At 37.3% G+C, this 288,358-nt stretch overlaps 14 protein-coding genes across 21 annotated transcripts in view; 10 read left to right on the top strand and 4 right to left on the bottom strand.

The window, feature by feature from the left end:
* The window catches only part of cdk16 (cyclin dependent kinase 16), a 29,175-nt gene extending 5,287 nt beyond the window's left edge, over window positions 1-23,888 (bottom strand). Inside the window, exons 1-16 of one of the 2 annotated variants that reach the window (XM_079637776.1) lie at window positions 23,394-23,888; window positions 15,663-15,843; window positions 12,629-12,793; window positions 10,571-10,704; window positions 10,075-10,200; window positions 8,847-8,903; window positions 7,801-7,915; window positions 7,154-7,248; window positions 5,598-5,660; window positions 5,362-5,485; window positions 4,903-5,023; window positions 3,300-3,397; window positions 3,082-3,187; window positions 2,932-2,974; window positions 1,585-1,675; window positions 1,085-1,162 (exon numbers count right to left, since the gene is read on the bottom strand). In XM_079637776.1, coding sequence (XP_079493902.1) covers window positions 1,085-1,162; window positions 1,585-1,675; window positions 2,932-2,974; window positions 3,082-3,187; window positions 3,300-3,397; window positions 4,903-5,023; window positions 5,362-5,485; window positions 5,598-5,660; window positions 7,154-7,248; window positions 7,801-7,915; window positions 8,847-8,903; window positions 10,075-10,200; window positions 10,571-10,704; window positions 12,629-12,793; window positions 15,663-15,783 — 1,537 coding nt within the window. In that variant the 5' untranslated portion in view covers window positions 15,784-15,843; window positions 23,394-23,888. The remainder of the gene's footprint in view (window positions 1-1,084; window positions 1,163-1,584; window positions 1,676-2,931; window positions 2,975-3,081; window positions 3,188-3,299; window positions 3,398-4,902; window positions 5,024-5,361; window positions 5,486-5,597; window positions 5,661-7,153; window positions 7,249-7,800; window positions 7,916-8,846; window positions 8,904-10,074; window positions 10,201-10,570; window positions 10,705-12,628; window positions 12,794-15,662; window positions 15,844-23,393) is intronic. The other variant, XM_079637777.1, reaches the window with a different exon arrangement.
* Window positions 23,889-26,780: 2,892 nt separating this feature from the next.
* comta (catechol-O-methyltransferase a) lies at window positions 26,781-35,660 on the top strand. Its single transcript, XM_079637491.1, has 6 exons — window positions 26,781-26,997; window positions 29,419-29,587; window positions 30,814-30,931; window positions 31,926-32,119; window positions 34,913-35,044; window positions 35,432-35,660. The coding sequence occupies exons 2-6, from the start codon at window positions 29,420-29,422 to the stop codon at window positions 35,609-35,611; spliced, it is 792 nt and encodes a 263-aa protein (XP_079493617.1). The 5' UTR covers window positions 26,781-26,997; window position 29,419; the 3' UTR covers window positions 35,612-35,660.
* A 496-nt stretch (window positions 35,661-36,156) lies between these two features.
* abt1 (activator of basal transcription 1) lies at window positions 36,157-39,463 on the bottom strand. Its single transcript, XM_079637492.1, has 4 exons — window positions 39,300-39,463; window positions 38,755-39,143; window positions 37,966-38,141; window positions 36,157-36,846 (listed from the first exon to the last, which is right to left on the bottom strand). Exons 2-4 carry the CDS (start codon window positions 39,116-39,118, stop codon window positions 36,463-36,465), a joined length of 924 nt encoding a protein of 307 aa, XP_079493618.1. The 5' UTR covers window positions 39,119-39,143; window positions 39,300-39,463; the 3' UTR covers window positions 36,157-36,462.
* A 10,871-nt stretch (window positions 39,464-50,334) lies between these two features.
* On the top strand, window positions 50,335-99,220 carry grm6a (glutamate receptor, metabotropic 6a). Of its 2 annotated transcripts, XM_079637293.1 has the most exons (12): window positions 50,335-50,739; window positions 58,359-58,958; window positions 74,433-74,649; window positions 74,925-75,060; window positions 79,861-80,015; window positions 80,534-80,674; window positions 80,867-81,067; window positions 85,415-85,554; window positions 86,242-86,865; window positions 89,353-89,664; window positions 93,131-93,376; window positions 97,224-99,220. In XM_079637293.1, the coding sequence occupies exons 2-11, from the start codon at window positions 58,401-58,403 to the stop codon at window positions 93,371-93,373; spliced, it is 2,727 nt and encodes a 908-aa protein (XP_079493419.1). In that variant the 5' UTR covers window positions 50,335-50,739; window positions 58,359-58,400; the 3' UTR covers window positions 93,374-93,376; window positions 97,224-99,220. The 2 variants fall into 2 exon arrangements, with proteins under 2 accessions (XP_079493419.1, XP_079493420.1); XM_079637294.1 differs by lacking the exon at window positions 58,359-58,958 and having other exon boundaries at window positions 50,692-50,739.
* A 3,119-nt stretch (window positions 99,221-102,339) lies between these two features.
* Window positions 102,340-119,604, top strand: usp11 (ubiquitin specific peptidase 11). The gene is made up of 21 exons (XM_079638898.1): window positions 102,340-102,615; window positions 103,269-103,378; window positions 104,397-104,527; window positions 104,637-104,754; window positions 106,082-106,227; window positions 106,464-106,525; window positions 108,029-108,125; window positions 108,221-108,394; window positions 109,003-109,161; window positions 109,883-110,107; window positions 110,423-110,506; window positions 110,635-110,729; window positions 110,918-111,124; window positions 111,474-111,568; window positions 112,400-112,864; window positions 113,116-113,186; window positions 113,802-113,914; window positions 114,168-114,317; window positions 114,872-114,987; window positions 116,163-116,251; window positions 117,300-119,604. The coding sequence occupies exons 1-21, from the start codon at window positions 102,506-102,508 to the stop codon at window positions 117,447-117,449; spliced, it is 2,967 nt and encodes a 988-aa protein (XP_079495024.1). The 5' UTR covers window positions 102,340-102,505; the 3' UTR covers window positions 117,450-119,604.
* On the bottom strand, window positions 119,529-125,593 carry LOC307012350 (ER membrane protein complex subunit 3). Its single transcript, XM_079638899.1, has 8 exons — window positions 124,835-125,593; window positions 124,094-124,151; window positions 123,446-123,539; window positions 123,249-123,353; window positions 121,766-121,847; window positions 121,607-121,686; window positions 121,076-121,158; window positions 119,529-120,509 (listed from the first exon to the last, which is right to left on the bottom strand). Exons 1-8 carry the CDS (start codon window positions 124,987-124,989, stop codon window positions 120,405-120,407), a joined length of 762 nt encoding a protein of 253 aa, XP_079495025.1. The 5' UTR covers window positions 124,990-125,593; the 3' UTR covers window positions 119,529-120,404.
* uxt (ubiquitously-expressed, prefoldin-like chaperone) lies at window positions 125,585-127,336 on the top strand. The gene is made up of 6 exons (XM_079638900.1): window positions 125,585-126,081; window positions 126,391-126,472; window positions 126,609-126,676; window positions 126,772-126,879; window positions 126,958-127,021; window positions 127,102-127,336. The coding sequence occupies exons 1-6, from the start codon at window positions 125,999-126,001 to the stop codon at window positions 127,162-127,164; spliced, it is 468 nt and encodes a 155-aa protein (XP_079495026.1). The 5' UTR covers window positions 125,585-125,998; the 3' UTR covers window positions 127,165-127,336.
* Window positions 127,337-129,064: 1,728 nt separating this feature from the next.
* elk1 (ETS transcription factor ELK1) lies at window positions 129,065-144,568 on the top strand. The gene is made up of 9 exons (XM_079637775.1): window positions 129,065-129,765; window positions 133,520-133,728; window positions 134,513-134,902; window positions 135,047-135,202; window positions 136,113-136,349; window positions 136,485-136,614; window positions 137,910-138,127; window positions 138,736-138,837; window positions 140,647-144,568. The coding sequence occupies exons 1-9, from the start codon at window positions 129,741-129,743 to the stop codon at window positions 140,743-140,745; spliced, it is 1,566 nt and encodes a 521-aa protein (XP_079493901.1). The 5' UTR covers window positions 129,065-129,740; the 3' UTR covers window positions 140,746-144,568.
* Window positions 144,569-152,831: 8,263 nt separating this feature from the next.
* Window positions 152,832-169,579, top strand: LOC307011479 (leucine-rich repeat neuronal protein 1). Of its 2 annotated transcripts, none has more exons than XM_079637197.1 (2): window positions 152,832-153,089; window positions 165,125-169,579. In XM_079637197.1, the coding sequence occupies exon 2, from the start codon at window positions 165,210-165,212 to the stop codon at window positions 167,454-167,456; it is 2,247 nt and encodes a 748-aa protein (XP_079493323.1). In that variant the 5' UTR covers window positions 152,832-153,089; window positions 165,125-165,209; the 3' UTR covers window positions 167,457-169,579. The 2 variants fall into 2 exon arrangements, with proteins under 2 accessions (XP_079493323.1, XP_079493324.1); XM_079637198.1 differs by lacking the exon at window positions 152,832-153,089 and adding an exon at window positions 161,516-161,607 and having other exon boundaries at window positions 165,125-169,573.
* Window positions 169,580-170,952: 1,373 nt separating this feature from the next.
* On the top strand, window positions 170,953-199,583 carry otud5a (OTU deubiquitinase 5a). Of its 4 annotated transcripts, none has more exons than XM_079636784.1 (9): window positions 170,953-171,842; window positions 175,253-175,346; window positions 192,322-192,386; window positions 192,468-192,624; window positions 193,103-193,251; window positions 196,046-196,231; window positions 197,040-197,247; window positions 198,238-198,354; window positions 199,021-199,583. In XM_079636784.1, exons 1-9 carry the CDS (start codon window positions 171,261-171,263, stop codon window positions 199,140-199,142), a joined length of 1,680 nt encoding a protein of 559 aa, XP_079492910.1. In that variant the 5' UTR covers window positions 170,953-171,260; the 3' UTR covers window positions 199,143-199,583. The 4 variants fall into 4 exon arrangements, with proteins under 4 accessions (XP_079492910.1, XP_079492912.1, XP_079492911.1 ...); XM_079636785.1 differs by having other exon boundaries at window positions 171,049-171,842; window positions 175,256-175,346; XM_079636786.1 differs by lacking the exon at window positions 198,238-198,354.
* A 1,698-nt stretch (window positions 199,584-201,281) lies between these two features.
* pim2 (Pim-2 proto-oncogene, serine/threonine kinase) lies at window positions 201,282-204,939 on the top strand. The gene is made up of 7 exons (XM_079637915.1): window positions 201,282-201,541; window positions 201,774-201,874; window positions 201,976-202,026; window positions 202,515-202,729; window positions 202,812-202,981; window positions 203,068-203,244; window positions 203,519-204,939. Exons 1-7 carry the CDS (start codon window positions 201,478-201,480, stop codon window positions 203,665-203,667), a joined length of 927 nt encoding a protein of 308 aa, XP_079494041.1. The 5' UTR covers window positions 201,282-201,477; the 3' UTR covers window positions 203,668-204,939.
* A 4,594-nt stretch (window positions 204,940-209,533) lies between these two features.
* slc35a2 (solute carrier family 35 member 2) lies at window positions 209,534-219,259 on the top strand. Its single transcript, XM_079637653.1, has 5 exons — window positions 209,534-209,857; window positions 211,528-211,710; window positions 212,842-212,993; window positions 213,198-213,892; window positions 218,309-219,259. The coding sequence occupies exons 1-5, from the start codon at window positions 209,776-209,778 to the stop codon at window positions 218,340-218,342; spliced, it is 1,146 nt and encodes a 381-aa protein (XP_079493779.1). The 5' UTR covers window positions 209,534-209,775; the 3' UTR covers window positions 218,343-219,259.
* A 268-nt stretch (window positions 219,260-219,527) lies between these two features.
* bcap31 (B cell receptor associated protein 31) lies at window positions 219,528-242,094 on the top strand. Its single transcript, XM_079636695.1, has 8 exons — window positions 219,528-219,703; window positions 220,824-220,932; window positions 222,477-222,577; window positions 223,312-223,456; window positions 228,289-228,424; window positions 234,414-234,543; window positions 236,241-236,341; window positions 240,199-242,094. The coding sequence occupies exons 2-8, from the start codon at window positions 220,841-220,843 to the stop codon at window positions 240,235-240,237; spliced, it is 744 nt and encodes a 247-aa protein (XP_079492821.1). The 5' UTR covers window positions 219,528-219,703; window positions 220,824-220,840; the 3' UTR covers window positions 240,238-242,094.
* Window positions 242,095-251,249: 9,155 nt separating this feature from the next.
* slc6a8 (solute carrier family 6 member 8) lies at window positions 251,250-283,368 on the bottom strand. 2 transcript variants are annotated; one of them, XM_079636782.1, is made up of 13 exons: window positions 282,407-283,368; window positions 271,090-271,221; window positions 270,279-270,543; window positions 269,608-269,740; window positions 266,010-266,144; window positions 265,656-265,759; window positions 264,530-264,654; window positions 255,237-255,349; window positions 254,871-255,008; window positions 253,578-253,680; window positions 253,311-253,411; window positions 253,012-253,182; window positions 251,250-251,827 (listed from the first exon to the last, which is right to left on the bottom strand). In XM_079636782.1, exons 1-13 carry the CDS (start codon window positions 282,696-282,698, stop codon window positions 251,687-251,689), a joined length of 1,953 nt encoding a protein of 650 aa, XP_079492908.1. In that variant the 5' UTR covers window positions 282,699-283,368; the 3' UTR covers window positions 251,250-251,686. The 2 variants fall into 2 exon arrangements, with proteins under 2 accessions (XP_079492908.1, XP_079492909.1); XM_079636783.1 differs by lacking the exon at window positions 282,407-283,368 and adding an exon at window positions 278,673-278,691.
* Between the last annotated feature and the right edge of the window lie 4,990 nt (window positions 283,369-288,358).

The raw sequence follows: 288,358 nt of genomic DNA, 5'->3' as shown, positions 1-288,358 counted from the left end.
AAATGAGATTAATTAAGCAGTGTAGACAACTTTATGGATTATAATGCAACTTTGTGAGTTCACACACTGAGATGAGTGACTGCTTTTTAGTGATTATAAAGGGAGATTTTGTGATTTCTAGGCTATAAAAGAATTTAAGAAAAAAAAAGTCGACATACCGGTAATTGATTTGACTAGACTTTGGCTAGACTACGTTATCAAACCGCTAATAATGTGTTGCTAATGTTACACAAACCATGTTCCCGTTCTGAATCTTAAGAGTCGGACAGCTGTCTTATAAAAATCAGCATCCTTAAAAATCATGAGACAAAGCCCCGCCCCGCACGTAGACAGAATTAGTTACATATTTGGTAGAAAACATGCAGTTTCAAACCTCGTTTTTTAGACCGTTTAAAGTACACTGCAGTTTTAAGCAGAAAATACTCAGAAAAGGTGTTGACAGATTAATTTGCCCATGGTTTGTTTTAAAGCAGATTAAAAACAGATCTTCTGCTGTTTACACTATTTTGTAGACTGTTGATAACCAACGAGTTTCAGTTCTCAGTGACTTCAATGTACTTTTGTTTATACAATGGAAGTCAATGTGAACCGAAACGGTTTAGTTACCAACATTCTTCAAAATATCTTCTTTCGTGAAAAAGACAGAGTTTACAGTTTTTGGGTGAATTATCACTTTAACGATTTCCATTATTCGATTCTTAGATTCAGATTAGTGGTGCAGGAAACAGTCAGAATATTTATTTGGCATAAGAATGCAGATCCATCACCAAATTCATTCATTAAATATTGGTTTTTGATTCCCGACCCAATTGTCTGATTTCAGATCTGTTCACTTCAGAAAACATAGTTGGTCACTTTACAGCCCTTTCCTGTCTTCCTGTATGATGATGCAAGTTGAACGTCGGCCAGATTTTAGACGATACAAATTCTGACAGCTTGACGGTAACTGACAGTTTGTGAGTAATGCCAGTTGACGTGCTGCCGTACACAAAGGGGTCACAAACACACAGTACACTGATGGATCAAGCTCAAAACTATCATCATGATTCATCACTCATCGGCCAGCGGTGATCTGTGGATTTACCTGATTCTGACAGAGAGTTCGTCCTCATTCCTGGCTCCTTCTCCAGCTGAATTTCTTGAAGTGCAAATATTGATGTAGCTGAGAGTGAGAAATTCAACAGTTAAATTTGATACGCTGAACTGAAACAAGTGCTGAGATACAGCGTTAAGGGTCAGAGTAAGCTTATTTCCACATACACTCACTTGATTCAGTGCAAATACAGAACAGCTCATACCGGCTCGGTGGAATTAAAAACGTCTTTTGAACTAAAGTGTGTGTATGTGTGAGACTTCTGTCTGACACTTTAATATTTCTATCTGTCAGCGTGAGGTGTGTGATCGCGCATGCATCTGTTATCTGGCACCATAATAAATCTCCTCTGTGGTAGGAGATGCACGTGTGTGTGTGTGTGTGTGTGTGTGTGTGTGTGTGTGTGTGTGTGTGTGTGTGTGTGTGTGTGTGTGTGTGTGTGTGTGTGTGTGTGTGTGTGTGTGTGTGTGTGTGTGTACACGTGAACTCACTGTCTGGCAGTGTGATAGTTCTCTCTCCCAGGCAGTGGAAGTACGGGTGTCTCATGGCTTCCTCTGCTGCGATCCGTTTCTTGCCTTCAAACTGAAACACAGTCCAGTGTTAGTAACTAATAACATTTCACAAAATTAAGTTTTTACTTCATTTTTGATAATAAATGCAGCCTTGGTGAGTATAAGAGAAATCTTTCAAAAACATTCCACAGTGTCAAACTTTTGAACAGTAGTGTATAAGGCAAGCTACCAAAATACACTTCTTTTTTTAGAAGTCAACCTAATGTCAGACAAAAACTTCAGAATTATGTTAGGCATTTAGTTTAAACTTAATTATTTCATCTTTTAAATGTGGTTACCTTCTTTTCTTTTAACTTAATGTGTTGTATTAAGATATTTTAAAGAATATTGTGTGTTAAATTATTGCATGTTAAAATGTATATTTACATAAATGTATATATTTTTAGGATTTGTTTATTAGTATGTTACTGTAGTGTTGTCTTAGTGTTTATATATATTTTTTTAAACTAAGAATTTTTCTTTATAAAAAAAGAAAAAAATTAGATTTTATTCATCAGGAATTGATTTAATTATTAGTAGTGGGCGTTCTATATAAAAATGGCGTGAGACCTGAACTTGTTTGCACAGCAGTGATCTGCACCTAAATCATAATTTTTGAGGAGGCTTTTCTGACTGGGAAAGGGAGTTGACCCTCAAGAACATCTCAATACATCCCAATACTTTTCAAATCTATTCATATTTCAGGCAATCTTTAGTACACTAACGTTAACCAGCATTGAATTATGCACTGAATATTGGCAAGACTTAGGTGTCTTACAACAGTAGCCTAAAACAACGAGTTAAAAGCTATTTGATGATAATATGAAATAGACGATGAAAAGTTGTTTCAAGCAGATCAAATAACTGTTATAATGAAAAACAACGTGTTTTTTGGGGGGATATAACATGCTGAAGAATCATGCACAATAAAAATGTACTGAAGTTAATTTTGATTGTAATGTTGACATTTGTCAAGCAAACAAGAGATGCATTCGTTTTTAGTAGAGAATGTACGTTCAGATAGCTAAACTCTGTCAAGAGAACAGCCATATAATAAAAGTGTCATTATTAAAAATACTTTATCTTATACGTAACCAGCTTAATGAGGATATCCTACTGTAAAGCAAGGCATTCGTAGCTGTGATTTCTAGAAACATGCAAACACTGTGGTTCAAACAAGCATTCTGACCAAACTAACATAGCAACATTGGCTCATCTAATGGGGCGAGTTTGAGGTGGGATCATCTTCATCTTCTATACATTTCTATTTTAATAAATGCAAATCACCTGCAGCAGTTTCGACAGAAGATCAACTCCATCATTGTCCAATCTGCAAGAGAGTAATTGCAACTTCAATAAATGACCTCCGACAGAGTGTCATTTGTTTTTACAACAGGAGCGTTTCAGGCATCAGGCCCAGAGGACAGCTGTTGTTACCGTGGAGTGTGGTTGTGGAGACAGTCAGGACGGTATCGGGGGTAGTTATAGGAGATGAATTCCTCATTAGAGGTTATTCCGGGCCAGGTCTCCTCTGTGGGCGTACCTGTGAAAAGACGCAGGAGGATTTATAAATAACACCGTGACACACACAGAAACAAACTGTCAGATCTAGAGCCAGAAAGAGCAGAGTGAGAGAGTGGGAGAGAGAGCAGTACCGAGCAGTTTGAAGATAAAGTGCAGCTCCTCCTCCACCGTGGAGCCCGGGAACAAGGGTCGACCTGTAGACATCTCGTAGAAGATACAGCCAACACCCCTTCAAAGAGAGACATTAAAACTCAATTTAAGTTCACCTTTACAGAAGCTACGACATAAGAGTGTGCGCTGATTTTACCACAGTAAAACAGAGAGCCTCATTAACAGTGTTTCCTGCACTGCTATTTCAATTACAGCACCATGGTAAAATAAATCATTTTAAGTTTCCAAAGTGTGCCTGAACTGATTTAGAGGTAGAAGGAAAAAGTATATATATTTTAGTGTTATTTTAGTATAATTTATATGTTATAGTATTTATTAATGAAATGAAAATCTAAAAAATAAAAGCTAATTCAATTTAAATTTAGTCTAAGTTTGAGTAATTCTGTTATGTGCTTCTGTCATTTTTAGCTTTATCTATTTAGCTTTATTTATTTCAGTTCTACTTTCAGTAATTTTAGTACTTGAACTTATTTCAGTTAGGCCACATTTACACTGCAGGTCTTCCGATTTGTTGACTATGTATGTATCCATTTTTTTTCTTCTTTTAAAAGCAACCCATATTTTATCTGCATTTGCACTATAAATTTGGCGAAACAACCCATGGTAGAAATACTGACCCTGAAAAGCTTAAGCCGAAAAGCGAGTAAAAACGGCACGATTTAAGATGGACTGAAACAAAAAGATATCAAGCTTTTGCTATACGCACCATCTTTAAAGGTCAGCAAAACATTGTTCTCTTAAGGTGGAGGGGGAAAAAAAGGGGAGGGCCCTTGTTGCAACCTGGGCGAATGTAGCAATGACTTGTTTACAATAACAACAATGTTTACAATAACAACATTGAACCAAACTGTCTTTGCGCATGAAACTGTAGTCTGATGCATGAACATTGCTCTTATGAGCGGTTTCTTTCTATGAATCACATAAAAAGACTACAAAGGTAATGTCTGAATCATTCAAATCATTGACTCAATCCATCAGAGCCGGTTACTGAAATAACACCAGACTGAACCACAAATAATCACTCCTCAATAGTCGAGAACTTTTACCATGTTAGGGACCATTCACATCTAACATGATAAAAAAAAAAGTTAAAAAGCAGGACTTTGGCATCTGCTGCGTGACATCTAGCCGTTGTTCAACAAGTACATGGTGGAAATAGCAATAGAATAAACCTGAACTTTCAATAAAAACATTTAAATAATTAAAAAATAATAATAATAGCCAATTCAACAAAAATATATATTTACTAGTGATAATCAGCATTGCTATGTTAACTAAAACTATTAAAAACCGTGTATACAAAATAAATATTAGATGTATTAGAAAAACTTGAGTTAAACTCAGAAATGTTGCCTTGTCAACTAACTGCATTAAATAAGTTTAAGTTAAAGTATTAAAATTCATTTTAAAAACTGAAATAACAATTAAGCTATATAGAAACATAAATAAATAAAAATGACAAAAGCACATTATAAAAATACTATAACAAAATATTAATAAATAATAGTATATACAAAAATAACTGATACCACAAAAAGTATAAAGCATCAGTTGGATGCTCACCACATGTCAATCTGAGTGGAATAATCTGTGCTGCCCAATAGGATGTCAGGGGGGCGGTACCAGAGGGTCACCACCTCATTGGAGTAGGTCTTGGTGGGAATCGACTTTGCTCGTGCCAGACCTGAAGACCAAACAAAAAACAAATTTACAAGTGCTTCGTCCAGTTTCAGCAAGCTTTCTAGAGCTTCACAAGATATTATACATCAACTCCACTTAAGTCCTACCAGACGTTTAGTACACTACATGCTTTTAGCCAAAGGAACTTTTCATTTACAGTACAATGATTACAGAGACAATGCAACTAGAGCAACCTGAGGTTAAGTGTTGTGAGTTGGTAAGTGGGCAGCTGGTTTTTATTAACCACAAGGCTACACCACCCACAGAAGTTCAGAACACATGCATGAAAAAAACAGTGAGAGCAAGAATGAGTTAGTTAAACCAGGTGTGTATGTTACAGACCAAAGTCAGCCAGCTTTAGCTCCCCGCGTTCGTTGATCAGGAGATTTTGGGGCTTGAGGTCTCGGTGAAGGACTTTACGTCTGTGACAGTAGTTCAGACCTCGCAACAGCTGAAACAGGAAGAGCTGAGAGGGGGAAACACACACCGGTGAATGAATAAGTACATAATCTCTGATTGCCATGTGCAGCACAACAATTATGAGAAAAATAAATGAAAGATATTTGTCGAAGTTTTACCTTGACATTGTGCATATGAATGCTGTTTCCACAATCATCTAGGTACTGTTTCAGGTCTTTATCCTAGGAGACAAAGGAAGATAAGGATTAGATAAATAAGCAAAATGGAGTTATATTAATTTAAATCATGACAACTCTCTGAACAGTTTTAGCATGTTATTGAATATGGCAAGGTAAATGTATTTGGTCTTGGTGGACTAGATCTGCTACGCCACGTTATTGCTACTGCTGCTGACACATAACGCTGTGAGCATGCAAGATATGCTGCTGCATAAATAGACATCAATCCTGTAGCAGATCAAGGCAGGTGGAGCTGGGGGAGGTGGAGGGTTTCAGAGAAACTCTGATAGTGGGATGCAGGACTAGCTTACAGCAAACAATGAACCAGACTATTAAATTGTTGAGCAAGGATCACATTGGCTGCAGGATCAGCAGAGGCCAATCAGCTTGTGCAATGCTGTAATGGTGTAATTGCTTGATCAGCCTCCACTCTTTAGAGTTTAATGACAGAACCAGATACATGGTAAATGTGTGTTAATGCCTGCTACGGACTGTGTGAATTAGGCAATCCTATAAGATCATTACAAATCGCACTGTATGACTAGTGGTAAACGAATAGAGAAATATGATTCGCACTTTGGCAATTGTGCTCTGAAAATAAGAGGGGGAAGCAAAAAAGGAGTATATGATCACGGTCATGGCTAGGGAAAAGAGGCTAACTTGGCATGCCGGTTTTGCAAATGGAGCTTGAAGCAAGTAATGTTAAGTTTTAAGCCATGCCGGGTTGATCAATATGCCATTTCATGTTGCATTTTTATTGGCTAGTAAGTAGACGTAGGTCGTAGCAGAAAACACAGTGTGAGATGATCATGCTAAATTTCTGAAATTATCGCAGACTATTTTTGGTTGCAAGACCGCGACAACGGCCGCCTTTGAACCTCTCTCACTGTACGAAGCAGGACCACCATTTAGGAGCCACGACCACAGAAACCTCCACGATTGGTCATCTTTTGTCTAGGACAGCCCAAAATCACACACTGTACCGGGAATTAGGGCATCCAATTTCTTTTGTCAGCCAAACCCACACAATAATCCTTAATTTAAAAAAATTGTTACTTTTTTTTTTTGAGTGGTCCTGGTTCATGGTCATAGTTAAGGACCTTTTTATTTTATTTTTATGATTTTTAAGTGTTATATTTGATTGATTATGTTCTAATAGTTTAGGCGTTTTTTTCTGATTGGTTTTATTTTACAATTATTTGAATTTAACATTTTATTATTAGCTTTACATTTAGTTCTGATGTTGTCAATTTAAGATCCTTGTTTTTTGCACCACTTAAGCTGAAGAAAAGATATGCCATCATGTATGCCACTTTGTTTGCACAAGGGTAACATGACTAGATGAACTACTTTTAATTATGAGTAGCATGCAGCTTGGCAAGCTAGTTTCCAAATAGCTTCTCCTACACTGGTGTGTAGATGTGCATGTGTGAGATCATGAGGACCCTTAAGAGTGTACAGAGTGCATTGAAATACTGTACATGTGAGTGACTCACCAAGTACTCAAACACAAGTGTAAGAGACTTCTGAGTGTGGATGATGTCATGAAGAGTCACAATATTTGCGTGTTTCAGGTCCTTCAGCAGAGATACTATGGAGACACAGACACAGGTTATTCCTCAAACACGTGACCTCTAGTACTTTACATTCCTTTATGAATAATCATTGAAAAATGACAGGGACAAAACGACAAGCTACACAAAGTTAGTCTGAAGCTGCAAAAACAACTACAAAATATATTTTTCCCAAACGAAATGAAACGTATATGCACTTTTGCTACTGTACCTTTAAAAATTTAGTATGTAAATTATATCTGATATGGTTTGCTATCCCTAAACAACCTGTTTTTGCGGTTTAATTTTCATTAATGGTCTGGGTGTGCTGGGAAAAAGCTTTGAATAAACGTTACAGTACATCAAACTTTATTCAAAAGAGCACAAAAATCCTGCTTTCCATATTATAACTCTTTTAACCAGCTGAATGACGAACAAAAGCTGTTGATAGTGAATTTATGGATTCATTTAGAACCTCTCACATATATGAATACAAATGTCTGTCACTGCGCAAGCATGTGGGAAATTTGGGGCAGTAGTTTGCTGATCTAATTTTAGTGTCAATCCACTACGGCATGCTAGTAACTCACCTTCTCTAATGGCAGTGCATGGAGCTCCTTCCTCGTGCTCCAAACGGATCTCCTTCAGAGCCACCAGGTTATCCGTCAACTTACTGCGGCCCTTATATACTGTAGCGTAGGTGCCCTGAGAGAGAAAAAGACATGGCGCAGAGGAACGTGACTATGGTGCAACAGAGCTACTATGTACAACTGGCTGTGAATTAGGGTTATTATCATTAATGAAAACTATTAATAGATCTGTTAATCATTTAAACACAATCGAAACAAGTAAAGGATAATCAATGGCTAGCTGTGCATTAAACGGTTTCAATGCACGACGTGGATGCAAAGAACCACCCAACATGAAGCGTTTAATTAATGCACAGCTAGCCGGGGATTATCCCACTTATACCATGGTAACTTGCCAGCATTGACAACTTAAAGCTGTTATGCAGAGTTTGAAGTGCAATATTTGAAATGAAGGGTAAAAATTATAGTTATTTTCGTCAGTTATGGTTTGTTAGATGTAGCATTCTGCCTGCTTTATATCTGATATGGATAAGGTAGTGCGTAAGATTAAATGTATTTGAATGAATAAATTATAGCATTTATATAAGAGAGAAGCATTAGAAATGAGAGATGTGTGTGTGATTTACCTACATCTGTGAAGCTGTGAGTTTCATTACTTCAAAACCAGCAGTGTTACCCTCACGTTTCTGAGAATTATAATGTAGCGATTCAGTAGCAAAGCTAATTTATTAATAAAAGTCGTGGGGCAGTGTTGATACCTTTCTGTGCTGCCAAATGTTTGTGTGTGTGCACAGCGTGATCTCCGATCTCTGTGTGCGCTTCAATGAACCAGCACGTAAATATGTTTTTATTGCACACCTTCCAGCCAATCAGAATCAAATATTCAGACAGACCATGGCATAAAATATTATTTAACAGTAATGTTGAACTAAAAAACTAAAAATATAAAGATAAAAGCTAATTCAAAATATTATTGAAACTAATGAAATAACAAATGAAACTACTATAATGAAATAAAAACTAAAATAACACTGCTGTGAAGTTACCTCCCCTAGTTTATCCAGTTTCACGTACGTCTCCAACTTCCCAAATCCAATCTCAGACTGCAGACACACAAAGACAAAAAGTATGTCACAACATGGTCCTAAAAAGCAACACGTCGCACAGGGATACAGGGCAGAAAATTTCAAAGGCATTCATGTGAACTCATTAAAATGCACCCAAATCACACTGCTCTCGTTTCAGACGGCTGTGCTGGTCGCAGAGGTTTATATAATGCACACAGACAACATGAGCTTAAATATCCCTCCCCAAAATACTTTTTTGAACAACTGAAGTGGAACAAATTAGGTGTTTAAACGCATCACAGACCAAGCGTGTGTCAACAGCACTGAATAAACATGACGGGCTGGGTTTATATATCATATCAAGGGCAGCTGAAGTTGTAGTATTTTTATAATTTTATAATAATGATCTTGACATTCTGTTAAGAATATTTTCCTTTCAAATTAACACGATGTGAAAAAAAAATACATTCTATAACCAATTTACAAAATAATCATATATGGTTTTAATTTAGTAAGTCTTTCTCGTACGTTTTGGAGCTATTACCGGTATATGTATATATATATATATATATATATAATGAGTAATGCAAGTATATCAGTTTTAGATAAAAGCATCTGTCAAATGCATAAAAAAAAAAAGTAAAATAAAATAAAAGTCCCATAATGATCCTAAAACAAAAAATAGAGCTGCAGCATTTCTTCTTTAGTTCTTCTTTATTTTGAGGCATTATTAGTTTACGAGCTTCACTCTTTTTCCTATGGCAATCTGGAACTAATATTTTGAGAATGGTTTCCGCAGCGAGACATGCCATGAAAGTCTGTCTTGTCTGCGTGTTCGCAATGATTTCAAAGCAATGATAATGTGACCATGAACAAACAAGTCTAGTCAAGGAGAAGAGAAAAAAACACTCGAAGAGAATGAACAGTAGAAGGAGGGATGAAGCTAAAAGGCATGAAAATGGAAGTCCAAAGAACTTATAATTTCATTTAATAACATATGATATAGTAAGTTATGTTACAAAATGTATTAGACTAGTATATTATATGACCCACATTAAAAAGCAAACAACCTCATGAAAAAATTAGATTTGAGCTGAAAATCATAACTGGGTATAAAAAGAGACAGGAAAAAAAAGAAAAGATGTTTACAGAAAGCAGAGAGAGAATGATGGGAAAATAAGAGGGGAAACCAATGGAGAGGCATTACCAGCGATACTCTGCGTAATCTCCGGCTGAGCGGTTTGTCAAACAGGGGGCTGTTGAGGCTGAATTTCTCCAGGTAGCCATCAGGAAGCCTGATATCGGCAGGCAGAGACAGACGCTTATTTATGTCCTGAGAGGGAAGGAGGAGGGGAAACCATTATTAGTTAAGGCCTAAAGGTTCTCTTACACTCACTCTATAACAGTAATAACCCATCTGGCCCGCAGGCTAGTCATCTAACTGATGGCTACCATGCCGTGGAGCATTTTCAGTACCCACAATGCACCATTAGTCACGCGCAACTAATGTACCTTCAATAGCAACAAACAAGCTAATGGTTATTATGTGGTACATGGTTTACTTCAAGCAAACAAAACAAAAACAGAAGTAAAGAAAATTGCATGTTTTTATTACCCAACATGTCATGTATTATTTACAGTGCCACGCTCTAAAAATAGTGGCTAGAAAAACAAGCCATGCACGGTCAGAAACGTGAACGTACCTCTGAGGAAATTTTGCGACCAGGATTGTTTCTCAGACGAACTCGGACAGGGCTGTGCACCTCATCTGAGGATGTGGCCGAAGCCTGATCGCTCTCTCCATCTGAACCCATTTTTACATCCTCGTGGACGATTTCTGCATTTTCAGACACAACCACACACATAAAAACATTGGCATGCTATGCTGACGTCGCTATTTCAGTGACACAATTTATTGAATAAATCAAATGTAATGTTTCTAAAGGTCTCTCCACTTCTTCATTATTCTATTTTAAAACACGCAAGTAATGCTGATGTATCGTCTGTGAGCCTGCAACTCTCCAAATGCATCTCTTACACATTTAGCTGTCCGTGTTTCGCATCTGATGCATTTATAAGACTCGGAGATTCAAACCACTACAGCTGAGGAACTACTTAGCTGCTCTGAAAGGAGATCCGTCTCGTACCCACACAAAAGGAAAAAAATAGAAGTCATTATCTTCCACTCTCATTTATTCACTCGCTGCCCCATCCCCCCCATTAAATCATAACCCAACCTCCCACCCCCTCTCGCTCCACACTCAGCCTGTCTGTATCAGTGTATAACAGCGCAGTGGTTCTCAACTGGTTTTGCTTCAGGATGCAGATTAATAAGAAATAAATCAGAATAATTAAAAACGAAAATGTCCTAAAAAACAAACAAACAAAAAAACACTGAAATGCAAAATTATTAACAAGACAACCGCAGAATCTGTCACATTTCTCTTGAATTCAAACTTGGTAGCCAATAACAGATGTAGATTAGGTTTTATTTGATCTCATAATTTTATTTATGCTTTGAGGATGATGGCATGTAAACCCACATTTAATATCTCTGTTTTTTATGTTAAATTTATAATCAGTTAGCTTATAATTCCATGATTTATAATCCTATTATTCATGTTTATTTTATTTACATTACCACTTATTTGTCTATTTAGGTTTATGAACATCACATTTGGTTACGGTCACTGCATATATTTTGTGTCAATCGCTTGTTTACACTTGTAAAGCACTTTAAAATTGCATTAGATTTGATTGAAACACGATAGAATAAATTTTTGATTGACGTAAACATTTCTATTTTGGAATCGGTCTAATTTTCCACCAAGTGAAATTTGTGAATACACAAAAATATTGTAGTGTCAGACTGGACGTACAGACTTTAACAACAAAAGATATGGGAAATGTTTCTTTCTTTCTCTCTTGATAAGCATGTTTATTTTGCTATCCTAATTATACGGTTAGTTTAATTTTTATTATTTGCATTAGCACTGTTTTTCCCTGGGTTGCAACCCACCAATTGAGAACCACTGTAATAGTGTATGTGTCTACGCTGCATTATACGAGAGTCCAAGCTGTGCAGTAGAGTTGGGAACCAAGAATGAATTTTTTTGTAAGAAAACACGGCAACCGAATGATTTTATGACGATCAGTTCCGTTAAGTATCTGAATCTTGCAATCTTCCAACAATGTGGATGGAACTATTATATAATATAAGCATTATATTGCACATCTTATTTTCATCCAACGTGCATGTGAATGAACATTTAAGCAAGTGGTTTATTGCTTCTCGCAATTAAAAAGTCTGAGTAATGAGCTTTTTCAGGATACATATGCCTTTTTGTAGACATCAATTGTATGAGATCATTTTAGCAAAATAGTAATAACAGATCAGAAGCACTTCACACACAATCAGAAACATTATACAATTCTTAAAATAAATATATGACTTCATCTTTGCTGCCTATCTCTCTTAAACCTACTTTGAATCTAGCGGATTTTGAGTTAAAGAGAAATAAAAACAGAAGTTGCTTTGTCATTACCGTTCTGCTGAAATGATCTAATCGTTTGAAAACAGGCCTTTAAGGGAAGTGAATGCAAAAGGAATGGTTTCTAAAGGAATCATTAACAGAAGCGATAAGGAACATGGAATCGGAAGCAACAATTCCTGACGATTCCCATCCCTACTGTGCAACTTCACACACACACATCACACTCTGGTCCTCTGTGTGCATGCGTGTTCGTGCGTGGTAATGTACCGAGGCGTGTGGTGTGGTTGAGATAGGAGCTGAGACTGCGGCCCAGGCTGCGTGGTCTGCGCAGGGCGCTGCTGTAGGACTGCAGGAGGGAGTGCATGCTGAAGGAACCCCCCGAACCTCTCACTGAACCCCGCAGACCACCACTGCCGCCAACTGGCATGGCCTCTGGGAGGGAGGAGAGGGGAGGAGGACGACACACAGAGGAAATGAGGACGAAGGAGAAGGGGGGGAAGGGCAGAGAAGGAGCCGGGAAGGAGAATGTAAATGTGGCGGGACACATAATGGAATTGAGCATTATGGGTAAAAAAAAAAAAAGGAGAAGTGAATGGAAAAGGGGTGCAAAAACAAGATTATCGTATTATGGAGATAAAAAGAAAAGAAGTGGTTGGGAGTGAGTGATATGGTTCGGATGAAATGGTAATGTTGGGTTGCAAGTGTTTGCGATTAATAGGGAAGAAGGAAAAGGAAGAAGGGAAACAAGGTTGGAGGGGGAGAGGTTACAGGATGAGAAGGAAAAAAAAAAGAGGAAATATCAAATTAAAAACAGAAAAAGTCAAATTTTAGAGCATGCATTCATTTTTCCAAAACTGTTATTAAAAAAAAAAAAAAAAATTATTAAAGGATCAATTTACAAGGAACATCTTCAGTGTTAGTAAATGAGGTTCAAGGGCCACAATTAAGCAACGACACTGATAAATTCATTTTCTCGCTGCCGGTAATTGTTTCTAATGATGCTCTGCACTGTGGCGGCGATTAAAACGGCACACAAGGGCATCGATTCATCAGCATATGAAAGCCAAATGCATTTCAAATTTGAGCAGGGTTTGGAGAAATGCCAAAACACACTACAAAAGAAAGAGATGGATTTGCAGAGTCAATATGATGATGTGTTGGCATATGGTAATTACAACATATAGCATGTACATTTATATTATCAGCTTGGGTGAGGCGGTTATGGAGTTAGATGTCAAACTGAAGCCGTTTCGTTGAAACCGTCGAGATGAGCAGGAACTGTCAGTGCAGTTAGCTTGAGATGGGAAGCCATGCTGGAAGGCGCATGCTGATTGGTCAGAGGGGGTAACAGCAGGCAGGAGACAGTAGCTTAGCTCAACGCACACAGAGCCATAGCCAGCCCTGGCAGATTGGCTTTAAAACTCATTTCAATGTTTTAATGCAATGCTCTATATCTGCATACCCGGATCACACTTGCAGGCAACACGTAGGGAGGCGGAGGTGAATGTATGCGTTCAATGACGAATGGCTGAAAGACACTTCCTGTGTTTGATAAAAAAGATCTGGTTGAGCTTTAAAACCACATGGACTGAAGCGTTCTAGAGTGAATCAGGACTTTTAAATTCAAAGTCGACTCTTATTTACTTTCTGTATAAATGTCTTATATGTTAATTAGTGCATGCTACTCGTAAGTGGCACAGGAAGAAAATTCACAGCTACTCTGTTCCAGATTTACATCATAGCTGAAGTAAAATCCACAAATATCCCATAAGCATAGAGAGGAAATTAGCAATTCAACTAAAACTACATCTTTTACACTCAACATGCTGAGAATTACAGCACTTGAAGAAGTCTGTTGACAGAATAAATGTTCTTTTTGAAGTCTGGCCATTAGCAACAATTCTGGCCACTTTCTGGCTGCCATTATATAAAAACCCTGGAACAGATTGTACAGATGGCGCTGAATTTGAGCTGTTTTCATCCCCTCCGGTAAGAATGCGCTCTCTCACGTACACACACACAAACACATACACACTGGTTATGAGTGTGTGAAATATAACATGCCACAGAGTTCATGCACATCCCAATATTGGGAAAGAATGACTAGCACGACCTAGAGATGACAGGTAATTAATTATGTTGCAAATGTTCGGGTTAGATATGCTTTACCAGACTAACTTTGATTAGTGATCATAAAACAGATAAGTACAAGTTTGCACATTTTCTGCATAAATTGCATCCGTGGAATACAGCAGAAAGTTATGGCCCGTTCACACCAAGGACGATAACTGTCTGTAACGATAATATAGTTTTGATAATATGTCACTGAGAAAATATATCATTGGAAACACTTTCAGATTTTTTTTTTTTTTCCCACTGATGAACAATAAAAACCATTGACAGCCAATCAAAATCCATCGATCAAAGAGCTTGAGCATTTAAAGCAGCAGACGACAAACCTTAAGCGCATGCTTAGGATAAACAGAACAATATTGTGCATTGGTGTGGACGCCAATAAAGTTATTGTTATAGTTATCTTTAAAGTTATCGTTCTAGGTGTGAATGGGCCTTTAAACATGGTTAAATTAGTTAATTAGTTAAAAGTAGCATAATAGTCTAAATGTTTAATATACAAAAAAGCAAGGGATGAATTTTAGTTCTTAGTAAATCTGTGAGTTCTTTGGAAAGAACTCCCATTCATTTGATTTTTTTTTAAAGCTGTGGAACGTTCTGTGGAATTCTGCAGATGCAGATTTACTGATAAGCTAATAATGCAATCGAAATAAAACCGAAATCACGACATGGCTTGGTCCAATTATCAAATTGCTAAGCCAGTGATTTAATTAAATAAATATAGGCACTGCATTTTTCAGAGTAAACTCTGAAGACAGCCATATATATTAGTATTGTCATTTTACAGTTGTAATGTAAAATAAAATAATTTACTATTTGTCTTAAATACCCAATTTCTTTATTTTACAATGAATCATACAATAGTAGTATCACTTTCTTTTTAATTAAATAATTTTATTTCATAATAATTGTGATAATTATAATTTTATAGCCTTGATAAGCATTTTAATTACAACATTTTGCAAACCTGGAATTCTTTTAATCACAGTTTAAATCGCAATGTTTACCAGAAAAATCACAATTAGATTTTTCCACAAATCGTGCCGCCCTAATGGGCACTTTTCTATGCTTTACTGGTTAAGTGTAACTGCATCCATTCAGTAAACCACAGTATGCCGAGTGCGTGTGGCTTCCGTGCCGTATTTCAAGAAAGTGAACGTTACTGTACCGGAGTCGCTGTGCGCCCCTGTGTCCTGAGAGCTGATGGTCTCACTCATGGTCTTGTCCCCGCTGTTACCCCCTCGCAGCGTCAGGGACAGCTGCCGCTTGATCTTCCTCATGCGGTCCATCAGTGGGGGTAAGGGGGGCCGAGATGAGGGGGGTGGAGGGGCTGCCACTGTTCAACCGCCCTGGAGAGACACAAACACACAAGCAGAACGTTACAAGCTGCTTCCTGGTACATATGATATCTTCCGTGATTACCGGACAGAGCAAAGTCATGCATTCTCAAGGACTCTGTTCTCTTAAGACTGTAATGTAATGATTGAATATATTATGGGATAAATATTATCTTAAGATTATGGGTTAACAATGGTAAGACAAATGTGGAGCAGAGAGGTGATTCAGAGAAAAAAAAAAAAATTTTCATAAGCACTGAACTTTATTTGAGCGGATGGCGCTCTATGGAGTGGACATCGAAGCGTGAGACAGTAACTGGAAGAGGTTCACAGTGAGATATCACACCTAAAATAAACAAAATCACACAGTCAACTGTAGTTGCACACATAAGTAATAATTAGCAACAGTGTTTTCACACTCATCATTCTAAGCGAGATTGTTTTCATTTCTAAATCAAGTGCTTCGAGGATTGCAGACGTTGCGGAGTCAAGTGTATTAAGGCCGGAAATGCAAGCAATCCAACTGGGAGACTCACAGAGGTGCAAACTGAGATCCATTAAAACTCTCTAAGAGAGTCTTGAGCAGGGAGAAAGCACTAAACACATGTTAATGATCACAGAACAGACTTGAGCATGAAGGGGGGTGGAGGGTACATCTCAGTTCAGTGAAATTCAGAGAAAACAGTGAGTAGGGCTGTTAAACGATTAATCCAAAATAAAAGTTTGTGTTTACATAATAAATGTGTGTGTGCTGTGTATAATTATTTTATATATTTAAATACACACACGCTTGTGTATATTTAAGAAATATTTGCATGTATATAGATATATAGATTTATATTTTGGATGCGATTAATCGTTTAACAGCCCTAAGTGAGAGACTATGGGAATGTTTAGAATAGCATATTACTTTTTTGCAATATGCACAAAACACCCAGATGACCTACTACAATGTGCAGTACACATAAGCAGAGCACACCGAGTGGGATACCACAATGCAAAGCACTTGACAGTCTCGACTTGACCTTCCATTTGCAGTATGACAATAGAATTGAACGTGATATCCATTATAATCTCCTTCTCGACTCCTACTCTATAATAAAAAGAGCCTTTCCGGTTATGCTTTTGCAGTAATGGTTGCTACAAATAATAAATAACAGAAATAAATACTGGTAATGTCTGTATATGCTATAGGCCTAGGCTTAAAGGTATTTTAAGATAGCAGGCTAATCAGTTAGGGCATACCAAGCTAGCATGGTAGTATCATATGCTAACAGGCTAATAAGCTACCAGTACATTAAAGCAACACTAAATAACTTTTCCTCTGCGGTGGGTTGCCCTACAGGTTGGAAGCGGAATTGTTCATTACCGCTGTCGTAGATAATTTAGCTTAACGCAGCTACTGTCGCATGCACACTCGCTGTTTATCCAGCACCAGCTTTGGAATAACGCGATGTCCACAAACAAGGTAGAGTATGTTGCATGATTTCATGAAAGTATGATGTATTGCGACATCAGAAACAAAGAAAAACTAAATAATGACTATTGTAACGCTTGACGTAAAACAAGTCAAATTTGTAGTTTTCTTACGTCTCATTCGAACTACATAAATGTGACCCGGTCTGGCAAACTTACATAGTGTGGTTATAGCAGATATAGGGCTGAAAAGCGAATCCAGAAGTGCCTTTCACCCGGTTACGACTTGATGAACCACTGATACGGTTTTGGAAACATTATTTTAAGGTAAAAACATTTCTTTAGTGTTGCTTTAAATCTGTAGCATTTCAGTTTTGGCTGTCCCTAAATGTACACCGATTATTTTACACAACAACGTGCCGCATACAGTGTATATACGGAGGTAGTTTTCCATTCAACGCACAGCTTAAAGAGAAAGCTAAATTATCCTCAATGCTTGTGGGGAACACAGGGGCTTCTCTTTAGGAACAGCCAAAATGCCAGAGGGTTTTGCCTTTCCTTTAGACTAATCACATGCTTTGGCACAAAAATGGGCAACAATCTCAAACTGCAAATCCAAGCTTTGGGTCCTTGGACTTAATGTGACCCACTAACAAGTTGCCTGAGGATGGGACTCTACCCAGGCACAGGATTTCAAACACTTGTTTCCTGTGCAGATAGATATCACGGTCCACACTAAGAGATTTAACATGTTAAACACAGGCCAGATGTTCTTTAGAAATATTTCCTTAAGATTCAATGTAAGAGTTGTCTGAACATCTGTGAGATATGATAACGCAAACAAACCACACAAAAGTAAAAGTGCATTGAAGGAAGCTCACGTGGCATGTTTGGTTCGATTAAAACAAACTCTGGTGCGATTGCTCTGTTAGAGCGGTTCATTTGAATAAGTGTGAACGCTGCCTGGTGCGGACCGAGACCGCTGAAGAGATGGGGTCTCGGTCCACTTCCAAACGAACTCTGGTGCAGTTCGACTGAAATATGAATGTAACATGGACCACAGACATCTAAACGAACCAAAAACAGAACGTGATGTCACCCGATACGACCCTAAAAAGGACAGAATGCTTAAGCATACCTGGTTCTTCTTGTCATGTACTGGTACGTTGCCTATTACAATTCGGTACAGGCGTTGGAAATGCTGCATGCTCGCAGCACATCTTCGTTTGTGAGTGACGGAGAAATTCCTGCTGCTGTTTTAACTCTTTTACACACTTTCTCAGCTGGTAAATACAACATGTATCCAGCGTACGAATTTAGCCCAGCACACAGCTTTGTTCTGGATGTTCAGCAAGTTCTTTTCCATCGCAAAACATTAGGGGTGTAACGATACACTCATGCCAAGATTCGATACGATTCACGTTACTATCACGATACTTTAAGCCAAAATAAAGAAGAGGGTTTTATTATTATTACTTCTAAGAAATAAGAAATATGGTGCTAGCAAGTTAACAAAAAATTATGTTGATTATAATGTTTGGTCTGGACTTGGGAGGTGGACTTGAATAGGCTTTTTTTTTTTTTTAATGCATTTTTTTGTTTTTTGCACTGTCACGGACTACATTATGTAGCCTACGCCCTTTTATTTCTACTGATAAAATCTGAAATTTTGCATTATCATTCAGGACCCACAAATATTCCCCCATTTCATTATATTCAACATTAAATATAATGTAGTACACACTGAAACTCTGAAAACTGTAATTTTTTCTAATGCGGTACACTTGCGCTTTCCATGCAAGCATTGGTTAGCACATACAAGCTGCGTGCAGAGACTATTTTCAATAAAAGCGTGTCAAAATGACTATTCCCAAACTTTATTAGTTCATCCAAAACGTTAAATTCTTCATTTACTCACGTTTTCGCGTGCCATACACACACACACACGTGTGCATGTGTACATGTGCACATTTAAACGTCTGTGTTCACAACAGTATGTCCGTTGTAAATCTGTTCATCATATAAAGCCATCGTGTCTCTTCAGAAGACTTGATTGGAGTAGACCACTCGATTGATTATTTTTAACGATGCCTTTATGACCTTTTTTGGATCTTTTAGGTTTTAGGGGAATTGACTTAAAAATGGAAGGACAGAAATCTCTCAGGTATCATAAACAATATCTTAATTTGTGTTTGGACTTTGGAAGATGAAAAAATCTTTTGGGTTTGAAAAGACATAAGGGTGAGTACATACGTTTCGTTACACCCCTACAAAATATAAAAGCTTTTTTTTGGTCTTCTTTAGGTTCAGTGTTAATATTGGTCCATACTACGGATCCAAAGAACCAAGAGAACTGAACTGTGTGAACACGCCCTTAATTTGCCAAAGAGGCATTTATGACAAGAAAATACACATCCCAGCAGTATTTCAAGGTGATACAAACATGTAAAATCCAAGTTGATGGGTTTAAAAGCATATTAAGCAGAATGCATAAGGTTTGGAATCATTCACGCAAGTGATGACAAAAGGAAAAGCTTTATCAATGTTCTTAACGTCACGTCATCTCAATCTAAAGCATGTGGTGGCACATAGTGAACAGTCCAAAGGGTTAAGCCACTCCAAGGCAAACAGTTGGAAGGTTAACACCAAAAATATAATAAATAGTTGAAATACTTGAAATAGTGAGAGTGGTGTTTCCTTTCTTCCCTGAGGGGGAAATCACGGAAACGCGCCTGAAATCCAAGACGGCTAAAAAAATACAGATGTTCAAGAGAAATATAAAAAAAGAAGAGCAAATAAATGGGGACAGAGCCAATGGCAATAAAGGCACTACAAGGCATTTGAAGCCGATAAACCAACCAGCGCAAAATCAGATCTTCTGAATCAGACAATCAACAGGAAATACAAGGCGATCCACAAACCTTCGCTCTTGTTTAGGGTAAAACAATGTCAACAGCCCTGAAGAGGGACTTTGACTCTGGACACACTATGGAAAATATTTATTATCATGGTTTGCATTTTGAACAACAATCAGCCGCATTCAACTGGAAAAGAAAACGTGGCTGAATGGCTGACAAAGCAGTGTGTTATATCAGCTGCTCCGATGCCAAGATAAATCTAGGCTAGTCATTGTCCAATCATTTCAGTAATCAAAGACAAACAAGACATATACCGGTATATATAAGACCCGTATCAATATATATACATATACGCAAGCTTAACCTGTTTGCCCTCCACCCATTTTTCACTACACACTGGCTTCATTCATGACCTAGTGAGTGATTGTGGCCCCAGAGGAGAGCATCAGCGGTCTACACTGGGTTAAGGGCCGTTTTCAGCTCTCAGCAACGTCTTAGTGCTGCTTAATCAGGGTTGATGACTCTTTAAGACTCTTTCTATCACTTTTCATTACTGCCTTCAGCAGTCGACCATCAAAACCGCATTCTGTGGGCCCCTGCTAGCTAACACAAGACTAACCGCTTCTCGACTGTCCTGCAAACAGACTAGCAGGGTTTGGTTTCAGAGCCAATATGTTTCTTTAACTGACCTGCATCAATACGGCACAGGCTGAGGCTCATTTATCCACCCCATAAGTCAATAAAAGCTTCATGGGGTGTTCAGACAACTGACAGTGACAGCTTGGTCTTCGCCCATGTGGATGAGTTTACAAACCTGCTCAGCCAAGCGGCAAAAAGCGGCCTGTTTCCTGTAAAACATCTTTAATTCGCATTTAATCATATGCAAGAGTTAAAAGCACCAGTTCATCCCTCTCCAACTAGACTGACATTCATCCAAACACAAGGTGACACCCCAACAGGGTGACCTTCATAGAGACTGATTCTGGAACACCAGGTCCAGACAGCACTACATCAACCAGCCTCTAAGCGCAAATGTGTTTGTGTTGCTGTCATTTCCCCATGGTGGCAGACAAGTTGAAGAAGGTGTCTGTACAGTGCAGCACTTCATTAATATTATTAAGCTGTGGTGACATGCCAGGATTGGAAAAATCAGCCTGCTTTCCATGTTACTTTCTAACTGGAAAATGCTATTTAGTGAGGAATTATGGGCTCTCGCATTCTTAAATATCGCCGCAATAATGAAGCCCTCTTGCAACAGGATGAAGCATTTATCAATTATGCCCAAAGCCATTGAACACACTACCAATCGATATTAAGAAAGCAGGCTTGCTAAATATTTAAGAAAGCTAAAAACGGATCTTCTTATTTTAGCTTTTAATTATTTATGGAATTTTTACTCGTTCTACTTTTTGCTTATTGTAATGCAGCTTGCAAAGTGATTTAAATATTTTTTTAAAGTTCTTGTATGAAAGATATAATGTAATACACAAATAATGTTCATTTTTATTATTCGCTTACTCAGAAGAATAGTTTGTGGTCAACAACGTGCCACGTACAATTACAAAGTCAGGGACGACGCAATAAATACTGTGGAAAAATGGTATGAAGGTATTTTGGGAATATATCTTTAAGCCTACAATACCAAAAACAAGATCATATAGCCTAGTCAAAATAAGCCAAAGCTTTAAGCAAAACAGCCTACAATACCATGCATGTAGCCAAAATAAGCCAATGCTTGACCAATATGTTTTTTCCAATGACTGATGCGGATACTGAGACCTAGAGAGCAGGTCGATATAAGGCAGAAAATACACAGAAGAGCTAAAAAGAAAAACACTTGTTCTACTAAATATTTCCTTCAAATTCACAAAACAAAACTATGCATTGAAAAAGCTGTTGGTAGGTTTGTGGCACTAAAACAAAGATGTAGTACAACTTTTGTTTATCAGTCGAGCATGAACAGATTTCAGTAAATATATCCTTCTATCACAAATAATAATACCCTTAAAACTGACTACAGACAATTTCTGCAGACAATTGGAGTTATTCTAGTCTTGCTTCGAAGCCAATTACTCCCAACACGGAAGTCAAAGGTCAAGTGCTTTCCCTAATTCTTTTAAATACGCAATCAATGAAACTAATACTTAAATGTGAGTTGATGAACGCCATCAAAATTATGTGCTACTGCTACAACGGTGTAAGAGGAAAGCAAGCTTAAAGACTCTTAAACCATCTGTCACAACCTTATGATAATACTCCAGAAACAAACCCACTCAACATGCATTTACGCCTCCAACAAGCCATTCTGAATCAGACCGGCAAATGTCAAACATGTGCCTCCATCTGACCAGACTCAAGTCTTTAACGGTGACTTCTCCTTGCTGCATCTTACACAATGTTTTGATCAAGTTGGACAGGATCACCCTAACCCTACCTCCTTCCCCATTCCATCAGTTTAACTTGCACCAAAAGTGGTTTCACCAGCTGGCAAATCATTGTGAGCTGGAAGGATCATTATGGCCTTTTTTTTGCTAAAAACACAGCTTTGACCCCAGGATAACATGAAAACAATACTACATATTCACAACCATGACTTCGACTTATATAACACCACATCATGTTTTGAATGAGTGACATTACGCTGTCATCACAAGATACATTGCCACCGTAAAGTACGTCATCGATTATGTTTCCTCTCTTTTAAAACCATTTCATGAAATATTATTTTTCATAATATGAATGTTAAACAAAACTGCCTAAAACGAACACTCATCTTTAACAAATGCATACTGTGGCATTTGAGGTAATTCAATTCAATTACATTATTAGAGAGCACAACATGACTGAATAAAACACACGACTCCCTCAGGATACGAGAATTATTCAGGCAAGCCATAAATAAGTCAAAAATAAGGAAATTAAACATTGATTGCAGCCAGACTGCTGACTAATCCACAGTAAAACACACATAAACAAGCTAGCCAGGTTAGCTAGTTAGCTGGCTTTAAAGACCATCATGAAACGGCCATTGTACAGGAATGCGGGAATCATTCCTCTTTATTTTTATTCATTCATTCTAGTTATTCTGCTGTCCATTCGCATATATCATAAAACAATCTCTCAGTTTTCATTCAGACAGCCCAACCGACCCATACAGGATATCACACACATAACGTTAGAGTCCGGCTCAAATAAACTCGCACAAAAACGGCCTAAATGTACTTTTTCTGTCACATTATGATGCTTTTTCCACTGAAATATCAGGGTGGACAGGGGTGATTTTCTTACCCGTGGAGTTGAGATCCGTGTGCGCTTTTGTAAGTGAGTGCGTGTTGCTCGTGTAATCTTAACAGCAGTAATAATATCCCAAAGCCGCCTCGCGCTCCCAATAGTCCTCGGCCATGATCATCTAGTGCTGCTGCTGCTCGTCCGGTCTCCAATGCTGCTGGAGAGACTCCTCCAGACCCCGCATGTCTCACTACTGCTCCTTTTTGCTAAAACGTTACAGCAGCTGTTCCTTTCCTTGCCAAATCCGGACTGGAGTGGATCATGGAAGCGACAGAGCAGCTGCGAATAGATTCAGGAGTCACTCACTCCACCACCACCACCAGGACTCTTTGGATAGGCTGGAGAACATTTAATTATCTCGTTGGGCTAATTCATATGTAATTAATGAGTTTTATGTTATATCTCAATTTGATTATAATGTATTCTTGATTAGATTGGTTCAGTAAATTATGCGCCCCTGCAGTCATGAAATTTAAATATGAAGTGCAAGCATCTACCCCTAATAAATTAAACTGGCTTATAATGGGCTGATCCAAATTAAATTCAACCAAGTTAGACTGTACCATTCAGGCGGAATGCGCAGGGGAGAGGCAGTGGGAGTGCAGTAATCCTGAATTCTCTGAGCCACTGTATGTCATGCTGAGCTGCTAAATTTTTGGCATATTATTTGTTTACGAAATTACGTTAAACTGCAGTTGTTTGTAATAGGATCAGTTTTATCAGTCAAAATGTTTCTAAATGTAGATTTACATTGGTCCACCCTAGCTTAAGATCATGAGTGTAGGAATTCAGTCTGTCTGTCTATCTATCTATCTATCTATCTATCTATCTATCTATCTATCTATCTATCTATCTATCTATCTATCTATCTATCTATCTATCTATCTATCTATCTATCTATCTATCTATCTAGGCCTGGCTATCTATCTATCGTCTGTCTGTATTTTTGTTAGTTTGAAATAATACATCATCATTCTATTAAAATTATTTGTTATCAGGTATGGAATTCAGACATTTTAAATATTTATATATTTATTTCAAATAAAATAAATATCCCAAAATTCACTTGGGAAGAACCTACATTGGTCCTCCTATAACTATATATGCGATGTAAAACGTTTATTTATTTACTAAAAAATATTTTAAATAATGCAGTACATTTCGGTGTATCCTGCAATGTCAAACATGTAACCTTATTAGAGCATTTTGTTTTGAATATCTAGCCTGATGCACTGACAGCCTTGATTTATATGATAATTAAACGAGATGGGTTAAAAGGGCCGGGGGAAACCTAACCTCTCTCTCTCTCTCTCTCTCTCTCTCTCTCTCTCTCTCTCTCTCTCTCTCTCTCTCTCTCTCTCTCTCTCTCTCTCTCTCTCTGTGTGTGTGTGTGTGTGTGTGTGTGTGTGTGTGTGTGTGTGTGTGTGTGTGTGTGTGTGTGTGTGTGTGTGTGTGTGTGTGTGTGTGTGATGCAGAGCAGAGCAGTGGAGCCCCACAGTGAGTCACCACTCTGGCATGCCTCAGAGCCCCCAGCAGTTACTTTAGTCCTGGAAACCCACTGTATGGGGGTTGCGTCAATGTGCCTTGGGTGCAAATGAACATTTCTTTTGTTCTTTATAGCTTCCAACATTTTTGCTTCACCAGGGAAGATACTGAATGCATGCAGGGAATTATGCACTGTATCTGAACCATGTCACCAGGCCAGCAAATATCACTATTACATGAATATATATAAAAAAAACCATATATATATATATATATCAAGTATAAATACACAAAAATACAACTTAAATGAGCTGTAGATATGTATACGCTGTAAGGTTATACTTTTTGTTATAAGTAACCATGCATTTGGGGAAAAAAGCATTACAAATCGTGTTGTTTTTCAACATCCATGCTCAGAAGCCCTTAATTATGTGTAACACTATAGCCACCGGCAAGGGCACACATGTATGTTCGACCTTGTCTTGATTAAGAGAGCACTTTTGAAAATGCCTCTTTTGCCCACCAGTAGCCACTGTTCAGCCAGGTCAGGTGACTTCAACACTGTGCCACGCTTATTATTTCTTGAAGATGACCACATATGATTGGGCTTTCATTAGAAATAAGGATGTTAAGGTCTCATTTATGGTGATAATGCAGATAAGAGGAGTTAAGTGGCTGATGGTAAACCTAAAAGGCAAACCCATTGACGCATGCTTTAATGTGCTGCATTCATTAGCACAGTCCCATTTCAAGTGTCTAACATGTTAAGAGCGACACTGCGACACCATTATGCAGCATTAGATGTTCACAGAACAACAGAACGCCGGAGCTCTGATGTACCTGTGTATGTGATGCACAAACTGTTTGTGTGTGTGGATGATTAAGATTGGGAATGACATGTACTACATCTAGGATCTGTAACCTCTCTCTCTCTCCTTCTTTCTTCTCTTTCTCTCTGTTTTCTCATAACCCTCATGCATGAGCTCATGTTAGTGTTTTTATATCTCTGGTTTCACCGCCCAAATAGAAATTAAACATGCATTTCTCACGTGTATATTTACATGGGATTTGCATGTGTTTAAAGCATCGTGCTCCTAATGTTTCACATTTGACAAAATAGTTTTACAAGCAAATTTCAAGCTTTTATCTAATCATCTGGTATATCCATGCACAAATACTCAATATCGCTCAATAATATCAATTAAAAAAGTGGACAATTTCGGCTGATAATTGTAATGGCATCAAAATATAGAATGAACACACAGAGAGAGAGAGAGAGAGTGTGTGTGTGTGTGTGTGTGTGTGTGTGTGTGTGTGTGTGTGTGTGTGTGTGTGTGTGTGTGTGTGTGTGTGTGTGTGTGTGTGTGTGTGTGTGTGTGTGTGTGTGTGTGTGTGTGTGTGTGTGTGTGTGTGTGTGTGAGAGAGATTAGATAGATAGATGCATGTGACATATATATCATAATATCATAATGTGTTTATTTAGTATTGCACTGAATGAACTGTTCATGTGTTTTTCCAGATTATAATCATGTAGGCTACACTCCCCTTCATAATCCCATATGGAAAATGGTGATGCCTAGGCCTCTCTTTTGTCATCATTATCCATGTGTCAGAGTGTGAAAGGGGAGGGCAGGAGGAAGAGAGATGGGGAAAACGAAGGAGAAGGAGGCAGGAGGAACGCACAAGAAGATTAGAGAATGATTGGCTAAACTAAAGGAGGATTAAAAACTCCTTCTCCAACCGTGTGTAAGTGCGTGTCTGAGTATTTATGAGTGTTGCATGCATGTGTGTCTCTCTCTCTCTCTCTCTCTCTCTCTCTCTCTCTCTCTCTCTCTCTCTCTCTCTCTCTCTCTCTTTCTCTCTCTCTAGTGTGACCAATGGCTGTTTATCGCTCTCAACACATTTCAAGCAGACCAGCAGTACAGGTTAGAAAGAGCAAACAGAAGTGGGAGGGGAGAGAGGTATGTAGAGAGAGAGAGAGAGAGAGAGAGAGAGAGAGAGGCCAGCGAGAAAGACTTGTCAGAGAAAGCCATAAAAGCATCGGAGGAAAAGGGAAAGGGAAGCTCATCTCTCTCTCTTTCTGTGTGTGTGTAGCCTGTGAAGACAGCTGCAAAAGGAAGTAAGATTATGGAAATGTTGTTTGGCACAATATTGCAACAGATTGTTCTTTGTTGCTGTAAATGCATGCTGTAAATATGTGAGTTATGTATTATCATTTCTTGCAGTGACACGTCGTGGTTATGTAACTTTATGCATGTTCCAGCTCAACCAATATTGTTCACACTTCAATATTTATTCACGAGGAAGATGGTGATTGAAATATTGACACATCTCGCACACAGCACGCTAAGGTGTTAATATGGTGCCTTCGTGTTAACAGCACACTTCAGCTTCATGTCTAGCTGCAATCTATAATTAAGCTGAAGATTTAAATATTCATGTGGCCTTGTCATCAGAATTCAGTCCTGCTTAAAGCGTGGCAGGCTGATACTCTGTCAGCACGTGTGGAGGAGCCAGACGCTGTAAAACCGGCCGCTTAAGAAAGACACTTCTGTCTTTCTGTCTGTTTGCCTCTTTTAGGGTTTGTATTTTCAGCTGCAGGTCTGCACATGTAGCGATACCATCTTTAATTAAAGCACGCTCTGACAGCACACAGGCTCCTACTGTCACTATGTGCCTCCAGTGGATCGTGTTTGGAGTCCTTATGAGCGACCCATTGTGTCTGCACAGAAAGCCGGAGCTGAAGTCCTTATTCTGAGCTTTATTAATTGGAATGTATTAGGATCAGTGCCAGCTCTGTAATATCTCCTACACGTGGCGGTATATTGCACACATACTGTACTTCTCTGTACTCTTCAGGTTCATGTCAGCGTTTATTCACCTTCATGTCATTCTAAACTTTCTTTCTTTCTGTGGAGCACAAAGAAGATGTTTAAAAAAAGAGTCTACAAAATAAACAAATTCATACAGGTTTTGGAATGGGATAAGGGTGAGTAAATGATGACGGAATATTTATTTTGGGTGGACTATTCCTTTAAGATCCATTTTTGGCTTTAAAAAGCATAATCATCATTTTGCAAGCCGTTACAAAGCACACTCTGTTCATGTTCGTGGTAAATCAGCTGTGGGATGAAGTTGTGTTAATTCATTTCCTTCCCCATGTTTGTGGCCAAATCTGCAGCAAAGACAAAGGAGCTTTCACTGTTTTCCAGGAGCACTGGATTGAAACAGGAGAGGGGATTGGAGAGTTTGGCACTCCACGTCACCGAGAGTCAAACGGTTTAGTTTTTTTTAACCCTGTCCTGTCTTTTATTTCATGTAGCGTGTCATTTTTTATGTGGCCAGTCATGAATACTACTGATTATTTGTAATTTGTTGGCTAATTAATGTTAATGTTGTTGGCATGCACATCATGTGATCTTGCATCATAATATTGCTGCTAGAACTGTGGGTATGTACACTGGTGTGGCTTTATGTCATAATTACCCATGAGTTAATCAATAACTTAGGTCCAAAGGTTTTGTTGCTTTAGGTTTGAGGAAGGTCAATGTTGAAATTACAGTGAGTTTTGAGATTAGTTTCACAAAGCCTGTGTATTTCTCTCCAAAATCAGTAAAAATAAACATTAATAAATACAAATATTAAATAATTTTATAAAAAAAAAATTTGCATTAATAAACCAAACGGTTATTTTTTGTTGCATTGTGACATTATTTTCATCACACTTAGGGCATTTTTCATGACATGAAAAAATAGCATTCTCATCATAATGCAAAAAAAGAAAGAAATTCACATTACTGTAACAATAAAAATAATACATTGTTTAGATTGTAAAATATTTGTATAGTAGAATTTGTTGTTCTGCCTTTATTTTGAATCCTTACGAGAAAAAATCCTTGTGTTCAGACATGGTTGAATCACATTAGTGTATTACAGTAAGTTAATGCATCTATTGAGAATAATTAATGTGAATAATGAGAACTCAAATGCAAAGTTTACAAGCACATTACAGCAATAAGAATTTAGAAAATGTAACTGATATATATATATACATATGTATATGCTGCATGCATAAGACATACATAAATCCTGTAGCAGATCAAGGCAGGTGGAGCTGGGGGAGGTCGAGGGTTTCAGAGGAACATTTAAATGTTGAGCAAGCAATCTCATTGGCTGCAGGATCAGCAGAGGCCAATCAGCTTGTGTCATGTGATAATGATGTGATTGCTTGCAGATCAGTCTACACCCTCTTTCATTATCGAACTAGACATTAAAATAATGATATACAGGCTTTATTATCTTTTAGTGAAATATAATGTATTATTTCTCACTGGCTTTGTAGATTTAAGCCTTTGACCTTTATCTTTATTTCTAACACATTCCCCTGATTTACACTGATGCCATGTCTATTTTTGTGTAATTCTTCCTGACAATGCTTTTGAAGTCTCATCCTTTGTGAATCGTGGTGCTGTTAATGCCATATTTTATTGCTGACCGTAATCATTTATTCTCTTAGTGCTCCTGTGTCTCTCTCTCTCAGGATGTTGGGTTTGTTGGCAGTGGCGGTGGTTTCAGCAGCTGTCCTGTACGTCCTCTATCACTGGCTCATCCCTGCAGCTGTGCAGAACAGCGGCTGGCTGGCGCTCATCTGGCACGATGTCATCCTTGAGCGGGTCCTTAACTTCACGACGGGATCATCACGACCTCAGGTGACCCTCGCTGTCATTCATACATACGCCACTCACGTGTGCAGCGATCATCCTGCTGGCTCCGATGCAAGTTTTTAAGATGTTCAAAGAGGCTGATAAAAAAGTAACAAAAGGTACCATGGCATTACTATGTTTTGGATACCATGTTTTTATATCATGAAATTACTGTCTTATGTTTTTGGTGAATTTAGCAAATTCTTTAAAACATAATATAAATGTACTTATTATTAAAAAATTATATTATTTATTTATGTTGGATCCTATTTTGGGTCATCACGTTTAAGAACATTTTCCGTAAAAAAAAAATGTTTTGCATTCAAAATAATATTTTTATGTTTTTTTATGTATTTATTATTAAAAACTTTACAATACGGTTTAATTTGTTAACATTGGTTAATGCATTATCTACCATAAACTAACAATGAGCAATATATTAATACATAATCTATTAGGTTAATGTTAGTTAATAAAAATGTTCATGTTCATGTTAGATCACATTAAATAATAATAACAGATACAACTTTCGATCTTAAAAATGTAGTGGTAAATGTTGAGATTAACATAAACTAAGATGCATAAATGCTGTACAAGTATTGTTCATTGTTGGTTAACAAAGTGTAACCATCTTTCCATTAAGAAAATAAAGCCATTTTTAGGCATTAGCATTATTTTCATCACAATTAAGAACATCTTTCATTACAGTCATGTATATAAAATAAATCTCACTTTAATCATAATACAAAGAGAAATTATCTTTACTGTAATAATGATAAATTATTTAAATTGTACAATATTTATACATTATGGTTACACAATGCACTTAAATTTAAATAAATAAAAAATTAAAATGATTTTCATTATTGTATTGTATTAATAAGAATCTAATGCAAATGCTATGGATTTCTTTGAAGTACATCGGAGTATATACACCGGTATGTGAATAAGATAATCATTCAGTACCATATTAAAATATCACGGTATTACCTGTACCATGGTACTGTGACAGTAATGATGATTAAACAGGATTATAAAACCCTATCAAATAGATTCAAATAACCTTTTGAAAGCAATAGCTAATAATCCTTTGGAAAACAATAGGGCCTTCGCCCTTTCAGGGCTTGGGCCCTAATTACTGGCCTTATGTTATGTCTTTATTTTGCAAGTATTGTTCTCTGGCTTTGCTGAAGAACACTGGTGTTGATCATTTCTGATTTAAATGAACACAGCGCATGCTGAAAGCTGTTCAGAAGAACGCCACAAAAGGCGACCCTCAGAGCGTGATCTCTGCCATCGACTACTACTGCCGGCACAAAGAATGGGCCATGAACGTGGGCGATGAAAAAGGTATAGCAACCTGTTTTCCATTCCCTGCCTTCCTCTCTGCGCCCTTTCTAATTTTCTTACCAATTGCTTGATATTTTTTTCTCTCTCGTATTATCTCTCTCTCTCCTCTGCTTGAGTAAATGGCCTTGAGGCTGCTCACAGCCGGCTGTTCTGAATGAGAAGTGATGGCAGTCTCCTGTCTACTGGGTCAATATGCTCTCTGCGTGACTGCACTCACGCACACTAGTTGCATGTACGCCTGTGAACAATGTGCAGCCATTGCGTCCAACACAATGCACTAATGCATCATGGGACTGAGGGTGGATTCATTTCACATGTGATCCCGAATGGGCTGTGAATCTATTTTATGTGATATACAAAGTTAGTATATTTTGATAGTTGGTGATAGTTGTCAGTAGTGGAACACGTTCATAATTTGAATTTGAGGGGAACTGACTTCATAAATCCTTGAAAGATCACAAAAAAAAGAATAAAAAACGAAGGAATGATTGGAGGCAATGAGCAAAAGATTTTTGTCTTGTTTTACAGTTCATATATTTATAAATATGTCAAGTTACATTTACCTGAGAAGCAAAATAATTGAGATATTGTAGTTTTTGTTAATATTTTAAATGTTTTTATTTCTATATTTTTACTTTAAATTAAAAAAGTTATTTTTTAATGGTTTTAGTTAACTGTAATAACCCTGCATCCATGGTTTATGATTAAATCAAGAAAAAGATCTGCCAATGGGGTAAAAAATTTACTTAATTCAAAGGGAAAACAAGTTTTTTTTCCCTCATCCGATTGACAGATACTCTTTCATGTTGTAAGGAAAACTTCACTTCCTTTTGAAACACATTTCGGACTTAATATCTTGTCATTTTGTATATCTTCTTGTAAGTCATGTTGCATCTCAAGTAGGCTAAATGTAGCCTATTTTCATTTTAGACGTTTGAACTGGGAAAAAAGCAAAATACAATGTAAGAAAGTTGAGTTCTGTGTCTCTCTGAAGGGCTCATACTGGATTCAGTGTTGACAGAGGTGAACCCCAGCATGGCTCTGGAGCTTGGCACATACTGTGGTTACTCCAGCGTTCGTATCGCTCGACTGCTGTCCCCCAACTCCAAACTCATTACCGTCGAATTCAACCCAGCCTTTGCCGCCATTGCTCGTCAGATCATCGCCTACGCCGGCCTTCAGGACAAAGTAAGAAAAAAAGCTAGTATGCACAGGCTATATTTAGAATAGAATATTAGTGTGCTGTAGGGTGACCAGATGTCCCGAAAAATTCGGGACAGTCCCGAAATCTGAGCTGTTGTCCCGAATCCCGAATCTGGCCCTAATTGTCCCGAAAATTATACTTATACAAAATCTTGAATAGAACTTGTATGATAAAACATTAAAAACTGTCCGTGGAGGTTGAGTTTCTTTTTATCTTAGAAAAAAAGAAACAAAAACAGATGCCGCAGCCAAAAGCAGCCAGTGTATTATGAAATATGAGCCAGCCCCTGCCGGCCGGCGGCTCATTGGCTGCGGGCTGCGGCATCTTTTTTTGTTATCTTTTATTTCTAAGATACCGAAGGCGCGAATTTAGATATGCATTTGTAAGCTAATTTTCATTCATTCGTTTTGTGGACATGGCTGAACTGGAACACATCGCTAAAAAGAAAAAACGCCACTGCAGGTACCGGGAGGAGTGGGTGTAAAATCATTCTGACGCACATTAATCTACATGCGAAACTAAAAAAAAGCTTTCATAATCATCCGAATTATAACAAATAAAGGCAATATCTCACTTTGCATGAGTCTATACAATATATAAGTTTCACCTTTTAAGGTGACTTACTGAAATAAATTAACTTTTGCCCAATTGCACGATATTCAAATTTTTTTGACCGTTTTGTCACCTTTTTGTTTTATAGATGATGAAGAGAGCGCAAGTTGCAGCAGCCGCGAGGACAGTGAATGCGCAGGCATTCTTTAGATGCTAATAAAACAATTTCAACTCAAATTAATGTTTCATTATGTTTAATTTATTTGACAAGTAATTTTATATCGTTTGACCAGCAGGCGTCACCAGCGCGCGGTGTTTACAAATTTTTTTTTGAACACTACATCCCCCCCCCCCCCCCCCCCCCCCGTCCCGAATTTCAACCAATCGCATCTGGTCACCCTAGTGTGCTGTGCTGCATGTTGCAAACTATAAGACCTTATGCGCCAGAGAAACAAGGGCGCAGCCATCTTTAGAATATTGTCTTTGAACTTCCGTTTTTGCGGTCGCTCTGGCATTGCTGTCCAGAAGTAATTAGCTTTTGAAGTGGATTAACTTATTGTAAAGTTAACGGAAGTTATCATGATGAGGATTGCAATGTTCAAAGCAGTCTTAATAAATGTCAGTAGACCGGGAAGATTTTAAAATGAGCCGTTCATTCATACGAAAGATCACTCACTGTGAAAATACAGACCAGAAGACAAAAGACAACGAGCGCAGCGTTGAAAAGGGGCGGGGCTGTTTCTAAACAGTATGTGTATGTAAATAAACTACAAAATAGGCCTACAACAAAGTGTAAAATTATAATTCTGCCATTTGACCTCTTTCCATTGCTTGTTTAATTCAGCAAATGACATCAAATTATCGGTAACAACTTACAATAAGGTTCCATTTGTTTACATTAGTTAAAATGTATTATATTTATATAAAAAGTTTTATAAAAAAATATTCTGGCTCTTCCAAGTTTTATTATTGGGAGTGAATTGTAATTTTGAATCCCCAAAAAAGCGCATCCATCCATCATAAAAGTAATCCACACGGCTCCAGAGGGTTAATAAAGGCTTTCTGTAGCAAAGCGGTCTTGTAAGAAAAATATCCATATTTATTTCTTTCAGGGTTTGAAATTAACTTTTTCACTCACAATTTTTAACATACCCGCCATTCAGAACTTCTACTAGCCAAAAAACATAGAAAAGAAAAAAAGAAGAAAAGGGCTAGGCCTATATATAATATGATAATTTGGATCTCATACATTGATTTCTTATTCAAACAAAATCCTGTCATGTCTTAATCCTGCAAAGGTCTTTATCAACTTTACAGTCAAATGCTCTAGCCTTTTGTTTAATAATTGCTAAAAGGTTTATTCTAATGAACTGGAAAAATCCTTCCCCACACAGTTTTTTTTTCCATTTGATGCATGACCTGTTGCAGTTTATTAAAATTGAAAAAATAAAATAAATAGATTTACAATGCTTGGCAGAACAGAACAATTTCACACGATCTGGCAACCTTTCCTTTTAAAAATAATCAGTTTCCTAAGTTACCCTAGTTAACCATTCCTCTACACGTGACCCTTGCTGTTCTTGTCCTCTCTCTCACCCCTGAATGATTAAGAAACACAGTACATACAAAAGAGGAATAAATGGTATGTTTTTTCTGCCAGCTGGCAGTAATTGTTTAAAAATACACGTAATACACATATGTTAATTTAATATTATTTTACTTGTATTGTAATATATTAGTATGTTTTGGCGCATGCATTATATTAATTTTCTTTCCCCGTCCGCCATTTATTTTTTTGTAACTGACTCTGTATTTGTAAACTGACTCTGAATTTGTAATATGTTGAAACAAATACAGTATTGTCTGTCGTCTAGTAACTCTCTGATTGAAAAGCATCAATAATAAGTTAAATAAACAAAATCCTGTCATCCAGCCATCTCCTCCCTTCTTCTTGTTTTAATCCTCTTAACCAAGGTGGACAGATCAACACAGTACAAAGATCATCAAAAAATGTGGGATGTTGGAAAAATAACAAAATCTTTTCTGTTAACAAAATACTGTTTAATCTTCGCTATTGTTTCTCTATTGCACTTTTTATTATTATTCAAATGCCAGTTTTGTTTTAATTGAAGGCAGGAAACAGAAAATGTTGTAATGCCAATCTAAGTGATTATTTTGTGACATCTGAAAGAATTAAAAATGCCTTCGTTGTTTTTTTTAAAAAGGTTACTATAGTGGAGGGACCCTCTGCTGATTTGATTCCCAAAATGAAGGAGCGATTTGGATTAAAATCTTTTGATTTTGTGTTTTTGGACCACTGGAAAGATCGTTACGTTCCAGATACTAAACTTCTTGAGGTAAGAAGCCCCGAAATTACACTGTTTACACAAAAAATAAAGGTCCTTTATTGTCATCTATGGTTCCACTGAACTTTTAACATCCATAGAAGTTTTCCACTGGACAAACGGTTCTTCACAGCTAATATGGGACAGTCCGTCAGTGGTCGTGGGCGGAGCATGAGCATTATGACGGCCTGATATTGAGGCTTTAAAAAAGAAAGAAAGTGTGAATGGATTTTTTTCATTGTATGGTGGTTGTGTACACACACTGCAAAGACACATTTATATGCAAACACCATATAAAAGTGAAGTTTGTATCTGATGACCCCTTTAAGAGTGTACTTTAACCCCTAAAGTAATCATCCTAACATAATAAAAATTACTATTTATTTTATGACATTGTAGGAGTGTGGTCTACTCAAAAAAGGCACTGTCCTGTTGGCTGACAACGTCATTTGTCCCGGAGCCCCAGAATATTTGAAATATGTGAGGAACAACCCACACTATGAGAGCCGATACTACCAGTCCTACCTGGAGTACACCAAAGCAGAAGATGGCCTGGAGAAATCTGTCTTCTTAGGATGAGGAAGATCTCATTTTACAAGCAGATGTGCATAAATGGTTGTGTAAAACAGGGGCGAAAGAACAAGCCAATTCCTCGAAAATACCCAATGTTTCTGTCTTGTGATGCCATGTCTTCTAGAGTTAAACAAACTGATCTTTTTGTCCTTACCAAAAAAACAACAATGTAATGCTGTGAAATGTAATTGTACAACATTTATACTGACCTATGGTTTAAGATATTTTACAATACAACCTTGTGATATCTTGTACAATTTTTCAGAAAGATAATTGTATTGTTTGATAAACATTCAATCTCTTAAAAATCTTGTTTGTTTTTTCTAAGCACAGAAGTCCTTCATATAGATATTGTATTAATACAATAAATAAAATAATTACTTTGAGCAATTTGTATCTAAAGACAATATTAAAATAATATGAATAATTGATATTCAAAAAGTCCAAAAACTCACCCAATGATCATTTATATGTTAAAAACAAAGGCTAAAAATAATTAACAAAATTACTTAGAGTATAATTAGAGTACAATTTCATGAATAAACTATTTATTATGCTTTCAGAGGACATTAAGCCTCTTTTCATGGGAAAATGAAGCACCGTTTTCACAATGGTGGGGCGTTCTTGTGTGAGTTATACAGTGTTTTACTCTGAAAGTATGACACTGTCAATCAGAACAATCTACAAGAGGTTTACATCTGTTCTTTGACAGAAAAAAAAACAGTACAAGTAGATCATCTGTTCAAAGATTGAATGTAGAGAAGTATGCAAACAATTACGGAAAAAAAAAAAAAAGCATCTGAAGTAATCGCCAATACCACTCTGCAGTATCATCAAAACCTGATGTTCTCAGCACATCAATCCTGGGCCCTTCCACTACTGAAGATCTTGGCCAGGAGGGAAACGTTTGATTGAGCTTTGTCCTGGATGCTTTTGCTCTTCTCTTGTGCCTTCTGGAGGTTCTTCTTGGATATGCCTTTGTCCTTATTAAACCGTTTCAGGTGGATCTCTTCTTCTGTAGAACGCTGTTTGTAGCCCCACGTCTTCTCCTCTACAACCTCTCCCTTCTTCTCCTTCTTCTTCTTTAGTTTCTCCAGAGTCTGGCTCTTTTCCACACTAGCCAGGTAGAAGTTGGTCTCCTTCTTCGCCTGGGAGATTTCCGTCCTCATACGCTGGTGATAGACCGTCTGCTCATAAGCCAATCGCTCGCTGAGATGGCACCAATGGAACCGGTGCAGATACTTGATAAAAGAAAAAGTCATATATTAGGAATTTTATATTGTACAAGGGAGGTACACTACCATTCAAAAGTGTGGGTTGTCTCTTATGCTGCAATTATTTGATCAAAATTACTCCAGTCTTCACTGTCACATGATCCTTCAGATCTAGATTTATTGTAAACAAAAGGAATCGCCGGTGCAGCACAGATGTCTTCTTAAAAATAATGTATTAAAGGTGCACAACAATGACTAACGTTTCGATGCAAAGTTACATCTTCAAGTTACATTGAAGATGTAACAGTACTGAGTACTGACCCCAAACTTTTGAACGGTAGTGCAGTGGTGTAAAGTATTTAAGTAAATGTAATTAGTATAGTACATGTATACTCCGATAGATTTGTAATGACTGATGAGTAATGCAATTACACATTACATTCTGAATCTGCACCAGACTGAACTTTTCTGCAGCAGTTCATTTCTGCTACAAAAGTGATATCGCCATCTACAGGGCATTGAAGGTACTATATCTTGTGCGTTCACCTGTACTCACCTAAACATGTCAATAAGACTACGTAGCAGGAATGCAGGTACATTGTAACTGTTAATCGCAGGTGTTTTAAATGAGATGAGGACATGCAGCCCGTGAAGAGGCCCAAACCAGTGTAAGTGCAACATTATTTGATTGATGTTATGTTGAAAATTACTAGGATATTGGTTTACTTATGCCCTTTTTGAGAACTTGAGCTTAACTGAGACTTGAGTGTTTATAGACATTTAAGAGGCTGTTGTGTCTATTGCAATTTTGAGGGGTACAGTTTTATCTTGATTTTAGAAAATAAACGTGATTGCTCTCCTCACAAATCAAGTTTCTTGTTTTTCACTGGCATTTTCTCTTAGGTGTTGAGGACTAGTGCATCTCTGAGCCTACTTTCAGTATGAGTGAAATACTTAAAGGGATCCTATTTTGCCCTTTTATAAAGTCTTGATTTTGTTTTGGGGTATACTAGAATATGCTTTCATGCTTGATTGTTAAAAAAAATCCCCCCCCCCCCCACACACATATTTTACATTATTATTACAGCACCTCACTGTTTTCAGGTACTCTTCACACCTCTGTGGCAGTGTATCTGTATTATGTACCTTGATGGACCACAGGTCACTGCTGAAGTGGCTCCTCTTCCTGTTGGCCATGGGTGTGTTGTGCAGACTGATTGAGACTCTTTTAGCGATGCGCTTGTCTCTGAACTCCACCCATCCCTCAGTGAAACCAGATGATCTGCTCCCTGCCTTCTTTTTCTTATTTTTTACACAACGATCTAGAAGAAAGTCAGATTTTTAGTGGGAATGTTGGTCAAACATGAAAACATGCACTTTCACACAGTAAGTGTGAAAAATGTATGCACCTCTTGATGGAAATAACATCACAACATTTATTACCATCAAGAGGTGCAGGTGCATACATTTTTGGTCAAAATCTTGTTTTGACAATGCAAGAGTCGAGCACTCTGTAAAGTCTCCTCCAGCACATCCCATACTTTCAATGAATTTAAGGTCTGGACTCAGGTGTCAATTCATGTGTGAAAATTATTCTTCATGCTCCCACAACTTGAGCCTAATCTTGACATTGTCATGTTCTCCTTCCAACATGATTGTTTAAGAAATGAAAAGCTACACACTCCATAGGGTTTAGAAGAACTTTTGCCAAACATATAACATACCAGAAACATAATAATCACTGCTATAATGACCTAATAATTGACAGTCACACACACACACACACACACACACACACACACACACACACACACACACACACACACACACACACACACACACACACACACACACACGTTCAAAAGTTTGGGGATGTTTTAGAAAGAAGTAAAAAAGACAAGTCAACAGCTTTATTTCAGTCATGTAGTTTTTTACCTTCAGGCTGTAGGAAGATCCTGCCGATCTCTCCGTACACACTCAGCATATTCCGCATGTGTTTTGGTCTCATCCTCGGAGGGATGTGTCCTATATACACGATACCTGGAATGAGTTTCTTGCCCGTTGGTTTCTCAAGCTCATCTTCTTCAATAGTCCCCGCTTCAAATTCTCCACCACCACCACCACCATCATCATCATCATCATCATCATCGCCATCTTCACAGTTCATCTCATGGTCAGCATGTTGGACACAGTTTGCTTTCTCCTCCTCCTCTGGTTTAGGGTCATTTAACTCTTCTTCATTGGCCATAACTTGTGTTTCTAGGTCTGTTGTAACGTCGTTCTTCTCCAGGAGATCCATTACTGCATGTCACAACTATTACAGACTGAAAAAAGGAATGCAGGACATCTTGTAAAATCACACTAAAACAGAGAGTTCCAGCTCTAAAATATCTAATGTAACCCTGTAGTAACAACATCAGTGCACGTACTCTACAAGTCAATACCTTTTCAAAAACACATTTATTTGAAGTAATTCTTACTTTAAAAGAGCGTTTCTTATAAAATATTGTCTTTATCCATAAAGATTTGAGTCCATTCCAAGATGTTTTTGAGGAAAAGATGAATCGACTCGTTCAACACATGTGGCGCAGAAAGAAGCTCTGACGTCAAAATCAAGCGTCAAAGAAGACAGATGGACTTTCTTAAAGAGACAGAACTCTTTTTTTAAAATATATAATGCGTCCAATAATATCCATTAGAATCCATTTTATTATAGGTTTAATTATAATATATTCTTAGGATAACATTAAATAAGATTCTAAACCTATATACATTTAATATATCTCTCAGGTATTATTACGGGAATGGAAAATTATTTAAAGCACTCTTTTATTGTAGTCTTCATATTAAACAGTAGAGGGCGACAAAATACAGGAAGAAAATATTGGAAAAAGCCAATACATTTTACAGCGTTATATAAAAGGCATCAAAGAAAGAACTAAAGTTATAATGTGCACATTTTAATGTTAAATAGTAGCCCACACTTTTGCACATCCTGATCAGTAATGTATTGCAGAAAAATGAAGAATTAAGAAAAATCTACTCTCAAGACGAGAAGATGGATGTGGTAGGGATGCAATTGCAACATACATTTCTTTAATGATGTGATGACAATTATTAAGCATTCTCAATTAAGATATTTTTGTCTGAAAAGAAGTTTAATTTTTAATCAAATATATATATATTTTAACAGTGTATTTTTTTTTTTTTTTTTTTTTTTTTACTGTACTGAATTCTGCTGTCTAAAGTTATGATGATTTTGAATTAAAACTAGGTTGATGATTGAATGTCTAACATAAATGCTTACACTGTTGCTGGTAGCAAATGTAACTGCTTTATATTTCATAATGTTTCAATTTATCCCATTTAATGGGAGTGCTGGAACATATAGCCTATATGTTTCCTATACCAAAATAAATAAATAAATAATAGTGGTTATTTTTATAGAAGCCTCAGTCTATGAAGAAAAACCTTCAAAAAATGTCACAAATTCCCCAGGTCTTCTCTACTAATTTATCTTTGAGCTACAGCAAACTTCAAACCAATCATCAAAAATTCATTACTGCATAGCTGGTATAAATAAAGACCTGTAAAATAATGGCACGATGAAAAGGGAGGGATGTTTAGAAGCGTTTCCAAAGAAGTAAAGACATACTCGTCTACCGGTGTCCCCAGGAGTGTGTTCCTCCCTGCAGGGATGCTCGGCTCTATGCATGGCCATGTGCCCGTCACATGTGGGTTCCTGCATTATTGAAGAGGGTGGCTTTGGGTTTACAGAGAGCTCTGCAGCAGTTCTGGCTCTGGCACATCTGTCTATTCACATTTAACCCTGAACACCAGGGCCACAGGCTCAAGGGATTCATCAGAAATGGTATCATCACTAAGCGGAGGAAGACGCAATCTCCTCCTTAAACCAGACACTTATACTTAAACTTTGCTTCTGTGCCCACGGTCAGCTCATCATGTAATACAGGAGACCGGGGCTTGTTGTCACACAAGGAAGATTCCACATTAGCCTTGACAATTGATCATCTTTTTGGCAAAATGACAGGTTTTTATTCCAATAACAGTGTGTGAGTTTAAATGTTTTAATAGAAGTCTCTTATACTCAATAAGGCTGCATTTATATGATAAAAAATACAGTAAAAACAGTAAAATATTATTACAATTTAAAATAAAGGTTTTCTATATTAATATATTTTGAAATGTATTTTATTCCTGTGATTCAAAGCTGAATTTTCAGTCTTCAGTGTCACATGATCCTACAGAAATCATTCTAATATTCAGATTTATTGCTCAATTATTATTGGTGCTCAAGTATGATTCTTATTATTATTAATGTTGAAACCAGTTTTTGCTTCTAGAAACTGTGATAACTATTTACTGTCACTTTTGATAAATGTAATGCATCCTTGATGAATAAGAGTGTTACAAATCTTTTTACTGGAGTAAATCTTTAACACAAAGATTTGTTTAGACTTTGATGTCATTATTCATTTCAGCCTGTCATTTTTTAGATCTAATTCTAACTGCTAGACTTTTTAAAATCTTTGCTCATAAAAAACAGCAGATTAATATTACAGTTTTTTCAGTGCATACACTGTAAAAAAAAATATTTTCATGATTTGTTATCACAACTTTTTATCTTTTGTCAAATCAACTTCGATAACTAATGTGTGAAGATAACATACTATTTTGAGTTTCTGTTTATTAAACCATTCTTCTTCATTGTATTAACTCAAATTTTTAATTACAATGAACTAAAATTAAGGCAACAAGGTAACTTGCTTTTTTAAGTTAAACCAAATTTTTTTTTACAGTGTGACGACTATCAGATGTTATTAAGATTATACGATAACTATGTGGACTATTAACTTAACATGCATTTCATCATTAACACATGAAACTCATGACGGCTACCTGCAAGTCTGTGAGGACATATCAGAAGTGATCAGTCTGATTAAATGGACATCAATTACCAGAACCTGTGAACATTTAGAAAAATTTGAATTACAACAAACTCAAAATTTTAAGGCAACAAGGTAACTTGCTTTTTAAAGTTAAACCAACATATTTTTTTTACAGTGTACTTTGATAAAAATGCAAAGTAATATTCTGTGGGAAAAAAATATATAATGTGCACAAAGACAAATTGCTTTGGACATGCAGTGTCTGGGTAGAGATTGCAGGCGCATTATCTTACCGAGCCATTGCGCATGGAAATGATCACTGACATCATGACAGTCTAGATGAAATGTGATGTGATACACAGATGGACTAAACCTAAATTGACATTTTTAAAAAAGGTTTGATTTTATATGAATCATCTTCATGGTCCATTTGGGTCCTGGCCAGTTCAAACACCAAGAACCGCTTGACAGATGTGAAATCATTTGAGGAACATGTTTGCGTGTGTTTGTTTTATGCAGAGTGTGACTGACAACTAAAGACACGTTTCTGACAGTTCACTGTCCACCAAATTTATACGCACACCAAACGGCTCACGGGTCATGATGGTGTGGATAGATTGCGACAGGCAATAAAAGCAACAAGGGTGCATAGAGCAATGCAGCAGAACAAAGAAAACTCCAGCTGATGTTATTTGCAGCTCAATCATTTGTTTGATACATCATATATCAGCAAGAAAAGTCAGTTTCTGTTGCATGAAAAATATAACAAAAACTCTAGTCCAATTTGTCAAATCCATTTCATTTAGTAAATTATCCTCTTTTGATACAATGTCTTGTTAATGGGCCGAAACCCCAAAGAAACCAAAGCAGACCACATAATTAATGGGGAGACTAGGAGAGGGTAATGAAATGGGTTTGCAAGCTACGACTTTGTTACCGCAAACTTCAAACAGCATCCATAACTGCAGCCAGAACCAGAGAGAATAAAACACAGAGCCATCTGTCTAGGCCCCTATGACAACACTAGTTAGAGTCACACACACACACACACACACACACACACACACACACACACACACACACACACACACACACACACACACACACACACACACACACACACACACACACACACACACACACACACACACACACACACACACACACACACACACACACACACACACTGGATTTCACATAACACAAGGTGCATTGACCTTCTAAACACGCACTTACTCGATCACGCAAAGGTGAAGTCGCAAAGCAACACAAACACAAATGCGGACACTAACAACATCTCGAAATGAACTCTCCACTACCTGAGGGGCTTCATACGTTAATTATTTATTTACACATTTTAAATATTGATCAGGTGGGGGGATAGCAAATGTGCAATTGAACTGCAGGAGGTTCTGTTCACTCTGAGATAAATGGGAAATGTGCCACGACATGAGGTTTTATCTCAGTGTGAGGCGAACTCGCACGCTTTACAGTAAAAGACTGCTGATCGCAGGCCAAACATGCTTTGCATTTGTAATAGGCACACTTAATGTATATTAGTTGTTGCTTTATTGAATGCAATGGAAAGAAAATCAACAAATGCATCATGATCACATCAGTGGTCAGTAGCTGGTCATTTTTCTGGCATTCATTTATTTCTCAACATTGGTCTTGTTTTATTTATTTATTATTTACAGTGACTGATGGGTCCCCAGCAAACAAAAATGTGAAAAGTGTTGCTCATTTCTAAATGTTCTCCAAATGTTCAAGACTTCCATTTTTTGGGGGTAATGTGAACGTTAGAGAACATTAGGGAAATGTTTTCCCTATTTTCTCATTTTGCAAGTATTATGGGAACATATAGGCTACTTTTGAATGTTATCTGAACCTTCTGAAAAAAAGTATACATTGGTCTAACGTCTGCCTAAAAGGTGATGAAAATTTTGTGCTAATGTTTTGCTAACGTTATTACTGTAAAGACCAGATAACTGTCAACAAATGTTCTATTGTTGTTACTGGAAGAACATTTGTTCATTACCTTGAGAGAACAAGAACGTGAGGGAAGTTCTGAGAACCTTCCCTGCTGGGTCGATCGATCGCCACAGAAGTGGGAAAAAAACGTGGAAAATAATTTAAAATAACTTTTACTGTAAAAGGGATTATGCTTCCCATGTCTCTCACACAGTTTGGCTTAATCTTTCCCTGGACACGCTGAGTAGCCTACTAGTGTGCAAGTGGCACAAATGGTCGATAATGAAAACAATATTCATCATGATTATGTGTGACGGAACGTTTTACTCAAGTCAAAATTCAGTAAATCTCCACAAAAACGAGTCAAATATGGACTGAGGGATAATAGGGCCTACTCGCGACCGACGCATATACTCATTTAGCTACACAAATAAATGGAACACCTTGAGAAATCCTCTTTTTAAAGAGGACCCATTATGCTCATTTTCACACGATGCAATACAAGTCTCAGGTGTCCCCACCTCCCAGAATGTGTCTGTGAAGTTTAAGCTCAAAATACCCCACAGATAATTTATTATACCATGCTGTTTTCGTGTATCTTTAAATGCAAATGAGCTGCTGCTCCCCAAACCCGCTTTCCAGAAGAGGGCGGAGCCTTTACAGCTCGTACCTCTGATACTCTGCCAAAACTAAAAAATCTGCTTGGTTTTGATTATTATCTCTATCGCGGTGACATTACAGTACTTCATCATGAACGTTTATTATCTACATGCGTTTTAAAGCCATGTCAGTCTAAACTTCTGATGTATGGTTTTCTGAGGCACACACAACCAAATCACGCGCACAAAAAGCTGGCTGTCAGACAGACGGCGCGTCAGTTTTAAAAATACCATTATAAAGCCTACCGAAAATATACAGCATATTATTTACTGTTTGAGTTTTGATAAATCATCTTCCTGCTGTAGCAGATGACTTAGCCAAATAACAGGTCTGGATCTGTGAGTCCATCTTTCCCCTACATTATATGACAACAAAAGCACTTGAACACAACACACTGGTATACCAGTTCACACTCACAAGTGGAATATATCATCTTTTCCATAGCACGTGAAGGCTCCATTATACCAGCTATGCAAAATTTTAACAATTTAAAATTGATATTAAAATATATTTAGAAACAATATCCAAATGTAAAAACTTAAAAGCAAGAAAAACTACACAGCTGTTTAATAGGTAAAAAATATTTTCTGTAAAATGCTTTTCTTTCCCCTTACATGCATGGTTATATGTACTCCTGTATGTAAATGATGTTTTGTTCTTATTACGTTTTTTATAAATAACATTTTATTTAAAATAAAATAACAAAAAAATATATATAGGCTATATAAAAAAAGAGGGAAAATTACTTATTCTGAAACACTGCTTATCATTTATAGGGATTAAAAAAGGAGTGGGTGGATTTTTACCATTATAGTGTGGTTGTGTACACACTCTGTCGACACACATTTATGTTCAAATACCATGTAAAAGTGAATTCTGCAATTTTTAACTTGACATGGCGTTTAAACTGGACACTGAATGCTGAACTCCGGTCAAGCCAGTCGTGATGAAAAGTTTGTGTACTTAGGGCCAGATTTACTAACAGCTTGCGCCAGCGTAAACCCTCTTTTGGCATTAAAAACTACTGTCAGGATTTACTGAAGACACGCAGTGAAAAATTAGCGCTGAAAAGGTATGGACAGGACAGGGTTAATTTTGTGGCTGACCTTATTGCAAATGCATTTAGGAGTTTCCCTTTCAGACGCAAATTTTATGGGAGGAGAGTATTTAAATGAATCATCAAGGTGATTTAGTAAGGTTTGCGCTAGTCAATTTACTGGTATTTGCGCTATTATTTTATGCATGTCTTAAACCAGATGCTAATTTACGCTGCTCTTTGTAGATTGTGTTGGTTATTATGGAAATGATCCGGCTGCATCGGTTCTTTAATTTGCTCGTAGATCATGTGCAGAACTTTTCTCTCCTGTGTGCTTGTATGGAATTGTGTTCACACACTAATTTGCCCTGTTAAATCTGGCCCTTATGCTAATTTTAATAATGTGTGTGAAAAAGAAAAGTAGCCTTGGTATCTCTGGGAAACGCTACTGGGCAGAGACTCAAACATTTTCAACATCATTACTGTTTATTGTAATTATATTCTAGGCCAGAAATGTCATAACATATATCCTAATATCTATAGTGTATAATATCTTGCTTGCTGGCCTCAAAGATTTTGGTAGAATTACATTTGATAGAATAGGCTATACAAACAAGGAGAGTACCTACCAGCAGCAATTTTTTTTTCTATTTCAAGCACTGGTTATCAATGAAGATATAGAGTGTGAATTGATCTGGATCTTTTCTGATGCTGGTTTGGTGCTCTAATTGCCACTGAATAATTCAGACACTCTTTGCTGGCTTGTTTGGAGAGATAAAGGTATAGGTCTTGAGCCCAACATCGAACCCAGTTACTCACTATTTTCTGGAAAAGCCACATTTCATGTCAGGACATGTCTTAAAACGCATAGATCTGATGTACAACAGCCGTAAAAATCTAAGCCACACTTAAAAATGTAAAAATTAGCAAAAGATGCAAATAAATGCTGCTAGAGCTTTTCTCGGAAGAACTGACTTTCTTTTTCTTTTGTATTAACTTGGTGGATGCATGAAGTCAGTTCTCCTCAAGTAAATTCACACACTTTTTGGAACCACATCGTTCATCACTTTATCAAACACTTTATTTGAAATCTTATATCAGTTGTTTCATTATCCAATTTATTATTATTTGGTGAAATGTTTTGCATTTTTATCCATGGAAAACCATGATCAGCTGCTTCCGTGTTAAGCGGTTGGTTCCAGGTCTTGGAACATCCCCCTTGAGTTTATGCAACTTTAATGTCTTCAGACCCTGCACAGTTTCCTTATTTCACTAAAAATACAACACTGGAATTACTTATGCATGGCCTCACAGAAGAATGCTGATCTCTACTTTAACCTCAAAATGCATCTGTTTTTTTGCTATATTTCCCCCATGAAGTAAGTGTTATTTCCATCATTAAGGTGTCTTTAGTCATATTAAATAATAGTTTTAAAATTTGGTTTGCTATTTTATATTAAAAGGGAGTTTGTATTAACCAGTGTTTGGGAAAGTTAATGCGTCACAATATTGCATTACTCCCTAAGAAAGAAACTAATTGCGATACTTATTTTATATACTTAGTAACTTATATACTTAGTATCTTTATAGAAAGTTATGCATTACGTTACTTTTCCGTAACTTTTTCTCACCTTGGCTGGGCTTGCTTGTTTGTTTTTAATAACAAAAAAAACAAAAGTTAAATTTTCTGGCAAATGTAAAGGCTCTTTAGTGAAATGTATATGTCTCAGGCTGAAGAAAATGCTAAGTCAGTCAATAAAAATGTGAAAACAAAGTAACTTGCATTACTTATTTGAAAAAGTATCTCAGATATGTTAGTGTAAATTTAAAATGAATGCGTTACTTACTTGAAAAAGTAATCATTACGTAACTCGCGTTATGCGTTTGTTACATCCACCAGCTGAAGTGCCCATGATCTCCTTTGCTTTCCCATCATGAACAATTGGCTCATTATTGACTCATTATTGTTTGACCACTTCTACCTGTGTGTCAATTACCCCCAAACACTACAGTTTTTCTGAATTGCTAAAACATATTTCTTTCTCAAAACCTTAAACACAAAACCAAATCTTCAAACTACATTCAAAGAACATCTGACTGTTTGGGCAAAATCAAATTGCCTCAAATAAATTTTTTTTCATCTGTGTTCAAAATCAAATAATGCAAGTTTCAGATCATACACAGCGAGTCAATATTATAAACACTACAGATCTTTCATTAGACATAAAAAATTGGAGAACACAGCATCCAAAGCATGCAGTACATAAAAAAGTATAGTTTTTCACAACTTAAAGTGGTAAGGTGAATAAATATACTGTATGTACTGCAAGTATACTGAATATTGCTGAATGTCTGTACATTCAGCATTGCATACTGTAAAAATACAGTAGTCCAACTGCAAAAGTCCAAAAGGTAAAAAAATGAAAGTGTTACTGTACACTCAAAAGAGTTGTGCAACTGCAAAACCAAAGTCAGTGAGAGATTGATTCTGCCTCAACATCACGTCTTTGTTCTGGGTCCAGCCTGAGGACTTTGTCCACATCACAAGCAATGTTGTCTCATGCCAGGCAAAGGGAAAAACCCTTGTGTGTGTCGGATCCTGTCCACATCTTGCTCTTTCTCGTCCTCATCCTCTTCCTCTTTCTCCTCTTACTTTCTTTTCAGATTGTTTCCATCTTTTGTTGGTATCAACATTCAGTGCACCTGCACCACCTGTGTTTGATCACATTAGAAATAAGTGTGAACAATTTTGTGTCGTTGTGTGTAAACAATGACAACTGTGTTGTAGTTGTGTTTCACGTTTACCATGGCTGTTTTTAGCCTTTTGCAACACAAGTGCATCACAGTGTGATGTGTGTTTTAGTGAGTGGGAATGTGTTTAGAAGAGTGCAAAATGAGTGCATGAGATTTGCGATTTATTCGACAAATTGATTTAGGCTTTTGAGAATTTGCTTCAGAGAATGGGGTTTAGTGTTTTAACAATTCAGAAAAACTGTAATACCTATTTTTCTCAATATCTGTGTAATAAAAAAAGAGATGTTTTTAAGTTAATTCCCCATCTATTGTCTCTAAATGTCATGGCAGACAATGACTACTACAATGTCCATGTTCAAATGTATATTTGGTAGACAAAAACGGCAAGTTACACAAACTAAATGAGGGCATGTCAGTGACTTAACGCAACATCAATTATATTTTAAAAGAGAACCTTGTGCATTTTTAAAGTCTACAAGAGTATTCTTTAATTATTAATACCTTTTCCAAATAAGGGCGTCTCCAAATATCCCTTATAGAATTTAGCAACAAATTTGTCCCCAAACTAAGTACATCCAAAATCCCCAAATGATCTTAAATAGGCCTGTATATATGTTACTGACAAACTTTTTACTGACAATATGCATCAAATTATATCCCATGCAGTTTTGACCTGCAAATATTCCTTAGAGCAAAATGTGTTCTAGAGTTAAGCTTGGCTTCTGATTTGTATTTCTATATGCAGATTTTCCAACTATTCCTGCTAATCAGCATTTAGACCTCATTTTAGCTTTTGGATGACAAAGTCAGGCTTTCTGGCTGATAAAGCAGTGCCGTTGTTTTAAAGTCATCAATTCAGCGTTTCCACAGAAAACAGATGGTTTTTATTCAGTGTTGTGTATTTGCTTAACCTGGAGCCACTATAGGTGAGAGATCCTTCTGCTTTTGACAGGATGTCACACCGGTTAGGCTGAAGTGAACAGACGGTGTTGTTAAAGGTACTGGATCACAAAAAGAAAATCCCAAGGGAATACTAATTGATTTTTTTTTTTTTTTTTTTTTTTTTTGCATAATTTGACATTCAGTTTTATTTATATAATCCTTTTCACAATACTTTTTTTTTTTTTTCAAAGTAGCCTTACAGAGCCTCAATGCCCCCAGTGAACAAGTCAAAGGTGAAAGTGGCAAAGAAAAATCTCAATAAGACTCAGTTGGGAAAACCCATTCTCAACTGACTGGCACATAGCAATGCACATGTGACAAATATGATCTACGCATAACGTGTAATAGGAAATATACTAGCAGATGCTTATTGAATAAATAAATAAATAATAATGTTATATATAGCAGGGTCTTATTTGATTTATAAATTATTCTTGATTTATACATGTGAGAATTTTCCACAAAGATTTGAAGCAAACTATAATGTGGATTTTTAAATCAGTTTCTTGCAATGAATAAATATTACAAATGTACTGCAAACATGCTCTGTTATGTTCTGTGGAGATTGACTTACCATTTAATGTTTTTATGCTTGCAGTCACAGTGATGTATGGATCAATGATAAAGCAAAAAAAATGTTGTCTGCATCTATAAATCTATTAAAATGCATTAAAATGTATGGATGCTGTAAGATGTTTTGTTGTAAATTGACAAGAAAACCATAAAATAGAGAGAGGACACAAAGGAGCGAAAAATATTTGTTCACCTTTTTCTGAAAAGGCATATTTTGTTTGGGTCAAATGGAGTAACCCTAAAAAAAAAACATACTAATATGACTAAAAAACGTTTTTCTATTGTTGTTGTTTTTTTGTTAGATAAATAATTAAGCTCTATGAACGTGTATTTTTTACTTTTTGCTTGGTTACATTATTATTTAAGAAAGTTATATGCAGAAATGTAAAAGTACATTTCACAATGTCTAAATCCTCTGATTTCAATAGATCTGTCTGAGCTAATCAAAAACAGTAATCAAATTGAAATTGAAGCTTTCCCCCCCACCACTATAGCTCATGCATTTTGCAGAAATGTAACTCCATTCTAATAACGAGTTGTGCTTGAGGTCCTTAGCAAAATATATTGCAGAAAATTACAATAAAAGAGATGAAAATAAACAGCAACACTCCCCAAACTGAACATGAGGGGTAGAGTGACCAGCACAAACTGCATGACAGCATACGTGGAGTGAAGAGAGAGAGAGAGAGAGGGAGAGACACACACATTTAGAGAGCGACAGAGCGAGAGGAAGGGAGGGGAATCGAGCTTTTAGGAGATTTGATAGAGATTAGAAGCGGCACAGTGTTGAGAAATACTGCATGTTCGATATGAATCTCATTTCATGGTGAAAACGCAGAGCGAGGCGAGAACGCGGACAGAACTGAGGAACGCGACACTGAATGAATGAAACAATGGAAAAGAGCTCCGGCTTTCTTTAAACAGGTCATAGGTGATCTCAATAGGTCATAGGAGAACTAAACAAATGACAAAATCTGCAGGTGGTTTGAGTGAGTCGTAATGTATTCGAGGGTTTGAGGAGAAGTCGTGGATGTCTCGGCAGACTTGGAGAAAGTTCAACATCAGGATGAACAGGTAAAATAATCGGACAATGATGTTTATGTTGTAAATCTAAGTTTGTGTCGTGTTGTAAATCTTTAACACGTGTCGTTTGTCGCGCGCGCCCACAAAGTTTATTCGTTTTTCAGTCAGTTTTTTTTTTACTCATTAAAACATGATACAATGGACGGACAAAAAGTACCATGGTGTTATCATGTTTTTATTACCCTTTTCCTTTTCTTTTTTTATTCATGCAACACGGTAGCTACTCCAAGAAACTATGTAGCCTAAATGGAGCAGTAGCCTAAATGAATTAAATATCAATCATACAGTACCATGTACAAATCAAGGTATCATGGTTTTGGACACTATTGCATTCCTTGAAGTACAATGTAAATTCCATGCTATTTGAATATGCGGTAACACTTTATTTTACATGTTCTTGATACATATGTTAGGCTACATGTTCTTACCATAGTAATAAATTATGCATAATTAGGCTACATGCAACTAACAGAAAACCAAACCCTAATCCTACCCTAACCTATAGTAAGTATGTTGTTCATTAATATACTCAGTACACACACATATATATATTTTACAATGTAACAATGACACCTGAAAATAAAGTGTAACTGAATATGCTTAGGATATTATGCATTGTACCATGGAAATAGTTTTTTTGGGACAAAGAACCATAACATCTTTTAGGAAACTATTATTATGGTTATATTATGGTATTCTTTGAAGTACCTTGGAATACAATCTGCATACTGTGCCTTGTATATGGTAAATGCATATGGTAAGTAGTAATCATGCATTCAGTATCATATGTATTATTTACCATCATCTAATAACATCACTGTATCATGGTACTTTTTTGTAAAGGTAAATAAGCCGTATTTAACAGATTAGTTCGTAAAATATATTAATCAAATTTTTATTACATTTTTAATTCAACATTAAAGATGTTGAGCATTATATAATGTAATGTTTGTTAATGTGATTGATGGACATTATTATAAAGTGTTACCCTTTATTCAACTGTTCTGAAACCTCTGGCATTCCCATCATGTTTTATAGAATGTGATACGCCTTTCTCAAATTCAATAGTGACTGTAAACGAAACTGGCATTAAAATGCTGCTGAAATTGCAGATATTCCACAATGTTTGCATTTAGTCAACACAAGGCAATCTCAAGACATGGGCAAACATAATGGGAAGAAATGGGCTGTGATTTTTAATTTTTTTCTCCGTTAGGAAAAGCCATTCTGATCATTTCATCAATGCATCTTTAATCCTGTATGGATTTTGTTTACTTGATGTGCCTCTATTATGCAAATTTAGTGTAGTGAGCACATGATGTGTATAAACATTGGAAAAGGACATAGGTCTGCATTAACAGTATTGGATGCATTATTTCATAATGTAGATATTCATAGGCCTTGACGTGTCAATCATGATTACACAAAAGAGGAGTTAAGTAGCTCTTGTAAGGCTTTGACAACCATAGCAATATAGATGACTTTTGTGCATTCGTCTGAAGCTCCTTTTATCTGCTTTCCATGTCCTGTAGGATGAATTCCTACTTTCTTAATCCATGCTATAAAGTCTGTTGAGTCTCTTTGAATTATCATTGCAACAGTGAACCCCCTGTCGGCTGTGTCATGCTTCTGTGCATGAGAGGTCAGCATTTAAAAGTCTTCCGTTTGTGTGAACACAATGTCATGTGTCGTCAGGGATATTGCAAAAAGTGTTGTAGCTGCTCCCTGTGCCCTCTCGCATAATGTCAAGAATTCACAGTGTGAGATCTTTGTTTGATAACGCGTGTGTTCTGTGAGATGGCTCTAGAAAAATCTGCAAGAGTTCATGTGAAATCCTTCACGACAGAAGTGATTTTTTTTGCACTCATGGGCACTTAGTTCCATATGCAGGAGATTTTTTTTATTTTTTTTGCCAACCACCTGAGCCATAAAAGCCATAGACAGTGAGACTAATTATCGTTGAGAAGCAAGAAAATTATGTAATGATAACTCTGATTGGCTGATGGCAGCACAGAACTGAACAAAATCTTCAGTAGTGGCTTTTGACGTCTGCCATGATTTGTATATATTTTATTTCAAGTTTTTAACATAATATACAAAGCAAGGAGTAAAAACAAATAGCGGTGGGAATCATTTGGTACCTCCCGATTCGATTCAAACCGATTTTTGAGGTCATAATTCGATAATTCGATAAAAAAATTAATTCTCAATGAAGATGAAGGAAGATGTTTTTGTGTCCAACGCTGTAGTAATGGCGTTTACCAGCTAACCATCCTAACCTTGGTTGTAATATTTAAATGGGTGGTTGATTATGATTTCACTTTTTTTTACTTTAGTTAGTGTGTAATGTTGCTGTTTGAGCATAAACAACATCTGCAAAGTTACAATGCTAAAAGTTCAAAGCAAAGGGAGACATTTGCTTTTAAAGAAATTTATTTTTAAGGACTACAACAAACGGCTGGTAGGGACTACACGACATTCCTCTCGGGTTAGTGACATCACCAACCCTAGAATTTACATAAACCCCGCCCCCTGAACACGATTTATAGATTATCAAGACAGAATATGCTAATTAATGACTAGAAGATAACTACACATAAGCTACATACATTCATCAACTAACCAATCTGAAATGTCCTGTTGCATTCTACACGTTGTCACTTCTTCTGGAGTCTCTCCATCATTGTCTGAATCCGGTTTGAACATAAAAGGCGAAAAGTTTTTGAAATTTTCAGTGCATGTGTGTGTGAGGTAAAAGGACAGGAGCTGTTGTAGCTCCGCTCCCTATGTTGGGAGCAGCAGCTAATTTGCATTTAAAGGAACAGACACAAAACGGTGCGTTTTTGCTCACCCTCAAAAAGTAAAATTTTAACATGCTATATAAAAATATCTGTGGGGTATTTTGAACTAAAACTTCACATACAGACTCAGGGGACATCAAAGACCTATTTTACATCTTGTGAAAAGGGCATTATACCACCCCTTTAAGTTTTCCTGGTAGCAATCAGAAATGCCCAGATATGACATTACAAGTTCTATCATGGTTTTAGTTGGTCAAAATTCTGAAATTCAACAGAACATTTTTCTGTATTTACACTGCAGGTCTTGATAACAAAGTTTTTGATGACGTTTTTTGACGACCCGCTTACATCATCTTTTAAAAGTGACCCGTATCCGATATTTGCATATACACATTTACCTGCTTACATGGCAGATGCAAATGCACGTATCCGATTCATATCAGATTTACTTTCACATATGAGTGAGGCGGAGGCCCGAAACTGATCTGAGAATATCGGAATCCATGTGCTTTTTTCCGGCTTACACGTCGCCGGTCATATCCGATCTGTGCCACATGAGAGGAAAAAAATCGGAATTGGGTCACTTGAACCATGAAGTGTAAATGGGGCCTTAAGCTGTGTATGTGTCGCATTGGTTGCATGACATAGGCCTTGTCCCAAATCAGACACTTGATGTGCATTTCTTGTGATGGTCATATGTTGTATGTGTCAGTGAATCCAACCAGACCGTAGCATGTCTCATTTGTCATTTTATGATTCTGAAGGGATCTTTCTGGGATTCGCCCTTTTGCCTGATGTGGACTATTACCTGTCCTTTTATGCATCATTACATCAGCAAAGTATGCTCATGTTGGGCGGCATTTGAGACTGGACCACATTTTGCTGTGACTCTAGCTTGTTTTCTGCTCAATGTAGGATTTGCCAAAGTCCCTTTTGTCCAATATATCCTGAATGAACCCTCATATCCAGGTAACAAGAAGATGAATGGGTTTTCAAAATACCCCCAGTGTATGTTACAACTATTACGGACAGTCTATTGCAAAGACCCTCAGCTTATATCCGAACTGCTGACCTCATTATTGCAGAATGGTCCATCTTAATCCAGGTACAGTTCCTGTATGCGACACGCTCTTTTGTGGCGGGTCACTTTGACTTCGTCTAGTAGTCTATCATTTCAGAACGAGTTCTCTCAAACTTCTCTCCAACGACTCCTAATGGATATCAGCTGCACGATTTAGGTCTAATACGATGGAAAAAAGCCCCCAATGATTTGTTGTATTATCCATTATTCCAGCCCTTCATTTCTGAAGAGTGATCACATTATCTTGAGTAAGTATGTCACGCTGGGAATGACCTCACCATTTGTCACCAGCCCAGACACCCGAATGGGCATTAATAGTTTCAGCTGATGAATTTTAAAAAGCATTAACTGGGCCTCTGTTCACAGACTACGAAATGAAATTGGGATTTCGGTTGAACATGAAAATACCAGAAATGTGTTTTTTTTTGGCTGAGGGATTAAAGAAATTGTGTTAAGAAATGAATGATTTATCCTTTTTCCTTTGCAGAGGCCATTCCTAATAATTAGGTTTCTGCTTTAATTCAAGTTCTTAGTGATATAATGCTTAAGTTAATTGCATATATTGAAGGAAAAGCAAAGAAACTCAGTGAAAGACAGAAATCTATTATAATAGTCTTCTATTGTTGAGTGCTACAGCGAGTCATATTAGTTGCCTCTGATGTGCAAATGATTTAGAAAGCGTTTTCCTCTCCCCTTTCAAATGCCTCATAAACATGTTGCTTTTTATCATGGGGTGGTCTTCTTCATCGGTGGCTTTTATAGCTTGTTTACAGGTTTGTCTCTTTCTTTAGATGGGATCAGCATTGGGAGGCGTCCTGTGAAAACCGTTCGCCCTGTCTGAATGCACAAAGCGGTCTTGCGTTTATTTTGATGCCACATTACAGCATGCGCCCCCTGTGCTCTGAGTGCCAACCATGCGAGGTCCTTCAAAAACAGTGATTACTGTGATTAGATGATGCCACCATGGATTATTGAAACAGCCCATTATGTTTAACAGCTTCAAATGATGTTTTATCACCGTGAAAATGATATTTACCAGAGAGAGCGCGGGGAAAAGCTTGTCTCCTTCGATTACCGCCTGACGTTGTGCCTCTGCCACTTTAGTGCCAGTCTGGAATCAAATTACTTCTCACAAGGAAATGAACTCACTTTCAAAACAATTAGTTTGCAGTATTAAATATGTCTTTTAATTTCAGAAGTAGCAATGGGGTGCTCTGGCACTTTACACACACATCTCCGCCTCATGTAAGGGGGAAACAAATGTTTGATAACAGTAAGGGAGACTTATTTCTTTGCTCTAGATATTCAATCTGATTTGTGTTAGCTCAATGAATTTAAAGGGAAGGCAAGAGAAAAAGCCTTTGGCAGGCGGGACGAGAAGCTGGCGAAAAGAGCATAAGGGTTTAGGATTTGATTAGACTACTCCAAGCAAATGCAATATCCAGTTCCTACTGTAAATGCAATCAAGGCTCATAAAGAACTGAAACACCAGCGCTCGATATCTGAAGTTTCCTTGCTGAACACCTGTCACTGAGTAGATGTTGCAGTTTTGAGCTAACGCAAGGCAACTGCAGCAAAAGGCAGATGCATTCGCTACAGCGATGCCGATGTGCTCTGGAGTGTGATGTAAAATTTTCATCAAAATGTAATGCTTCTCTACTAAGAGGTTCTGAAAGCTGTCAGATGCAGCCCCAATGATTTATCCTTCCACTCCCGTACATAAACCATGGCTTGTGTTCGGAATGGAGTTATTGTGTAATGTTGACTGCGTGCTGCAAAAAAAACAAACGAGTTAGTCTGCTTTTGACTTTGGCAGTCGGATTCAATAATTAGTATGGAAGGTGATGTTAAAAAATCTGTTAAAGCTTTTTACCTTCATCATTTTCTTGCTACTTCTCAAATGCCTTTTTAGAGCCCGAGCACCAATGGTACATTTATTATTATTTTAATTTGATTATAAATTTTAATATCTTTTATATTTTTACTTTTACGTAATAAAGCCTTTTAAAAATATTGACTGCACTGACACTATCGGTAGAAGCTGAATAATTACACTATTGTCTTCTGTAGAGCTGTTTTATAGCAAAATTGAGCTTGTTTCATAATTAATCAACTTTTCACAGTTATTGAATTAAACTGAATCAACTCTGAACTGAAATGAGCTGAATGACGACGCTATTACAGCTGCTTTACAGCAGAACTTGAATTTGTCTCATATTTGATGGAGTTTGCATCATTAATTTTGTTACTTTGTTACCTGTTTATTACTCTGAAGCTGCGTTCAGGCACCTTTTTTTTGTATAAAGCGCTATAAAAATAAAAGTGATGTGACTTGACCAATGTTACAACTAAAAATAATCAAACAATGCCATATGTATATGTGCAAAGAGAGTAAATATCACTTGTGAATAGAATATTTTATTGTCATTTCCATTCAAGTCAAGCTGTAATAGATACCGTTTTATAGTAAAATATTATTATTTAATAAGAAAATATTATTTATATATATTTTTTAATCGTTTCTAGGATGCATAAAATGCTTGAAATTAGTCTCAGCAAAGACATATTTTTCAAGTGATGGAAAAAATGTCATTTCCATCACTGTCATTTCCACAGAATGCTACAGTGTGAAACAAAATCATTAGAGACATGCTGGAGATGACATTTGTTGATTCAGGAAAATGACAAATATGACAGAATTCTCCTGTGTTACATCTATAAATAAACTAGTTCGTTTATAGTCAAAATCACTGAAGAAGCATCATCTTGATTCTCATGGTAATTCATCTGTTCATATACAGGTCTGTTCATCTTTCCCCGATGGATTACTCTTTCTTGCATCTCTGAGTAACGGTATGATCATCCTATAGAGAAGAGCAATATTCTACACACTCTCTCAACCTCAAAGATAACTTTTCTTGCATTGAAGATTTAGCTACTGGCTACAGTCTCTCTCATTCTTAGCTGGATTCTGTCTTTTCTCTTGCTGCTTTCTGAGCAAATTCAATCTTCCATTGACCTTTGAACCCTTTGGAGAGGCACTCATACCACAGCTGGTCTTACAATCAGTACACATCAGAGCAGTTGGGATCCATTCCCTGGAGCTTCACCACACGCCAGCCTATATCACTCTCCATTCACAGGGTTTCAATGCAGTGCCTTCCCCAGTGGATGCTTTCAGAATAAAATCCTGCATTCTTTAATGCATATTGTATCTGGTCTTGTTTATGATGTGTTATACATTGTGCATGAATAGTTAGAGAGTACTAGAAATTCAAATTACTCTTATTTCTTTCCATAAAACACTATTGTAGAATCATTGTCATAAGAGCATGTTGTGAATCTGTTGATTTCAATGGGAATTGTGCATTGTAAGAATGAAGAGTGACACTTAAAAAGTTTCAAGTTTTGCTCTAGCACACAAGTTTTGCTCTGTGAGGTGGTTGCCAATTTGATTCATTATGTTTATTTTTTTGTGTGTTACAATTTGGTTGCTAGGGTGGTCTGGGTTGCTAGGTGGTTACTTACTGACCCAAGTCAAAAGGGCATGCAGGACTTGCATGAGTTTAATATGTTAGAGTTATGGCTGCATGATTAATCGAAATAAAACCACATTTTTTATATGGAAATTGCAATAAAGAAATGAAGACAGCCAGAAATAATAGTTTTGTAATTTTATAGTTCTAATGTAGTTTTAATGTCACCCCCCCTTTGTTTATCTCCTACAGGTTCCTCAGATAGTGGATGAACACTAACGTGTTTGATTCATTATGACGTCACGCCCTCCTCCATTCTTACTGAACCGTGAGGTCGGGATGTTCCGGGTTTTAAGTTGGAGCAGCTGTCAATCTACCACATGGCCACGCCTCTTGTGGATTCTGTGGGTGTGGCTAAGCCCGTGTTCATCGGTTCACCACCACTCGCACCCACACTCCATCAAAATCCCTGGAGACATCACTTTGGGAGGCCTTTTCCCAGTCCATTCCAGGGGTCCTGCAGGGGTCCCGTGTGGAGAAATAAAGAAAGAGAAAGGAATCCACCGGATGGAGGCCATGCTGTACGCCCTGGACCAGATCAACAGTGACCCAGAACTACTGCCCAACATCACACTAGGGGCCCGAATTCTTGATACATGTTCCAGGGACACTTATGCTCTAGAGCAGTCTCTGACATTTGTCCAGGCACTCATTCAGAAAGACACGTCTGACATCCGCTGCTCCAATGGCGAACAACCAATCATACGCAAGCCTGAGCGTGTGGTGGGCGTGATAGGGGCGTCAGGCAGCTCGGTGTCCATCATGGTGGCCAATGTCCTGCGATTGTTTGAGGTGAGAACCCATCTGCATGTATGTGAGTGAGCAAATCAATATATTGTACGTACCTGGGTTATGCAAAATTAAATTATCCATCCATCCATCCATCCATCCATCCATCCATCCATCCATCCATCCATCCATCCATCCATCCATCCATCAATTTGATTTGCAATTTAGCATAATGTTTGCTACCTCAATTCATAACCAATTCAAATTCAAGAATGTTCTGAATGAGACATATGAATTGGTATATATGTATACTTTCTTCAGCTTGCAGTGATTTCAACATGTTCCTGGATCAATATCTTTGTTGGTCCCGGAGCTACAATCTGGAATTCCTGGAACGACAACAAATCAGAAATTCAGATTTTACAAATAGTTTTAGGTTTACATCAACCTTTCATTTCCCTTTGATTTTAGGGGTAGTTTTAGTTTGATAGTCTGATTTTCACATTGACCCTATCATTTTTATTCCTTTGTACACCCATACCTTAGGGTTTGCCCCATTATACCTGTCAATCTGCTTCAAAATGGATGCTTGACTGGATCTCGATGCCTACAGGCCAGGACCTGCCGTTAATTGACAAGCAGGATTAGATAGACCAACTAATCATGGATTCAGCCTCTATCTCTTTGGTATCCCACAGGATTTTTACTATTAGTTCGGCTTTGTCTTAAATCCAGCAAGCATTTAGGCTAATTTTTATTCTCAACAGCTCTAGATTCTGATTCTATGCAGTACCAAACTTTCAATTCTCAAATGATGTTGCAGTGGTTGTGCTGTTTGGTGCAGCAGTCATTAAAATTGCGTTCTGCGCTCGTTGAATTTTAATGGGAAGGTTTGGAGAATTCGCGTCTGGACCGCAATAACACTGGGCTGACATTACAAAGCTCCATGTGTTGTGGCGACAAATGTTTCATCCGCATCTCGAAATGCCAACCTCCCGTGATGCTTGCCATGGTGGGGGAAACTATCATTGCATATCATATTCACTTTGAGCAGCAATCATATTTAGTGATCCTCATCCAAACACGCAGAGCTTTAAAACCCTGTGATACTTTATTTTGCATCGTTGAACTAACTTTACTCTGTCATTAATTGTGGCAACTGCTTATTATGTTTAAAATGTTGCAGTTTGATTTAAACCCCACATTGTTCGTGCATCATATGATCTCTTATCATCTCAGCCCAATAATAGTTGCTAAACATTTTCTGGAAATAAATCTTGCATATGCATGAGTGAACTTGTGACTCAGAGTGTCCAATTTGCTTGTCTGAAAAACTGGTGAGTGCATTGTTGTTGGATCAAGCTCAATTTGGACGAAGATTAGAGAGCACATTTGTGTAATCAGAGTTTTGTAGTTTTAGTGTGTTTGCTACAACAAAAGGATGGAGAAACAACTACAGCGAGAACTGAACAGCTTGGCAGGGACAAGGTTGTGATTGGGCATAATTGGCAACCGCAAGCATTTATGATCAGAATTGTACCCACAACAAAGCACAAAACCCGTGCACATTTTTCCTTCAGCAAACAAATGCAGGAGGAGGTTGAAACAAGTGTGAACAACTATTCTTTTTTCGTCCTGAAACGGATCCAACTTTCTCCCAAGAGGGTCATTCTTGCTGGCTCCCTCATAGTGCAATATTAGACTCGTCTGAGAACACATGGCTCCCCGGCGTTGGACACCCTGCCCGAGAATGAGAGAATCTCTGTGACGAATGGTGTGATTTGCTCCCCTGGTGTAAGCTTTTTTGAGAGGGCTATCTTGCTCCCTATATCCTCGGGTTCCACAAGACTCAAATCCCTTCCTACATGGTTCTTATGTTTGAAGCGAAATGAAAAGCGGACATATTGTTCTCAGTGCATGTAGAGGCTTTTGTAAGGTGAAATGGGAAATTGATTTTATGAGAGTCGACCGAGTGACAGACTAATAAAGCTTTTTTTTTAGCTCTTCCCTAATGGAACAAGACAACATAGTCAGAGGGATTCTAGAGGCCGTCTACGGTTCAGTGTACTCTGGTTAAGACCCCAAGAGAAGCTGTTTTGAATGTCATATTACAATTTGTGCTCCCTTAGCCCATCTGTGGTGCATTATTGAGCTATAAAGAGCCCGTACTTCATTTGTGAACAAAGCTCGTAATGATCGCCGATTGATCTTAATCGACCTGCTTTGGCAAAACAAAAAACGTTCAAGAGAGACCATTGGGAAATAAAACCACAAATGAGATCTATTTAATCTCATCTGATTCTCGTAGGCAGCAACGGGAGAGCAAATTTCGTATATGAACTGAACCCTTTCTCCGCATGATCTGAGCTGCTCTCTACATTCAGTTTACAACTCTATACACTTGCTATACTTAAAAATTGACTCCTTTGTGTCTATTTTTATCAAAGTCCCTTGAAGCCAAGTCATTTCAGTTGGTGGCGATCTTTAAAACGCCTCTCAGGCAACTATACCAGTCATGCAAGTACAGCTCCTATCTCTTTGAATGGGGAAACATTGAATTGTCCAAAGCTGTTCACCGAGCTTACGATTAAATTTCATATTTGAAATGACCAATGAAATCTGACAACAGTGGTCTCATTTATTTGGTTTCTAAATGCTCAAATCAATACAAAAAGCTGATTTATTTTAGGCTGGACCGTATGGACCTCTTTTTTAGAAGTCTGAACTTATTGCGCCATATTGTGCGTTGCGCTTTCTATAATTCATAGTAATATGACTGCACCATCTTTGTATATTGGCCATTCTACAGAATTGGTTCAGAGTTGGAAACATCTTGAATTTTCTTTTTTGCAAAAATTTTGTATGTATGCAAATTGTATAATATCCAAGGTACACATTTTTAGTGATAGTGCAGTTACCGTAATTCTGACTGCACTTTTTCGGTAGTGACAGTAATGTTTTGGTAGCGACCACATCACATTACAGAATTTTACAGAAGGAAAAACACAACTTTACAGAAAAACTCACACAATAAAACTCTACTAAAACATTTTATCGAATCACATCCCAAAAAAGTTTGCTTAATTACAGAAAAAGGTGTTTGGTAGTGACATTCCTTAAACTTACACACCGATTTTCAGAATTTTAAACACATTCACCTCAAAATGATGGTACCTACTATGAAAGAGAAGCTATGAGAGTGAGAGTGACACAGGGATATTTCCTGATCAAAAATGGAGTAAAACATACACTGTTTCGGTAGTCACTTGAAAATGCGGGACACATTTTTTAAATATAAAGTTTCATGATTTACAAAAGAAAATATAACATTAATATTTTTTTTAAAGAAATTTGATCTTCACTTTTTAAAGAAATCTAAAATATATATATTTTTTAAACAACAATGGAAAGAAATTGCTAAAAGTATTTCAATATAATTCTCACAAGTTGAAATTTAGGGGTTGGGGTTCGGGACAGTCACCTCCCAATTGAAAGTACCCAATGATGATTTTATATATAGGCCTATATATTAAGCTTGCTGATATTTTAAATATTATTGTGGGATTCAACAGATAATAGAAGGATCTTAGTAAACATCTAAGATTGAATTAGTTAAATGCTTTTTTAATGTGTTTTTTTGGTTCGGGGACAGCAGGTTTGGTTTGCACCAATTCTGTAGAATGGCCCATATCTAAAAATATTTTATTCCCCCAAATGAATTTTAGGGAAAGCATCTGAGATGAAGTTGAGTTTGCGTTTGGATGTCAGATTAAAGCGATCGCATGAATACCAAGGCCTTACGTGTTTATTTGTAATTGATCAAAGAAAAAATACAGCTTTATTGTTCATAAATCCAGCATTTCCAGTTCACAGTTGTCATGGAAATTCTGTAATCTCATTAACAGCGCCATTGCTAAGCCCCTAAGTTGATTTCTGCCCTTGTCAAATGCATATTTAAATTTTTTAGGGGATCCCATAAGCTGGTTATGATAAGATGTCAAAGTCATATTTGTATATTCTCATATTTAACTGAGTACGGTTTACGAAGCATGAACATGAAAATCAGAAATGCCTTCAAATAAATAAAAAAATCACACTTACAGAAAATAAAATAAATCAGGCACTGGTAAAACAGGCTTTTTGCTATAATAATAGTGTAGTTATGATATTGCCATAACCCGATGATAATACCATGATATTCTTTATAATACCACATGAATATAGTACTATAGTATATTAAAGTATTATGGTTTCACAATCTGATTCCAGCTTATATTATGGTAAGCATGGTGTAAGATTTACTTTAAAACTATTTTCACTCTCTGAAATTTCTCAAATTACAAAGAAACTACAAGTAATGTATTGAATTAAACATGACATTTGGAAGTAGAAAGACTGAAATAGAATCTTAATTAATCTTAATTAAATATTGAAAAATCAGGTCACGGTGTCTATATTCAAAATGTTTCTCTATTGAATCGTTTCCAAACAGACTGAAATTCAAATTTCATTTAAAATATACAAAAACCATGAAGTGCATTTCAATTTCACAGGAAGTTATCCCATTGTGTGGCTGTGAATGACAGAAAGGTGTTAGACAATAGGCTGAGTCTGTGGGGACAGCTGTCGGTAGCCAACCCTCTAATTAAACACACGTGGAATAAAGTCTGAAACGAACGTGGAACAAAAGCAGAGGTACAGTGGATCTTCATTAGACGGACCTTTTTGCGTCTGTATGATGAGGGGCACAGCACCACGGCGAGTGATTATTCCAGTCTACAGATTGCTCGCTGAAGCGTGGACAAAGGCTCGACAGCCACCTCTTTCCATTTATCATGTTTTTGTTGTTTAAATATGCTTGGGACAGTTTCAAACAGCCATTTAGCCCATGTTTTGCATACGAAAAGCCTGTTGTTTCACTGATATTTTTACACAGTCGATCATTAAAATGTGTTTGATGTGTCGGAACATCATGAAAATATCATGAGACAGATTGCGAGCACAATGCTTGAGTTCTGAACATTTCTTTGATGTTTGTGACGCCAAACACCTGTCGTTCGTGGAAAGTCTTTGTTTATTCAAGTCTTCACGTCAGGAATGAATGTGTCCCAATTCGCATACTTCTGTTACGCACTGAAAGTATGTACTTTGCTTATGATTGTAAATTACATTTACATTACATAACATTTTTAGAATGTGTACATACTAGAGAATATCTATTTTTGCATGCATAAATACCTGTCTATTTATCAAAATGTGCTCAAACAAATTTATTTTTTGATAAAATTCAAGATATTTTTACACAAACTTGCATTATGCAAAACTATTGTTTTCATTTGAGATCATTTGACAACAATGTGTTTCACTAACCCTAATCCTAACCATTTAAAGTGTGGTATATTTGAGTGAAACAGCTTCTCGAATAAGAAAAAAATTTAGGGAGGGACTTGATTTTGTCAACCAGGAATTGATTGGATGGTTATGGGTTGCTATTGGTCGATCTCATGTGAGTGACAGGTTGTCCCGCCCCTCACACCAGTAAACACATCATAAGAGAAGAGATGTTGCTGCAAAGAGGGGGGTGGGGAGTTTTGATTAAAGATTACGAGAGCACATGAATTAAAAAAATAATAATGATGTGCATTGATAATACATTTAAAATAAATATGGCAATATACCATTATGCCACTATTTCATAGTGACTTTAAAAACACAATATATGCTGCACAGTATTTTTAGTATGTATTCCATTTCCAAACTGTTAATATCTAGCTAAATTCATTACCTTAAAGGATTAAATTACCCCAAAATACTTTTTTTTGTCATCTTTTTCTTAAATCAAACCTTATGTCATTCCATAACTGCATGACTTTCTCTCTTCTGCAAAAGAAGATATTTTGAATAGCGTTGGGGTACAAACAATGTTGGACCCCATCGACTCTCATTGAGTAGACTCAACAAAAATTTAGTAGAAATGATGACAGAATTTTTCATCATCACTTTACAGTCAGCATTTAAGTTAAACTTAAATTAACCTGAAACCTTAACATAATTAATTACTGTACATTTAAAAACTGTAGTGACAGTATCATCTGTGTATTCGACACCATTTTTCTACAGCTGAAAAATGTAAAAATAGCACAGTCACAAACTCTTCTTCTCATCCTCAAGGGGTTGTGGCTTTTGTCAGCCAAACAAAGCATGCACGAATGCACACTTCGAAATCCATCCTGGCACCTTTGGCTCACTGCTCTACGAACTATAATTTGGGATGCACTAATTCTAATCTCACATACTGTTTAGAACAGATAGTATGTGAATTGGGATGCAGCATGTGTTATCATTTCTCTGTTTTTAGCTCCGTGTCTTGACGCAAGAGGGGCCATATCTCGTGCTTTGCACGGTCAGGGCAAACGTGATCACAGCCGAGTTAAATGAGCTTTTACTTCACCCCACGGTAATGACTCTCCCTGTCAGACGCTCACTTTAAAGACGGCACGTCCTTCCCGCTTAACAGACAGAGATGACACATCTATGAGCATGCACAGACCTTTAATGCAATGCAGTGCTCCAGAGAGCATGCTGGGAGTCGTACATACACACACACACAAATCTCACGTCTTTCTCTGAGTCGCTCGGACATCTTTTTTCTCAGACGCACACACATACACACTCTCATTTGGATTACAAAGCGGTCACAGACCTTCCAATGGAAGAGCCACATAAGCCCCGACAGACCGCATGAACGGCAGTAAAAGTCAACACTTCAGCAGTGCCGCAGTTGCATAATTGTGAATGTCGTTTCTGTGGCCGTTCTAGCTGGATGGGACACGGTAGCAAACCGCATGTTTTTTTAATGATAAGACTTAGTGCTCTGGCTCATGAAACAGCTCCAGGTACTCAATTTTTAACGGCTCGTCTTTATGTGGCATACAACTCTGCAGAGATCCCTTGCTGACTCTTAGTTTTATGGGCCAGAGACCCAGATGCTTGTAGAACAGAGGAGTTTGATTGCCTCTTGCCAAAAGCATCAGATGAGATTATAAAACAATAGAACAGTGAAATTCACGGTATGTGGGACGGAGGAACCTTTTTTGAACTCAACATGAGTATGTTGTTGTTTTCAAATGCGTTTCTTTAAACCTTGTGCCTAATTAGGTGAACCAAGAAAACAAAATGTGGGAAATTCGAATAGAATTAATATTTCAAATATTTTATGGTGGACTCCTAAACTCCCTTGAGATGCATTTTTTAGTCTGTCTAAAACTCATTGCAAATTATTTAGTGTTTTCCTATACCTTGCATCACTCACAACCTGTCCATGTTGCCATTATTAATACTAACATATAGAAGTGACGAATGAATCTGCGGCAAATACAGCAGAGTTTGAAGAAGAACATTTACGGCACGCATTTTATCCTCCATTTAAAAGTTTAAAAGCTTGTTTATTTTGCTATCCTAATGTGCTATCCTGAAGCACATGACAGGATCACATGACGGGATATTGGAATCACATTACAAACAGGAAGCATGACTATGAAAACTACAAAATAAAAGACAAACATAAACATGAACCAAAAACCAAACGTGACACCTAAATATGCACAATTTTGCATATGTTTTTTTCCATCTGCAATCAGAACAGACCTGCAACCCACAAGTTGAGAAGCACTGGTTTGATGCATGTTTTTGCACCCCTTGCGGCAAATCGTTCTTGCTTCGTGCCATGAATTGTCTTCTGACGCGTAAAATTGAGCTTGCGTATTTAGAAGTGTTTGTGTTCACGTACTTGCATAAGCGTGTTTCTGGCCTTAATTACTCTGTCTTTGCCCTGAGCCGTTAAACCGAGTCTGGGGGTCTAGAAAACACATCAGGCTCTTAGCTGCAAAATTAGAGGACCCTTTGGTACAATAAGCTGCTGGCTTCCGTTCATAAAACTCAAATTGAGTTTGTAAGAGAAAGTGAAAGCAAATCACCTGGGCAAATGTTTGACAGTGAGAGTTTTGAGGACTGAAATCACTTTGCGAGGTGCACGTGTGAGCATTAGTCGTTTAGAAAGTGCATGCAATGGGTCAATGGAGAGATTATATTTTGATCTAAGATTGCTACAGGTTTCTTTGTGAATAAATAATCATTGCATTAGTTGATCTAAAGAATCTAAGTGTCTACAGGCACCTTAGCTGTCAGAGTTTCCTCTAATTGCCGTTATTGTGAGTTAAATGGTCAGTAATTGCGCTGATGTCTGTGGCAGTTAATTCAAGTGAGAAAATTGTGGCTATTTTTTGTTGAACTTTAGAGAATGGGAACTTTTTCGTGTCAGTTGCTATTATTATGCATCGAGACACTGAATTATCAGGCTGTCAGCAATACAATTTTCACTTGCCAGTGTGAAGTCCGTCGGTCTCCTTATTGAATGATGTATTTGTGTGAAATCACCCTTATAGGCCTATTAGTTGCTTATAGTTGCACAGCATGCACAATTCACTTAAGGAAGATTCTGGATTCGGTGAAATGCAGTTATTTTTAACTTGTATCGGTCTATTTAAACTTTTTTTTAACCATAGAAGTTCATGTAAAGTGATATCCAGTATTTCAATGCCTGTTATGAGCATGTGAAGCCAGTAAACATAAACCTTCTCTGTTTACATAGAGGAAAATCCAAACAAAGGCATTATGTCAGAAGTTCATCCGCTGAACAGTCCCACCGCTTAAAGGATTATTACAACTTTGCAGCTCAAAAAAACACATTTTGAATGGAAGAATTAATATAAGTGCTTCAACAAAAAGCTGCACGTTTGTGCTTTTAAAACTTATATTGAATGTTCATTTATAATAAATGTTTTTTTTTTTTTTGTGCTTGTTTTTACAAACCGAGGGATGAGTTTAATTATTTCTGTGGGAAAGGACGGCACTGCACAGATGCTTTTGAAAGAGCTGAACTTGTATTGAACCTGGAGCTTTCCTTTAAGGAAATAGGCTAAAAGCTCACTTCATTTCATGCCAGCGGAAAGCATTTGCTCAGATGTTCAAGAATAGCGTGTCGGATTTGGTAAACCTATGGTAAATATGTCTTTTTCCCTCTGTCAAGCGAGAGATTTATATCCGTCAGTGTTGAGTCACACTAGCAAGACCTTCAAAACATGGTCTATCCAGGGGACAGAAAGGCATCACTACGATATCATGGTGAACATTGTTCAAATATTGAGATGACTTTGAATATGCAAGATTTAAATGTGCTTTGTAACAATACTTTGGTTTTATTTATAACAACTGATTAGTTCAAGAAATTCCTCCTCCTTTCAGGTCAGTTTTAATACAAGAGTCGCAAGACAACAACAGTTGCGTTTTTTATGAAACGAGTATGCGGTGTATCACCTTATATATGATGAATTCAGTTCATTCAATAAAGGATTCATCATGACTGAATCGTCAGACACAGACAGAGTTAGTAAGTCTTTTTGATTGAGTCATTAAAAGAAGTGAATCAAAAGATGAATTTGTTCATGAATCAGACTACACTGGTTGTATGATTTGTTTTTGATTCACTAAAATGAACTGCTTCAAAAGATTTGAATTTGAATTTGTTTATGAATGGGACTACAATGGTCACTGTGTTGGTCAATGCGTTTGTTATTGTGTGCAGTTTTTTGTGTGGTTGCTTCTGTTGGTCTGCTCACAAGTCTCTTTTTGTATCACTCTTTTTTAGGTAAAAACCTAAATTTTGTAAACGATAGCGTTATCATCTCCATGTAAACAACAAATACAACTAAATTTGTGAAAACAGTGACGTCATGCGTATTATGTGTTCAGTTTATAGGCGCGTAATGTTTTTTTAAAAAGTGACATCGCCAACTACTGGCCTGGCATGAATGATACAGTGTATTTAGTCATTTTTTGCGGATCCCCGTGAAAGGGGATGTTTTGACAATGTTGTCGTTTATGCAATTTTTTTTTTAAAATTAGTACATCGTTGTCGTGCAAACATACCCTTAATCATGACGTGAACCGACAGAGGATTAAACAAAACAAGATAATTAAAACTAGATACATGTGGGATTCATGTAACAAACAGGGAGAACATATTCTGCGTTCACGCCATGTCGTAATTACCGTAAATAAAGCTCTGTATGCTTTCGAGATTACTCTCGCGGTACTTTGATGTCATGCACCGATCGGTCTGCACAGCGCCGCTTCAAGTCGAACACACAAGTTCTACAAGCCCATGAAGGCTTTTTACTGTTCAGAATCGTTACGGTAATTACGACATGGCTTGAATGCACCTTCAGTGTGTAATCATGGAAACGAGAACTAAACTGAACGGAAACACAGGAACTTGAACAAAAATACAATAAAACATATCATGACCATGCAATCTTCTATAGTTATTTACCTAAAGTGGCTCATGAAATCAGAAGTCTTACACATTAATAGCTTACTTACGTATTGAAAACCTCTAATAAGGCATATCCAGGGGACAAATATCATAATAAACAATATTTGGATGTTTACAGTTATGATTTGTGACAATAATTTTTGGAAAGATTATTTATAGCAATGAATTAGTCAAAGGTCTTTATCAACCATGAAACTTCTACATTTTAAATATCTTTGTAGTGTTGGTAAACTTCACAAGCTTGAAAAGTGAAGTTTTTGATAAACACGCTGAGCATTTTCTTCATCATATGTTTGTTTGGAGAGCAGAAGTCTTGGCTCAAAGCTTCTAATTAACTGCCGTGTCTAATTAATCAAGAAAATTGCAGCTCTAGGCTACTGCCAATGATTCATGAATGCGCTTTCAGCAAAGGGTATTTAAGAGTCGTCTCAAACTTCATGCAAACTGTGTTCGGGTCATTTGAGGAAGACCAGTGGCGACATCATGATGGATTGATTTGTTGTTGTGGAAAAAGACAACAGATCAACTCCTTGAGGACAGTTGCACTGCTGCTCTTATAGATGTGGAAACTTACTAGCAGTCTTCCATTGAAGTATCCACTTTATTTCTTAGTCTTCACTTTTTCTTCCTTTCTGTTTAGCTTAATTTAACTAATCTAGTTTATACTTCAGTTCAAATATGGCATTCTCGACTATGAATGAATATTGGTTGAATTTTATGACAAATAGCTTGTGATGTTCCTCATTTGCTTGTCATTTTGGATAAACGAATCTGCTAATGAATACATGTAATGTCTCAGATGTTTCTCCTAAAAGTCCTGTGATAGCAGACAATTGTTGACTTACAGTAAGAGCTATAAAATAAATGTGGATAGGAATTCAGATCATTTGTGATCTGAAATTAGTGATATCTCTGACTTGTTGTTTTATCAAACCTGAGCAAGATTTGCGATATCTTTTAGAGGAGATACATGGGATCACATGAGATCTTTTTCCTCAATAGAAACATCTAAAAAGTAGAACACTTAATCTCCATTTGAATTCCATTCAATTTGATCAACAACCCAGCAAGCAATTGCCGTCATTTCATTGTCTCGGTTAACTACAGACCCGATGTAGTCCGGCTATGAGTAACCCACTTCTAGACAAAATTACCCTTAATTTGGTTACATGTCGTTTCTGCCTAAATAACTTGCAAAGTCAACAGTGATTACAAGGTGTTTTGTTTCATTTGACATGTTCTGTGTGTAGCCTGTGCATCTATTCTTGGGCTATGCTATGGTTAGATGTCTATTACATTTTCAATAGCCAGATATTGTTTTAGCCTAGACTTCAAGGCTGTGTTTGGACGGCTATTAGACGTCTTTTAAACACAGAACTGCTTGCTGGGAACTGGGATGTTAAAGCCCACATGATATTACTTTATGAGTCTGGTTTTCTGTCCTGTGCTGATATATTTCCTATTGAACCCGAAATTAGGTACAGGACATATCGAAGAGCTTTAATTTTGATTTCTTTGGTGAATTTTCGTGCAAATGGCGAACAATCATAAGCATTCCCACATAAATACAAACATACACATATACTACATGCGCATCACTAAAATTAGGGCTTTTGTTTGGTGCGTGGACAGATCAGGGGCAGACAGCAGCCATTACTGTGATTAAAAGGTTGGATTTGGATCGTGACGGCTCTGATGAGAGGTGGTGAACGTTGCTGTTATGGAGTCACTAGTGCAGAATATTAAATACTTCTGTCTGAGCCAGAGACCTGTTCAGCTGGGGAATCAGACATGGGAATCATGCCCCCAAAATGGGGTGTAGTAAAATTTACCACAATTTACACTATGAAGTCTGTAGCAGTTCTGGTAGGGCAGAATTTTATGGCCTTATTTCCTGCTTTGTCATTATTTACTCACCCTCATATCTTTCTAAACTTGTGTTTTTTAATTTTTTATTTTGTATCTTTTAATTTTCTGGGGGAATGCAAACGGAGAGGTTCATACCCTTCTTGTACTACAGTAGTCAACATTTGATGTGGAACAAAACCTTGCATCAAAGTTATACATGAATTACAACAATACCGTTCTCGTCTTAGGACAACTTTGATGAACTTTTTTGATCCACTACAAATGTTGACTACTGTATATTCCAGGTATTGGGAAAGCCATACAATAGCTTTGAGACATGAAATCCTGACATTTAGGTTGTTGTGGCTTTCAACGCTGTCTTAGAATATAGTGCACAAGTTGTACGGACCTCTTTCACATGGCATTATTTGTTATTTTTTGGTGCACAACAGATTACTATGAGAGTACTTGAAAAGTGCAAACCAAAAGATAAGCAAAACCAAACGGTTAGATTATTTAACAAATTAAAGTTTGTCATTAGTTAAACTCCCCCTGTAGTCCCTTAAAACTAATCTCTGATCACCAAAATTACATATTTAAGTGTATTGTCCTTGAAAAAAAAAATCTTCATGCCTTAAAATAGCTTGAATGCAACTCTACACCCTTGCCTCATTTATACGTGGTTCTATGAATATGCAAACTAGCCCCGCCTTCACTCACTCGCATCAGCTTAGAGATCCACTCGTTGATGATCACACGTTGACGTGATTGGTTAAGGTAGTTTGTGATGTCACACTGTAAAAAATGTGGCTGCGATTAGTTAAAATTTGTTGAGATAACTTAAATATCCAACTTAACCAAACTAAACTAAAGTTAACTAAACTTAATATTTTAAGTCAAGCATGAACACATACTTTTTAAAGTTGAAACAATGTTGGATTTTAAGTTGTGATAAATAATCGCAGCAATTTTTTTACAGTGCAGAAACCCCATGCAGCGATTCTGTCTGTTTGTCTGATCTATCAATCAATCAATATCTGCTATATTATTTATATTTTCACCTGTTAGTGAAATGAAAGTTGAAATAAAAACTGGGTAATGTGCAATTTAAATGTTTGTAAACAGCTCTGTTTTAAATTTGGTGTTAATTATTATATTTAAAAATACATAGCGATTAAATGTAATAATTGTTTGGGCTCTGTTGTCAATTTTAACCTGTAATATGTACTGTACAGTCTCATGTACAGTTTACAGCATTAATTACTAGACGTCATTAATTAGAGAGATTTTGACATGCACCTAAAATATTTTCAAATGAATCGAATCGAGATGGGCGTCTAAAAGAGCGCTTGTGAATTAGATGTTGAAATCTGCGTCAGTGCCCAGTCCTCGTAACATGGTACCACCACAGTACTTTTTTGTAAAGGTCTGTTATCTGATTCATTTCATCAGTTCATCAGTGTAGTGCTCCATGACCTGAATTGGGTGTGTCAGATTTTTTAGACGCATGTAATGTGCAGGATTGTGAAACGCTAGGTTAAAGTCTCATTCGCGGGGGCCGCCGGACATAATCAGTGTTAAATGAATTCTTCTCCTTCCCCCCTCCTGATCTCTGTGTCTCTCCTTCTGTGCTTAACTTAATTTGACTAAAACCCCTCTTATCCTCACAGATAATCTGTCAAATGGATCGTTGATTCATCCATCTACCTGTTGTAAGTCTGCCCCTACGGCTCACCCACATGCCGAGACCCCCGCGTACCTTCTGTGCATTAGCTGACGAGACACAATCGTTGCTCCACTTTCACTGCTATAAAAAGAGGGAGTCGATCTAGGTTTATCAGTCACTGGGTGAACCGAGCGACCAATCATGATGAAACCAACAGCAGGCATCTGCGTTTGATCCAGACAAATGATGTAATAGTGCTGATAATTCACTACAACATTTTGTTGTCAAAGCTTGAGGAGCCTATGAAAGTATGAAGTACCATGCTAACACTCATTTGAGCCAAAGCAACAACTTTTTTGTCACATTTTATTGGAGATTTCATTTGTTTTCAACAACGATGCATTAAATTGATCATTAAAGACATTTATAATGTTATAAAAGATTTCTATTCTAAATAAACACTGTTATTTTGATATTTCTATTTATCAAAGAATTCTGAATATAATGTATCATGGTTTCCACAAAAACATTAAGCAACACAACGGTTTTCAACATTGATAATAAGAAATGTTTCTTGAGCAGCAAATCAGCATATTAGAATGATTTCTGAAGGATCATGTGACACTGATGTCTGGAGTAATGATGCTGAAAATTCAGCTTTACTATCACAGGAATAAATTACATTTTTAAATATATTCAAATAAAAAAATATTATTTTTAATCATAATAATATTTTACAATATCACTGTTTTCACTTTATTTTCGATTAAATAAATGCAGCCTTCATAAGTGTTAATGTTTTTGAAAGAAGTCTCACCAACTTTTGAACAGTTAATTTTTTAGTTAAGATTATTTTTCTTATTCTATTCTATTCTCTATTTTTTTTTTTTTTTTTTCTTGTTTTAAGCATACCATATTTGGTGAGGTTTACGCTTAAAGCTGCAGTCAGTTACTTTTTTGGGTTAGAAATTATCCAAAATAAATTTTTGAGCAAGTACATAACCAGCCAGTGTTCAAAACTATCTGCTTGCCGTAGCTCGATTTAAAACGGTAAGCTTGTAATAATGTTTTTAATTCCAGTGGTACTGGTGGATACTTCACATCTGTACACATAAAGAAGGAGTCTCGGCTATATAGGCTATGTTGCGTGTGAGGATGTTGGAGGTGGAGATTTATACCCTTTTCTCACAGCTCTTGATATAATTAAACTTATCAATTTGATGGCGGATCCAGAAAGGTTCAAACGACAATCGCCAGTGACAACTGGAGATTCACCCGTTTTAAAATGCAAAAGACTTCGGAGTGGCTACAGAAAAAAAGAGACTGCAACCGGCCCATGCGGAAACAAGGATAATATCGGAAGGGCATTAAATGTAGTCACGCAATGCTGATGTTGTTAAAATTAACAATTTGAGAACAAAGTATAATTTGCACGGTTTGACGTGACATGACAAGCGATCGTTAGATTTAACCAGTGCAATTCACTGCAATGCTGCAATCTACTTCTACTGGAAACCAGGACAAAAACACATACTAAGAAAATGTTTTTTTTTTTTTTTTTACTTTTTCCTCCCACCTAGGGGAGTTAGCAAGTTACTTGCTTTAAATCTCCTCTCTTTTTGTCTTCCAGATCCCCCAGATCAGTTACGCCTCCACAGCACCAGAGCTGAGCGACAATAACCGCTATGACTTCTTCTCTCGTGTGGTACCACCAGACTCCTACCAGGCCCAAGCTATGGTGGACATCGTGAAGGCACTGGGCTGGAACTATGTGTCCACTTTAGCATCAGAGGGGAATTATGGTGAAAGTGGAGTAGACGCCTTCATTCAGATCTCTCGAGAGGCAGGTACAGTATCCGTACAGTCATCAAGCTTTGAAGCTTCTGGTGCGCTTGAGAGTCTATCGATGTATAACACAAACTGCAGCATATATGATCCAGATTGGACTTTCCATTAATATGCTATCTTTCAAAAAGTTCCAAAGACTGAGACAGCTGCATGCATTTGTACCCATCTGCTGCCAGAAATTTATGCCGGTCATTAATATAAATAGAAAGTGAGTCACATTTTAGTCGAGAAAAATTTCAGCATCGGTGTCCATCTCTCTCTCTCTCTGACAAAGGAGGTCTGTGCATCGCTCAGTCCTTGAAGATCCCACGAGAGCCCAAACCAGGAGAGTTTGACAAGATCATTAAGAGACTAATGGAGACGCCCAATGCTCGAGGAGTCATCATCTTTGCCCATGAGGACGACATCAAGTAAGTGAATGATATGCGTAATGTATGTTTGATCAGAAAGTCCTTATATGAATATTCTGGGTTAACAGTTTGAATTCTATTAGCTGCATCTGTGGTATGTTTGATCAAAAATACACCTAATTTATACATTTTATTTATTTATTTTAAATAATGAATGAGGCATTTATATAGCGCTTTCATATGTACTACTGTACACCCAAAGCAGTTTACAATTGTATCATGGAATCTCTCCTCAACCACCACCAGTGTAATGTAATGTAATGTAATGTAACTGGTAGAAAATTAAAGGTTAAGTTCAACAAAAATGTAATATCCTGTCATCATTTACTCACCCAAACCCGTAAGACTTTCACTCATTCTCGGTAAAAGGTTTTAAGTGCTTGAAGTTTCTCCTTTTAAACTTCCCATTAAGAGAGTTTGCGTGCTAGATTTGCTGGTGTTGGTGGGAAGGCGTGAACAAATAAGAGAACTTGTTAATGTCAGCTGGAAAATAAAAAGTTAACTGAGAGGCACATTTTGATTTCTCTACAATACCGTGTCGTGCACTGACAACGACCAGGAAGGAGTGATAAGAAAGTAAAAAGGGCTAATTTAGATTTTATGTGGACTGAATGAATATTTGCTGTGTTTCCACATTCACACGCAGAGGTGGACAAAGTACACAACTTCCTTACTTGAGTAAAAGTACAGAAGTACTCGTTTTTAAATGTACTTAAGTATAAAAGTAAATGTCAATGCATTGTTTTATTATTGTTGCATGTAATAGCCATTTTACAGTACCGTATGCCTCTGAATCTATGCCTACCTACCCTCATATCAATATCACATGTATTTCTAGAACACAGTTCCAGTAATGAGATTGAATAAGTCACTCAATAACGTCCGTAATGGTTTCGGACACCCAAATGGCTGTTCCCTGTTTTTTGTCTTTTACTATGAATATGTTAGCCTTGTTATCTATAAGCTAGTGTGCTCCAAAACAATGACAAAATTCGTATTTAGAAGACCAAACCCAACGTTGAAAATTAAAATCATGTTGATGTCAGAATCCAATGTCAGATTGACGTTAATCTCCAACGTTGGACAGATGTTTTATCGTGGTTGAAAATCGGTTGACGTCAGAAACCAACATCAGTCGAGTTCTGACGTCAACCAGACTTTCATTTATAACCAAAATGCAACCGAAATCATCCCTGACGTTACTTTCTACTCAAGGACCTTGACAGAAATGTAGTGGAGTAAAAAGTACGATATTTGTCTTTCAAATGTAGTGAAGTTAAAGTAAAAGTTTCCAGAAAAAATAATACTCAAGTAAAGTACAGATACTCAAAAAGTGTACTTAAGTACAGTACTGTCCACCTCTATTCACACGTTTATCTTTAGAATCTGGATATTTTGTCTTTAACAGGTGCATAATGTAAGTCTAACAGGGGCTTTTTCCATAGTTTTTTTTTAATGATTCTGTCTGGAACAAACTGTTCGTTCCATCTGTCGCCGTGCAGGAGACTAATGTTGTCACAGATTTGATAATGGTTGACTGGTAACAAGGGCACATGTGGATTATTTGATATGATTGAACTAACTTTTAGTATTTGTGACATTTAGGGGAGATTTGTAAAAATAAACCAAATACTAAATGCAACGTGCGTGCAATTAGAGATAACGCCCTTTGATGTACTGATAAGACAATATGAGATACTTTGCTTTTGATATGCAATGCATCACACATGCTCCTGTATGCATGTAAATGGAGTTGGCTGCTGACCAACGAACCAGAAAAGGGAACAATAGCCACGATTTTAGTCCAGAAACATGCATGATTAGCAAGTGCATGGTCCTGATACATGTTACTGTACAGGCTCAGTAGGGGGTGATAGAGTTTCCTTCAAATGTTTGTGCCATTAAATTCATATAGCTTTCTACATGTCAACAGTTTATCTAAACATACCTGCTCAGCGTTATTATCTTTAAATTGCTGAGACTAATGGCAACAGGTCACCTGAAAAAATACTGTAGAAGACAGCTTTGTATTGCCCGCTTTAACACTGCGAATGCAACGCATACTTGCATTGTGTTATGAATTGCTTTCTGAAATTCCTGAAATGCATGTAAAGGCATGCTGATGTGAAACCAAAATTGCATTCATATAGACATTAAGCTCCGCCTCTTTTTAGCGCTGCACTCATTGTGTTCTGTCTTCCGGTTTGTATTTCCTCAGCATTAAGTTAAGATCTTACAGATTTATGAATGAACCGCTTGTTTTAAAATATTCCCGGTCTACTGACATTTGTTATGACATCCGCTTCAAGCATTATAATGATCAGGATAACTTTCATTAACTCTACTACAATAAGTAAATCCACTTCACCATGTAAATAATCTTTGACGGCGATGCCATAGAAATACAGAGCTACCGCAAAAACAGAAGTTCAAACAAAACAATTCTGAAGATGGCTGTGAGCTTGTTTATCTGGTGTGTAAGGTCTAAACAAATATATTGAAGTTCTTAAAAATAAAGAATCTAATTAAAACCAGTAAATGTTCTATAGAATGATGTCATTAAAGAACCTTTTTATTTTCCTCAAAGAATGTTTATTCTATTCTTTTAACCTCTTATTCTTGTTGTTATTATTTAGTTCCTTAGACAATAATCTATTCATTGGTTCTAGAACCCAGACACCAATAGCAATAATGAAACATCAAGAACTTGTTCATTTACAAAGAACAATCATCAACTTGATAGTTCACCCAAAAATGAGTTCTCATCATTTATTCCCCCTCATGGAATTCCAAACCTGTATGACTTTCTTTTTTTCTGTGGAACGTAAAATATATTCTGAAGAATTTTGGTAATCAAACTGTTTTGGTTCCCATTGAATTCTATTGTATGGTCAAATAAATACAATGGGAAATACTCAATAGGAACCAAAACAGTTTGGTAGCCAACATTCTTCAAAGTATTTTCTTTTATGTTTCTCAAAAATTCTCGTTTTTGGGTGGACTATCCCTTTCGAAATTCTATACTATACAAAAATGGCTCTTGATTAATGAATCAGAACATCTGTGAAGGGTCCTGGTTGCAGCAGAGACGAAACAGGACCTATGTGCAGCAGTCTTTATTTCAAGCAAAATCAAACTAACAGAAATACTCAGGACACTTAGAATTATATCACCCAGAAAAGCACAACCAAGCTTACAGTGACGTCGACAGACGACTAGACAGGATTAAACTCAGGCTTAAATACATAGGCGAATAAGAGGAACTAATGAGACTGATTAATAAGACACACCTGAACACAGTCAGTAACCATAGAAACAAACAGAGAGAGACAGAAGGAGAACTGAGGTAATTAACAGATTAGAATATTAACTGAGAAACTCAAAACTGTTATTTTTTTACATTCAACATCTCAACTGTGTTAATGTACATATATTCTGTTGTTACACTGGTTCTGAAATAACAAGGGAAGACAGAATATTTCTTCATTTTAAATGATGATTGGAAATCTGAAGTGTGACGTGATTTTATGTAGCTCTTTGGGCATCTCAGGAGTGTCACCCTTCACCCATGAAGTGCTAAAGCTGCCTGGGAAATGTCATCTTAGAAGGTGCTACAGTGTCAAATCCAAAATAAGCTGTCTGTATCATTTCATCTCTGAGCTTAGATGACCTTTTCATATACGATAAGAGTGGATACAGTATTCAAGACAGTGCACTCCTCCTGGCATAATGTCGTTTAGCTTTTTCCATGTTTGAACTTGCAAATTCAGAAGCACCAAACAAACTCACCCGGTGGAGACAATACTTTGCTATTATCGTCAGCACTCACAAGTGACGGTTTGCCACGCTGTGTTTGGGTTTCTCAGTCTCTAATCTGTATGGCTTGTTGCTGATGCTTTTTGACAGGGTTATGAGGTAGAGAACATCTATGCAGATGAAGTTCCCCCTCATTAAAGCACTCCTGTGAACACGAGCTGTCGCTCGCACTGCGTGAATTGTCAACCACGTCTTCAAATGCATAACTGAATAGCTTAATTCATAATAACTTGGTTCCAATAACAATTTGAGATATTTGAATTTCATGAAGGTCTTTTGATTTAGAGAGACTTTTAAGTTTATCCCACATTTGTGTGCAAATGTAATAATTTACTGTAAGAACTGGCCATTGGGAGTTGAGATGTTTAAGGGATGCTGTCGATCTCACTGACATTTTAATTAATTTGAATTTGGTCATTTAAAAAAAATTGCGTCAGCTCCAGTTTGGATCCAGCCTTTGTAAAGATTTCATATGGCACCAACACTGGCAAAGCCTCCAAATGATGGCAACTTAACTGGAAAATACTGTATGAACTGCTTAACTGAATACTTGACGTTAACTAACCACATGTATTATTGATACAAGAATCTTCTGTGAAGCTGCTTTGAAGCCTTATGTATTGTTAAATGTGCTATACAAATAAACTTAATTTGAAAAAACATACATACATAAACATAAATGAATAAATCCAAATAAATTACAAAATATTAATAAAAAATAAACAGATTAATTATGCAAATGGAAACAAAATCATTAGTGCATGTTCAAACAAAGGTAATTCTGAGTAATGTTAGACATAGACGGGTTTAAAAACTCATTTGACAACACATATTGAAAAGACAAAACACAAAAGAACACTCATGTACATAACAGAAGTGCAATGGGTTGTTAACGGTGTTTCAAGTTGATGTTCTCCACATTTTCACAATATTTTGTAAATCATTTTCAGTATAAACAGTCTAATTGTGCTGTTGCTTGTCCAGGCAGGTCCTGGAGGCTGCGAGGAAGTCCAATTTGACTGGTCATTTTAAATTTGTGGGATCAGACAGCTGGGGTGCCAAGAGCTCTCCGATCCTGGACCAGGAGGAAGTGGCTGAGGGGGCCGTCACCATTCTGCCCAAGAGAGCATCTATTGATGGTTTGAAATATTATACGCATATTTTAAGTCGCCATATAATAAATGCATGTTACTTAATGATAATTTGTGCTTCTATTATTTTTATTTTTTTAAGAAAATTGATCTTCCTGTGATGCTCATTTGATGTCTGTGATGTATTCGAATTAGATACTGATAAAGTATAAAAAATTAATTCTGTCCTACATTTCTTTCTAGTTCAATAGTTATTTCACTCAATTGTCACAATATGGTAGTAAAGTTGGTTGCAACTTCTATTTCTGCCATGTACACTACCGTTCAAAACTTTTTTTAAAGATATTAATACTTTTATTTAGTAAAGATGCATTTACTTGATCAAAGGTGACAGTACAGATATTTATAATGTTACCAAAGTTTTCCATTCCAAATAAATTCTGTTAATAAGAGAGACTTCTTTCAAAATCAACTTTTGATCGGTGTATCTTACAATTGTACTTAATTCTACTCTACTTAATTCTACTATAAACATAAAATTGGTAATTTTTCTGCTTTTCGATCAGGGTTTGACACGTACTTCATCTCTCGATCCCTGGAGAACAATCGCAGGAATATCTGGTTCGCTGAATTCTGGGAGGACGACTTTAGGTGCAAACTGACACGTCCAGGTATCAAGATCGACCCAGAAAAGAAGAAATGCACAGGTGAGAGCTCCTGATAGCCGTTTGCAAGTTAACTGATGTTTGGAGCAATGACAGGTGACCTTACAATGTCTTGGTCTTCCTTATTAAAATGTCTTCTGTCTTGCTTATCATTCACCTACTCTTTTCATTCAACACTTTGCTGTCTCACTGTGTTCATTTAATCTTTTCTCTCTCTCTCTCTCTGACTTTCAGGAGAAGAACGGATCAAACGTGATTCTCATTACGAGCAAGAGGGCAAGGTTCAGTTTGTAATTGATGCGGTGTATGCCATGGCTCATGCTTTGCACAACATGCACCAGGATCTGTGTCTGGGAGCCACAGGTGTTTGTGATAAAATGGACCCAGTGGAGGGACGTTTGCTGCTTAGCTACATCCGCGCCGTCAACTTCAATGGTGAGTTGACACACTTGATCAGAATCACTGAAGACGAGACCTGACCGGCATCAGAAATGCCATTAGACATTGCCAAAAGATGTTCAAAGGTCCAAACTAAACCCCATAGAGAGCTTTAGTTTAGCCTCGCAGGCTCATCTGGATTGAACACAAGTGTCATGCATTTTGACATGGATCTGCCCTGGGATATTTGAACACTTTACCCACAAATTACAATTCTGTTATCATGTTCTCATTGCTATGCTGTTCCAAACCTGTATACAGTAACTTTAGTTATTGGGGAGAAAATGTCTTTGTTGTATGCCTCATTTGTAAGTCATTTTGTTAAAAAAAAAGAATAAATGTTCATGTTAAAGTTTAAATTTGTAAGAATGTTAGCTCTAGACTATTATATATAATCACAGTGTAGGGTAAGAGCACTTTCAAGCTCAAAAATTTATTTTGCTGTATAAGAAGTTTTAGTTTTGCAAAAAATCACAGAAAAGTTGTCTTCGCAAACATTCATATATTTGATCAAAATACAGTAAAAACAGTAATATTGGGAAATATTATTACAATTCTATAATATTTTAATTCTAAAAAGTCTTCTATTTTAATATATTTTGAAATGTAATTCATTCCAGTGATGGCTAAGCTAAATTTTGAGCATCATTACTGAAGTCTTCAGTGTCTTCAGAAATCGCAATATGCCGATTTACTTATTATGAAACATTTTTTATCATCAATGCTAAAAAAAAGTTGAAACTGTGACTAGCTATATTGAATTTTGTGAAGACTTGGTAATTCATAAAAAAACGTGTATAGTTTTTCCAAACAATAAGCCTTGGATTACTAAACAAGTTAAAAGTTCTATTAACTTAAGGAATATTTATTTTAAACAAGGCGACAGTATTCGGTACAAAGAGGCCAATGAACAAGTTAGAAATGCGGTGAAATTAGCAAAATTGCGGTACAAGGAAAAGATAGAAACTATGTTTACAAATGGAAAGTCTCATGTAGCTTGGGACGGAGTGAAGTCTATTATCGGAACTAAACAGAAGAGAAAATGTATTCGTTTAGGAGGGAAATCTGATTATGAATTAGCAGATGTTTTTAATTCGTTTTATGTACGTTTTGACGATCATGATTTTTCAAGAGAATTGTCTGATTATAGGGGAAATTCTGTGATTCAGAACACTCCTGTTAAAATTCAAATTAATGAGGCTGATGTACGTAGCTGTTTTAGTCAGGTCAAGGTTGGAAAGAGTCCAGGCCCTGACCACATTGGTGGTAGGTTGTTGAAAAACTGTGCAGAGCAGCTTTCAGGGATTTATTCATTTATTTTTAATGAATCATTAAAACTTTCTAAAGTCCCTCGTTTATGGAAAGATGCCATTGTGGTACCAATTGCGAAAAAAAGAAATTCTTCTTCTCTTAAAGACTACAGGCCTGTTGCATTAACCTCCTTGATTATGAAATCTTTTGAAAAAATAGTAAGGAAGGAGATTTTAACCCTAACACAGCCAGCACTTGATCCTATGCAGTTTGCATATAGATCTGGTAGAGGAGTTGATGATGCTACTTGTACCTTGTTGAATATGATTTTAGGACATTTAGAAGGCAAGAAAAGTCATGCACGTTTGCTTTTTATAGATTTTTCTTCTGCTTTTAATTGTGTTCAGCCTCACATTTTGGCAAAAAAATTGATTGATACTTTTCAACTGGATTTAAATATTGTGTGCTGGTTGGTGGATTTTCTAACTAATAGATCCCAAAGAGTACGGGTCAATGGAGTGTTGTCGAATATTTTGATGTCCTCCACTGGTTTTGTCTCCTCTTTTGTTTTCTTTATACACCGATGATTGTCGTAGTGTTTTTAATGGGAGACACATTGTTACATTTGCAGACGACTCTGTGATTGTGTCTCTTCTCACTGAGTCTGAGCCAGATGTTGGGCCAGTGATCGATAATTTTATTCAATGGTGTGATGATTCATTTTTAAAAATGAATGCTTCAAAAACAAAAGAGATGTTTATTGACTTCCGTAAGAAGAGCTCTGCTCCTGTGTTGCCTTCTATCATAAAGGGACAGCAGGTAGAAGTAGTTAAACAATATAAATATTTAGGGACTATAATTGACGATAAACTACAATTTGAGGAAAATACTGATATAATTAGAGGAAAAGCTATTCAGCGTATGCATTTTTAAGGAAACTTCGACTTTTTAACATGGATGTTTCTTTTATGAAAATGTTTTATACATGCTTTATTGAAGCCATTTTAAGTTTTTCCATCGTCTGCTGGTATGGTAACCTTAATGTAAAGAACAGGAGGAAGCTGACAAGCATTGTGACAATGTGTAGCAAGATAGTGGGGACCGATTTAAGGAATATCTCACAGATTTATGAGTGCAGGACAACTAGGAAGGGCCAGGTAGTGCTTTCTGATGCTACTCATCCATTGTGTGCTGAATTTCAACTCCTTCCTTCAGGGCGGAGATTCAGACTCCCCTTGTGTAAATCAAATAGATATAGAAATTCTTTCATACCGGCGGCAATTAAGTTTTTAAATGATTTTTTGTAATTTATGGTAATTTATGTGTTGTGTTGTTATCATGTGTATGTGTATACTACTGCTACTACTGCTGTCTACACAAAGAATTGCCTTTAAGGACAATAAAGTTTAACTAACTAACTTTTTTTTGTGGTACTGGTGGTACATTATTCATAATTTTTTAGAGAGCCCAAAAGAACAACATTTATTTGAAATAGAAATATTTTACAACATTATGCATTTACTGTCACTTTTGATACATGTATTGTCTCATTTAATTCTGAATAAAAGTATTAATTTCTTTAAAAATTTTTTAAAAAAAAATCCCCCAAACCTTTGAATGGTAGTGTATATCCTTACAGACAACATACAAATATCAACTCTTTTTATTATTTAATTATAAAAGCATATTGTCTACAATTCATGGGTGCATGTTATTCCCCCAAAAAATGTTTTCTTAATTTATTTTTCTACTTCTAGAATGACATTTATTTTTTATTGATGTAACCAAGGCAGTGCAATTAATAAGGTTAATAATAACCAGTAATATACTTTTCACGATCCAATCAAATCCTGAAAAATGAAATCAAGCCCCGCCCTGCATTATTATATGCAGAATATTCCGTTTAATTTTGCAATATGTCACAATATTGAAGTTAAGTGTGTTGCGAATGACTGTTCTGGTTGCGATTAAATACAGAATGTGCTTAGTGCTTCACAGTACCAGTGTGGTGGCCTCGTAGTTCAGTATAGTTTGAAAACAGAAGAACAGTCTCTTTAAAAATGGCAAGTCCTGCCAAGTAAATCTAACTTTGCTCTGGTGTTGTGAAGCTGTCCATGAAAGAATTCCCATTAAATCACTTTCTCAAGAGTGACTGTCATCTTGCAAACATTTGGTTGTGAGCTCGCCTGGAGGGAATTGGCTGAACAAGCAATATGCATTATTGAGAAGGAGAAAATCAGTCCTTTTCTACACCAGAATTTCAAATGAAGCTGTCTTCCGCCTATAGAGGAAAGGACAAACAAGCAAAAGACAAATCCTCATCCGTCCAGGGCTAACTGAAGCAGGTTATGAGTGGTTTAATGATGTGTTCTTGCTTAGTTGGAGGAAGGGATCTAATGACTGAACTAAATACACATATTCAGGTTGACAAAGACAGACTCAAAGCGCTCACAATCAGAGCTGAATGTTTGTCCATAGTGCATTCAGAGTTTACCATTCAAATATAATCATGGACTAAAAACAGATATTGCTGCATGCAATATGCAGCAGGATCAAGTATGCATGGATGGAGGATCTACAGTATATGACAGATGGTTGTAGAGCGAAGTGAAGATGTTTAGAGTCTCAGTGGATAAGGAGTGACAGGAAGAGGAGCTATAGCTAGAACGTCTCTTTATTATATATCTAGCTGTGATCACGCTCATCCTCTCAGCTATAATTTACTATCACCTCTGTAATGTATTGCTTTAAAGACCCAATGAAATCAGAACTGTTTTTTTTTTTTTTGCTTTTAGTCAATGTTTATTAGCTTTGAGATCATTTTCTTTAAGGCTGACAAAAGTAACAATATGTGTTTAAAATGTGCAATATTTCTCTTTCAGGAAATAGATCAAAATGATCAGTTTGCATAATAAAATAAGATGAGCCCATTGTCATTCCCCAACTTGCTATATTTAATAAAGATACGAAAGACAAACTGAAAGCAAAACAATCAAATAAAATAAGTTGAATTTGTTTTTGGAAAATAATGACATTTATGATGTTTCTTGTTGTATGATAACATTATATGAATGTTTCTTTTTGGATTATCAGGTAGCGCCGGCACTGCCGTTCTGTTTAATGAAAACGGTGATGCTCCTGGACGCTATGACATCTTTCAGTACCAGATGACCAACACTTCTAGTCCAGGATACAGAGTCATCGGCCAGTGGACCAATAACCTGCGACTCAACGTAAATTGACTCCAATTGCTCATTAGCATACAGATTAATTATATTGACAAATAGTTTGTTCACCCAAAATTCTGTCATCATTTACTCATCCTCACGATGTTCCAAATCTGTACGACTTTCATTCATCTTTGTAACACAAATCAATATATATTTTTAATAAAAAAAAGATCATAAAAGTAATCCACATGAATTGAGCGGTTTAGTCAAAATTTTCTAAAGAGACTTGCTTGCTTTATATGATGAACAGTTTGAATTTAGTATTTTATTCACATATAAAAACAAGAATGAAACTCATTGGTTCTTGCACATCAAGCGAACATGCCTGAGCTTCCATTTACCACAACTGATGTGTGAGTTGCTGAATATGTGAATACTTAGCTTAAATAATACTGTTCATCATATAAAGTGAACGTGTCCCTTTAGAAAATTTTGACTAAACCGCTCGATTCATATCGATTAGTTTTACGATCTCTTTATGAACTTTTTTAAGCGTCAAAGTGGTAGTTGCGTAGACTGTCAATGGAGGGACAGAAATCTCTCAGATTTGAATGAAAATCTTAAAGTAAATTATGACAGAATTAAAATTTGTGGGTGAACTATCCCTTTAACAGTTAGTTGACCTTTTTGGTTCAACAGATTAACATTTTCTTTCTAGTTTCTCAGTAAATGTTCTCTGTATTTCATCAGGTAGAAGACATGCAGTGGACTGGTGGAAACCGTCAAATTCCGGACTCTGTTTGCAGTTTTCCGTGCCAATCCGGTGAGAGGAAGAAGATGGTGAAGGGTGTCCCGTGCTGTTGGCACTGTGAGCTCTGTGACGGGTATCACTACCAAGCTGACGAGTTCAACTGCGAGATGTGCCCTTTCGACATGCGGCCGGCCCTCAACCGCACAGCCTGCCGGCCAACTCCCATCATCAAGCTGGAGTGGCACTCTCCCTGGGCCGTTATCCCTCTGTTCCTGGCCATTCTTGGCATCCTGGCCACCCTGTCCGTCATCATCACCTTCATCCGCTTCAACGACACCCCCATCGTGAGGGCCGCGGGCCGCGAGCTCAGCTACGTGCTCCTGACCGGGATCTTTCTCATCTACTTCATCACCTTCCTCATGATCGCTGAGCCGGGAACGGTGGTGTGTGCTTTCCGCAGGCTTCTGCTGGGTCTGGGCATGAGCATCACGTACTCCGCCATGCTCACGAAGACCAACCGGATCTACCGGATCTTCGAGCAGGGCAAGAAGTCCGTCACGCCTCCAAAGTTCATCAGCCCCACTTCACAACTTATGATAACCTTCGTTCTGATCTCAGTACAGGTAAGCGTGGTAAATCAGAGCTTGAAGCAATGTACTGTAGTGATAATTATTTTACTGTTTTGCTTCCTCTAGTGTGCGTGCAACCCATGTTCTTTAAGTCCCAAATCTCATGGAATTGGTTACTGTGTTGGGCTGTTTTAAAATCGCTACAGTATTACAGTACTGTTCAAAAGTTTGGGGTCAGTAAGATTTTTTAAAAAGTTTTTATTTAATCAAAAATACAGGACAATTTTTTTATCCTGAAATATTATTACAATTTAAAATAACTTTTTTATTTGAATATATTTTCAAATGTGATTTATTCCTGTGATGCAAAGCTGAATTTTCAGCATCATTACTTCAGTCTTCAGTGTCACATGATCCTTCACAAATCAGTCTAATTGGTTGCTCTATATTTTTTTCTTTTTTTTTCTGATTGATTCTTTGTCTTTGTCTACATTATAAATGTATTCTCTGTAACTTTTGATTAATTTAATGCATCCTTGCAGAAAGCATTAATTTCTTCACAAAAAAAAAAAAAAAAAATCATAATGACCCTAAACTTCTAAATGTTAGTGTACATATTTTCTTTCCTGTGGAATAAACATATGAACCTTTTAATATACCCTGTATATTAAAAGAATAGTTCACTTTAAAATGAAAATTATGTCATCATAGACTCACCCTCATGTTGTTTCAAACCTGTATGAATTTCTTATCTCTGTTGAACACAAAGGAAGATATTAAGAAGAATGTCAGTAACCAGACAGTTTCTGGGTCCCATTGACTTCCATATATATTTTTTTCCTACTATGGAAGTCAATGGGACCCAGAATAAACTGTCTGGTTACTGACATTCTTCTTAATATCTTCCTTTGTGTTCAACAGAGATAAGAAATTCATACAGGTTTGAAACAACTTAAGGGTGAGTATATGATGACAGAATTTTAATTTTAAAGTGAACTATTCCTTTAAGTTTGCACAGAAGAAGTATTTAACACAAAATGACACACATCACCTTTCAATAACTTCATGCGTTTATTAAAATCTGTAGCTTCGGTGAGGACAAATGATTGAATTAAGGAATTATTCATTTAATTAGGAAAGAAAATTCTTCTTCACATTATCCAGAATTCTGTCAGATGCACCTTTAGTCCTTATCTTACTGAAACGTACATGGACCTTTCTGTCTCACCTTAGCCAAACATGGGTTCATGAGCGACACAGAGCCACTGGTTATGGTAACTAAAGCCCCATATACTGTTGTTCCACTCTCAATATGTCCCTGTGGATGAATTTTGAGGTTTAGTCAATAGCAGTTTCCCAGCCAAGCAGATTCTCCTGTGTTTGGACACCCTGCCGAAGCTGATAAGCTGCCTGCAGACCTCATCATGTTGAGTGCTCTGGCTTCATTCTGCTTGTGCTAGCAAACGTGCCAGCCACGCTAATGTGCAAAAGCAACAGATTCAACATCAGTAAAGGCGGAAAAAATGCTTGAGTGATTTACAGGTGACAAGAAAGCTCCTCCGCTGTCGATACACATCGTGTCTGCTGATAAACACCTCTCCGATTAAAAACTGCTGATTGGAACTTTTACAAAAGAATATTTTAAACGCTTTTGTAGTTCAAGCTTAGCCCCGGAATTATGCGCATGACTCACTGGCAACTGCGTGGGGGAGACGAGATTAACAGGACGTTAGCGGGAGAATGATTGACAGCAGGACGTTTCTCGGCACCTCCTCCAGCACATGTTGGCAGATGTGTCACCGAGTGCTGAGTGGAGAACGGAACTCCGCCGAGCGATTCTGACAGCAACATCTGTCTCCGCGGCAACACGCCGGCTGCCCGGCTGCTGTTCTGTTCTCCTCCCAGCCGTGGAAGTTTCTGGGAAAGTTTTGAGCCTTACCTGATGAGCACCCTCACTCAGGATCAGTCACTTCCGGGTCGGAATGAGAACAGGTGCAGAGGACGCTCTCTAAATCACGCCTCTCACAGCTGCTCTCATCCGGTGACCCTCCGCACTTACATGGTGAATGACTTTGCTACATTATGATTTATGGTAATCAATCTGTAGTTGTTTCTGACTTGTTTTCTGAATGCATTATGGTCAAAATACACACAACTTGAATCGTTCCCCTGTTTAATTCAGAATTAAAAACATTACATTTTAAATGCTACATTTCAGCTGAACTAGACATAGCCCCTTTTTTTCGTTTCAGAAATCTAGGCACGGTATTATTAAGCGAGGAGAGGATCTTATAGTTTCTTTTGTGTCTGTAAAAAAGCACTTTAAAACCCATCATTAAGAGCAATCATGCTGATAGGTGGCCTATTTTAACCAGTAATCTTGTGCGAAGTCGTGTCTGCTGAAGACTGGCTAAATCACATCCCTTTTTACACTATGTTCTACATCAATCTAACAGCAGCTCTTGACAAATGAGTCTGACCTTCTGACTGACTCAGTCTCGCCGTTAATGATAAGCTTTTACTTCCTCCCGTCTCTTGCAGGTTGTGGGTGTTTTCGTCTGGTTTGGCGTGATGCCGCCACACACCACCGTGGACTACGAGGAGCAGCGGCCGCCCAATCCAGAGCTGGCACGTGGCGTCCTGAAGTGTGACATGTCTGATTTGTCGCTCATCTGCTGCCTGAGCTACAGCATCGTGCTGATGGTCACATGCACTGTCTATGCGGTCAAGAGCAGAGGCGTGCCTGAGACTTTCAACGAAGCTAAACCCATCGGCTTCACCATGTATACCACCTGCATCGTCTGGCTGGCGTTTGTGCCTATTTTCTTTGGCACAGCACAGTCCACTGAGAAGGTGAGATGTGCGTTATCATGTGATTGAATATTAATGTTGTTAAACAAATGGTTCATCCAAAAATGCAAATCATTTACTCAACATCTTGTCGTACCAATCCTGTATGATTTTCTTTTTTGCGTGGAACACAAAAGGGGATATTTGCAAGACTGATCATCCAAAGTACACTACTGTTCAAAAGTTTGGGTCAGTATTTATAAATTTTTTTGTTGAAAGAAATTAATACTTTTATTCGGCAAGGATGCATCAAATTGATCAAAAGTAACAGTAAAGATGTTTTTTAATGTTAAAAAGATTTCAATTTCAAATAAATGTTGTTGGTTTTTATACATCAGATATATCAGTTTCCACAAAGCTGTTTTGTGTTTTCAACATTTCAACATTAATAATAAAAAAAAAATCTTGAGCAGCAAATCATCATATTAGAATAATTTATTAAGGATCATGTGACACTGAAGACTGGAGCAATGATGCTGTAAATTCAGCTTTACATCACTGGAATTTAATTTGATAGTATATTCAAATAGAAAACATTTTAAATTGTAATAATTTCTCACAATATTACCGTTTTTACTGTATTTTTGCATTAACATTAAAGCATTAGAAGGATTAAAATTCTTACCGACCCCAAACTTTTGAATGGTAGTGTATAAAGTGACGAAATGCACTATAAAAGTGGTTCGACTGACTCGTACTCTATATTCCACGTCTTCTGAAATCATTTGAAAGCTTTTTGTGAGGAACAAACTGAAATTTAAGGTTTAATTGTTGCTTCTTTGTTGTTTAAATGGTGCTTCTTCACCACAATGCTCAAACTCATTAGCATATGCACATATTCAAATGTCATTGACGTGTAACCGAACACGATACGGCAAGTTTGACCGTGGAGAAGTGCAAATGAGACCTTTGGGATGGTTTGAGGTTTAATTTTACCTCAATCTCCATGTCCTGATGAAAAAGCCTCCTCAGAAGTGGATTGCAGTGGGGTTTTAGGAGAGGAGTAATCCTCCACTTTCCCACTCTTTTTTTCTTGTTGAATATACCGATTTATGCATGAATTTGTCATATCATGAAAACAAATTCTTTTGCAAATGCTGTTTTATATGGAAGTGTTTTTCATCATTACCTGGTGGTGTTGCTAGTTGCTTCTGTGTTACTGTTCTATCGTAAACCGTAAGGCTTTTCTTCTACATTTGCAATGGGACAGAGAGCAAATGCTACACATGAAATATTCGGATGTCGCCATCCATCTTCAGAACACAATATATAGAAATGCAACACCATCTCTCTTTGAAACAACTTCCAGTATTTACACCACAGTTCTGCTCCAATCCAGCAACAAAAGAGCAGAGCTTAGTTGCCGTTTAAGTCCTTAAGTAGAAAATTATGTGAAATGAAGTCATTTCAATATGAAGGCATTGAAGTAAGCAACAACCTGCCAGGCTCACGATAACAAGTCCAAGTTGAATTGCTCACAGTTTCTCTTTTGAAGAGGCCTTTGATATGGCAGACATGGAAAGGGATGAGATGAGAAAAAACAACATTTCATTTCTCCCCTTTATCTCCCAAAGACACACCATGACACAGAGACAAAGACTCTTCCGCCCACCAATGAGGTTCCGGGGGTTTGACTGTGGGAGGAGGTTGATAACGGGAGTCTTTGGGAGCCTGAAAGACAATGTCTACCCATCTTAATAAAGCCAGAAGCCTCGTCAGCGGGAATTAGGAATTAGAGCATTAGTTATTGCTGCATAGATTAAGCGACCCAGGTAGCTTCCCACTGACATGCCGTTTAATGCGCCGCGCTAATACTATACGTGTCATTTCCTGGTGAGCACTCTTGGGTGGGCAGGTGCTCTTTTATTTGCCTTTGGCAGCCACATTTGATGAACATTGTGAATGTTTATATTGATGCATTGCCATGGCCTGTCCAAAGGAGGATTTTATTACTCAAAGGTAGCGTTTTCATAGCTCAGAAGGCGTTAGATGTTTTATTTAAGCATCACATTTGACGTTTCTTCTCTTCATTTTAGAAAAACAAATTATAGAGTATATAGAGCGATACAATTAATGTGTATACTTTAATACACCATTCGTAAGTTTGGGGTCAGACAGATTTTTGAACACATTAATACTTTTATTCAGCAAGAATGCTGAAATTGATCCAAAGTGACATCAAAGTAAAAGATTTATATTTCAAATCAATTTTGAACTTTCTATTCATCAAAGAATGCTGGGGAAAAACGTGTCACGGTGTTTTTAACATTGATAATAATAAATGTTTCTTGAGCACCAAATTCCACTTTGCTTAAGGAATACATTACATATATTAAAATAAAAAACAGATGTAATCATATTTTACGGTATTAATGTTTTTACTGTATTTTTGATCAAATAAATGCAGCCTGAAGAGACTTCTTTCAAAAACATTAAGAAAACAGACCCCAAACTTTTGAATGGTAGTGAATAATAAATATTTTTATTAATAATTATAATAATTAAGTAATTTGTTTCTAATTTTTTTATTTTATAATTTATGTTAATTTGAATTAATAATTATTTATTTGTCTTTAAAATGTGTCAAAAACAAAAACATTATTTAACTTAAAAAGTATATAATTTGGTCTTGGAAGAAGCAGATGAGAAATGTTTGAGTTCATATTTGTAATGGTCTCTGTCTGTTTTGGTTTGGTTTTTATTCTGTTACCTGTGCTGCTTTTCCTGAGTTCTGTTTGCTTGTTAGTTTTTTATGGTTTCTTATTGGATTATGTTCACCTGTTGTTCATTTAGTTATCTCTGTGTATTTATACCCTTTCCTCTTCTCCTTGCTCCGTGTCGTCTAGTTGTACTTGGTTGTTGTTTATAGCTTTCCTGTGTTCTCCTGTGTTCCTTGAATAGCGATTAAAGGCTTATTCTAGTAATTCTCCTGCGTTGTGCAATTTGTGCAACCAAGCGTGACAATATTGAAATGACTTTTGAGTTTTGCATATTAGCTTAGCTAGTCTTAGCATTGTTGAGATCTCTTCTGAAACACTGAGATTACTAGAATCTGTTCAAGAGGACAAAACTCTCCATTTCTTCTCCATTTAGTTCACCCAAAAGTTATCTCATCATTTACTCACCCTCATGCCATCCTCAATGTATATGACTTTCTTTCTTCAGAAACAATATTTTTTTATGAAAATAATCCATCTTTGTCCATATAATGGCCGATCGTGACCCCAGTCGATGAATTAATGTCTGTCTGAATGAATCGTTTGTGTTTATCTGACAAAAGAAAGTCATATACATCGGGGATGGCATGAGGATGAGTAAATGATGAGAGAATTTTCAGTGAACTATTCATTTAAAGTGATCTCAGTTGAGATCTTGTCTTTCTTTTATAATAAGGTCTATCAAAAGTGATATATAACTCTATCCTGTGATCTATAACTCTTGGCGTTCCCATTTCCTGCGTTTGATCCAGATGTTCATCCAGACGACGACGCTGACCGTGTCCATGAGTCTGAGTGCCTCCGTGTCTCTGGGGATGCTCTACATACCGAAAGTCTACGTCATCATCTTCCACCCGGAGCAGAACGTGCAGAAGCGCAAGCGCAGCTTCAAGGCCGTGGTGCAAGCCGCCACCATGTCCTCACGCCTCTCGCAGAAATCCATCAATGACAAGCAGAACGGAGAGACCAAGATCGAGCCAGACAGGTCACAGTAGCAGGTAACAGCCTCTCTCAGACCCTTGGGAAAGTGCATGGAGTCTGTTCTGGATCTCCCGAGAGGCCAATAAAGCCTGGAAGAATGACACAAATAAATCAACCTGTCTAAATGACATAAAATCACTCTTTTAAAAATAAACGCTCCAATTAGAACCAAAAAGGTCATACGACTGATGCCTTCGAGCAGGGCTTTTATGGTAGCACTTTACAATGAGGTCTCATTAACATTAGTTAATGTATTAACTTACATGAACTAACAATGAGCAATACATTTGTTGCAAACCTTTGATAATGTTAGCTAGTAAAAATCCAGCTGTACATTCATTGATTGTTCTGTTAACAAATGCAACATTTGATTTTAATAATGTATAAGTAAATGTTGAGATTAACAATACAAAGATTAATAAATAGTTGGATGTCCACCGCAGGATTCAGCGAGCCCTGTTTGTAACCGACCATCGTCCTGAAACTCTTGTAGTCTGAGTCCTGCTGCCAACTTCTAAAGTTCACGGTTAATTCTAACGCGGCGTCTATTGACGTAGAGAACCGAGTCATTTCGAGAGACTAGAATATTATAGTCTGATCATTCTAGCAACCATCTAGCAACACCTTATCCACCAAGCACTAAAAACATTCAGAACACTAATCCTAAAGCCCTGCCAACAACCCAATAGCATTGTGTTTTTATCCTGTGTTTTGGTTCTGCTGTGAATTCATATTTGCTGAAAAGAGAAAACTGAACTTTTATGGCCTTTGAATGACTTATGCCAGGAGATCTGCTGAGAAATTCTGCTCCGTAATATATTTCATTGCAATAAACTGTCCTCAATGCTTCCAGAATGGGATTGTTAGGGAACTCGATGCTTTAAATCCAATATTTAAGGTACCCTGAATCTTTTTACGTGAGTTGAAATGAGTGCTCCCTCACATTTTTATATCCATAACATCTCCCCCTCTCTCTCTCCCTCTTTTAAATGCCGGTGAAATGCTTTTGGGTTTATTTTCCACTTGTTCTCTATCTCTGCAAGCACACATTTGCTTCCTCAACACATGCAGTTTGAAGCAGCACATCTCATTACTTTCATATTACTGAGCTTTTGGAAGCAAAAAATCACTAAGCCTGCACGAAATTCTTGAAATGATGCTTGTTGATATGGATATTTCTCGGCATTGCAACAATATTTGGGTGCACAAGCGAACTGGAGGTAGAAAATGAATTATGAAAAGCATGTGGATAAAACTACATTGAATATAATTCATTTATGGACTTAATGACCCCATTTATTAATAAAACAAATGCTAAATGATTCTATTATATATTACGAGTGCTCCTTTCTCCTCTCTCCCCTTAGGTACTGAGATATAGACCTTATATAATTTTGCCATGTGACAATTAGTCCCAGTGTCACTTTTCCTTTCTCTTTTTCATTTTTGCTTACTCCAGTTTTCAGTGTCACATGTTCCTTCAGAAACCATTCTAATATGATTTGCTGCTCAGAAATGTATTATATTATCAATGTTGAAAACTGCTAATATTTTTGTGGAAACCTTTTTTTTTTTCAGGATTCTTTGATGAATAGAAAATTAAAAAGAGCAGTATTTATTTTAAATATAAATCTTTTGTTACATTATAAATGTCTTTACTGTCACCTTTGATTAATTTAATGTGCTCTTGCTGAATAAAAGTGCTAGTATTAGTATTTTTAAAGACACCAGTTTGTATATAATGCTATTTCTTTTGCAGTACAATAGCAGATTGGTAACTTCCCCGACCGCAACGCACCAGTGCTGAAATGTGTGGTTCAGTCATTGCAGAAACTAATGCTAGTGCAAATCATCAGCTCGACAGTTGATTGACAGTCATAAACAGTGATGTGTGTGTTGTTAGCTGCAGTGATCCCTGAAGAGGAGAGTTAGCATTGTCTCACACTTGCCCTATCGCTCCTGCGCCGTCAAACAAGAGATTCCACCCCCGGCTAGACAGTTTCTCATGTCAGTGCAGGGTAGATCACTGGACAAAAAGGCATCTGCTGAAGTAACTGCCCTCATTGTATATACATTTACAGTCTCTTGCATCTTCTGTTATTTGATTAATCATTTTTCATAAACTGTTACTATTATTCATACTGAAGGTCAGTGTTGGGGAAAGTTACTTTTAAAAGTAACCCAGTCACATGGGTCAATAAAAAAATAAAAAAATCTAAACATTGAGAAAATCTCCTTTAAAGTTGTGCATTTATGTTCGCGATTGTGCTGCATTCACTCACAAAAATAAATGTTTTATATATTTACAGTACAATGTTTTCAAAATATCTTCATGGAACATGATCTTTACTTAATATCCTAATGATTTTTGGCATAAACGAAAAATCGATAACGACTTGTGACTGGTTTTGTGATCCAGGGTCACATATTGCATTACTCTATTAAAAACTTTTTATGGAAAGTATCATGTTATGTTACTTTTTTCTCACCTGGGCTGGGCTTGCTAGTTTGTTTTTTAATAGCTTAATAACTGTTTCTAACTTAAAGGCCCTTTCACACCAAGTGTCGGTGAGTGCATGGGCAAAATGTAATATTCAGATATGCCATTGTTATCCTACTACGATTGCAAATGATGGTATTAAAATGAATCGCACGTAACGGACGTCATCTCTTAGAAATATTTATTCTGCCTGAGGCACAATTTTGAGAGTATTCCCTTACTGCTATCAAAAAGGCCTATTATAACTGCCATACTGCATTCATGGGAAATGTGACCGAAACCCTCCAGGACTTGAGTAATAAAGGAAAAACACCCACATATACCACAAGAAGCGTTCGTGTGTTTGTGTGTGTGTGTGTGTTTTTGTTAAAGGAGCATTCAGCAGCGTGATGTAAAAACAGTACAGATCTATTCAGAGCAGACACACTGTGATGGCACATCTTGCTTTCTCTCCCGATCTGTCATTCGTGGGTGTTGCTTACAACAAGAGGAAGTTGTTAAGAGGGATAAACAACATGTCAGCAAGTCACACTTTTCATGTCCATAGTTGTTGCTTTACCTTTTGTGCCCAGACTTGTACCACTATCTATCTATCTATCTATCTATCTATCTATCTATCTATCTATCTATCTATCTATCTATCTATCTATCTATCTATCTATCTATCTATCTATCTATCTATCTATCTATCTATCTATCTATCTATCTATCTATCTATCTATCTATCTATCTATCTATCTGTCTGTCTGTCTGTCTGTCTGTCTGCACATACAGTATATAATATATATATAGCCTATATACACAGTATGTATGTATATTAGGGCTGCACGATATTGAAGAAATATGTGATAACGTTAAATAATGCGATATTCGATATGCGATACGATATTGCTTTAAGTGTGTAAAATAAATAATAAAAGGACCATGTGACACTGAAGACTGGAGTAATGATGAAAATTCAGCTTTACTATCACAGGAATAAATTATCTTTTAAATAGAAAACAGTTATTTTAAATGGTAATAATATTTCACAATATTACTGTTTTTACTGTGTTTTTGATCAAATAAATGCATTGGTGAGCATGAGAGACAACTAAAAAAAAAAGAAAAAAAAGTTTGATCAGTACTAGCATTCATATTTCAATATATGGCCATCAATAAAGAAAAATATTTTTTTTTGCCAATATCATGCTAACCAGGAAATCCTTGCTGCTTGGTTTGAGGCTATTTCATGTCTCTGCTTTGATGTGCAGTCTCTGTAGCAACCCTTTAAAAAGCACAAACGCACATAAAGTGCCAAGCTACTTTTTTTGCTGAGTGTTGCTGAGTTTCTCATATTCACAGATCTGTCTTTGTACTTACAGATGACCCCTGGAACAGCTGTGTGGATCTCAAATCACTGAGGATCGGGTCAAAGGGAGAGTTTTGCTGTGTTGTATTTTGTGATGCCAGGTGAGGAAGTTAATAAAGCCGATGTTACTGACTGTGAAGAGCAAACTGCTAACACTGCGAACAGAAAATACTTTATTGAGCATCTTTGTCCAACACTTGAAATGCTTGATAGATAGAATGTCTCCAAAAGCCTTTCTCGTCTAGAAGATTTTTGCGGATAGCACAAGATGATTTGGAAAAATCTCTTGTCCCATTTTTACCTCAGAACGTGCTTATTGTGTGGTCGTTGTGTTAAGGTTTTAGCATGAGATGTTTACAGTGGTGCAACTTTGGACGTGCACACAGTGACCGAGTAAAAACCCAATGAAAGACCACCAGACTGAAGAGACACTCTCCTCACCTTTAACCGTACAGCAAAGTCACTGCTTTATCATCTCCAAATGTGTCATAATACACTATTTTATTTTAGGTTGTAAGCTCAAAGAATGAATTAGACACTATTTGAGGCAGTTGTGCATTTGATAGCTTTGTGCATCTTGTATATCTCATATTTATTTCAACAATTCTAACTAGATGTTATTTATTTAATTTTTATTTTCATATAATGTATGTATGTATTTATTTAATTATGGATCTCCTTGGCCAAAGACATGTTGGTGCTTTTATAAAGAGATATAGAAAATAACAAGAATATTTCAGAACTGAATATCAATAGAGCATCCAGAATGCACCATATTAAAGAATAATGTACAGCAGTTCAACTTGTTAAACATTGTAAATAGAGGACTCTGGAGTTTTAATGGATGTAAGTATTATTTTGTGTGTTCTGACGCGGTTGTTTTGTGTTTGACTGACAACATGCATGGGAAACTATCTGAACAGTCTAATTGTGTTACATGAGTAAACATGACTGCTGTGTGTTTTGCCCACGTCACATTAAAGAAATGTCAGTTTACGTCTTTCAATTTTTTACATCAGTGGTTCATTATGCTCTACATTGCTTGAGTACATGCAACACAACACTGGCAGTGTCTATATGAAGATGTCATATTTGAAGCAGTATTGATGTTGAATAGTACAATCCATAACAGAAAGAGCAAAACAATCAATTGTAATTAAAATGAATGCTGATGTCAGAAAGCCACAATAATTCCTTTATAAAATAACAACAGTGGTTCGCTGCTGAGAATCTTTCTTAGTTCAGTGTTTCTGTTCTCAAAAATCCATCAATAAAGCCCTACAGCAAGATGTTTGATACATGGAAAATAATATGTTCGGTGTGTTCTTTCCACGCACGACTGAGAACAAAAGAAATGTTTTAATATAGTTTTCTTTGCTCATATTATTGGTTTTAGGATCTATAGTGTGCTTTTCTGTTTATTTCAGTGCATGCAACATCCGCATTTGTACACTTTTTATAAATTATATTTGGCAAAAGCTGTTTGACTTAGAGATATTTCATCCAAAATGAACACTGTCATTATCTACTCACCCTCATGTTATTCCTAACCAATATGCTGTTATTTTTTGGAAAGCAACAGTGTGTTTGATTAATGTTTCCGTTCACCTGTCGTTTGTTAATTACCTCGTTTAATCTGTGGCTGAATCCGAAATTGCCCTCTAAACCCTCATTCACTATTCCCTACATTAGTCCACTTATACAGTTCACTTGAAGGAGTGAATGAAAACGAGTGAGCGAATTCTGACAGCCGTTGAGCGTACATCGGATGCACACTCGTTATTGTGGTGCATTGTGGGATAGAATGAATGCACTTAATTATGTCCACTATGGTTTCGGACACCACTACAAATGGCTGTCCCGTCAAATAATGGCCTGTTTAAGGTAATAGATTTCGGATTCAGCCTGTTTCGTTCAGTTCTTTGTCCAGTCTCGTCTTTGTGAAGTGGGTGTGTTACCCCGTGTTTCTGCCCTGTGTGGATTATTGAATTAAAAGACTATTTCATTGCCTTCCTCGTCTTTGTGCGCTCTATGTACTGCCACTGTGACAAAAGACCGGACCAAAACAGTAGTTAATTTTGCAGCGTTTTCTTTCTTCCCTTTTGATTTATTTTCCCCCTCATGGATTTACCTGCCATTCAAGTGCTCTGCATGGAGCAAAGGGACCGTCCACTGGAGGACCTGGCGTGCCAGACTCGCATGATGAAGGGTCTGCCGCGAGTGAGAAACCAGAGCCAGGGCCTCCCAGAGAGTCTGACCAGGTGTGTTGGAGAAGAGCCTCACAAACACCACCGCAGTCTAGGGAATGTTGGGTCCCGTCTCTGTGGACATTCATGGCATGAATGAGTTTAAAGAGGATGCTGTCCTGTGTTTCCCTTTACCTCTGGTCCCACCCAGCCCCAATTCTCCTATATCTTTGTTGGTTCCAGTCCAAGTTTCCAGAGTCCACACCCAGCCTCCCTCTCCCACCTCCTCTATCAAAGCCAGCCAGTGCGTCTGGCCCACTTTCACTGACCCCCTCCTGCTCCCCTCCTCATCCATCCACCCTGATGCACTGCATGAATGCGCATTTAAGCTTCCAGACACCAGTTCCGTCCTGGCAAGGGGATCCCCTTGGTCTGTATCAGTCCTCCAAGCCCTTGACTACACCTCAACCAACCCTACGACCCTTCAGCATCTCCTTGGCTCCACGTTCCCTCATCTCCACTGGGGTTCGTCAGTCCTCTGACTCCACCTGGCTCCCTCGTCCCTCCTGCCCCGCCTTGGTCAGGCATCAACCCCACTGCACCACGGTCTTCCACTTCTCTGGCTGCGCCTCGTCCCTCCATCCCTCTGGCTATGTCGGGCTCCTCCTTCCCTCCTCCCTTGGTTCTCGCTCCCTCCGGCTCCGCCCGGCTTGCCGAACACCCGTCTCCACCTCAGTCCCGTGAGCCTGCAGTTCTGCCTCTGCCCCTTACCTCGGGTCTCAGTCTCCTCCATTCCTCCTGGGACTCCTCCGTCTCCGTTAGGCGTCACATGGTATCATCACGTGATTCTCCACCATGGCTCCTCCCTCCTACTACACCATGAAGTGTTTTGCCATTTAAGACTATAAGTTACTTATCGTCTGTAGAATATCTGTTGGGGGATCAACAAAATAAAGTGATAGCAGATATTAAGCAGACAGTCTACTAATACTCTAATGACAGTTAGTTGACATGTAGCTGCAAAGTTACTTATAGTTAGTAGAATGTCTAAAGTGGACTATCGAAATAAAATGTTACCTACTATTTTCTTGCATTCTTCGTCTTCATCTTCATGCGCTCTATATGCAGCCACCCGTGACACTTGCCAGAACAATAGCCAAGTTTTGAGAACATTGCCTTTTAGCTGGGTTTACGTTAGATCTTAAATATACAGCTAACAGTATTGTTCTCTTTATTAAGACCAGAGGAAGAATCACTTAAAATAATGCATGCTAACACTTAAGAGTCCAAGTTCTCATGCATTTTGAATGCACTACTATTGCATTGTCACATGCAATGCACAAACCACTTTACTTAGGTATAAATATTAATGTGCATTAAAGAGAATCATTCTGCCCTATTTACATAAGTGCTCAAATCATGTGCGACAGTATATGCTGAAAAAACACCTAATGGACCTGTAAGATTGTGGATCTTGTTATCTTTTACAACATATTATCTCTCTTTCTCTATGTTGACGAGGAACCATTCGACTATTGCCAGCTCAGTTTACTCAGTCTGAGCGCACTAAACCCCGCTGACAGACATGTGCGCTGGAGGTGAAGAAATGATGACATCTGATGATAGAGAGCAATAGAAGACTAAACACAGGGTGCTACAGAGAGACTGAAAGGCTCAGAGTGAACATTCACCAAATTATCAGCTGCTCACAAATCAATCAGTCGTCAGTCAGAAATATGAAATATCCGATGACACATTTGCTGGCCTAACGATTCAGGGGCAATGAGAAGTTCAAGTTGTTTTTGTGCCAGAGAATAGAATAAAAGAACATACATTTTGTATTTTCATTGTATTAAATAACAGACTCTGAGAATGTGTGTTCTCAAAGCCACCTGTCCAGTCTACACATCAATTTTACTGTCAACACGACCACAGGATCGACTGTATCACTTTAAAATCATCATAATCAGGAAGGAAATAAACTATTTCCAAGCACTGCAGCCTCAAGAACATCAGGCCATTTTAGTTTGCATTGTTTTTATTAAATTACTTTTCTTAAAAAATCTCTTAAGTGTTCAAGGCAAATTTGAACAGTTTAACATTTTTAATCAGATTCAAATGTCCTTGATTGATCAAAAAGACTTCTATATCAAGGGAATTTAGTTTGCCGATATTAGTTCCGTGACTGTGTTTTTTGACAAACACTGCCACCTTGTGCCATTTGCATTGTCCTACAGCTAAAACTTTAACCGCCGGATTTTAATAATTTTTATTAATAATCACTTACCACACCAAAAAATGCTGAAACTTTTAAGTATTATTTATGTCCTCATAAATAAGATAAAACATATTATTATTATATCACAATCTACTTATAATATTCCAACACAAATTCGTACAGTATTTACAGTCCGTATGCTTTGCATTACAATATATGCATTCAGCTAATACAGATATGTGAAAAGCAACCAAATTACCTCATTCCATCATTCCTGTAATCAGATCATATATATTTTTTCAATCAATACACAGTGATGTATAAATAAATTAGAGCTGTCAAATCGATTAATCAGGATTAATCACATTCACATCTAAGTTTTTTGTATAATACATGTGTGTAGATATTTAGATATTATGATATTATTTATATATATATATGTGTGTGTGTGTGTGTGTGTGTATATATATATATATATAAAATGTAATTTTATATATATATATATATATATATATATATATATATATATATATATATATATATATATATATATATATACAGATCGATTTGAAAGCACTAAAATAAATACAATATTGTGTATTACATATTACAAATTGCAGAATTCAATAAAGGACTACATTAATATGAAAACAATGGAAATGGAAAGGTATTTATCGCATTGGTAATTTATTTATCTATTTATTTGGCATGGGTTCAAACTCTAAACTCTTCCATCACACACTTGGCTCGCCCCTGGACTCCCGCCCCCGGAGTTCCGCCCCCTTTCGCAAGGCGGAAGTTGTCATTCTAACCGCTTCCTACTTCCTGCGTCAAAACATTCCGGTATGTCTATGCGGCTCTAACGCTTTTTTTCGGATTTTATGAGTGATTATGGCTGCGAACTGCAGCACCGGTTCGGCTACGGAGCCTCCGGGACTAGAGACCCAGTGGCGGGAGATCGACAACCTGAACCAGCAGCAGCTCCGGGCCGGAGACAGCTGGTAAGAGAAACTTCAGCCTAGATAACAAACAAACAAACATTCAATAAACAACAACAACACAGATAAAGCTCTAACATAACTCTATAAATCTGATAACATGTTTGTGTTTGTGTTGTTTGAGGGTATGAGGGTTCAGTTGTAGCCTTGCCAATATGATTGAGAGAGTTAAAAATTATTTAAAGATCAAATAAGAGGGCGAAACTAACATACAGGTGGGGTTTCAGGCCTGATAGATCTGTTTACCTGATTAACAGCTTCCTAAGGATCACTAAGTTTTGACATGTTGGTTGTCTGACCACATTCCCAACTCTGCCTGCTTTAAACGGGTTAATTTCGTTTTCATTGAGCAAATTTATTAACACACTTGCTTTAAGTTTCACTTCTATCTCTGGAAGTTATGTCAGCCTGTTTTGGGAAAGTCACTTTCGGTTTGTGCTCGTTCCTTGAAAATGAAAGACAGATCAGCCATAAATTCATAAATTCTCGTCCTGAAAGACAGATGGCAAGTGTTTGGTGTCTTAATCCGTGTCTTTCACTGGTGCCCTGTGCAGTTTACATTAAACAGATTTGTCCTAAAGCTCATTAAATGATGTTGGACTGATATAACTAAGCAGTGCAGAATGTGTGACAGGTGCAAGTGTCTTGTATTGCAGGTATTTGTTGGACAAGAGATGGTTTGATCAGTGGAAAGAGTATGTGCACACCGGGGACCAAAATTCCTCCTCTTATCCCGGAAAGATTGATAACACCGAGCTCTTTGAAGGTAAGTTTTGCTGTTCTGAGATGTTAAAGTCACCATGAAATATAAATGGGCAATTTTTGTTTATATATGGAGTATTGCAGTATTTCTTTAAATGATTTATCTGTGCACATCATTATTTAAAAAAACTATAATAATTCACGTGCCCTGAATTGGCGTTAGGGCGAGGCAACCTGTCAATCACATGAGATCGACCAAAATCATATCACAACCATTAAAATTAACCAATCAATTCCTGATGGACAAAATCAAGTCCCGTCCTACTTTTTGTTGTTCTCATTCGAGAAGCCGTTTCATTTGGATATGTCACAATATGGAAAAAAAGAATATCGCAACTTCCATTTCATGCTGACTTTTAGAACAAGATACCATAGTTGCTCCATAAAAATGTTTAATGTCTCATTCTCTGTTAATCTGTTCCCTTAAAGGCAGGGTAGGCAATTATCAGAGAGGCTAGCAATAGTAAGCTAGCTTTGACGGCATAAGATTCCTTTAGAGCGTCTCCAAAGCCACGCCTCCTTTCAAAACACATGAACACGTACAGCAGGGATTAAACAGCAACACGAGAGATGGCGTTAAACTACCTCATATCTCAAAGCACATACCATTACAATAATAATGAATGTAAACAACTTAAAGAGCGTTTCAAAGTTGCCATTGAAACGCATAAATTCGATTCACGAACCGCTCCGAGTATAACGTCACAGGTTTCCATCTATTCCAAAACACAGTAGTTATGGCGTGAATAAGCTTGTTTTGGTTCAAGAGGAACTGTAAAAGGCAGCTGCTGTTTCATTCAGACCGAATGCAATGATCGGACGAACATTTTATGGTCCTACGCCTTCCACAGACGATACATATAAAAACATTTAAACCACTTAACTTAGTGATTGCTATCAGGATGTGAAGAGACTTTCAAACAGCATAACAAAAAAAATGCTTCTGGAACACATCGCCATGGCCTACCTTTAATAACTGCGGGTGAAGAACATGTTTGAAATATCTTGAATGGCTTTTGTAGATTTGGATTCCTACCACCTGAAAGAGAGGCTGTCGGAGAATGAGGACTTCATCCTGGTCCCATCAGAAGCCTGGCAAAAACTCTTGTCATGGTATGACTTGATGGATGATCACCCTCCTTTGGAACGAAAGGTAGTGTTAACCAGACTGTTCACTTTTCTTTGTATTGGAGTCAGTCCAATTAGGCTATGTTTGCCCTTAACTGAAGATGATGTGAAAGTCTTCCTCTTTCTCTTTCCAGGTTGTTGATCTTCCCAGCACTGTTAAAGTAGAGGTCTACCCTGTGGAGGTCTACCTCTGTCTCTCTAGTAACTTGGAAAGTACCGTAGCTGGACAGTTCAGTCGAGCAGACAAGATACGTAAGTTACGGATGTTAATGTATAGACTAGTTTCAAAAAGTTTTTGGACATTTAGAGATGTAGTCTCACTAGACTTTTGGTATGTAAAATCACTGCAGTGAACATCGGGATTAGGGCTATTGTTTTTAATAAGTAATCAATCAAAAATAACACATAATAATAATGAGTTCAGTCCACTTCATTCTTTGTATTGAGCTCAGTTTGGGACGTTTAGATACTGGTGTGTATATGTTTTGTTAGACAAATTCACAGAGTGCACCAAACGCAAAAAAGAAACTTCTTTGCATGTGCTTTTTGCCTCTCATGCATTCACATGCATATGGCGGGTGGCACAGATCCAGTGTTCATCCATTGTTTTATCATTTAAAACATAATTTTTTGTAGTAAAATTTTCTGCTTGCAAAGCTGCTTGTACTATGATCTTTCTTTAAGTTAACTCTTCATGGTTTGATATTTTTTTATTGAATTCATACACTACCATTCAATTTTTTATTTTATTTTTTTACTGCAGTCTCTTCTACTCACCCAGGTTGCATTTATTTGATAAAAAAAACAGTGATATTTTGAGATCTCATTACAACAACGTTTCTATTTTGTAAGTTATTCCTGTGATGCAAAGCTGAATTTTCAGCATTATTACTCCAGTCTTCAGTGTCACATGATCTTTCAGAAATCATTCTAATATGCTGATTTGCTGCTCAAGAAACATTTATCATTATTATATCAGTGTTAAAAACTCCTGCTGAATGTTTTTGTAGAAACCGTTCTACAAATTAATTTCTTTCAGGGTTAAATTTTTCCATGAATAGAATGTTCAAAAGAACCACATTTATTTAAAATAGATTTTATTTGTAAAATTACAAATGTCTTTACTGTAATTATTAATGCTTAATTTAAGGCATCTTTGCTGAATAAAGTATTTATTTATTTCAATTAAAAATCTTACAAACCTCAAACTTTTGAACATTAGTCTATGTTATTAAATGTAATGTTATCAAGCTAGATGACAGTAGCCTCTATACCTTATTATTTCTGCTCATACTATCTCATAGCTATAAACAATTATTTATGCCTGATAAACAGCTTCTAAATATCTTCTTCAAAGCATCAAAGGTTTAGCTCAAGCTCTGGATTACCACTCGTTTTACAGAATGCTATTATTCTCACAGATCTATTTTATATTTGGCATGTAATTACGTTTTGTAAACCGATGTGTGAAACCCCTCAGGACTTGTTCAGCCTGGTGCATCTGAGCTGCAGATCTGTGAATGTGTTTTCTCCTCGGGTATGTGTGTAAATCACTATCATGTGTATCTGTGTTTCATAGACTCTATACATCAAAAGATACGGCAGCATTTTACTGTGTCAGAGACTGCTGAGAGCCGACTGTGGATGAGGAGTACGGATACAAGCTCAGAAAGGCTACGCAACCTTAACATGACTGTCCTAGACGCCTGCCTCATTTCCGGCATGGTAAGATACACACCTATCATTTACACTTCTTAACTTTGATCATCCATCATTACTGTAAATGTCACCAAACGGTTATGCAATAAGAACTGCCGGCAACCTCGCCCGGTTGGTTTGTCATATAGACAAACTTTTCTACTGGTACTTAAAAAAAGAAAGAAGAAGAATGCTTTGTCATGGGCCACCCTTCTTGTGTTTGTGGGTGTGTTGTGTCTTTACATGCTCTACCCACTCCACAGACGGTGATTATGGAGATCAGGAATGTGGATGGTACGTGGCCCACATCCAGGCCTCAGATCATGTGAGTATAAAGGCACCAGCTTCCTTCTCTCGTGCACTAGCGCAAGTTTCCTTTCTGTTTAGGTAAATGGAAAGTCACGTGTCTAAAGCACAAAACACACAGTCATCCATACAGGTTTGATCAGCCGCATTTATTTAAATCTGTAACTAGTTGTAGTTGGTTAGACACTTCAAAAATGGCAAGGAAAATGGGATCAGTGTGGCACAAATAAACTTTACAAGATCAATCTCGTAGTCCTTTCTGAAAATGGCTGGGATCATATTATCTTCAGAGTGTCAAAGATCTTTTTATATGCCAGAGTCCAGTATCTCTGAAGCATATTTTGATTGACTGTAATGGTGTAACTCCTCTAGGGCTCTACTTTTCGATTAATTCTTATTAAAAAATATTTTTTTAATAAAGGGTGGGCAGATTTAGTGTTTGATTTTTTTTTAATTAAACTTTTTTTTTAACCTTTTATAAATTGTCTTTTTATTTGTTGGTTATAAAAAGGTTAAATGTTTTTTTTTTTTTTTAGTTTTTCAATTTTCCACTTGTTTCTAACTATGAATATAGCCATAATTGTTGGCATGGTGCTAAATTATAAACAGACAAACAACTGTAGTAGGTTGCAAAGGAGATTTCCCCCAAAACAGATCAGTTTAAAAATATATGGGGCATGTTTTAAAGCGGTCATATCATGAGGAATCAAATTTTATATGATTTTTTGGGAATTAAGGAGCTTAATGTGCTATTCATCCCCAGTTAAAAAAAGATTTATTAAAAAAATATTAAACCTAAGCTGCAAAAATCATTTGATCTGCACTGCCTCTCGACCTTATATTGTAATGCTGTATTTGGTTTCACTTTATTTCGATAGTCCACTTTAGACATTCTGCTTACTATACTTTGCAACTACATGTCAACTAACTTTTATTAATTTGCTACTACATACCAACTAAAGCTCATTAGAGTATTGGTAGACTGTTAGGTTAGGGTTAGTAAAAGAAGTTGACCTGTACTTGCAAAGATACGTATAGTTAGTTGAATATTTCAAGTGATCAAAATAAAGTGATAACCTCTATTTCAGTGTAGAAATGGCTATATTAGAATTGGCTATATAATATAGTGTCTATATTATAGTCATATATTGTGTGTTGAGGCCGACATATATATAAAAATAGTAATAATATAATGCATACTATAAATTTAGATCAGCTAAAAGTATAGCAGGTGGCATTTACATTGAATTCCTAAAAGTAATCAAACCTAGCCTATTTTAGTCATCAAAGAGAGAGGGGAAAATACATCTAAATTATTATGGTTTTCTCTGCAGAAAGCTTAAAAAAAGACCTCAAAAAGAATTAAAACCTAGCTAGCATTTTCGTAGAGAACTTTCAAATCAAAAGTTGGTATGTGGCTATCATAACCAGATATGTTCTTTAGATGGGCAGTTCACTGGGCTATGAAACATAACTGCGATTTTATTTAATATTTGGAATTAATATGAAATTGTGTCTCCAGGCGGAACTCTGCTGACGAGGACTCGTATCGAGGGCCTCCTGGAGTGTGTGGCCTCACGAACCTGGGCAACACCTGCTTCATGAACTCCGCTTTACAGGTCAGAGGTCATGAACTGTTGAACACGCAGTCATAGGCTGATGAGGCTCTATAAGGCTCTTCTTAAAATGAAGTGTGCATTTTTTTGTCCCATAGTGTCTGAGTAACACGCCGCCACTGACGGAGTACTTCCTGATGAACTTGTATCTGGAGGAGCTGAACTTCACTAACCCTCTGGGCATGAAGGGTGAAATTGCAGAAGCCTACGCAGATGTCATCAAACAGATGTGGTCAGGGAGGCACTATTCTGTGGTTCCTCGGGTATTTAAGGTAACGTAATTGTAGTGATCACTCTGCATTAGCATTTTTAGTGCAAAACTTGTTTGCGAACACCAGCAGAGCTGAAATCATTTTGTCCATTTCAAATCTGGTTTGCTACAATTCCTAGTCCGGTTTCCCTCTTTCATATTAATTAAGGTAAATCAAAAGATCTTAATATGCAAAAAAACGACTATAAACAATAACATTAATAACATGATTCCTATGTATTCCTGTGATGCAAAGCTGAATTTTCAGCATCATTACTCTGGCCTTCAGTGTCACATGATCCTTCGGAAACCATTCTAATATGCCGATTTGCTACTCAAGAAACATTTATTATCATTAATGTTGGAAACTGCTGCTGAATATTTTTGTGAAAACTGTGATACATTTTTATTCAGGATTCGAGAAAAAGAAAGTTCAAAAGAACAGCAGTTATTTGAAACAAAAATATTTTGTAAAATTTGTAATGTCTTTACTGTCACTTTTGATCAGTTGAAGTCATGTATGGGCTGTAAACATGGTAATTATTTTTGTTTTGTCTCAGTTTTGTTTTTAGTTAATTCTCCATTAGTAGTGCAGAAATGAACCAGCATTGCTTTTGTGTGTCTGTGCAGACCAAGGTCGGCCACTTTGCGTCACAGTTTCTGGGCTACCAGCAACACGACTCTCAGGAGCTGCTGTCTTTCCTGTTGGACGGTCTTCATGAAGACCTCAACCGGGTCAAAAAGAAGGAGTATATTGAACTCAAGGATGCTGATGGAAGACCTGACCAGGTGCTTTTTACACATGAACACTATAGGACACGAAGAATTACTCTCATAATGTGCACCTCATGCCATTTATAACATGACAATATATATAACAATAAATTGTTTACACTTATGAAATCACAAAGGCTGCAATTATTTTTAATGCGCAGCTTGTCAGTGACGTACGGCTCTGTGATCAGTAGTAAATGCTGCTCCATCGGAAAGCACTGCGAGTTTGAGCATATAACTTGCCTTTGAGAAAGTAACACGTGTCAAACATCTTTCCAAATTTATGAACCTCTTGTCCTGCAAAAGACAACAATTAATAAATCAATCAAAGCGTTTCAATATTCTGTTTATTCAGCTACAGCAATAGTATTATGCCCATAGGGATTTCCTGGAATGACGTGCATTATCTACTTCTGCGGCGGGGCATATTTGGCGTGTCTGCGTGAGAGCGCCCTCTGGCGTTCAGATGGAGCGGCATTTACTACTGATCAGCCGTGCTGCCCTGACAAACTGCACATCAAATAATCGCAGCCTTTGCCAAATCGCGTGCAGTTTTATTTTGATTAATCGTGCAGCCCTAATAATGATTTTAAAAAACATTGTTATTGGCCAGTTTTCCATATTAGTTTAGCAATATCTGTTAAACCACTATTGGATGACCTCTTAACGTGTTTAGAACTCTACAAACAAAACAAAGTGTTACTATAGGAATCACATTTCTTTTTTTGTGTTACAGGAAGTGGCTGAGGAAGCGTGGCGCAACCATCTGCGGCGGAACGATTCGGTCATTGTCGACACATTTCACGGGTTGTTCAAGTCGACATTGGTGTGCCCTGAGTGCAACAAGGTCTCTGTGACCTTCGACCCCTTCTGCTACTTAAGTGTGCCCTTACCAGTCAGTAAGGAGAGGGTCATGGAGGTGTTCTATGTCTCACTGGATCCCATGGCCAAACCGACACAGGTGTGTATTATGTTATATACACACACACAAAAACAGCAAAATACCATAATGCTCAGTCATTTCTAGCAGGAAACGCAGCATATGTGCAGCAGGACAGACATGCTCATTATGAGTGAGCCCATACTATGAGTTTGGCAGATGTGAATGTAGCGCTGCACATCTGTAAACAGGAAGACAGCTGGTGGTGTGTGATGTCATCAGAACCAGTTTTGCTAAGGGCTAAATAGTTCTGTTGAACAGCGCTTAGTAAGGATGCTTTACATTGAGTTTTGTTCATCCTGATGACTGATGAATGTGTGTGACTTCCCTCTGCAGTATCGTCTGATTGTCCCTAAAGCTGGCCGAGTGATTGACTTGTGCACGGCCCTCTCTCAGGCAACAGACGTCCCAGCCAGCCAGGTTCAAAAAAGTTTTTTCAACTATTGAAACATTGTTGAATTGTTTTGAAAATTAAATTATTAGATTTGGTTAATCATATGAGCCTGTCATTTGTTCTGAGCTAATAATAATTGATCTGTTCCGCACAGATGGCTGTGGCTGACGTGTTCAATCATCGCTTCTATAGGATTTACCAAGCTGAGGAGTCCTTAAGCTGTATACTGGACCGGGATGATATATTTGTGTAAGAGAGGACGGAGTAAACAGCCTTAATAATACAAACACACACATATATAATGAATTAACTTATAGCAATATTGTTTAAGATTTAATTTACAGGTAATATTGGTTTATACTGTAACTGTATATAAACTGGTTATAGGAGAAAAGGTGTGTGTGTCTGATTGTGTTTTTTCTGGTGTGTTGCTGTAGGTATCAGCTGAACAGTGGCTGTATGGATCAGGCTGATGAGGAGGTGATTCTGGCCATCTACATGCGTGAACGCTCTCATTACAGAGATTACGGCTCAGGCAGCAACAGCTACAGCACCTCCCTGTTCGGTCACCCGCTGCTGATGTCTGTGCCACGCGCCCAGTGCACGCGGGAAGATCTCTACCAGCTCCTCCTGAAAAGACTGGCGTAAGTCTAACCGGTCATACAGGGTTTGTCAGAAGCTAGTTTAGACTTTCGAGATCATTTAGTTTTCAATGTGCTGTACTTATATGATGTTTGTTTGTTTTTGGGGTTTTTTACTGCAAAACTGTATCTTACTTATTATTGACCATAAAAATATTTTTTAATATTTATTGTCTGTATATGCATTCTATTATCTAAGTTCCTTTGCATCTGATAAATAACTACTTCCTGTTTCTTCTGTGATCATATGGTGTTATTCAGTATCACTGTTTTTTCAAGTAAAGTTGTCTTGATCTGTTTTTTTTTTTGAGTTGGTTTGCCATTCATGTGTCATGATTATATCCCTACACAGGCGTTATGTCCATCCCCTAGATCCCTCAGAATTAGAGGAGGAAGAAGATGAGGATGAAGAGTTGTACAAGGCACAGACCAACGGAGTTAGTGATGGTATGACTGCATTTTCTTAAAGTTTAAAAATGTTGGGGACAGTAAGGTTTTTTATTTTATTTTTAAAGAAAGTAACAATATTAAGAATTAATTTATTCAGCAAGGATGCATCAAAATGGACAGTAAAGACATTTATAATGTTACAAATGATTTCAATTTCAAATAAATGCTGTTCTTGACATTTATATTCCTTCACAAAAATATTAAGCAGCACAACTGTTTTCAACATTGTTAATAATAATAAGATATATTTCTTGAGCAGCAAAGCAGCATATTAGAATGATTTCTGAAGGTTCTGAAAATTCAGTTTTACCATCACAGGAATACATTAAATTTGAAAATATATTAAAATAGAAAATGGTTATTTTAAATTGTAATAATATTACTGTTTTTTTTCTGTACATCTGATTTTAAAAAAAAAATACAGCCTTGGTGAGCGTAAGAGACTTTGGAAACTTTACTTAAAGCCTTTATGTATAATGCATAATAAAGATGGTTGCATTATATCTTTTCATAATTAATATGAACCAATGTAACCAACGTTAAAATGCATTATAATATTTGCAGGTTCCTTGTTACTTCTAATAATTGGTTGTTTGTTGTGTTTTAATGCATTATACTTTCTAAAGGTGTAACAACGAATAGATAAGTATTTATAATGTATTATTACTGTGGTTACAATTATTCATGATATGCATTATGGTGATTATAATGAATTATATATAAAGGCTTTAAGTAAAATGTTACTGAGACATCTTTCAAATCATAAAGAAATTGTACTTTCCCCAAACTTGTTAACAGTATGGTACTTGATGATTAATTTCTGAACAGATGAGGGCGAGGAAGACTCAGAGGAGGCGGGGCCAGCCAAGAAAGAGGAACAGACTCAAGAGAGCAATCAGGCGGATGGGCAGAACAACGGCCCGTTAGAAGCCAGCCCGAGCAGCGAGGGGGAGGAGCGAGCCGAGGAGGAAGAGTCGAGCAGTGAACCGGACCGGGGCAGCAGTACAGAAGAGGGCCAATCAGCGTGCGGCAGCACTGACACCAACTCCCAAGATGCCACTGATGGGGACCAAAGTGCTGGCGCAGAACCTTCGGGAAAGGAGGAAGAGGATGAAGAGGAGGAGGAAGACGGGGAAGGGGCTGCAACTTGTGCGCAGGCAAATAAGAGGGTTCCGGGCAGACGGCACTACACTGAGAGACGGAAAAAAGCCCTCTTCACCATTCAGGCGGTGAACTCTAATGGCACCACGGAGCGAGGGATGACCGAGGCGGGCAGCAGCTTCTCTTTCAGCTGTGAGTACACTAATGAGAAACTCAATTTATTACAGACCTCTCTACTTCTGAGGCTTTTGTACAACTTCAGGGTCATGTGCGCACAAGCGAGAGTCATAACAAAGTGAGATTGTATGTCTTTTATTTATCCGGCTGCTCAATTCAAACCCTTTCAAAGTAGAGGAGCGGCTGTCATGGTGTCTTTTAAATCAGAGAATACATAAGTGTAAATGTTCCTGCTCCAAATGGTGTGACTCACTGTTTCTGTTTAGCTCAGCCATACATTGCCATCGACTGGGACCCTGATATAAAGAAGAAGTATTACAATGAGAATGAAGCCGAGGTAAGATTGCTAATGAGCTCTTTGATCCTTAAAACATGCTTTGCGTTTGTTGTTGCACTCGGAAATAAATGTAACCTCTCATACAAGGCTCAATACAGTCAATTATATTCGCGGTTTAGTGTCATGCTCATTTGAAAGTTTAGCTCCTAATGCAGTGATGTGTGATCTGTTTTGTGTCACTGCTATAAATATGAAAACCTCATAATGTTATATGCATTACCTAGTTTGCCTCAATGTCTTTGTCAAGAAAAGTGGTTTTCAATTGGTTTTGCAGCAACCCAAAACAGCATCAAGGTTTATTATTTACACAAGTAATAATGTAACAAAATAAAACCCTTAGGTAATATCCTTGTTATTTTGCAATCCTAAATTTTTTTCTTATTTGCATTTATCATGTTTTTTCAATTAAACCTTTACTCGCCAGTCAAGAACCACTGGTCTTAAAGCTTTTTGATATGCTTAATTTGCTTAAATGCAGTATGAAATTGATTCTTTGATGAAATATAAATCAAAATCCATTGTTTTTAATGATCTTTTGTTTCCGTCTTGGTGGTTGAAGTTATGCAAACTGCTTCATTTCTATTGCAAACACATGTTGTTTATGTGTTAATGCAGAAATACATAAAGCATCAGAGCATGGACGTCCCTCACCTGCAAACGACAGTGGAGCTACAGGAATGTATAGAGCTCTTTACCACGGTAGAGACACTGGAAGAGGAAAACCCCTGGTAATTTTCTTCTTAGACTTATCACAGGTTCTAGGCTTTAATTCCAGTCTATCCTTTATTACATTTATATTAACATTTATGCATTTGGCGGACGCTTTACATTCTATTCCCCTATGAAAGAAGGGGAACATCTTGTGTTTGCTGCAGAATTTAGAGCCAGAACCATTCGTTTTATAATTTCTAGTGATGTATTTAAAGAACAGGACTGAATCCTCCACACATGTAAGTTTGTGTTTGTTTATGTGGTCTGTAGGTATTGTCCGACGTGTAAAAGGCATCAGCTTGCTACTAAGAAATTGGATCTGTGGTCTTTGCCAGAGGTTCTGATCATCCATTTAAAGCGTTTCTCCTACACAAAATACTCTCGAGAGAAACTGGATACTATTGTGGAGTTCCCCTTGCGGTAAGATCAAGTACTGTTTTGTCAGATTAAGATGTACATACACTACCATTCAAAAATTACTCCAGTCTTCAGTCACATGATCCTTCAGAAATCATTCTAAAATGCTGATTTGCTGCTCAAGAAACATTTCTTATTGTCAATGTTAATATTGCTGCTTAATATTTTTGTTGAACCTGTTATACAATTTTTTTCAGGATTCTTTGATTAGAAAGTTCAAAAGAACCGCATTTATTTTAAATGTATATAGATTTTGAGACATTATTAATGTCTTTACTGTTACTTTTTATCAATTGAATACATTCTTGCTGAATAAAAGTATGAATTTCTTTCAAAAAAGGAAAATAAAATCTTACTGACCCCAAAATTTTGACCGGAAGTGTACATTTGTATAGTTTTGGTTGCTTTAATGCTGCCGATAACTCATAGGTATAGTGGAAATAAATGCATAGTGAGTAATAAATGTTCCTTCCCATCCTGTTAATGTTCATGTTATTTTCAATGGTTGATTCTTAGACTATTGCATTTGGTTCATATGTCTCATTCTCTGTCTGCAGGGATTTGGACTTCTCAGGTTTCCTCCTAAAGAAGACCATGAACAGTACTGAACCTCCCTGTAGATATGACCTGATCTCTGTGTCGAACCACTACGGCGGACTCCGAGATGGACACTGTAAGCATCAGTCTTCTCAGCTTTTATTAAACGGCGAATAAAAATGTCATGCCAAAAATGGAATGCAATTTTTAGGGATGCACCGATACCAAAAACCAATAGCATGCAGCATGTGTACAGTACAGTGTTTGTGTCCAGATAAAGAAACAAAGATGTCTATGAAATAAATGTATATAATTAATAGAATATAAAGCATAAATTAAACATTTACGCCTGTATAGCGGCTGTGCACGAGCTGATAAGTGAAGCACGCTAAGTGGATTGATCGCGCAGTGGCATAGACATCGCTGAAAAGTTTGTAGTTTAGTCGGATATGTCAATAGCAAAGAAAGTAAAGTGTGTTGCATGTGCTTGATTGCTGATCGCTCACTCAGCACACGTGACAGCTGGATTAAAACTAAATAGTATATGTAGCTTAAGTAAAAATATGAACTGTTACATGATTTATGTACAACATGGTTCCCTACATGATTATAGTGCCACTGCACTGGAGAGGCTCTAAATGTGCACTGTGGAATAAATACGATAGAGCAATAGAATGAACAGTGAACATAACAAACAATAACAGAAGCTCGTACTATACATTTTAACATGCATAATTAAGCAGTTAAGAAAATAACTGAAGGAAACATCTATTTGCTCAACAAGTTAAAGGGATAGTTCACCCAAAAATTGAAATTCTGTCATTACTTACCCTCATGTCATTAGTTCCTTAGTTCAAGACCTTAGTTATATATATGATATAACTATTATAGTTATATATATATATACTTACCGGTAGTTCGATATTTTTGATGAAATCAGAGAGGTTTCTGAACCAACCATAGACTGCAACATCATTGCAACTTTCAAGGCCCAGAAAGGTAGTAAAGACATTGTTAAAATAGTCCATGTGACTACAGTGGTTCACATGTAATGTTATGAAGCGACAAGAATACTTTTTGTGAGCTATCTGGAAGCGCTGCACTGTTTACATTACGTGAATAGCGTAGGAGAATGACATGGAAGAGACGAGATTGTTGAATAAAGTCGTTATTTTTGTTTGTTTATTGGCGAGTAACAAAAATGAAAGTATCAGTATGTGACTCACTCTGAAAAAAGTGGTATAGGTGCATTCCTAGCTTTTTTGTTTAATGATAACATTACAAAAATATTTCCCTTTTTATCCCTCCTAGATACTAGTTATGCCCAGAACAAGGACAACGGCCAGTGGTATTACTTTGACGACAGCAAGGTGACCTTTGCAAGGGAGGAACAGATTGTGGTGAGATTAATGCTTCTCTGTGGGTTGAGTGGTCAACATGAAATCAAAAATCAAACAGACCCTTTTTACTTTTTAATACATTTTCTCGGCCTTGCTGCGCATGATTCATTAGTGCATTCTCTTTTAGACAAAATGAAATGTTTGTTTTTCCTCAAAACACAATAACTTTCTCTGCCTCTTGGGTCTAAAAAGACAGATCTGTAAAAAAAAAATCTTTTGAAATGGTCATATCAGTCGACTAGAGCTGGTGTATTCTACATAATAAACTCATGGTGGCCTCCAGATTGAGATCACATGTCGTCCAGCCACATCTTGGGAGTTGACTAATATTGATATAATTAAAAATACAATTTGTACGTTTACTATATGCTTTCACAGGGTCAAGGTCATTTACGAAAGTAAATCTAAACAAAAACAAACCAAATTGTATAAGCACAAAAAAAAGGTAATTAAAGCTGACACAAAACTTGTGATAGTTTTTTCTTTCGTAATGTGATGAATAATCCGAGTGAAACGGCTTCTCAAACAAGCAAAAATGTGGGGCAGGACTTGATTTTGGAATTAATTGGATGATTGCTATTGCTGTGATGTCATGTGAGTGACATCTTGTCCCGCCTCACGTCTGTAAACACATCATCAGCGAAGAGATGTCGATTCAAAAGGAAGGGGAAGTTATTTTGATTAAAAATGATGAGGAATAAATAAATAAAAAGATGTGCACAGATAAATAATTTATAATAAATACTGCTATATTCCTTAAAATAAGAATTGTCCATTTTGATTTCATAGTGACTTTAATGCTGTTATTCAGCAAAGATGCATTAAATTGATTTAAAAAATGACATTTATAATGTCACAAAAGATTTCTATTTCAAATAAATACTGTTCTTTTGAACTTTCTGTTCATCAAAGAACCCTAAAAAAAAGTATAAAGTATTTTAAATTGTCATAATATTTCACTTTATTGCTGTTTTGACTGTTTTCGGTCAAATTAATGCAGCTTTGAAAAGCAGTCACTGAAACGTTCGATCTCCATCTGCTCTTGTAGACCAGTGCCGCCTACCTCCTGTTCTACCAGCGCCAAGACAAGATCCGCCAGCCCACCGTCCCTCCGCCCGTCCCAGAGAACCACATCACGTCCCAGACCCATGATGCCGTGGACGGAGCCTCTTCCTGTGTCAGCATGGAGACGGACTGATATCTGTCTTTTTCCTGCTCAGCTTCATTCTTTCTCACTCTTATCACTTCCGACTTTAATCTTTAATCTACAGAAACTTGAACCCCGGCCTCTGACTCCGACAGGAAGTGTGAGGCAGGGGCTACTCTCTCAGGCTGGTGCACAAGCATCATGGGGTGGGAATGCAGATTTTTGTGCTTTTCTTAATGACGAACTCAAGGAAACGGGTTAAGCTGGTGGTGGCGGATGCATAGATCGCGTACCGATTTGTCTGCATCGCTTCATTCATCGAATCCGGTGAATGAGGTTTGCGCTGTTCATCGTCACCAACTGTGTTCTTTATTTTTTCCTAAGCTTGCTTTTCTGAGCTAGCTAAGCTGCTGTCCACAATGGTGATGTCTGAACGCCCATCCTCGGGTAAAGCTGCACCGTTTAGCATCATGAATCAGGCCTCCTGTTTATTCCATCAGACTTTCAGCGAGGGCGCTATTAGCAGGGATGCTTGAGGTGGTTTATCATATCAGGGACATCGTGATCAGAAATCCTTTCACTATGATTTCAGAGATCTTCTAGTAAAGTCTGTCCACTCACTCGTGATTATTTATTTTCGTAATTGCCAGATGCTGATGTGGAGTGAGAAATAGAGATGGTTATAATTCAAAAAATCTTCCATTTTTATTTTCATTCATGTGATGCTTTTTCCCCGTCTGTCGTAAGGTCTGGGAAAAGCCCCTCTGTTGCGGGACACAAACGGAGGCCTGTTTTCCAGCGAGAATTTTCTTCTTTTCTTTTTTTTTATCTTAAATGAAAGGAAAATACGCAGCAAGATTTAAACATTACATTCTTTTTGTCTAATCGTGTTGAATTTATAAACTCTTTGGAGCGATGAGAATATTTCAGCAAAGTGCTTTCTGGATAGAGCTCTTTACATGATTTTTAAGGCACCTATGTACAGTATTTTTGTATTGTAATAAATGTTGTATTATCTTTGATCATTTGGATCAGATGCTGGGGATGGGGCGCTTTCATTTTATTTTGTTAATAATTATAGATTGAATATATATAATTGTATACACATCTTTTGATATGAATAAATGACTATAAGTCGAGGTTAGATTGGACACATTTGGCTTCCATTTACGTTGTTTTACCTCTGAATGAAAGGACGCGCAGATCCTTTGGCAATGGGAAATGCTTTCATTTGTTTTGTACTGACTGCATATTAACACTTCTCAGCGTTGTAATTAATTTGGTCCAACGCGTAACGATCTTATAGAAAATGCTTTTTCATTTGCAGCGACTGCTTTATTGCATTCCTCAGATTATAATGTACACAGTTCACTGTTCTGATCTCAGAATGAGAGTCTATAAATATATCACTGTATGTGACGGGAGCACTTAATACCTTCAGGGTGTTCTAATATCTAATATAATGTCACACGGGAATCTCACAAAACCTGTACAGAACAAAAGCACGGTAATCAAAATCAAAGGCAAAAATATGAAATTATATTTTTATATAATACATTTATACATTATGGTAGTATTTGTTTACTACTTTTAATTTATGCATATTTAATAAAAAAATGTTTTGCAGTTAATTGAAAACGACCTGGACATGCTATTGACTTGGTTTGTGAGATTTAAAAACTTGTGACAAAAAATGGTGAGAATTTTTCTTGTAGTCTGCTTTACAAATGGACAGTTTTTTTTTATAATTCCTCAAAGATTTAGCACATTTATTTCTCACCTATAGTCTTCCATTTTGTAAAAATGTTACTCAATGAAACAATCTATTTAAAGATAGTTTGTTTTACTATTTTATAGTAATTAAATGGCTTAATTCTAGTATTTAAATATAAAATAATTGGCTAGTTCTGGAAACAGCAGCTTCAAAAAGTCACATACAGCCTAGTTTTTTTAATGCAAGTGTTTTTAAATATTAAATCCAAATATTTATTAGAGCTACTGTTTGACGTGCAGTGGTTTCATGTTTTTGTGAAATCAATGAGATGGTCAGCTGTGTATGAATAATTGAATTGATAAAGTGAATTAGTCTGTCAATGCAACAAAATTTCATAGTCACCAAATTTCATATTTATGATTTTGCTTTGTTGAGGCATTTTCTGTATAGAAATTAAAAAAGTGATCAAATAAAAACGTATTTGAATTGAGTATATGTAGTGTTTTCTCCAATTACAACATGAGAATATGATAAATTCAAACAAGTTTGTGTTTGAAATGTGGAGTCATGTAAGTGTTAAACATGTGATTCACTAATATTAGACAAACCATCTTCCGGCTCAATCATTTCCTCTCGTCTGATTCAATCAGAGACAAGCACAAATTGATTTCCTCCTCACCTTAGGGTTCCATATAATGTTTATTAAATTATTACATTCCTCTCTAGCACACAGAGACCAAAATAGTATCTGTTTTTACATTCAGTTTGCTGTTATAATATCCCTGTGCCTGAAACAATGGCTTGTCAATAAGGAACTGTGTGATGATCACCAACCACAAAGGAGAAAAACTGGATAGCAACCATTTAATGAAAGATCAAAACCAAACTGATTTTTTAACTGAAATATATATTTTTTTTTTCAAGGCACATTTTCACATATAAATAATCTATTAAGACATAAAACATGAGAAATTCTGTATTAATTCCTTTGGCTTAATTTATATAATTTAGATCTTTACTGTGACTATCAAATTAAATATTTATGTGTAGCATTCACACATTTTTTTATTTCAAACATATTGTAGATTCTTTGCAGGACAATCACATGGGTGTGTTAAGACATTCAAAACAAACTCAACATTATCAGGAAGGATCACTGCAGTCAACAAGTACCAACAATTGAATAATGTTAAGAAATAACAGCTGGTTGCAAAATGCACAGCACGGTTTCATATCAAAAGGTGGTTTGCAATCAGGCAGACGTCGGAACATGGCTGTTCTTACTGTAGATCTTAGCTAAAGAGTCCTCTGAAGTTCAGATCCTGACACATGAGTTCCTCTTCAACGTTCTCCAGGGCCCATTTGTGCTCCACAATCTCCAGGGCTTCCCACTCGCTCTGAAACAACCATAAAGGAGAAGTCATTCAGAGCATTGCAGAGCTGTACACGTCTGAGAGCAGCATCCACATCCTGCTACACGTCCACAGGGAAAACATCGGCATGAGGGTGAGTAAAAGATCTTATTGTGTATGATATATATTGTGTGATGGAACTGCGTCGACTTATTGCACCAAATACAATCTGCATTCCACAAGAAATAGGTTTCAGTAGTTCTGTAATTATGTGAGCTTCAAAACAGCAAAGTTTAAGGTTTCACAGTTATCTTAAGATGATAAGGTTATGAAATTAAAGCGAGCACGTTTCCACGTTGAGGCTGCTGTTGCATACATCAATCCGTCCGCTGGGAGCGTAGGCGAGATTTCCCAAGAAACATTTACTTTAACTAAATTTGTGCTAACTAACCACAAATAACTGCTGCTGGCATTTTTTTTTTTTTTAAGAAAGTTTTTGTTTGTGGACGTTTGTCATGGAAAAAGAATTCATATTGATAAAATAACAAAAACAAAGATGTACATGAGATAAAAATAACGGTTTTACTTGACGCAAGTCGTGTTGTACTCACCTTAAATGCTTTATTAGGATCAGGGGGCATCGCCATCGCAGCCCCCGTCATTTGATCCTGCATAATTCTTGACTGATCTGCAGCTAAAAATGAACAACTTTTAGTTTAAATATCTAAGATCTAAAGCGCATCTCAAATGCCATAGCTAAGATTAAAATGTAAATAATTATATATATATATATATATATATATATACACACTACCAAAGTAGCTGTTTGGATTTAAATAGGCCAATGCTCCAGCACATCCCAAAGACTTTCAGTGAGTTTAAGTTCTGGTGCCAATTCATGTGTGAAAATGATTCTTCATGTTTCTCACAACCATCATTCATTCACAATTTGAGCCTAATGTTTCTTGACATTGTCATCCTGGAATATGGCCATGATGTGTTTTCCTACATGGATGTTTAAGAAATGAAAAGCTACACACTCTTAAGCATTTGCCAATTTAAATCCAAACAGTGACTTATTTTGGCTGGGACGTGCATGTATATATATATTAGTCTAAATATCTTAAACAAAAACAACTAACCATTGTCTTGTCCAAGGATGAGGGTGTACATGCTTCTGAGCCCAAACACATTGAGAAAATACCATGAAGCTGAACTGACCCTAAGAACGACAAATTCAGATTTGATGCATAGTTTTCAGCATCTATAAACAACAACAAAACATCACATCAATACTGTACCATGAGGCGTCCAGAGAGACCAGCTCAATTCCTCTCTGTAACATGGGCTTGAATCTCAGAGTCAGAGGAAACGGGACTTTGGCTGAAAGGAAATAAGCAGCACAAAATTAAAACCACATCGAGGCTGCGTTTATTTGATCAAAGAATACCGTAAAAACAGCAATAATGTGAAATAAAAAAATAAAATAAAAAAAAACGTTTCTATTTGAATATATTGTTAAAAAAAAAAAAAAAAAAAAAAAATCTTGTGATGCAAAGCTGAATTTTCAGCATCATTATTCCAGTCTTCAGTGTCACGTGATCCTTCAGAAATCATTCTAATATGCTATTTTATTATTAGCAATGTTGAAAACAGTTGTGCTGCTTAATATTTCTGAGGAAACAGTGATACACTTTTTTCAGGGTTCTTTGATGAATGGAAAGTTCAAAAGAACAACTTTTATGTGAAATAGAAACCTTGTGTAACGTTATAAATGACTTGTCACTTTTGATCAACTTAATGATTAAATAAAAAAAAAATCTTACTGTCCCAAATCTTTGAATGGTCACAGTTTACACAAAAATATTAAGCAACAAAAAACGTTTCTTGATAAAATAATATTCTCTTGTGATTTAATCAGCCACTATAACTTTTTTACATTTTTAAAGTCGTCCCCTTCTGCCTTTTAGAAAATAGTTATATTTTAAAGTGGTGAAAATCAAGCTTTTATATGTTGTTTGTCTATGTGGTGTTTTTAATATGCTTTAAGACAAACTATGTGCAAATTCATAAGTCAACACTATTCCGGAGTATTTTCTCCTTAAAACTGCAGAGAACCAAAGTTTCAAAAAATGCGGGTTGAAATCGCTGGTGTTTCTGACGTCACACACTACCTTGTGACCAATCACGTCAACGAGTGAGTGGAGGCGGGGCTAATTTGCATATTCATAGAACCACTTACACTAAATGGGGCAAAGGTGTAGAGTTACATTCAAGCTATTTAAAAGCATGAAGAGATTTTTTTCAAGGAAAAAACTTTGAAATGTGTCATTTAGGTGATCAGAGATGAATTTTTAAGGGATACAATTATTGACTACAGGGGAACTTTAAGAGTTTCATTTTGCTTGGTAACATTGAGAAAAAGCAAACACTAACCCCTTTAAGAGCAAACACAAGCCTCCGCCAACCGCTTGCATCAGCAGTGCACTGAATAGGCACGTATGAAGTAATCCTACTATGGTTAGCGCCCACTTACCAACGTCTGGCTTTCAGAAAATGAGTTATGAATGTACTGGCCAAACGTTACATCACCCAATTAAAATTCATGAACCGGCTGTTTAGGTTTAGATGTCTCCCTTAACGTTTCGGATCCTTCCTACAGCCCTGAATTCCATCACATTTACAAATGATTGTTTTAGGAATAAGACCGCATTTGCACGTGATCATTCGATTCTTCTCTTCTAGTTTGGCATTTTAATTCTAGCAAGTAACAAAAGCTCATACTTGTGACAAAACCAGAAAAGGCCCAGTTGATCCATCCTCCAATCAGAATCATTGGCAGCACATTGGTCAGATTCCCTTTCATCATGTCCATCAACATGCTGGGGTCTGGGAGTGAAAGAGGCACAGGTTTTCAGACATAGTGATGAAGCACAGAAGGTCGTTTCCTCTAGTTCTAGGATGTTAAAGTAACGTCTTACCGGTCATGGGGTTTTTGGCGATCACTTTTCTTTTGACCACCTTGAAGAATCCAGTCTCAGGGTCATTGAAATAGTGTTTTCGCATGGCGAATGACTGCAACGGGACAGCGTCGTTTATCAGTGGCACATTAAATCAATAAATAAAGGCCTGGTTTAACAGACAGGGCTTAGATTAACAGAAAAAAACAGAAGCTTGTTCGCTTGATGCGTGAGAACCAATGAGGTTTATTCTTGTTGTGTCAAGCAGGTTCAGTTGGGCTTCTGTTTATGTTCGCTGATCAATGTTTATATACGAATAAAAGCTTAAATTCAATCTGTTCATCATATAAAGTGATCAAGTCTCTTCAGAAAATTTGGACTAAACCGCTCAATTCATATGGATTAGTATCACAATCTTTTTATTACGCATCAAAGTGGTAGTTGCGTAGCTGTCAATGGAGGGACAGAAAGCTCCCAGATTTCATAAAAAATATCTTCATTTGTGTTTCGAAGATGAACGAAAGTCTTACGATTAGGAACGACGTGAGAGTGAGTAATTAAGGTGAACTAATCCTTTAAGCCTTGTCTGTGAAACCAGGGGAAAGTTTTAAAAGTTGACTTCACACAGATATCCTGGGAACTGTTATTCATAATTAAAATAATTAATACCTGTTTGGGAATATATTTTCCATTTTCTCTCAAAATGCGGCTGCGTAGCAACACCTGGCTGTGGATTAATAAAAAAAAATAATTAAAGTCTTAAACACCTCTGGTTATAAGATTAGACTAGATTAAAATGTTAGCCGAGACCAATTTTTATGTTGGCTTGAGAAAGCCTAACCAGAAAGTTTGAAGTGGTTTAAAAATCGTGAAGTTTGAAGCAAGTTTTAAATAGTTTTAAAGGTTTTAAGTAGTTTGAAAAGCTTAAATTTTGATTATTATTTGATAAATGTATATGTGTTATGTGACAACTGCAACAGTTCCAGTGAGATTATAAAACACACTTCCCTCAAAAAGTTATTAAACTATTAAAAATAACTTCTCTAGGATTCAATGTGCTTGCAGGAAATTAAATTGATTCATTGCATTTCCATATTTTGTAATGGGGATTAATTAAAAAGTTCTGATGATCAGGTTTGGGCAAAATTCTGAATTTAGGAAATGTCTCCTTTTCAATTCAGATGTATTTTGCATATTTAATCAAAGGCCTATATGTTTATTCCCTGATAATGCAGAAAAACCTGTATTTATTTTAACTGGCAAGATAAATAGAATGTTTAGTAAATTCTAATTTACATATAATATTACATTGTTAATGTTTTTAATTGAATCGATTTCCTATGTAAATGTTCTATGTGTTGTGAGTTTGATAACATGTTTATGGCTTAACATTTGCATCAGTTATCTCACCTATCAGACACCTGCTGCAGATCCACTTTCTTCTCATTATGAATCAGTTGAGTGACATAATGCCGCAGAACTCCGACGAAGAAAGTGATGAAGACTATGGGCAAAACAACCCACAGGCGAATACTGGAGTCAAGCAGCAGCTCTGGACCTGCCATTCCTATACTGACTAACTCCAAAACTATCCTTTACAACTGTCTGAACTCAAAACACTGACTCTTTTAAGTTTATTATAATGCTTGAGATTGAAGCACGGTGAAAATTCAAACTATGTTAAAACTATTACACTTTTATACGAAATAAACGGCACATTACTGCATGAACATGCGCCTTCTGCGCAGCTGCTTTTTGACCTTTGAACTAGTAGCGATTCGTGAACGAGTTCTATTGAGTCGGATCTTGAACATGTTGATTCGATTCACAAAAAAGTCTGAACGATTCACGATTTGGAATGAATAGGTCCGTGCGCTTCTCGCTTCTCGGGTCCTCATTGAACCGAGTCTCTTTTGAACTTGACGGTTTTATTAAGAAATATAACTGGTTTTAATACATAGTAATGTGTGTACGTGCACACATATTTATAGCGTTACTGACTGAGTATGTAATATGCCACGCGAGAATGTCAGAGATCACATCATGAGATAAAAACGTGTTTAAACCGTTACTTGAGACGAACCATTTCCAAGAACCGATTCGCAGAAATGATTCGGACCGTCGTCCCATCACTACCATACTGTCTATGATCACTACTTTGAACCGAACCAACTTTGAACCATGCTTTGAACTATGACGTATTTACATATGCATTTATGTTTTATTATTCAGTTATTTTATATCACTAACCGATAGGTAAAATATGCCTTACATATAAAAAATTGGTTGTATATTTTAAAGAAGAAAAATAAAAAGTTAGCTAACGCCATTTCCGGTTTCGAGTACGTTTCCGTGTGTATCTTGTAAACAAGTGGAGAGCCACGTGACAGACAGAAGGACGGTTTAGCTTTACACAGACGAGTATTTTTCACACTAAAACTAAATACTCTGTAGGATTTTAATCGCTGCGTCAGTCCCGATGTTTGATGTAGATTAATAATAGAAACGTTGATTATTGTTCAAGAAAGTATATCTGTATTATAGTCTATCTGCAACCACCTTTTTTGTCACATCATGACTTCTGGGACGCCAGGTATTGATGAAAAAGTCTTGCAGTATGAGACATTTATCAGTGAAGTGTTGAGACAAGACTTACAGTAAGTACCATCACTTGATTATGTCTTTGGTGAAATACATTTGCGTATTGCACGTACAAAAGCTGCCATAGTATTACCATGTTTGTACCATGGTAATCCCATGAGTTCAATCGCAATACCATATTTTTACATGTTGCATGGTAATAACATGGTATTCTTTGTGGTACCACGGAGTACCAAATAAATTCCCATAGTGCACAATAATGTATATTATTATAACCTATTGTAGTATTATATTTATATCTTATTCTACATATTAAAAAATCATAGTTTTATAAAGCTTATCTACTGCTATTTTGATTCTGACAGGAAAGTGTTGGAGCAAAGAGATGCTGTATATGAGAAAATAGCACAATACCTTCAGCTGAAGAATACAATACAAAGCATTCAGGTAGTTTTAAATCCACTAAACCATATTTTGTGCTTGTTCTGAAGTCCCTCACTTATATATATAATGAGAGCGTTTTCTTGCTCTCGTTCTGTATTGTGTGTTTATAATATGTTGTTTTGCTTTTATTCATCTTTAGGAAACTGACAGCAAAGAACTCAAAACTGATGTTGATCTTGGCTGCAATTTCTATGTGCAGGCTCATGTGTAAGTATTGCAAGTCTGGTGTCGGCTCACTGTGACTCAATGCCTCTGTCTAACATGTTGAAAGAGCAAACTCATAAATTATTCATTTGTTTTAGACCTGATGCATCAAAAATATGTGTGGCAGTTGGTTATGGATTCTTTGTCGAATTCACCCATGCAGAGGCTTTGAAGTTCATAGAAAAGAAGACGAATCAGCTAACCGAGTAAGAAGACTTTTGTTTTTATGTTTTGATCGAAATTTGCATGTATGCCCAAGATGTTTCATTCTTTTAATTTTTTAGGTATACCGAGGTTCTTACCAAAGATGCAGCAAAGATAAAGGCCAACATCCGCATGGTTCTGGAGGTACACATGATTCTGCCTTTTTTGTTGTTGTCCCTTTTACAGATTATTGTGATGAGTAAAAAAAAAATCTGTTCTCACAGGGATTGAGGGAATTGCAAGGTCTGAAGGATCTTCCAGAGACCAGAAGGAGGGAGGTGTTGTAGTACATTAATCAATCACAGCACACACAGTGTATTATTTTTGCACATATGACTGTAATGTTTGTTTCAAACAATGTGAACATTATGGCAATCAGTTCAGAGGAACGTTGCCTTTTAACAGGTTATACTGTTGCTTTGAAGATTTTGCTGAATAAATTGTAACATTTTCAGTACAACTTTCTGTGGCATTGTGATCATTTTAGATTTATATCACTGTTTGTACATGCAATACACTAAATCATAAATTCCTTCATATAAGATGAGATCTATGTTAATAGATATGATGTAGAAAAATTAGGCGTACCTTGTTTAGGTATGACAAGCAATTTATTATTAAAATTGTATTATTGGAAATGAAGAATGGGGGGGACCTGTTAATGTGAGTACAGGCTGATTCTTGAATTCAAAACTTCAGCTCAAAATTAATCTAAAATAGCGAATATAAAATACAAGTAGTATTTATTTGTTGGTTGTGTCTACAAATAATAAGAGGATAAAATGTATATAATCAGTTCTGTGCTGCATTTGGGATTCAAGAATTGCATTGAAATTAATTGATTATTAATGAAACTTTTATTTTAGCTGTTCTGATTGATGAAGACAGTGGTTAATGTTAAGTTTCTGCAGCATCCATGTCACACTAGTAACATGGATGACGGCTACCCTGTCACACTAGTAACAGTTGCCATGGAAACTGGATGTTGAATTGTGGCAGCACTGTAAGACTTGCTTCCTGAAATAGATTATTTTTCTTTGTACAAAGACTCACTGCCGCATTTGGGCACAATGACAATCATTATAATGTGACAGTATCAGCACTGGCTGTGGAATTACAGATTATATATTATTCAGGATTTACAGGGACCTTTATTGTACATACGATTTCCAATGAATCAGTGTCCGAAGATCATTTATGCTTCCTATATTATTATTTTACGTATGCAGTATGCATTGTTTTGGCCGTACATTTTGTCAGGGGTTTTCAATCTTTTAGATGTCACGGACCCCCAAATATGGCCGACCTTTAGGACCCCAAGCCTAAAATTAAATTGGCAGCTATAAATTATCCTGTTTAAAGACCCAACTTATACTGTGAAAAAAATATCATAAACCTGTGTAAAATATATATGGAAAATATTTTGTTTACATTATTAATTTAGTTTCTACTTACTATAGTACTGTACAGTTAGATATTTATTAGTATTATTTATTTATTTACTCAAATCAAATGTACTTATTTGATTTTTTTCACATTTCTTTATGTATAGTTAATGTATTTATTCATTTTTTTACACTGTTTTTCTCTAAACTTTTCTACGGACCCCCCTAGCACTCTCTTGTGGCCCCCTGGAAAACCCCTGCATGCAACATTTCCGGGCAATCCTGCAGCAGCAACCTGTGTGTGTGCGTGTGCGTGTGCGTGTGTGTGTGTGTGCGCGTGTGTGTGTGTGTGTGTGTGCGTGTGGGTAGTAAAATGTGAACATTTTGACACCAGGGCCATTTTTTGGTCATGACGAGGAAAACAGCTTTAAATCATACTTAATGATGTTTTTTTTTTAAATGTAAAAATGCAGAAAGTTGTCTGTGATGGGTAGATTTAGGGGTTAGGGTTATGGTAATAGGGGATATAATATACAGTTTGTACAGTTTAAAAAACAGTATGTCTACGTAAAGGTATAAAACCGTGTGTGTGTGTGTGGGAGAGAGAGAGAGAGAGAATTTACGCATTTTCTTTGTGCAAACATTTTCATTCGACCTTGGTGCTGAATAAAAAGTCTCTCTTCCCAAGAAGAAAGCAAAGCAACACATAAAAGTTTGTCCTCATTCATTTTGCTATGCTCTACAGCTGACTCACGTCATGCCAGTGCAGTGACGTCACGGCCTCACAGGAGACTCGCGGACCAAAGAGAGGTGGAAAAAAAAAAGAAACAAGTAGTCGAGGCGTTCGTGGAAACAGGAAGCAAAGAGGGGGAAAGCAGAGCGGAGGTTGTTGTTGTTGTTACAAAAAAAAAAACTTCGGAAGGGAGCGCTCTGTTTTTTTTACTACCCCGTTATTTTGAGCTGTTTGGACCAACAGTGCAGCCGCGCGTGCGGTTGGCTAGATCGCGAGGACTTTCCGTCCGTTGCCAGGACACCGCTGAAGGAGGGAAGATCGCGCGCTTCGCGCCGAAGTGGACGGAGCAACGGCTACCTGATCAGGAGTCTCGTTTTATTTGCCCTCCCTGACCGTCCACCACACTGGAATGAACCCCACCTTACTGTTTCTTTATTACTTTAAAGACAGGGCGTGACATTCCTCCTTTTAAACCGCGGCCCTAGTCGATTTTACTGGAGTATTTTGACGTTTGAAGAAGTCTTCAGTTCGTCTGACAGGAACGGTGCACGCGCAGGCAGCGTGAGCTAACGAGAGCTAGCGACTTAGCTGCTAATGTCAACTAACATGGAGGGAGAGGTGCATGTGTTACATAACAACCAAACGCAATTAAATCGCCGACTTCTGACACCCAGCAAGCACAGTAATGGACGTGATTTAATCTCCAAAGAATAAAACCGCCCATAAAGACATTTATTTGGGAGAGATGGAGTCCAACCCGCTGATCAGCGGTAAGTTTTATTCCACTTCAAGGAGGTTGGACATGGAGGAGTAACGTGAATTGCATTCGAGTTTAATAAAGTGCTTGCTAGTCAAATAAAGACATACATTCACAACAAGCTCTGTTTTATTCACGGTTAATTTGTTCATGAGTTGGATGGTGCTTAAATCTGGTGTGTGCCAGAACGTTGTGTTCAAATCAACGTGATTGTCCAAAAAGTAATAAAGGGACCATATACAATAGTGGCATTTACACCTTAAGTTACTTTGGTCAGGGTGGGTTAACAAAACCTGTTGGAAGCCTGATGCACTTCAACTGTGTTTGAGTACATGTTTTGAAATCCAAATGTCTGACAGTGTCTCCACATGCCGCTTTTTCAGAATCAAATACATTATATCAATGTTTGGCTGACGTGTTTGTCTCCTGGTTATTTTTGTACTAACCAGCAAAAGATTTAGGATATATTTTGACAGAAGTGTATTTGTTTCAATTGTTGTATATTAAATATTTTGACATTGAGTGTCAGAGCTGTCAAACAAGCCCGTGCCCTGTTGTATAAAGGCTCTATATATAAAACACACATTATTACCTTATAGCTCTATTATTCGGTTCCTTTTGTACAAGGCCTTTTTAATTACTCTGACAACTTTGATGCAAATGCATAAGAACTGCTTTCCAAACGTGCATTGAACATGATTGTGCAATGCACATGTCAGTTTGTGTAAATAAAAGTGTCATCTATTAACCCAAGGAGACAGGGTGGGCACATTGATGAACCCTCCAGGAACTGCTACGAAGCCCTACTTGAGACAAGAGTACATTTTATAGGGGATTTGTTTGGTTTTAGCACTGGATTAATTCTGCACACATCATGGTCCTGTCTGGCTCTCTCCTCCTTTCTGATGGCAATTCATTCATTGGCTAATAAGTCATCATGCAGCCTGAGAACTCAAGATAATTGACTATTAAGCATTGAGGTCCCCAAACAGTCTTAAGGCAATAAGGCGGGGGAAACGGATCTGTGTTGTTCAGTGCCGGTTTTTATTTGCTTTCCTCAGATGTACAGGCTGATTTATGAGGCATTAGACTAAGGCAAGCTGTGCAGTGTTAGTCCCTTGATTAGTCATGCTGGAGCTCTTCAGCTAGAATGTAACACTGCAAGGAAAATAAGTGAATAATCAAAGTGTAAATAAGACAAACGTGCATCAGATTCTTTGGTTTTGGCACCGCTATGACATTTTTATCTTAAATACAGTGACCATATGGTTAACTTTGCTATTAGATTTGGATGGCAGTATTGTTTTTTTAATGAAGGTGTAGATGTGTGGTTAAATCACCATAGCAGACAGTATAGGTTTTTCATGAAAGCTTCAGTGTGTTATTGTGCTTTTGGGAAGATCTGAAGCTGTTTGTTTTACTGGCCTAAACACAGTAGATTCTGCTGTTAGTGCAGCCTTTAAGCACTTCATAATTTTATACCATTGTTTATTATGTTGCTACATTATAGAGGAGTTTCTCATGATGGTACTCATTCTTTTAAAGTGCCCCTTTTATGCTATTTTAAAGGTTCCTTATTTTGGTCTCCTGCAATAGATTTACATGCATCCAAGGTCAAAAAAACACTTTAATCCCCTCATAATAAACACTGCAGCATCACCTAATTTATCAAAGAGTCTGAAACCGGTTCGTTCGAAGATTCAGTCTCTCTAAACCCCTCCTTACCGAGAGCCTACTCTGCTCTGATTGGTCAGATGACTCTGTTGTCTGTTGTGATTGGTTTATCACTTACAGCGAGGGTCGGAAATGAAATGCCCATTCCCATATATGCATTTCGGCTCCAGAGGCTTCCTCGGCACTTGATACACAGTAATAGGAACAGTAATGTTGGTGTCAGTTTTACCCCAGTCCTCGTCTTTTGGAGGTGCATGCAAGCGGATTCGCAGTGCTGAAAAACAGCGTCTTCTCGACATGACGACAACACAAACCAAACTCTTCCAGTCTCAGCTACAACTACAGCGTTTGAGTGTCAAAGTAGACGTTCACGGGCAGCCAATGAAGACCATAGACTGGCATAATGAAGACCGTAGACTGGCATAATGAAGACCATAGACTGGCATAATGAAGACCGTAGACTGGCATTATGCAAATTTGAAAGAGGAATTAAAAGCATAGGAGGGGCACTTTAAAAAACTGGCTTTGTTTTTTCAATGGCTGTTTATTTAGGGATGCAACTAGATTAAAATTCTGCTAAATAAATCTAAAACATACAATATTGACTAATACTATTTAGATAAATAATCTTGACAAATAACTGGTATGGTACAGTTTGTTCATCTATAAAAAAATACTTTTTTTCTTTGTGTTCATTTTACAGTATAGTTACACAAGCACTTTTTATTATATGTTTAGTACTCTGCGTAATTCTACATTTAACACATTTTTAATTGATCTATTCATATTAATTGCTTGAAACTAAAGTGATATTTATTCAGACAAATCTTTCATGTAATATCTTATGGATGAATAACGTTGAGTGTTATTCTTTTTCACCGTTATTGGTCAGATTAATTCGACTTTCAAGCCAATCTACATGTTCTCAATGCAGAATTATATTGTGTATATTTCTAGCAGGAACAATTAAAATGTGTTATAGAAATGTCTTCAAAAAACGAAATGTAATTTCCACTTTTCTTTCAGCCTGTATAGAAATGAGTAACTTCAGCAGTATTGCATAGAGATGTTGATTTGATGAGTAAGTGTGGATAATAGGCTGACAGGACAATATGACATTTAAATCCTGAACCACGGCTTTGTAAAACCCTCTGTTTGCCTTGGTGTGTGGTTGCACAAGCTGCCCACAAGATATTCTTCTGGTGTTTCAGTCCTAGAATGACACCATTTATTAAAGACATTTTACTGTTAATGAATGCACTCACTCAATCACTTACAGCTCATTTTAATGACATTTTAATTAATGAATGTGTTAATTAATTCGATTTTGTGTGCTGAGTTAAAATGCGGTTCCCTTCATTGTCATCAGCAATTCCCTGCGATTTGTTTGGTTCACTGCGCTTAAAAGGTGGCGGGGTCTTTTATATTCCTTAGAAACTGTTGCTTAAATGCTTTTACCATGGTGATCGTTTCTAAGGTGTTGCTTATGAGTTACGTAAATGAAGGGGGGGAATGGTAATCGGGTTCATTTGCATTCTCAACATGTTCTTCCTGAACTTGTGATACACGTCCTCAGCTGACTGTATAGCACCATTAATTCTTGCCTGTTTTCCCTCGATGTCGCTGCAGATAAAATGTTCACTCTCCATTTACACTCATCTACTCAATCCAACCATAAAAAAATGCCTAAAGAAAGAGGATGTAATTTACTGTACTTAGTTAAATCCCAAAAGGCTGTTTTTTCTCTCTAACATGGCTGCAGTTCCAGAACATATTTACCATGATGACAATGACAATGAAATCAACGTATTTTAGATGCAGTATTTTTTGCAACATAGCTAGTAAAACCAGTCTCTTTGTTTTTACAGCACATATGACTTGATTGTGAGATATCGGCATATATTTCAGTAAAAAGTTAGTAATTACAGGTTGTTTTACATTTAGTTAGAACTAATTGCATTGTCCTTTGTAGTACCGTAGTCCCTTTTTTAAATCTCAACTTGGTACTTAGCACTTACTTAGCACCCCTACACTTTAAACAGTAGTTTACAAATACTGCCTGGTTAACATTGTGTGTTTTCTGTGCCCTGTAGCGATGGATCCGTCCATTACATTGTGGCAGTTCCTGCTACACCTGCTGGAGGATCAGAGTCAGAAGCACCTGATCTCCTGGACGTCTGGGGACGGGGAATTCAAACTGCTGGATGCTGAGGAGGTGGCCAGACTCTGGGGGCTTCGCAAGAACAAAACCAACATGAACTATGATAAACTAAGCAGGGCACTTCGTTACTACTATGACAAGGTATGCATAGGAATCACTATGACTGTGAATCAGGCTTGGTTTCATTTGGCCCTATTCGGAGTGGTATGACCATAGTCTTATTTCACAATATAAACAATTTTTATTTCACGATAACGGTATCTTTGTCATTAAAAATAAAAGCAAATTAAAGACGATAGGACAAATACAATAAATAAACTGTTTTTTTATGTACAGCAGGTTTATTTAAGATGTAGTAAGAAATGCTACAGAAATTGAATACATGTAAAAATAAAACACTGCATAGTCTTTACTGTAAAAATTAAATGGCCTCACTTTAAGGCCTAATGCACAGATCTAATATACTGAGTTCTGACTCATCCGGTTTTCGCCAAAATGTTTAAGTTCACTTAAGACAACCAACTGTGTTTAAGTGAATACTATACACACAATATATACGGTATGCGAATATTGCAATGATTATAAGAGACTCCTTTCTAAAACCTTACTGACGCCAAACTTTTGAACAGTATAACAACCTGTATATTCGATATATTAATTTAATGATTGCAAATTAGATTAAATCAATGGAATTAAACATTAAATTGACATTATTTTCTCAAAATTCATGAATTTCAACCAGTTAATCAGCCTGGACAATATTTAAATCTTTCACTATTATTTTTCCATGAATAAATGATACATTTCTGGAATTTTGTATTGTATAACTACAATAAAAAAATATTTAAAAAAACACACTAAAGATAATAGGAATGGCTTGGATTAATATAAGGTGAATATTATTATTGCTTTCATACTCCCACAGAATATTATTAAGAAAGTTAGCGGCCAGAAGTTCGTCTACAAGTTTGTGACCTATCCGGACCCCAACTCTGCTGATGGTCTGAGAGGGCCTGAGGATTCACAGAGGGCCACTGCGGGAGAGAAACTGGAGCTGTCCACTCAGACCAAACCTCTAGGTTCTGCTAACAGCACCAGCCCGTGTCTCTCCAAGAGCCTGCAGGTTCAGCGCTCCTCCCCCAGCTCGGTGCAACGCAGCTCCCGCAACGATTACATGAAGTCTGGTCTCTACTCTACCTTCACCATCCAGTCCTTGCAGTCACCCTGCAAAAGCACTTCTAAATTCATCAAAACAGAGCACGTCTTGATTGACGGCAGCCCCAAACCTGCCCATCTGGACCACACAGTGCACGAGGTCAGCTTCATTCTGGATTTCATGTTTTTGTCTCTTGTTCTGATGCCACAAGTTATTAGTTAAACGAGTTATCAACGGGTTGTAAAACCTTGTGAGGCACATCAGGTATTTGTTTCACAGTGGTTATGTATGTGTATGTTGCAGATACGAATATGTCAGACAGAAGGGCAGCAGGGAACTGTTCAGGCCCAGTCGACTGTGGAGAGCAGCAGTCTGCAGGTGATAGTGACCCACCCCTCCCCATGTGCTACACCCGCTCTCAGCCCCCAGACACCCTCTGGCTCAGCCACTGCAACCACAGTAAGAATGGCTTGTTTTGGGCAAAATCGTCAGTCTTTGATTGCCTTGTGTGTTTACATGTTTACAGTCGTGCTAATTATAATTGCAGTGAATCTCAGCCTCTGACGAAGTTCTGATAGTGTCAGAAATTGCATTGCATTCATGCAAGCCCTTTTCCCAATTGATAAAATCAAGTCCCACACAATAAAAATAGTTGAAAATATCACAGTATGGATGTAAAAGAATTACAAACTAGTTTTTATCCATTGTACTCAATGAAGCCTCCTGGTCAACATGACATTGTTAGGCAGATTTACAAAAGATTATGCATTATTATTAGTGGAAAATGCCTAAAAGTCAGCTAATCAGCATGCAATCCAACACCCATGATAAATTCTGTTATTATTACGACTAGGGCTGTGTTGAAAAAATCGATTCACCAATTCTGAATCGATTTTCATATTAATTTCTAAAGATCGATCCGTAACTCAGAGGATCGATTTTAATAATAGGCCTACATTTTCCCCATAAACACACTGAGACATGGCGACCGGCGGTGCTGCTAATGCGGTTTCTCTGAATCCACTTGTTGACCAGAAAGAAGGAAAGAGCCGTTCACATAGCGCATTTTTTGCGCGTGCAAATTCGTTTTCCAACATCAACACATTGAGTGAACAATACATTTTTACAACATTAATGTATGTTTGTGAATGTTATTTAATACAAACACTTGATTGTTCATGAACAGTTAAAACTTTTGATTTTAAAAATATAAGATCGGATCAGATCGGATCGAATAATGATAATCGATTCAAGATCTTGAGAATCAAAATCGAATCGATTCTTGAAATTTGAATCGGTACCCAGCCCTAATTACGACATCTGTGTATAAAAACACTGTTTTAAATTCATCTATCCATCCATCCCACAGAATGCTCAAGCACAGAAGAGCCAGAGTTTGGGTGACCCACCACAGATCTACTTGTCTGATCCCAGCTCTCTGACCTCGCTAATTCCTCTGGCTCATGGCGAATGTGTTGTCAACCCCTCTCAGCCTGTGTTTGTGGTCATAAAGCCTCCTTCTGTCGGGCTGACCAAAGAGTCCAATCTCCCGGCTGAGGAAGAGTTGCTGGAGATTGTCGATCTGGATGAAAAAACAGATGTTGAGGTGAACAGACATGTCACAGTCATTAATGAATTATTCCGTGTACAACATCAAAAAAAGGGTGTTTGAATCGGTGGTGTTTGGTTGGAATTAAATGAAATGCAAGAGTAATTTATTTATTTTATTTGCCATACTCAGTCGGTGTCCACAGTGCCTGTCCCTCGAGATACAGATTCCCCAATCCCTGTGGATTCCCCGTCACCCTGCGTGGAGCCAGTGGCCCAGCCGGTTGGAGAAGAGGAAGTGGAAGAGAATCCTGAGTTACCTGGTTAGTCAAAAGTTCTGGTTGATTAAAGCAACACTGTAATTTTTTTAGTTGATTCTTAGCAAAAAAAACACTTTGTTCTTTCAAAATTATATGTGCTCATTAATGTATAATGACTTCTACCAACTAATCAAGTATTCTCGTAAGCGTAGAATCTGCTATTTATAATACATACGAGCGAGTCGCTCGAATGGCAGAAGCCATGTTGCGCCTCCATCTTGAAAATACATTAGCCAAAGAGGGACATACCTGGAAATTCAAGCTTCGCCTTTCGCGTTTTTACACTCAGTGGCACCGTGATGAATGCGAGGGGGAGATTACTCGCGACTGCCGGCAGATTTCAAATAATACGGCCACCGTAGGAGTTAAAACGCCCTCGGAATGGGAGGGGCTAGAAAGTAATATTCAGTTGGTAGTCATATACAATTTCACCGCTAGATGGGAGAAAATCCTACACAGTGTAGCTTTAAATGTTCTGGTTGATTCTGGTTCATTAAAAAGACTTTGAGCTCAGAATAGCTGGTGATATTCAAAGCAGCTGTCTGATCTAGTTTTTAGGGATACTACATTTAAAAATTCCAAGTGAATCTTTTTGTAACTGGTAGCTCATTCCTTAGTGTTTTAGTCTCAGTTATAAAAGGGAGATCAAATAAACTCTATATTACTACTTCAAGTGGCTTGGCAACTGTAAACAGCCTAGTGTTAAGCTAATTAATTGCTGTTTTTGAAATAAGTCTCTTGTGCTCTCCAAGTCAAACTCATTTGATCAAAAGTACAGTAAAAATAGAAATATTGTAAAATATTATGACAATTTAAAATAACTGTTTTCTAATTTAATATATTAAAATTTTTTATTTATTCCTGTGATGACAAAGCTGAATTTTTAGCATCATTACAGTCTTTAGTGTCACACAATCGTTCAGAAATCATTTTAATATGCAAATTAGATGCATAAGATTATTATCAATGTTAAAAACAGTTGTTTTCAAAATGATTTTAAAGTTTAAAGATCTTTTGTATCATAATATTTTTTTTACTGTCACTTTTGATAAATTCAATGCATCCTTTTCCTTAAAAAAAATCTATTAGGCGTTTATATTGGTGGAGGAATTTATTGTGATTAGTTCTTTATCAAATGTATATATCTTTTATCATATTGCTGATACCGCATTTTTATTAAACAATGCACAACTTCAAGGAATGCTTTACAGTTATTCAACATAGTTATAGGTCAGCAAAGACCGCAGTGTTTAAAAATCAATTGCCAATTTCAGCCCTTCATTCAAAACTGTTTTCAGAGGACACCAATACTTCATCAGCCTCCCTCTCAGAGAGCATGCTGGAAGTCCAGCCTCCTAAATCAAAGAAGCCACGTGTGCTGGAGCTGCCATCTTCGTCTACATTGCTGCCTATTGGACTCTCACTGGATAAGGTCAATGCTGCGGTGAACAGCCTGCTGGCCTCTGGCAGTGCCACAAACACCTTAACACCCACAGTCATCACCTCCCATTCCCTGGTGAGCCATTCAGTTCATTATTATGGTTGTTTAAAAACGTGCTTACATGTAAAATGTACATTTTTTAATGCATTTCATTGAGATAACAAATTTAAATTAATTTGCACTATTTGATGGAATTTAATTAGTGCTGCGTGCAATAGCATTATTAAGATGAAACTCACATGAACACCCCAGAAAATATAAAAATAGTTATTTTAAGCAGTTTACAGCCCAGATTTCAACACAATGCCCTTTTGTACCACATACAATGCACAAAGAGATTGCTTTTAAATGATGGATCACAGAGCTTTAGCATTATATTACAGTCTTGTGTTTTTAAAAGCTAGATCTTTGCGTTTGCAATACTTTTTATAAAATATCAGCAATATCTTGTTTTTGTTTTCTTTGTGGGAGGCAACAATAGCATTTGTGTGGTATGAATGGATGCTTCACATGTACCAAGCTCTTACTCACACAGTCTCAATGTGATTTTAACAAAGCCAGAGAGATACGAATGCTTGTGTTACCAGATAACCAAGAACAAAGAGATACAACACAATGACCTTGGAAAATGGTTCATACACTCACACACACACACAACCTCTTCAAATCTCTCTCTCACTTAGACTCCAGTGCTGTTGACACCGAGTCCGCTGCCATCAACCATTCACTTCTGGAGCACGCTCAGTCCTATCGCTCCACGCAGCCCTGCCAAGCTCTCCTTCCAGGTGAGACTTCCTGTCCACACAGTTTCTGTCCACAGCATGGCAGCAGCACACCATCTGTCTCCTCACACTCCCTCGGCTCATCGCATGGCTGAGAATTTACTCTCTGCCCACTCCATTCATAACCATCAAATGCATCACAACATATGACATATTTTCGAAACTTTTCGAATTGTCATGGTACCCGATATCTTATTAACACATTTAGTTGACACTTTTATCCAAAGCTACTTGCAATAGAGATACATACGCAGTACGCACTACGTCACAGAGCTTGTAATATTCATAGCATACAATGGCAGGTTCATTAGAAAGCTTGATTAGGAAACGAGCTGGAGCAGAGGAGAAATGCAGAGAACCAAAAGATGACTCCCCCCCCAAAATATTCTTGTGATAATTTTTTAAGCTGAAATACAAGGAAATGAATGTCACTACATCAGTGGTTCTCAAAGTGTGTGGGGGTAGGGGAAGAAAAAGATGGAAAAAAAACAGCCGTGGCAATTCAGCGGACGGCATCACTAGCTGTTTTTTGTGAACTCTCCCCTGCCGTTTTCTGGCTGGAAAACATACAAGAAGCTAAGCTTGTGAGGCGGCCGATTATGTATTGTTCATGCAACACTACATCCCTGGAATTCTAATTTAAATTAAAAGGTCTGGTCTAATAATCTCTCTTATTTTTATATTTTTTAATGTTTCAACAGCAACACAAAGTGAAACAATTGCAGGTGTTTTTCATTGCATTTAAAACAAAAAATCTTTACGTTCATACTTTTTAGTAAAATTATTTGGTAGTCAGAAGTGGGGATAGGCACTTCTAGTCTATAAAAAAAATAAAAGTCTAAAGGGGGGCGTCACCAAAAAACTGAGAACCACTGCATTACATGAAGTATTTTTTGGATGATAAATGGTTCTGTAAATTCTGAATGGATGAGAAAAGTTTCAAGCTGTTGTAAGTTAGCCAGCGATTCCCACACTTACTGTATGATCACACATTATTTGAATTATGTGTTGTTTATATTATTGTTTACAATAAAATACAATAAAACAGTAGTTATTAACTTATTATTACTACTATAGATAATAATAACAGTTCATCACTCTTAATTGTCGATTAGTTTTATTATTTAATTATAATAAATGTCATTGTTATTGAATTTGGTGTCTTATCACATTTAATGCCCCCTTTTTTTAATTAGTTCATTAAATCCATTTATTATTATTACTACCATTATCAATAACTAATAATAACAATAAATACAATTATTTATTGCTATTATGGTCTTTTATAATTTTTGCTCCCATTTTATAAAGAAATGAACTAAACATTAAATAAGGCTCTGCATTGTAGTGATTTCACCATGTTGTCCTTCGCTTATTCCTTAAGTTTAGTGGATGTCAAATCTAGTGTGCTTAATTTTATGAAGGCTTTGGTTTCATTGGACTCCTCCTCAGAAAAGCATGTGAGCATCCTCTGCTGGACAATAGCAGCAGTGCAGAGTTTGCAAGGTTTACACGCTGTTAGTTTTACAGGAACAGGGCCATTAAACGTAACCCTACATGAGCGACCTCCTGTCTGTCTGTCGTGGTAGATGACTTTTTGGACTAGTTTTGCATTTTTATTATAATCCCTTTAATATTGTCCAGTTTAATTAGTGATTAGATGTTCCAATGTAAATGTATGACTGTAAATGCGTGCATACTGAAAACGAGTAAAAATGATTGATAGCTAGCCATGAATGCAGTACATTAAAAAGTGTCTTTTAACAGAGTCAAGCTTAAATCCTGATTAATACCGTGCTGTTACTCTTGCAGTTCCCCTCCAACGGAAGCAATCAGATCCAGATCCCGGCACTGAGCGTGGACGGCCTATCCACGCCTGTCGTTCTCTCCCCCGGACCACAGAAACCTTGACTTGCGATTTAATTCATTTGTCTCTTGCCGTGGTGATTGGCTCACTCCCCAGCCAATAAGACGCTGAGGACGACCAATGAAAGATGAGACACTCCATAACAAGTTCTGCTTCGAGTTGGGCGGAGCCTCCGCTCCAATGACGGCTCGACAAGAGGAGTGCGCTCTCAGCTGTCCTTTACGATTGGTTGACAGAGCAGCCCGCTTCTGGGCTTCATGGTGGTATTTCATAGACTATTTGCTCTTTTGTTTTTCCCTTTGCCTTTTATATGATCATCAACGGTTATTTATTTATTTTTGATGTTTCTTGGTGCATCATGTGATGTGCATTCCGGAATGCTCAGATTGTGAATTTGGAACTCTTGAGATCTCACTTTATTTTTTGATTTCTCACCGTAACATTATGAGTTATGGACCAGACGAGGTAACCTCTGATTGAATCAAGGCATGAAATGCCATTTACAGACGGAGCATTGCTTTCTTAAAAACTTCTTTCTTTTTGTGAAAATAGAAAGCATGCATTTGAAATCTGACAGATTAAAGTGCAAGATTATTTTTTTCTTTGCCATTACAAAGACACAAATCAGTTTTTAAAAGGATATGACACACTGTTGTTTTAAACATTTTGTGTTTTTCCATGGACAAAGGAGTGCATTTTGCTAAAGAGGCATTGAAAATGCCAGAGGAATGTCACGGCCATTCCCGGGATTTGAAGAGGCGGAACCAGGGAGGAAAGGATACGAAAGAGATTCAGAATGATATCAAGATCTTTTTCTTCTACGAAATCATTCCTTTATTTCAAAATGTCCTTCTTGTAAATATAAGTTGCACCCATTCCAAGACTTGACAGATTTTTTTCTTCTTTTTTGTTCTCACTTTCCTGTTTTTGTTGTTGGTTTTTTAATATTTCTTTTCAAGGAGCCCTTTCTCTGGCAAAGCAGGCAAAGGTTTCAGAAGTGTCATGGCGAAGCGTTGCAGTTTCATGCTTTTTCTTCTTCTTTTTTTTTGTAAGGAAAATGCCAGAGGAGACCAAAGACCAGCTGTTTATATACAATCCATCTTAGCATCTCTATCCTTTTTTTCTCTTTCGTTTCACATTTTCTCAGTCTCTTTCTCATGCTGAGTTTCTATTTTTACTCTGCCACATCAAAGGGCTATAAGAACCTTCACACAACCAAAACGCTCTCTCGTTCTGACACTGTACATAACTGATGCATCCGACTGGCCAGCTATAAGTGTAAAACTCAATAAGCGTTGTAAATAGTCAAAGTAATTTATGCAGCTGCTTTTGATATGTTTAGTAGTTTTGTGCGGCCTGCCTCTTATGCTATGTTCGTCTGATGTGTTAAAATCACACTCACGGTTGTTACCTCAAAGCTGTCAAGAGCTCGACGCGTCAAAGCAGCCACGCAAATACATTGCGACTCTTTCCTACTGACACACAAAGCCAACGATTATTTGCATATTTTCTAGCGCCTGTAGTTTGTGTATGAAGCTCAAGTTTCCTGTGGGGAAATCATGGTGGTTATATATAGCGTTCTACAGAAAGCTGTAGTCGGTGTTTATGGACAGTAACTGCCTCCACGCCATGCAGCCTTTTCTATCATTCGATTTGACTAAACTCACGCATAACATGCTTCTTTTCAATCCAAGAAAACATTTGGGTGGTCAGTGTCTTTCGGCTCTTTAATTTGGTGCTTTTGTCGTTTTTATATCTGCGTAATTGTAACCGATTCGGGAGGATTTTCTCGTAGCATGCTGCAATTGCCTACACGTGTCACCTCTCAGTCCTCAAGATTGTTCTCTCTTGCATTTTGTGCAACTCGTGGCTGATTTGTATACGCGCGGAGCCAATGCGAACTGTTCTAATCTCAGTGAACGACTGTTTGTTAATATAAAGCTTTCGAGAAAGGCCTTGAAGATCAGTAATCGTTCACCGCAGCTTTCGGCGCCACATTGAAGTCGACACATTGAATGTTCTGTTCGAGGAGGCTCTGCCTCGCGTGTTAAGCACAGCGACCTGGTGTATCAGCTTAAATGGGATCAGATTCACACAAAACTAATTGACTTTCATTGGTGAGTTACTTGTGGTTCTTTTACGCCATGCATTGGGCAAAATAATACGCCTGCAATATCAAATAACTCACTGTGATGATGAATTTAGTGATTTGCGAGTTGTACTTTCCCCATCCGTGATCTTTAATGCAGTGCGGCGAGTCTGCATACTGCTTTCAGCCGTCTTCTCAAGCTTGTCTGGATTTCTGGGATTGTTTGTGCCTCTGAATGTCCGTGCAGCTAACGCTCTGTAATGCACTGCGAATGCGTTTTTACAGCTGGTGTCTTTGAGCTAGACTCGTCCTCTTCCCCCCTGCTACCATGCTGTTGTTCCCTTTACCGTACATCAGCACTGATCAATACAGTGACAGCACACTTCCCCGAATCAAACTATTACATAGTGACGATGACTTCATTTATCCCCAGATGGGTTGTTTACAAACTAGCAAGCTTAAAAGACAGAAATGGCGAGCCATATCTAAAACCATTTCTGTTATACAAATGTAGAAATAAATGATTTAAAAATCATTGCGTTGGTTCAGACAATGTTTAATATTGTAATATTAACGAGCCTTTGTCATGTTGATGAAACCGCTGCCCCCTTTTGAGATAATGAATCTAATGCTGCACGTCTCTGAACCTACAAAGACTGTTTGGGTATCTTAATACCACATTAAATAGGCCTTAAAGTGGGATTTCTGGGTATGTGCTCGTCCAGTGACAAACTATTTTGGTATTAATAGCTTCTAAAAACTTTTTTTTCTTAAGTCATCCCAGAATATTTTTATGTGGAGTAAGGTTTATTGTGCTTATAACCAGAAATATTAATTTAAAAAGTGTTTTCCCCTGTCCTATTTCCTCATTAGAACTAAAATTGTGCAGAAATTGTATTTGTGCAAGTTTTAATTGTGCAAAAAAAAAAACATGTAAATTATTGTTGGTAAACCAGCATGTGTAAATGTTCTAGTCACTGAAACCTTTATGCAAATGACATTACATAAAGCCATTTATTGAATAATTGATTGGACCGTAGAGATGGTGGCTGGGACGGGTTTTCTCCTTTGTGAAGGAGTCTTTAAATTATTTCCTAATACCAGCACAGATTTCGTACCATGTACAATTTTCCATTGTAAGACAGTCAATCATTTCAATGTTTCTCATTGAGAAAACCTGTTTAATGCTTGTTACCTGCTTATGAAGTCACAAATCCAAGCACCAAACTGGAGATGGAGTTGAAACGATTGTGGCTCGAAACTGTTAAGACATTTGCCTCATTTTGCTTTTCAAGTTACTGAATTTGAACATCTGCGGTTGTCAGATGCTGTAATAAGTCTTTTCACTTGTTGTTTCCTCTTTGAAATGTTACGTGGGAACTGTTCATGTATTCTATATTCAATAATGTGTTGGGAAATCTTGCGCTACGCATATATTTGTGTAATAAAAAAAGAAAAGAAAAAAGGATGCTATTGTGAAGAAGGAACACGTGGTCCTGAAGGACTCTTGGACTGTTGGGAAGCAGATCTCTGCGGCCTGAGCTCCCTTTCCCGGATGAGAATCACTCTCTGGGAGTTTATTTCATAAAGGGACGGAGAGGCTTTTATTTTTCTGAATTGTCTAAATACTATATTATATGTACTGGAAAGAGACAAACTATTTTTCATCTGCACATTCTACTTTGTTTGTTTATGTGATAGATATTAATCTTGTTTTCTAAAGACAAAAAAAGACTCGGAACTAATATGAAAATGAATAAAAGGCTATTTTGTTCTTTACCTTGTTTAATATTCATTTTGTCAGTATCTATCTGTCTGTCTATTGGTCGTTCTATCATTCTATCTGTCTGTCTGTCTATCAATCAATGTAACTATATTTGTGTGTGTGTGTGTGTGTGTGTGTGTGTGTGTGTGTGTGTGTGTGTGTGTGTGTGTGTGTGTGTGTGTGTGTGTGTGTGTGTGTGTGTGTGTGTGTGTGTGTGTGTGTGTGTGAGAATATATAGCCACATTTTAATACTGACTTGTGGTGACCTTTTAAAAAATAGGCCTCAAGTAGAGTAATAGCAAAAAAGATTACTGAATTATGTATAACAACAATTTAATGTTATTGGTCTCGCCACACAAGCACTGTCATTTAAAATATAATTTGCTTGATGAATTATTATCAAGACACGAACTGCCTAAAAAACAAACACGTGATGAGCAAAGAGAGCAAGATATCCATAAATAATCTCCTTTTTTTCCATAACCTCAAAAATTGGATGATATAATACACGCCTCTTCCTGGTGTGAGACTGAAAATTAACCAAAAAAAAAAAAAAAAAATCCCTGAGGGACTATGTTTTGTATGTCATGCCTCCTCCGGGACAGCAGCCCTCAGGAAGCAGAGAACTGATATTAATTAAAGTCAGGCTATAAGACTCAGGCGCAGGAGGACCCGCACACAACGCTGATTAACCAAACCCCACAATACTCCTCAAAAAACTCACTTTCATTTCTGCTGAAATGCAAACAGAAAGAATGATGAAAGCGTCAGGCTTATTTGAACGTGTTGACGACGTCGGCGCCGTAAGCTACAGAGAAACCGGGAAGAACTGTTGATATGAAGATAATATGCAGCCGATTCGAACCTGGAATAACCTTATGAAGACAAAGCACGTTTTAGAAAGTTTGTCAGGTAGAACTTTTAGTTCATGAACTATGGCTGTGTGTTCATGATAGCAGCTTACTTCTAACATCAAAACCTTCTGCATTTGCTAGAATGTGAAGTATACACTGGGGTATCATACTCGGAATAACTGAATAATAACTCAATAGAGTAGTCAAATAAAAGTGCAGGACCAAAATCAGATGATTCTTCTTTGTAAATTTCAAATTACAAAGCAGAGACTGTAGAATAAATGATATTTGAGAGCATAAGGCCTTGTTTTATTGCCCTGGTGCCTTGGGCGCAGCTGCAGATGCTCATAAGAGACTGAGCATCGGGTCGCTGCTTTTTATTGCGCCGAATGGACTTCAAGCTTCACGCTGCAGGTTTGCTTTAATTGCACCTCACTCAAGGTCCCACAGATGAAGATCGTCAGTAAGGCTCATTAACTCCCAATTAACAGTCTGTTTACCCCAGCCACCACCTGTAAGCGCTCTCGGTTTATGTCTGTTCAACATGGATCCAGGACTCCAGCAACAATAATCCTGTAGATTAAACGAGCACGCTCCAGGGTGGAAGATGAAATAATATGTGCAAACGCATATCAGGGGACTGAATACGTGACTCTCCGGTTTGCTTTATTAACTGCTGATGTTTAGTTTTTAAGAACTGACAGCTCACTATCCGTGTAGATATGAAGGCCTGATAATTGGGTTGTTCTTAGAAACGGTGCCTTTTGTGATTTAAAATAGTGTTTTTGAGGCATCTCATTTGAAAATGTTACTGTTGAAATTATTATAATTGAAAATGAATTTTGAATAGAGCATATTTTCTCACTTCATGCCCAAAGTACAGGAGATGTATCCATTGGAGACATCTTTATCTTCAATATAGTGATACTGAAATGATGCTGCATTAACACCATGACAACATGTGACATTCTTGGAATGAATCTGCAGCGGCCACGTGGTACAAGTTGAAGTTCTCCGAGTTTACATGTTGTTTATGAGTTTTAAGAGGATGTGAACTTTTTTTTTTTTTTACGGTAATTCCGACATGGCATGAACCTTACGATGCTGTTTGTTATATCTCCTACTAAATTGTAAAAATATTGACTGTTTTTCAAACAGGTTTCCTAAAAACTCCAGATGACTCAAAGAATAGCTTTATAATAGTTACTATATATATTGTGTGTTTTTTTAAGCCACATCCTAAATTGCTATTTTAACTTATATGTTTTTCAAACCATGTGGTCAAAATCATTACCTTAAAGTGAAATGGAAGTTCCGATAGTATTTTATTCCTTGTTGCTTGTTATGTTGTGCATCAGAAATTGATTGGTTCATTGAATTGTTGTGGTTTCGCCATTGGTCAATCAATCTCATGTGAGTGACAGGTTGTCCCATTTGACTTTCATCATATTTTTCTTTTTTTTTCATACTATGGAAGTCAATGGAGACCAGCAACTGTTTGGTTACCAACATTCTAGTCTCAGCCTCAGACGTCACGCCCATTGGTTGAATTTTATCGGATTTCCGGGGGGTGCGAGTGTCGTGTTTACTTTCGGTCCGCCGGGAAACAAAAACGCAGACGTGTGATTGCAGAAGAAAAACGGTTGTGTTTACATGAGTGACAATGAGCATTTATCAAGATCAGCTAAACGTAGGATTCTCAAAAGTATGCAAGGTTCAGGGCATAGACTCTTTAAGAGATTATTTTATCTTTAAGAGATTTTCTATGCTGACTGACTTGTTGCACGCCGGTCTGTTGTTGTGGGGACATTTCCACGCCCCGAAACGTGACGCTGAACGAAACGAACTGTAATTGGTTGTTTGACATGTCGGTCAAACGGCCTTATGGGCGGGCCTTGGCCAAAGAAAGCTGCTATGAATTCCAGACCTTCAGCCGTCAGTCTGAAGGTCTGGCTACGCGAGACTACCAACATTCTTCAAAATATCTTCCTTTATGTTCAACAGATTCATACAGGTTTAGAACAACATTTTCATTTTTGGGTGAACTATCCCTTAAGCATTTTTTTTAAATAAATGATGCAATATTCCATTAAAAAAATGTTTGTCCATTTTGCTTTCATGGTGACTTTAAACATTATGTCAAAAAGATTAGAAAAAAGGGACTGCCACAGCTAAGCAGAGTTGGTCAGAAACTGAGGGAGAAAATGCATGAACATTTTCAATAAAGTATAAAATATGACTTATTAAAATTTGTATTTAATCTGTAATTGTGATAAATGGGGACCTGGACATTTTCTGATATAAAAACAAACTAATGTTTTATTTTGCACTAAACACTAGGTTAAAGAGCATTAAATCTGTCATATAATTGGACTGGTTTTTGTAATTGGCAAATTTCAAAATCCAGTAATTATATCAGTATAAGTCATGGGGACACAAATGGCACCAATTCTTGAAAATGACCCAATCACCATATCAATTTGAAATCTCTTGAAATGGTTCATTCTGTAATAATTAATCTGTCATTTTGAGCAGGTCTCTGAAAAGCCTGAGACAGCACGGTTAATTAGTGTCTGAATATTGGTTTCATAAGAGGTAAAATAGTTCTGCAGTGATATTTTTCTGTGCTACTTATACAATGACCTTTTCCTCATAACAAAAATGAGTGGAGAAGAAAGCGGAAGAAAATGAGGCTGCTTTAAGAAAAAAGAAAGAAAACCTTGTTAAAAAATTCATAATAACTCAGAATAGAAGCTCGCGTGTGATTGTGCAAAGCCAGACTTCAGATTCCTTTCAAACCCAACGTGAACCGGAGTCCTGCAGTGATCCTGGTTTCTCTCTCTCATGGGTTCCCTTCTCCTCGCTCCAGCGCTCCTGTGTCCTTTAGCATATACTGAATTACAATGACCTATTTTGTCAACGTCGAGCCCTAACGAGGAGAACAGGCGATCTGCGGCTCTATGACAGTCATTAGAAGCCATGACTGCAGCAACGTCTCATAAACGCAGCAAACATCTTCACGTAAATAACTGCACTCAATCTACTGCACGAATGAGACGAGGCGGTGGACATATCACATCAATATACACAAATGTAATGGGTTTGATTGTGCAGAGGTTTTTATTGGGTTGTTAACTTTAATATTGTGGTTATTTGCTTTGTGAGCATACGATAGATTTCATTTTTACACTTTTACCTCACTTATAATGTTAGTCAAGGTTTCTAGTGCATTGCTATGCAGTTGCTCTGCCATTTTGACTAGTTTCTAGGGAATAAAAGACAAATGTGAGTGGTGTTTTTCCGTGCAGCACTTACTGGCACAATGCTAGTGTGTTGTGGGTGGTTGTCAGGGCATTGCTATGCAGTAGCCAAGGTGGTTTCTAGTGGTTGCTAGAGCATAAAGGACAAATTTGAGTGGTGTTTGTCTGTGCACAACTCACTGGCACATTTCTGTGGTGTTTGTCAGTGGTTACACTACAGGGTGTTGCTATGCAGTAGCCAATGTCTTTTGAGTTGTTTCTAGTGTGTTGCTATGTAGTTGCCATGGTGTTTTAATTGTATACTAGAACACAAAGGACAAATGTGAGTGGTGTTTGTCTGAACAAAACTCACCAGTACAATGCTAGTGTTGTGGGTGGTTGCCAGGGTGTTGCTATGCAGTTGTTAAGGTGTTATAGGTGGTGTCTAGTGCTTTGCTATGCAGTTGACATGGTGTTCTGGCTGTTTACTAGAGCACAAAGGACAAATGTGAGTGTTTTTTGTCTGTGCAGCACAATGCTAGTGTGTCATGGATGGTTGCCAAGGTTATGCTATGCAGTAGCCAAGGCATTTTGAGTGGTTTCTAGTGTGTTGCTATGTAGTTGCCATGGTGTTCTAATTGTATACTAGAACACAAAGGACAAATGTGAGTGGTGTTTGTCTGAACAAAACTAACCAGTACAATGCTAGTGTGTCGTGGGTGGTTACCAGGGTGTTGCTATGTAATTGCTAAGGTGTTATAATTGGTGTCTAGTGCGTTGATATGGTGTTCTGCTGGCTGTTAGGGCATTAAAGACAAATTTGAGTGGTGTTTGCCAATGCAAAACTCACTGGCACAACGCTAGGGTGTTGTCTGGGGTTACCAGGGCATTGCAATGCAGTTAGTGTTGTACTATAGTTGCAAGGGCATATAGAGCAAGTGTGAGTGATGTTTGCCTGTGCAAAACTGTGCTGTGAATCCACATAATTTGATATAACACGTCTGTTTTTTTGTTCTTTAAAAAATTGTACAAACATCACAGAAAGAGTCTAATAATAGATGTTTGATCATTCAGATTTGTCCTATCATTACAGAACAGACACCTCCGTCTCTTTTCGAGTTCACACTGGTCCCCAATGGCCTTCACTGAGTCAGACGCATGGCTCATCCTTTTACAGCACTTCATGATTCAGCACTCCAGCCCTACATCTGCTCCAACTACACAACTCACCAAAAGAACACACAACACAAAACCGCCACACAGCACTGCATTGTTCAATAAAGAAAAGTAATAGCATTGAAAGGTTACTCGGTTGAAATGCAGCTCGAGCCTCATGAAAGAGCACATGATGTGGGACAGACTTTTCTCTGATCATGGTAAAGGAAACTCACTTGGCTGTGTGTGTATCAGCGGGCCTCTGAATCACAGGCCTCTCCCACGGACCGGCCCTGTGGGAATTAATATTTGCCTGCTTAATCCCTCTTAATCCCAGATTTCAAAGGATGTGATTGTTTTTCATTGAGCGTGGCAAAGCTGTAAAACAGCCACAGGTTTCTCTTTGAGAGGACATTAATGACAGTTAAAATGGGCTGCATGGTTTTTATTTAATACTTTTTTTAAAAATACTTAAAATAATACAAAACATATAGGACAAGGGCAATCTGTCATTATTATTACATTATAAAACTGGTCCAAAAAACTTTTCCATAAAAAAATATTTTTTCAGATAATTAAAAATAAATTATATAGCCTATATTATAACTTAACTTAGTTTTTTTATTAATAAAATGATTATTCTTAATTGTATTATACATTTATTATGATTTATATATATTATATTATATAATAGCATAATATTTTCTTTTAATATTTTAAGCATTTACATAAATGTATTGATATATATATATATATATATATATATATATATATATATATATATATATATATATATATATATATATATATATATAGGCTATATATAGCCTACTTTGGACAGAAAAAAAATATTTTTGCTATATGGGTTTGTTTTGGTTTAAATTATGTTTCAGATTGAATAAAAATGAGGCTCTATTGAAAGCATATGCATGTGAAATGCTGTCTATTTCTTCCCATGATTTTTCAAACTATGATTTATTTTCTCTGGCAATTGACAGCTTGTCATACACTGTCGATAGATCTTACATGCCGTGTATTGAACCCGGAACATTCGTTTGATGTAGAGGTTTCAAGAGTGTATTTTTATATCTTTTGCACATCAAAGTATGCGATGCTGAAATACAGCAAACCTGCGAATAAATAAGTGTTCTGTTGCCTAGCACTTTGAGGTTTTGTCTGAGGGCTCGATTTGTATCCTTGGCTCCCTATTAAGCTGGCAGTACAAACACAAATGTCACTTTGGTATATAAAACATCTGCAAAGAACATAAATATAAATATAAAGGTTTCAGATGCATCTGGTGTTGTGAAAATTTTTTTCAGAGACTGACAATCTATGACAGTATCATGTGTGATCTGTGAAAAGCACGCCGATTAAAAATAGAAAAAAAAAACGAAGGCCGTAATGATCACGGGAAGGTCACAGCATTTTCCCTCCATTAGTGGATGAGAAGAGAGATACAAAAATGGAGCCAATCAGCTCAGCAAGATAACAAGCATGGAAATCAAATACCCAATGTTTCATTATCTTTCAACATCTTTTTAATCTGTTCTCAAACCAGTTCTGGTGTAAAACACATTGACCTGTGGGTCCATCCAGAACGCGTTTACATTTCAGAAAGAAATAGAACAAATGATTAGGATTTAGTATTAAATAAAGGATTTTCTTTTGACATTCTGTTTTGAAACACCTTCACGATTACTAGACAAATTCCCTCATAAGAACATGATACGACCATGACTCAACAATGACATCACATGCTTCCTATGCTTTACAAGCAATCGTTTCTAAGAGAGGAAAGATGACTTATTATTGTTATGTAATGAGGCTGTAAACATTATCTTCCCCTGGCAAAGCCCCATGGGATATTAGTCACCCTTGGTTTTTGTTGCATATTTCAAGCTGCTTTTTCATGAGCCCAAAACAGCTGGAAAACATCCAGAGTTAAATAAAATCTTCAGAGTACATCCTCATAATGCAAAATGTTCATTAACAAAGGTTGGTGGTTCTAATCTTTTATTTTACTATCTTATAAAGTTGCCATACATACAATCAGCATATTTGATCAAACTATCTGAAGAGAGGAGCGTTTCATCATATGAAGGCAACACTTTTAATTATGAGTTTATGACTAAATAAACCTGAGGAACTAAATCTGTCACAGTCAAAACACATGCAATGTTTGAAACCTCCTGGCAGAAACTGCAGTGTGAACACAGTTATCAGAAAGATTGTTCCCCATGAAGAGTTTTAAAAAACAAAATATTATAAAGCAATACAATAAATGTTACTACAAAGGATAAAAAATTGATAACAGTATAAAAAAAAATCTAGATCCACATATCATAACATAAAAAATGTCAAAACCTTTTTGTTTGCAAAATATATAATAAAGGTTAAATTCATGAGCAAAAAAACGCACAATTTGTAGTAAATAATACAAATAAAAAAATAAAAAGCTTTCCAAATAAATAAATTACTATAAATAGAAAAAAAATTATCTGAACAAAATAATAAATAAAGAAAAATAATAGCCTATAAAATAACAATTAGGTTATAGTTATATATTTTTAAAAAAAGGTTGCTAAAAATATATTTTAAAATCTTTCTACACAAATAAAATATCAATATTTTTCCACAAAGATGTAATAAATCATAAAAATAAATGTCTTACGTTTCTTATTGAACACTGTTACGAATGCCAAAATCTTTTGTTTGCTTGTTCCCGAGAGGATAAAGGTTTACGAGTTATCTCTGACATCATGCTTTTGTGTTAAACAGAAACCCGAGAGGAGAGTGTATGAGCTCAGCGTTATTCTTCATTCTTCATTCTCCATGCCTGACGCTGCCGCAGGAGCTCAACCTGGAGGGAGAGCGAGAACTCGACCATTACATCATTGCTATGGGATGCGCCGAAGCCCCGCCCCCTGCGTGTCATTGGCGGAGCGACCTGGCTTGACGTTCCCATTGGTTAATGACAGCGTAACGGGAAGTAGCGAGGGGGCGTGGCCTCGGCGTGCAGGGGCGCTTCAAATACACTGTAAAAGATGCATAAGGGAGCGATGCTGATGCTGATGCTGGTGATGCGAGAATAATTTCACACCGGAGGCAAGCTTTCGAACGGACCGAGATGGCGATGATGGACTTCATTTTTAGGTTAAAATAAGCAAACGCAAAATCGATTCAACTGCCTACTGTAGTCGCGGTTATTTGCTCAAATAGCAACATAATAGAGAAATAGGTGAGAGTGAGACACGGGATCGGATCTATTCTACAATCGCTGGAGGTAAGGGCGTTTCTGAAAGCATCTCTTTGGCGTTTGTGGTTTCAGATCAGAAGTTACAAACTCACAAACTGATGCCGCTTCTAAGAGGGAATAAAACTGCTGGTAAATGTATTGTATATATTAAGAGTTTCTGAAGTTTCTGAGCTCGTACCTTTATTTTGGATTCGCTTGATTTTTTTAATGGAGGTGATAGTCAATTCGTCTTCACCTGCTCTCAGTGGAAGCATCCAAAGAGCCTGAAATATTTAGACCCACATTAGAAACCAGCCTTGTTTGTTTGTATTATTTATTTGTTAGTTTGTGTCTTTTTTCAATTGGGTCACACACTTTAAAATACAGTGAAAATTACAATGTAGCCTACACAGACATTACTGAGAGAACTACACTGCTCACTGTGTAATTTTGTGGAACTGTTTCCATATTTCTATTGGTCTTACTGTAGCATTTTTTACAGTAACATGTAAAATATGACACTGTAATTTAAAGTGTTATGTGCATGTGTATATGTTTAGAGGTCTTTCTGTCATGCCATAACCTTTGACTTTTAATATACCAAATGGTGCTATCAAAACTCTTTACTGTATTGTGAACATTTTCCAAGTCGTATGTACTTTATAATATTATTTAAATAATATTTTATTGGTAATGGTGTTTCATCAAAAATTGAACGAAATAACACGACGTTGTAGAAGTGCAGTTGTATTTATATATAATTTTATATCAGGCACATCTAGAAGATATGATTTAGAAGCAGAATCAATGCATCATAGTTGATAGCCCAATTTTGGCAGTGATGTTTTCTTGTTTAAGTGTCTTGTGTTTGCATGCGTTGAACAAAAATGCGCTGTTTAATTATAGCTGCTCTAAATAAAACCGCGCAGAAGACCTCTGAAGTAACACACCAGGAGAAAATGGCCCGTGGGAATATGAGTGAACGTAGCAGAGACGGCACAGGAACCCTTAGCAGTCGTAATGGATGCTTACATCCTCAGTTCATGTGATCTCACACTCCATTTGATTACTAAGTGCAGATTTATTTCCTTGGGCTGCTTTCCCTGTTTCTTACTGCTTTAATGATAGAATCCCAGAGTGAGATTTTATTGCCAGATCTTTGTTCAGTAAATTGACAACAGTTTTGGCCTACAATGGTAGACATACTAAGTGATATTTCATTGCCCATGAATCTTTTTTTTTTTTTTACAATTAGGCATTTGGTAGACTTTCTCTAAAGCAACTTACATTGCATTCAAGGTGTACATATTATCAGTGACATTAGCATTAGTGCCATACCGTTTGGAAATGCTTTTTGAGGGGGCAATAGTCCTTATATACAGGCCTTCACATTAACTTTTTTCCAGTTACTAGCCACTCTGCATTTTCACTGGCCACAATTTTATACTTCGATACCATGGGGAAAAACTGCCATACAGATATTTTTTAATATTATCTCATAATTTGGCAGCAGGTATATTAGGCTGCTGTCACTTTAAGACCTGATGCACGGATCCATTATAATGTTACACATGTGTTTTCTTTCTCAACTGTTTACGTTCACTTAAAACATAACTAACTGTGTTTACATACTCACCAGGACCGGCATTTTGACATTATTTTGTGTGTATTTTACTGTTTAAGCGCAATAAGCAGCGAACAAGAACTCGATTTAGCACTGAGAGGCGGATTTATGTGCCGCTCGTTAGGTGTGAGCACAAAATCTGCGGTGATTAGTAAAATTATGCACAATATGCGCAATCCCACGGAGAAATTCAAGCCCTGTAACACCAACAATATCAACCCGGCTATCTATTCTGCAGAAAATGAGTATTAGAAGCATTTCAAATATTTCAGTATTGATATGTCAATGATATATATATATATATACTTAGTTTATTATTTCAGATGCCTTTTTAAAAGACTACAATTGAAAAATGTATATAGTATATGTGACCCTGGACCACAAAACCAGTCACATGTGGCACGTGTATATTTGTGGCAAGAGCCAACAATACATTGTATGGGTCAAAATTATATATTTTTCTTTTATGCCAAAAATCATTAGGATATTAAGTAAAGATCATGTTCCATTAAGATATTTTGTAAATTCATACCGTAAATATATAAAACATTTATTTTTGTGAGAGGATGCAGCACGATTGTGAACATAAATGGACAACTTTAAAGGAGATTTTCTCAATGTTTCGATTTTTTTTGCACCCTCAGATTCCAGATTTTCAAATATATATCTCGGCCAAATATTGTCATATCCTAACAAACCACACATCAATGGAAAGCATATTTATTCAGCTTTCATGTGATGTATACATCTCAAGTTCAAAAAATTGACCCACGTGACTGGTTTTGTGGTCCAGAGTTACACATATAAAATTCCACCCACCAAAGACTGGAATGACTGCATTACACAGCACTGCTGAAATACACCCGCATTTGGCGGGTTGGTGTTAATGTCAAGCCCTGTACATTTATAAATATATATAAAAATATATATTTCCTTGTTTGGGACCATGGAAAGCTTTTATCGAACAGTTCTCTAGTGGAGATGTTTCTCAGGCATTGTCAAATGCTAATGCCGATCTCAGTGTGAGCGGTGGTTGTGTGTTTTGTGTGTGATGAAGTGTCCCACCTCCGGATCATGCTGGATGTGGGATGCGTCTCTCCAGCCTGAGTGGTGAACGGGTTGCTGACGGTGCATAATGCACTGAAGAGTTAGGCACTGTTGCTTTAGTTTGGAGAGGTTATTGAGAGCCAGCGGTGCTGTGAGAAATGCATCAGGTCTTTTGTGGCCCAGAACAAAACGAACATGAAATAACTCTTGGACTTGTCCTTGAGCGAGTCCTCCTGTCCCCTGAGAGAGACTTTCAGCTCCATCTCTCTCTCCATGTCTCTGTCAACATTTAGGCTTATCTGTCTCGCTCACTTTCACTCTGTCTCTCTTGTCCTGTCCACTTCTTGTCCTTATCTTCTTAATCAGAAATGATTCTCACCTTCACAGGGCTAGCTCATATCACTTACCATTTAATAGCAGGTTTCAGTTGATGAGGAAGAATCTAAATAAGCCACACCCCACAGAAGTGGAAGTCGAATGGCTGGATTAGGAATTTTAAATGAAAAGAAATCAAAAGAACTTTAACACATCCACACAACAGATGTATTTCATTAGTCCAAAAATTATATAATATTTTACTAAATATTTAACTCTTTATTACCTTTTTATTCAAATTATTTTACAGCACCATACGTCCACCACATTGTTTTCAGATAACAATAAATGAATAAATAAATAATCGAATAAAACATTTTTCACAGTAAACTGTGGGGTAAAATAAAGGATTTTCAAATATTCTTAAAGGAAATATACATTTATAATATTTGGAATTTTTAAACATTGATTATTACTATTATCGTATGGAAATAACTCTTATGTTGTGTGGATGTTAGCTTTAATGGGTATGGATACGTACGGTATGAGTTCCTAAAAAATGATTGTATTAAAACTATGAAAAGCTATCGAATATCATTCTATGTTAATTCTACATCCATACATTCAAATTGACAAAATTCTAGATTTGAATTGGACTTTAAAAGGCATTCTCAGTCCAATCCATAATATAGCGCACAACTCTGTTTAGTAAATGCTGACTCTTGCCAGAGATTGCTCGTGTTAGTTTTACAGCCTCAAATATTGCCATATCTTAACTTTACTCTGTAATGTTTCATTGGAGACATTTAAACAGTGACTCATAATAAGTCTATTTTATTCACTCAGCCCACTCTCCCAGCAACAGTTCTCAGTCCTTTTTTTAATACACCAATAAGTGTATTAACGGACAGTTATCTGCTGTATGGTGGGTGTATGTTCTGGGCCTTTACATTTAATGCTCAGTGTTTTTACTCCAGCAGCCCAGTGATAGGGCAAATAATTTAGTGGACCCTACAATTGCATTTATTGGCATCAAAAAAAGAAAGCTTTGAATTTTAAGTGTTTTTCACTCGCAAAAATGCTTACGCTGGCTTTTCTTTGATTCAGCATCCCATTTAATTTAAGCGCTGCACTAGCTCCACTGCACATTTTCAGCTTTTATTTGACTCTCTTCACAGCTTTGGATGTTGCAATGATGAAATGAATAGCGACACTGGCTCATGTCAACCTAAACATCCAGTTCTGACTGTTATACGTGTGTTAAAGGTTCACTGCTGGCAAAATGGGCTTTCAATAAAACTTTGCTGTCTGCACAGTGAAATCGATACCTGACTAGAGAAAACTGAGAAAAAAGGCTGTTGTCTTTCTCTTTTGCCAAAACTTCAACACCCATAATGCACTGGGCATGTTGCCATCCAAGACCGCTCCCAGTCTGCTATAGATACACTTAAAATCGTATAATTTTCCATTGCACAAGGATCATTTTCAAAATTTAAGAGACCACAAACATGACGATAAAAAAATCATAGATTTAACAGTTGTGTTGCTATAGTGTGTGGAGTGTATAAATAATAGTGTTTAGATTGCTTTTTACAGAAAATTATCGGGGAAAAAAGAAAAAGGTTTGGTTGAAGTCGTGTTATGCTTCCGTCTTCTGTCAGCTCGCTTTCTGATTGGCTATCGTTTCGTTCCATGTGACAATCTACCGAGTGCCTACCCGTTTGTCCTCGGGGTTCTCCTCACACAACAGGATTTCTAATCATAAATATTCACTGGACATTTATAATTAGAGATCTGTGCGGCCCGACGTTCTTCCGAGCAGATTGAATCACTCTTAACACATCACAGGAAATCTGATTAGATGATCTGTATAACCCTCCAGATAATCGGGACTTTGCCTAGGATTGTTCGAAAAGGAGAATTGGGCCCAAAATCTGCCCCATTTTTGTGTAGTGTGTGAGGGCCTTTAGATTCAAATACCGCCTTGCTTTGGTAGGAAATACCTCTTTGCAAACTTTTAGTTTTAATGGTGTCGACTTCATTGTTCCCTGTGCAAGAATTAAAAGAGTAAACGTTTAGCGGGAGTGAGTTACTTTCGGTTTCCAGTGAAGGATCCAGCGTGTTGTAAGCAGTGGCTCAAAAATATGGAAAGCCTCTGTGTTTATTGTCAACATTTCAAACACGAACACAGTGTTTTTAGGCCAAACTCATCCAGTCGAAAAAAAACTGAAAGAAAGCTGTTGCTATAGTCTTCCATTTTTACCACAATGCTGTTTGGAGTTGACAAAGTATGATATAATTTTCAGTGATAAACTTAGAATAACTGTTTTGTTAATAACCCTCTGTCGATCCGACTGTCATTTTTTACAAAAGCTCTGGAGCTGTCCGGCACATTTATTCGGTTACAAATAAATGGGAATTTCTCAGTCCAAGTAACACGATGAACGTGTTAACATTGTTCATTTACATATAATACTACCAACATTGTAACAACACAAAGCGGATTGAAAATCGGTGAAGTTATGCTTTAAGTCAAGTAAGTGTCATATTACTGTGCATTAGCAGCACCAAACTTAATTTTCTTAATCAAACAGGTTTTCTTAACACTCCACGTCACGTTAAGTCTCTTTTAAGTTTCATGCATCAGCAGATATTTATTAGCCATAGACTGGATTTACATTAGTTAGACAGTTCGTTGTTCAGCGAAGGTTAACCTGAACTATCATATTGATATTGGTCATTTATATTAATGCGTGAGAAGCTGATGAAGGGTCGGAAATGAGGTCACAAAGTGTTGACGAATTGTGACGGCCCAGATGCATCTTTCCTTCACACCAATTAACAGCTGCTTTTTTCCATTTTTTACCCAATAGTAAAAGGCAAGGATGAAAATTAAAGACCTGCCTGCAGTGCTCTCAATAATTAATAACCCATCTATGAATATTTCATCGGCTCCAATACGTTTGCAGATGTGAGGGGCTGTGTTCAGGCATGGCAAATAAAAAGGAAAGGAAAGTGTATAAAAGAGAGATCAGCCCCGAGGGTTATCGGCTACGCACCCTCCTAATCTCCAATCACCACTGTACTACTGCACATCCACGGGGAACAGACCCATTGTCTTGCTCTTCATTGTTGTACTTTGCTCTGATGTATGGAGTCATGTGAACATTTTCATATCATTACGGTTTAATGGTTTGCAGTAGCAACGCGTTATTATGTTCTGTGTACATTGCAGAGTGTGAAATGTAGGGCACCTTGTAAATACTATTGTCAGGATGCTTGTTTGTTTCCATCAAACGTAATCACTTTTAAAAGCTCAAAGGCGAAGATCTCGCTGTATAACTTTTTGCACCAGACTCGTGAACAGCTGGCTGGATAATCTCGCTTAAATTACAATCTGAGCCATTCGTTCAGTACACTTCGCTTGGCCACTGAGCCGAGTGGCACAACTTTTTATAATAAAGACACAGTGAATCAAACAACATCTGTCCCATTTTTGTCCTTTCAGTTTTTGTATCATCAGGACTTCGGCACATGATATGCAGACACATTAAAAAAATCTGCTTTTTTTGTTTTTCACAAAAATCAGAAACTGGTGAAACACTATAGTGTAATGATTTTTAACATATTCTAACTTATTAATAGTGATATCAAGGACAACATTAGGGTATATATGTATCTACAGTGCATATTTATCTTTATAAAAACATTCAACTTTACAATACAGTGCAACAATTATATTTTCTGTAAGTCTGTAATAGTGTAATAATATATAATATTGTAATATTATACATATACATTTGATATATACGTAAATAATGTAATATTTACATAACTTTTTTAAAATTTACATAAATTATATTATATCCTTAACTGGATAGTTCCAAGAGTTGAAAGATTTATTTTATTAATTATTTTCATCTTTGTTTCCTTTAGGGCCTTATTACTGTAATCTCTCGACTGTGTATTTACATTCCAGATTCACTAACCCACTCAGGTGGTTTTCTCTGTCTCTCATTCACTCTTTCATTCAGCTCTTTCCCATCTCTCTCTCTCTCTCTCTCTCTCTCTCTCTCTCTCTCTCTCTGTCTCTCTCTGTCTCTCTCTCTCTCTCTCTCTCTCTCTCTCTCTCTCTCTCTCTCTCTCTCTCTCTCTCTCTCTCTCTCTCTCTCTCTCTCTCTCACTGAGTCTGTATGTCCCATCACACACATATGCACAAGGAAGCCCCAAGGGTTGGTCCTTTTTGCTTCTTCCTGTCAGGTTGCCATGGCATCAGGCAAGGTGGCCCCATTTCCTGCCGCGCAGAGGGGCCGGGGGGGTTACGTCCAGAATGACCGTCCCAGTGTCTAATGCGATCGGACAGGCGTGCGGAGTAGTGTCACACGCTACAGCCAGACTGAGACTCAGATGATGCACTCGCACAGACACACACACACACACACACACACTCACAGATACTCCACCTTTCTTCAGTGCTGAAGGTGATCTGATCTCTGCAGCAGCCGGATGGGCGGAAACAAGATGGCTTCTGCTTAAGATGATCTGTCTCCAGTCTGTTAAAGGATCAGCAGGGTGAAAGGGGACATTGGAAAGATATATCACTTTACAATCTCACTTGCTTCTCTGAGACAGCATCGAGAATAAATAGAGAGCAAAAAAAAAAAAAGGGAGAATTTGCCTCTGATTTGTTGATTAAAAAAAGGCCATGTTGAGATTTTCCATGATACCAAATAAGTAGAAATCCCAATATGTACTCAAGATCAAAAAGATCTAATGATCTGAGCTGCTAGCTCTGTATTATAACTGTGTGTCAACTATCATCTTTTTGTCTTTTCTCCCAAGAATTCTTCCCCAGATGCTATTAAAATGCACGGGTTGGCAGAGTGAGAGTTAGCGCACTGAGAATAGAGAAACACTCTAGCCTTAGGCAAGAAATATACGCTGATGTAAATGCTTGGCCAACGCATTGCTATAATACTGGTCTCTTCTGAAAGTAGACACACTTGTTATTCTCAGCAGTGTTGTTATTGTTAACTAAAACTAGATATGTTTTTCAGTAATTGAAATAAAGATTACAAAAACCTAGACTTAAAAGAAAATGAATATCTGACAAAAACTTGAACTGAAAATTAAATTAAATATAAAAAGTGGAAAAATAAAAGCGAATTTAAAATATTAATAAATAGTGTTTTAATAATAAATTCACACTGATTTACAGCCTGTAACTTCAGCTTTTATCTACTTGAATTGAGAGAATATTATAAATTGTCATTGTATCTCATTATAAACAGTAGGCTATATATAAGTAATATATAAAACTTTGTCAAAATGACATTTTTATAACATTAAATCAATGTTAGCAATGGTATCATAAATTGCGCTGTTTATGCTCAAATCATCCCCCCTAAAAAATATATTTTTTTATATTATATTCCCGTTCAAGTACATTAGTTGCATGATTGGAAATAGCTGACAAAATGGCCACCAAGTGAACTGTGCAATGTGCAGACTATTGGACTACAAGGATGTTTACCAAACACTTGACATAACAGATACCAGATATTGAATCATATTGAGCAGGTATGTGCTTCTTTATTGCATTATAAAGCTGCTACAGTATACCAACATTTTAGATGATATAAATGTGACGAAGGCCAGCTAGTAAAGAGCTGCACCGGTAAACCTCACTCCCCTGGCCTCAAGAGGCTCACATGCTGTGGTTTTTAGCATCCTTGTTAGCGCGCACGCCTCATATGCTGGAAACGCTGGTTCGAATCCCACTCGGAGGAGTGCGAGTAGAACCGGAGGCGTTTCATAAAGTTGGTAAATGTACATAAATGTAAAGAAACAGACCCTGTGTTACCGTGACAGTAACAAACCTCAGTACTCAAGAGAGTGATGGTGTTACCCTCATTTGTTTGTGCCATTAAACAGGTTTTTTATTGGTCAGATAGCTGCTATAAAATTGTGATTTCACTTGCTCAGCATGATTCTCCTGAGAGTAGTTGACCTGAAAGAGAACACAGTTAAATGCTAATATCAGCTATAGCACCCCGCGCTTGGTCTGCATACTTGTGTTATGAATTTTTGCTAAAAGCATTTGCTTTCACATACCTGTGTAGAGTACATTTCAGGCTTTTTTCAGGAGATTGTGTCATTAGGGATTTTGAGATCTCAAATGTCATCATGATTCCCAGTAGCTTTGTTTCCAAAGAAACAGAACATGTTGTACGTGTGTAAAAGTGACGCTAGTGTTGTTAAAATCTGATCTGTCCTACCAAAGCTTGACGACAATTCGACAACAAGCTAATGCGAGAGATTGCATGAAGTGTTTTGGACTTTTATGCACCGATATGCTGTGAAAGCACAAGTCTTAGAGGTACATCAGACGTTTGAGGCTCTTTGCAGCAAAGAGGGACACACCCCATCCGTCTGACTGTCCCCTCCCCCGTCTCATCTCGCCCCTCTTCAACACACCTCTCAGGGGAGTTCATTTGTGTTCGACGCATGAAAAGATCATAGTGTGGAGGGGGGTGATTGAGGACGGGTAATTTTCCCCATCTTGTTTTCATTTCCAGAGCCAGTGCCGTTTGAGCGTCGTATCCACATTCTGGCTTTGTTCTGAGAATTTTTAACAGGCCTATCGCTGTAATCAAGAGCACTTTCCACAGGCAGAGCAGAATAAAAGACCCCCAGACTCTGTGTGAAAAGTGTTGTATTTTCTTGTGTCATACACTGCCGCCACACGTGGAATTTTCCACCATTTAAAGCACACAATCTAAAGTCAGGTCTCTCTGAGGTTTATAATATTAATTGATGAAAAGCTCTTTCATATTATGAAAAGTACCGTGGTATTTTTTCAGAACTTCTTGGAGTGTAAATAGCATGGTATATGAATATGGGCACCTAACCCTTCATGATATTTGTCAAAATATAGGACACCATGGTATTATCATCGTGGTAAATACCATGGTACCTTTTTTTACCATGGTATTATGAAAGAGCTCTTTATTACAGTAGCATGGTTTCACCACAGTTCGTTTTTGTAAAGGTCAGATGAGCAGTTAGGACAACAGATCACATACAAGCACATAAAACCCTGTGCTCTCCTAGTTAGTGTCTTATTTTGCTTATGACATAATAGAAAGGGAAGTTGCGCTTGATTGCATCACTGGGTCTATTTTAATGTGCAACCAGGATGTGTGGTTTGTGAGAGTCAAAACTTTGATCCTCTCACTGATGTGCTTTGAACAAAGTTGTTGTTACATTTGGTGCACAATATAAGTGTCACTTTCCATCCGCTCAGTGCTCCGTCATTTATCAGCTCTCATTTTAAATGTGTCATATATCATTTTTTTCTCAGCTGATGTTTTTTCAGGACCCACATTTTACATTGGATGTCAAAAATACTTCATCATAAAAAGTAAATTGATCTACATAGATATCCAATTATTCACAGTGCAAAAAAAAACTATTCTTACTGTAGTCTGGGTCATATTTCTTTTACTTTGCATAGGTTTGTTCATGGTTTTCAAGGATGAGACCATGTAACACTACTTCTCCATGTTGTCATCTGTCTTATTAGACTAGTTTCTACCAAGCCATGAATTTACTTGTCATGAATATTGTGCTTTTGACTCTGATTGCATGAACTGAACTGATTGAATCATTTCATGCATTCCCTGGTAATCAAACCCATGACCTTGGCATTGCTTTTCTAAAGTACAGTAACACAATAAGTGACAGATGTATTTGCATCAACAGACTGTAGAGTTTGATTGGAAACACAGCCTTTAACATCAACAACTATTTCTATCTAGCCTATTTATTTTGCAATCCTATCTATGGTTATCCTAAATATGGGAATTATTTCTATTTTATATCTATTTTGCTACACAGTTATATAGTGAGTTGCATTTTAATATTTGACTACAAACCTTGACAAAAATCACTGTTACGACTCTTCTAAAGTCAGTTTGTGTTGCCGTTTGTTATAATTAATACTGTTGTACTTTATCTTCAATTACAGATTTGTGAAAACATATGGTGGGACTTTTAGATTTTCCTAGTTTAGTGTCTGTGTGAGTCATGCTGTAAAACCTATTAACAGCTCACAGTCTTCAGTTCTTCTCTCGCGCCTCCTGCCAGTTAAATTCAGCTCATTAGCACCGAGCGGCAATCAGGGGAGCGATGCATCACAAACCCTGGCATAGTGGGAGATCAAACGGTAGTTCATCACCAAAGGCTCCTGTTTGAACTCGGGGCATATTTCTTTCTTTTTATGACATTGAAAACAAAATGCTTTTTATGACAAATGCCACGTTGTGTTGTTGTATGTAGGTTATTTTCACTCCAACTGTCTTGGTTTGTATTGCGGAAGATTGAATATGTGTGGTATTCAAATTCAAAAAGTAGCCAAAATGCTTGAGGCTTAAACATCTTGAGATCCCAAATGCCTCTGGCCTGGAGATGTTTTGTCCGTTGGATGTTTAGAGTGTGATAAAGTGCTTGGAATCTGTTTTATTGCATTGGTATTCATTTTGCCTTTCCTGCCGTATAGTTGCAGCCCCTCTGAGAGCAGTTACACTCAACGGTTACAAGATCGTGCAATTCTTCCAGGCGCACTTACACTTATGAGAAGATGGGTTTGAGACGTATGGTGGAGCACAAAGGCTTTGATGTGTGGCTCCTTTCATGTGTTTGTTGGAGCCTGTGTTTGGCAGGTGTATTTTTTTTGCACGCAGGCCGGAATAATGCTGCACACTCGCTTCAATTGCTCTCTGTTTGACTAGAATGAGGGATGACTGAATAATCAATTATCAGAGGGATCTCTGAGCACTGGCAGGGGAACGAAGTGTAGAATATTAAAAATGTCAATTCTGGATATTTACTCATTACAAAAAATGCTGCTTTGATTTGTTTGTGTGATCTTAAGGAGAGCAGAAATTGCAGTCTTTATGTTTAATATTCCTTCTGCGCTTACTGCAACTGATGCTAATAAATATCACGTCTAAAGTTGCCGTTTATGTCATTTGCACTCGGCTGACATCATATAAACTGCATGATTTATATGTCTTCTTTCTTTTTCATTTTGCAGGGCTGGATGAGAAAATTCCTGTTTTCCATTTCGCAGAGATCTTCCCTCCAACTGTCAACTACCTACTGGGCACAGCACTCTAGAGATGCTCAATATGGAGAGAACTGCCATTTCCACTTCACTGATCACAGTCTGTTTTGTGTTGGCTGCGTGTCGCTGTTCCCTTGCGATTCCCTTCTGCCCTGCCCAATGTGTCTGCGAGACCCGCCCATGGTACACGCCTCAGTCGGTCTACCATCAAGCCAAGACTGTTGACTGCAACGAACTCCATTTGAGCAGAACCCCATGGAATATTTCAATTGATACTCAGGTTCTGCTTCTTCAGAGCAACAACATCTCCAGGGTAACCTCAGAACTCCAGAGCTTGGTCAACCTCACGGAACTGGATCTCTCCCAGAACCACTTCACACAAATCCAAGACGTTGGCTTAAGTAACCTAACCCAACTGGTCACACTCTACCTTGAGGAAAACCAAATTAAAGAGCTGCCTGATATGTGTGTAAAGGATCTAGTCAGCTTAGAGGAGCTTTATATTAATCATAATCAGATCTCTTCTATTGGTCCTAATGCCTTTTCAGGCTTGGGGAACCTGTTGAGGCTTCACCTTAACTCCAACAAGCTTGTGGCGATAGACAGCCATTGGTTTGAGTCCCTACCCAACCTTGAGATCTTAATGATTGGGGAAAACCCAATTCTTGGGCTGCAAGATAGGAACTTTCACCCCCTCTCCAAGTTGCACAGTCTGGTTCTCGCGGGAATGGGGCTCAGGGAAATACCTGAGGGTGCTTTCCAGGGATTAGAGTATCTCGAGAGTCTCTCGTTCTTCAATAACAAGCTCACGGCCGTGCCAAAGAAAGCCCTGCGTGTTCTACCGAGCCTCAAGTTTCTTGACCTTAACAAGAATTCTATCGTCCGTATACAGGAAGGTGACTTCAGAGACTTTCCCCACTTAGAGGAACTCAGTTTGAACAACATGGAAGAACTTGTGGCGGTTGAGAGGGGCGCGTTCTCAAACTTACCACAAATGGCCAAATTGGAGCTCTACAACAACCCTCACCTGTTCTTTATTGACCGAGCAGCTTTCCTAAAAATGCGCGTCTTGCGCACCCTACTGATCCACAATAATGACCTCACACTTTTGCCCCATGAGATTTTATCCGCTTTCCCAAGTCTGGATGAAATCAGTCTTCATAGCAACCCACTCAGGTGTGATTGTCTCGCCAATTGGGGGCCCATCCTGGGCAACCAATCGAGCCTCAAAGTTCTGGAGCCCCAAATAACTCTTTGTGCATCCCCACCACATCTTGTTGGCCAATCCCTTCAGGAAGTGGTGTCTGCAAGTTGGAATGGGGCAAGCAATACCTGCCTGCCTCTAATTTCCCAGTATGCCTTCCCTCCACTGCTCAATGTCACCTTAGGACAGCTTCTAACACTCAACTGCTGGGCCGTGGCAGATCCAGCGCCTCAGTTTTACTGGGTGACACCCACCGGTGACAAAGTCACTTCTGAAGCTGTTTCCCCATCCTCAAATGAAGGAGGAGGAATGACGAAGAAGAAGCACCGGATGCAAGAACAAGGAGCTCTAGAGATCCCACACGTCGAACCCGAGGATTCTGGTCTCTATACATGTGTTGCTTGGAATGCAGAGGGAGCCGACACCAGAAGTGTCTCTGTGTACGTGGATAGGAGCAACTGGCATGGTGGACGCTCTTTTGGAGGTCGTCATGGGGTGTTGAATACCACCGGATCCTTGGTAATCCTGGCAAAAATTGTCCATGCCCAGTCTGTGGTGCTCGAATGGAAGGTGCACCCATTTGCCGTCTCTTCCAACCATGAGGTGGCACAACCCAAGTGGCTCAGTGCTACCGTAAAGATTGACAACCCGCAGATCAGCTACACTGCAATGGTCCCCGTAGATGTCCAAGAGTACAACCTCACACACCTCCTACCTTCCACTGAGTACCGGGTTTGCCTGACCATGGCCGGCACCGAGCAGACCCAGCACTCTTGTGTCAACGTGACCACTAAAGAAGCCAGCTTTGCTGTGGAGATGGTTGCCCAGCCGGCCAATGTAGCCCTGGCAGCCGTCATGGGCTCAATGTTCGCCATCTGCATCATGGCTCTGTTGGTGTTCTATATGGGACGGCGCATGAAGCAGAAATCTTGTCATCACTCTCTTAAAAAATATATGCAGCACACCACCTCCATTCCCCTGAATGAACTCTACCCACCGCTGATTAACCTCTGGGAGAATGAGACGGAAAAAGAGAAAGAAGGTGCTGCTGACCCTCAAAACTCACAGATAGACACTTCAAAAACGTACATGTGGTAGCTGCACAACAGAAAGAGACATTTTAAACAGTATGTACTGTTGTGTACATAAATGACAAGTATGTGTCACTGATTTGTCATTGTGAAAAATATATGTATTTTTAGATTGTACCCTTCAATGCCAAGCACACTTGGTTGCAGTTGTGATTTGTTAGACGACCAACAGACGTGGGCAGCAAAACACATTTTATGCTTTTGCATTGCATTGTATTTTCTGAGACTAATTCCACGTTAAGCATGCCAATGTGTTAATAATTCATATAATTTATTAATTTTATATCAGCACTTAGCACGATAATACACAAACACAGATTATATCGCCTCACACATATCAAATGCGTTCACATGACATCAGATTCTCAGATTCTGGAGTTTTTGCATGAAATTTTGCATGATATTTTGGTGCTAACAGGGTGAGTCCTTTCCTAGTTCTCTCACTTCTAAAAATACACCGGTGTGAGAAGGTGACATAAGCGTGCTCGTTGCTCTCATTTGTCTTCAGCTCGTCGCATTTGATCACCTGCATTGTAATGAAAATAAAACCTGCCAGGTGCTACGAAGTTGCAAACTAATTAACTGTCATATGTAATTAATATCTGGAACACAACTGCGCAGCTGTGCTTATTTATTCTTGCATTGTTAAATAACTATTTATTGAAGAGTGTGTGAAAATGGCTGTGTTTATTAGCACTGCCTGAAAATGTATTTCATGATTGATAGAAAAAAATCATTAGCCTATAACGATTATGTGGTTCAAATGCGTGACATTTACTAGCAGACATTCACCTTCGTTGACAATGATGGGGCCGTTCTGTGCTTTGCACCTCATCATGCGCTTGTTGTTTTGATTACTGAGAGATTGCTTCATTTCTCAGTTAAATATGTCGCCAAACTCAATATTCACACAATTCAATCTTAGTGTGGTATATAAGGTATCAAGTGAGTGTGGAGAATGAGAACTGAATTGAATGAAAATGGAAAACAAATCAATTTGGTTGTTTTTTCTCCTCGAAAAATTAATTAACCTTTAAATTGCACATGCCACCCTTAAAACAATATTAATTTTGTCTAAAGGTTTTGACATGTTTAAAACTGAGATTTGTGCTCAATCCTGCATCATATTGATTAATACAAATGTTATGCAAGACACATGCTCATGTATTGTTATTCTGTTTTGTATGAGCAAATCCAACATCCATCCAGATATGAATGAAATATTACCAGATCAAATCTATCAAAAGTGTTCTAAAAGGGTCTAACTTTAAAGGAGCACTCAGTAATTTACCCTAGTTAAGAATTATGTAACCCTAAAGAATGATGATTATTATTTTCTTTTTAAAATTTACGTTAGAGAGGACTCCAGTCATCTAATCTAATAAAAGCTTTTACATGGACAACATATGACTTTCTATAATGGCATTTCAAACCGGAAACTTTAGCTTTAGCATGATGCTGCATTCACATCGCTAATTGTCAGTGTACTGTACGTCCAAGAAGACTCAGTGCAACATAAAAAAATTATGTTATGAATTATTTGAATGGATGTCAGGGTATATTTAGCTCTGAAGGACAGTGAGGAAAATATATTATCTTTTTAACATCTGTTTTCTTGCTCAGTTTTTGAGCTAATTATTGTAATTGTAATTTTTTTGTATTTTATGCTGAATTTTTTATTTTACTTTATAATTTTTTAGGGATAGAAAATGCACTGAAGTTAATATGGACAACTTCTAGAATTGACATGTTTGCAGTCAGTTCTGATATAAAATGTATTTCGTACACATGTCACATGATTTTAAGGTGTTCTTTCATCACTGACTGTAAATCACATTGTGTGTTATTACTGGAAGAAGAGCAGAGAAAATGTCCCCTTAGATTAAGCATTAAATGTTTCATTGCAACTCTGCCCTCTAGTGGTGGAGGACACTAACGACGTCTTACACGATTTGCTGTATCTCAGTGAATAGCAGGGTATTTTGTAATAGAGGAAAAATATTGTTATATTTCAAAGTAAAAAATAATGGTTTTACACTGTTAAGACGTGTTGTGACATCCATGCGCAGTAGTTCAGAAGAAATGATTGTCTGAAGAAACATTTGAGAGAAATAAACACAATATCACTACAAATAGGCTACAACTTCTCTTTATTGTTTTTCCTTGAAGTTTATGTCTAAAACTGAGTATCAAAACACTATTTTTAACTTTAAGATTACTTCTCCTGAAAAGTTTCCCCCTTAAAATTTGCTAACATTTGTGACAAAGTGAAATTTTAATTTGTTTAATATGAATTGCACCCTGATGATTCATGTTATCCCAGCATAAAAATATTTTGGAAGTCTTTATTTTCATAAAATGAGTTTTAACCTTTTCAATTGCTATGTTATAAACCAAGACATGATCATACAGTTATTTATGTAATTAACCCAATTACATTTTGATATATTGAAAAGTATTTTAGAAGGGTTTTACATTTATTAAAGGTTTTATTGCTTACAACTCTTTCTGTAGGCCTATATAATAATAACGTAGACTGTCCACTCTTATTATATTATATTACATTACATTATATTCAGTAATTGAAACATTCACATCATAACAGAATCAAGAACCACAAAGTCTAATTAATTAGGATTTTTTTAGTTAGTATAAAGAATGGCATGCTACTATACTATTTATTTATTTAATACAACAGAAACAAGGTTGAGGAGGTATAACAGCATTTTATCATTTGCAAACACAAAATATGAGACATAATAGATTGTGCATCTGTAGTATTTGATTGATTCTAAAATGACCAAAGTGAAAACAAAGCACAATTGTTTCAGTGTTTTTCATGTTGAAGTAGAAGTATTTGAACACTGGCCACACTTAAAATGTAGGAATGTCATTGCATTATAAAACATGAATGTGATTTCAATATGAAGGGAGGCATTTATTTAAAAGACAGTATTTTCAAAAGCACATAACATTTTAAAGATAATTTATACAACCGAAGGTAACAAATGTTTTATGTTGACTTGAACACTTGCACTTTAATGGGTTAAACTTGGTTATTTTTCTGCTTTAGAATATATCTTACACAGCTATAAATTCATAAACACACTTTTGCAAAATAATATCATATGAAACACGATTTGGGTTAACATTTTAACTGTTGTTTACAAGACTATCACATGTCAAAACACATTTTTTAAATGATAATATATTTTGTTTGAAGATGAAGGGTATTATTTGTGCTTGTTTGGCTGCCCGTGAGTCCACATAGTATTTTTAATTATACTGTTACTACTTTATTTAGATTGAATAAAATCATAAACATTCATAATAAACAGATTATAGTCCATATGTGGACTCTAGTTACTGAGAGAGAAAATACATGAATGTATGTAGCCTATGTATATATGCATGTATGAATGTATGTATGTATGTATGAATGTATGAATGAATGAATGAATGAATGAATGAATGAATGAATGAATGAATGAATGAATGAATGAATGAATGAATGATTCAACTGACAGCTTCTGAAGCAGAGCACAGGAGAGGCGGAACGAGCGGCGAGACGGAAATGACGTGCCGGTGTCGTCAGCTGTATGTTGATGTTGTGTGGCAACAGTAGGACCGAGGGACGGAAGACGGTTTGTTTTTGTTCTGTTATCCGCTGGTTTTACCCTCAAAACCACCCCCTATTGAATTATATTCGCTCCAGGTTGAAAGGAGCAAACATTGCGAACTAAAAGACGCTCAAGTTTAAATGTTAAAACGCGGTTGGAGTCGTTAAAACGGACACCCTCCCTGAACGGTCATGACGATCCTGCCGAAGAAGAAGCCGAACTCATCGGTCGGTGTGTCTGATCACCCCGACGACCCCGACCGCAGGACCGGCTCCGACCCGCATCAGCACCAGCACTCCCACGGGGTCCGATCGGGTGCGAGGCCTCGCGCTTCCCCGCCACCTTGGTCTTATCAAGCCGCTCCGCCGGCGTCCAGAGAGGACAGGCGAACTGAATCCAGCTCCCGGCCGCAGCAGGCCTCTCCTCCGCCGGTGGGCGCCGGGTCTCCGGTTGGCCCCGGGGATGCGGCAGGGATGGCGTGTGTGTCCGGGGGTCGGGCTGAGCTGTCAGGTGGGGTGGGCTGTGGAGGTGGGATGGGAGGGTGCTGCTCGGGGCCTGGGCTCAGTAAGAGGAGGAGACAGGCGACCTGCTCCGGTGGGGTGGCCGGTGGAGGGACCGTACCCGGGGCGACAGGGGGAGGAGGTGGTGGTGGAGGAGGAGGAGGAGGGGGTCCCAGTCCCGAGCAGGAAGAAGGAGCCGGCGGGTATAACAGTGAGGATGAGTATGAGAATGCTTCCAGACTACAGTCAGAGGATCCAGCGACTGTTGAACAGGTGTGTGGATGGATGATGTCACCTAATGCTAAGAACCATTGACATGCTGTTTTTTATTTAAATATGTGACACGTGGTCTGACACTGGTGTAGATAGATAGATAGATAGATAGATAGATAGATAGATAGATAGATAACGTTAGATAGATAGATTGAAAGACAAACTGTCAAATAGAAACTGACAGGTATAGGCTACTGTAAATAGATATATGCATGGATGGATAGATAAAGATAGACAGAACAACACAAAATTATAGATATTATAGACAAATTAAATAGATATAAGTGAAGACTGAAGATCAGTAAAAAGATGTTCTACCTGTTTTCCAGTGGTTTGTCTTGCCAGGAAACAAGTGTTTTTAAAATGATCAAATTTGCCTGTGTAAATGTGGTCCACATAAAGGTCCAGACTGAGGCACATCTGTGCTGAGCTCCATCTCCTCGGCTCTTTAGAAAAGGGAGTCTTTAAAGTCTACCTGAAAGTAAAATTAAGCCTATTTAATTTCTGCCTTATTTTTATTCAATGCATGATATCGTTTAGTAAAATTCCCACAAATTCCCAGTGGATAAAACCAAGGCATGTCCTTCATTTTCTTATCCACATCCTGTTTTACTCAGAAATATGTGTTCATTAATATATGTGTTCTTCAGTAAAATGGGTTGCAAAGGTTGACTTGAACCTCAATGGGGTAAACCACCCTATATATTTTTATTTTTTTATTTTTTATTTTTACAGTCTATGGTTAAACCTTAGGATAAACGTTTAAAAAAATTCCTGCTATAAAGTCATTAACATTTTTGCTGTAAAATTATATGCATTGTGAAACATGATTTGGGTTTTCTATGCATTTTAACTGTTGTTTCCAAGACAATCACATGCCATTCTTGCAATTTCAACACGTGATGCACTTTTCAGCATTCTTTGATAAATAGAAAGATCAAAAGAACTGCATTTATTTGAAATAGAAATATTTTGTAACATTATAAATGTCTTTACTGTCACATTGTATTTCATTTAATGCATCCCTGCTGAGAAAAGTATTAATTTCTTTAAAAAGAAAATGTAGTTTTGTTATACAATACACATTATAAACGGTCATTATGATTTAGTGTATTTTTTTTATATTCCAAATTTGGTCCCACTTTATATTAAGTGGCTTTAAGTACTATGTACTTACATGGAAAAATAAGTACAATGTACTTATTGTGTTCATGCATTATTGTAAAACACTTTTTCTGCTGTTGAGGTGTGATACGGGTAAGGTTAGGGACAGGTGTGCTGGTATGGGTAGGTATAAGGGTGGGTTAAGGTGTAAAGGAAGTTTCAACAGTGTAATTACAAATGTAATTACATACATTAATTACAGCTGTAATTACATGCGGGTATTTTAAAAATATAAGTACAATGTAAAAATATGTATGTACACAATAAGTCCATTGTATCAAATTATTAATTTCAATGTAAGTACATAGTGCTTAAAGCTACTTAATATAAAGTGGGACCTACAATTTTAAGCCACTAAAAAGTTGCTAACCACAGACCTAATTTTATTCATAAGTCTAAAACCGCTGTTCCAAAAACCCATTATAAATTCTCAGAGGTGGATAAAGTACACAACTTCCTTACTTGAGTGAAAGTACAGATACTACTGTACTAGTGTAGTATTGACTTTTATACAAGTAAAAGTTGTAAAGACCGATTTTTTTTACTTAAGTAAAAGTACAGAAGTACTTGTTTTTAAAAGTAAATGTCAATGCATTGTTTTATTATTGTTGCATTGTTATAGTACTTTATGCCTCTGAAGCAACCTAGTGAATACACTGACCAGTTTGTAGTATCTGTGGAATTAAACTATAGAAATTAAACAACCGAATAATCATCTTCATTTTTATTTATTTAACACTCCTACTACCACCCCACCAAAAGAAGTACACATCTATGTGTGTATCCATTTATGCAGATTTGAATCAAGTGGTCAGTAAATACAGACTGATCAGAAAATACAAACCCCAGCTACACAACTATAGTTGTATGACTACAGCAATACTGCTTTAACAAAGAGTACAACAGAAATACTTATTTGCCGTGAACAAAGCTTTCAAACCATTAGTTGTGACAATGATACTGTCGCTCACAGATTACTAGAAGAGAGAAATCGTACTAGTCGCCGAACTTCACGACACGTGACCATACAAGAGTGATTACTGGCTGTCTGTCACCTGCACAAATACAATCACGTTTTAGAGACGAAAAAAATGATGCCCTGACTAACATCTACTCAAGGACCTTGACAGAAATGTGAAGTTAAAGTAACAAGTTTCCAGAAAGAAAAAAAAATACTCAAGTAAAGTACAGATACTCAAAGAGTACAGCACTCAAGTACAGCACTCAAGTAAATGTACTTCGTTCTGTCCACCTCTGGAAATGCTTGAGAGAAGCAATGGTTCAAAAAATGCTAATTCTCTTCTGGGTTTCAGGACTGCAGTCTGACTCTGAACTGGGCTGCATTTTCCTAAAGCATCATAAGCCTAAGTAGATCAGACTGGTGGGATCATTTATACAATCTACTATGATTTTAATGCTTTTGAGAAACGCAGCCCAGATTTACCTGTGACTCATATCTGAACCTCACTTTACCCAGACATAAGGCTCACTAATATTAAACATTATGCCTAAATTCTTTGCTTATAGTGTATGATTATTGCAATCATTAACCCCATTAAATATGAACATATTTGTCCAAGGCTGAGGAAATTGTAATGGGATGAATAGGGCTGGGCAAAAAAAATCGATTTCGATTCATCGTTTTTTATTTTTTTTTATTTAATTTTATTTTATGTGGTCGATTCAAAATCGATTCTCAAAGGCCACAAATCTATTTTTTCCCCCCATATTTATTTATCTATCACCCAAAAGTCAGTATTAGTTTTCCTCCACTGTTCATAGGCTTGCATGTTACAGCGAATGCTTTGAGATTTATGTGTTTTAATCTTAATCATAAAATAACCTGATTATGTTTGATCAAGGCGTGCCACTGTTCTGACTCGTCCAATTTTCAGCATCAATATTTCATCTTGCATCAAAATCCTGTCTATTCATTGTGCATTTGAAATAGAGTTGTATTCTGTTTTAATTACGCAATCGAATTTGAAAATCGAATTGAGAGTTTGCGAATCGAAATCGAATCGAATTGGAACATGTGAATGGATACCCAGCCCTAGGAATGAATATGCATAGCCTAAAATGTGATGATCTTAGAACTTCTTTGTGATGCTCTGTTGACAGTCTGTGAATGCATAAGATAAATGTCACTAACAATAACTTTAGCATCAGAAGTCTGTCTGTTTATCATCAAGCACGTAATAATGATCCCCCACTGTGTCTGTCCTGAAGTTTTGCCTCTGTTACAGCAGGAACACTGGTTTGAAAAAGCACTCCAGGAAAAGAAAGGATTTGTCATCAAAAAAATGAAGGAAGATGGTGCCTGCCTCTTCAGAGCTGTTGGTGGGTACATTATTAACCACTTGATGTTGTTCACTCAAAGTAAAAAAATCCATTATCTAGTTATCTAGGTCATCTACTGGCAATAATGTAGAACCTGGGTGATTGTCCTTGTCAATTTGGCAGAATGCCATCTTGCATTTTAATTTGTTGTATGGTAGGATTTGTAAGACGTAGACTGTTCACACACTTCTCTTACTATTTCTGTGATATTCATAATCTGCACAGTATGTACATTTTCTATATAGAATACCCAAATGACCTGCTACGTTTGGTAAAATGTGCTGCATCAAAGCAAATGACTATATCTCACATTGCAATGTGCTTAACTTAACCTTCCCTTTCCATTGCAACAAATTAAACAGAAGTATTATCATCAGATTTTTTAATACACCTGCGTTTAAAAAGTTTGGGGTTGGTAAAAATCAGTAATATTGTGGAATATCATGACAGTTTTGAAATAACTATTTTCTATAGTTAAATATTTGTTTAAATGTAATTTATTCCTGTGATGCAAAGCTGAATTTTCAGCATCATTACTCCAGCCTTCAGTGTCCCATGATCCTTCAGAAATGCTGCTCAAGAAACTTCTGATTATTATCAATGCTAAAAACAGTTGTGCTGCTTAATATTCTTGTGATGCATATTTTTTTAAGGATTCTTTGATAAATAGAAAGTTCAAAAGAACTGCATTTATTTGCAGTTATTTTATTGTAACATTATAAATGTCTTTACTGTCACTTTGAATTAATTTAATGCATCCTTGCGGAAAAAACAAACATTTTCTTTTAACCTTACTGACCCCACGCTTTTAAATGGTTGTGTGTATATAGGATTTTTTATTTATATATACAATAGTATGTTGCAAGTTAAGACATTTGTACACAAAATTGAATGAAAGATTTAAAATAACTGTTTGTATTCCCGACACATTATGCCATTTGCTGGAGAAAAATGTAGCAAACTTCAGCTTGAAATGGTTGTTATTACATTATATTTACATGCTGTTGTTAACAAATAATAATAGTTTACCTGGCATGATGCATTAAGCTAAAATGGACCATCTTTTTCTTAATACATGTTCATGATCTTATTCTGCTTGATTCCACCGTAAACTTGCATTTTCCCTGTTTATGTTTTCCCCTTGATGGAAACATTAAGGAAAACATTTTAGAAAATGAAAAGGGGTTGATTTTATGTTGACTTTAAGCAGTGTGCTAGAAGCATAAAATTAAGCAGAATAATATATTATTGGTTTGTTAACAACAGCAATGCTAATAGGAAATATGTAGATGACAGTACTGTACCAGAACATGCCTCTGGATGGCGCTACTCATCTACACAAGTGAAGGATGCAGTCAAGCACTTGTGTCAAAACATCTAAAGTTTCACATACTGTGAAAGTAGTGTTGTATTACTCTTCAGTTTCAGCTTTTAAATGTGCAGTTTGTTTCGTTTTCTTGAATTTTTCTGTTTGTTGCATTTCTTGCATGGTGAATACGAATGCACCCTCTGAAGTGGTGTCTACTACAGTGCACAGGTCTTTAAAAGCCATTTTAATTTCACCCCAGCCACTCTGAGGGTTCACCTTTGACCCGTTCCCATAATCTTACATGACTGTCCACTTAATATGTCAAAGTGGTTTTCTTTTTGACGCTTAAATTCAACATGACTGACGAAAGTGGTGCAACGCCAAGTATCTTTTTAGCATTTTTTTAGTCCAGATCTTTTCGGTAGCATACAACTAAATTATTAATGTATTTCTTTGTCGTTCACTTTCTGTAACGGTGTATTTGTTTAATCTAGTGGACACCATATACATTAAACAGTGTTTACTGGGATTTTTCCCTCAGCATTCAGCAACTCTCTCTGCAACTCTCTGTTTCCTCTTTCATTCTCTCTTTCATGTCTCTGTTTCCTTCTCTTGCTCCGTCTCTTTCTCTCTCCTTCATGCACAGGTTGCACACGTTTATTTCGTGAATCTTTCCCCTGCTCTTGTTATCATACCTCTCTCCTTGTGTGAGTTGTATGCAGGGTTTGATAGACAGGCATGTGATGTGCTGACCTACATGAAGCATTCCCATCAGGGACACTGTGCCACAGTTCTTGCACCGCAGGTGTGAAACTATCCATCTCCAAACAATCACTCGAGTCAAACAATCCATGTTATATAACTGGCCCGATGGTAATAAGGCTCTCACAGCCAGTGGGATCATGATAACCCAGGATAGGATAGGTTCTTACAGGACGCTGTTGGTGTGAAGTAATAGATATGGATGTGTATTAGATTATAATTATTATTGTGGTGGTATACTAAAGTGACCCTGTGGCTTATAAATCTACTTATGAATCTGAATCTAAGACATTAGTTTCTTGCTCCTAAAATGTAGCTTTAAATGACCATTAAGTGCAGCTTCTTTTTTATTTTTGGGTGAACTGTTCCTTTAAGACTACACTAATGTTGCAGTCCATTTATGGATAACCAAAGCAGCATCAGATCCTCTTGTTATAAAAGGGGTTTAGGTGGAACTTGGTATATTTTAGTTCTGCTTTTTGCAGAATTATGTTTATTGCACAGAATTAGGAGTCGGCACAGAGCATCCAAACTCTCCTTTTGTAACTCTTTTATTTAAAATATAAACAAATATATCTTTCTATTTTCCATAATTTGCATACTTATAATCCCATACTTTACTTTAATTTTGTATGCTGGCGTGTTGTTTGTGAATTTTAGATCGTTCTCATCACATAATAATTAGTCTTTGGCTGTCAACAAGGCAGTAGCAAACCAGATCTCTGCTATCAGATTTTGCCCTTATTTTCCTGGTCATCCTCATTGTTTTGTTGTTGTTTTGGTTCTCATATTATGAAAAGGTAGGTCAGGAGAGCAGTGCTTATTTCCCATGATTATCTATTACAATCCTGTATGTCTAAACAACTTTAGATTACCGTTCAATGTAAAGAAGTCTCACAAAGGCTCCATTTATTTGATCAAAAATTCAGTAAAATCAGAAATATTATTACAATTTGAAATAAATTGTTTTCTATTTTAATAGATTTTAATTTGCAATTTATTCCTGTGACGCTAAGCTGAATTTTCAGCATCATTACACCTGTTGAAAACATTAGTGGCTGCTTCATATTTTTGAGGAAACTGTGATGCATTTTCTTCAGGATTATTTGATGAATAGAAAGTTGAAATGAACAGCGTTTATTTGAAATAGAAATATTATAAATGTCTTTTTACTTTACAGTAAAATTTAAATCTTTTATAAAATCCTTCTGTCACTTTTGATTATTTTTATTGCATCCTTGCTGAGTAAATGTATTAATTTATTTTAATTTTATTTTTTTAATCCTACTGACCTCAAACTTTTGAACGGTTGAAAGTTTTTTTTAATTTATTTATAAATTGCTTGGTGTAGAAAGCTTCACTAATGAAAAAGGTGACTTTTGAAGAATTAGATGATTTCTACATGTCACCTTGTATGACTCGATTCAAATTAAAATTCAGTTTCCCATGTTTAGCACAACCAATCCTGACATTCGTAGTTTATATTCTGCAATAAAGAGGCTTGTGGCGCTAGCGTGCAAATGCTTATGCAATGTTTTGCAAATTGGTTTGCAAATGATTTTCCAAGGTATTTTATCTCACAGTGGTTTATATCCTGAGAAGTCTATCCATGGTAATTTGTGGTAATGTTATAGACCATCAGTTGAACATTTAAACACACCTTCCTACTATTTTCCACCTATCTTATATTTTATGGTCTGGACATTCTGTCTAAAACCTTTTCCAAGCTGGAAACTGTATTGAATGAATGTCCATGCAATGCTGCACATTTGTGGACTGCTTTTTTCACTATCCAGCCAAAAGACTTTTTACATTTAACAGATGCATTTATCCAAATCGACTGGAACAAAAGCAAAAGAAATGCACACGTGCCTACAATTTGTATCTGGAAATAATGAGTGTCCCCTGGTTTTGACGGAGTTTCTGATCAGACCCGTCACATTTCACAGCATCATGGGGGAGTATGTTTCACTTTTACAGAAAATGAGCGCCAAGTCGGACATATGGACACACACACACACACACACACACACACACACACACACACACACACACACACACACACACACACACACACACACACACACACACACACACACACACACACCTGTGTCTTCTGTTTGATAGTGAGAATTCTGCCTGTGGTTTCAGTTTTGGTATTACAAAGAAAAAGTTTCAAAAGGTTTTGTGGTTTCACATATCTGCCATTTGGTTTGGTTGAAAATAAGATGCATCCACCAATCTACAACGTTCAACAACTGTTGTAATACCCAGCTTTAGTGTGGTTGTATAGGGCCATGTCCTTAGTATGAAAACAGTTTTGTTGTGAATAAGTCTGAATCACCACATCCTGACGAAAACATTGCAGCATGTATTCTGTGCATGTATTCTAGTAGTTGTTGTGCAGGGTTTTGTGTTTGGGAGTGCGCTTCTCCTTTATGATGCGTGGGAAACAGTGTTATGTGTTAGATCCCTGCCCTAGCTCCCAGCATTCTCTCTCATTTCCAGTGCTGCTCTGCTGGTTATCCAGAGCACCGCCCCTCTTTCCAGAGCTCGACCTGGACTCTGGTGAACAGGCAAGCAGTTGACACCATTACCAGCACACACACACTGGCTGTTTACACTTATGAGCGGGGTGACCTGACCCAGCCAGCTAAACAAACATTAATTAGGCTCTTCAAAACGCTTTAACCAATGTATTTTCCAAACTTTGTCCGTAAATAGCTCAGCCATCTGATGTGAACGCTTGTCCACAGTTCAGCAGGTTAAAAGGTGCAGATTCTTGTACTGTAATGGGAGCGCATTTAAATGTTTTATTTTTTCCAGTCTCCATTGAAGATTAAGGTTACATGGTAGATCGTAATCCTACTCTGGAGGAAGTTGAATGTTTGTTCGAGTAACAGTGCACTTGTTTGCTTTTGGCTCGGATTTGCACATTTCTTCTGAAATGCAACAGTGCCAGCTGTGCATTTTATCAAAGACTCCCTCTTTCCGAGCAAACCTCGATACAGAGGGATAAAAGTGCCCGACTCAGTGACCAAGTATGTGCGCTGATCTCTCTTCTTGGTCTATAACAGTCTGGCTGTGACATCTATTTTGTGACGTATTTGAATAAATATTCAAAAAGCATTGAGTTTCGGCTCTAAAATCTGATTGGAGGATCCACGTTCAAAGGCATTGTAAAATAGCTGATATGTGCGCACCTGTAGCCTCAGATCATTTGAATTTTACTTATCTACCTACAGTTATTCTAATCAACTCTTTTACCTCGCAGACTAATTGTTTATACTGGAGAAAATCATGTTTCGATGTTGGGAATGGTTAATGGTGGTTGTGAAGCAGCGTTGTTATTGTTAACTATAAAACTATTAAAAATGGATTTCATAATTGAAATAAAGTAAAATATATAAATATTAGATGAAAAACGTACATTTAAAAACTGTAAACTAAAATCAGAAATGCTGTCTTGTCTTGGCAGCTAACTGAAATAAGTTGAAATAATACAATTACTAAAACTAAATTAAAATCAATTTAAAGTGGAAAAGAAATTGTAATATATATATATTTTTTTTACATACAAATTAAAGCTAATTCAAACTATGAATAAATACAATAATAGTATTTAAATAATACTAAACTAACACTGCTGCTAAGGTAGGTGGTTGCTCCTTCAGTTTAAGTTTGTTTAAATCATTAATCTTAAGTATGGGCAATCATAATAGTTATGCTTGCCTTTGCAAACACCACTAATAAATGTAATTGTTTATTGAACTTCTGTGTAATTTATTATGTTGTGAATTTGATGCTTTTTAAAAGTTTAACCATGGTAAAGTCACTGTAATGCAAAGCCTATATGCTTTGTTTTGTTTTATTTTATAAAACTATTGTAGAGGGTATTGCAACAAAACCCTGTTCTATTTTTCATCTATGCTTCTTTTGTTCACTCCGTTTCCTCAGAATTCAGTTTAAATATATGTACTTCCTTTTGTCAAGTCAGTTGTTGTTTCCACTTTCCCCTCATGCAAGCTGCTATTTCAGGAACAAGCAAAATTGTCTCTGATCTATCTAAGGAGGCTCTCTCCTTAGATAGATCAGAGTGTAGACGGAGGGCTAAGAACGGCCTCACCTGGGGCGATACTAACCCTAACCTCACATGGGCGAAGCTTTATATGAAAATCGCCGGCATATGCAAAGTGCATTCCAATGTAAGCCCTGTTTATTTCCCCCCGCACGCACTGTGGGATCACTTCCAGATACCTGCTTCGGTAGTAAACAATACAGCCTGTGCCCTGCCGCGAACCCCTGACGGACAGCTCGGCTGCATTCCTCTCGTTTTGTTGTTCGTCATCTTGTTGTGATTGTAGAGCAGATGCCATAAATGCCATAACATGATTTGACAGAGTGGGAAATGCTAGCCCGCTCTCAAAGCGAAGGTGGGGCTGAAATTCCTCTCCAGATTCATTGGTGCCTTCTCCCCACCTTGCCCTTAGGTACTTAAAAGGAAAGTTCACCACCCCCGCCCCCCCAAAAAATTCTGTCATTATTTACTCGCTCTCATCTCATTCCAAACCTTGTATGAATGAATTTTTTTGTGCAGGACACAAAAAATAACATTGGACCCTAATGACTTTCATTGGATGGATAAGATGCACTTAACTTGTGTCCCTAATGACATACTATGCATTTATGCCATGAGCTATTTACTGTAGTGTATGAATTTTATAAGGTTATTTTGTCATCGAAGTCGGATAGCCCCTCCCCCTTCATTACAAATACAATGCTGCCATAGTTGACTGCATGAAATGTCCAACATTCCACACTTTGTTTTGTTTTTTTCAGTTACAATAATTAAGGGTGTGTTCACACTTGGCATGTTCGGTTTTATTAAAATGAACCCACTCTTTTAGTGCGGTTCGTTTGAATAAGTGTGAACGCTGCGATCCGAACCCTGGTGCGCACCAAACAAGCGGACCGAGAACGCTGAAAAGATCTCGGTCCGCTTCCAAATAAACTCTGGTGTGGTTCAAATGAAATAGGAATGCATCACGGACCAAAGACGTAAACGAACCAAAAACGGGAAGATGCGACCCCAAAGCATATCTGTTTTTTCTCGTCATAGTCGCGATGATGCCTATCACAGTTCTGTACAGGCATCAGAATGGCGTCTCCTCGCAGGAGATCTTTGTTTGTGTGTGTGTGTGACGGAGGGATTCCTGCTGCTGTTTTGACTCCTTTACACATTTTATAAGCTCTTCACGAGTTCTCAGCTGGTCAAAATACCATCATATGTAGGCTACGCACATACAATGTATGCATTTAGCCCATTGTTTTGGATGTTCTGGTAATACCGTCACCAAATATACAATAAAAGCCGACAAATCAGGTTGTGAACTTATCCCTAGATTCCCTTCCCCTTTAGGTTCGGTATCTTTAGGTTCAGTGTTAAAGTGTGAACACTACTCACACTATTTATACTTCAAAATGGCATAGATTATAAGTACGTGAATTGGGATGCACCCATAGTCAGTCATACAGGATTGGAACATGACATTGAGTAAATGATGACAGAATTGTCCCTTGAACTCTACTACTATCCCTTTGAACTCTCGTATTGATTGAACATAATAAAGGAATTTCTCTTAAAACATGAAGTAATGAATTTTAAGGTTACATAAATCTTCAAATCAGTCACATACAGGTCAGCACACTGGATTATTGCGGATGTGAAATGTAAAAAGCATAGGTCAGCTTTCAACTATCTTTTATTTTATTTTATTGGTCCAGCATAGTATTTCACTCCTGGACGTCATTCTGTAGCTTTGTGGCAAACATGGAGCAAAGTTTGATGCCATGTTGGAATCAAGGGTTGCTAGTAGATTCCTTGTCATTACATTGATCAAGACCTTCTGTGGACTGGAAAGTACAGGTTTCAACACAAGCACTGCTCACGTAACGTCTTTTAATTGTGCTTGGTTTCTATGAGACGGGAAAGGGTGAAGAACCGTTGACTAGTTTGATCCAGCGTAAACCAGTGAGTTTGAGTTTTCTGGCATGATTGCAATGAGCTTTAGAACTGATGTCAGGGAGCATACTTCAATAGCAAATGCGGGTTTATAAAGTCTGTTTAACCAAAAAACATTTTGAAACTCGTTTGAAACGTTTCAATCACTTGACTCGCAGACGTTGATTGTGATAAGACCGTCTGCACCCTTTAACTTAGTTCCTCGGGTCATAGCTGCCTCATGAACTTTTGCACATCTGGAACGCAGATGCTCAGCAATGCAAGTCTCCCCAACTTTCACCTAGACACCACCAAGACTGTAAGTGCTGCATCTTCTCTTGCCAGGATATAGAAAACAATGTCATCACCGACACTTGGCATCGTCTCTTACAAAACCATGCTGTTGACGAAATCGTTTAGACGCATCATTCAAGTCTGGAGTTTACGCTGGAGTGTCAGTGGTCCTCTGTGACCTGCATGGGATATGCCAGTAGACAGCATGCCTGGTTGCAATACAGTCTCGTAAGCGTGAATGAGCGTATTTGACCGTCGGTGTGTTTCTGGGGCAATAGTAAGCTCTGTGTTACTCAACACTCTCATGATCAACGGCTGACTTTTCTGGCACTAATAAAAGGCAGTTCAGTCCGTACATAAGCCATTCTTCGATATCTAACTGTACTTCCTCAGCCCAGAGTGTCCTTTGAAAAGACGTTTGTGATCTGATCCCCCCCCCACACACACACACACACCCAGCTAGTGTGTTTAAGAATCAATATGTATTGATCTATACGATCACAATCTCAAATTCATAGTCTATTGAAGCGCTGCAGATTGGTGAGCTGAACACACGTCAATAAGGCCATTGAGTGGAGTTACCTTTTGGCCTGCTGTAACTGCTGTCTGTTTTTAGAGTACCGCATCGATTCATTTGTTTGAAGAGCATGTTTACTGATCAGTTGTCGAGGTGGACGTGGCCTGTTAGATGTTCTTGTGACCGCTGGAGTCAAGGAGCACATGGGAGTGCAGGTCAGAGCGGTGATCTCAGCTCTTTCTGGATGGACTATGCAACTCATGTTCCACACTGTCATATTTGGACATGGGGATCAAGGTTTTATGAAGTAATTACAATAAAAATATGTATTATGTCATATCTGTTTACATCATTAAGCAAGTATAAAATAGTCTATTACAGAAATAGTTAGCCCCAAAATTACTATTCTGTCATTATATGCCTTTATTTTGTTAAATCAGTGTCTTTTTTTCCTTCTGTAAAACATAAAAGGTCATGCTTTTCTTAATGATACGCATTACTCTTTCGTAATGATACCTGTGGCTTTAAAATGTCAAAAATGTATTTGACACGTGCATTATATTCCAGTTCTTCTAAAGTTATATGTTAGCTTTGTGTGAGGAAAAGGCTTAAAATTGGATCAAGTCATTAAAAGATCTAACTAAAAAAAAAACAATTAATTCATGATTCATAGATTACACAGGTGGAGATTTTCAATGAATGTCAATTTAAATGATCAGTCTGTTTCTCACACAAAGCTATCATATGACTTCAGCACTTGCAATGTAGCGCATCTGAATTAATTCATAAAATTGTTTAATTATAGCTTTAAATATACAAATATATATATATATAGGTTTTTGAAGTACCTTATTTTGGAGTTGACACCCTCAGTTGGAATTCAGTTTCATGAAAAGCGTGGCCACGAAAGAAAGTCATACCAGTTTAGAATGACATGAGATGAGATACTGTAAATAATGACAGAATGTTCATTTTGTTGTGTTCTGTCCCTATATCATGTTGCCTTTTATAAAAGTGTTGCTCTGTGTACCTTTCAACCCCCCTTCTATGGTAAAATTACTCCAATGCACATATTCTCTCATAGTTATTGCTTCTTCAGTAACATACAACCCCAATTACAGAAAAGTTGGGTCATTTTGTAAAACACAATCAAATCAAGAATCTGTGATTTGTTCATTCTTTTGAACCTTTATTTAATAACTGACAAAAGTAAAAAAAAAAACAAATTCAATGTTTCCACTGGCAAGAAAAATATTTCTTTGTACTTTGTCTTCTAAATAAAGGTTAAAGAGAATTAACACAGTCACAGATCTTGATTTTATTGCATTTTACAAAATGTCCCAACTTTTCTGGAATTAGGGTTGCACATTTGCACAGTCTGCATGCAGGGTTTAAAAAAAAAAAAAACTTTACTTAAAGGGCACCTATTATGACATTCAAAATGTTCCTAATGTTGTTGTGGGAGTCCCCAACAACAGTTTTACATGCATGCAATGACAAAAAACACTTTTGTTTTCGTATAATATGCATTTATTTTTACCTGATTTGCTCACCGACTCCCAAATGATTCGTTCAACGACTCGTTTTTCAAACCCCTCCTTTGCGCGACGCTAATCTGCGATTGGTCAGATGACCCAGCAGTGTTTACAGAGATAATACTTATTTTTAACACGGAGTGCAATGATGCTTTTATCAATTAAATTGTATTATAATAATGATTATAGTCCACTGCTTTATAGTTTGTAGTAAAAAACGAAAAATAAGATAAAGAATGTAATGTTATGTTAGCGAGCATAGCCCAGAGTTCATATTGTAAAAGCACAATCAGTCTTTGTTTGCGTTAGCCCGATGCATAAACATAACGTTTTTACAAAAAAAAAAAATGCAGTTACGTTACTACGAGGTATTATTCTATTCTTTAAGACAACTCCGAAAACAACGACAAACACTTCACATATCTCAATACAATTGTCATTGAAGACAGAAGCTAAACGGTGCTTACACAACAAACAAAATAATTATTAAGCATGCTACATAAAACATAAAAGCAACAATTATTAATAACACTTACAGGTTGTGATACGGAGGAGGAAGCTGATGCAAATACACTTGGAACTGAACCTTCCTTCAATATCAGCCAGCTCGCGAATCCAAGTTTGATTGCATTTAAAAAGCAATCGTCTTCAAAATGACGCGAACAAAGCACAAGGCTCGGACTATACTTCTGTGGTATAGTGAATTGAAGCCACTTAGTCTTCAAATGCTCCTCCTTGGGCAGAAGTTGTCTTTGAGTCGCACTTCAGAACACAGCGTCTCGTCGCCCTGATGTTTTCCCTGCTGGCCTTGGAGCGCAATAAGTGGGCGTATCGTATTCAAATAACTTGACAAGTTGACGTCATCTAGTCAGAGAAAAAGCTTCGGTCTTCTAACGATTCATAAAAATGACTCAGAGTCGACTCTCACTTTTGAAAGACAATAACTTTATATACGGTGCACTTTCATATTTCAAACTTTGCAGGATGTTTTTGTTCACTTAGATCTATGTTACACACTACATGAAAGGTAAATTTCAAAATTCCATAATAGGTGCCCTTTAAAGCCTTTATGTATAATAAAGGTATTCGAAATGCACGTTATAGCGCATATGTTTTAACCAAAGCTAAAAAGTTAAAGTTAAAATGCATTCTAATACTTGAAATTGAAATTGGTGGTTTGTCTTGTGTTTAAATGCATTATAGTTTCTAAAGGTGTAACAATGAATAGATAAGTATTATAATGTATTATAACTGTGGTTCCAATTACTCATAGTATCTTACATTGTATTATATGATGCATTACAAGGCATAATTAATGCATAAAAATACTTTTATAATGCATTGTATAAACGTAAATTGTTAGCGATTTGTTTTATTTAATCTTTTCTTTTTTTTATTCAATAAAAAAAAAAAAATTCCCTCTAGAATTTGCTTTCATGACAGAAGCACTCAAGCCGCCATGAACAAAACCTGATGATCACGTTCTCCAGTATGATGTGAGATGCTCCAAAGAGCATCTGGAGCTTCAGTGGAAGACAATCTGACCTGCCACATGATCAGAGTCACGTATTTGCTTACGTTACTTTAGACCTAGAAATATAGTGCAGAATCTTGAGTATGTCTTCATTTTTCAAAATTATTTAAAATATGGTCTCATAATTTGAACCCCACTGTATATGCGTCAGGTTTGGTATAGGTTCAGCTGATGTTCATACTATGTAGTCTTTTTATTCTGTTATTTGCTTTTCTCTATGTTGTTTACATATGACACATTTCCTGCTGCTGAATTACGTGAATGAAGCTCCTAAACTAACGTAGGGTGTGTAAAGTTCCCGGGAATCTTTGACATATTCAGCTCATTGTGATGTCACTGTGGCCCTGCTCTTAGAGGATAAACCTTATCGATGACCGCCAGACCTCAAGGGCAGGTCTGAGCTCTCTCTCTCATCTCTGAGTTTAAGCTGGGCCTGCCCCTTTCTTAGAATCGAGACGCTATCTGCGGCCTACATTAGTGGAAGTGAGCTTGTGGTTTTGTTTTTGCTTGGTGGACCTCTGCTCTTCTCTTTTCTCGTGAACTCTATCACCGGCATCAGTCTTTCGTGGTAGACCTACCCAGTGAATTTCTCTTTTCTGCTTTTTATGTTCACTGTCGGATCATTTCTCATCAATGTGTCCGCTGGCGGCAGAAAGGTCAACCACCATTTTTTTAGTGTTGGGAAACGTCCTATTGCAGGGTGATCGTTGCGGTGGGCTGGTCGCGTTTTCACTGCAGTTGAGACACAGTTATGTGAATGTAAACAGTAATGTCTGTTTGTTTGCGTGATCAGAAGAAACAGTATTGCAGAGATCACGAATTTCGTCTTCTGTAGTCAAGTCATCTTCATTTATATAGCGCTTTTAACAATGTAGATTGTTTCAAAACGGCTTTACAGTAATAGACGGATAATTTAAGGTAAATTAGATTGTTTTAGCCTTATAGCGGTTCTTGAATAAAGATATTTTCCAGCTAAAGTTAGTTTTGATTGATTCACTTCCGTCTCAAGGATCATTAGTTATTGCATTAGAGACCGCTAAGACGACACCGTTCTCTCTACACAGACTTTAAACGCGAACCTGTAAGAAACGCTGATGGCGCTCACGTGCGCATTAAGAATTAATTCTATAGTTATGTGCGTTTGAATATATATGTGCGCAGGTTTGTAATTCCCTACAAACCAAGCCTCAAACTACTTGTCTGGCCTTAAAATTCTGATACAGAATTGTATCACTTCGGGGTAGATACGCGAAACTATCCCGACAACGCTTTATCTGTAGAGTGGTAAAGGGATCCTTCACAGGGGAGAGACTAGTTGGCACTTCAGCACTGCGTTGTCATCGGGTCCAGGCGAAGGTCCCTCGTCAGATCTGGATACGGCCTGGATCCGGTAGGCTGCGGGAAAACCGCAGCTTGCCGGAAATAAGCAAACCGAAAATAAGCAAAGACACTAAAATTAGCGTAGATGCCATTCTTCTTATGATGTAACGAGTACATCAGGATTTATGGGAAGTGTTCCCAGTTCTGGCTGACCTAATCTATGCAGCCTAACATTGAATTAAGTCTATAATGTATGTGATTGCTAGGTCAAAGAGATGTGTCTTTAATCTAGCTTTGAACTGACCGAGTGTGTCTGCTTCCCGGACAATGGTAGGAAGACTGTTCCAAAGTAGGACTGTTCCAATAGGAAAAGGATCTACTGCCAGCAGTCGATTTTGATATTCTAGGTATTATTAACTGGCTGGAATTTTGAGATAGCAATAGACGTGAAGGACTATAATGCGTTAAGAGCTCGCTCAAGTACTGCGGAGCTAAACCATTTAGTGCTTTGTAAGTAATCAGCAATATTTTAAAATGTATACAATGTTTAATAGGGAGCCAATGCAGTGTTGACAGAACGGGGCTAATATGGTCATACTTCCTGGTTCTGGTAAGAGCTCGAGCTGCTGCATTTTGGACCAGCTGTAGTTTGTTTATTAAGCGTGCAGGGCAACCACCCAGTAGAGCATTACAATAATCTAGCCTTGAGGTCATGAACGAAGTGTTCCGCATTTGTCAATGAGAGCATATGGCGTAATTTAGATATATTTTTTTAGTACTAGTAATTAGTATTAGCTAGTGTTCTGTACACCATTATTATTTTTTTCTGGTCTGTTAGAAAGACAACAGTTTTTTTTTAACCTAAATTCTGATAAATCAAGCAAATTATAAGTTATTTGAGGTGCAGCTTGCATAACATGGTTGGAAAATATCATGTAGACTTATCACATGTGTCTTGGGATCAGAATATCATATCACTTATATTATACTTTTATTGAGCAAGGAAGCAAGTAAAGACAATGTTTCACAAGATTTGTATTTCTAATAAATGTGGTTCTTTTGAACTTTCTATTCTTTAAAAGAGTCCTAAAAAAGTATGACAAAAGTATTAAATATTAAAGAGCAAAACTGTTTTCAACATTGATAATAATAAGAACTGTTTCTTGAGCATTATATCAGCATTTTAGAATAATTATTTCGGAAGGATCATGTGACACTGAAGACTGGAGTAATGATGCTAAAAAGTCAGCTTTGTATCAAGAATAAATTATTTTTTTAAACATATTCAAAAATAAAACAGTTATTTGAAATATATCTATTTTACTGTATTTTTACTCGAAAAAAGCCTTGGAGAGCAGAAGAGACTTATTTCAAAAACACTCTTGGAAACGCCCTAGAAACCACTCAGAACACCGTAATAAATACTAAAATATTGGAAACCTTATCCATTTTCTTAAAAAGTGTGAAACCCCCAATGATGCTTAGGTGTTTTGGGTTGTTTCTATGGAATTGCTAGGTGGTTAATTATTGGACCAGGTCAAAAAAGCCTGTGAAAAGTAAGTTGGGCAACAAAAGTATTAACATGCCTCTTGACATGCCACATTACTTTTATCATTGTCCATAGCATAATGCAGGATAAGATAAAGTTTGTCATCATTTACTCACCATCATGTCATTCCAAACCTGTAGAAGATATTTTAAGTGTCTCAAAATAAAAGTCAGTGTGATCAATGTTGTTTGAACACCAACATTCTTCAAAATTTAATTTGTGTTCCACAGAAAAAAGGTAATGCAGGTTTGGAACGACATAAGGGTGAGTAAATGAGGACAACATTAGAATTTTTCCATTAACTATCCCTTTAAAATTGGGAGTTTTGGAAATCCATTAACCGTTAAAGTATAAATGTTAAAAATGCAATTTAGGTCAACATACTTAAGGAACTTTATTTCTTGAGTATTGCTCACTGTTTGTTCATGCAAAAGTATCAGGCCCTACGTGGCAGCACCACTATAGTAAAGCTGTTTGTTATTCAAATTTGGGGTGAAATCAGGAAAAAAAGCGAAGGCAGGTGTTGATCATCACACATGAGTCAGAATAATGCAAAGGAGCCGAGGGGAATCCCTGATTCTCCCCCGCAGCACCCACTGATGACAAGTCTGGTTATCCACTGCACTGTGCTGTAATGAATGGAAAGGGTAAGACATATGGAAATACCAACAACAGACCAAATGGGGAACCAAAAACAGACCGAATCTCCAGCTGCTGTTCTCCTGTGTGTGAGCTGAGATCTTCCTAACGACAGCTTCAAATGTTAAGGTCCTGGTTTTAACAAACAAACTTGTGTCTTAAAGGCTCACTTCACCTATTCAGAAAAGTAAAAGCATGTATTGATCTAAATGGAGATTTTTTACTTGACAAAAGTTGGCTTCAGAACTAAATTGAAGTGTTGCACCAACCGCATTCACCTTTAAATTAACACACGTCCAGCTGTACGCATTCATAAATGGAGGTTCCATTTTTCCCAAACAAACCTTCGGAGTGACAGCTATAGCTAGCTCATAAAAGCAACATGGACCTGCCAGAAACTGCAACTATTGTTCGTTTCGGGAACAGAACGACCGGTTCTTTCAGATCAAATTAATATCCTAAGATGCACAGAGCGTTCACTCATTCCTGGATGTGCCAATTGCAGTAATGAACTGGTTTTTAATCAAACTTTATGAGAGCTTTTGCTGTGGGGTATTCATTTCTGCTCCAAAGACTTCCTCTTCCTCAAACACCCTATTCCATTTGATCAGATAATGCGTATGGTTTACTGGGCCTCTTCTGAGAACTAAAAAAGTGCAAGTGTCTTAAAATAAAGCACCTGTATTGGTATATTGGTCTGAACTGTTATTTGAAGCTCGTTTTTTTTTTTAAGCAAAGCGAATGCAACTTCCTTAGTCTGTTCAGAAGTGTCACAACAGAAGTAGGCCGATACTGCGAAAGAGGAAATTGACTAAGAGATTCTCAGAATCTTTGCGGCAAATGGTCATGTGACTAGCCGGAATGCTCTTTGAGGCTGAGGCTCATTTGCATATTGCTGCTTTTGGAAGGAAAAGGTGTCGGCCTCTAAGCGGAGCTGATACGCCCGTTTGTTTACATCTGTACCTTATTTGGGCCCCTCGTCTTGCTTTGAGTCACCCACTGGCACATAAATGAGTATGATAAAGCCCGCCAAAAGTGGCGCTTGCAGAACGAACCATGCAGCTTGTGCATGCATGCATTACAGAATTTGCCTACAATCAAACCCTGCAAGGTTCCTTCCTCAGTAGTTGCTTGCTCCCTATAATTTTGTTTGGTGTTAAAAGAAAAACGATTTAGAGATTTCAAATAATATAATATAATAACTAACATGAACAGTATTTTGTTTTGCAACTCACCCTGTCCTCCTGTCTTGTTTTTGTCAATCTAAAATTAAAGACAAAAATTAAATGCATCGAAAACATTGTCTGGTATGCAAAAAAATGTGTGTTAAAATGAGGTGTACTGTGTATTGCTACATGACATAATTCAGTTATAACTTTTTATTTTGCAGAGACTACAATAAATGTAAGAAAATGCAATGAAATATGAAATGCTCTTAACTGCTGTAAAAATTATTGCATGCAAAGACCCTATTGTTAATTTGCACATAACCGTGGTACCGTCCTCTTTACACAGCTGATCAGGTTTACGGAGACCAGGATATGCACGAAGTCGTCCGCAAACATTGCATGGATTACTTGGTATGTGATGTCCTTTCTTTGGGATCATCAGAGTGTACAAAACCTGATCATGTTATAATTTCTGTATGATTTTACTTGCAGATGAAAAATGCAGATTACTTTTCAAACTATGTGACAGAGGACTTCACTACATACATCAACAGAAAGAGGAAGAACAACTGTCACGGGAACCATATTGAGATGCAGGCTATGGCGGAGATGTACAATCGGCCAGTGGAAGTTTATCAGTACGGCACAGGTCAGCACAGGGTCTAATTTGCATTATGGTGTCCATAAAATGTAATTATGCACATTTAACGACACTGTAAAAAAATGATATGATCAATAAGTTATGACAACATGTTTTTACATTGCTTTAACTCATCCTAAGAAGTTAAGCAATTTTCTATCTTTTTATAAGTTATAGATTCAACTCATCTTTTTAAAAACAGTTTAATGTAATTTAAGTTGAAATGACTTAAACATCCAAGTTGATTGAACTTAAAAATTTAAGGCAGCAATTTTTTTATTTTTTTTACAGTGTCTACTATGCAAGTACCCTAGTGAATAGCAATGATGAATATGAAAATTCTGTTGTGGATGTATTGTAAGGAATTACATGTACAATATTTTTAACAGACACTGTAGTGCCGCGTTTTGCTCATATATAGTGATGCAGTTGACCTGTATATCTTGTTCTCGATGTTTCTAAATGTTATTTTGATGGCCTCTTTTAGAACCAATCAACACGTTCCATGGCATCCATCAAAATAATGACGAGCCAATCAGAGTTAGTTACCATCGGAACATTCACTACAACTCAGTTGTGAATCCCAATAAAGCCACGATTGGAGTTGGGCTTGGACTTCCTGCCTTCAAACCAGGGGTGGGTACCTGCAGCTGCCACTAAAGTCAACATGAAATGCCATTCGCAACCTATTTACTTCCATAATCTGATATGTTAATGAGTGAAGCAAGATATTCAATGAGAAATAATGTTGAGTGGGACAAGCATATATATATATAGGGGTTAGACAATGAAACTGAAAAACCTAAACTATCATAAGTCTGGTGTAGGGCCTCCTTTTTGCAGTGAAGTTACTACTTACTGTGAAGTTCTTCACAGTGGCCAGAGGGATTTTGAGCCATTTCTCTTCCAGAACAGTGGCCAGGTCACTATGTGATGCTTTTTTCTGACTCCCCTCCAAAACACCTCAAAGTGGCTCAATAATATTCAGTTCTGGTGACTATGCAGGCCTCGGGAGATGTTCAACGTCACTTTCATGTTCATAATACCATTCTGTCACCAGTCTTGCTGTGTGTATTGGTGCATTATCACGCTGATACACGGCACCAGCTTCAGGGTACAATGTTTGAACCATTGGGTGCACATGGTCCTCCAGAATGGTTCAGTAGTCTTTGGCAGTGACGCCCATCAAGCACAGTCGGGAATGCCGTGATAATGCAGCCGAAACCATCACCGATCCACCCTGTGCTTCACTCTGGGCAGCAACAGTCCAGATGTTACGCCTCTTTGAGGCTTCTCCACACCATAACTCCCACAGATGTGGGAAAGACAGTGAACTGGTTGACCCCTCTGAGTTCGACACATTGGTGTCACTATTGTCTATGTGTATTCCTCCACGTACACCTTCATCTGCCTTGTGCAAGAACAGCCATTTTTTCACATAATTATAATAATAATTAATTTCACGTAATATATTTTTTAATTAAACAACCTGCAGCGGTGGTCTGTATTTTCTACTCAGGAGTGTGTAAGAAAGTCTTTGTGGGTTTGCGTATTGGGAAGTCCATCGTCTCGTCAGAGTATTCCTCCTGTTCACTCATGCAGTTCCGTCAGCTGATCCACAGTCTGAATTTGGAGACAGTCGTCATCAAAGCCAAAAAAAGACAACAAAGTGTGACCTGCAGTGTCCCATTTCCCTGACTGCTCTGGGTGGAGAGGGAAACATTCCACACGTCGGTGGTGTTCGGGGGAGACCCATTAACAGCACACTGTTTTGTTTACGTGCCACATGCCTCGTGATAATTTAAGCCGAGCAGAACAAAGGCAGATCATACCTTCCTATCAAAAATAGAGCGTGTGTGTGTGTAAGGGGACAGAATATACAGTTTGTACATTATAAAAACCATTACTTCTATGGAGATATCTAACCAGACTCTGTGTGTGTGTGTGTGTGTGTGTGCTGGAGCTCTATCTATCTATCTATCTATCTATCTATCTATCTATCTATCTATCTATCTATCTATCTATCTATCTATCTATCTATCTATCTATCTATCTATCTATCTATCTATCTATCTATCTATCTATCTATCTATCTATCTATCTATCTATCTGTCTGTCTGTCTGTCTGTCTGTCTGTCTGTCTCTGTCTCTGTCTCTGTCTCTGTCTCTGTCTCTGTCTGTCTGTCTCTGTCTGTCTGTCTGTCTGTCTGTCTGTCCTTTCCAACTCTTTTGACTTGCATTTGTATGAAAAGAGCTAGACCGCAGAGTGATATAAGAGACAAAAATATTTGACTACTCAGTGCCGTAACTGACCAATCAGAATCAAGTATTCTGGAGAGTTGTATAATGAAGTCTGATCAGAATGCAGCCAAAACCTTTGGTTTAATGAGATGCGTTCTGTATTTCTGAGGTGGGATGGGATGAGATGTCTGTCATCCACGCTTAGAAAGTGTCTTAAAAAAAAATTACCGATATTGCTCAATTTGCATTTAGCTAAACAATGTTTTTCCTCTTCCCACTAATGGACTCCTCTTCAGGGTGCTCCAACAGAAACATTCTCACCTGTCACCTGGGGGCAACGCTGTTGGCCTTTAGCCCATCTGTCTGTCAAATCGTAATAATCATAGTAAGCTTGCACACCATTTTTGCTGCAACTGGCTTGACTGAAGTTCAGCACTCGCCATTGGTTTTTAATATTGAAATAATTATTTTTAAAGAGCCTGTCAAGATAGAGTGGTCTGTTACATTTATTTGCGCACCATCTTTTTTGCGTTCTTTCTAGAGTGAACGTGTCCTGTGGATGCTCTCATATCTATCTATCCATCCATCCAATTTCTAAACCGTTTTTGACTTATGACTTTTTATGAAAGGAGATGGACTGTGGAGTGATATACAGGTGAAACTCGAAAAATTTGAATATCGTGCAAAAGTTAATTTATTTCAGTCATTATAATTTTAATGATTATGGCTTACAGCTTAAAAATTCAGAATATTGTGAAAAGGTTTTCATAAGCTGTAAGCAAAATTATAACAAATAAAGGCTTGAAATATCTCACTTTGCATGTAATGAGTCTATATAATATATAAGTTTCACCTTTTAAGTTGAATTACTGAAATAAATTAACTTTTGCACGATATTCAAATTTTTCCAGTTTCACCTGTAGTAGACAGACTGTGACTGACCAATCAGAATCAAGATGTTTGTAAACGTTTGTTTCCGGTTGCTGTCAAATGCAGCTAATCCAAAATACCTCATCAAAAACCCTTTTAATGAGATGAGGATCATAATCAATGTCTCTTAAAAAAAATGTATTGCTTAATTTGCATTTAGCTTGTTTTTCCCTCTTCCCACAAATCATTTTCACCTGTCACCCGAGGGGCAACTCTGTGGCCTTTAACCGCTACTCTGCCTCTCTCTGTCTCTATGCAGTTTGCAGACCAGTCACTCATGAAGAATGCAATTAAAACATCAGAGGAATCTTGGATTGAGCAACAGATGCTGGAGGACAAGAAGAGGGCCACGGATTGGGAAGCCACCAATGAGGCTATAGAAGAGCAAGTGGCCAGAGAATCGTACTTACAGTGGCTTCGAGACCAGGAGAAACAGGCGCGACAGGTGTGGGACCTGCCTGTTTTAATACTAATCCTACTAACTCCCTAACATCATGTCTCATTCAGTCAGAACCTTTAGTTACATTCCTAAAAGAATGACTGTCGGTAGGAATCAGGTATTTGACGTGTGATAATTACAAAAACCTTTGGCGTCATAAACTAATCGCCGTTTTTAACGCTGATTGCACTGGAATTATTTTCAAAGTCACATGTAAGCTGTGATGACTGCTTCATTGGTGAAGGTACACAAAGCCTTGGACTATCGGTTTCGCAAAGACGTGGAATCCATGTGGTTTGCGTTTTCACACTTAAACCAGCTGTGAACAAGACCCTTCTTCACAGAAACAATAGGCTTTCTTCTAAATGAGTTTTTGAACTGACTGACAGCGAGGTCAGAGAGGACATCAGAGAGAAATGGTTGAAGATGTGCTTCTGAATTAAATATTGTCATATCGTCTAAGCCAGGGATGTTCAACTTCGGTCCTGGAGGGCCACTGTCCTACAGAGTTTAGCTTCAACCCTGACAAAAGCTCTTTTCTAGTAATCCTGAAAACATTGATTAGCTTGTTCGGGTGTGTTTAATTAGGGTTGGAGCTAAACTCTGCAGGACAGTGGCCCTCCAGGACTGAAGTTGAACATCCCTGGTCTAAGCAAACAAAGATACATTAACCTTACATAAACCTACTTTCCATAAATGTCCTCATGTAAGAACGTTTACTGTTTTGAATGACAAAAGCCTTCACAATCACATACCAAATTAGCCTGTTGACTTGATTTGTGAATAAAAGTGTTTACTTTTGTCACTCCCTCAGCCGCGTAAGGCCAGCGCTACGTGCAGCTCCGCCACGGCTGCGACCTCCAGTGGTTTGGAAGAATGGAATGCCCGATCTCCACGGCAACGCAGCTCCGCCCCCTCCCCGGAGATTCCTGATCCTTCGCATTCGGACACACCCGCTAAGCCCCCCTCCCCGGCCGGAGCGGCCCTCGCACTATCCAAACCCCCGTCACCCTGTGCACCAGGTCTGTTATCAGTGTTTTGCAATAATGACGCTGCCATTAAAACTAACAGTATGATGCATTTCCCTTTAGCAAGCCAATTTATGGAGTAAATGGCACATGAGGTTCACGGATGGTTAAACTGATTATAAGGGTGAATCTCTGGAAACCCGTCAAGAACATGTCTGGGTCGTATTTCACCCCAAAATCGAAAGGAATTCAATAAGAAATTATATTTTGCTCAAAGAAAGCCTGTTTGTAAAATTTTAATTCTCAGTACCGTAATGTACACTAGAGTTTGGGGGTGATCAAGAAGTCTCTTAATGCTCACCAAGACTGAATTTATTTGATAAAAAATGCAGTAATATGTTGTAAAATTTGACATATTAGATATTTTAAAATGTAATTTATTCCTGTGATGAAAAGCTGAATTTTCAGCATCATTACTCCAGTCTTCAGTGTCACATGATCCTTCAGAAATCATTCGGAATCATAATATGCGGATTTGCTGCTCTAGAAACTTTGATGCATAGGAAGTTCAAAAGAACCGAAATATTTTGTAAAATTATAAATGTCTTGCTACGTTTGATCAATTTATTGCATCCTTGTTTAATAAAAGTATTAATTATTCTTTTTTTTAAACTTGCTGACCCCAAATTGTTGCATATAAACAAAAACAAAAAGCAGCATTATCACAATTATTGTGGTACTGTATAACAAAAATGCAAATATAATGAGAATTATCATTAAGAATAATGGTAACTAAAGCATCCAGATGCATTAAAATTAAAATTTGCTTAATTTTTATGAAAATAAGTTCACGATGCGAAAAAAAAAGAAAAAAAACAATTTTTTTAATGCAAAATATTTGTTTTTGTAGGGTAAAATGTTACATGTCTTTTTGTGAAATTCACTCAAAACCACTTTGCAGGGGAAGCCACATAGATAGAAACTAAATCTCTACACTTTAGTCTTTCAAAATAAAGATTTCCTGCGTTCCGTCTCGCCGTTCAGGTCCCAGTAACCAGGCTTGCGTTGGACCAGACAGACCCAGCTCATCTTCTCTGGTGTCTCTGTATCCAGCACTGGGCTATCGGGCCATTATGCAAGAGATGTCCCCTACTGCTTTTGGTGAGGAAGTGGAATCATGCTTGCCAATTCGTCTAGCTGTCCCGCCTGATTCAGTTTGAAAGAATCCTGGGCTCAGGAATGCCATGTTAATCACCGCGCTCGCTCGCCTTCCTCGTGCGTCTCACACAGCCTGAGTCTGTGATGTGATTCAGCTGCGAAATGCACCCAGGACTCGGGCAGAAAGCAGCGTGTACAGTTATTATGTGCCGTTAAATACACTTGATTGTAGTGGAGTATCGGCACACCCCAGCTACTGTTGACAACGCATTGTTTCGGCTAAGAACTTAAGAAGGTGCAAATAGGGAGTGAATGTTTTTCACAAATTGAACTCTTGTAATGGATCAGTCTGAAAAGTCTGGCCACACCTACTCATTTTATTTTGCACATTTGAGAATAATAGTAAAAGCATTAAAACAATATTTATGAAGTTCCAATGTATGTTGGACACTTGTTTCTTTCACTATGCAGTCAAATGTATCTATCAAATTTTTTTATCATTTTATATTTGTAAAGAAATGCACATGTAGACTCAATGTGTATATTTCAAGAATTGGCTTTTGATAATAAATTCAGTCATGTGTGTTAAATGTTTGGAGTTGTCGTGTGTTATGTTTTTATCTATGTGACCAAACCGTGATTTGTTTTGTTGCTCTTGTTTTGCAATAGGACTAACAGACTGGGAAGACGATGAGATATTGGCGTCCGTCTTGGCCGTGTCACAACAGGAATACCTCGATAGCATGAAGAAAAACGCCATGCATAGAGAACCTTCTCCAGATAGCAGTTGATAAAGGAGGGTGAAGGCACAGTCTGCAACCGAAGCAGGAGGCAGATACATGGGGATCAAACCAATCACATTCTCTCCATCATCATGCAGTTCACACTGTCCTTCCTTTCCTTCACCCATCCATTTATTCATCCATCCATCAGTCCATCACTGGCCTCAGCCATCCAGCAGTAATGGCCCGTTGTTGTGATACTCACCTAACCACTCCTTTTCTTTCTTACGCCATCATCATCATCATCGGACTTCTTTAGGTGCATGTGAAAATAAACATGACTGATATCATTATTGAATACATGGGGAAATAAAAAGTTATTGAAAAAAAAAAAGTCATACTTTATCCTCTTAATAATTGATTAATATAATCTTGTTTTATTTTCTTGTTTGGGATGAAAATGCTCTTTTTTTTTCTTGGAATAAAAAAAGAACTTTCTGAAGAAATGTACTTCTTTGTTGGCGTCCTTTTTGTGACATATGACATGAACATGATCGTTTTTAGACACACTTGACTGAATTTGTTTATCATTAACTGCCCCCCCCCCCCCCCCCCCCCCACACACACACACACACTCCCACACAATATTTTGAGTTGGAACAAATGGTGAAGAGGCCAACAAGTGTCCATCATAAGTGTGAACTATTTCCATTCTGTTTAAAACAGAAAAACAGAGCACAACATTTACAATGTTAAATTCATGTGTTGAGTTCACAGAGTTCATGTGTCACAGTTCTGATAGGCTACATCACTATTAATCTAAAATGTTTAGATTTTTTTGTGAACTTGTCGTTTTTGATGACTACTATCATTCTCAAATGTGGAAAATAGTTTTACTAAAGAATGTGGTGTGTGAATATTTGACAGGTGGTAGTGTATGTGGAAGGGTCTTTGATGCAACTTTAATGCATTGCTGAAATCTACCAGTCTCAAAGGATTGCAAGGACATTCAGGTCTGCATAAAGTATAGGCAAACACTATCATTTATCTATTAAAAGTTCTGTATTTTTTGAATGTCATCATCGTGGAGGTGAAACCACAGCAGGTTTTGTAAATAGGGACTGCCCCACATGCACAGAGCATGCTGGAGAATGAGTCATTATGGCCTTCAAACCAGTCTAAAATCATCCCTGCTTACATGTGCAACTGTGCGCAATGTTTTTCCTAAATTATTGTAATTTCAACTACATTACGATTTTTTAATTACCAGTAAGTAGGCTAATTCAATAGTGACTATGTTTTTCATTGCTATTGCAATTCATTAATCATCGGGATTTGGAGTTCAGATTTATTCACTTCCAAAATAAATGCATACCATTTTTTCTGGTAACTATTTGTTCAGTACTAGTAGCATTTATTAATTACTAGGATCTATTCCAGGTTTATTTGTACCTTATTTGTGAGACACTCTAACTGTTTTTAAAATTATATTTTTAAAAGAAAATATATATATATACATAGAATAGTCGTCATGTTTATTATATTGATCTCATTAAAAATGCAACTAGAAACAGTTGCATTATTTTATTTTTATTGCAAACTTATACATAACTACAAGCTCAGGGAAGTTAAGCAAGGTTGTATCATTTACAATGAACAAACAATGATACACCACAGAAAACATGAATATCCTGGATTTGCATACATCAAATTATGTAAATATACATACACAAAAAAGAAAAGAAAAGCATAACAATAATAATGTTAAATCATATCTTTGAATAAATCATCATAATGCATCAAAAAATGTGCACTTTTTTGTTATCTATAAGTTTAAGGGGTGAAATAAAAGAGTTAAGTTCAGCAAGAAAAAGAGGAAAGCTTAAAGGAGACTTAAGCCATTTTTGCTTGTGGAGAAACAGTTGCATTAGTGCATGGATGATTTCTAAAGTTACGCGTTAAAAAAACTCAAATGTATTCCTGTCATCGCACGCGCGCGCGCTCTTTCTCCGGTACGTTAGGCAACGGGAGGTGACGATTCTTAGAATTTTAACCACCGCTCATTAATATTCGTTTATTTAAAAGTTTCAGCGCTGTGATTGGCTGCCAGTTCAAAACACTCGAGCGTGTTGGCTGCGATTAGGCGGGATCGTGAGAGTGGGCGTGTTTACACATGTAAACTTAAAACATCAACAAACTGAGATTATTCACAGTCTGTGCGCGACGTGTGTTTGAAGGAGAGTGCACATAGACGCTCACTGAAAACGGCGGAATTTGAACTGAATTGAAAATAGACAGAGACGAATCATAACAGACTAACATGGATATGCACTGCTGAGGCGGCTGACCGTGATAGCTGAAGATATCATTTGGGTTTTTATTTTTATTCTTATAACAACTGAAAATGTTGGATAAACGTATTGTTGACCTGCGTTTGGATCAGCTGGAAGAAGTTAAAGCGAAAAATGGTGAGTTCATTATAACACCGAACAGCAAAAATATAAAGATTTTACTTGTATGCCAATGTTTGAATTTGTTTTTAAACACATTTTTGTTTTAAAGTACTCAACAATTAAATAAAAATAAAAATCGCTTTTTCAATTTCAATGTTATCTTAATCCAGATGCATAATTTCGAATAAATGCCATTCATTCCTGGTTTGTTATGTTGTTTCTTGAACATTATTGTGTTTATTTTCAGTTAAAGAGCACTTTGAGAAGCAGTATAAAATGGGAACCCTTCTGGGAAGCGGCGGGTTCGGTTCTGTGTTCTCCGGACAGCGCATTTCAGACGGGCAACAGGTAAAAATGAAAAAAATAATCATAATAATTGATATAAAAATGTAAATAATTTCCCCCCTCATAAATGTAGTATTCTAAATGACTTGTATTATGATTTTTAGGTCGCTATTAAACAAATATCCCGTGACAGAATTCAACAGTGGGCAAACCTGGTGAGTAATCTTTCATATAAATGCTTTTTTTTTATTTTTTTTTACAAGTTTTTATTTTTCAATTAGTCAGTACCTGCTTGAATAGCCTACGTACCATTGAAAACGTACCCAAAAAAAAAAAGAAGTAAAAGAAATATGATTAACAGCGCCCTCTACTGTTTATTATCATTATTCATATTTTTACCGGAACAAAGTGACGTAGGCGTGACGATTCGGAACACCTAAAAAGGGAAAGTGGGCTTTCCCTAATGTGTCAGAACCAGTTTCATAGACCTAATCAAAGATAGATTTGGTTTCAAAACAACAAGTACATTTATAGGCCCACAAATGTGACATGAAATCGTAGTTCCCCTTTTTAATAACATTTAGAACCCAGGGAGTTTACACCTACAGTAGGGAATTTTATCAGGGAAAATATGAATGTGCAATAAAACCATATTCAGAATTGAAACTTAATAATGATCATTGTTTTTATTTAACTCCCACAGCCTGGGGAAGCAAACGCAGTGCCCATGGAGGTCGCTCTCCTCATGTGTCTGGGTGGAGGGTCGGTGCCCGGTCACCGAGGCGTCATCCGGATGCTCGACTGGTTTGAGATGCCGGGTCAGGGGTATCTCATTGTGTTTGAAAAACCCCAACACTGCCAGGACCTGTTTGACTTCATCACTGAACGTGGGGCCCTGGAGGAGCCCATTGCACAGAGGTGCGAATAAGGAGACAGTCTTATTTTGACATTGAGTTCTTAACAGTAAACTCCAATACTGATGAGAATTGTCTTTTTTCAGGTTCCTCAAACAGGTCACCGAAGCCCTCCAGTTCTGCCACTCCAAGGGAATTGTCCATCGGGACATCAAAGATGAGAACATCCTTATTGACACCCGCACCGGTGACATCAAAATCATCGACTTTGGTTCTGGCGCTCTGCTGCAGGACTCCATTTACACTGACTTTGAAGGTAAGGCAGCTTTGGGGTGGTTAATGCGTATTTATGAATATAACATGAATGTGGATCAGGTACGAGTGACCCCTCTGTCTGTTTAGGTACCAGAGTCTACAGCCCTCCAGAGTGGATCCTCCACCAGCGTTACAGCGCTGGTCCGCTCACTGTGTGGTCACTGGGTGTACTTCTGTTCGACATGGTGTGTGGAGACATTCCCTTTGAGCGGGACGGCGACATTGTAAAAGCCATTCCGAGTTTCACTAAACGCATCTCCAAAGGTGAGCCCTCAAACAAAATGAAATGGGAATCATCAACCCTATCTACTTTCTTAAAGGGACAGTACGCCCAAAAATTAAAGTTCAATCATTTACTCACCGTCATGTCGTTTCAAACCTGTATGACTTCTGTGTTCACAAAAAGAGATATTTGAACATTTTCAGTTCCCATTGACCTCCATTGTATTTTTGTTCATACAATGGGAAAGTGCGCAAATAAACTATGTCTGAGTAAACGATGGCAGGTTTATTCAACCTTGATACCGTTTCATTTCAGAATGCCAGTCTCTGATTCGCTGGTGCCTCTCGTACAGCCCGGAGGACCGGCCGAGTTTGGAGCAGATTTTGCAGCACCCTTGGATGACGGAGACCTCTGAGGACATGGGAGATTTGCAAGCTGAAAGCAATATTAAGCCAAGCCTTTAAATCCTGAAGGACTTTTAACACACACTGTTTCGTTTTACACTGGACTTACTGAACTCTAGTTGCTGGCTTCTGGATACTTCCTTATTTATTTTTGTTTGGCTGCCTTCAACGTTGGTTTTTGTTTCATATGGACTTCTCAAAGTGCTTCTCGAAGCTCTGGATTGATGCAGTTTTACTTTATGAGTGAATTTTTCCCACAACTACAGCCATCACAGCTCAATGCAACAGCGGGAAACGTTACTTTTCTTTATTTATTGCTGATTATTTATTTTTTCAGCCACGTACTAATTTATTTGTGCGCTCTGTGGTTCATGAGGTTTCAGAAGCAGCAAACTGTGTTCGTTTTGTTTGTCTGTTTGTGTTGTTTTAAGTTCAAGCTGACTTAAAGGACAGTGGGTGGACTTGCAGTCAGTTATTAGACTGCGATGATACCTGGTTTTACAGGTTTTTGCTGTACAGTGATATTCTCTCCCTGTTCTAAGGGGTTTCAAAAAGACTGGATCTGCTTTCCAGTCTTTTGATGGGAGGCCTGCCGTAACAATAATTCAGGCTCATGTGGATCTGTTCCCATTGATCAACACACAGTCTCAAAGAAGGTGCGACAGAAGAAAAGAGGAACATTCCTGTGGATCCTGTTTACTCTAAATGAACCAATCCACTAGATGGATTCCTCAGAGCCATTAGCCGGGCGGCTTTTGGTTTCTGTCGGTATTGATTGTGAAATACCTGGTCTATAACTTAAAGAATGTCGTCAGGACGCTTTCGTGCTGAACATGCTCAGATGTGTCATTTTGTTGAAAGTTCCCAAAGGTCAAAGGTTTGACTAATGTCTTGAGGGCTTCAACCACTAACCCACTAGTGATGTTTACTAAAAAGGGCCAAGTGAGTTTCTCCTAATAGTTTGATTTCATTATTACACACCAAAGAGATCTGCCTTACTGCTTTATGTGAGGTAAACAGATACATTTGATTTTGATGTGACCAAAGTTTGTGTCCAAAACAGCATTGCTATGTTCAAATTCTTTGATTTGAAGACTTTGAAACTGAATGTATGTGAATTGGACCTCTCCAAACATAATGTGTAATGCATTTGTGTAAACACTGGGGTATTTTTTTTGATACAGATATTTTTATGAAAAATAAAATCCTTGCCAATTTCGCTTGGGTTGGCACAACAACTTTGCTGTAAATACTTGTGTATTGAATTGTGTATTAATTTATGAGATTCTATAAATAAAAAATATAGAGGTGAAATATCTATATTTAAAGAAACATCTGTCTTGTCTTTTATATTATTAGAAATTAAAAGAGGAACTGCTGTCACTTTAGTGGTTAGATCTAAATAGTGATCATTGTTTTCATTTCATACTTCAAGTTGAGGAGATTTTTAAACAGGGATCTCCAGGCAAACCATTCAGGTTAGTTATTCCCGACAAGTGAAGGAATGAAGAACTCTGCCCATGCTTTACTGCAACGACTGAAACAACCTTTCCACATCATTTGTTCTGAATCACCTGAAACCTGGCGGCATTTACCACACCTGTTGATGTGTTCAAGCACCTTTTTAAACTAGTGTTTAGTGAGTTACACTTATCCCTTGACTCTCATTGGATCTTTATTTAGGAAAATGTATATATATTTAGATTATCTATAGGAAAAACTACATTTAATTGTGATGTCTTACTTAGACTATGCGGAATGGTGCTGCTGCCCCCTACTGGTCCATGTGGTGTAATATATATCTGGCTTCTTTACTGCACCCAGGATGTATTTGACTGTACTGTACATTTCCTAATTGTATTAGTGTATTAGTAGTATGATAGTTCAGCTAAATAGAAATGAAGCCATTGTGGATGGCTATGAAAGTATCAGATTGGGATAATGGAAAATAAATGCTCAAGGAAAAAAAAAAAGTGTAAAAAAAAAAAAAAAAATCCCACGGACAGTTACGGGAAGTGATTTTGTGGGACGTCAGTCATAACGACCTCATCTGTGCTGTTTCACCAAAGACTTTTAAAGCTAAAGTCTTTGGTTTCATTGAGCAGCGGCGGGGAAATTATATCATAAGCTCTGTATCATTAATTACAGATCGAGCGGATCGTGTGAGTTTGTGGGCAGAATTAAGTTCATGTTCGATGATGATCATGGCAGCAGGAGGCAATGAAAGTCCAAACAAAAGCTCTGAAGGTAAAACATCTGCCTGCAGACAGAAGGAAGGTAAAAAACAACTTTCTCTGATCAAATGCATTTATCATAGAAGAATGAATATGTTATTTGTTATCATATAAAAACAATATTACTAAGTATAAGATCGTTTCAAGAATGCCACGGTGCTTTTTGCATTGATTCAAACAATAAAAGTACAAAAAAGTAGGCTAGGCTACTATGGTAAGGAGGATTGTCGATATGAAACGCAAGTTGCGACAGTTTTCTCTTTCCTTTTGTGACGTACGGACTGTCTGCATCCGAAATCACATAGTTTCCTAATATGTAGTAGGCATAAACAATATGTGACAATCATAGGCTACTGTACGTTCGGCAAAAAGTACCCGGATGACCTACTACTTCCGGTTAAATTCTGAAGTGTGCTTATGATCCATATTTTAGGATGTGAATGGAGGTGAAGTAACACAACTGACGCTTGTAGGTCACATCACATGATAATGACAACATGTCGAATGTAGTACATCCAGATTACATTCATACTACACAATACACATACACATACATACAATATAACATAGCCTACTTTTTAGTGGTCGTGAAGTCATTTTCAAAATAAGTACCTACTCGAGAGAGCATGTGTTTTCGGAGGCAGCCACTGCTTCTCAATTTATATAAAAATGTGTCACTTTGTAGGCAGTTAGCATCACACTGGTTTCCTCGAGAAAACCCAATAAGATTTTCCCATAGGCTTTTGGATTATCGCTAAGAACAAGATTTGTGATCAACAAAAGTTTCTGACACTTGCACGTTTTGCCCATCAAGATAATTATCACAGATGAACACAACTTTTATGAATCTTGAAGCCTAAATGCAGTCGCCAGAAGTAAAAAGCTAAAGGTAGGCTATAAACGAACTACACCACGGTCCCACAAATTCAACGTCACCATCACTAAGCTTCCGACAACTCTTTCAGTTTTTATCTAAAAACATTTCCCCAGACCGTTTGAGTTAGAGTAGTCTATAAGAGCACAATTATAACCACAACAATGCCGTAAAAGCACTGAGTTTACCTGTTCGGCGTGATGACGTTTAACCTCCTCGACAGCCTCTGTAGTCCCATTCAGCCACTTGTTAGCAACCGCCTTTTTCAAGACACGTAACAGCTTCAAAAAATCCTGAGTGGGGTGATATTGATGTATTTTATGTCGTAGAATAAAACGTAAAAAGTGTCTTGAGCTTGTGTTCACCACAGACCTTATTTCAGCCCTTTAACCAAAATCCTATAAAAAAAAAACATTGACTTCGGGGCGATGGAACCGGAAGTGCTAAAATGCTAACTCGCTTCCGCGTTTTGGCCTACAAAGTGATGTCATACCTGCACGACTCTGTTGATTGGATGGTTGTGGTTTGCTGTTGGTGGATCTCGTGTGAGTGACAGGTTGTCCCGCCCTCGCTCTGAAAAACACATAATCAGAGAAGAGTTGTCGCTGCAAGAGGGAGAAGTTATTTTCATTATAGATTCCGAGGGCAAATTAATTAAAAAATAATAACATGGATGAATTTATAATAAATACTGCAATGTTCAATTTAAAAATAACAATTTAAGTTTGATTTCATGGTGATTATATTACCATATTAGGCCAATAACCATCTGAAGTGTATCAGTTTGCAGGATAAATGAAGATTCAAAAGAATAGCTTTGATAAATAGAGAAATCAGATATCCAGTTTTTTAAAAACTCTCTTTCTCTTTGTCTATATGGTCCACCTGACATAATCATATTTTTGAGAAGATTTCTCAGGAAAGTGTTTGCCTTTCTCACATTCTATTATTATTTCTTAGTGAATGCCATTGATAAATTAACTTGCTTTCCAGGAAATAGTTTCCACATGCAGCGGCGTGAATGAATCGTCTGTAAGAAGTGTGTTTTCATCTGTTTAGGTGTGTCTTTAACTGATAATGACTAGTAGCTACATTCAGAAAAGTGAGAGTCGTCCATGCATGTCAGTGTATATTATTTCCAGTTTCACACTTTCAGTAAGTCTTTACAGATGCATTTGTGCCTATAACAACAGGTAAACGATAACTAAATATCCCTGACTTTTGTCTCATGCAGGTAAGATAATGAAGGTCATCAGTCTGGTGATTCTGGTGATCCAGAATGCATCGCTCATTTTCAGCATCCGCTGTGTGTGGACACTGGCTGGCGATCATGGTTTGGCCACGTCTGCTGTCGTGATGGCAGAGATCCTTAAAGTCCTCACCTGTCTGTTTCTCATCACGATGCAGAAGACAGGCCAAACATCTTCCAATGGTATTGCTTGGGTTGGCAGAACGATTTTACTCTAAACACTTGTGTGCTGAACAATGTAATGTGAGTGACTGTTGTCATATGATGTTCCATTTAAGAGATTTCATCGATAAAATTTTGATTTGAAATATCTATTTTAAAAGAAACACTTGTCTTCTTGACCATTATATATATTTTCTAAAGATAATAGAACTAAATAATGGTAAATATAAAAGTCAAAAATATAAATATCGATTATATGCATGTACTGCCTTTTTGTATGAGAATATATGCAAATAAAAACTATGCAATAATGATCAAATTTGTTTTTGCCTTTATTTTTAATGTATGTATCACTTTAAAGTGTGTGTCACTTTAACAAATATACAATCAAAATCAGCTGTTAAATTGATCAATGTCAAATATTATTACTTATGAGGAGAAATGTTTATTTAAGCAAAAAAGATAGGTATTTTTACTTTTATACGCCACATTTCTCAGGGTTTATAAATGTTGTTATATTTGTGGGGGTGTTTGTTCAGCCTCAAATAATGCCAGTTAAAACTCAAGTTCAATATGAATCTAACATGTGTATATTACTTCGCTATAAACTATATTTAGCAAACAATTTTACCATTAACTAACATTATTACATTATAAAATGTTTATGTCTCGTGATAATAAGACTGCAATGATTGTGTGCTTCTGCCATCTAGAGGTCCATGTAGAGCAACACATAACTCTTCTTGAGAGACAGTTGCAATGGATTTTTTTGTCATATTTAATTATTATGGAGCAACAATATTTTAGTTACCTGATTACTTTTAGTTACCTTTGTATTGATATTTTTCTTTTATTTTTTTAATTCAGATACAAGCAAGCATAGATTAATATAATTTTAAAAATGTAGTTTTTTTAGCACATAAGTATGTGGTGTGCAACAATTAAGTCAATTAAACGTTATAATAGCACATATTTAATTAAGAATTAAAACTCGACTTTAAATGCAATTGCCATTTGTAATTTAAATATACTTTTTGTTTTTAAAATAGCACAGTAATAATATATTATTATACAAAGAAATTGTTTTCCAAAACAAAGCAGAAAAAACGCATCCTTCATTGCTTCCATTTTCATTATTTTCTTTCAGTAACTGTACACTATATTTCTTTGAATTTTGTCTGTAAAGTCCCAATAGATCGCTTAATTCCCTTTCAAAAATACTGTGGCTGAAACCACCCTAATACCACCGGAGGAACCACCATAATACCACGCAATTTGGTTACTTCAAAGTTCATATTCAGAATTTAATCCATAGTAATTTTGAGGTACTTTTTATGCCATTTATTTGATTCGAGGCTTCACGCGGGCGGCGCTAATTTGTTTCCGTAGTTCAGATCGCGATAGAGCGAAGAAGAAGAGCGTGAGCGCGTGTGATTGGTCGAGGCTCTCGCGAACGGCTACAGGAAGTGATTGTGTGCTTGGGGACGTCAACACTTTTCCTCGAGCACAGCTCGGATCATTCCGACCTCATTCACCTCATAAGTGAGCTATTTCATGGAGCAGCGGTGGGGAAATTATCATCAAGCTCTGTAATCAATACAGATCGAGCGGATCGTGTGAGTTTGTGGGCTGAATTAAGTTCATGTTCGATGATGATGATGGCAGCAGGAGGCAATGAAAGTCCAAACAAAAGCATTGAGGATAAAACATCATCCCGCAGACAGAATGAAGGTAAAAACAACAACAACAACAACATAATTTCATCTTCAGTATGCTCTCTGGTTCAAACACCTGACTGTTCAAGGACTCTGCTTTGGCTGTCAGATCAAATGCAATGAAGTATGAAAATGTGACATGGTGACCATAGTTACACACCCAAATTCCATGGTTACCACAGCCTACTATAATATCACCATGTGTTTTGGACATAGACATAAATAACATGGACCATGGAATCTGAATATTATAGGACTATGATATTGCTGTTTGATACTATCACTTACAAAAACGTACCAGCATCTTGCAGGATGTTCAGGAGTGTGACAATCATTCAGGATTTTAGCAAAGTGCCATGATATTACCATCTGATATCACTGTAACATGGTAGTACCGTCACAGTATTTTGTGTAAAAGTTAGCGTAAGAATATTGTAGAGAGCAAATAATGAAAAATCCAATAGTTAAATCTCAAATATTAATACACGTTTTGTCATCTTTTTCCTTTTTAACCCTCTGATGTATGAATTATAAAATCACAAAGGCAAACAATATCTATTTTTTTGTTTTACTAAACAAAAAATATAATCACTCCCAATTTAGTTTGAGGGTGTTGCACATTTGTTCACTGCAATAAGGAAATATAGTTTCATGAACAAACATTAGCTAAAGTTAGTTAATGCATTTGGGATCATGAACTAACAGTGAATATTTTTGCAGCATTTATTCATCTGGGTTAATTCTGTTAATTTCTACACAATTAACAACAACAAAAATATATATATGAATAAACAATTTTTTATTCAACCATCTATATTAATAAAACTGGTAATAGTTAGTTGTTCGTACCTGATGCATTAACTAATGTTAACAATTTGCCAGATTTTTTGCACCAATTTCTCTGCCATTGAATCATCTGTGAATGTGTAAAAATGCCACAGTAGCAGAACTCTACATTGTAATAGATGGCATAAATAAAAAGGGATAATCGTGGGCATGGCAGTGGTTTGCTCTTGTAAAGCTCTTTGAATTTCCTCAGGCAGTGTATAAACGCCAATGTCATCTTGCAGACAAAAGCTCTTTTCTCATATCATCATGTGTCTTAATGAGTTTTGACGGTGTGGCAGAAGGTGTGTGTTATACGTCAGTCTGTCTGGATGTATAACATTCTTTACAAAAAAACTTAAACTGGAGAAACAGGATCACATTTTCATAGTTCCTGTTCGTCGTGTGTGTATAGAAACCTGAGCTTTTTTGTGATTTCTCTTCTCTCTGAGATAACACAATCATAATGAGTTTATTTTTTGTATTTCCTTTTTGCCTTTATTTCTGTCTTTAATCTTCTCACATTTGAATCCATTTTTAGTTAGATGATTGTGTAGTTTTGGCCATTTGGGTACCCAGTAATGTGTCAGTGAACTGCATATGTTTCTAGGCGCAGTGGTGTGAGTGTGAATGAATGAAGTGTCTGTAAAGCAGGGTGTTGGCGCTGGATTGAGCAAACATTCAGCCAGTGTTGACGTGTATAGGTGTGTCCTAACTGAAAATACAAGCAAAACATTGACTAGCTGCATTTAGAAAAGTGAAATGCTGACGTCAGGGTTCAGATCCGTTTCCAGTTTCACGCTTTCAGTGAAAAAATCTGCTTTTTGTTAACCAAAATGTTCTCGTGCTTGTCTCTTGCAGTCAACAAGAAGTTGAAGTACATCAGTTTGGCAATTCTGGTGATCCAGAATGCATCGCTCATCCTCAGCATCCGCTACGTGCGGACGTTGCCGGGAGATCGTTTCTTCCCCACATCAGCCGTAGTGTTGGCAGAAGTTCTTAAAGTCTTCACCTGTCTGGTCATCATCATCATACAGAAGAGAGGTGCGTTCACTGGAGTTGTGGTCTGTTACGGTGCAGCCTGCTCGAATATTTCTTAAAGGGATAGTTCACCCAAAAAAAAAAAAAAAAAAAAACCTCTTTCATTTACTCATCCTCATGTCATTCCAAACCCGTTCATCTTCGGAACACAAATGAAGGTATTTTTAATGAAATCTGAGAGATTTCTGTCCTTCCATTGACAGCTACAAAAAGTTCATAAAGACGTCGCAAAACTAATCCATATGAATCGAGCGGTTTAGTCCAAATTTTCTGAAGAGACTCGATCGCTTTATATGATGAACAGATTTAGTCAGTGGAGGTACAGAAATCATTTTTGGGTGAACTAACCCTTTAAGTTCAAAGATGGTTTTAATAAGATTAATGTCTTCTCTCACAATACTTTTTGTGTTGAGTAGTATATATGTTGATTATTATTTAAAATACCGGTAAATGCCACTTTGATATTCTGTTTTATGCAATGACACTCATAATCATACATTAAGTGTGGCTAAAGTGTCCAAATATTTTTCTGCATATTTTGGGGTCAGTATGATTTTTTACATTTATTTACTTTTATTCAGCAAGGATGTATTAAATGGATCTTCAGGTATTTATAAGGTTACAAAAGATTTCGATTTCAAATAAATGCTGTTCTTTTGAACTTTCTATTAATCATAGAATCCTGGAGGGGGAAAAAATCACTGTTTCCACAAAAATATTAAAGCAGCACAACTGTTTTCAACACTGCTAATAATCAGAAATGTTGCTCAAGCAGTAAATCAGCGTATCAGAATGATTTCTGAAGGATCATGTGACACTTAAGACTGGAGTAATAATGTTGAAAATTCAGCTTTGCATTACAGGAATAAATTGCATTTAAAAAAATAAATTCAAATAGAAAACAGTTATTTTAAATAAAAAAATATTACAAAATAAATCAAATAAATTGGTCCTTGGTGAGCAAAAACACTTTTTTTTTAATCTTACCGACCCAAAACTTTTAAATGTTAGTGTATGTAATAACTCTACTAACAAAAAAACACCACTTCTACTACTACTTCTACTATTATTATTGCAGCAGCAGTGTGTCTGATAACAATGTGTCTCTCTTCATTTTTTTGTGTGTAAATGCAGGTAATGTGAAGATCTTCGTATGGTTGTTGTATGACTCTATATTCATCCAGTATTCGGACACACTGAAGTTAGCAGTTCCGTCACTCATCTACACTTTACAGAACAACCTGCAGTATGTGGCCATTTCCAATTTACCAGCAGCCACTTTCCAGGTAAGACTTCTCCTGTGTGTGTGAGTGTGAGTGTGAGTGTGAGTGTGAGTGTGAGTGTGAGTGTGAGTGTGAGTGTGAGTGTGAGTGTGAGTGTAAAATATATATGTTTCTCACCCCAAAACATATTATGTTTAGTAAAAACAAGGCTTTCAGTGTAGATTTGAAACTTACAGAAGGTTGCAATGATTAATTTTGTTTTTGTAGGTCACATATCAGCTGAAGATCTTGACCACAGCATTGTTTTCAGTGCTCATGCTGCGGAAGAGTCTGTCTAAAGTCCAGTGGGTCTCACTAGTGCTGCTGTTCGCCGGTGTGGCGATCGTCCAGGTGGACCAGGAGAGCGGGAAACAGAAGGAGGCTTTGACCGGCACCAACCAGAACTACTTCAAGGGCTTGGTGTCCGTGATTGTCTCGTGCTTGTCCTCCGGGTTTGCCGGCGTTTACTTCGAGAAGATCTTGAAGGGCAGCTCCGCCTCGGTGTGGATGAGAAACATCCAGCTCGGGATCTTCGGGATTCTTTTGGGTCTCCTCGGCATGTGGTGGAACGATGGCGCCGCCATTGCTGAGAAAGGCTTCCTGTTCGGATACACTCCCCTTGTGTGGGGCGTCATTTTCAACCAGGCGTTCGGCGGCCTCCTGGTGGCTGTCGTCGTAAAATACGCAGACAATATTCTCAAAGGCTTCGCCACCTCTTTTTCCATCATCGTGTCCACGATCACGTCCGTCTACCTCTTCGGCTTCCACGTGGACCTGATATTCACAATGGGCGCAGGATTGGTCATAGGAGCCGTCTATATGTACAGTCTCCCCAAACCAAACGCCAGCACTTCCAGCACCAGCCCGTCTTCACCCAGCCACAGCAATGGAAGAGACTCGGAGCTGGATGCTTTCCTTCCAAAGTCAGTGTTGGTGAAATGAAATGAGCCACCTTATCTGTGTCCCCTTCCATTAATCGCTCTTTACCTCTCTCGGTGGAAGTGCTAACTCTCTCCTCTTTCTCATTTCTCTCTGCTGCTGTGGGTTTGGGTGCTTCTGTGAACACGTCTAGGCCGCTCATGAACGTGGCCGTCGGCCTTTATTTAATTAATTCGGAAAGCACAAACCAGAGAGACGTAGACTTAGGTTGCACTGTTTTCAGTTGTCGTTTTTTTTTAATACCAAAAACAAACAGTGGCATTTTTCACCTGGGATATCTGTTGAAACTCTTTCCAACATCTTCACCTCCCTTCCCTGTTTGCCTTAAACAGCATTTTCCTGTTAGACGGCTCGATCTCGGGGGAAGAAGATGGGAAGCAGAGAAACGTTGGGCTGGAATCTAATGGAGGAATCTCACAAAACCTGTAACTTCCACTTCAAAATGAAGAGGGAACAAATCAAAGCAAGCCTATTTGGTGCTAAAGCAAATGGTTGCATTGTGAAATTTAAGCACATTTAACTTTCAAATTTCAAAATCAGCATGAATTAAATTCTCAAAAATGTAAATAATATATATTTTTTGCACTTTATGGTAATGCAAATTAAGGAATGTGTTTATTTTTTATGACAACAATGCAAAAGTCACAATCTTAATGGTCCACATAACGCTAGGCTTAATTTTCTTCACACAAAATATAATTGATCAAGCTCCTCTAATTTCTATTGTGATTTTGGTGTGAAATCTACCCAGGTATCATCCTGACAGGTTTTGTGAGATTCACCCAAAGCTTCTCCTACATGCTAAGTTCTTCGTCCCAAATCATTGTCTCGTGTAAATAGAGAATGGATGAGAAAAGCTGTTTGAATGTCTGCCATGTTTAAAGCATGGCAATACCTCATGGCAACACCTCTACGGTTTGTACAGTGGCAAAGAGCTTGTTTCACTCGTGTCTGTAGCAGTAATGTGGCACTGTGTCGTCTGTGTGTTGAGTTTGGCTTCATACTGGGTGATTTGGGCTGATATAGTAGAGGAATCAGATCAAGGGAAGCTTGTAAATCAGCTTGCAGGGAATTCTAACACAAATTACATTCATCTCAAACATTTTTCTCTGCAAGTCCTCCTTACCCATAATCAATGTTAAGCGATGCCACCCTTACAGGGCATGTCTGAAAATGAGCACTAATTGAAATTGAGCTCCATTAATGCTACTAAAATGTGTTTTAATGTGCTTGAACTCGAAGTATTTGACGGACAATCACTTAACATTGTTTCCATGTGGATTCTTGCTTTACCACCCGTGGCATTTTCAGCTCACAGCTCTTTACTGTTCAGGAGACTGACTAACCTGGTCATTTTCTAACCAAATGGCACCTTAGTGAAAGCTCTTTTGTTTTCTTTGTGTGTGCAAATGTGTGCGTCTCTATGTGAGGGGGACTAGTTTTGCTTAACCAACAACTGGTTAATGCTGTGCCTTTCTCAATCAACTTGTGACTGAATGGTAACTATATATGTTAATATAGTTCTTACACTGTACATAATATCAAAATATCTTCTTTTTATGATGCAAAAAAAGTCAAGATTTGTGGATTTATCTTATGTTATGTATTGTACAAACAATTTTGTGCACATATTTGATAAAAATATGCTAAAACTGTTCTCAGTTAAATCCCCACACACCTCAAGAGAACGTCCTGATATAAAATGAATGTTTTAATTTCCGTTTTTTTGCAGTAGGAAATATGCTCACCAAAGCACATATGGAAATTTGGTCAACAGGTGATGGATCATATTGGGGAAATATATTGTTGTGGTTTGGTGAAGAGGCTTTTTGTTGCTCTTTAAAAGGGTTTAATGTGCATGTCAGAATTCATATACGCTTCAAAGAACTGGGTTAAGTGCTGTAAAGTCGAATGTTAAGAAATGTTGGCCGCAGTGTTTGTTTACTTTCTTTGGTGGTTCATAAGCACTAATTTACTTTATTTTTTATTTTTAAGTCAACATGAAATCAGAATTAGCTCCGTTTACTTTATTACATGTTGGTGGTCTTAATGTGCACAAATTATCTGTGGACAAATTATCTGTGGACATTAGAAAGAAATGTTTGTTTTATCTATATATAAAGTTTTCCCCATCCTCAAAATTGCTTTCTATGGAAGCTTGTTTCCGCCACAGAATAAAAAATAAAAATTGCAACTTTTTTATCTCTCAATTCTGACTTTTTTCCCCTTTGCAATTCTGACTTTATAACACGCAAGTGCAAGTTTATATCTCGCAATTCTGAGAAAAAAAAGTCAACATGAAACAAGCTTCCATAGCTTTCCTTTTTGCCAGTTGTTAATGTAGAAATTGAATGGATGTTTAATGTTAATGTTATAAATAATACTACAATAACAGCAAATAGAAATTGACATAAAAACTTTCCATTATATGTAATACCTGCTTTTCTGATGAAACCAATACCTTTTGTGATGGTAAAAAGCATTGCGAATAACGTTTCATGTTGACTTTAATTCACAAATTGTGATGTTACTGGTTACCTTCAGCTCTAAAGTTGCTAGTCTAGATCTTAAACCCCATCATGGGATTGTTTTTAGAGACTTTTTCAGAAACTAATGAGCCGAGAGTGGCCTCAGGCAGCTAAAGCGATTTTGTGTGTGCAGTGAAATATGTTATCTAGGTGTGTGTGTGTGTGTTTGGGTATGAGAGAATTTACTACAAGCCATTTTATGACAAAATCATGTAAATCTTTCAGATTTGTTTATGAGAGATTATTATGATGGTGTTTTACATGATGGCCTTGAAAGATATATCATGAATATTAATTAGGGTCACAAAATATAGAAGCATTTTCAGTGAATCACAAAGAAACAAGTACAATGTTGTGAACTGAAAATACGGTCTTCGTTTCCTTTTGTATGTTCGGCTCATTGGTGAATAGATCTGATGTGAAGAACTTGAGCTGAAAGCGATCGCATGTACGCAAATATGAAAGGTTGCACATGTCCAGTTGAGATTTATGTTCAGTTTTGTGTTCTGTGACAACTGTTAACACCTCATCATTGCAGAGAGACTGCACAGATTTCATCATTAAGGACGGCCTCTGTTAAGCCCTGTCTCTGGCACTATGATCAATATTGTAAATAGTCTGTGAAGAATTGAAGTACAGCTCCTGCTGGCTAATTTCTTACAGTGGCCTCTTTCTTGAGGCTTACAATAAACATCAAATAGAGAATAGAGTTTCTGTTTCTTATGAGCTTCAACATTTTATCTTTCTTGTGTGTGCGTGCGTGTGTGTATAATCCCAGTGTAGACTTGAGAACTACTGTAAGTGAATACATGTAATTATATTTCACCTGAAAATGAAAACAAAAACTTTTTATATATATATTTTTTTTTATGGAAAAATATGACTTTACTGACAATTTCTCCTATACTCTCATTGCTGTAATTAAGGTAATATATCTGGATTTTACACTTCGGGGTTTTTGAGGTTTAGTTACTTTATAATTCTCATGTGTTCTTTAGTGACTCTCATTTCTGTAGTTTACACTAAAATAATTATGTAATATTTAATTTACTCAGCATAAATTAAATGCAGTAAAACAAATGCTACCCTGATGCATATTAATAGTTAATAAATTAGTTGATCATGGACTTCTCATGATTTGCTGATTGAGCTTTTCATACATCAAACTACTTTTCCCCACGTTACCTGTAAAAACAGTTTAATAGCATTTTTTAGGGCACATGCTGACATAAAAAATGTAACCAGAACAGGTTATCAGAGGTGATTTTGCTTCATTTCTGCGTGAGCATAACTAACCACTAACTGATCTCTTGCATAATAATGTTAATGCACCCCATATATATATATAAACTACATGGCCAAAGTATGAGCAAACTTGAACACCCCATCCATATGTACTTATTGAACTTTTAATTTCATAACCATTGTAATTAATCAGGCAGTCGGTCCTTCCTTGAAGCTTTCATCTTTATGGATTTGCATAAGGGATGTTGTCATGCAGAAACCGGCACCATTATATTATTGTATTGTACTTTCATAGATTCTTTGTTCCTGTTAGTAATGGGATATAGTGCAAATAGCCAAATCTGTTCATTACAAAGGTGTGTCCACATACCTTCAGTCCAGTCGTGTGTAATGAGAATTTCTACCAGATACCTTTAAATACGAGCTAATCTCTGATATACATTTCACAAAGGAGCAATGTGAGATTGCTGGGTATTTACTTCGGCATGGCTGTATGATATTCAAGAATGCATTGCATGTATAAAAACGAGCAAACACAGATTAACATTATACATACATATTATTTCTCTGTTTCTCTTTAACTGTACAATTAATGTGTCCTTTCTCTCTCTTTTGTGTTACCATTAGTCCCAAGGCTCCAGGAAAGAAGAAAGGAAATTGACAAACACATGATACATGAGAAGAGATGATGAGAACACATTGTGCCTGCAGGTCATACACTCCTGCCCTATTTCCAAAGGAAGAGATGAGGGTTATGTTTCAAGTGCCTTATTATGCTCACAATATTAACTCCGTTACAAGTGATGCTCGTACTTCTAAACTAAACTGTGCTGACTGACTTTATGAAACCTCATATTTATACTGTTACCTCACTATCACTAATGTTATGCATTAGATATTGTCATCGATTGAAGGTGTAATATTAATGTAAACAGGGAATTTTTATGTGTTGTATGCTGGAACTGGAAAAGTACTTTTTTCAGTGGCCTCATCAAATTGGGAATTCAGAAGCTGCTGCCTTATTATGAAATATTGTCTTTCTTCTCTTATTGTAGTTTTGCTTTTTTACTAATAAGTGTTTTGCCATATTGTGTGTGCATTGGTGCTTTGTGTATTAGTGCCTTTAACATTTCAACTGTGCTATGTGTGACAGAGTTTCAAATATACTTTAAATAATTAAGCAAACTTTTCTTTATCCACAGTGCACTTCAGAAACTCTATTTCATGTTATAGTATCATGTTATATATATGGCAATGAACTTTAGTTCACCTTTTTAGAGCTCAAAAACTGCATTTCTGATATAAACATATCGTGTAGGCTATGCATATCACCACGCTGTACACGTTTTGTTTTAAAATATCTATTTTAGATTTTTTTATTTTTATTATTGGCTGAGCAGCATTAAAATGTGACTGAAATACAGTGGGCATATTTCAACCTTGTAAATATACAATTGACTTATCATTTCACAATACAAGTGAGGGGACCTAAACCTAAACTAAATGTTTTATTATTTCAGAAGATTGATCAATATTATTGTTGTATTTGTGTTTGGAATAAACATAGTTTTGAATGTGATTTGCCTGGTTGATATTAATACAAAATTGTTAGTTTGAGTGGGTTTAACCCCAAAATCCCTGGTCTAATTTCCCCCACATTTTTCACCTGATATGATCTTTGAATCTGGCAAGAATTCCTTGATTAAGGTGTAATTTTTCAACAGAATAGTTTACATTTTAAAGAGAGCATTTGAGTGAATTAAACGACTTTTTGAAATTGATATTTTATAACACTTCATGTAAAAAAATGTATATATATATATTATTTCATTTTATTTTATTCTACAGAGACTTTTACACTAGTATTTCCCCGGCTTCGACACAGGAAGTTGTCATGCCGTATAGTGAGTTGGCACGTATACCGGAAGTACATTAGTGTGAAGTGGAGTCAGGGTGCAGCAGAAGTTTTGACAGATTCCTGTAGGCCTTTCTGCGAATATCACTGATTTTACTTCACATTCTGTAAGTTCTAATACAGCTATTTATTTACTTTCTCTTAAGTCAAATCAGACCTCTTACGAATGCGAATAATTGTGTGTGTACCTCAAATAACAAAGCGGATTTTCTGATATCTTGTACTGCTCTGACAGAGACATGTTTATGTATGTAAGTTTGTTGACATATGTAACTTTATTCCTACTATTCACACATTTATTTTTTTACCAATATATTTCTATTTTTATCTAGTAGTATAACATCCTATTTTTTCCTAGTTTGCAGGCAGTCTAAGCAGTTCTTGACTAAATAAATACATTTGTAATTCGTTCTTCTTATGTTATTTTGATAAGATCTGTCAATAAATGTTTATTTCTCCCTTGATTATAAAACAATGTTTGTAGTTGTGAAAGTATGATTTTCTGCCTTTAAATTCGAATCTATTATTAATTATTTGATAAATATACCTGGTCTGGCTAGTTTTCTTCTGTTTAATGGGCGAACTTGCTCTCTGTGAGCAAGGGAGTTTGGATGATTTACTACAAAACCAAGAAGTTTTTCCTTATATTTGACATGCATTGGTTTTTGATCATGTCTTAATCTGTAAAGACCTCAGATGGTCTCATCTTGTCTCTGGGGTTCTCTGTTGTAGACATAAGATGGTGCTGTTGTATCACTTTGACGATTTAATGAGCATCACCTGAGGTCTTGACTTGAGTGTCTACATTTTTTGTTTGTGAGTAATAGAAGTTATGAGTTTAATTTACTCCAAGGATTTCGTTCAGACGTAGTACATATAGGTCTGGTTTCACAGACAGAGCTTAGACTAAACCAGGATTAGACCTTATTTCAATCAAAGCATTTAAGTAGCTTTTTATAATCGTACCTTAGAAAAAAACATTACTGATGTGCATCTTGAGACAAAACAATGGCACTGACTTATTTTAAGATATATCAGCAGTGCAAGTTTCTTTCAGTTAAACACCTCAAACATGCATTTTTATCTGGGACTGGCCTTGTCTGTGAAACTGGGGGATAGTTTCCCAAATCGTATGCCTGTCACATGCTTTATGCTAAATTATGTTCACAGGGCCTGGTTATTGATGTCCATTTAATCAGACTGATCACTTCTGATATGTCCTCACAGACTTGCAGGTAGCCGTCATGAGTCTTCAGTGGACAGCCGTGGCTACATTTCTATATGCCGAGGTATTTGCGGTATTACTACTATGTGTCCCGTTCATCTCCCCAAAACGGTGAGTTTCATGTGTTAATGATGAAATGCATGTTAAGTTAATAGTCCAAATAGTTATCGTAGTAATCTTAATAACATCTGATAGTTGTCACACTGTATTAACTTAAAAAAGCAAGTTACCTTGTTGCCTTAAAATTTTGAGTTAATTCAATGAAGAAGAATGGCTTAATAAACAGAAACTCAAAATAGTATGTTATCTTCACACATTAGTTATCGAAGTTGATTTTGACAAAAGATAAAAAGTTGTGATAACAAATCATGAAAATATTTTTTTACAGTGCAGGTTCTGAAAACTTTCACTTCTGATCCATTTTATTCTCTCACACCAGTTTTCTTCAACACTGGCATCTTTCCAGGAAATATCTTTTGATCTTTAGCCTAAACGAGTATTGCCAGTACTGAAATGTGTCCAATTGTTGCGAAATAATGTTGCTGTGCTAGAGGCCTAAAAAATGAATTACTCTGAGCATTTAGTTTTTGATTTGGATGTTTTTGATTCCAGCACTACCAGGATAATTACATTCTGTGCAGTGATTTTATTTAAAAAAGGTCTTGTGAGGAAGTTATTTCTTAATCTGAGAGCATTCACATGATCTTCCAATCAGTTTAAAGGTTGTTAGGTTGGGGCACTTGGTAAACAACATTTTCCTTGAATCACTAAAGCCCTATTCGCACTGGATTAGTATTATCTGGAGACCTTGTGTGATTTAGAAATTACCCCCCACATCTAAATTTCTTGTGGCGCATTCGCACGGGATAAACGAAGCATGTGATTTTACTCGAATTTACTGACTTATCTCCCGGATATGATGTCAATATAGGCTATTGCTTGGAAATGTCTTGTCGTTATAGGTCTAGCTTATGATATAACATAAACAGAAGAATGTTCCTTACCGCATGTTGCTATACATGTCATTCATCTTCATCTAATCTTTCTTTTTGTTTTTGCTCTTCTGATGGTTTTCAGCTTTCTCTTTTCTGCTAATTTTATAGTTGTATGGTGTAGCGATATAACCCAGCAACCAAAATACTACAAAAACACTCCAACTTCTCCGTGAAAGATGGATAAAAAAGCACACAGGAAACAAAACCTTGAAAAAAATTATATACGACCCCGCCAAATCACAGAGATGCCGAATCGCACGGGACTATTATCACACGACCTTGGTGTTCGGCGAAATATGGTTGGTCATTTGTGGGGGAATTTTTACTTTACAAATTACAGACATGGCCGATTCATGCGGTTTAAGCATGATGCTGTGATTAAGATCACAGACAACCTCCGCAATTATTACTAATGACTAGAGGTCACCAGGTAATGCTTATCCCGTGCGAATAGGGCTAGAAACACTCTGAGAAGCATTTCTTTTTGTCTTTTTGAGGAGTCAGTCACCCAGATTCTCAAAGACATTTGTTGGTGCTCTCTTTTAAGTGTGTTGTAAACCTTAAGATGTTCTTTGGACTTGTTGAGAAAGATCAGTGTTATCTTATGTGCCTTTTTGCCCTCTGTTTATTAAGTTTTTATCTCTGCCGTTGCCTTTGTAGATGGAGCAAATTTTTCAAGTCTCGACTGGTCACTGTCATTACGACATATGGAAACACTGCCTTCATCGTCATCATTTGTATCCTTGTCTTTCTGCTCATAGGTGAGCTTGAACACACCTTACCGCATTAAGCAATCTTCTTCAAACTTAACTGCATAAATGTACATACACCAACACACGGCAATGAAGTCAGTATGATGTTAAAGAGGATGTATCATTAAAAATACTATTCACGCCGTCCCCGGTTCACACAGACCATTTGTTATAACTAAGTTGCAAAAGCGGGTCATTCAGAAATAATCGCTGTATTCATGCCATAATGTGCTCATTAGCATATGAATGTCCGCAATTAGCCTACATATTAATGCTTATTTATGAAAAAGTTAGTCATAACAGATGATTAACATATACTACTGTTCAAAAGTTTGGGGTAAGTTATATTTATACACAACTGTTTTCAAGATTATTAATAATAAGAAATGTTGAGATGCATTAGAATGATTTCTGAAAGATCACTGAAGAGTAATGATGCTGAAAATTCAGCTTTGACACAGGAATAAATTACATTTCAAAATCTATTATTTACTGTTTTTTTATTTATTAAATGAATGCAGCCTTGATGAGCATAAGAGACTTCTTTCATAAACATAAACAATTAATTTGGCAATTTATGAATTGAGTATATGCAATAATTAAAATAAAAAGATTTAATGTGTCAATTTTGACAGCCCTACAAACATTCAATTTGTGCAAATTCTCTCTTTGACTTCTGCATGGAATGAACTAGATTTATGAATGAAAAATAGAAACCAAAGTTTGTGTTTCTGCCTCTACAGATGCATTTAGAGAAGTGAGAAAATACAGTGTGTCAGAGAAAGTGGATCTGAGCAACAACCCCGTGGCCATCGAGCACATCCACATGAAGCTGTTCAGGGCCCAGAGGAACGAATACATCGCCGGCTTCGCTCTTCTCCTGTGTTTGTGAGTGTTTCTCTCTCTCTCTTGCCATGTTTCTCTCATTTTCTGTGACACTCGCTCCCACAAGTCTCTCCCGCTTCTGTATTTTACCCACCTTTACATGAACATGTCTCGCGTTGGCACTGGTTTTCTGAACACGATCAGTTACACGGCATTTGAGTTGATGGCTCCTAACAGATTTTATGGACAAGCTTTTAAACCGAGCATCACCCTTTCAGAACAGGGTCGTTGTGTTCTGCACATTCTGTGCCGGAGGAGTGTTCAAAAAAGATGTGCAAGTTGTTTGATTTTAACTGTGTGTTATGTTACAGTGCCTACTAAAGTTACCAGCAAGCTGGCAAATAACGTATTTACTCACCAAACACCTTATTTCACTCTCATTAAGCACTTGCCGAGTGTTCATTTAGGACCCTGGGTGTGCAACTACTGGTTGCTTTCAGTGTGTTTTGTCCTCAACTTGGCAAATGTGTTTCTGCTGTCAATGTGGCCAAGCCCAGCACTGCTGACCTCATCTCTCACTTAATGAGATTATTCACAGACTCAAGGACATTTAAGACACATAGATTACTTGTGTCAAAACAAATAATGTTCAGTTAGAATGTTTATCAGGGATATTCAGTTCATATAGTATCAAGGTTATATTATTGACATATATTACTGGTCATGTTATGAAAAGTATATAAACTTAAGTAGAACTGCTACAGGTGCAACTCTGTCATACGACAATAAATAATAAACCAGGCTTCTTTATAATTTAAAATATGCAGGTCAGTTACCATGTACATATTTGATATTAAAAGTATATAGAATCCTCAGAAGACCTTTTTTTTAAAACATGATCCACAATTATATGTAATGGAGCGCTGCAGGAATCCTAAAACCCAGAAACCCAAAGTCAATGTCTTGACATAATGTCATAATGTGGTTAGCTCAAGCTCAAGATATTTTCACTACGAAATAAAATGCATCAGTAATACCCCACTCGTAAGTTTTTTTAAAACCCTTTTACGGGTTGTGAAAAAAGGAGGGAATAGAGGTTGTCGAGGACATTGAACGTCATCATGCCGAACAGGAAAACTCATCTGCTCATTAGTCCACTTTCACAGTCACGTGTTTATAATCACGCTCTTAAAAAAACGAGTCTATCTCAACTTTCAGCGAAAATAAAGAGTGAAAAACTTTTGACTCATTTGACCGTATTGTAGTTTGTTTATAGCCTAACAATTAGCGCGCTATTAAACCACCGGCCACCATTGAGCATCAAAATACAAGACACATTTTGTGGAGGTGGGCGTAGATTCAGTGCAATGAAGTTGGCCAATCACAGCAGTGGCCGTTTACTTAATTTCTGAAAGATTTAATGCCCCTTGAAATTAAGTGTTTGAGTGAAAAATTACATTTTCACAAATATTAAGGTATATTCTAGGTATAATCTAACTTCTAGAATCATATTATAAAGATCTGATAATGCATTTTATGACCCCCTTAAAGTCAGTTAAGAGACATGAGAAACTGCTTGTGCTCCATGCATGGCAAGATTAGCACCAGTGCCAACTGGAAAAGGTCATATAAAGTCATACACATTAAGTGTGTGAAAAACATGGTTAGATATAATTTTGTATGTTTTCTGTAAGTTAGTCAATCTAACCAAAACCATTATTTTAGTGTGTAGTACCTACCATTAAGTTAACTCCTGGCCTTCTTTGCTTATTTATCCACACTGAAAGTGAAAATGCCAAGGCAATAATGTTCTGTTTGCATAAAATACTCGCCTATCATGGCAGTAAGCTTATAAATTTTACTAAGACAGATTTATCTTGCATCTCCACCTTGTTGGAGACAGTGTGTTTTATTTATACCGTCATGAAAGGTGAATGAGTTGTGTACGTGTGAGGCAGACAGAGAGCAGAATATGTCGCTATATTACTGGAGACATGGAAAGAATCTTATGTTGAGCCGGTTAGGGGTCCCCCACACTGTTTCCATTCACAAACCTCAACCATGGGTACTTAACGTCTCGCAGCCCAATTGGCCGGTTCGTTGTTGCGCACTATACGCAACGTTTAAGAGTCTCCCAGCTCCGCATAGTTTTTCCTTACAGGGGTTTCACCATATTTTCTCTGAATGGCATGTTATTTATATCCTGCTGGATGACTACTACATCCATTAGCGATACTACTTCCACTGACTGCTGGGCTTGAGTGTCGTTTTCGTAATCACACGGACAGCTGCAGGACATGTGATCAAGCAACTGGTGACGGGTATTATATTTAGCCAGTGTTCATCGCATTCTCACTGGCCGAAAGGCCATGACTCCAGTTACAAAATGGACCTCTTCCACCTTGGCAGCAAACGCGCAGATGCCACAAAGGTGATTGAAGCAGCGCATGACAGTTTGACGTGATTCAGGCGTGTTAGGATGCAGTAGACGCCACTGATTTCCAATGTATGGTGGAAATCGCTGTTCTGTGATTAACGCGACACGACGGCAAACACTGCATAAATAACTAGTTTTCAGATAATAGATCTTGAAGGTTGCACTTTATTTTAGAGTACGTGTACTTGCATGTACATACTGGGCAATATAAGGTAACTACAGGGGTGTAGGTTAAGGGTTATTACTAGTTATTACCCAGTTATTGTAATTTACTGTAGTGAGTACATGGTATGCACATGGGGAACAGGACTGGAAAATAAAGTGCTACCATATTGAATTAAGTTTATTTGTCATACCCCACTTGCACCTGACAAAATTTATACATTTATAAAGCAGGAAGAAAATACAACTGCATTCAATGTATAGTCTCTGATGTCTTAGTTTTTTTTTTAAGCCATTTTGCTTCTCAAATAAATAAATAAATGCACCTCACTCACTCACTCACTCACTCACTCACTCACTCACTCACTCACTCACTCACTCACTCACTCTCTCACTCTCTCACTCACTCACTCACTCACTCACTCACTCACTCACTCTCTCACTCTCTCACTCTCTCACTCTCTCGCACAGAATAGGTTAAAGTGAACGCAGGTCACCTCAGATCACCTTGTTCCCTCATACAGAGTGTTTGACCAAGGTGTGGGCTTCTCTTGCATTTATGCAAGTTGTGGCTGTCCATGGTTAAACCAATCTGCATTTTGGTCACAGCCTTTAACAAAACCTTGAACCCTTTTACACATGTGGACATTGACATGAATGCAATGCATGCCGCCTTTAGCCTCTGCGTTCAAGCACACGGTTCAGATGTCATCAGCCTGCATCTCTCAGCTCATCCGGTTACGGTATATGAAATTGTAATTTTAGAAGACTGACCATGTTAGGTGAGGAGAATAGCCAAAATGTAAACACTGGCTTTAGATTAGCAAAAACCATTTGATATTTGAAGTGGTAGTGACTCATTTATGTAAATTTGATCACACTTTGTGTCCTTAACTACTATGCACTTACATCAACAACAACAACAAAAGTACTAGCCTATATACTTTTTGTGATCATGTTGTATTGTGCAACACTTGCTGTTATTGAGGTGGGATACGGGTAAGGTTAGGGACAGGTTTGGTGGTATGGGTAGGTTTAAGGGTGGGTTATGGTGTAAGGGAAGGGTTAACAGTGTAATTATAGAGAAATTAATACAGCTATAATTACATGTAGGATTTTTTTGTAAATATAAGTACAATGTCAAATTACGTACTGTATGTACACATTACACAATAAGTGCATTGTATCAAATGATTAATTTAAATGTTAAAGACAACTAATATAAAGTTGGACCCAATATTTTTTGTCGTGCTGCCAGCCGGCAGTGATTAATGAACATTGATGTTTCCTAGAAGTGTTACGCATGCTTCAGGAGTGATGATTAGTAACCCAATCTCTGATTTTGGATTGACCATTTGTCCTGAAGTGGACAGATGTTATTCCTGCAGTCCATAGAAATGTCATAATCTTTTAGATTTGCATGTTAAAATGAGCCATATGTTATTCAAATGAAGTTATGTGTCTGTCAAAGTACTCATACTCTGAAATTACAGCATACAATCTTTTACAAAAAAATAAATAATCTGAAGTAAATTCTGCATAAACATTCTGCAAGAAATGCCTTATAAGAGTGTTATAGAGTGTTTAATATTTAAGCCATGTTTAACAACATAAAGGTCTGGTTTCACAGACAGGGCTTATATTAAGCCAGGATTAGGCTTTAGTTCAATTAGGGCATTTAAGCAGCTTTTATAAAAATGCCTTAGAAAAAAAACATTACTGATGTGCATCATGAAACAAAACAATGGCACTGACATATATTAAGATATATCAGTACAAGTTGCTTTCAGTTAAAACGGCACAAACATGCATTTTAATCTGGGACTAGGTTTAAGACTTCTCTGTGAAACTGGGGGAAAGTAGTATTGTTAAACCAAAGGATTGCTATGTTTTTTGATAGGGCCTTTTGGGTAGTTGCTGTGTGGTCAAATAAGCACTCAGCCCTAAATCTGTATGATATTCTGGTCTCTAGATATGGCAACGGTCCATATCTGGGTTTTTTTTTCTTTCTGGCAAGAGAAAATTATGCTAAACAAACCACAAATCTTAAGAAATCATTCATGTCCAAGCACAAATGTTTGGGACGAGTTACGCAATGAGGTTCAATGTTTAGATTTGGGCGTTTGTTCTAATAATAGTAATAGAGTTTCTTGCCTTTGCCAGCACTTCTAATTATGCCCATCTGTGTCAGTACAATGCAGCGTAGGCTGCAGCGGTGAGCCGTAATGATCAGATACACAATGACTGTTTAGTAAATCCACTTGTGTCTGAGTTTATGTTGTTGTTTTCCCTCCAGGCTGTTGAGACGTCTGGCCACACTGCTGTCTCAGCAGGCTACACTGATGGCCTCTAATGAAGCCTTTAAAAAGCAGGCGGAGGGAGCAAACGATGCTGCGAAGAAGTACATGGAGGAAAATGAGAAACTGCAGGAGGTGAGAGAGAGAGAGAGAGAGAGAGAGTTGTGTATGGAAGTGCCGGTCCACTAAAGCTTTTTCATGACCCCAAAGGCTTCCCAGGTGTGGTGACTTTTACCTGGTACCTGGGTAATGACCAATGGTGTAACTACAGGAAGTGTGGCCAGGATGAATGTGCTATGTAAAGGAACCGTTCACCCAAAAATACAATTCTGTTTTGCTTGTTTACTCATCCTCATGTGGTTGTCTATGACTAACACAAAAGAAATTGGTAAGCCGCTCTAGTCCCTCAATTAAAAAAAGAAACAATGAAGTGAGTCACTAAATGATGACAGAATTATAATTTTGAGGTTCCTTTAATGACTGCCAAATATGTTTAAAATCCCACATGCACTTCATTAGAAATGATTTGTTGCTCTTATGAGTCATTCTGGTTTGTTAGGTGTTCTCCATCTCTCAGTCCTCAGATAAACTGTCAATATCAATATCATAGAGCTGCAGACTTTGCACTTTACCTCTAGATGGCAGTTTCACATTATATCTAGAATTAGAATTACTTGAGGAACTAAAACTCATTTGCATCTGATGGACTTCCAGGGAAATTCTAGGGAGCTGCGAACATATTTGTATAGTTAACATCTGTAATATAACCAGCAGCACAAACAATGTAGAGGGGAACTTTAGTTCATTGATCACTTCCACATTGGCAGGCCTTTTCGAATTCGGTGGAAGGAGAAAGTGGCGAGTGTTATTCTGTGCCTTTACGGTAGAATATATATATGACGTTCAGACCCCACATAAAACCGGAAACACCGATGACACTCGATTGCTCGGGGCAGCTTTGACATCATCAAACTTTGTCATGGCTGCATTTCAATAACTAATCACTTTTATGCTGCACTGTATTAATATTTCTCGAGCATTATGGTAAGGGTTTGTTCTAACTCTCTTAACCTGAGTATTAGGCTTCTGTTGGTAATTCAGCCTGAATTGGTTGACGGGCTCAGTTCACGCTTTTGTTTGGTAGACAATTACAGTATTGCATATTCTGCAATAAATAGATTTGTAAGTGTTAGACTTTTAAGTAGATTTAAGTTTGAAAATGTACCATTAGCCTTCATGGCACGTTTAACAGTGTTATTATAGTTTTGAATTATTCATTTAATTATTTCTGTTTTATTTCTAGTTTTTTTTTCAGTTTAGTTTTCTCTAGAATTATTAGTTTAGGTTTTCTTTTTTAATTTGTTGATTTAGTTTTTATTTATTTTTATTTTTAAAGTTTTAGGAATGCCGAAGTTAAATACACTAACTAGTATCATTTAAAAACAAAAATTAACAGCGTTACATTTCTCAGCACGTTTAATGCATGCAATTATTTTTACCGGTAGTTGTATTATTTATATACTATTTAGTATTTATTCATATTTTGAATTAACTTTTAGATTTTTTTATATCTATTTCATTTCATTTTGTTTTAGTAAATTTGTTATTTGCTTTTGTCATTTTTAGTATAGGTTTTGATTTTTAAAAAATATTTCTATATAGCTTTAATATTTATTTCAGTTAGTTAAGTCATTTCTAATTATTGTTTAATTTTTTTTTTAAGTTCTAATATTTCATCTGCATTGATCTGGTCTTCCTTGCAAATGTTTAGCCACTTTTACACTTCACTATGTCCATGCCTTTTGATTCTTGTAGCCAAGAGAAACAAATACATGCACTGACTGTCATAACAATGGCAAAACAGCTCGGATGCGGTATGCCATTTGCAAACACTGCTATTTCCTGGATATGCATGTCTACTTAGTTATTAAAGCCCTAGATACAGTGATCACATGCTGTGTTATTGTCTTTAGCACATGCAGTTTGTTAGTATGTAGATGCCCGAGCAGCGTGGAGAATGCTGGGATAGATCAGCACCGCGTGGCTCAATTACAGTGCTGACGTGCAGTAGGTCACCGCTCTGATCTCTGCATGCAGAAGCATGGAGCACGTGGGTTATCATACACATGGACACACGCATACTTCCGTAATTTACATCTGTCAAATGTTATAACACCACAGAGGGCACCGTAAACAAGAGCACAAGCCATGCTGAATGACAGATGGTGGAATATTTCAATTTAGTAAATTAAGTTTGACTGAGGCCTGTAAATCTCATTGTGTTTTCGAAGCGTCTGGGCAGGATGCGTGTCCTTGAAGGGTGAGATGACCTGACCGGCCTCTGCGATCCATTTTGCTGCGGTTATTATTGTTTGACGCGAGTGCATAAGCCATGTGTAAATGCTAATGGAAAGAGGTGAGAACACCAGTTGACCCCCTAAAGGTCCTGTATTGATCTCTGATCTCGGTCCAGGGTCAATCCATCCTCCATTACTGTCCCCAAGCAGGTGTTAAAGCACTCTCACATTTAATCAAGTGAGAATAAGATCATGAATTTTGCATGATTCTGCTTCATAAAATGAAGTTATATTGCAGCTATTAGTTACGTGAAATAGTTTTTAAATAATTCATAATGCAATTATCCAAGACGACTCCTTCAGTAATAAAGCACTGATCATTTTCATGAGGGTTTGGAGGTTGGAATGGATCATATTTTACTCTTCGTGCATTTTACTGTTTAGCAAATCCACTTATAATGTTAATCAAGGTTTTAAGGGCGCTGTATATGCAAACAGCTTGTAGCAAAACTTAATAAATGAGACCTTCCTCAACTTCCTAGGTTGTCTATGAAAGTCTTTAAACTGATTTTTTTTGTGTGTGTGAAGGATGTTTTTGCTTGAAAATCACGTCACTATGGACTGTGTGCACGAGTGCGAACACGAGCAATGAGTTGCTCACTGCAGTGCACTTAATGGCCACCGGTGTCGCTAATTTCCTAGATTAAGGGATCAACACAGCTTGCATCTTACACCATTCTTCTCTACGTCCAATTTAAGCGTTGTCTTTTCAGCTTCGTGTACCTCAGTTGTATTTCAACTTCCTTTTAATATATCTGCAGGACCCAGATTTAGTTGTTCCCAGGGGCCAGAAAACAACTTTATCCTGTGCGACGTGATTTAAAACACTCCCCTGGGTTTGTACCCTTGTCTAGCTCACTTTACAAGGGGTCATTTCAGAAGGTCCACGTGCCTTGGGCTGCAAAACTTGAGTGGTTTTGGTTTAGCATTTAAATATTCACTCAGCCAGGTTTTAATGGTTTGTGGAACATGTACAGAGACTCATTTCACATTTGAGAAACTTTAATTGACAATCTTACAAGAATGCTCCTCATGGCATTATGTGTTAATTTGTAAGCGGAACAAGAGTACAGCATGTTTGTAAGCAGACTTGACTAAGCTTTGACTATTATTGAAGTTTCAGAGTCAGACAGTTCATGTTTATTATTGACCTTGAAATCAAAATTTCAGTTTTGTGGTGTTGAGTCAAAGTAAAATTTTAGCAGATATATACATTTAGCATTTACACGTTCTCTTCCTTGGAAAACAGAAATATTGACGACACGGGACTTGCTATTTTTGTCAAAATGTGCAGTATATGACACGTGGCTGTATCCCACAATGCAGTGCACTCATCTTGACCTTTTCCAACTGATTTCCACTGTAAACCAGAATTCCTTTTTTCTTTACTTTTTGTATGAGATAATAATAGGATGCTACTTGCTAAATTAAACATGCGAATTGGTGACACATTTGCATATTGCATACTCTTTCACTATTTAAATAAAAATAGTATTTAAGTGTGTACTGCATAGTATGCAGTAAGCTGGCCACTATTATCAAAGTCCAAACTTATCTACTGGCTCTATCAATAAAATAACCAATAAAACAAACAAGAAAAATCTCTAAATAATTGAAGCCATGGCCTACCATTTAGCACACATCCTCTACAAAAAAACGATGTTGTGTACTATTGGAAGATAATTAGCATAAATTATAAATGTATAGTAAGTATTTACATTCGATTTTGCTGTTAGAGGGTATTGTATTTAACTGCTTATGTTTGATTTGATCAGACCATTTATTCTGTAGCTTTCTGGTGTTTGAGTCTACAGGCTAGAATATTTTCTGTTTGTAGCAGGAATGACCAGGTCAGATGTGAACGGCTACATATGATGGTTACTCACTAACTGAATCTCCTGAGATGATGACACAGATGGAGATCATTGATAAACCTCATTTTAACTTGATTACAATCCCTGGAAAATAGAGCACTTGTTCTCTCTGTAACTTGTGTTAATGAATGGCCTGTAAAACTGTCATTTGTCCCATTAAAAGTTGAGCCTACAGGACAGATGATTGGGCTTTCTGTGAAATGTTTTGCAAGTCTTGCAGCTAAATTCCTTTCCTTATGTGTATCTGAAAACATCAGAAAATGGGTTGCAACCCATTTTTCCTGAAAATACAGAATGGAACTTGATTTCAGTCATTGGAAATTGAGTCAATAACAAATTGCACAATATACCATGTATTACCAAATTAAACCGGTTTGATTTTTGACCGCATGTGGGCTTTGGCACAGGAGGAATCTTTTCATAGTTCCTAGAACTAATGGTGGAAGTACCTGTTTTTTTTGGTGTCTTCGCACAGCAGGATCTGGGAACTGGTTTAGTTCTAATGACGGCTTTTGGGGGAACTATATTACCTACTACTGCAATATAGCGTCTAACCCAGCACAATAGGAACTACTAGTAACGTGACTACACAGATTGGCCAAATGCACGCGAAACGGGCATGCACCATTAAAAAAAAAAAGCCGTGTACACATACAGATTATAACCCATTTATTTACTCCACGAACTAACGCTACAAACATGGGAAAAAATTATAGATGGACCTCTCAACCTTTATGCTAACGAGAAAATCCAGCGCAACTTTGAGGGGACCAAGCAAAACATCATTATGTATTTCTGCTCAGTTAGCGACATTAGCCATCAACCACACGGAAAACGCTAATACTGTTTCATAAGCCGTTTACTTTCTTTATATAATAGTTCTATCTGTAACGTGTTAAACAGATCATAATCTAATGAATACTGCGAATGGGAGCGCTGTGTGTTCAGGCTCTGGCGTTCTCAGCTCCATCAAAATAAGTCACAACAACAATCGCGGCTTAAGCTGTGTTCACACTACAAACGACTTTGTCGCTGCTTGGCGCCAGTGGCTCGCGGTGAGCGCCATCCCAATACTAGTTGCCTAGTAATGTTTGTGAGTGACATTCACGGATGGTACTCCATGTTGTAGAACAAATCCGTTTTCTTGCCGCTACAAACAAACATTTTGTTAGGAAAAGTCTAAATATAAATGGAATCAGTACATAACATGCATATTATTAAAGGAAACAGCGAGTGCTCTTTGCCATCGCGGCTATTTAACTGCAGCAAACGGCAAATGCTGGTCTATCTGGATTCACGAAACCATTCAGGCTCTGAATCAGCACGGCGAGTACCACTGTATGAGACATAAATTATAGGACAGTTTCTGACTGCTAAAATTAGCTTTTCATTCATCTTGCCTCGGTCGGACTCGGCACTAAAGAGTGACAGATCACGTGCGCTCCACTGACTTCTCCTATTGGGTGTCATTCCCGAAAGTCACTCTTCATTTGGATAAAGTTAAACAGATCTCAACTTAGTCGCGTTGAGACAATCCGGTCGCCAACGGTCTCTGTCGCCCGTGTCGCTGGAAATCGCCCGCTCTCCATTGAAATGAATGGTATCATGTCGCTTTGTCACTTGTGGTGTGAACGCAGCGTTACGTTGCTTCAGAGTCCCTACTGTGGGTGTGAATGCAACCAGGAAAAGGGCCCTAGAGAACATTAAGTTCTCGGGAAACCGCCCTGTTGGTTAATAGTAACCGCCCTAGAACTACCCGGTGTGAAAGCCCCTGTGTTGACATGAACCGTTCCATCACATAATCTACACCCTCGATATTAGCAGGGAACATATTGAGAAATAGCGAATTATTACATGAGATGACTAACAGAAAAACTGACTGTTTTTCATCAGAAACTGCGGCAAGCGGGCGTTGAAGTGCCTGAAGTGGGTGGGAAGGCCAAGGGTGGCGTGGAGGAGGATAAGAAAAATCTGACAGAAGAGGTCAGGAAACTGAAGGATGAACTCGTCGCAACCAAGAAAGGTACTAAACGGTTCTGATTCACTCGTACACTGAACCGCTCTGTTAAGCCCACTGCTGTTTACATATGTAAAAAAGGAATTCTATATTAATGCATCAAGTCGCTTGGTGAGCATAAATGGCCTAAAGTTTCGCAAATTAACAAATTTCTTTATGGAGGTTGTTAGTATTAATATCATTATTTATCCATCAGGTTTTGTTTAGATCATGAAAGGGGGCCTGTGATGATATTGATTTAATATTTTGTTCCATTGTAAATGTCAACAGAAAAGTCATGTGTGTACATATATAAACTCAAACTTTTATGTTAGATGCAATTCATCAATTTCTCAACACTAATTTGAATATATTTTGCAATGTAATTTATTCCTGTGATGACATTTTCAGCATCATTACTCCAGTCTTCAGTGTCACATGATCCTTCAGAAAACATTCTAATATGCTGATTTGCTGCTCAAGAAAAATATTTTCAATGTTGAAAACAGTTAATATTTTTGAGGCCACTGATGATTTTCAGGATTCTTTGATGAATAGAAAGTTCAAACAAAGCATTTATTTTAAATAGAAATCTTTTGTAAGATTAATAATATCTTTACTGTCACTTTTGCTGAATTAAAGTATTAGTTTCTTTTTTTTAAATCTTTCTGACCTCAAACGGTAGCATAGTTGGCTTAAGTTTTGATTTCATGTTGGCCGATGTGGGCAAATAATTCAGTTTAGAAAAATAATTTGGCCCCTCTGGTGACCCTGCAGTGAGCAACACAAGATGGCTGCAGCTGAACAAGACTCCTTACTAAGAATGAGCTTAGTAAGCTGCATTCCCATGCCTCCTTCCACATCTACACTGTATTTAGACTGTGGGGTTTAGGGTTCATGACCCTTTGATGACCTCACAACGAGTTCTCGTGCCAAAGCACATTTTGAGGGTAGTGCACAAAAAGCTGTCAGAGAGCTTGCAATAAAGTAATTTTATTAATTTAGTAATAGATTTCAGATCAACCCACCTTTTTAATGTCATGTAAATAAAATGAATAGTGTTATACACTTCTATTCAAAAGTTTGGGGTCAGTAAGATTGTTTTAAACAAATTAATAATTTTAAGAATGCATTAAATTTATCAAATGTGACAGTAAAGACTTTTATTATGTTATAAAAGATTTCCATTTCAAATGAATGCTGCTCTTTAGAACGTTCTACTCATCAAAGAATCCTGATAAAAATCAATCAAGGTTTCCACAAAAATATTAAGCAGCACACCTGTTTTTCAACATCGATGATAATAAGAAATGTTTCTTGAGCAGCCAATCAGCATTTTAGAATGATTCATGAAGGATCATGTGACAAGTTATATTTTAAAATTTATTCAAATGGAAAAGTTATTTTAAATTGTAATACTATTTCACAATAATACTGTTTTTACTGTATTTGTGATCAAATAAATGAGCCTTGGTGAGCATTTCAAAAAGACTTCTTTCAAAAGCATTAAAAATGCTCACTGACTGACCCCAATCTTTTGAATGCTAGTGTACAGTATGTCTATCACATGGTCTCTTTTGATCTAAGTGGGCTGTGTTCGCACAGAATAAGCTGCAAAGTGGACCAGACTTTCTGCTGAAAGTCAAACTCTGTGATGTTACTGTAACCTGGAGACATTTTCTCTGCTGATTCTCTATACTGTGTGTGTGTGTGTGTGTGTGTAGCTCTTCAGAAGTCTGACAGTGATGTGAAAGCCATGAAGAAGCAGGCCGAGAACCTCACAACAGAGTACGACCGTCTGCTGGAGGAACACGCCAAACTGCAGGTCAGAGCTCACGCATGTCACACCTCTAACATCTTTCCCATCATAACTCTACAAAAACTGCTAACTGAAGTGAAAAATGTCCTGAAGAGAGCTTAATGATTCCAATAGCATCTCAAGTATTTGAGTTTAGACGTGGCGTGTCTCTGGTTAGACATTTATTCTGTTTCTTATTCTGAACCTCATTGGCATAAATACCTATCGAGTTTAAAGTCTGATTTATTGCTGTGAATCCGTTATTTTCAATGAGCCATTTCATTGAAAGATTAATTTTGAAGATTATTTGAAGAATGTTTGTAACCGAACATTTGATGGGCCCCATTGACTTTCATAGTATTTTCTAGTTTCCCCATTCACTTCCATAGTAGGAAAAAAAATACTATGGAAACTTGAGGGTGAGTAAATGACATAATTTTTTTTTGGGTGAACCATCCATAAGTGTTTTAAATTCCATTTTCATTCATTGCCTTAACGTTTAGGGAAAATGTTACCCAAGTTGATGGCTCATCTCAGTTCTCAGCAGTGTCATCTACTAATCTAAATCATCAGAACATATCAAATAACCTGTTCCTGTAGCTCATGTAGCGTTCCTGTCATTCTGAGGTGAGGTCATGGGTCATTTCCAAGGACACGCATACTGATAAAATCTATGCCTTGATGCAGATTAAGCTGATAAAAGCATCTGAGAAATAAGTAAATGTAAATCTACCAAACCACTTTGAATGTCCTGAGTTTCTGTTTCCAGTCTGCCCTGATGCCAGCTGTTTAACTCGGAGTCAATCTGCCAGTATCTGCTGGAGACGTTTGTTTTTTTTTGGCCGAAAACAAATATTATAATGCGGCTAGTGAACACTAAAGCTACTGTGGCATCTGTTTTTACTGGGCTTAAAGGAATAACACTATTTAAAGAATGGCAGACAAATATCACAGACTGAATCCCACTTCACATACTGTATGGTACTATCTGTCCTATATATTGTGCAAGATGCATTCAAAAGTTGACATGAGTTGCAAAGTTACTTCTCGTCAGCATCAAAATAAAGTGTTAGCAGATGTCTCCAGATACTCTAATGAGAGTTAGTTGACATCTAGTTGCAAAGTTACTAATAGTTAGTAGAGGTCTAAAGTTGAGCATGGAAATAGTGTTAACAAAAAAATCTTACTGACCCCAAACTTTTGACCAGTAGAGTATGCAGATTGGGATTCAGCCAGAGTATATATTTCAAAGTTGAGAACAGAATGTCAGAATAACAAAAAATACCCCAAACCCCCAGTGTAATTTACATTTATGCATGTGCATTCAATTTACAATTTATGCATTCAAAGTAGATATTTTATCAGTTCATGCGTTCCCTGGGAATCAGTCCATGACCTGGCAAGAACTCTACCGTTAGAGCTACAGTAATGCGTTAATCTCACACTTACTGTATATTAAAGTGTGAGATCCATAGTCTTGGTAAACGCAATCTCAGAGATGTTTTAGGTATCACACACACACAACTGAGAGGCAGTGTGTATAGTGGCACCACTGGCACGTGTCCAGTTGGTGTCTGTTAGCATGTAGAGTGTGTACGCTACAGTGAAACCCGTTTAAAAGAAACTGATATCAGTATATTTAGTAAAGTTTGACATTTCACACATGCTGTCATCAGTCTGTTACTGAAATGACATGTTGAGAGTCAGTTTTCACACACGAGCACTATAGAGCTGGTAAGTCCCGCCCCTTCCGTAAAACCCCGCTGGACCTCAAAGTTGAAAAACCGTCAATGCAAGTGAATGGGAGAAAATTATTATTTTCTGGTCCCGTTTGAATTGTGCCATGAATGTGAACATATGTTGTCTGTGAATTTTTTATATAATCTTTCATGTTACAAGTTTGACAGTATATGGTATGATTCGTCGGCTAGCAGTTGTGGAAAAGACATAACGAGAAAGACTACATGTCGCCTATGTGACGTCACCCCATAAAGTTGACTTACCCGTGGTTTTCGCCAACCTCAACGATTTTGTCCTCTCCCTGAAAGAAGGCGGTGAAGTGCACCAAAGACACAGCCATGTCTAGCGGGATCCGTGAGCTAGAGCCGTGAGCTAGTGGTGTTGACGTTTCAAACGCGTCGAAAGCAGCGAAGAGTTGTAGTCCACAAAGTGCTCTCACACAAAGTCTACCCGTATCAAACTTCTACCCGCTAAATTGTAGCATTCTTTACACGAAAGATTATATAAAAAATTCACAGACAACATATGTTCACATTCATCATGGCACAATTCAAACGGGACCAGAAAATAATTATTTTCTCCCATTCACTTGCATTGACGGTTTTTCAACTTTGAGGTCCAGCGGGGTTTACGGAGGGGGCGGGACTTACCAGCTCTATAGACCATAGTTGCCTTTAAAGACCCGAGATGCAATGTTTCTCTAAATGCACACAAGGAAGAATGTTTCATCTTTCTCATTTTGACCATTTATATCGACCAATGTATCAATACCTTAATAAACTATAATCTTTAAGCAAATATATTTGCAAGTAAATATTGCAAAAGCAAGTAAATTACACACATGCTCTCCTATCCACCTGAAGTGTGTGTGTGTGTGGGCGTTCTGCTTCACTGTGGCTGATTGTGGTAGAATCACTCTATCATTATATTTCCCTGAAGTCCATCTGATAAAGCTTTACCATAAATTTTTCTCACAATTGAAAATAGCCTCAGAAGCTGGCATGGCGTTAAAAACAAACATGTAAATTTCCCCGAAGTCTGTCCTTGTCAGCCGACTCCTGGAAACATTATTGTGATGACCGTGGTCTCCTCAAGTGTGTGTATGTGACACAGAGAGTGGGAGTCTGATGGACAGGCTTCTCTGGTTTGCATATAAGTCAGCTGCTCATAAGAGACTGTGACACATGGACACATGCTGCAGTTATTGCCCTTACACACTCAGCAAACAGCAACAAGGTGCTTGATTTCACACACAGCACTGTAAAGCCCATCTCGTCATTTTCATTGCATGACATCACTGTTAGATGAAATGTTTTTGGCTATATATATCTATAATATTATATACATTTTTATTTTTCAACGCACAAGTTCCACAATACAATTTTCCCAAGTATAAGAGTTAAAAAATATTAAGATACACGTTATATTGCTAACTTTGACAGCCATAAAAATACAATCTGAAAAATCGTTGCCTTTTTAAAGTTCACAATTCAAGAAATATAATCTGTTTTCTTATTTGGGAAAATGAAATGCATATATTATTTATACAGGTGAAACTCGAAAAATGAGAATATCGTGCAAAAGTTCGTTTATTTCAGTAATTCAACTTAAAAGGTGAAACTAATATATTATATAGACTCATTACATGCTAAGTGAGATATTTCAAGCCTTTATTTGTTATAATTTTGATGATGATGGCTTACAGCTTATAAAAAAAACCCAAATTCAAAATTAGAATATTGTGAAAAGGTTTTCATAGCTGTAAGCCATAATCAAAATTATTACAAATAAAGGCTTCAAGTTCCACCTGTATGTATGTATGTATGCGAATGGTAAACTTTTCACCATTTTAATAACACTCTTGCCTTCATTTTGAAAGTTCCTGTGGTGACCAAAAATAGTCTGTGTAGTTTCTTAATACACACTTGTACAACCTACATGTATAATGATTATACAAAATTATGAAAATATAGTATAATATGCTTAAAGTATAGTCTAAAGTTCTAAAATAAAGTTTATAGCATGACACTACTGAGATTTCTTGTCACGTCAGCCACTCATAACCCGCAGCTCAATCTTCCAGGATTATGCAAATCTGTCAGTTGGAGACGCTCATCTTCTTTCTGCTCTGTCTCTGAACGCAGGCCAAATGTGACGCTCAACAGGACAAGAAGTCCGACTGAACCAAGCCCATCATGCACCTGCTCTCTTTCCTGCATCCTCATTGGCCGACAGCAGCTCAGCTGGGCTGCGCATCGCTCCTCTGGCTGTGTAAGAACAGGCTTCCGTTCTTCATCAATGTGCTTTCCACGTGATTCATTAAAGCCTGCGCAGGGTTTTCAGTTTTTTTTTTTTTTTTTCTCCGGTTTTTGCTGTGAACTTCTGGTGTTTCATTTTTATTTCCAAAGTTTCCAAAGTTGTAAAATGTCAGTTTAGAATTGCATATCTGCTGACATGAGTATTACATTTAATTTCTTGATTTCACAGTTTGTATGTCGGGTACATTGAGCCTCATCCTCATGAATTTCTGTGGTTAAATCTCTCTTACGTAAATTGTCACATTGAATTAAAATCAGCGTTTTACATAAGCATGATTTTACAGTTTACACAAATGCATTCAGCTTGTGATTCATAAATGAGGCCCTTTGTTTCTATAAAAGGACCAAGAAACGCTACTGGATATTCTAGCTGAGATGTTTTCAGTTTGATAAGTGTTGGGTTTAGACTTTAATTGTGTGCGTTTTAATGCACTGTTTTTCTTGCCATATGGGGGAAAGCTTGTATCTTTCCTTTTGAATATGGAGATTTGGTTTCAGTACAGATGCATGTCTCGGTTAATTTTAGATCTTTGATTTATAGGGTACACAACACTTTACACCCAATATGCACTTCAGAAAGAAAATCCCTCCAGTTTACGACCGACGAGCCTCGTGCTTCATGCTAACGGAAGATATTTTTGTTTGTTTTTTCGTTTTTTTTTGTCCTGGGTGTGGGATGGCTCCTTTTTTTTCTGGGCTATTGTAGAACCGAAGGAGTAAACCGCTTCTTTCCAGTCCTGTCTGGTTTGTGGCCACTGAGTCGGTATAATCTGATATGAGCCTGGCAGGGCTGTTACAGTGGGTAAGAATGCCACTTTGGCAGGAACAGTAAAGCATCCCCAGCTGATATTGTGTTTCAAAACACGGCGCGCTCTATCTCTGGTCTTCTAGGTATTGAAACGATATTAATGTCACATTTGAGGGCCACGCAGTAGTTTTGCATTTAACATGCAGGTAACGCTTGGCACCGCTAAAGGTCACCGTGTTCGCTCTGGTTGTTTCACAGTTCAGACGTCCTGGGTTTCTTCGGGTCTCGTCTGGCATGTGCAAGCAAATATCGTTGCAATCTTAGAGCCATCATGACATCATAGCCGTGTTAAAATAGCGATCTGTGGGAACAACATTAGTACTTTTTTGGGCTCCCAGAGGAAAGGGCATCGGGCTCACTGGCAAAGTGTCGGATAATTCATAGTCAAGACCTCCTGGACTGTTACCAGTCATAAGAACACGAGGAATGCCATCTGCCACAGTGACACGAGTTTACTGTTTCATGCGCTCAACGATCGGTTAGATTAGTGAAACGTTCACCAGAGCCCCAGTTCAGTGAAAATGTCAAGCGTAAACCTGAAGATCGTGCATTTCGACACGCGTGATTTAGCTGTCGTGTCATCACGTAAATAAACTGTATGATACCGTTAAATGGACTCTTTCTTTATATGCATTCCTAATTGTAGCTTCTTATCTCATGTTTTTAACTGTGATTTGCAAAAAAAAACATGCACTGTTGTGTTGGCAATGGCAGAATAAACACTTGCCCTTCATGGAACGTAGTTTTGATAGCGTAATGCTGTTATCTGCCTTGAATATCTTCAGGAAAGTTTCATCAGTAATGTCAATCTGCATCACTTCACTATGAAGTTTGTGAATTTGTGTGTTCTGGTGATGTGCTGTAGTTGGGATATTGATCAACGAACCAAATAAATTCTACTTCATTCATCTTGACTTGATTTGAGTCTGCAGTTGTTTTGATTCTTTTTAATGTTTGTTTGAACTGTTTTAATAAAGCCTATCAAACCTGTCATCAATTCATAAAAGTGATGCATATGATTTGTGCACTTTTGCAAACGGAATCAAATGATTCATTAAGAAATTTTGATTAGATTTTTCCCCATTCCAGTCTTCGTATCTACCATACTTCAGAAGACTTGAAATATTCAAAAACCTTTTTTTTTTTTTGAGTTTTTGTTGTTGTTGTTGTGTCAAACCTTCAGTCCTTATTAATTGTAATCGCATTGAAAGAATCGACTATGGTATTCCTAAATCCTCTCACGGAGGAAAAAGTTGACGTGTTTGAAACGGCATTACTCGAGTAAATGACTGCAAACTATTCCTTTAAATCTCAAACAAAACTCAAAATAAACAAGAAATTGGGGAGAGAGGAGCTGTAATGTCAAATATGTGAAAAAGTTTGTGTTTTTTGAACAATCAAGCATGAAAGAATATTCCAGTAAAGCAAGACTTGGTGAAAGGGCATAATAGGAGCCGTTTAAGCTGCTGTCTGCTGTGTCGAGCGTTAACTCAACCTAACCCATGTGTTCAAACACATTATCCCTCTGTATATCTGCATAGAGAGATTATATCATAGAGATATTAGCAATATATGCATGCCAACATCATTTGCAGTTAACATGTTTATCAAGGTGGTTATTCCTTGTTCATTAACATGCACTTAAATTATTGATAAACTGTATTGTAGTCCTACAACAAGGAATTTATTAATTAGCCTTTCCACATTGTATACTCGCTGGAGTTGTTAAATCATTCATTTGGCTTTCGCTAAATGATTCACGGCATTGAAATGAGGTCGGACTGAAGCGCACGCTGCAGGAATGTTCCTCCTTACGGTCCTGCACACTTATCGTCAGGATTCTGTGGGTCATTATTTTAGCTGTTGATATTAAACAGACGAATGCGTGGTCTATTCCTGTCCACATACCACAGCTGAAATCTGGGCCAAAGTCTCAGAGTCGTGAACTATGTGCTTCAGACCCAGTGAGGAGGAACACCGCTTGAGCAATAACTTCCAGAATTGGCTATTTGTGTTATTGCAAACTAGGGCTGTTGGAACGAATTCCGAAATTCGAATATAATTCGAATATTAAAAAAATCAATACTATTCGAATGCTGAAGTTACTATTCGAATATTGCTTTTTTTATTATTATTTTTTTATTTTATTATATGATATCTTGCCTTTCTCGCCAACTTGGCTTACACAGGCATGTGAAAATGAAATGCTTTTGTTTCGTCTGATAAACAATTAAAAAATTGAATCGTAACACAATTGTGCGCGATATCCAAGCTGCATCTTCATTACAATACTGTCAATAATGGCGGCGAGCAATGTCTCCATGGAAACGGAGATCACCACTCTGACAATTTGAGAAGCGATGTGTGGAAGGTATTTGGATTTAAAATCATAAATGGGAAAATTAAATCACAAATAAAGTCTGAATAAAATATCACTCCTCAACTTGCAACCTTACTGTGCGTTCACACCGGACGCGAATAGCGCGTCAAATTCGCGCCTGCCGCGTCTAGTTATATACACTTGACCACTTTTGTGTCCATTCGCGCCTGACGCGCTATTCGCGTCCGGTGTGAACGCACCATTAGGGCACATCTGACAACGCTACACCATGACAAACTATAGGCGATCTGTCCAAGGAACCGCTGCTAAAACAGGCAAGAATGACTTATTTTCTTCTCTTCATCACGGGCCTACCAGCTGTCTGCTGTCCTAGCCGCGCAACAATCACTGACAGAGTTGTGAAACTCTGACACAACATCAGACAACTGATCAGTGGAAAAATGTCCATTCAAGTTGCCAAATTAAAGTCATTCATTTTGTTCCGCTGTTTTATTGTTAATAAAAAAACGCGATCACCCGTTTCTAAATGTTTATTGTAATGTTAGCTGTCCCTCTTGTGGACAGAACGTGTAACAACAACCAAATGCTATAGTGGCATTGACGATCCATAAGCCTGTGTAATGTCGCAAATATTAATAATAGGATGAATTTGAGCATTTAATATTCGAATATTATTCGAATATTAAATAAAATAAGGAATGGAATTCGAATAGTATTATAGAGGAAGATTGACAGCCCTATTGCAAACGTACATATTGCGTATACGCTGTTTGTTTTGAGTCGGATGTGTTATTGAACGATGTACAGTATAGAGCAGGGGTGTCCCGTCCTGCTCCTGGAGGGCTACTGTCCTGCAGAGTTCAGCTCCACACACCTAAACCAGTTTATACCAGCCCAAGTTCTTACTAGGCATACACACCGTCTGGCCAAAAAGTCACGGTTTGGATTTAAATAGGCATGTGCTTAATAAGTCAATGATTGGGGCAGTGATTATTATGTTTCTAGCATGTTATATGTTTGGCAACAGTTCTTCTAACCCTAATTGATGGAGTGTGTCTTTCTTAAACAATCATGCAGAAAGACACACCATGGCTATATTCCAGGATAATAATGCCAAGATTCTTCAGGCTCAAACTGTGAAAGAATGGTTGTGAGGAGCATGAAGAATCATTTTCACACATGAATTGGCATCTCTGAGTCCAGACCTTAAACTCATTGAAAGTCTTTGGGATGTGCTGGAGACTTTACAATGCAAGAATCCAGCACTCAAGGTCAGCACTCAACCTAAATACAAGGTTTGACCAAAGATTCATGCACCTCTTGATGGACATAACATCACAACAGTTATTTTCATCTAGATGCATATTTGGTCAAAACCTTGCACTCTGTGAAGTCTCCTCCAGCACATCCCAAAGACTTTATTTTAAAAAAAAAATTTTTTTACTTGTGGGTATATATTTTCTATTTTCAATTGTTTGCGCACTTGAACTTTTAAGTAAATTTCATTGATTTGCAAGTAAGAAAATATTTTATTACCAAAACTCATAAGTAGCTGCATTTCCATTACCCTTCAAATTGCGCAAATAGAAATTGTGAATGGAAAATACGCCCAATGGAAACACGTCAATTTTGCGAAAACTCCCATATGTTGCAAAAAAGTTTTTCCGCTCGCATGACGTGGTTTTTCAGGCAATTCGAAAAAGGAATAGTTCGCAAACAAGCAATGGAAACAGTTTTTCCGCATTCACAGGTCACCTGGCGTACGTAAAAGTCACATGATCCTTCTTTAAAGATATGTTGGGACAGAAGACGAGACAGAGTTCTTCATTAAACTCATAAAAAGACAAGTATTACGGGAATACATGGATTCTAAATGCCACAATTTATCAAGACCTCGGAGCAGTTAGGAGGGAGACAGAAATATGTATCGCTCCCAAGTTTAAGGGGCTTTCCTTGCCATTTATCATTGGATAACACACCTACAGTACGTCTCCTTCGATTAAATGGAATGACTTATCGCGAGAAGAAAAAAAAATCTTTCAGTCTCATAACATCAGTGAATGGAAACGTTGTCATTTTGTGACATTTAGAAAATATCGCAAAAGTTTTGCGCAAATCTGTAATGGAAACCTGGCTAATAATGTCGGTTTAATCTTCCTTTGTCTAGTGCTGGCTACTTAATTTAATAATTTACAATGATGTCAGATTAAGGTGACATTTATTATACACACACACACGTATTTTGAGCAGTAGCATGGTTTATATAAAATTGCTAAATAAAGCATTAATCATTCAGTAACACCCCCCCCCCCCCCCACCACCACCACCACCCCCCCCATTCCTGGCCACATGTCAATGTCTAATGGACGACTGGTTCTATGGTAAGTTGTAAAAAAAACCTCTCAAGTCTAACTACCTTTAATTTAATAGTTGTTTATTTTTCTCCTGTTTTCCAGTTTCCTGTATTAAATCCAGTCATGCTGAAGGATGTTTTGCCCCTCAGTTCTGCTGTAGGGGTGTGTTCCTTCGGGAAAGTGACGTCAAAGCACACCCTCCATGGGGGACAAATGAAATCAGTGTGGATCTTGTCATCAATCGTCTTTCAAAGCATTTTGTGCAATTACAGACCGAACCATTTTATGCCTATCAGATAGTACTCAAACGTTCAGATCAGATTTGTTGCATTCTGTTATGTAATTAATTGTGCTTAATTACTGCGTGTGCTTAATTGCATTACAAACTGACGGCACAACCCACTTAAACACCTTGTGACGTACGTACCGTAGAGCTAATATTAAAGTTAATATTCAATGCGAACTGCTTCAAGCTGTGTAATCCATTGTTGTTTTTGAGTGTGAACAGCGTGTCATTTTGGTCATCATGGTTAAGTGAGTGGGAGCTGATTTGAGTTTGTGCTCCAGGACTGAGCGGCCAACTGTTTGAGGCTCTGGGCAGAAATAGAGCAAAGGAGCTCAGCTAAACATAGTCAACAAACTTCTGCCAGCCGCAGCCCGGCTTAATATGGCAGCTGCGCTCTCCTGACAAACAGGCATTTGTCTTTAAAACCAGTCTGAACCGCATGAGAATCATGACTGGCCCTCCTGCCCGCTCCGGTGAACAGGCCTGACAGACAACAACTGCGGCGCCAGGAAAAACCATGTGCACTGACAAACATCTTCACTCATTTATAGAAAAACTGCACTAAAGCCGCTGTAAATGAGTATGGATCTGTAACATGAAATAATAGTCGAATTTTATGAAAGGAATTTTTTTTGTTGGGGTTTTATGTCAGTGGCCCAAACTGAGCAAAAATATGCAGTTTGTTGCGGTTTCTAAAATGTTTAGCCAAAGTAAAATGAGATCTCAGTATAACAGAGTACTTGCATAAAATACATAAAAACCAGTTGTCACTCTATATCTCAAACAAAATCATATTTAAATGCTTGGTTTTATGATCAAAGCTCTGTAGCCTGGGCCAAAACATATAATGCAATGCAACACAATGATGATTGACAGATGAACAAATAAATGTTCATTAAAACCCTGGTCATATTTGATCCATTTTAAGATGAGAATGATGTCTGGATATTGAAGTAAACTTCAGTTGCTTCAGTCCAGTATGTGTTCATGTTGAAATATTACTAACAATATAAATGTTATTATGTGGTTTTGACGCTCTTTAATGTGGTGTAACATCGGAGGGAAAGATACTGAAATATACCATCTTATGTAATCGCCCAATCAGTGTTTCAATTGACCCTTCGCAGGGAGCTTGATTGACAGGTGATCTGACCAATCATACTTCGCCATCCGCCATTTTGTCCGACAAAGCCGTCAGGAGAGTTAGTAGATTAACATGGGAGGATTTGAACTTGAAAAACGGAGTGTGCTGACGTCTTTCCTGTTAAAACAACATTCCTTCTGATGTTCATTCATGTTTATTTGATGCTATAAATGAACTAGAAGGAAGAGATGATCGGTTCACGAGCAGCTTTAACTGAGGCTCTACTTCGATCTGTCAGACACATTAAAGAGCCACAAAACTTTATTTATTGTTTAAATTTCTTTTTTTAAATGACCAAATTTGAAAGGTGAGACTTTGTTTAATATCAAAAGTAACCGAAAAGTAACCTGGTCTGTCCTGTCTGTCAGTGTGTTGTCAGTGTGCTCTCTGCTCCACGATGTATTTTTCACTGCGTGAGAACATGGTGTGTGTCAGAGCGGCGTAGTTTGTCGGGCATAGCGACAGTAACTAAGGGGGGCGGGTCTTTGCGAACGGTCAATTGCGGAAACACTTTGAAAGGCTTGTAAACAACACCACCTGACGTCACCTTTACCTCAGAAAAAAATAAAAATAATATATACATATATATATATATATATATATATATATGTATACACACACAGAACAACCATCTATAAATGAGACAACAACAAGAAAGCATTTTTTTCATGGAGTTAGTTTATTGCCTTTTGTTGCTTTGATTTGGGTAGGTGGATCGGCACAAGATCACAGTGTGGAGCACGAAGCCCTTCTTACATGAGAGGGATCCTGTTTGAAAGATGGTACACTAACATACACAGTACAGTTACCTTAGCTTTACTATTGTTAGATTTCAAAACGGACTACCATGGTTACATCACAGTGTGTCACAAAGCACAAGAATGAAAGACGTCAATGAGCGTATTACCAGATCAACTGAAGTTTCAGGACAGTATCGTCACCCAAAGCTTTGGACTCTCAGTAGATCGTTCTCTCGAAGGACTGCTTCATCGTTCGTATTGCATCTGTGACCGTCTTTGGAATCAGAGGCTAATTGAGTTAATAAATGATTGTGTTCATTCATCGTGATTCTCCTGTGCTATTCACCATTCCCTTTAAGGACTTCATGTGCGATTTTCTCGACAAACGGCACCATTCAGCAAACCTTCAGTGCAAAGATACTGTCGAGAACATTTGGCAGAGCACACAAAATGACAAAAAATTTCTTGTTTTGTTAACATGTATTTTTCTAGATAAACATTTATACTTAATCACTATTTAATAACTGATCTACTGACCAACCCAAGCTCTTATTTGGATGGAAAGAAAGATTTTTCTGATGCCAAAAATTGGTGCTTGACTTGACTTTGATTCCTAGTTTTTGGACTAAAATTGGACTAAACGGTTACAGAGTAAGGCCTTTGGTAAACCAGAGGAGGTCTAACTCAGTCCTCAGATATCCGAGGGGCACTTAGATCATTTCATTCTCACTACACACAGTCATAAAGGCATTTTCAACTCTATGGGAATCGATGGATGTGCCGCTAAAATGGGCAGCGCTCAATATTTTATTACCCATTTAAAGGGCTCAAATGTTCCACAAAATCATAGAACGCAGGTGTTTAAAGTGGGAGAGGAAATAAGCAGAACAGCAAACTTTGATTTGAAACGGTTTGCTCAACGAAAACCAAATGGAGCTGGGTGGTCGGCAGAAAATACTGGAGTTTTACACACACAATCTAAAACATTGAACAACTGCAGCACTTGATATTTCAAATAAAATCAGATTCATGTGCTATCCGTCTCATATGCCTCCCTGCAACTGCATTTCTGTAAGAATTCCCACTCCCCGTTATCATCTTTATCAAAAGTACATACAGCATCAAACGTTAAAATATAACACACAGATATCATTTATATTTATATGCATATAAGCAAAATAATAGCCTTCACAAAATAAATCTCTGATTTATTTTACAGTATGTAAATCACAAGAAAAAAAAAAACCGCTTTCTAACACGATTAAAAAGTGCTAGCAGATTATTTTACAACAATGTGCAAATGTATTCTGAAGCCTTACATTATGTAGTCTAATTTGTACATTCTGATTACATCTATAACGCCACAATGATTTAGTGTTTGAGTCGATTCTCCCGCAGAATTCCCACAGGTCGGAATGAGGCCGGTTTGTCTCGGTATAATCTTGGCTATTTGTCCATGGGTTCTCAACTTAAGACAAATAAAGGCAAAGTTTGGCAACTATGTGTCTATAGTTCACCAGGCATCACAGCAGAACGACAGAGATCAAGCGTTCTGCACCTGACATTGGCAAAAAAAAAAAAAAAAAAAAAAACCTTGGTGGTTCTAGGTGGAAAACTTTTGACTATGTTATTTTAAATTGTCGTTTTCATTTATCTGAAAACCAGCATTCAAACTAGGGCTGTGCAATTCATCCAATTTATGATAAAATCGCGATGTGAGCATGTGCAATTTCTAGGGCGGCCCCCTAATAGACGACTAAATGTTAGTCGACTAGAAGAGGCTTAGATGACCAAAATTGTATCAGTCGGTAAGTCGCAGAAGAAAAACTCCACAGGAAGTGTTGAAGTCGTGTAGTCTGTGCGGGACAGATGGTTAGCAAAGGGTCCAGCAAATGCAGAATGTCGGGCAGGAAATCGAAACGTTCTCCTATCATCCGTCAACCTCAAATATTGCTTATTATCATTTGAAACATGTAAGTGGTAGCAACTTAACTAAAATGAGCCGGGTCATTTGCAAGACAAACTATCATTGCGAGTAGGGGCCTTTCAAACAGAACAGTTTTTTACAAATTGAACTTCTTTTAACTTGAGCGCTGCGTAGAACGCAGTGTCATACCGCGAGACAAGAGTGCGATGGTTAAAGACGTCCATCAATCCGCGCGTTTACATAGAAAAACAACAGCTTATTCCAAAATTCGAACCGCACAACATATTTTTAAGTTAAAAAAGGCATAAAAAATAAGCAACGCTGTCACATACCATTTATGCAAATGTATGGTGCTCGCAAAGTATGTGAAACTATCGTCTCAAAATCTTTTTTTTTTTTTTTGGTTTTGTCCATATTGCACAGCCCTAGTTCAAACTGTGGAATATTTCATTGTTAGTTAAAGCTACAGGAATCTTTACGATAATGTGAAACTTTACATTGACTTTTTAATTTTTTAAAATCTCCATTAAGATTTTAAAATCATAAAATGAAAATATCATAGAACATATTAATACTGGCACTCAAAATGTAGAACTGAAACTAAAATCAAAAGACAAAAAAAGTCGTCATGAAACATTGTTTGCAACCAATTTGAAATCAGTAATGTGATGTTATTGGTTATATTGGTATAAAAATGGGTGTTTCATGTTGAATAACAGTTCAATCCTAAACAAAATGCAACGTTTGGTTCACAAGCACCTTAGGGAAGTGCCACTTCTTCATTTGAAAGCCTGCCTGTGTCTAATAAAAACTCTCTAGATGTTTCCAAACATGAAGCACATCAAGCTCGCAGGAACATTTCAACTCAACTATGAAGATGTTGTTTTTTTATGGCAACCGAAAGCATCTCCTGACAAACTTGAAGAGAGATGGAAAGTCACGCTCCGTTTGGCACATACAGTAAACGCTGTAATCATGCACCAGGTATTGAGGTCACCTGTCTCAGATAAAGACACATTGAGAAAGCGACAGAAATTATTTTGCATCGTTTGGCAACCACCAACGTATTGACATGAAATCTGCAAAGACACATTTAATTTGATGGTTAGATCCGTACCGATTTTTGCTGATTCGTTACTCAACATCGTTTATTGAAGCGTATATTTTAGTTCAAATCTGCATTTATATTTGATGAATTTGAAAAAGTGAATTACTATTTATCACAATTGTTCTGGATGTCATTATGGGCCAATTTAAGTCAAGGTTGCATTTGTAAAAAAAAAAAAAATCCATTTGAACTATGTGATTCTCGCTCAGATTTGATACTCGTGTGTCAATGCAAAGAAACCCTTGTCATGTTCAGGAAAGTTGCCTGTGGGAATTCTGCCACTCTGTCAAATGAAGTCTAGGCTACACTATACTGTCCCCTCCCTCCAAAGACACGCTGATTTTGTGATATCTGCACTGAACATTGCACAGTTTTTTTTCTTTTTTATCATGTGTAGACTGCAGTTTGAACTGGTGGAAGAGGAAGAACGTCTGGTAATGTGCATGCTAGAGGATCTGTTGTTTGAAACAAATGTAACCATCAATATCCATCAGCGGTTTTAAGACTGTAAGATGATGCAGAATTCCATAAAATGTCAAATAAATACTGAGGATTTCTTCAACCAGCTTGCCTTAGGAGGGTTGTCGTAGGATTTTCCCTTTTGATCTACATAACACTCTCGAAAATGATCACCTTGTTCTCCTCCGTTCCAGGAGACAGAGAGGTCAGGCTTTTAATGTCAGTGTCAGGGGCCATGTATTCGAGGTGATGGGCTCCCCACACTGGTTTGGTCAGACTTTCCCAACGCTGCATGAAAAACAGAGGAGACAACCACAAATAAGCTTAGCTGTGACAATTACAATGAATGACCATCAAACTAAGCTTTATGTCACTTCTGATTTTTATATTTAGAGTGTCAGCTCAGTTTCCTCAATATCCTACTTTTTTTTCTAAGGGGTTTCACAGCGAACATGGTAATGCATGCAAATTATGGGTTATTTATTTATAAATCAGGCCCAGACAGACGTTTAACAAAAGCAAAGTCATTTGCATTCTTGGTACGGTCATTGTTTTTTACAACCTTTTTTCGTAATTGAAATAAAGCATAGAAATTTTAGATAAATCCTAAAAAACATATTGCTTTTAACAATTGAGATATAAACTGGCAATTGCGAGTTTACGTCACATAATTGTAAGAAAAAAAGTCAAGCTTCCATAGTTGTTTTCTGTAACGCTGCTTTGAAACGATGTGTATTGTGAAAAGCGCTATACAAATAAATGTAAATTGAATTGTTCTATTGAATTACTGCAAATTTAAATTCACTTCCATATTTGCAATTCCTGTGTGTTGTGATGCAGTTTGAAAAATAGGAATATGATTGTTTTTAGTCCAAACGAGTTGAGCAGAGAGAACTGTTGCATAAATATACCTCTGGCCAGTGTATAAATATATATGTTCATATTTTCCTTGTGTCATTCATACAATTTGCTAACCCCCAAAATAATCTTTCTTGACTAAACACAAGATTAATCACAACTACTTGACATCGCTATTGTTTTCCATTTTCTCTCCAGCATCCTGTGCTAGTTTTCCCACAACATACATGTCACAACCCTCAGTTGCCTTCTGTGTGACTTGGAAGCAAACACTGAGGGGGTGAAGCATTGTGGTCTATCCGCAGAGGAATGACAACCATTAGCCTAGTTACTATAAATACACATGTCGTTTTCTCATGAGTAATTCTGATGCTTTTCAGTGAGGTAACTGACCCATAGTCAAACTCCAATGGCACCCAACGGCTATATTACACTGCAGATTTTGGACTGTTTGCACTGACTGCTGTTGCTTTATGTGTTTATGGGGTTGATGTTGTTAGTTTGGATCACTTAAGTAATCTTTCGATGCCCTCCGCAGCTCTTATTATATTATAGCTAGTGCATGGGAATCAGAGCAGCGGTTTGAATAGTGTAATGTTTGCGACAGTGCACACCTCTCTGAATGTTCCCTTGGATCCAGCGAGTTTGTACACGAGGCTAACGGGGATACAGAGCATGGAGGAGAGAGCCATACACCATCCGATCACCTCTCCCCACCACGGGTACACGTACACATTGTTGTAGGTCAGAGGTTTGTAGTTCAGCAGGTGAAATAGGAAGATAGCCTGAAGACATACAGAACAATGGCATCCATCTGATTAAATTATACATGCATTTTCTATCATTTTAATGGCTGACAGACTTAACCTTTTTTTAAAGGCATGAACAGGTGGGAGTATTTTCCAGCACTCACCATGCAAACACATGGAGTTATAAAGGACCAGCACCACTTTATCCACGGGAATGGCCGGTAACCGATCATACGGGCAATATCGTCCATGAACCTGTCAGCACCTGCACACACACAGTGGCATGAAGTCAGCACTCGTTTGGGCGTATGTAGGATTAGAATAGTGTTTGTGTCAGCACAGGGTCCTACATGCTATTTGTATCTCTTAATACCTACAGTATTAATGATAAACTGATGAGACATGAGAACGTTGCATGAAGCGATTCTTACCATAAACCCACGCGACAACCACGCATTCCCAGAATGCTTGCCACAGTAGGGTCATTCCACTGGCTGAGTAGTAGTCAAAAAGCTGGAAGACATACATCCCTCCCTGCAAACATATGGAGAAATCATAAATTGATATTAAAATGGACCCTATATGACGAAATGTCTAAATCGAAACTTTTTTTCAGGATTCTTTGATAAATAAAAATAACAGCATCATTGAAATATAAATATTTTGCAACAATAAATGTCCTTGAATTAATGTATAATCTCTGTATAAAAGTTTATAAAAAAAAATAAAATATAATATATATATTTATTTGAGCTGTTTAATATTATATATGTTTTTGCAATTTTTGCAAACCTGTCATCAAAATTTGGGACATAAACAAAACCTGACTTCCATTTGTTATTTTCTAGAAATAAACATTAAATAAACATCAAAACAGAAAACTTTTATAAAATTCTATTTTATGCAACAAATAATATTCCATAATGGTTGTGGGTAAATGGGGTGCAAGTGATAAATGTTGATTTGTAATTTCTGATTATATTATAGTTTTTATTATATAACTATGATCATGGTTATATTTCCTGTAAAAAAATGTTTATACTCAAAAAGTAATATTAACCAATAATATCACAGTTCACTTTTCACAATCCAATCAAACCCCTAGTTCCACTCTAATTTATTCCCCATTCAATATTTAGTTTTAGCCTGAAATGGCAACATTATCAATACCTAAATGAATCTGCAGCAGTCAGGTGGTACAGCGGTCACGTGGTACAATTAAGAGCTCTTTAAGAGCAAATCCCAGCTTACAAGTTGTAATCACAAGTTCTACGAGAATGTGAACGCTTTTTACAATTTGGAATCTCATAATTACGATTTGGCATGAGTGAACGCATCTTAAGTCACAAAATGTAAGTGTAACAACACTCAATGTGGTTTCATGCTGTCTTTACACAATATTTAGTCAAAATCAGTCTCACAAATGCTTCTTGCAGCTCATTATTTTCAATGAGATTCTTTGAAGTTTTCTTGCGTAAACTTTTGAGTGATTGTGAGCTTTATGAGTCACATCACTCCCACATACAGTAACAATTTCTCATGGAAGATCAGCCTCTGAATGAGAGCGTGACGATCTAATATCCAGTGAAAGGGCTTGGGATAAACCATTATATTCTTATCTGACTAATGGAGTATAACACTACTGACTGTGAGAGAATAAGATGTTGATATTCTCACACCTGACACTAACGCTTATGAAGGGGTGTTTCATTAAGGGGACTAACCTGTGTAACCATGGAGAGATCTATAATGAAGCATAATAAACAGCAGATCGCCACAGCGATTTCGCGCTGAAAGCGCATGTAATACTTTCCAGGGAAAAGATCAAGAATGCCAGTTACGAAACCCTCCACACCAACAAACTGTGAAAAACAAAATATCAGGCAGATGTGTTATTAATGGATTTGCTTTCAAATATTTTCAGTTGTGTAGTGATATACAGTATGAATAAAAAACACACAAGAGTGATTCTATGCTAACTGGAAAAAATGACATCCAACAACTAGAAAAATAAAACCACATTTGGCACTCTAGACTCATGTCAGTTTTATTTGATATATATACACAACACACATTATCTGTGAACTGACCTGACTGTCCAGTCCCAGCAGTAGCAGCATGATGAAGAACAGTGCAGCCCACACCGGAGCCACGGGCATCATTGAAATGGCTTTAGGGTACGCTATGAACGCCAAACCGGGGCCTGCGGGGAGAAGAGAAACATGAGAGACGCGTCACCACGGGCTACAGGTCGCCCGCAACTCAGACACACATACACACGTACAGCACCAACGGAACAGAGAGACAGAACTGAATAAAAGAGAAAGAGAGAGTATGAGAGATAGAAGCACCTGGATGAGGTGAAACAAAGTGATAGCTTGTGGAAAAAAGGGGACGGAGGGATTTAGTTTGTTCCTATTTTTTTTTTTTTTTTTTTTACTGCTCCTCTATATTGAAGGCAGGTTTCAATAAGCCATTTAGTTGTTATTAATATCTAGCATTTGTGCATTTCAGCCTAACGCTTTTCATTGGAGATGAACCGTAATGTAGTGTAGGCAGTGTCTCATTAGAGGCCTGTAAGTGCATGTTAACATTGAGGGCGTCTAAATCTATCAGCGTCAATAGTCATCTGCTACAATACTGGTAAGTATCACAGCACACTGTTAGTTCACGGTCAGACAAATATAAAAAGCTGGTTAAATACAAATTTGAGTCTTGAGTTTGTCATCTGAAACATCTGTGTGTCCTAAAATATAAAGGGACACAAAAATGAATAAATATTAACGTAAACTAAACTGAGCTGGCAATCACATAACATGGATTCCTGCATTTCGGTCTGAAATTAGATGTTTAACTATTAACTATTTTAATCATAACAGAAGTAAAACTAAATACTTAAAGGGGTCATATAGTATACTTTCATTTAATTCCACTGATTCTGCTTGTAAACTTTTTTTTTACAGCAAAATATTCATTGTTTAGTTCACAATCATGATATAAGGGTTGTTTTTTTGCTGGTTTTGCCTGTAAGACTTCTATGTATGTGCCCTCTTTGCATGTAAAAAGAGATGCAACGTTTCTGGACTTATTTCCAATATGGATTTAAGCTGCTCCATCCATCAAAAAAAGCCTCTTTGCAAAGCCAGAATTACATAGTGACAGATTTATTAAAAAATTTGACTGTTCAGAAACGAACAGTGATCAGTCGCTGTGGAGATTGAGATTTTCCTGCTATACAAAACAAGAACAGCACATGGTTTAACATATTTTCTGTATATTTTAGTCTAGTTAGCTCTTCAGGTGTTTAGGAATGATAGTATATATCACACTTTGTCATTATTGCGTTATTATGACTGAATGTGCCATGTTATAAGCGTCATTGATGTGTCAGTTGTGTTGAGTTCAGAAAGAGTTATTTTTACAGCCTAGTTTTAATATGTTCTGGATTGGATTCTGTCAGTTTTCATAGATAATCAAACTGATTTGTGAAAAGATCATGTAAAATTGAATTTCTCATTATATGACCCCTTTAAGAAACTGTAGAGGTGGGAAATCCATGCATTGCCAGCGATATATTGCCAACGACACACTGTTTTTACATGACTTTACAACAAATATGCCTGTCATGATCATGAATTCTGTGCGGACAATTAAAGGAGCTATATGTAAGAATTGTCATGTATTAATCGCTTTTTGTATTGTCATTTGCTAAAGCTTGTAACGAAACTTAAAAACGAGACCTTCCCCGACCTCCTAGGTTGTCTATGAAAGCCTGTAGACTGATTTTTATGTAAAGGACTTGGGGCAGTTTTGCAGGGAAAATCCAAAGGATGTGAGGTTTATAGCCGCGTTTCCACCGCAGGAACTTTCCCCAGGAACTAGGAACTTTGGGGTGGTTCTTGATGTGTTTACACCACAGGAACCAGGGTCTTAATGAAGTTCCGGGTAAATATTTCCCCCTCCGAAAGTCCCTGCTGGCGAGGTAGTACTTTTTCAAAGTTCAGGAACTTTCGGGGGTGGAACTTGTGCGCTGAACATGCTGAACGGTTGTGTTCACGCCGCATTTTGATTGGATGACTCCACGCAGCATTTTAAAAAATCTATTGCGGTTCGTGGCTTCATGCAGTAAGAGTTATCTGTCTGCAAATATGGAATTTAATAAAAATAAATAAAAAATAAAAAAAACAGCTGGGCCGACGACGAGGTTCAGGCTTTATTAAGCGTATTTGTGAAAGAGAAAATTTTCTGCGCGTTCGTCCCAGCCATCTCACGGTCAATGTCCGCATAGTCTAAATTTATATCTAGCATTATGAGCTTTCTGAACACGCTTTAGTATCAGTGCTCGTCTCTTTTCTGCCGTTTTGATAATTACCTCGCTAGTAAACCAATACATCACAAACAACTGCAGCACAGTTTGAATCTCCTCCATACTTATTATAAATGTGGCGCTCAAAACTGATTACTGTCCGTCGCAGACTGGGAGGAGTAGTTGCGCGCAGTTTACATAATCTTCCCGGTACTTTAGACCGCGGTGTAAACGCAGAGAGCAACCGGTCTGGGGCAAAAAAAGTTCCTGGGACAAATTGTTCCGGGTAATTTCGGTGGAAACGTGGCTTATGTGAGCTCCCGAGAGCCTCTCTTCCGTTCATGAATGCTTATACAATGTTCAGGATAATACCTAAAGAACCATTCTGTACTGTAATTTCAATGTGTCACACAAAGAAAGGGGATTCATGCAAACTAGAGTCTCACATGGCCAGATCTACAGGGCTTGACAATAAGGACTGCCCGGTGTCAGCGTGAAAGACGCACAGGACAGTTGATGGAATCGTAACTTGCCCGATCGCCAGTGTTGCGTTGTCACGAAAGTTTATCATTTGATCATGTTAAGTCAGGTCAATTTAAACATTCACGCGGTTTTTAACCATTCAGATTCAAGTGAAAGAAGCTGTGAAAGAGAACTTTCACACACTGTTTTCTGTGTGTACAGCACTGAATTGAGCTCTCTTTTTCGTCTACTTGCACTTGAACGGAAAAATACACACAACACAGTGTCAAAAGGCCCATCTTGAGGAGTATGCACGTAAACACTATCGGTTATGTCTTACTTGAACGTAAACAGATGTAAGACAAAATGGATGTGTAACAGTATATTGGATCTTTTTAAATCAAATCAAACAAAAGACAAAGAGAAAATCACTCACTGCTCTTGACTGAATAACTTGTAGCTTTAACAAGGATTACGGTAATCTATTAATCCTTGTTAAATTAAGCGATTTTTAATCTATATTTAATTTATAATTTCTATATTTAATTAATTATATTTTATTCATACAATCTATAGTAAAGTGAAGACTATGCAGTGTTATTTTATGTTTGATTATTCAGTTTCTATACCTGAATACTGTTAGACTTTCCTGAAAACATTAAAGTCCTGTTTTTTTTGTATAAATAATTTTTTTTTTAGCTATTGCTTGTAATTTGTTTATTTGTTCTTATTTTATTACTGAAGACACACTGGTCTTCAGAATTTTTTTTACTTTATATTAGTTAGGCTAGTAGTTTTTGCTGGGGTATTGAAATATGAAGCAATCGGGAATTGTGAAATTTCAACGGTATCTACAATTTTGGTGGCTTATTTATTAGAATAAAATGTTACATGGGTCAAAACTTTTTATTTTTTTATTTTTGTGAGGCCAGTTAAAATTTTGGCCCAACCAGGCCAGTAGAAAAAAAATCGTTAGTGTCTATATAGTCTGAAGTTTCAAATATACTTTATAATCAAACTATTATAACAGTGTCATTTTAATTACCTCATTTGTCGACATGATGCCGATGAATTGCAGAGCTTGTGCAAACATACCCACATCGCTGTCATCAGTTGGTTTCTTAACTGCTGCTTTCTCACCGCTGTCATTTTGTTGAGTGTTTATTTTGTCATTGAGGAAAGCGCACAGCACATTTAAACGTCTGGAAGGAGTTGGGATGTTCATTAACAGTATATCGCTGTAAACGTATTTCCAAATTTTACTACTAATCGATAAGCGAAAATTGCAGTGAGTATATAGGGGCCTTGAATCACATTCAGTCTCTTGTCACTACGTTACGTGTGTACGAGTGCGAGCACAAGCAATAGTTGTTGGCTGCAGTTCAATTAACGGCCACCGGTGTCGCTGATAACAAGGGTTTCTGAACTCTACATATAGCCCGTTTAATTGTCATTTTCTGTTGTGTTCATGTCACTTACAGTGTAAGCCTAATATGTTATTGTTTTACTTGGAATTATATGTAATACAATAATAATATTATAAGAAAATAGGCCTATTTAATGTAATAATAATATAATATAGTCTGATTAAACCAACAAACCCTCATTTCGTAGGAGGGATGACCTTTGACTATCTTTGTTTACTTAACAGTGTTTTTATTTATTTATTCTTTGACAAAATGTTGATTGAAATTTAAACTGCGCTATGATTGCGGTTACCTCAATTAACTTTGATTAGAACGAATAACCATGATTAAGCAATAATTGCGGCAAGCCTAACAACAAATATTCCTTTTTTAATTTGATGGCTGATAAATGAAACCACGATACAGGGAAATTTAATGGAAATACAAGGTGAAGAGCCAGAAGAAGAGTGTGTCTTATATTATCGTCAAGTGACTGGTCTATGAGATTCAACACTGAACTGCACTGAAGTTTTTGTGCTGACAAAAGTTTGGAGAATGTTAGTGCTAGACATTAGCATGTTTCTATTGTGTTGGGGTTAAAACAGACTGAGTTTACAGCTTTTCCACACTTTGGCTTTGTCTCTCAAGATGGATGACCCTAATTGTGAAATGGCGCTAGGCTACGCTGTGCATGTCGGGCCTGCCTGTGCCGGCAGACGCTCGTAGGTGCTGACTTTAGGGCTGGGCTGTAGTAGTGGTGTAAATGCTAACATTAGATATCAGAGGTTTACCTGCGTTGGCAGACTGCTCCAGGACCCCTCTTGAAATCGAGATGTGCACATCTCAAGAGGCAAAGTTCCTGGTTAAATAATCCTTAAATTAATACTTAAATAAAGCCAAAATATAGATATAGAGATATAAATGAATATATATGAATCACAAGATATATATATATATATATACGGGACTGAAGACAATCAAGGAAAACTAGTCAAAGCATCAAATTTATGACGGGGAATCTGGTTCGCTTTCTAACTGTAACTGTCATCCGATTGTGTGCTGCAGGAAAATGAAAAATAAGAAAAAGCCACAAACAATGTGTCAATGGTTTCCTTCTCAAAGTTGTCTGGAAGTACAGCACATCACAACCCACTCGGACATCACGACACAAACCCACTGACACAAAAAGGCTCATTTAGACCTTAGGATCTGTTTCTAAACATCATACTGACACAGACAACACACTAGAAGACAAGGACCAACACACACGCAGATGAGATTTCACACACTCACACTCATTCTGACAGACACACATTCAAAACATGTCTGTGTGTGTGCACATGTGCGTTTTGGATGTATTCTTAAAGGGGTCATATCATATATTTTTTTTCCTTGTATATTATGTTTTTGTTCTGAAAACATCATATTTCATAATTAATTTCATTTTTTTAATCACTAGCAATAGTTTGGGTTTCTGATTCCTGAAATTCAAGGATCCTAAAATGAAAATCATTGAACTTAAACTGAGCTAAATAATGACATTATGATCTTTTTAGAGCTGCTTTACAGCTGAAATTGTATTTGTTGCAAAAATTAATAACTTTGTAACATTAAGGGCCAGATTTACCATGGCAACTTAGCGTGAGAGCGCAAATCCATAAAAGTGCAGATGGGAGTGGAGAGTTATGCGCGTGATCTACTGACGATGCGCAAATTAAATAACACAGACGAAGCCGGATAATTTCCATAATGACCAACGCAATCTACGAAGAGCAGCGCAAATTAGCATCTGGTTTAAAACATGCTTTTTTTGGGTGGTAAATAATGGCGGAAAGCTAGCACAAACCTTAAACCTTAAGTAAATCACCTTGCATGATTCATTTAAATACTCTCTCCTTTAGCGCCTTTTCAGCGCAAATTTTTCACTGCGTTTCTTTAGTAAATCCTGACAGTAGTTTTTTAACAGCAAAAGAGGATTTGCGTTGCAGACGTAACACAAGGAACGCTCTCATGTTATCTCGCATTTTGATGCCTGGTGTTCGTAAAGGCAAAAGTGTGAGACACTTCCGGGAGGGAATTAAAACAAATAATTTTGAGATGGTGTACAATGAAACTGATCCGCTGGTTAGTCCAGTTATCCAATCACAGTCGTGTATGTTTTTTGTTGCGCATTGAGAGATTTATAAACACGTTTCCATACTAGTTTATGCAGATGTCTTCTTATTGGATGAAAAATGTTCCACCTCAATTGATCATTTTTAGAATTTATGTGCATCATAGCGTTTCCATCCAATGTTTTTTTCCCGCTAACCCAAAATTTGCATAAAAATAGGTGGATGGAAACATTGTGAAGCTGCTAAATAAATGTGACTTGACTTGATTTAAATGCCATCTCTTCCATGTGTTTAAACCAGTCATGACTAGCTACAGTACATTCAATTGAATTGGTTAATATTTACATTAATATTAAAGTTAACTTGGCATTACGAAAAGCCTAGTGAAAAGAGCAAGGACATGTGATGCCTCATGATTTGACCCCTTTAAAATATGCAGTACACCAGTAGGATATCAACAACACATTAAAGCTGCGATATGAAAATTCATTAAATGCAAGGACGTGAGGGTCAACTTTGTATGAAGTCAGTGGCATCTCGCCAGGTTATTCAAAAATATTATCACTTCATAGTCATTTAGTCTTTCGGTCTCTCCTTCAGGCCAAGAACATGCTGTCCTTTACTGAGCCTCAACAAACCAGCGCACTGCTTCTGTGCCGCCGCAAGCTGAAACTGATTTGAAAATGACAGTACTAATTTACTATGCAGGAGAAAGAGGACTACCATTAACACAAAATGGAGCTCAGCAACAACTGTACCATTTTAAACCAGGTCTACTGAGGTTTATTTAGGTGGGGGAAATAGTCTTAGATTTCTTCATACCCAATTCATATGCTTAGGAGGTTAAACTATTGAATTTTTATAACTTTTGTACACATCAATGTTATTATTTAAATTTCATGCCCAAAGATTCATTATGATCTAGTTCATTTTGCTGATTAAAAATCCTGTTAAATGCAAAAGCATGCAGATGATGGGCCGACGAGTCAGTAAATCTGAAAGTTTCTATCAAATATCATCTTTAGTTCTACAGAAAACACTGTTCAGAGCATGATGTGATGTTCACACATTTCTAACAGCCCGATTGTAAAATGTTGCTTATTAAAATTACCAGGTTGTGGGGGGTTTTTTTTAAAAGAGAAAAAATGGTATTAGCAAGCCTTTATTAAAAGTAGTTTCTTAATAAAGCTTTAAAGGATTTAAATGTCACAAAATTATATCTTAATTATGCTAATGTCCATGTGTCTATAGAAAAGTTATGCACAGTAGTTAGCTTTGAAACTATTTTCACTCAGAAATGAGTAGTAATAGTACATTTCACAAATTATTAACAAGAAACATCGAATTAAATGTGAAATTTTGAAGTTAAGACTGAAACAGAATTTTCTAATAAAACATATAAGAAAAAAATAACATTTGTTTTCTTAAAAAAAAAAAAAAAAAAAAAAATCAATGTGAAGAAGATGGCTAAAAAACATAAGACCTTCAACTAACCGTCACTTTTTGGATATTTAGTGGTTTCCGAAATCTTCAAAGGGAAAACCGTGTGATTTTTTTCTTTATGCAACAGATTTGATAAAAGATATTTATGCATATATTTATTTTTTGTAAAAAAAATACATGAATCTAGTGCCAATTCTGGAGGATGGTCATGTTATGTCAGATCATTAGTGATGATAACTTTATAAAAATCTATGTGACAGATGGCCTGGTATTCACACTTTAAATGTGAAACATGTAGGCCAATGTGTTATGAGCAACAGTAACACCTCTGCATGCGTGAGCGTCACAGATGAGCGTTAAATTCATGCCGCACACTATTAGTCTAGTCTGTGATGTCTGTTCATTTCTATTAGAATGATCAGTATTTCACTATAGGTAACATAAACATAAGATTAGACTTGAAATGGCAATAAATGTCTGCTTGTATGTGTGCAAATCGAGGGATTGCATTCTGGGAATCATGTAGTCCTCATAAAGTGTTTGTGTTCATGGAGGACATAGCAAAGAAGACTGCACTAATTGTGATAGCAAGAACTCACAAACACACACATACACACACACACACACGCACACGCACACACACGTGCGTGCACACATACACACACACACACACACGTGCGTGCACACATACACACACCTTCATCCAGAACAGACACATTAACATACACACACACACGCGCACACACACACCTTCATTCAGAACAGACACATAAACATTCACACACATACACACACACACACACACACACACACGTGCGTGCACACATACACACACCTTCATCCAGAACAGACACATTAACATACATACACACACACACACCTTCATTCAGAACAGACACATAAACATTCACACACACACACACACACACACACACACACACACACACACACACACACACACACACACACACACACACACACACACACACACACACACACACACACACTCTCTATTCCACCCAATACAAAAATGAGTGACATACAGCTGTGTTAATTCATGAACCATTATCTGTTATTTACCATTATAAACTTATAACACACACAAAAAAGTATGCATACACACATATAAAACGAACTGCTAATTGTCTGCTCCCTTTCACAGTAATATGACTAAGAGCAAATAGCATTGTGTATAAACATAAACACGCTCTTCATTTATATTCTGTTTTCAGTATTATTGTCAAACCAACGATAAACATGTATAGTAATACACAATACAAGTCACATATCACACTGCATTGAAATTCATTTACAATAGAACATCCTCATCATAGCACACATGTTCATGACTCACACAATGCATGTTTCATTCAATTTCAGCAGATCTTTCTTGCATTAAATATTCATCTCATAAATGATTTACAAGAACCAGCCCCAGGTCAGAAATGCTTATGTGCACTAAAAACAAGTGGAAGTGAATTATTGAACACCTGCATTACGAGGCACGTTGTTTCAAGCCTGGTACTAAGATCAGGGCTGGGTGGCACACACACGAATAAGCTTTAAAAATATACATACGTTTGTCTCACTTTACAATATAGTACATACATAATCTGTCACCTTTATTGAAGTAAATGACTGTAGACTCTTACCCGATTCAGCAACTTTAGAGATGTCCACACCTTGCTCAGAAGCCATGAAACCCAAGATGGAGAAGACCACGAAACCAGAAAAGAAACTGGTGCCACTATTAATAAAAGCCAGAACAAAAGCGTCCCTGAAAAAAGAAGAAAAAAAAACATTAATTGCAGCTCGGTGTGTTAATGCAGTCAGGTGGTTGTGTAACACAATTGATGAAGCACTCTGTACCTTTAAGCAATGCACTGTAAATGTTATAATCTTTATGCCTTTAAATGCATTCATAATGTATAATAGTAATAATAATGCCACCTTACTACTATCAATTATATCTTTTCATAGTTATACATTAAAGAGTATACTGCATTAAATAACATGATTTCAGAAATATCATGTACTTTAATGCACAGAATCTTGAATTAGTACATAAACAAATATCATAACTGTGGTTTAATGCACTCATTTAGTTAAAATTATTAATAAACTATTTCATAATTAACAAAAACAATTATTTAATCATTAGTAAAATTAATTATTTCATACTTAAAAATAATTATACATTTAAATTAATACAAATAAATATTAATTAATTAATGGAAATATTTATATTAAGGCATGTTTTATATATGTAGCTTACTAATAACCTTCACTTCTAATTGAACAATTTTTTATCAAGAGCAAAAAGCGGAACACTTTAGTTTATAAAATTTGATTAGTCTAGTTTTTCTTATTTGAATAATAACTTAAAAATAGTGCAGAATCTTCATCAAAATAAACTCCACTTCTTACCAAACTTTGTTTGTTCAAGATTTTTTATTGATTTTTCAGGATTAAAAAAAGAAATCGACGATTTTGAATGCATATATAAATATCCTGCCAAAGTGCCTTGTACATTAAAGTCAAAGCAAAGAACTGCTGATTCAGTGCATCTGGAAATGTGAGATCTATTAAAGTGAGAGGCTGTTTGCTCTTTGCCAGCCACACAATCCAGCTTCTTATAGCACAAGGTCAGGGCTCTCTGATTGGGTGAACGTGCTAGACACAACGTCTTTCGAAAAGAAAACACACTGGTTCAGAAAGATCGCAGGGCGGCATAACAAAATGTGTCCTTGTCTCATCAAGGCTGTGATGGAGGCTTACTTATAGCAGTCATTGTTGAATCTGTTATAGCTGCCCAATGCGGTGAGGGCTCCCAGCCCGATAGCGTAGGAGAAAAAGATTTGAGTACCGGCATCGATCCAGACCTGAGAGAGACAGAAAGAGTAACGTCAGTCAGACAAACAGATCCACCTCTGAATATGAGCTCAAAGTGACTCCAGGTACTCTGGAGAGAGACATAAAAGTGCTTCGAAACAGAATTAAAGTATTGTGTATCAGAGCTATAGTAGAGGGAGAAAAGTAAGAAATTACTGTACATTTATTCCTTTGGGTAAAAGCAGATGATTTCATCCCAAAGAGAGGTATGAAGCTAAAGGAGAAAACCTAAAATCTCACCTGTGCCTCTCCTAGCTTAGACCAATCAGGTTTGACATAGTACATGATCCCATCATAAGCTCCAGGAAGAGTAACGCCCCTCACCAGGAGAATAATCAGGACCACATATGGGAACGTGGCAGTGACATACACAATCTGTGAAAGACAAAAAATAAAAGACATACAGTCATTTGAACTGTCTTCGCTGCATATAACTCGCTGCTTAGCTTATTAACTTATACTATTGCTAATATTTTAGTGGGGTATTTGAAGCATAAGCATTAAACTTTGCAACAAACTCTGCATCGCATGTGGAACAGCCGTGACCCTCAAGTCGTGTTTGTTGAGCAGAGATATGCTACTATTTCTTGAAAATATCAGAATTATCATAACACCCTAGCAATGACCTTGCAACGTCCTGTACAGCACTCACAACATGCTAGAATTGTGTTGCATGAGAAAACACCACTCAAATTATATATTCATTCACTCACACAATATTTTCTTCATTAAATGTAAAAATCGATGTTATTTCAATAAACGTCCTTGTTTGCTAGTGATTTTGGCAGTCATTTACGTGCATTTAAGAGCATTTGCTGGCTAGACTGATCGTAGAAAGTCAAATCTAGATAACATAATCTAGTTTAAGCCAATATTATCTGTAGAATTATATCAGGGAATTTGCTGATTTGCATCCCTAAAATACTCTTTATCTCTCTCAGGTCTCCGCGAGGACAGTGTTAGTCACATGCTGAGCGTTCTGTCATGTGATTAAAGCTGAGAAGCATGTACCGCACGTCTCACTGCCTTCTGTTATCAGATCATTGCTGGGTTTTTTTTTTTTTTTTTTTTTAAGCAAGGAAAGGTTTATTGATTCAGTGGCTGGGTCCAAACGGTGTGAACTTTGAACTGTGACAATATGAGACGGATTGTTATCAGGGAGCATTTAAATGAGACCTGCTCATTCCAGGTGTTGCTGGTTTATGGACTTGGCTCACAGTATGGTCTTATTAGGCTGGCAGTCTTCAGCGATTGCTCCACATAGACACATAAAAGTAGGACAGCCATTCTAGATCAAGCCCATCACATTAAAGCACTCCGCGCAGCCCCAGCTCTTCACAGACTTCAATTGTTCTTTCAAAACTCTCTCCTGAATTCCCTCAGGAAGGCGAGCTCAACTCAAAAAGTACAACGCTGCCCAGTTACGGCAAAAACACGGCCACTGTTTATGATGCGCTGTGGATAGTAAGTGATTTTTGAATTCTCCACGTCATTCTGACATCTATGTCTGTCCACAGTCCAGAGCACCATGTCATCTCTAGTAGTAGTCCTGACAAGAACAATAATGAATCCTGACATATAAATTAAAAAAATGCCCCAATTACCTCTCAAACGCATTGATCAATAATGATTGAATCAGCCTATTACCATTATTTATAAAGGATCATGTAACACTGATGTCTGGAGTAATAATTGGTGAAAATTCAGCTTTGCCATCATAGGAATACATTCCATTGAAAAATATATTCAAATGAATTATTAAAGTTATTTTAAATTGCTATTTATTTTTGCTTTTTGTTGTTGTTGCATATTTACTGTATTTTTGATCAAAGTAATGCAGTCGTGGTGGTGAGCATTAAAGACTTCTTTCAAAAACCTAAAGAAATTTACAAACACTAAACTTTTGAATTCAAAAGTTTAGGGTTGGTAAATACTGCAGGACTATACATTTGTATTTTAATAATAGATAGCTGTCTGATGCACGGCCGTTTAAATCAAACGCTTCTACCAAAACTCTGTTACCAGCTCAGATTTAAGATTTAGTCCATGGCACTTTCAAGTGTCAATAAAGATGCAGAAATAGACCTGAACTAAAAATAACAAACTCTGGTTTAATTCCCATGAGGCCTGTGAATCTGGGGTAATCTGCCGCTTAGTATTTGTGCCCCCGTAATAAATAATCAGATTCTGAAATAGCCAATTAGCTCACTGTAACACTGGCTTATTGTGTGTGTGTGTGTGTGTGTATGTGTATGTGTATGTGTGTGTGTGTGTGTGTGTGTGTGTGTGTGTGTGTGTGTGTGTGTGTGTGTGTGTGTGTGTGTGTGAGTGTGTGTGTGTGCATCAGTCGTCTGAATGAGTTTGACTCTTACTCACAGTGTCCTTTGCATCAATGAAAAACTATGAATTTGGCAACTAAATATTTAACTAAATAAACAAGTTTAGATAACCTAAATTCCAATATTTACCGACCTTAACTGTTTTACTAGAAACATTAAACCCTGCTTTGAGCGCACACAAGAGTAACACAGCGGAGGTATGTTGTAATACGAGAATGACCTTCTACACAGCAATACGCAGCAGGAATAAAACTAAGTTATTATATTACTAAGGGCTCATATGATCCCGCCTCCCAGAGAGAGATGGCTGTTGGCCATTTGTACGAGCACCTTATCACGTCCCACTGCAGACACCGGCTCGTGACCGACCAATCTCAGAGTGCCTGCCTGACAAGGCACTTTGTAATATTTCCTGCCACACCCCCATAGCAAATAATGTTGCTATGGCAACCTTTCTGCCTCACTTCAGCGCTACTGTGACAAAGCAGCAGTGGGTGGAGCTATGCCAATCAAGGTTACACAAGAAAGTCACATTGCACTTGAGCTAAACAAGGGAAATGAAATAAGATGCAAAGATGCAGTCTTTGATATCATATTTTTATGAATTTATGTGAGGCATAACAACACGGTAAGATTACATAAGAACATATTAAATGACCTGAAGAGTGAATTAAAGTTAATTAAAGATTTAGATAAGATTAAAATGTTGGTTTCAACTGGCTGTTTGAATTACACTGAAATTACTAGGAATATATAAGAAACAATTACTGTAGCGTTTGAAAGTCCAATTCATACTAGTGAACTGGATTGTTTGGATTTTTTTTTTTTTTTTATCACAAATTTTAATCCCTAAGCATTTGATGTCTTTTCTTCAATCAGTGATCAAAATACAGTAATATTGTGAAATACTTTTACAATTTAAAATAACTATTTTCTATTTTAATATATTTTAAAATGTAATTCATTCGTGTAATGCAAAGCTGAATTTTCAGCATCATTACTCAGTGTCACGTGATCCTTCAGAAATCATTATAACATGCTGATTTGCTGCTCAAGAAAATGTTCTTATATTAATATTTTCGTGGAAACTGATACTTTGTTTTCAGGATTCTTTGATGAATAGAACAATAGAAAGTACAAAAGAACAGAATTTGTATGAAACAGAAATATTTTGTAACATTATTAATGTCTTTATTGATCGATTTAATCGACAGCCTTCTGAACTTAATGAACAAAAGCATTAATTTCTTTCAAAAACAAAACAAAACAGTTGGCTAGTTATTGTAAGTAAAGTAGCTTGACTGTAGTTTAACTAGTGGCTAGTAGCTTCCCTAATACGAGTAAACAATGACCTCTGACTGTTATGTAACCAAGCTTAAGATGCAGTGCTGGTATTGGATTCTCGGCTGTCCATGTGACTGCTTTTTCCTGTCCTCAAGGTTCACACGTGTAATGAGAAGCACTAAAGAAAGAAAGATAGACAGAAAGAGTGTCCTCACCTTTCCTGTCGACTTCACCCCCTTCCACACACAGAAGTAAACCATCACCCACACGGCCATAAGACACAGCACCATTTCCCAGTTTATGTCGCCTGGCTGGTCCAGCCCATCCGAGATGTTCAGAACCTTGTTCCTGAAATGGAGATAAACATTGATGAATGAAAGGACTGTATAGCACTCACAAAGTTTTGCTTCATTGCAGGTTTTATATTAATTTATAACTACCTAACTCATATGAAGCTTGAAAGTGATGACTTTCCAGAGGTATAGTCTACTGTCCCTGACGACATGAAAACTAATCATGAGCCGTTTTGAACGGTCAATCCATGTGCTCTGTGAACAGATGTCCTTCCAAATCTGAGATTTCACCTTGCATAGCCATTATGAAATGCCTGTAGATTCATAAACCTCATAAACAGATCCAGATTGTACAGGCAGCACCACGTGACCAAATGTAATGCCGCAGGTTCATTATAGGCAGTGAGCGAATTATGTGTTTAACCGGCTCTGACATGTGGGATTAATTAACAGTAAATCAACATGTCCAAGATAGAAAAGCAAGTTCAATTTTAACAACACAAACACATAAATCTTGTAAAGAGTGGTTCTTATATCAAAGGCATTTCAAATATTGCAAAGAGAAATGAATGGCTTAAAAAACAATCACTCACTCCCAAAATTCAATAATAGGGGAACGCCCATTAGCAAGCTCTTCGCACGTCATGTTGCCAAATGTGGCGTTGCCAATGGTGCCGTTGTGGCAGTCGGAGTGGCGGAAGATCTCGATGCAGTTCTCCGAGTTCCATGGGTTGTCGCAGGTGGACCAGGGCAGCGTGGAATTGAAGGACTTTATTAAGTAGTAGAAACCCCAGGCAAGTACCATGATGTAGTACGTGTTACAGAAGAACACAATGACCATGGAGGCAAAGCCAAGTCCTAAAACAAACCAATAAAAGACAGCATGAAACAGCACTCGCAATGCATTTAACTTGAATCAGTTCAAAATAAACCCCTTTAGGTGAACAGTATCCCTTATATAACATGTACTGATGAATCATGAATTCAGAGTAAAATTTGATTTCAACTACAGAATGGTATTTTGTACACATTTTGTATAAAATATGTACATAATTTTGAAATATATCAGAATACAAAATCTAGATATTATGTGATTTATATATATATATATATATATATATATATATATAAAATGTACAGATAATATTAGGCGATAAGGTATAATATTTTAGATAAATATTTATATATTATTAAATACAAAATACAACACATAGAATATCAACTTTTAATGTGTTCCATTTCAATTTATAATATAATCGATTATATAATATAATAATAGGATTCAAATTATAATAAATTTTTAAATTAAATTAAATAAAGAATGCATGTGCAATGTTTAAAGAATAACCTAAAAAAGCATCATAACTAAAAAAGTAAGGTAATGCATAAAGGTGTAGAGCAAACCTTTAAAAAGAGGGGCAATGTTCCACACATTGATGCTTCCAGCTTTCATAAACTGACCCAGCGCAATCTCCAGGAAGAATATCGGAATGCCTCCCAGAAATATGAACAACACATAGGGAATGAGGAACACTCCTGTGAACACACAGCAATAGAGAATGACAGAGAGTGATGTTAAAGACAACATGGAATGACAATGTAAAGTTATTGCATTTTTGATGCAAGGATAGGAATAATTGTTAGAATAACATGCACTTACAAATCATTCACAATAAGACAAGAAATGTGCACTGAAGGCTCGAGTTGAAGGTCAAGCACTTGATATGAAATACAAAGAATTGCATTTTCCATTCATTCGAGTCATAAGATGTCATAATGTACCAATAAAATAATACCTAGAGACACAAACGGAGGTCTTTGATGCATATAATGCCAATTAACCCCATAAAACCAAAGCAAGATTGCATTTTACACATCTTTTAAGTATTACAACACTTTGACCATTTTAACTCAGGGAATTATCTGCTATTTGTGTACAACACCTTCACATGTTGGCACGTAAGTTTGGATTTGACTGCCGCTGGCAGCATTAGCACTCATCATGCGGTCTGTGCGGCAGCACGCTGACGCGTCGGCAGCAATAAACCTTCGCTCGACTGATCTGTGATTGACAGCCACAGTAGCGGCTTACTGAGGGGGTTGGTCGCCGGTGTGATGCAGATTATCCATTGAAAACAGAGCTGGCGTGCTCAATGAAAGTCTTGATGACGTCACCCGCCAATCGCGGGCGAGGTGACTGCAGGGGAGGATGTGTGCGTGTGACAGACAGAGAGAAAAAAAGGAACGATGGAAAAAAAAGGCAGAGTGGGACGCCGCTATACAAAGTGACATGCTTACATAATGCTAGCTTTGCAGGCTAGCTGCTACATGGCCAATTTAAGCCAGATAATCTAGAACAATAAAATAACAACAACCCCTGTTGCTAATTTAAAAACACTGATATGAATGAAGTGGCTTCTTTGGGAGCACTGCCCAGCTTCCATTCAGAAAACAACAGCTTCGCTGGACTCGTGACTCAGAAAGAAGCCTTTTGATGAACTGCCTACAGAAGGAAGCACCGAACACAATGTGCTGCACAGATCTCCAGACCGCAGCTGCTGTGTGAGTCTATTCCTCTGTGAAAAAAAGGAAAATATGCATATGTGGGCTAGTGTCGGGTTGATTTGCAAACAAAAGAGAACGCCATGGCAATGCCCCGTGAGCGGATGATGCATGAGAATGTGACTGCGGGTCAATGCGTGGACACGTACACAGCGGAATAAAACAAGCGTGACTCACACACACACACACACACAGTCTTACGCGTACTGCAGTGGCTGACGTCGTGCGCATAGAGCACCTGACTCTGTATCAGCGTGTAATGCTCAATATAATGCTCTCAGAAAAGTGAGGAATCTTTTCAGCTCTTTCTCTTCCAATGCATAAGACCATTCCATTCCTAATGGTGACAACTGATATAATTCAAGAGGAAGTGACATCTTCCCAAATTGTGTAATACTAACTGATAATCACACATCGCTATTTTGATGTAGCATTTCCTGCTTGAGATCTCCTGTTTAGAATGTTAGATGATAGAATTGTTTTTGTTATTATTTAGAACTGATGTGGGTGTTACCTGGTGCGTCGCTAATCGGAAAAACAATCCTGAATACCCCCCCCCACCCCCATATTATTTATATGTCCCCCCACCCCCGAACAATGTTAACTGTAAAACTTTTTGTGATCATTAGCACACACAGACTCAATTTATTTATTTGAATCTTGCATTTTTTTCTTCTTTCATTTGTAACATCATAAATGTCTTTTCTGTCACTTTTGTTAAATTTAATATATATTTAATACTTTGTTAAAAGTATTAATTTCTTTTAAAAAAAAAGTAATCTTATTGACTCCAAACTTTTGAGATTGTGATCAGAGTTTCCAAGTCCGCTTATGATACGTGACTTTGGGATTCTTTTTTTTTGCTAAATCTTTTTAAAAAATCACAGGTCATACTTTTTTGTACTTATTTGTTTCTTCGTAACGAATTTACCATAAATGTACTAGAACTTCGTTTCTTTACATTTATTGTTGCTGTTTTCTCCAATACATTGATTGGCACTGTCCGCTTAGCTATAGCTAATCAGCGCGATAATAAAAGTGCTGTAGCGTAATTCGTCCTACATAAAAACATGCTGTCATAACTTACAGATGATATAATTTTTTTTACAGTCCAACAAATGAAGTTTTATGTAACAAAGTTCGGGAGGAGCACGTTCAGGTAATCAACCAATCAGCACAAGAGGAAGCCGGTATAAATATAGCCTTCCCTCACCTCTGTCCCATGACAGTTTCACAGCATCCCTCCACCACCCCATCACCCCACTCTCGGCTGGTTTCTATCCCAGTAAAGGGGGGAGGACTCTGGCTTCGGGCCAAATTTCAAGCTCGGAGCCCTTTCCCTAACAGCACGCCAAATACGCATAAATTACTACATCTGATTTCATATACGTGTGAACTCGTGAATTCTGGATAATATTCAGTCAGCCGCTCGTTATCACAAAATAAAAAGTATTTTGCGACAATGACTAAACACTGACAGTACATTACTTAACTTCCACTAGCTCATGACTAGACAGTCACCTCAGGTGTGGAGAAAATATGTTAAGCTTTCTATTCTGGATGGGCTAAAAATGCATTGAGAGTTAGCAATCGCAGCGGTGCTGAAACCTGTTAGCCAGTTAGCGAAATTGCCATGTGAAGCCCCGCTGAGAAGTTCGCATCATCCTGTAAAGCACACCCGGGAAGCGCTTTCACTCCTTTCTAACGAGCCGCCCTTAAAACACAGGCAGAACTGATTGGATTCTTAGGTAATGATGGGAGACTATAAATATAGATTCCCACACCTCCCCCTTACAGAGCAGATGGATATGGACACTGTCAACACATATGGCTCACTCCACTCAGAAGCCAATGATATCGTTTGCATGTATTACCAGGTGAAAATCAACTTCTGCTTCTAGCTAGCCGACAATACATACTGATGCTGGAGACATGCATTCAAATAAGAAAAACACTATTCTAGAAATGTAGTATGTTGGATTAATACGTACATTATTCCTTTTAGTCCCTTTTTGGCTTTTTGGTAAAGACTCTCACTTGCACCTACATACTGACAAGGAAAACTTGAGAATAAAGTGAGCTCTCTGATAAGATCAATCGTCATGTTACTTATACATTTTCTAGGCTGCCCACTGATCAATATATAGAGATATTGTATAGCTGCCATTTCTGTTGCATGTGAAAAACATCAAACGGCAAACAAAATGAAAGCGAGGCGCAGATAGTTTATCAGATCGGACAAATATTAGAGAGAGCGGTGCGATCTCGATCACGCAACAGTGTTAATTAACAGTGCTGAGAGATCCAGTGAGAAAGCGTTTGACATTACTGCGAGATCTAGTGAGAAGCATTCAAATCCAGCACAGACTGACTCATATCAGATCAAACAGCGCTGATATGGAAACCAGGAGAAGCATTGTGCCATGAACAAACAAGTTATAGAAGTTAAACAAGCTTTATGAGTCCGCTTGAGAACTTAATTCATAATTTAAAGGCTCATTATTATGATTTAGTATTTCTTTGTAATGTAGAACAATGTTAGCAATGTTATAATATAATATTCTTTCTCAGCCCTGAAACTCAAACCATTGTTGATGGTATTTCTCACCTTGTTTAAGAAACTACTACAACAACAATGATTTCACAAACTTACTGACATGATCATACTTGTTCTAGAATAATAAGAACATGCAAGGTTTGGCTGATGCTTGGGAAAAATAAGATGAAAACGTACGTAGTGTTGCATGATTTGAGGTATTAAGCATGTCCTTATGCAAATTTGTGTGAAAAAAGAGGAAAAGTTAAGCTTCATACTTAAAAGTTTATTCAAATCCCTAACTGTAAGTATTAGCAGTTGTGATGATGCTCAGCAAGAATCTCTAATAAATGCTCTAAAACAAAATTATTGCAACTAGACTATTAAAACTACTAAGCGCAGCAACATATTTTTTTACATATTGAAATGACATGAAGATGAATTTACGGAGAATATAATACACAATGGCTGAACCCTAAAGCACCCACGGTTAGGTCCCAGTCAGAAAAAGGAGATTAAAAGATTAACAGACGCTCTTCTTAATCGCCCGTCTATGTGGAGCGAGGAACTGATGTCAGTCAGGCAAGTAGCCAACATGTCCTGCTGTGCTGGCATCACTGGCCTTCTCATGCCTAACCATTGAGAAACAATGTACAATTTTAAATGTCATTTGCAATATAGGAATTTGAAACTAATCCATTTTGTAGGCTTGGAAGTGTTGGAAATTACATTTTGCCAAAGTTTTACTGGTATTTATGATCATCGTGATATTTAAAAAAAAAAATTAATTAGGGGTATGGCGATAATCATGATATTTAAAAATGAGTTGTACACACGATTATGACACATAATAAAACTTATGACTTTCCAGAAAAAAAAAACTTATATGGACAAAGGCATCCAGATATTATATTAGAATCTATTTCTCAAACATTTATTTTATGTGGACGATTCTGCATCAATACAGTCATAGACCATAATCGATTATAGCCTACTGATGTTTCTCTGATGTCATTCATCATATATGCGCTACTACTCGCGCTAGCATAAAATGGCGGAGGGAGGCGAAACACAAAAGCGAGTAATAAAAAAGTAATAAAAACTATTTTAAAATTTTTGAGTGTGTGCGTGCGTGTGCAAGGCTGTGAGCGAGTGCGTATGTACGAGGCTGTATGTGTGTGCGAGCAAGTGTGCGCAGGTTGAGTGCGATTGTGTGAGAGTGTGTGTGAAGCGTTATAGTAACTTAAAGGAACACGCCGACTTTTTGGGACTTTAGCTTATTCACCGTATCCCCCAGAGTTAGATAGGTCCATACAGACCCTTTTCATCTCCGTGCGTGCCGTAACTCTGTCTGACGCACACACCGCTAGCCTAGCTTAGCACAAAGACTGGAGGTAAATGGCTTCAGCTAGCATACTGCTCCCAATAAGTGACAAAATAACACCAACATTTTTCTATTTACTGTTATGTTGTGATTTGTATAGTCACACGGTGTACAAGTAACAAGGTCACATGAGACACAGCCATCTTCTAACCGTATACATACAGGGAACTATATTCTCAGAAGGCGAAGCACTGCTACTTGGGCGGAGTGATTAGCGCAACACTCTGAGCGAACTCTCTGCTCCTCACCACGGAAAATCACTCCGCAGAAGTAACAGTGCTTCGCCTTCTGAGAATATAGTTCCCAGTATGTAAGAAAGATAAAACAATCTGCTTTGTTTGTGTGCTGCTGAAGCACAATCACAATGCCAGATTGTTATTAAAGACTGTCAGATCGGGGAGCTTTTAGAATGGCTGTGATACCGTATTACAGACCCAGCAGCCAAGGACAGGTAGAGGGCTTTACTGCAGAGATCATAAATCTACTACGTGGACACCATTCTGTTCAGCTTGGCCACTCTTAACTCTGATACAACACTACATAATGCTGTAACCTGGCAACAGAAAGACTCGACTGTGTCTGCATCTCACATGCACATTCTGTATATGAGTTAGCGACACCAGTGTCAATCTGAACAGCTCAATGAAAGATTTGTGACCTTAGATAACAGCACAGACAGAAGAGTGAGCAGCTCGCTAAACTGACTGCAGAGCTGTATAAAGAAACAGATAAGGCAGCTAATGTGACCTATGACCTCTACCATAAAATCTTGCAGAACAGTATAAGGCTGTTTGCTATCAAATAACATAATCTTACGGTAACAAAGTGCAAACATTCACAAGTATAAGAGATTTGACCTACAGATTTAACACAACAGGGGGTCTCTTAACTTTAAGTGGTTCACATCAAGAACTTTAGAGTGTTTTAATATAATCTGAGTTCTCTACAGGGAATTAGGAAAATTAGCAGACCTTCACTTCACAGGTGCGGAGAAATCTCTTGTGAGGTCTATGGGAAATAAATTAGCTCACGCGTGATTTGGCTAGAAACGGATTAGCAACACTGTATCAAAACTGCAAAGTCTCTAGATACAAACAACTGAAGTTATGGAGGGACGCAGAGAAACACTGTCCTTGAGGCTTTAGCAATTAACACGATATATTAAATGAAGTGTTCACCCAACGGTGAAAATTGACTATTTACACATCCTTAAGTCGTTCACAATCTGTATGACTTTGTTTCTTGCATCAGTGTTCTTACTCTAAGCTAAAACAAAAAATAAAGCATTTTCCTTAATGGAAATAAAGCTGAAATAAAATAGAATATAAATATTAGATTAAAAAAGTATAATGTCACCTTGGCAACTTATTTAAATATAATAAGTTGAAGTACTAAAATTACTAAAACTGAAATCAAATAAATTACAGATAAATAAAAAATATTAAAAAAGCAATAAAAATGTAAAAAATCACAGTTAAATTACTTAAACTAAAAAATACACTATCTTGCATGGAGCATAAAAAGGGGTGTAAAGTAGAATATATGAAGTTGATTTATTCCAATTAAAGTAGATCTCTAAGATAAAGTGCATACAAATTCATAAAAGCATCATAAAAGTAGAAAAAAACCTCATGCACTCTGTTTCAAGTCTTCCAAAGTCATATATTTTTTGGTAACACTTTCCAATAAGGTCTCATTTGCTAACATGAGTAAATTTATTAACTAACATTACCTAACAATGAGCAACACATTTGTTACAATATTTATTCATCTTTGTTAACATTAGTTAATAAAAATCCAGCAGTTCATTGTTTGTTCCCAGTGCATTAACTAATGCTAACAAATGCAACATTTGATTTTAATAAGGTATTAGAAAATGTTGAAATTAACTAAGATTAATAAATGCTGTAGAAGTATTGTTCATTCTTAGTTCATGTTAACTAAAGTAGTTAACTAATGTTAACTAACGGAACCGTATTGTAAAGTGTTACCATTTTTTTTGTGTGTGTGTGTGTGTGTGAGGAACAGAATGAAATGCAAGTCATTATTTATTAAATCTGGCCTTAAAAGTATTGCCGGGTCGTGGTCACCATTCACTTTCATTGTATGAAAAAGAGAAACTTGGACATCTCCTGCCAGTGATACAGGTTAATAACAGTATAAATAATCATTTTTATTTTTGGGTGAGCTATTTATTTATTTATTTTTACGAAAGAACAAACTTTTTAGAGATTCCATGGGTTTGAATTTGACCTGTGGCTAAATTTGTCTTTTGAGAGTGAGGAAAGTAAATATCACAAGTATCTCACAGACTCAACCTGTGAACACTGAGTCAAAGAATGTGTGACATGATCCGTATTTACTCTCCGTTTGCCAGCAGGACCTTTTTGGTCTTTGAGAGGTCTGATTTGATTTGGCATAACAATTCAAGATCCTGTCAGTTTTACAGACAAAGACGACACATTGTGTTTGGAAACCTGTACCAGGACACTGTGATTCTGTTACCTTAGAGATCCTTGTTGGGGGTAAAGAAAGTATTTGAGCATGAAGTGCTCTAAGAGTCAGCCAATTCTCACTAGACACTCATGCATCTCATATTTCTCAAGCTGGCACGTCTTATTTGAATCACTTATTGTTTTCGGAAGAATTGATGGTCTTCGTGAAATGTTCCCAGCAGTCGGTTTCCATCACCTTTCCCCTCTACCACAGGTGGTGGAGATTTCAGATCCAAAACACACTGACATCTTCTCTATCTAAATAACCAGAAGACAATGAAATCAAGTTATCCGTCAAGACCAAATAGAATTGCAACCCAAGTGCTAACACAACATTGACCTAGTCTTGACATTTCGCTCACAACAGGGATTCAGGGCAGTGCCAAAGACAAACACTGCTTTTAGACATGAGCACTGTTAAGTTCATATTCAGCGTAACGTTATACATCTCGACAAGATGTTTTAAGTCTATAAGTGAATAGGACAATATTGGAATTTTCCCAAGGATAGTGGGAGACTATCCAGCATTATATTCATTCTGTTTGTCATTTCTCATCATTCTCTCTAGTTAAGATCTAGCGAGGATGCTGCTATTAAGCAAGTTATTCTGTAAAGTGATTTGCAACTGTCCTATATGTGTACTGTAATGTAATCAGGATTCGACAATGAGGCTAATGATGTGCAAATGATCCATGACTTCATCTTTAATAAAAGTATTTTTTCATTAAAGAGGAAATATTACGCTCTTTTACAAAGTCTTGCTTTTGTTTTTAGGGTCTACTTTGCATGGTTGAATGTTCAAAAAACAATATTTTTCACGTATTTTTAATTTTTGCAGCACTCTCTTCCCAGTCTGTCAGTATCGCTCGGTTTAGTTCCTGTCTCTATGAAGCCCCTCCTTCTGAAAAGCGCAATGTGCTCTGATTGGTCGGCTGGACCAGTGTGTTGTGATTGGTCAACCGCTTTGAGCATGCTTCGGAAAAGTCACACCCGTACCACAACCTTGAGTTTCAACACACTACTAACACAACTCAACTAGGGCTGTCACAATATCATATTTTTCACACCGTGGTTATATCACGATATTTATAGAAACCTTGGAAAAAAAAGTATCAGTCAAATTCATCTTTACAGTATTTATTTTGTGTTTTGCTTTCTTTTTTAGCCAATGAGTCACACCATTGCATACAACAATTGAGACTCTGGCTTCTTTGACATTGCCACAAGAGAGAAAATACTGTCAAGTTCAACAGTATTATAAATAAGCTTTAACAACATAACTAATACCTTAAATTAAATATAGTTTATGATGCATTTGGACTTTAAACATTGTAGACTCGTTGTGTGTGCGCCCTCATCCGAAGCGTGTTTTTAATGTTAATCAAACAACAAAAGACAAGGAAATCACTCACTGCTCTTCACTTTTGTAACTTTTATAATGATTAATCTTTATTTATTTTCTACAGTGAAGATTATATGTTGTTTTATTACATTATACATGTTCTGTACCTGAAAACTGCTGTTAGATACCTGAAAAGCTGTGCTGTTGCTTGTATTTGAATAATTTGTTCTTATTTTTCCCATAACACATACCGAACCGTACCGAAACCGTGACCCTAAAACCGTGATAAAAACTGAACCGTGAGTAATTTGAACCGCTACACTCCTAATCCCCATACATCAAGACAAAAAAGTATGGCCATTCATTCAGCAAATGCTGGACGGCATCCAGAGCGCTGGGGACACGGGGAGACAGCTTCGTCATTCAGGAAAACACAATGGATGTCTTTCTAATGGGGTCTAAAAGTGTTACGCAGACTTGGCCTTCACATTCTATAGCCATCAGAAGATGACTCATAGAGCAAAAAAGAGAATCAATGGCGAAACAGTGACGATAATGAAGAGAGGCCCACCATGACTACTAATGCTACTCGAATCCGTCATTAGCCAGCAGCTATCACCCTGTAGCCAAAGACTGGTTGCCCACTGAAGCTAGGGTTGAGCCTGGATGGGATTCCTCATGGGAAAACCAGGTTGCTGCTGGAAAAAGTGTTAGTGAGGCCAGTAGGGGGCGCTCACCCTGTGGTCTGTGTGAGTCCTAACACCCCAGTAAAGTGATGGGGACACTATACTGTCAAAGAGCACCGTCCTTCAGATGAGACGTTAAACCAAAGTCCTGACTCTGTGGTCATTAAAAATCCCAGGATGTACTTCGTAATAAAGTAGGGGTTTAACCGCGGCATGCTGGCCAAATTTGCCCATTGGCATCTGTCCATCATCACAGCCCTCAAATCATCCTCATAAACAGTGTCTTCATCACTCGGTCTCCTGTCCAAGTCCAACTATAAGCTGGTGTGTGTAGTGTGTGTGGTGGTCTGGCGCAATACCGTCGCATCATCCAGGTGGATCATGATGCACATTGGTGGTGGTTGAGGAGATTCCCTCCTTCTAAAGCGTTTTGAGTGCAGAGAAAAGCGCTATATAAATGTAACTAATAATTATTATTATTAGACAATGGCTGTGTCCCAAAGCCTAATAAAAGCTGACTACCTAGACAGCATTCTGAGCATAATAGGCACCTTTGTGTTTAATAATGACATGTTGTTAGCCATGCACTAAAGCTAGATTAAACTATTTATATAATTGTTTATACACACACACACACAAACATGAAAAAATATATACTTTTTTAAATTATATATACTTACATTTAAGAGCCAGCCAAGATTTGTAAGATAAAACCCTGAATTTGATCTTAAAGCTATTTGTGTCAGGTCATGTGTGACCTCTAATGGTTGCATAGAAATGTGTGACCTCTACTTGTGCTTTCATGCATTGCATTCATTGAGCATTTTCACCTTCAATATCCATTTATAGCTGCATTTGCCACTCTGAAATACAAGAGTGTGCAGCAATAGCCTAAATGAGTGCTGATTTAAAACATTAGCCTAAAGTAAAAAGAAAAAAAAAGAAGCCAAACTGGATCATCTTACAAACATTCGATCCAGCACGTACTATGCGCACTTCTACTGTCTATGGCTGAGTCATGGGGAACTGGTGTACAGACACATTTGACAAACACACCAGCTTTATAATTATCATTAACAAACTTATCCAGTTTAACAAGATAGTTTAAAATGTCATTAAACTTGAATTCAATTTAAACTGAATAAAACAAATAATGCTAAAGCTTTTCTCAGAACTAAGCCATTTTTAAAAGACATATTGTATTTGTTTATAATAGTATATTGCTTTATTATTAAAAACCAACTTATTAACTTTAAAAGCAAAACTTTGCTGGTAAAGTGTGTTTGTGCTAGTAAGGCTACATTTTCTTTTAAATAAATGCCATTTGGTTTGATTATTTTTATTTTTTATCTAATACAATGATATTCAGATTATTAACAGAGACAGACCGATATTGCCTGCCAATATTCATGTCTTCATTTAATCACTTATTTAATATCATGACTAGGGAACAATGGCAACATGGATGACACCAAAATAACCCTCAATATTAAATCACTGGACGTTAAACAGGAAACAAGTGTTCACAGCTTACTATTTTAAGGCATTGTTTTGCATTTGCAATTTTTGTACAGCCATTGAGTGCATGAATGAATGGATGGATGAATGAATGAGTCACACACACACAGGCGGTGTCTTCCACCGTGCAAATGACGTCACAGAAGAGTGACGTCTCATCTAAATGGGATCTGATGAATGTGCTGCAGAGAGTCTTACCTCCACCATTTTTGTAGCACAGGTACGGGAAGCGCCAGACGTTCCCCAGACCCACGGCGAACCCCACACAGGACATGATGAAGTCCATCTGTCGGGTCCAGGTCTCTCGCTCGGGGTAGCCCTGCCTCTTCTCCACCGCGGATATGGCTCCAGTGGCCGCTGATACGGGTCCCCCGTTGAGGGTCCCATTGACGCCTTGATGCGCGTTTCCATTGGGAATGAGATGGCCCTTCTTCTCCTCCACCAGGACCATGTTCAGGGCGCAGTCTGCGTCAAGAGAGGATTTCTCCATCTCTCGTGTAAACAAAGCAAATCAACCTCCTCACGAGACTCGAGAAGGGCTTAAATCAGCAGTCAAAAATAAATATTTGATCTCTTATTGTTTTTGAACTAAGTCAGTTTCAGTTTTCTTTTTACACCAAAATGTCCCTTTTGTTCCTCTTTAGGTGCACAGGATATGGTCCGTTATCCTTTTATTTAATAAAATCAGCTTTGTTATTCTTAACGAATTTTTATTTTTTTTCTCCCGTTGGCAGTTTGATTTTCTCGGCGAAATTGGCAACGGTTCTGTTGGTTCGTTTTTTTTTTATCAAAAAGCGCGTTTGTAAAATAAATAGTAGACTTTAAAAGAAAAAAGACACCGATTTAAAACAGCACCTTCAAAAACAATCCACGAAACACTTAAAGGTGAGTCTGAAGAATCGCATGGGAACGTGAATCTCTCAGAGAGAAGGCGACTGCGGAGACGATAAAACCAAAGCGGCCTTTTGCGCGCGCGGATCAGATGAATGTAATGGAATTACATTCACGAATTGATCGCCTAAATCTCTTCAGACCATTGTTCTCATCGGTATTAAACACCCAGACTGTATAAATGAAACGCTATTCGGTGTCTACAGGAGGTGCGGCTGCTGCTGTCCCTCTGCGTGCTGACTGACTGTCTGATGCGTCCGCGCGAAGCCGCTCGGTGTTTTAACAGGCTCGGTAACGTCATTTGAAGCTCATCCCTCCCCCTCTGTCCCGCTTAAGGAAAACAGGGAATGGAGAGCTCACGTACGCCGCACACTACACACTGTATACTGCATACTACACAGCAAGTGCGATTCTAGCTCACTGGTGCGCCGCGCGAGATCAGACATGAAAGATTTTCAGTGCAGTCTGATCGCCACACAGACACAACGCATTTAAGTTTTTTTTTTTTAAGCAGTAGATAAATCAAAGGCAGTACAATATTATGTATAAATACTTATGTATAGATAGATATATAAAATCGTTTTTCTTTTAAAAAAATGTAAATGAGAACCACACAAAATAAAAATAAATCTGTTATATGAAGAAATATTTGGGGGGCTGGAATGGGGAATGGGGTAAAAAAGACCATTACCCGTCATCAAAAATCTGTAAAAAAAATTTTTTTATAAATTAATTTCTAATTATTTTACCATTACATTTCACATGAACTATGCTTACCCATAAACCTTAAATAAAAGAAAATGCTTATATAAATAATATAAATATAATTTTAACTGTAAAATAAATAAATATATATTTTCATTTTAATATTTTTTTTTTTATTGTCTTTTGGGACTAGAAAGACAGCTCAGCAGAAAGACGCACATCCACAGCAAAGCAATATGTTGCTCAAACTGGGTGCTCAACAAGGAAATTAATAAAAAATATATTTTTTTATTAATTTCCTTGTTGAGCACCCAATTTGAGCAACATATTGCTTTGCTGTGGATGTGCGTGCTTTGGATCTGATTTTACTAAGGGACTTTTTACCACATGCGGGCAGGTGTATGTCAGTAGGTGTATGGCAAGGCATTCCAAACATACCCACAGCAGGCCACGTAGTGCCGTGAGGACTATTATTCATCAAGTACAACCATCAGGGTTTTTTTGCATTTCAAAGTACATAAGCCTCCGTCTGACCACAGGAGATCCTGTTGTTCCATCTGGAAAATTACAAACTTCCATGAATTACTGCAGATTTTTCATTGATTTTACATGCTCTGCCAAGAGGGATAATATATATATATATATATATATATAGACATGTAGACATCATTCGGTTATGACGCGGCTTGAACAAGCTCTTTGTTTAGTTTCAGGAGGAACTGTGAACCGCGGCTGCTGTTTGTTTGTGGCGCTTTGTGACTGTCTGTCCACATCTCTGCACAGCCTTACCTAACTTCCTGCACTGATGACGTGTGATGTCCACACGAGCAGGGTTCATGGAGGTATGGAAATACATATGTTGACAGACAGGTATACATGTACAGACAGTATGACATCATTGCATTCAGACTGCATTGATTGGAAGAATATTTTTTGGTCCTGAGACATTCATAGAAGATACAGTATAAGAGTATATATATGTTTTAATATTTAGACCACTTGTATTATTGATTGCTGCCAGGATGTGAAGAGTTTTAACCAGTAGGCTATAACAAAAAGTGTTTGTAGAAAAATTGCCTATAGCCTATACCTTTAACAGTAGTAACAATAAGTGAATTACTATGGTATTTTGGTGGAAACTGGATACCATTTTTGTAAAGGCTATTTCTACCAAAGACAGTAGCTTGAGTGCAGTAGTGCACTCTGTTAAAGGCTGTTAAAGGTGGAAATAGTTTGTCCTTGTGGGATTATAAAATTAAATTAATAATTCATTAATAAGGTCAGATTTGTCTAATGGACATGCCTACAATTTTCACAAATTTGTTTTTGGACAGATTATACGATTCTTGAAACTCAAATTCGAAGAAAACCACACCTGAACTGTTGGAGTGAGTCATACTGTAAACACCTCTCACATTGCCCCTAAAAAGTGGCAAATTACAGCGGCACGTTCTGCGAAAGGTATGTGGCTGCTCCCCTGAGATGGTTCGAAGAAAACTCTTCATCTTATCTCTATGATGAGTGAATTGTAAACAATTTTTCCTAATAAATGAGCCAACATTGTTGCAGTCACAGATTGATTCCAGGGCATATGATAGGGAAATGTTTCACGATTTATAAAGTAAACAGTAACACTTTACAATAAGATTAATTAGTTAACATTAGTTAACATGAATAAGAATGAAAAACGAATTAATATTAATTTCAACATTTACTAATACATTATTAAAATCAAAGGTTGTATTTGTTAACATTAGTTAATGCACTGAACTAACATGAACACACAATGAACAGCTGTATTTTTATTATAACATTAACAAATATAAAAAAAATACTATAATAAATGTTTTGCTCATTGTTAGTTCATGTTAGTTAACTAATGTTAACTAATAAACCTTATTAAAGTGTTACCAAGTAAATCACATACATTATTGAACTGCAATCATGACATCCCAAGGCTAAAAACTCAACCTCATACAAATTCAGGAAATTAATACGCAACCCATATTGTATAGATTTATATTAGTGCTGCCTTGAAGTTTCACACTACAACAGCATTGCAGCAACATGCTAAATGGTAAAGCAAACCGAATCGAAGCGGCTATGCTGTATCCTTCCACTTGACTTGATCAAATCTGTCAACATCATGGTCATTTTCACAACTCTGAATAAACACTATATTGTAACTAAGTTTGAGATTTAAAAATAATGGAGAAGTAAAATAAAGAAGCCCTAGTAGGCTATATAATTTACAGTTTTCATGTTGACTCACGCGTCAGGTGAAACACAAACCCCACATATGTTAAAATTAGACAGCTTTGCTCTCTGTAAACTTTAAAATAGCTTCTTCCTGCCATCTTTCTTCTTCCATACCATACTAGGCTGTTCATTTACTTGGCCAAAATATTAAAAGAGGACCTATTATGCTTTTTTACATTTTCAACTTCATTTATTGTGTAAAGTTGCTTTGGAGTCACTCCAAAGGCAGTTATTCTCTATATCATTGCGCACTGTTTCTGAACTCCCTGAGGAGCTTCGATTGAAGTCTTGAGTTTTCTTCCGGGAATGTACACAATGTACACACCCAAGGTATAAATAGGGGCAAGAACTGGTTGAGTTGTGTCAGTATTAGTAGTGTTTTGACTCACAGTTATGCTAAGAGATGTGACATTTCCGAAACACGCTCCAAGCGCTTGACCAATCACAACACACTGGTCCAACCGGAACCGGGAGTTACAGACAGACTGGGAAGAGAAGAGCTGCAACTATATGTCAAAAATAGTTTTTTCAAACATTCAAGCATGAAAACCTATCCTAGTAGGGCCCAAAAAACAAAATCAACACTATAAAAGGGCATACTGTAGGCTATACTGTAACAAAACAAAATAGCAGAATCCTCTTCACTTTCAGATAAAGTGTACAAAAGTTTTTCCTTTACATGTGCAACAGTTTGTCACTGTGGCAGTGCTGTTAAAGTGACAAATTTGTTCTATTTATACGTAATATTAAAAACAGTTAGCCTAGAAATCTAGACGCACCCTAGCGGCAGCAAAATGTATTTTGCAGCCAGGGCAGTCTAGCAACTCTCCATAGACCTTCTAGCTGCAAAAACCTAAATTGGTTCAGGCCAATCACGTCGTGTATAGAGTAGGCGGGGAGGGCTTAACATATGACGACAGAGTTGCGAAGGCTGAAACTTCTTAAACAAAGAATGGCGGCTGCGGATGGAGAACAGCGGTCTTTCGAATCGGCTTTGGCCGCGACTCTGGAGGACTTGGAGTTAAGTTTTTCTTTAAGAAAAGAGCAAAGAACGGCACTTAAGTCATTCTTAAAAAAGGAAGAAGTGTTCGGAGTTTTGCTGGACCGGATCTTTGCCGCTCTGACTACGTCAGCTTCTTCGTTGCTCTGGTTGGTTGTAGCGCTATCCTATTGCGTGCAGAGGGATTTTGAGAGACAACCGTTTATCCCGCCCCTCGGATTAAGCCGCGTCTATGGAGAGTTGCCAGACTAAACATCTTGATGTAAGTCTGGCTTGCCAGGCTAAAATACTGTCTGAAAGCCTCCTTATTTTCCTCTAAAAAGTGCATATATGTACTTTAGAGTAACTATTTAACTAAAGAACTTAAAAGGCCCACACTGAAAAAATAACTGTCAGTCATGATATACTATAAATCCCCCCACCCCCCCCATATTTATCTGTTTATTAAATATTTTGCTTAATTTGATTACAATTTCAGCTACAAACAAGAATCATTCACCATGGTTAAATGCATCCTGCAACAAAGGTTTGCAGCATTTCCCTGCCGTATATTGTATTGAAATACTGAAACTGTGACCAACAAAAAAATAGCCTGTATCCACTTTATTTATCAGTGCACTGCAGAAGTAGGCTATTTTCTGTGAACGTGCAATACTTCTGATTCATTAGCTGCTATGTTGTAGGTAAATGACCAGAAGAATAACAAGAAGTTTTTCATTGTCATTGTGAGATGGGGAAATCACTGAGGCTTTCCCTACAGCAGATCTAAAAATTCGAGTGTGGAAAACAGCGCCATCTGCTGGCTAGCAAAAAATAACGCAGCCAAAAGCCTGTGAAAGAAGCTCCGTCGGATGAAGCCACCATACACGTGTGTGATGACTATCTCTCTCTCTCTCTCTCTCTCTGATAAATCCATTAACCTATTCAAATGTGCCAATAAATACCAGTATGAATATCAATATGATGTAGGCCTAATAGAAAAATTGCATAGGCTACACATACGAACAGAGTTGCATATGGCTATATTTTATTTCCTGGAATAATTTTTAAATGTAATTGAATAGGTTTTACTCGTAAAATAAGATCTGGGTTTCGAACATTACGACACGCAAAGCGAATAGCGCACGTGATTGGAGTTGGACAGAAAGTGATGGTTCGTTTGTACACGTTCACGTGACTCATTCACTGGAGATTTTGCTGCGTGCTCGATTCATGCTACGCAGGTAACAACAACAATATCAGTCACACTCACAGCATGACTGAGAAAACGCCTTTTGTGTCGTTCCACGGCAAAC

This window comes from Phoxinus phoxinus, assembly GCF_949152265.1.
Source record: "Phoxinus phoxinus genome assembly, chromosome: 15".
NCBI lineage: Eukaryota > Metazoa > Chordata > Actinopteri > Cypriniformes > Leuciscidae > Phoxinus > Phoxinus phoxinus.
Note: the sequence above shows the minus strand (reverse complement) of the source record. Positions and strands in the feature narration are given on the sequence as shown.

Excerpts from the sequence above, each read along its gene's own strand:
- usp11 (XM_079638898.1), top strand. The coding sequence starts at position 102,506 with ATGGCTGCGAACTGCAGCACCGGTTCGGCTACGGAGCCTCCGGGACTA. Across the intron at positions 111,125-111,473 it reads CTCCTCCTGAAAAGACTGGC|GCGTTATGTCCATCCCCTAG; the intron begins GTAAGTCTAACC and ends ATCCCTACACAG. Across the intron at positions 113,187-113,801 it reads ACAATGAGAATGAAGCCGAG|AAATACATAAAGCATCAGAG; the intron begins GTAAGATTGCTA and ends GTGTTAATGCAG.
- LOC307012350 (XM_079638899.1), bottom strand. The coding sequence starts at position 124,989 with ATGGCAGGTCCAGAGCTGCTGCTTGACTCCAGTATTCGCCTGTGGGTT. Across the intron at positions 121,159-121,606 it reads CATCCTTGGACAAGACAATG|CTGCAGATCAGTCAAGAATT; the intron begins GTTAGTTGTTTT and ends GTTCATTTTTAG. Across the intron at positions 120,510-121,075 it reads ATCCTAATAAAGCATTTAAG|AGCGAGTGGGAAGCCCTGGA; the intron begins GTGAGTACAACA and ends TGGTTGTTTCAG.
- grm6a (XM_079637293.1), top strand. The coding sequence starts at position 58,401 with ATGACGTCACGCCCTCCTCCATTCTTACTGAACCGTGAGGTCGGGATG. Across the intron at positions 74,650-74,924 it reads TCAGATCTCTCGAGAGGCAG|GAGGTCTGTGCATCGCTCAG; the intron begins GTACAGTATCCG and ends TCTCTGACAAAG. Across the intron at positions 81,068-85,414 it reads CCGCGCCGTCAACTTCAATG|GTAGCGCCGGCACTGCCGTT; the intron begins GTGAGTTGACAC and ends TTGGATTATCAG.
- comta (XM_079637491.1), top strand. The coding sequence starts at position 29,420 with ATGTTGGGTTTGTTGGCAGTGGCGGTGGTTTCAGCAGCTGTCCTGTAC. Across the intron at positions 30,932-31,925 it reads GAACGTGGGCGATGAAAAAG|GGCTCATACTGGATTCAGTG; the intron begins GTATAGCAACCT and ends GTCTCTCTGAAG. Across the intron at positions 35,045-35,431 it reads CAGATACTAAACTTCTTGAG|GAGTGTGGTCTACTCAAAAA; the intron begins GTAAGAAGCCCC and ends ATGACATTGTAG.
- elk1 (XM_079637775.1), top strand. The coding sequence starts at position 129,741 with ATGGAGTCCAACCCGCTGATCAGCG. Across the intron at positions 134,903-135,046 it reads TGGACCACACAGTGCACGAG|ATACGAATATGTCAGACAGA; the intron begins GTCAGCTTCATT and ends TGTATGTTGCAG. Across the intron at positions 138,838-140,646 it reads CTGCCAAGCTCTCCTTCCAG|TTCCCCTCCAACGGAAGCAA; the intron begins GTGAGACTTCCT and ends TTACTCTTGCAG.
- slc6a8 (XM_079636782.1), bottom strand. The coding sequence starts at position 282,698 with ATGGAGAAATCCTCTCTTGACGCAGACTGCGCCCTGAACATGGTCCTG. Across the intron at positions 253,412-253,577 it reads GGTTGTCGCGTGGGTTTATG|GTGCTGACAGGTTCATGGAC; the intron begins GTAAGAATCGCT and ends GTGTGTGTGCAG. Across the intron at positions 253,183-253,310 it reads TAACTCCATGTGTTTGCATG|GCTATCTTCCTATTTCACCT; the intron begins GTGAGTGCTGGA and ends GTATGTCTTCAG.
- slc35a2 (XM_079637653.1), top strand. The coding sequence starts at position 209,776 with ATGATGATGATGGCAGCAGGAGGCAATGAAAGTCCAAACAAAAGCATT. Across the intron at positions 212,994-213,197 it reads TACCAGCAGCCACTTTCCAG|GTCACATATCAGCTGAAGAT; the intron begins GTAAGACTTCTC and ends TTGTTTTTGTAG. Across the intron at positions 213,893-218,308 it reads CTGGATGCTTTCCTTCCAAA|TCCCAAGGCTCCAGGAAAGA; the intron begins GTCAGTGTTGGT and ends TGTTACCATTAG.
- abt1 (XM_079637492.1), bottom strand. The coding sequence starts at position 39,118 with ATGGATCTCCTGGAGAAGAACGACGTTACAACAGACCTAGAAACACAA. Across the intron at positions 38,142-38,754 it reads GATCTTCCTACAGCCTGAAG|ATCGTTGTGTAAAAAATAAG; the intron begins GTAAAAAACTAC and ends ACTTTCTTCTAG. Across the intron at positions 36,847-37,965 it reads GTGACCTGTGGTCCATCAAG|TATCTGCACCGGTTCCATTG; the intron begins GTACATAATACA and ends TCTTTTATCAAG.
- otud5a (XM_079636784.1), top strand. The coding sequence starts at position 171,261 with ATGACGATCCTGCCGAAGAAGAAGCCGAACTCATCGGTCGGTGTGTCT. Across the intron at positions 175,347-192,321 it reads CTGCCTCTTCAGAGCTGTTG|CTGATCAGGTTTACGGAGAC; the intron begins GTGGGTACATTA and ends CTCTTTACACAG. Across the intron at positions 192,625-193,102 it reads AGTTTATCAGTACGGCACAG|AACCAATCAACACGTTCCAT; the intron begins GTCAGCACAGGG and ends GGCCTCTTTTAG.
- uxt (XM_079638900.1), top strand. The coding sequence starts at position 125,999 with ATGACTTCTGGGACGCCAGGTATTGATGAAAAAGTCTTGCAGTATGAG. Across the intron at positions 126,880-126,957 it reads AAGACGAATCAGCTAACCGA|GTATACCGAGGTTCTTACCA; the intron begins GTAAGAAGACTT and ends TTAATTTTTTAG. Across the intron at positions 127,022-127,101 it reads ACATCCGCATGGTTCTGGAG|GGATTGAGGGAATTGCAAGG; the intron begins GTACACATGATT and ends CTGTTCTCACAG.
- LOC307011479 (XM_079637197.1), top strand. The coding sequence starts at position 165,210 with ATGCTCAATATGGAGAGAACTGCCATTTCCACTTCACTGATCACAGTC.
- bcap31 (XM_079636695.1), top strand. The coding sequence starts at position 220,841 with ATGAGTCTTCAGTGGACAGCCGTGGCTACATTTCTATATGCCGAGGTA. Across the intron at positions 222,578-223,311 it reads CCTTGTCTTTCTGCTCATAG|ATGCATTTAGAGAAGTGAGA; the intron begins GTGAGCTTGAAC and ends CTGCCTCTACAG. Across the intron at positions 228,425-234,413 it reads AAAATGAGAAACTGCAGGAG|AAACTGCGGCAAGCGGGCGT; the intron begins GTGAGAGAGAGA and ends GTTTTTCATCAG.
- pim2 (XM_079637915.1), top strand. The coding sequence starts at position 201,478 with ATGTTGGATAAACGTATTGTTGACCTGCGTTTGGATCAGCTGGAAGAA. Across the intron at positions 201,875-201,975 it reads GCATTTCAGACGGGCAACAG|GTCGCTATTAAACAAATATC; the intron begins GTAAAAATGAAA and ends TATGATTTTTAG. Across the intron at positions 202,730-202,811 it reads GAGGAGCCCATTGCACAGAG|GTTCCTCAAACAGGTCACCG; the intron begins GTGCGAATAAGG and ends GTCTTTTTTCAG.